Source organism: Trichosurus vulpecula, chromosome 5 (genome assembly GCF_011100635.1).
Source record: "Trichosurus vulpecula isolate mTriVul1 chromosome 5, mTriVul1.pri, whole genome shotgun sequence".
NCBI lineage: Eukaryota > Metazoa > Chordata > Mammalia > Diprotodontia > Phalangeridae > Trichosurus > Trichosurus vulpecula.
In genome coordinates, this window is record NC_050577.1 from 238,123,752 (window position 1) to 238,412,109 (window position 288,358).

Consider the following 288,358-nt stretch of genomic DNA (forward strand, 5'->3'; position numbering starts at 1 on the left):
AGAAAGAGTCTAATGCTATTAGCTTTTTGAAAGATGGAGACCATAATGGCTAAAGGGATTCATTGATATTCTAAAATTCAAGGTTAACTATCTTAACATGATTTCTTGTCATGTCAGTATTTTAGAGAACCAACGCTTTAAAAGACAGTAATAATTGTTACTTTAAAAGAGGAAGGTGAAAAAAAATCAATCCTTTTAATCATAATTAAAACCTGCCAGATAAAAATATAGTACTCGTATGACTTCAAAACACTTAACTCTTTTGTGAAGGTAAAAAAGAACGTAGTTACAGAGTAGTATATAATGAAACAAGACTGTTCAACACAAACACATATATAACATGCACAGAGGGTGTATGATACAAACATGCTTTATGAAAAGTCAAATATTTTGTGACTCGTAAACAATTGTGAAAATGTATAATGATACTTTATAAGACCAATAAAATGAAATGAATTAAGAATTTTTTCTACTACAAATTCATCTGAAAAATGATTACTTCCCCTCAGGAGGTGGCAAAGCTTTGTAATGCAGTACAAATTGAAGGAAGTCTTACTATAATCAGAAAGAATGAAAAAAAATAATCTCTCATTGACACATTTTAAATCTATTTTATTAACAAATCATTTGCCTGTTTACATATAGTCTTTCTAATACTGAAGTTATGCCATAAACAGGCATATTTTCACATTCTCCCTAAACTCCATCTTACAGTCTGTGGTTCAGATGCCTGAATTTCTGAAACAAGCTGGACAATGGAAACTTTACATTGCATCGGTAATGGGCAAAGGGGCCCCTAAGGAAGGATCTGAGCAGTTGACAAGTTAGGCTTCTGGCAATCTAATAGGTGGAACTCTCCTCCCTGGGTTAGTCCTGAAACAGTAATTAACATGGGGTTGGATCCCAGATGTGTATTGTGTCTGACACAGAAAATTAAAGGCCAGAACTGTGATCCTGAGTGTTGATACCATCAAATCTCTTACTGTTCTTAAAAAAAGGAGGGGAGAGAGAGAAAGAAGAAGCGAGAGAGGGGGAAAGAGGGAAGGAGAGAGAAAGAGAGAGAGAGAGAGAGAGAGAGAGAGAGCGAGCACACACACACACAGGAGGACTAGGAAGGCGGTGGGTGAGAAATGAATGGGATGTTTGGATGTTTGGCCTTGAACAGTCTGGACAAATTCCAAGTTGAGGGATTACATTCTGCTTTCCTTAGCTCCCCCCTGTAGTTCCTTTTGGATGCAGTCCCCTCATTCAATTCCTTTCTAAATGATTTTGCAGTATTGTTGTATGCTGTTAAACAGCTGCTGTGTTCCACGCCAGTGGTGGGCAAAGTGATTTCCATATTATCTATAGTTTGTACCACACTCCACAGGGGGTGAAAGGTGCTAGATAAATGCATACTCCTGCTATCCTTCTAACAGGGAGCTACATACTGATGGGAATATCACAGAAGCATTTCTGCAAACATAGTCACACTGGCACCAGGAGAACAGTTTTCCTAGCAAAGTGAATACAGGTCCAGATTGCATGACTTTACCTAGATTTCCCATTCTGCTTTGCCTCACCCCCCATTCCTACTTTAATAATAATAGAGGAATTTCAAAAGAATGACTCAGAGAAATTTAAATGCAAGAAGCACATAGTCATTAAGCAAATGCAATGTGTTTAGTAATGCTAAACTAGATACACATTCAGAATAGATGTGGAATATAAATTGAATAAAGCTAGAGGCAAGAGTTCAGGGCATCTCAATAAATATAGCACCAGAGCATTTACTGTATAACCACCTGGATTTTGAACTTGACAGCTCAGAAGTCAAATTATTTCAGTAGAGAAAAACTGAGGAGGATGGGGGAGAGAAATAGTCTGGAAATATCATTCTAAACACATTTTTTTCCTTCCAAATAAGAAACATTTGGTAGGAAAGGATTAACCCAAACATGCTGAATCTTTCAACCTGAGATTGGAAATGTATTGTTACTCCTCCTGCCAAAAAATCACAGCTACAAGACAGAATAAGTTATTCATGAATGTAAATTATAATGAATGAGCAGAAAGCATATGCCATGAGGACTTTTAATTTACTACTCTCTCCAATCCTGCAGCAGACGGCAATGATAGACTTCATCCTCCATTAAACTTCCTTTATCCACACAATTTCTTGCTACTATTCTCTTCTGGGGGTGAGAATCTTGATTGTGAAATTATTTTAATCATTCTGGAGGGTAAACTGAAAGATCAAGTAGCACATTTAGATGCCATGAGATAGCAGTTTGGTCACATTACAATGTACGCTGCTGCAGTCTGTCTTTGGCATTTGAATTGTTCTACCATGCAAATGATTAAAGTTGAGCATATGCTTAAAACAGAATTACAAAACCTGGAAATTTACTAAAAGCAAAGACCTTCTTGATTAATTCAGCCTCTGAAATTAATCCATGCATTAAGTTCTACTTTTCCCTTTAAATGTGAGATGAGTTCTAAATTGAAAGAAAGGCACAGAAGAAAGAACAAAAGAAGGAAGGAAAGGAAGAAAGAGAGAGAAAGAAGAAAGGAAAAAAAACAAGCAAGCAATAAAGAAAATTTAGGAAGGCAATTCAAATGCAAGTAAACTTATAGATGATGAATTTTATATTAGGAGTAATAGATGATCACTTTCCACCTTCCAGCCAATGAACAACATTCTGAACTTGCGTCACTATGCCAAAAATATTGTCTTTTTCACGAATAGACCTTACAATCCATTGCTCTTCCAGGCATCACTGAAGCCTAAGAATAGACTACAAATTGGTAGTATAGAGTGCCTTTCAGACCCAATTTTTCTGAAAGCACTTCAGAAAGCAATTAGTTGGATAATGGTAGTGCGCTGACTACCAAGGCTGTCTTGTAGCCATTATGTAGCCCCTAATAGCTCAGGCATCAGTCTAACAAATAAAAGAGATGGTATAAAAAGTAAAAAGAAGGAATCCTGTTCTTCTAACAACTTGGTACATTGTCTCTGTAAAATAACCTGTTTGGACTTGCTTCATACATACATACATATATATATATATAAAATTGAAATATATATATATAATATATATATATATTAAATTAAAATTGACATCTTTACTCATAGATATAAATATAAAGCTTTGGTCTTGAATTGAGTTTTTCTTAAATTTCCTGGTCAACTCCAGAATGATCTCTCAATTCTGTCAATGACCAGTTAGTATGATTTTTCTCCTGTTGATATAAACCTCTCAGTACTGAACGAAGTTCTATTATATATTGCTATCATTGAGTTCTTTCAGTCATGTCTGACTCTGTGACTCCTTTTTGGCAGAGATACTGTAATGGTTTTCAGTTTCCTTCAACTAATATTACACATGAGGAACTGAGGCAAAGAGGATTAAGTGACTTGCCCAGGGTCATGCAACTAGAAATGTCTGAGGCTGGATTTGAATTTGGCTTCCCCTCAGTGCAGGCCTGGTGCTCTATCTACTGCACCACCTAACTCTCCCTTTGGTACAGTTTGGTACAATCAAATCAGATTTAGTTACCCCAGATGGTACATGGAAATATTTCATGTCCTGAGTGGTAGATAATATACTTTTTGCTACTGGGAAGTGGGTACGTGTTGGATGTTGGTTGGGTGAACAATGGTGGTTCACTGCTTCTCAAACTTCTCTCCCATTGTAGTACAGTAAGAAGAATATAGGATTTGAATAATAAGACCTGGGTGTAAACCCAATGTCTGACACTGACTACCTATGTGACCTTGGGCAAGTCACTTAATGTCCTGCAGGATCAGTTTTTTTTTTCATTTGTAGCATGAGGGAGTTGGGTTAGATAACCCCTAAGATCCATTCTAGCTCTAGATCCTATGATCCAGGATCAAGGAATATGCCTGCATTGCTTGTTGAGATAGTCTACTAGATAGGAATAGAGAATGGACCTATAATTTCATTGGTATAGAGAATTTCCAACTATGGAAATTCACTATTCTAATGTAGGCTAGCACCTTTTCTGAAACTTATAGTTTTAGAGGGTTGCTTTGAGCACGGAGAGATCAAGAAGTAATCTAAGCTTGAAAAATATAACGTTTCATTGAATCAGCAACATTTTGAACCACTCAATGGCAAACTGGCCTGATTTAACTACAACTACTTCTGTTCAGTTGACAATGTTGTTGAGATACTTTCCTTTAGAGGGTTTCTTAAAGGGTGCACTTTAGATTGTCATGTCATTTGGGGAACACGTTTGGGTCAGAATCATTGCTGATGATGATTAAAGAGAGTGAGAGCATATACTATGATGTCAGAATTTGGAGTTGCTTTGTGTGCTCTGACATACGGACTTAGAGGCAAAGTCATTTGGCCATCTCTAAGAAAATTACAACCCTAGAGAGGTCTTAAAATTCTGTCCTCCCCACCCCCATAAAGTGAGCTGGATTCATCAAAAGTAAAGTAATAAAACCAATTCATCTGGGAAACAAATGATAAAGTCGCCTAGGACCACAAGTTAGATTAATGTGCAATTAGGATATTAAGCCATCTTTACTCAGTTGGTCCAATGGAGTTTTTTGGCTAAGAGCCACTGTGTGTCACTGTGCTACTGTTATAAATACAAAGCACAGCCATTATAGCATCATATCTGAATGCACATTCTGATTCCCATTTTTGGACTAAGGATTTTTGTCCTTAATTCAGATTAAATGGAGAATCTAAGTAGCTTTGAAAAGCACATGTGTTTGTGGAAAGTAAGGAGTAGAAGTATGCCATCATTTTTTCCAGGAAAGGGAATAAATATAAAGAACCCCAAACCTTTGTTTACTTAAGGTTTTTCCATTTTGCCTGAGCTAGAATTAAAATGTAGCAACACTAAATTTGTTTTGAAATTTTGACTTGCATCATGCAACCTTAACATGCCTTAATACTATTTTATATAATTTAATCTTACATTACTGACATTTATTGAATATTCTAAAAATTTTATAAATTCTGACTGGCTTTATAGATGAGCATACAAGATTTTAAACACATATTCTTTCCATTGATTGTATCAATTTAAAAAGTTAGATGTCTGATATATAATAAGCATGTCCAAAGATGAGGAACAAATGTCTACACTTCCCAGTGAGGCCAATTCACTACAGAAACTTTGCTGTCATTTACCACCCTTTGAAAAGCTGCAATTGAGTGCCCCATTAGGTTATAATATATTCCCTATTAGGAATAGATTGAATTTGGGTTAGACATCAGTAATATTGATACATACATACATACCTCCTCCTGTCCCAGTATTTCCAAGTAAGAGATATTCAATTAAATAATGGAAACCCCTAGTTCTCCTATGCCTGACACCTGTTAAGTGATATTGCTTATTTAAAACATGTGGTGATTACAACCCTTTGCCTCAAATCACCTCTTGCTGAAGTTAATGACTACTTTGTAGGAATATTAACCAGCTTCCTTACTTCAACTCCTCTTCTCAACACTGAGTTCATTAGGGGCTGACAGTGACTGATTCCTTAAGAGCTACTCCTTAAATAATCTCTTGCACACTAGAAAAGAGAATCATATTGGATACTATAGTCAATACACCAGCCTTCCCTTCTCAGAAGCAGCCAGGTTAACATTTTGACTGAGAGAGCTGCATCATTTTAGCTTATCATGGGCAGAGGTTCCCATTAGAAGACAAGACGATCCAAAGATTGACTGTTTCTACTCAAGAGAGACAGGGAGGGACCAAAATAGCAAGGGTAAGGTAATACAAATTAGAGTTGAACTCCCATTTGGAAGGGCTGTCAGATGCAGTTTGCACAGTAGTTAGCCTAGTCCTCATCAACACCATTAGTCTCTCACTTTCAGGAAAACAAATATGAAAAGTGTCAAAGCTCCAGACACTACCTTTTTGTTATACCTCCAAAAGTAATGCTGTAAAAATAATGTCCTACCTTTAATGATCCCACAATCATGTTGTCTTAAAATCATGCATTGTCTTTCTTCCCAGGATTTGCAAATGAGATTTCATCAATCTTGATTAATGACAAACCACAAGCAGGTGAAAGTTATCAACTGCCGCTAATAGCAAAAGGCCAGTGTCGCTGGCCAGGGTTCTGAAGTTATAATCAGGCCTCCTAGATTCACCTGCTCTTATAGCTCAGAGAAACAGAGTAAAGCACAATGTATCATTAATATACCACAACGTGGCAATGTTCCAGGATATAAATGTTTTATTCATGAACAAGCAGATGTTCCATCCACCCTTTTTTTCCCATTACCAAAACTCGTTTCCCCTATCCCTTGATAGGTAATGAATTTCCATCAATTCTCTCCTTTCCCTGTAGTTTATTATTCCTACCATTACCAAAACTCATGCTTATCAATGAAATTTAACAATTCATAAGACCATAGATTTAGAAATGACAAGATCTCAGAGGTTATGAAATCCAAAGTCCTCAGTTCAGGGAGGATAAGGTACTGGCTCAAGAAAATACAAGTTTTAAGCATCAGAGGTTGAATTTGAACCCGTCTTCTTAATCTGGGGCAAGTGTTCTTTCCACTCAATCATTTTTTTAAAAATTAAGCATCTCCTACGTAATACACTCTAAGTATCCAATGATAGGGTGAAAACACCTACACTTCCCAGTGAAGTCAGTTCATTAGTGACACTTTGCTGCCATATATCACCCTTTGAAAAGCTAGAACTGAACACCCCATTAGGGTACAATATATTCTTTACTAGGAATATACTAAATTTGGATTTAGAGGTTAACAAAATAACCTCTGAACTGGTGGGAAGGGCTTCTAAGTGCCTTAAATCCACAATTAGGGATAAGGTTTTGGTGTTAGGAACCTCATGTTTAACTGAGGTCCATCCAAGCACATTTTCCTTAGCGTACCATCTTCCTTGATAGTATCTGAGGGGGGAGTAGTCTAGGGATATGGTTTGTGGGTCATTGGCAATAGTAAGAAATGTGCTGCCAGTTCCCAGTTACTGTGAGTTCTCCTTCTGTCTCTATAAACTGGGGAACATGAAGGAAGGAGCTATCCCCAAGGGAAGAGATTATAAGATGTGTTATCTTCAGTTAGTGACAGGAGTTAGAAAGACTGCAAGAAGAGATCAAGGAAGAAGGCTGGGGTTTAAACAAAGAATTTTAAAAGGAACAGACAAAGGGAAGTGCAGAGGAGAATATACAATGGTGGGGAGAAGGGGCTCAGCTGCATAAAACTGAGATCAAGTGGAGAAATGGAAACAGATTTTCTCTTGGGCAGATAACATTAATGCAACTCAAAAGTCATTTCCTACAAAAAGTCCTTCCTGATTCACTTGAACACCACCCTCCTTACCTCCTTTGTCTTTGATAGAACTCCCTTATGCCCTCAACCAATGATACTGAACTATACTGAAATAAACAACTGTTCTAAATATTAATATTTCTTATCAGGACAAACCTATGGCAGAAAGTAATATTTGTTTCTGCCTTTATTTGGTTTCATCTAATTTGTTTAGCACCCTACTGCTTTCCCTCCAGATGGGTGCATCTGATGTCATGTATCTATTTATGCTTTAATGATTTTGAGCCAATGTGTTATTGATTCCGGTATTTTTTGAATTTTCTCAAAACTCTGAATGGAATGTGTTTTACACCAGTGACTCATTAGAGTTATTTGGGGTTAACAAGAGAGATCTTTCTTAGGTGTCTGAAATTTTGGGGGGATGACATTGCCTGTGATTTCACTGGTATGAGGAAGTCCTGGTGAGGAAATTCCTTCCATCATTGCAGATCTGTATCTGCTCTAGAACTTAGAGCCTTAAAGTTAGTGTTGAGGGCACTAAGAAGTTAAGTGACTTGCCCAGGGTCACACAATCAGTATGTGTCAGAAGTGGGAACTGAACCCAGGGCTTTCTAACTCTGAGATCAGCACTCTGTCTGCTATGCCATAGCAGATTCTGAGATAACGTGGAGATATTTCACCTACTGAATGGTTGGCTAGGACTTTTACACCTGCTCTATTCTTCCCCAGTCTTCTCTGTCTCTTATTGTTTTCAACCCCTAGTTTTCTTCTCATTTAAAAATCTCATGTTCTTTGTTTCCCTAGCTTCATTTCCACTTGCTATTTTAAAGGTAGAAAAAGAAGATTGGTTCAATGAAAAGACAACCCTTCCATTTTACAAAGTCATAAACTCTTAAGCTTTTGGGTTATCAAATCTCATACATTTTTTCTGAATTCCTAGACTTTCCTCCTTTATCCTATGTACTCTTTTTTTTGGAGGGGGGTAAGGAAGGGCTATTGGGGTTAAGTGACTTGCCCAAGGTCATACAGTTAGTAAGTATGTCAAGTGTCTGAGGCCAGATTTGAACTCAGGTCTTCCTGACTCCAAGGCTGGGGCTCTACTCATTGTGCCATCTAGCTGCCCCCTATCCTATGTCCTCTTGTCACATTATTAGAGCAAAAGGATACAGAAGGCAAGAAAGCAGAAAATAAGCAAAAGGTCGAGGCCTTTGAGAAAACAGCTTTAGATATATCTGTTTCCAAATTTGTAGACCATTTTTCTTTCTATTGCATAAAATAAACACTTCTGTCTTTATTCCATATATTCTTGGATACCTGTCTCACTGGGTATTTGATCATTTTTATTTTAAAAACTGAGCTACTTCAAAGCCAAGGTAACAAATTCCATTTGTAAATGGTTATTTTCAACTTTTTATTTTATAAATCTAGAGATGGTAAGATCAGGTCTGAAGGTGTGTGAGGCAATTTTGCATTAATGGGGTAATTCTTTAAAGGAGGTGGAACCTTGACATATCTTTCAAATAAGACTACACAGATGGATACCTGCATTACCAAAGAGGTGGACTAATTCTACGCATACACAAGAATGTGTTTTGCTTAAAATCACTGATTCATTACACAATATGTAAATATGTTATTCTCTCCTTTTCAGTTATTTGTTTAAAAGATATTAATGGATTTTTTTCATAGAACAATGAAAAGACCCTGATTTCCACTCTAATGTTGAGAAGCAAGTTATTATAATCCATCTGTAGTTTCTCAAAATGGAGGGTCATGATGGCAGCCACCTTACTTTCCCCTTATATGAATCAATCAATAATAAAAGACAATTTCATGGATAGGATGGTAGAAATAAAGCTCTTGAAAGACTATTTTAAAAAAGTTTTTGTTTTTTTATTCCTGGGAAGCATGGAATAACATCTCAGTGCCAACAATTCTGAGACCATATGTAACAGAATAGTTGATAATCTGCATCAGTAGATGAAGTTTCCATATTGGGAAGACTGTGATGAAGTCACAGTCCAGACTCTCCATCTATCCTCACCCAATAAAAGAAAATAACATAAAATGAATCTAAGCTTAAAATTATGCCTTGAATATAATAGACTTTTATTCATAAGATCAGACTTAGACTTGAAAGGGTCTTTAGAAGCCATAAAGTTCAAACCCAGTACATTACAGCTGAGGAAGCCGAGAACTAGAGGGGTGAAATTTCTTGTGTAAGGTCACACAAGTAATGCCAGAAGCAGGATTTTTCCCCAGTTCATCTGATTTGAAAGCAATGACTCTTTTTAACATTGGGTTATTTTCTGTATGCAATCTGTGAATTCTTTCAACTGGAATTTCATTTTTACATTCATAAGTTCTGGACCATTCTCTTCTATTATTTCTTCATTATAGTGTTAAAGTTTTCTTGTGCTGACATGTTCCTCTGGGAGACTTAATATACTTAAGTTGCTCCTCACATCCTGTCTTAGAGATGAGTATGTTTCGCTTGCATAATGAGTATATTTTCTTTAAATGTTGTTTTCTGCTACCCTTTTTCTAGATTTCTAGGTTCTTTACTTCTGTGTATTTGCATTCACAATAAATTGATCTTTCTTTTGTTTCTTTGGTGAGGCTTATCATTGGAGATTCAAGGGTTTTTTCCTCTTATTCTGCTCATCATTTGAGCTGTGAAGAACATAAATTCTCATTCTATAATCCTCATTTCTCTTCTAAATTACTCAGGAACAGGGTGATGTGGTTCTGTTTTCTCCTCAAATTCCGCAGGGTCTTCTGGCTCATCTACTTTGGGATCATTCTACTTTATTTTCAGCATTTATTCATGGATGTCCAAATTCACTAGATCTTTCCTTCAGTTACTATTTTTCCTATTGATTTATCTGCTTATGTTTTGATAGTTCTTCCTGAAATATTTGGTACATTCAGTCTTTTTTTTTGTCCCTTATTTTCCTTATCACTCACTTCATGACTCTCTTCTGTTTGATTGTAGTTTCATTGAGGGCTGGACCTGAAAGCATCTCTGCTTCCTTTCACACTGGGCAATTCATGATTCACCAATCTAGATCTCTGCATCAATTGACTATCCATGGTCGGAACTGATGAAGCTGGGTGCTGTGCTCTTTTCTTAGGTTTGGGAGAGGGCTGCACAGCCTCCTACAAACATGATGTCTTATCCTAGTGATCTGCTCCACTCCTTCTGTTCCTCAGTTCTCTCCAGTTTGACATTTGCAGCTCAGAGTTTGTTTTCTCTGACACTGGTAGTTCAGCACTTTGCCTTACTGGTACTTACAGGTGTAATGGCAAGCTAAGTGGGACTTTTTATTTTGATCTTTTTTCTTTTAGAGTTCTAGTTCTTCTCAGCTCTAAGGTAATCAAGTGCCTTTGATTGAGATTTGCCTTTGTTTGAATCAAGAGTCTTTGATTACAATCAAGAGTCTTTGATGACTTGCTTAGGTCACAAGAAAGCCTGTCACATGATTTCCAGTCACATGGTTGTGATGCCCTCTGTGGACTGACCCTGAAGAAGTGTATATATACTCTGAGGTTAGCATTTTACTTTGGAGGCTTACTCATTGGAAGAGCATTCCTGTGATTTTGCCAGACGAGACTCTCAATAGCCATTAAGGAACCTCTCCCCAGCTTTGAAAACCCAGATATTGGTGCTTCTCTCTCTGGTGACTATGTAAGTATTGCTATGGACAGATGGTTAGAAACCCTGTCTGCTGATTTGTATTATTTGCTCTGTTTATATAATTTCTGCTTGTAATTTCTGTTTGTGTTTTTGCTGAAGTTCAGGGTGCTGACTTTTTCCCCTGAACTAAGTGAATGATATATGTATGTTTAATTAAAGTGAGATTGTAAACCCCTTAAAATTGCTTTCCTTAGGAAAGCATATCAAAGAACCTGTGCTAGCAGCCCTCTTGTGTGCTGGTGTTGTTGGTCTTACACATCCATAGTAGCTGCTAGTAGCACTGTTGTTGCAACAGAATGTAACCCTGGCAGACTTTTGCTCTTGAAGGGTTGTGGCCAAGCTGACTGTTGAGCTCTGAGTAAATTTCTGTGGCCTGGAGCTAGTAGGAGAAAGAGGAAGAAGGGAATGGGGTGTAGGAACAGATTTGACATAAGCCTGTGTCATGTTCTTGGGTCTGCTACTGCAGCCTTGTTGGGGATAACATGGCACCTGGGTAAAAGCTACTGGGCAAACCAAGGGTCAGTGAGTATTACTTTCTCAGTTTGGGTGATTGTTTTTAACCTTCTTTTGGATTTTGAATGGCCTAGACCATGGAAACCCCTGAATTTGATATATCTTTGATGCATAATTTTTATTTTGGAGAGGTCTCTGAGAGGTTGTGAGGATCAGAGAAAATGTGGTCTGCTATTTTCTTGCTCATGTGACCCAGAAGTCCAACAGCTGTCTTTAATTTTACTATACTGACTCTTAATAAATGTTGATTGAATTCAATAGAAGAAACACCTATGAAATGGAAAGACTCCTGGCAAGGGAGTCCTGGGACCTGGTTTCTAGTCTCATATGCCATGTCCTTCATGACCTTCTACAAGTCACTTATCTTTTTTTGCCTCAGTTTTCTCAACTATAAAACAAAAGGTTTGGACTAAATGGTTTCTAAGGCTTTTTCCATCCTAAGTTATGATCCCATGAAAAACTGGAATTTATAATTTAACTCATTGCAAATCATTGTTTGACAATAGTTTTTATCAAGTGGCCACTGAGTGTTGTGGTAGGAGTCAAATAATTTTCTTATGGGCAACTGAATTTAGGGAGAAGCTTGGTGCAGTAGATAGTAGATAGAAAACCTTTCTTGAAGCTAGAAAGATGCAGTTCCCAATTTTGACACATACTGTCCATTAGACTCTTAGCAAGACACTTAACCTTGCAATACTCTAGGTCAGATTTAAATCTGTCAAACATACAGCTTGGATGTGGGTATGCAGCCCATAATATTTCCGAGTTCAGGGTGAACTATATTAAAATGTAATTGGGAATTGTTTAACAAGATAAATAAAAATGCAATAAACACAGATAATATCTTATTTTCTAAGTCAAAATGCATGTGGATGCATGGTTCAGTGGCCACATTTCTACTTGAGATTGACACCACTGTTCTAAGTTATTCTTTGAGACTAGTGAAGGTTCTGATCTTCTTTGATAGAGGGAACAGAGTTCACTATTCCAATGAAATCAAATCTAATCTAATCAAATCTAATCCTTATAACTAGCCTTTGAGGGCAAGTTACTCGATGCATTGAAAACTATTTAAAATCCTCACTTTTATCATCTCTTCTGTCCACTCAATCATTGGACCAAAAACTCAGAAAGATGACAGATCTTTCTATCATCTCAAAGTAAATGAGGGCCAAGAAAATAAAATACATTTAAAGTGATAACACAAGTAAAGTAATATTATCAACTCTATGTATTTCAATCATAATCATAAATGCAAATAGGTCTGGATGAGGTGAGGCTGAAAAAGTCAACCAGAGTCAACATACAGTCAATTTTACTTCAATGGCATTCTAGGATTTTGAGGTAGTATGGTATAATGAAAGGAACACTCAGCTCATTGTTAGAAGACTTAATATGACTCAAAGCTCTTTCTTCCCCTTGGAAGAGTCAAATCTAAATCAAGTGACTCCTGATATCAGCTCATTATCTATGAGATTCAATTTGATAAATATTTATTTCGCACCGATTGTATGCCAGAAACTGCACTGTGCTAGAAATACAAAAAGCAGGCAAAAGATAGCCCTTGCTCTCCAGAAGCTTACAATCTAATTGAGGAGGTGTTTAGAGCAGATCATCCCTAAGATACCTTCCAGCTCTAGAGGGATGATTCTAAGGGGAAAGAAAATCTATTACTGCTTCTCAATGAAATATTATGATTTGTCATTTACATCAAAAATCAAAACCAAGTAACTAGTAGCCCAGTCAATTCACATGGAACTAGTTATTTTTTTAAAATACACACAATGGTCACAGTTACATCTCCCTTTTTTTATGCTTTCTTATGGCTGAATATTAGTTAAAGCATCAGCAAAAAAAACCCCAAAAAACAAAAAAAACCCTTTGATGAACAGATCAGGTAAACCCAGCATTAGTCTGTCCTTGCTAATCTTCTTTAAAGAGCCAACAGATCTAGATATTTAAGAGAAATTAATCTTTCTGTATTTAGTCCCTCAATACCTCATTCTCCTAATTGCAGCGATTGTAGCGATGCCCTGAAACAGATATGAAAATGAAATACTTCTGTAATACAATTTCTTTGCCGTTAGGAAAACTCTTGAGATTCCTTTTGCTTATATAGCTCCTTCAGGTGATTACATCTTTACACAGATGTTAATTATTCTCTGGTGTAAGAATGCCCAAATCAGCAGGCCAGTAAAATAATGTTTCATTCATTCCCAAATAATGATTTAATGATGGCATTAGGACGATGAAGATTTATTTATGATTTAGGTATCACCAGATGTTCCCCACCTCTGTTGAGAACAGAGGATATTATTCTCTGTTGAGAATATTACTGCATGATTCTAAATTTGGGTTGGATATGAAGAATATATTGGATAAAGAGGATAGTTAAATACTGAAATAAGTTGTTAAGAAGGATTCTGGGATAAGTAATTGGGTTTTTGGTGCTGCTGGTTTGAAGGATCCTAAAGTCCAGATCCTTTTTGTTCCAAGGACTCATATCATGTTTTGATGAGGGTATGGGTACATTGCTGTCCAAGTGACTCCTGTCCCTCGACACTCCACTTTTTAAAGCACTTGGCCAACTCCTTCGATATATGGTGAGCTGGCACAAACAGAAACAGATCCTATAAGGTATTAATCGACCAAGAGCTTTCATGAAGTGCTACTACCACTGGGAACAGAATGACAAAAAAGTCTCTACCCTCAAGTAGTTGATATTCCATCCTGGAAAATTAAACATACCTATATAAATAAATATAAATATAAACAAGGAAAATGCATATTAATTTTGGCCGGGGGAGAGAGGCACTAATTTCCTGGTGGTGTGTCTGTGTGGGGGGTGGATCAGAAAAGTATTCCTGGGTGAAGTGACACTTGAGTCAGACTTTGAAAGAAAATAAGGAGTGAGGGATGGAAGTGAGGAGGGAGTACATTTTACACATAGTCAGACTTTGTAAAAAGCAGGAGATGGAATGTAACGATGACAGGAACTCAGGATTACATAATAATAGCTAACATTTGCATAGCTTTTTGAACTTTTCATAGCATCCCATTTGATCTTTACAACAACTCTGTGTGAAAACTATTACAGATGTGGAAACTGAGGCTCTAAGAACTTGGCTCATAATCACTAAGGTAATGTGTCAAATGTAAGATTCAAACTCAGATCTCTCTTGACTGTAAGTTCAATACTCTTTCCTTTTCCCATGTGCTTCTCTCTACATACTTCTCATTATGGTTTGTCTTTTACAACCTGTTCTACACTCAGTATATTCATCTCCCAACAGGAATAACAATATGCTTCATCATAATAGAGATCTTAATTGTTCACCTCAATGGTCAAATTTCATTCAAGACAGGAATTCTTAACCTGTGCTCCATAGATGTTCAATGTTCAAAGGGGTCTCTCTCTCTCTCTCTCTCTCTCTCTCTCACACACACACACACACACACATCTTTATCTTTAGTAACCTTTGGTTTTCTTTTTGATCCTATGTATTTTACTTTATGCATTTACAAACATTATTCTGAGAAAGGTGTGGCTTCACCACAGGATAAAAGAACTTGACACACAAAAAATATTAAATCCTGATCTAAGGATTTTATATTCTGTACTTCATGGCCAATCAATGAGTCTTGCTAGGGTGGGTTAACTAGAGCACAAAGAAGAAAAAGAATGTAAATAAAGGTAAGTACAGGCAATCATCTGAAACTTGTAGAACTCTTTATAAAGTGATTCCATTTAGGAAGAAACGTATTTGAAAGCAATAAGAAGTCTTACGACCATAATACCAATACTGATTAAAGTGTTATTAGCAATTATCTACACATTCAATTTTGAAGGCCATAGGAACAAATATGCCTTTAGAAACATTCATAATAACACGTGAATGAAGTTTTGGGGCACTGTAAGTACAGAGCAGACAGGTTTTCCTGGAAACCTTCCGGAAAGCTTTATCAACCAGAAAAATAAACTAGGACTCTTCTCTTTCAGATGTATCTGAGAACATATTGGACAAACTAAGAGGAGCCATCTTTGGACTTGTGACACTGTCTTACCTTAACAAATGGACGGAATAGGTTTGTTTTTTATCTGTTTAGAATAGCACAAACTAGGAAGTTTGATTCTGAAACCTTCTTCCAGAAGACTGGAAAAAATGCACATGCCCCCAAAATGCAAAAAAAAAAAATGGGCCACATCCCAGTGGAACTGCTGAGTTTTTCACTGGGCACCCACAGACAGGAAGCAAAATGTCAAACAGGGTGAAGAGCAAATAAATACAGAGATTGAAAAAAAAATTCACACGGAGGAATTTAACATCTGCACCTGTTTTCACCCTGAATTTTTAAAGTGAAAGTTCTTGAAGGGAAAACAGCCAACTCAGACAATATTTAGAGCCATAAATAAACACATAAATAAATGAATAATAAAATTTATGTGCTTATTTTAGTATTGCCTTTCTCTATTGGATAAAATATGCACAAGAGATTTTGTGGCCCAGATAAGGGATGGATACACACACACACACACACACACACACACACATATATAATTCCTTCATGACTACTTAGAAATTAGAGTTCAGAACACTAAGTTTGAACATTTCACATGATACTTTATAAATTGAAAGCACCCTACAGGTTGGAAGTCGATAGATATAGAGTAATCAGAATGGTGGTGTTCTACCTGTGCACATGACGATTTTTTAAGCATCAAAGTAGTTGCTTCTTTTCAGAAGTAGGGGCTAATAGATGTGAAATACTCTCTATATTTTTGATCCATTTGGTATGTTGTCTGGGTTTCCTGAACTCTTCCCTTCACTACTCCATCTTTTTTTTCAGGATTTTTGCAAATTATAATACATTGTACACCAAAAGTTTTCTTAAATTGTGCCATTCAAACAATGTTATATGCAGTAGATTGGTTTCTGGATGATTCACAAACCCATAATGTACTCAAAGGTTATCATCACCCTGAAGGTAAATTACAATCCAACTGTTTTGTTTCACTGGGAAAATATATCAAAAGTTCTGACTTGGGATGCTAAAAGTCATATTCCATGTACCTTTACATTTGTAGTGTGAACATGGAGTCCTCTTGCTCTAGTCCATTATTTATGGACTTTGCTTGGGCCTAAGGAGGGCAGGATGGAGAGGGGAGATAGGCATAGGGATTCTGGAGTGAAGATTTATAAGGGTATTGGACCGGGAAAGGGAGAGAGGGAAAGAGAGAGAGAGAGAGAGAGAGAGAGAGAGAGAGAGAGAGAGAGAGAGAGTGAGGGAGGGAGGAGGGAGGGACGGGGAGAGGGAGAGGAAGGGAAGGAGGGAGAGAGAGAGAAAGACAGAGAGACAGAGAGAAGAATGAGCCTGTGGGGCTCACCTAGGACTAGGAGGCAGCTAGGTAGATGACTTGGTAGATCAAGTGTCCAGACTGGAGTCAGGAAGACTTGAGTTTGAATCTGGCCTCAGACACTTACTAACTTTGTGCCCCTGGGCAAGTCATTTAACTGGTATTTGCCTTAATGCACTGGAAAGGAAATAGCAAACTACTCTATTATCTTTGCCAATAAAACCCCATGGATAGTGTGGTCCGTGGGGTCATTAAAAGTTGCACATGACTGAAGAACTAAATAAGAACACTAAGGACTAATGTGGGGTGGGGGCTCTAGGAGGCAAGTAGTGACAAATACATGGTCTCTGTTCAGTATAACTGCCCGGGGATACTTCTGTCCTGGACTAGTATAGTGGTAATCAGAGTGGGACTTTTTTTTTTTACTGTTTTCTCATTTTGAGCTCTTAGGTAATCAAGTGCCTTTGATGAGTCTGGCCTTTGTTACTTTGATTAAATCAGGAGTCTTTGATGGCCTGCTTACATCAAGGGAAAACCTAATTCACATAGGTTTGAGTTGCAAGGCTGTGACCCCTGAAGAAGCATCACATGGTTTTGAATGGTATGGTTGTGATGCCATTTGACCCTGAACAGGGTATATAAACTCAGAGGTTAGCGGTTTTTGGAGGGACTCTTGTTCACTGGAAGAGTTGTGTGATTTGACCAGACAAGACTCTGGGTAGCCATTGTTAAGAGCCCCCTGGTTCTGGCAAACCCAGATACTGGTGCTTCTCTGGTAACTATGTATATGGTGAATTGGTTAGACAGAAATGTTGATCTGTTTATATTGTCTCTGCTTGTAATTTCTGTTTGTATTCTCTCTGAAGTTCAGGGTACTGGCTTTCCCCCTGAACTAAGTGAATGGTATATGTATGTTTAATTAAAGTAAGATTGTTAACCCCTTAAAGTTGCTTGCCTTAGGAAAGCAGATCAAAGTACCTATGTTGTCAGCCCTTCTGTGTGCTGGTGTTATTGGCCTTACACCGCCGCAGCAGTGGCTAGCAACATTGTTGTTACAACTAGTTCACCAGTCATGTCTTTTCTTTCTCATATCTCAGGGACTGGCCAATCACCCACTTGCCTTTTTAATTTAACAAATGGTGGGATGCAGGGGGAGGGGTACAAGACAGATCAAAGGCCTACCTTTTTAGTCCTCCAGACCTGATCAAGTTGAAATTAGATACTTCTGTACTTTTGTAAGGATTTAAATATTTTTAGTTATTTAAGTATATTTCATCTACATTTCTACTGGGAAATGTCCAAGATATTTAAATCATCAGGGACATGGTGGTGGCACAAGGATTTGGATGTGAAGAATGCAACTGAGTCTAGAGCAGAGATCAGGGATTAGGAAATTGTTGTAGAACTGGTTGCCTGGCTGAGGAAACCGAGACAACACCAGGCCTGGAGATGGGACAGTGAAAATGAAACCTGGGGAGGAGAGGAAGGAATAACTTTGGGATTTATCCTCTTCTCTCCCCACCACGAGCCCAGGTATAATCCCAAGAGATTGTGAATTAAGATATGGGAAGGGAAATAACAATAGGATCATAAATCAAAAACTGAAAGAGACCCTGGAAACAATCAAATGTCCTCATTTTAAAGATGAGGGAATTGGGGCCCCAGAAAATTAAGAAATTAAAGCTGCAAGTGGAAGAGTAACCAAAGTCTTTGATTTGGGGTGTGGAAGACCTGAATTTGAATCCTATCTCATACATTTATTAGGTATGTAACTCTTGATAAATCAGGTAACCTCAATGGCCGTCAATTTTTTAATCTGTAAAATGAAGAGGTGGTAGTCTATGGAATCTAAGGTTCCTTATAGCTTTGAGTGTCTGAGCCTAGTTCACATAGGTAGTAACCATCTGAGATTGATTTGAACCAGACTTCTGACTCCCAGGCTGGGAAAAAAGGGGATTACCTTTTGCTACAAGGAATGCCAGATATCTGGGGTGGCTGTCCATTTGTGGTAATTAATGCTGGAGTCAGGAAGACTGGAGTTCAAACACAGCCTTAGATATGTGACCTCAGGTAAGTCACTTAACCTCTTTTTGCCTCAGCTTCCTCACCTGTAAAGTGGGGATAATAATTGCATATGCCTCTCAAGGTTGTTGTAAGGATCAAATGAGATAATAATTGTGAAGCTGTTAGTAGAGTGCCTGGTACATGTAGGTGTTACAGAATTGTTAAGCTATTACTAATATTATTATTATTATCAAATGCTGTTATTGTTCCTATCTAGAGAATAATCACTATATCATGTTATATATATAAGAATCATAATTACATATAACATATTATATATATAATTATATTATAATTATCTAGATAAGTCACAGAAATATAATTCAGAGGCTGGCTAATGCTTGAACGAAACATACTTGGATGCCTTTTTCAAAAGTGTAGTATAGAAACAACCTATAAATCATATTCAGTTTCACTACAGTCTAGCACAGTGTCCTTACATTTACTGAAAGGCAATTTGCCCATTACATTTATCTATCTCCTTTCAATGTGTATGCATCTACATAGATATGGATGAGCTTCCAGCTGTCATATATAAATGCTAACTGCAACTACCTCACAGAACATACCATAACATGAATAGCAATGGAGCTGTCAAAAATGATCACGTACATCCGAGATGTCAGTGTTGTTTTCATTCCTTCATCTTTTCATGAAGTTCTCTATCTGTATGACTGAGGGCCAAGTTCAGTTTAAAAGCAACAACAACAAAAACCTTGTCCTTGGCGGTCAAGTTTCTCAGCAAATATGGTCCATTTTATTAAAGCTTTGTGTCACTGAAAAAAAAAAACAACTTAAATAATGTCAGAAGGCTAGGTTACCAATCATATCTCCACTTCTCACTTTTCTAGGGATTTTGGAAGGCATTTCCTAAATGCTTGTGTTCCAGAACCAATATCACAGTTAAGCTCTGAAGTTCACCTGTAAATTAGATTTCTAATATCAAACAGAATTTTCTCTTCCTTTTCCTTTTCTTCCTCCTTCTTCTGGCTTTCTCTACCTCATTCTCACTTCTTTTCACTCAGTGATTTCAGAGACAGACATAAATCAATAAAAGAACACTCATGCCATGGGGGCATGAGTATAATATAGATGAAGTACCACAAATAGGGAATATAAACAGGGAAATTATTTGGGGTCATTCCCCTTCTTTATTAATTCTTAGCTAACTGAATCATAGACTTATAGACTCATAGTTGGAAAGGAGTTCAGAAACCATCTATTCAAAACCTCTACCAAATTAATAAACCTCAATATTATCCATGATAGTTTCTTTCTTTTTTTTTTAAAGCATTTCAGGTGGCAAGGTACTCACCACCGAGGGGACTAACCCAATGACTTCATTTCTGGTCAGATTTAATTGTTAAATTTCTCTTTTTTTTATATTGAGCCTGCCTCCCTGCAACAAGCATCCATTGCTTCTGGATATACTCTGCTGGGTATCCAAGAATAAGTATAAGTTCTCCAAATTACTATTTGACATTATGTAAGACATAATCTCTCTTCTTTTTCTGGAAAGTGAAGGAGCTGGAAGAGATTATTTCTAAAATTCCTTTCAGCTCTAATCTAGGCCCCCATGATAAAATGCATTCCTTTCAGAAACAGTCCTTCAAATATTTGAAGGCTGCTGTTCCCAAGTCTTCACTATTGTAGATTTAACACCCCCATTTCTTTGCTCAATTTCTCACATGATAGTGTTTTCTACATAAATACATTCTTGACTCTCTCTTCTCCACATCCTCTATAGTTTGTCAATATTCCCTTTTAAATTTTGCCAACTTGATTCTAAATCAGAATTTAACTATTTAAAAATCAGAATCAGAATATTTGAACTGATTCTTTCTAACCAGCCGATGCTAGATGGGGTACAAGTTCTTTCCCAGAAATTCACAAAACATTATAATTCACTGAGTGTATCATACCTCTTCCAATATCTACATCTGGGTGCAGGGTCCTCCTGGCTTTAGACTAAAACCTTCCTCAGATTTTCCTGGGACACCTGCACAATAAAGACAGGCTCCCACATGATTTTGCTGAGTTCATTATATGTTCTATACCAATCTGGTACATTTCCAGGAGTATTTCCTGATTAGCTTGTTAATGTGATGAACACTTCTAGATTTCAAATGTTGATGAAATGATGGTAAATAATTTTATATCTTATTTCATTGACTTTTAAAAATGCAAATGGTTCTTATTGAATTTTGAAGGCTTTTAAAATTAGCACTCAGGTTTATCACCTTCAGACCTCAATTTATTTTTGAAAAATAAATGAATGTTATTTTCATTAGAAAAATAGCAAAAAGCCTTGGCTGCAAAAGGGAATAATGGCATTGGACTGATTTCTTTGCATTTTAGTTGTCATTTTATAGTATTAAAACTAGGACCACTTTATAATAGTTTTGTTAATCAATTAAAATGTCAACTGGAAGCAGTAGCATTATATCTCTTTGTCAGATTGCTAACTATAAAGATCCTCTTTCAACCTCTATCTGTATGTTACCATAATTAAAACATCTCTATGCTCTGCCTTGTATACAAGATTTACCTATTCATTGCTTCCCCATCATAAAAATGTCACCTTGGCTTATCAGTTTCATGCCAAAAATTCCCCTGTATTTGTAGATACATAACTTTATGAACGCCTATATTAGTGATCAAAATGTTTTATTTCTAGAATATTTATCCCCCAAGGAAGTAATTATGCCTAATATTACTTATCCTTATCAAGGACAAAAACATAACTGGGTTTATGATGATGTTTAAGTGATTTAAGTCAAATATAGTAAAAAAAAATTCACAAGAGTAAACATAAGGAAGACATGACATCTTTTTTGAGCATCTTTAAAACATTTATAAGTATGCATAAGGATGAACCAGACTTCTTTAGATAATTTTCTTCCAGCCCCCTCCCCAGTAATTCCTTTCCATCTTATTGGTCACTTGAATTAATTTCTAATGGGATACAACATGTACAGCACTTTGTGGTTCAGTCATTTTTAGTTGTGTCTGACTCTTTGTTGCCCCATTTGGGGTTTTCTGCTCAAACAGTTTGCCATTTTCTTCTCCAGCTTATTTTACAGATGAGGAACTGAGGCAAACAGGATTAAGTGACTTGCCCAGGGTCATACAGTAGTAAGAGTCTCAGGCCAGACTTGAATTCAGGAAGATGAATCCACCTGACACCAGGCCTGGCATTCTATCCACTGTACCACCTAGCTGCCCATGTATAACATAGCATTTTCATATTTGTCATCATTCTGGAGAATTTTCATTCACAAAGTTCCAGAATGAATAAAACACTATAGTAAGGAGAGAAAATAGACAGATATTATAATCCAGAATACAGGATAATTTTGTAATTCCATCACCATGGGATACTTCTGGGGTAGAGGACATCTTCAATTTACACAAAACTACCTGTCTGTGCCTTAGTAGGATTCATAGCATCAGAGTTCTAGAATGAAAAGGAGCTCAGGAGATATTCTAGTCTAATTGCCTCATTTTACAGATGAGGAAACTGAGGTCCAGGGATGTTACGTGACTTGCCCAAGGTCACACAATGTAGCTTCTGAGGCAGAATTTGAATCTAGGTCCTCTGACTCCAAAGCCAGTGCTCTTCTCACTGTATGCTGCTTCCATTGTACATAAGTGCTAAGGAGTTGCCTGAGATCCAGGGAGGTTACATGATTTTTTAAGGGTCTCACAACTGTTAAATGTTAGAGGCAGGATGTGAAACCAGGGCTTCCTTACTCCAAGGCTACCGCTCCATCCAGTATGTCATTATGTCTAATATGATGAAGAAAAATCTCTGAAAAAGAAAATGCAGACTCTCCTGAGACCACCTTAGCTTGCTTTGTTTTCCTAATTTATTCTTTCTTATATTTGTAAGGGAAGAGGTGTCCCTTGAAACACCCGTTACCTTTTGATCAGAGCAGCCAAGTTGCAACATGCATACCACATCTCCCCCAATGGTAGCTTGATACCAAAATTTGATGGATGTTTGAATAAACTGGTACATGCAATGGTGACTTTGTATTTCCTTGCTTTATTACATTTCCAGAATCAAAAGGAGATAAGCTCTAACAGGAGCTGCTGTTATCAATATCAAGGAGACACACACAAAAAGATATTTGAACAAAATGAAATTCTGCATGTCAATAGTAGACAGCCTGCTGGTGGAAAGTGCTTAGATAATTAAATCTAAGAAGGGATGGCAAATTTTGGACCTCTCACAATACAGTGTGATATGTCAGACACAGATAAGAATGTGTGCTTTTAAAAAGTACACAGATTTCAACTCATATTGTCTTTTCTATAATAGAACAAATAGAAAAAAGAATCTGATTGTCTGGGAGGACCTGTGTAAGTCCATTTATCATGACAAAAAGTCAATGAATTGCTTGGGTTATCATTTATTAAAAAAATGAAAGCACATATAAAATGATCAATTTGTATATTTATTAACCCTCTATACAGGTTTAAAATCTCACTGTAATCCATCAGGTCTATTAAAGTTTCAGAACTCTGTCCTGCTGATTAACTCTGTTCTCAAAGTCCACTATCACCCCATCTCATACATCCTCAACCAGGTTTTCTTCTTTAAGCTCTTTTAGACAAGTTAGTGTTCAAGTGGCTCATACATACTTATTACCACACACAGGCCAACTTTCAGCTACTACTGATAATATAGTCACACAGCCCCAGACTCTTACTCAGGGATAAACCATTGATTTCTCAATGGTGAGATTTACAGAATTCCTCCATTCTCTTCCTTCCTTCTTCACTCCTCGGTCCTGAATGATTCTCATTCTTTAATCTCATTCTTGAGCAAGTATCTTTACCCTAAGATTTATATCCCAATTTCTTTCAACAAGCATATTAATAAATATCTCTCGAGCACCTAATATGAATGATAAGAGAGGCAGCAGGGCATCATAGATAAAGAACCATCCTTGGATTCAAGGAAACAGGTTCAAATGTTGTCTCTGCTACATACTAGCTGTGTAACCATGGGCATCAATCTTTTAGGCCTCCCTAAACACAGTAAGACTACAAATTACAGAAAAATTGATGAGATTGCTGGAGGGATTTTCCACATGTGGATTCTTAGAACTGGATTATCATTCCTTAAAATGTACTACACATTTTATTTGGTGATGAGACAAAAATGAAAAATTACAGCCTCTACCCTTAAGGAGTTTATCATTTAATAAGAGGCAGATGAGATAGATACATAGAAGACTCTAACTCCCAGGAGGGGGACAAGTAGAACCATATGGCAGGTGAAAGGAAGGAGACATCACTGATACTTGGAGGAGAGGTAAGTCAGCGAAGGCTTATTGGATCCCCCCTAATAGGAACTGGTACCTCAACTGGGCCTCAAGGAAAGAAGACAGATATTAAAATATCAGGGGGATATTATAGGGGATAATACATGCCCAGAAGAAGAAGTGAGAGAGGGCAGAAGGTAATATATTATTTTTCTCAAGCCAGAACATAGATTATTCCAATAAGAATGGAAAGGTAGGTTGGAACCAGATGTTGGAAGGCTTTATACATACATGAGCTTCTCACAAGAGGGCCAATGAAGGATTTTGAGGAGGGGAATGTCAGGATAATAATAGTTCAAGGCACAGTGGAAGGAGTAATGGCTTCAGAGTCAAAGGACAGGGGTTCAAATGACTATCCTGTCATTTTCTATCTGAATGACCTTGGATAAATCACTTAACCTCTCTAATCTTCCTTTTCCTCACCTGTAAAATGAGAGGGTTGACCTCTATGTCCTCTAGGGTTCTTTTCAGCTCCAAGTCTAAAATTCAACACAAGACCAGACAGTTTATAAAATGTTTTCCATTTGTCAGATTATTTGAGTCTCACAGTAACATTTGAAAGTTGGTAATGCAAGTGTTAGCATTGTTCTCCCTTGACAGATCAGGAAACCTTGCAAGTGGCAGGATAGGTGTTGAATCTAGAATGCCTAGTTCTAAATTTGGGGCTCTTTCCATTATATCACATAAGCATGCCCCAAATCCATAAGTTAGGAAGCATTCTATTAGTGTTCTCTGGATGGGTTGGACAGAAGGAAATCTTTACAACTCTGAGATTCCTATGGAGGGCCTCCATAGGGAAACTAGACAATGACATTTACTGCTACCACTTAGCTATAATAATAACTGACATTTTATATATCCTGTTCAGACTAGCAAAGCAGTCTACTGACATTATCTCCTTTCTGCTCACAACAATCCAGTGAGGTAAGAACTATGGTTACTATTATCCTAAATTTATGGAAAAGTCTGGTTTGCTCTTGTGTTCCACATGGATTAATTCCATTCAATACAACAAGCATCTATTAAGCTCCTATGCTGTGCCTGGCAGTCTTCTAGGTTCTGGAAATACAAAGAAAAACATAAAAAGAGTCTGTGTTATTAATTCTGCTGAGGGAAAAATAAAGTATAAACAACTAAGGAAACAGGCATATCTCCTTCACTCTCTTCTCTTCCCTTCCTCCCCCTTCCCCTTTTCATCCATTCTCTTCCCTCCTCTTCTTGTATTTTCTCCTCCTTTTTGTCTCTCTTTCTGTGTCTTTGTCTCTCTCTGCCTCTCTCTTAGTGTCCTTGTCTGTCTCTTTCTGTATCTTTCTCTCTCTCTTAGTGTCACTGTCTTTCTGTCTCTGTCTCTATACCTTTGTCTCTCTTAGTGGCACTGTCTCCCTGCCTCTGTCTCTTTCTGTATCATTGTCTCTCTCTGCCTCTCTTAGTGTATCACTGTCTCTGTCTCTCCCTCTCTCCCCCTACATCCGTATCTATTAGTGCATGTAGAAATCCCCACACCCTAATGTATTTGAAGTAATTAGGAAGGGGAGGTAATAACCCCAGGTGGAATTATACGCAGGATGCGGTACTTTAACTGAATATTGAATCTGTAAAGGCAAACAGGGAGAACATTATAAGCATAGACGAAAAATAGCCTTGCAAAGGCATGCAGGTAGAAAAGGGAACAGTTTGGGTGGGACATACAGTGTATGATGGGGAGTCATATGATATCAGTCCGGAAAGAGAGGATGGATAGAGTCTGTGAAAGGCTTGAAATACTAAACCAAGTAGTTTGTATTTTATTCTAGAAGCAACAGGAAGTCATTGAGGCTGTTAGAAAAGTAGATAGGACTAATGAATATTGTATTTTTTGAAAGACACTTTATAAAACCAACACATATAAGTGTTATCTGATAAATTTGAAATTTTTATTAGATAATCAGAAATACATTTTATAAGTTTACTAGACTGACTCCTCAAGGTAGATTTTTTTAAATCTTTGCATCTTCAGTGCCTAATAGTTTATCCCACATAGTTGGTACTATGTTGAATTGAAATGTATGTTATGTTAGAGTAACATTCTGAATTCATTAGGATCTATGAAATAATTTTTAAAAGCTACTCATTAAATTCCTGGTTTCATATATAATAGTCTTTTTCTACTCTTTTATTCATGTAAAATTTAAAAAAAAGAAATTAAATTAAAAAAGTTGTTAGACTCTTGGAGCATATCAAATCTATCAAATTTTATTCATTGCAAAATTCTAAACTGGTATACTCTTACATACAATGCATTTAGTAGTCACAGAAGTACAAAATTAATTAACAAAATTCCATTAGCTATTCACTCAAAAATTAATTATCAATTAGCTAAAAATATAACACTATTTTAGAACCAAAAGCTGGAATACAAAGACATAAAAAGCCCATTACATTTTTCCCCTTTTGGAAAATATATCTCCCAGTAGTAATTAAAGTAATTCATATTTATATAGGGCTTCATCATTGCAAAATGCCTCACATAGATTATCTCATTGGTTCTTCATAACAACTCTGTAAGTTAGATAAAATTATTACTAATAATAACCAATCATATTTATACAGGCCTTGACAGCTGATAAAGTGCTTTTCTCAGAATCTGGTCATATAGATAGTACAAGTATTATTATATTTATTTTAATTTTTTTGCCCACATCTGTGATTTTATCCACATAGGGAATTCTTTCCATCTATGGAGATCAATGTGCAGCTAGGTGCTGCAGTGAATAGAGTGCCAGGTCTGAATTCAGGAAGACTCATCTTGAATTCAAATCTATTCTCAGACACTTAGCTGTGTGACCCTGGGCAAGATACTTAATCCTCTTTGCCTCAGTTTCTTCTTCTTGTAAAATGAACTGGAGAAATAAATGGAAAACCACTCCAGTATCTTTGCCAAGGAAACCCCCAATGAGATCATGAAGAATCATACAGGATTGAAAAACAACTAAACTGATGCTGATCGATAAGTTGTCTAGAGTTTTAGCTGTCTATGTATCTGGGTTCCCTAACAGGATGAGTGCTTCCATGGTTGTACACAATGTCAGAAGCAGAGCTTTAAAGCTGGTGTTTCTACTTCTAAAGCTGGCCTGCTTATGCCATCCTTCTACTCAAGTTGCTATCCATTTTGTAGTAAAATAAACTGAGGTTCAAAAAAGGCAAGTAGGGGCATCTAGGTGACACAGTGAGTTGAGTACTGGCCTTGGAGTCAGGAGGACCTGAGTTCAAAGCCGGCCTCAGACACTTGACACATTTACTAGCTGTGTGACCTTGGGGCAAGTCATTTATTCCCAATTGCCCTGCCTTCCCCCCTCCAAAAAAAAAACAAAAAAGGCAAGAAACTTGGTCAAGGTCATATAGTCTGGGGAAACTACAGGGTAATAGAAAGAATAGATCTGGAGTCAAGGGAATGAGTTCAAATCCTGACTCTACTATTTACCATCTATGTGATCCTGGGTGAGTTATCAAATGAGAGAATAGACTGGGCTATTTCTTTTTTTAACTTTCTGTATTTTATTTTTTAAATAATATTTATTTTCCCCCAAATAAACATAAAATCAATTTTTAACATTCTTTTTCTTTTAAGTTTTGACTTTCAAATTCTATCCCTCCCTCCTCCTTCCCTTTCTGAGACAGTAAGCAAACTGATGTATGTGTCATTGTGTAAAATACATATCCGTATTGCTCATTTTGTGGAAGAAAACAGAAAGAAAGAAGATAGAAAGAAAGGAAGAAAGAAAAAGAAAGGAAGAGAGGAAGGAATAAAGAGAGAAAAAAAGAGGGAGGAAGAAAGGGAGGAAAAATGAGGGGAGGAAGGAAGGAAAGAAAAGGAAGAAAGGAAAGAAGGGAAGAAGAAGAAAAAAGAGAAGAAAAAGAAAGAATGGAAGAAGGAAAGAAAGGGAAGAAAAAGAGAGAAGGGAAAAGGGAAAAAGGAAAGAAAGAAAGGAAAAAAGGAAGGAAAGTGAAAAATAGTATTTTTTGTCTATATTCAATGCCATCAGTTCTTTCTCTGGAGGTAGATAGCATTTTTCATCATGAGTCCTTTGGGATTTAGATTGGGTTATTTCTAAGGCAATTTATGTCCAGATCATCTAGTAACGGTGAGCTATTATGAAAACAAACATTAAAACTTGGAAAGGGCCCAAGTGGCCCTTGACCCTTGGTCTTCCAGTCGTAAGTCCAAGTCTCTTTCCTCTTAATGCTATGCTACAGTAACGTTTGATTTTGTGAGCCCCAGTTGGTAAAGGAAAGACAACAATACTGTACCAGGTCTCTAAGAGAATATTCTTTGCTGTTAATCCTTCACAAATCAAAGGAGTTTGTATTTTATCCTAGAGACAATAGAAAGCCTCTGAAGTTCCTTATCACATCCACACAAAAAGAACTAAATGAAATGACACCTTTCTCTTCTCAGCCTGCCTTTGGTGAGCCCTGTCCTCCTGTTTCAATGTAGCTTCAGGCCCTTCTCATTGCCTTTCATCATAGTCTTATTCAATAACTTTCCCTTCAGATCCTTTCCAACTTCAAGGTTTTATGAGATTGAGTCATATTCAAATTTCCCCCAAAGATAGTTGCCTATACTCTTCTAAAGAAAAAAAATATCCCTAGAGAAGATTATATATTCTCTTTTGTGAAACTTTCCATTATTTGACAATTTGCTCTTAATAGGATTGAAAAGTCATAGCTGGAAAGGAATGAGGAAGTCATCTCCCGCCCCCTTTTTCAGATAAGATCATTGAGGACCAAAGAGAAGTAGTTTTGCCAAGGTCACACGGATAATAGCAATGCTAGAATTTGAACCCAGGTCCTCTGACTTCCAAACCAATTTTTTCCATTGCTCATTTGCAATTTACGTATGTTCCTTTCTTGTTCCTCACTAGAAAAAAGAAATATTGCTCATCACCTTCACACTATTATTGACCTCCCATTTCTGGCTTCTGTTGTTCAGTCTGAACAAACTCAAATTCTTTTACAATTCTTGCAAACCAGGTTCTGTAAGGTTTTAAACCCTTTTGTTTTCACTCTCCCCTGTACTTTATATGAATGAGACCAATCTTGGGAAACAAAATTGAATATAACACTTTAAAACAAAATTCTAACCAACTCCAAGTTGAAGAGAAAATAATTGCCAGCTTATTTCATGCTAAAATTCTCTCTTTACATCCTAATACCATGTTTGTTTTTTAAACCACAATACTACATAAAGCTTACGGTTGACCATGAAGGCCTATGATGACTTTATGGATGACTAGGTGCCACAAGTTGTAGTAGATTGAGCATGAGATAGAGTCAGGAAGACTTGGATTCAAATATTGTCTTAGACACTAAATAGACATGTGACCCTGGCCAAGTCATCTGATTTTTCTCAATTTCTTCTTCTGTTCTGTTTAGTTGTTGTTTAGTCATCTTTTGGTCATGTCTGGCTCTTCATGACCCCTTTTTGTGGTTTTTCTTTGCAAAGATACTAGAGTAGTTTCCCATTTCCTTTTCCAGCTCATTTTACAGATGAGAAACTGAGGTCAACAGGGTTAAGTGATTTGCCCAGGGTCTTATTGCTAGTAAGCATCTGAGGACAGATTTGAACTCAGGAAGATGAATCTTTCTGATAGATATATGGCATAACATGGGCATATTATACATGGGGATCAGAATAGCACCTGCTTCACAGGGTTGTAGAGAGGATCAAAGCAGATAACATATAGAAAGAAATTTGCAAATTTTAATGTTCTATATGATTTCTGGCTATTATTAATATTCTGATTTTTAAAAATACCAGCATTCTTAATATAATACTCCTTTGCTCTTCCCAAAAACACTACAGTGGAACAAAGAAAGAGAATTATAAAAAAACCAAGTGAAACAGGATCTGATGGTATATGTAGCATTCAGCACCTTGGAGGCCACTCTTGATGTGTTTCATCTGGTGACTGTTCCAACCAATAACATGAGGATGGCATTTAAACTGAGTGTCACTGTTTGTCAGTGTCACTCTCAATTATATTACTGCACTTATCGTACATATTGATCGCATTTTTCTGCTTCCTTTGCCCAGCATCAGCTCATACAAATATCCCCCTATTTCTCTGAATTAACTTCTATTTGCCATGTTCTTTGTAACAATAATATTCTCTTGCATCCATCAAAGAACATTTTAAATGCATCTACTAGCTCATAGACATTGTTCAAGTTACTCAGCACACAAAGGCAAAAAGGAAAAAAAATCTGCCTTCGAGGTTCTTACGTGGATCCATAAAAGCAACAGCACACAGACATTTAAGAACTGTGTATACAAGATAATGGAGAAAAGCATTGGCACCTGGTGAGATCATAGTGGGCTTTATGTATACAAAGTGTGGCACAAAGAAATCAGGGATTCTAAGATGCAGATATGAGAACGGAATGCATTTGAGGGATGAGGGACAGTCTGTACCAAGACATGATACATTTATAATGCAGTTTGTTCAGGCATACCCAAATGAGTAGGAACCACCTTTGTTTTCAGGTTTTTTCCTTTCTTTTTGCTATTGAAAAAAGAGGATGCTTGAATATTTTGATGCATATGGGGAGATCCATATAATTTTCTGCACTATACTGTGATTAATGTCATCTCATCTTCTTTATGGGCCATTTGCTTTTCCCCATAACTATTTTTTCTCTAAATTTCTTTTGAATGGTATTTTCCAAACTCTCCCAGATCATAATCACTTTAGTATACAAATATTTTGGTTCTGACAGTGCTATTTGGATATGAGTAAGGTACCCAGATGTTCTGGGTTTTTTAAATGTGTTTTTTGTTTCTTTTCAACTAGGATAGACCTTTTCTTTTTAACCACTGAACAGTTGTATCTACTTGTATAATACACAGTTCTAGGCCCTGGGGATGTTACATGTTATATATTTACATAAAAGTGGTAAGACATGGTTGCTCTCTCAAGCAGATTACATAGTTGCCCTCCACACATTTCAAGCATGTTATGCCTAAGGATTAAGAGACTCCCTAGAATAGCTGCAGATGAACTATGACGTGCATCAATTTCCCTTGAGAATTTCAATGCTGTGGCTGAGTTACTTGGTGATGTGCTTCTTCACAATAGAATTTATAGGGTTTACGTAGTTAGAAAGTTGGGTAGAGTCCAGAACTTGGAATCAGGAAGGCCTGAGTTCAAATCGTACCTCAAATATTCATTATGTGTGTGTCCCAAGACAAGTCACTTAACATCTGTCTGTCTCAGTTTCCTCACGAGCAAAATGGAGAGATTGTACCAGATGGCCTCTGAGATCCCTTCCATCTCCAGTTCTAGAATAGTATGATCCTGGACCTGTTTATGAGCCTATGAAAACTGGGTACCAAAACAGAGTCAATATACAAAAGATAGACTATAAAAAGACTTCCTTTCCTCATCAGTCTCAGCAGACAACATAAAGGAATAACCCCATCACACACCCTCCACTCCAACCAAATTGGACTATTTGTTTTTGGATCTCACTCTTCCTGTCCCATCACCATGTATTTATGACATTACCAACAGCTATAATACAATCTCTTTCTATCTCTGCCTATTGAAATCTTTCTCTTCTTTCAAGGCCCAGCTTAAGTACCATGAAGCCCTTCCATGATATCCCCAAATCTCCCTCCTAAATTTTTGATAGCATTTTGTTTAGATACCTGCTTTTTATAATCTGCTTTGTAGCATACATATTTGTCTATCATATTTATTTCATATTTCCCATCCCCCAATTAGCTGAAAAGGGCAGGTAGGTGGTACAGTGGATAGAGTGCCCAGCCTATAGTCAGGAAGACTCATCTTCCTAAGTTCAAATCTGGCCCCAGACACTTCTAACTGTGTGACCCTGGGCAAGTCACTTCACTCTGTTTGTCTCAGTTTCCTCATCTGTAACATGGGCTGGAGAAGGAAACAGCAAGACAATTTAGGATCTTTGCCAAGAAAACCCCAAATGGGGTCATGAAGAGTCAGACACAACTGAAAGTACTGAAAAATGACGACAATTAACTGAAAACTTTTTGAACACAGAAACTGTGTCCATTTGTAGCTTCAGTGTGTAGTGCAATACTTCATGCATAATAAGCACTTAATAAATGTTTGCTGAGTTGGTTATATAATACAGCAAATAAGTTTCATCAGATCACAGATGTAGGGCTAGAAAGGACCTCTTCTGCCATCCAGTCCAATCTCCTCATTTTACAGGTACATCTTATCTCATCTTTCTATCCAGTCTAATCCTTTCCTTTTACCAAACAAAAGGGAGGCCCAGAGATGTTAAGTGACTTGCCCAAGGTCGAACAGGTAGGAAGCGGCAGAGATAGGACTTGAACTGTCTTCTCACTCCAAATCCAGGCTTCCCCACTGCACCATACTTCTCCCAGCTAAGTTAGTTTGGTTATCATTGACTGTTCACAGAACAAGCTGTGCTTTAAAGATTCACGGCCTTCTAACAGACTGGATATGTAATTCGAAATCTAATGAGTGGGATGTAAGGAATCTGATCAAGAACAAAGAGGAAGGCCTCTGAAGAAAGCTACACTTTAACTTCCAAAGCTACTTTCCAGACTCATGGCAATGTCATAGTTTAGAGAGGCAAAGAATTAAATGATGAGGACAGTTTAAGGAGACTTGCCTCTACTGTTCACACCATTTAATCAGCTGTCTCCGAGCATCAACTTGATATCATAAACACTTCAACTCAATGATGTATAAAGCTATGCTGGCAATAAATTTGGTCTTTAACTCAACTAAGTTGTGGATAAAGTCTTTTTAGCCGAGTAGATGGGATTTTTCTTTTAAATCTAGCTTACTGGTAGCTAGATACAAAGTTATCATGCCATAAACATTTTTTAAGATAAGGAATGCATAATGCCTCAATAAAAATAATCCCCACAATAGCAAAAATTCTAAAAACCACATCATTGATGTAAAATGAATTACTGAACCATGATTAATTCAAATACCTATCACAAAATTAGAAATGGCATCACTGCAAGGAGATTGACATGAATTATATGATGTTTAGAAACTGGCAACTATCCAGAGTTCAGTATTCTAGCACCTGAAATATATTTCTGTCATTCAACCCATCTCTGCATTGTCTCACATCCTCATTTGCCCCTCACAAGTTTTATGAAAATATTGCTACATTCATTTTATGTACTTTTTGGACTGCTTTCCATTTTCTGTTTCCCTTATAGGCAACCTTGATCTCTTCTTTGCTCAAATGACCTTTACTGTAGCTCCTGGATATATGTGCAAAGTTTGCTCAGTTGTAATTTACCTGGGGTTCAGGGTGGGATGAGATGTGCATACAGTGTCTGATGCAACTGCTTAGACCTCAACATTCAAACACAAGAGTCTGTAAAATCATACTTAAGTTTTTTGGAAAAGCACAATCGACAATATATAAACCAGCTTTTAAAGTGATGACATCTTTGTTTTCCTCACTATAATCAGAAGTATTTTACATCCCCATTTAAAAAAAATCATATGTAATGGAGACAACTATCAATACCATTCCATGTGAAATTGTTTTAATTATTCAAGGTGGATTTGTTCTACTGTAATTTTCATTTACTATAACCACTCTAGGTTGTTTTCTGAGCAGCAAGGTAGCACAGTAGATAGAGTGCCAGGCTTGAAGTCAAGAAGACTCTTCCCGAATTTATATCTGGCCTCAAACACTTACTAGCAGTCACTTATTCCTGTTTGCCTCAGTTTCTTCATCTATAAAATGAGCTAGAGAAGGAAACGGCAGACAACTTCACTATCTGTGCCTAGAAAACCCCAAATGGAGTCATGAAGAGTTGGACACAACTGAAGAAATGACTGAAAAACAAAACCAAAAAACCTCTTTAGTTTCTAACATTTCTAAAGAAGTTATTCCTTGAGTTGATTGGGCACTGGATTGGGAACCATGAAGACCTGTGTTGAAATCTTTCTTTGGTCACTTACTAGCTTGGTAATCCTGGGCTAGGCAAGCCACTTAATCTCCTTAAGCCTCAGTTTCCTCATTTGTAAAATGAGGGGGTTGGACTCAATGGCTTTGAAGGTCCTCTCCAGCTCTGATTCTATGAAGAGTGCTGTATCAGATGACAGAAAGTTACTTGAAAGAGAGCTCAAAACTTATGATCCTATGACCCATTTCTCCTTCAGTCTCTATTTTGGGCATAAACTCTATTTCATGCATAAATAGATAAATACTCACAACCAGATTTCTCCTAATGCCCTCAACAATTTGACTACCATTATTTTTCATCAATGAGATAAAAAAAGTCGTGTTGTTCCTATGAGATGAATCAGGTAGTTCAGTGATTGGCTAGCCCAGAGCCATAATAATTTTTATACTGGTGGTTAGATGTGTGGGGCTTACCTGAGATATGGCTATCAAGGTGAAGATGTCTGCCCTAGATTAAGATGATATTTTTAGGTTGCCACTGGTGAGAAGAGGGGTAGATGTGGCCACATAGAGGAGGTAGTGTACTCCAAAATAAAGCCAGGTCACTGGGGATGAAGTAAGGCAGAGGAAAAATTCATCTAGGGTGGTATCTTAGGCAGGAGGGAAGAAATGAATCTTGTAGTTATACTATCAGGCCCTCAAAATTTTGTACCCTAGTGTAAAACTCCAGTTGTCCCATCCTAGTTATAGGCCTGGGTGATCCACCTTTGTCTCTACTTTATCAGGTAGCCACATGAAAATTGGCCCTAATTCTTTGGGCATTGGGGCATTTGTTCAAATACCTGGTCTCTTATTAGCAGGTGATCTTAAATCTAGACATGAATTAGAAAATCAGGGCTTTGCATTTGCTTTCTTATTCTGATTGGCTCCGGGCCAGAATATTTAACAATTGCCAGATGTAACACAGTATTCCTGGAGGATACAGAAGTTAGACAGAACAAGATGACATAGGAGTCTCTCCTTCCTGCAATAGAATAAAAGCACTTTGCAGACAGATATGATGAGTTTGCTTTGCTTCTTGTATCTCCAGTGCCTAGTATTTTTCCTTGCCTGCAGTAATTACTTGGTACATGTTTGCTGACTCGAATTGAATAGGTTACCATATATATTCATTTATGTAGTAGTACTGAAACCCACTGAAGAACAGAAGGTGAAACTCTTCAGGAAGTGAAATTTCTTGAAGGGTAGGGTGAGAGGTTGATTTTCACTGATTTATATTTCAGATCAGACATTTGCACAATTTATACCTGTTTAGGGAATTTCGTGAGTTGGTCATTGTTTTACCTACAATCCTCCTAGTATAAATAGCACACCAGGAAAATCAGCTCTTGACATTACCACTCTTATGATCTATAACCTTATTTCTTTTGTTTGCTTCGCAGATAAACTTTTTACTCACCACAGACTTATTCACCAACAGCTTCCTACTTTATCCCCAGAAATCTGGCTTCTATCTCTTCACCATCATGACTCAAATCAAAAAGTCTTATTGATTTTTTCCCCTGCCAACATTTCCAAGATGCATCTCTTCCTCTGAACTCCCACAGCCAGAGTTTGTCAAGACTTTAATCAACTCATTCTCTGGCTAATCCAACTGTGTCTTAGCCTTTTCCTTTCCTCCACCAATCTATCCAAAAATAGAGGAAAAAATACCTAACAATTTATCAAGTGTCATTTTGATCAAATTATTCCCCTTCCCAGAAGCCCACAATGGCTCCCAATTGCCCCTTAAATCAAATTAAAACCAATCATTTCCAGGGCCTTCCACCAACCAAAACATTTTCATTTCCCAATAAAACTGACTTGAACTCTCTACTCTAGCCAGGCAAATTTATTTACCCTCATATGAATAGCTTGGTTCTACCTACAACTCTTCATATAAAAAATTCCTCTTGTATTGAATTCCCTATCTTCCTTTCTGTCTTTTGACTGTATTTTCCATTCATGAAAAACACTGATTTTGACAATATCTAATCCTTTATCCATAACGGCATAACTCTTACAGGTCTTTCTCTTATCTAAGAAAACTTGATATAGATGTTACTCTATATTTAAAGCATCTGACTTATGAACAGAACAGTTAGCTGTACACGATGCCATTTTCTCTTTCACCCTACCCTATTCTTCCTTGTTTGACGCTCCCCTTCATTCCAGGCCATTGCCAGTCATCTTGACTTTTGTCCTGCCACTGAATTTCAATGACTCTGGAAGAGGGAGTGAGGCTGAAAACTGTGCAACTCTGCCTCACTTAAATCTAAATCACATTCAAGTCAAGACATCATCTCATGAAATCATTGGTCCTCTTTGAAAATGAAGGACAGACAGCAAATACCATCAGAAAGCAGAAAACTGGAGATCTCAAAATTCTTCCCCACCACCTCCTTTCTTCTCTCTTAGTAAATCTTGCATGTGTATATGTATATTTATGCATATGTAAATGCATATGTATATATATGTATGTAAATGTGTATATATATGCACGCACATATGTACATATATATACAACTCATAAATACATAAGCATATATGTGTATACATATTTGTATATATTTATGTGTATGTATACATATATACATATATCACCTGCCCAACAACTCAGGTAATTACCACTTGAAGCACATATGAATGTATTTTACCTCTCTCTATTTTGTCATTTTTCTTCATTTTCCCTTCTTTAATTTTTAACTTTTACCTAATTATCTCAGGAAAAGTTTTATTCCACCTCCCACTGAAACCAGTCCATGGATGGGAAAATAATATAAACCACAGTTGAATAAGAGGTATAACACATGTGCATGCCAAAGAAAACTCATACGTTGTATAATAAATAATAATAGTAATAATTAGGCTAATATTTTTAAAGGGCCACCAGCCCTTAAAATCATATCTTTCATATTTGTAGCATATTTAAGGTCCACCAAGCACTTCTCCCCACAATATTCCTATAGAGTAGGTAATACAAGCATAATTATCTCCATTTTACTAATGAAAAAACAAAGGCTCAGAAAAACCTAGATGACATATCCAGAATCATATGTCTAAGAAATGTTGGGGTAGGAATTGGAACCCTAATTTCTTTGTCTAGCACTCGTTTTGCTTCACCGAAATCCCTTTTTGAATTTCTGCAGCATACATTCCTGTACCTACTTATGTTTAAGCAACAGCATTCAAAATACATTTTAAAAATATTTTTCTAAAATTTTTAAAAAATGAATGATAGTGCAGCCATGACTTCCCTACTATTCCTTATTGGAAATATACAGCGTTTTAGCTACATTACAAATTAAAACTCCTCTACTTCTCCACTTTTATGTTTTATACTGATAATATAGAGGAAGAAAAGGGCCAGTGGTAATGCTTATCCCAGGGTGAGCAGATAGATGTAGCCAGCCCATATTCTCTGCATGTTATGTGATGGTACCAGCTTTGGGTTCTCAGAGCCTGTCCCAATGGGGTGCACGTTCTGATTAGTCCTTGAAGCTAGGAAACATTTTCATTTACTTGGCTCTATGCTTGTTACTGGACAACTAGCTTATTTAAATTAAAGGAAGCTCATTGATAGAGACTGAGTTGCCAGGTAATAGGTAGTTTTAGCCATGGCAATTCATCCAAACAGTCTATTAAGGCACGGAAGAAGCATTATTAGGAGTTTGAGGGAGAACCTATGGATGAAATCACAGAATCTCCAGGCAAGAAATCTATTGAGCAGAATTTTGTGGGCCTAGCCCACAGACCTGACAAACTTTGTTTAAAAAATACATTTTTAATTAACAAATACTTATCTCCTCTTCCTCCTAACTCTCCTCTTTTTGTTGTTGCCATTAAATAATTTTTCAGTTGTGTCCAACACCCATTTGGGGTGTTCTTGGCAGAGAGAGTGGAATGGTTTTCCATTTCCTTCTCCAGCTCATTTTACATATGAAGGAGTCAGGCCAACAGAGCTAAGTGACTTGCCCAAGGTCACACACCTAGTAAGTATCTGAGGCCAGATTTGAACTCAAGAAAATGTCTTCCTGGCTCCATGCCCAGTACTCTATTCACTGGGCCATCCAGCTGCCCCAACTTTCTCCTACCCATTAAAAAAAATCCTCATAACAAATAGGCATAGTCAAGCAAAAGAAATTCTTATATTGGCCTAGATTTTGCCCCTGAAAAAGTATTCTGAATTCCAAACACCCAAACTTTTGCTGCCAAGTGCAACAAGAAAAGTCAAATTTAAAAATCAGATAATTGAGGGATAATTATTCATACTACAAAAAGATTATTTGCTTTATAAAAAGGATGCACCACAGGGTTCCCTTAAATAAAAAGGCTGCCTAATGAGTTTGAAACAGATTTTGATTTACATTTATCTTTTCTGAAAATTTGGGTTACTTAGCATGAGGTAAACCTGCATCACTGAAAAAAAAAAATCTCAACTCCATGACAGTTTTCACTTTCTTAACTGCTGTTGGACTTGTCAGAATCTGCCATGTAGGAAGCAAGATTTAATTTTATGGGTCACCCACCTTTCTCCTTACCTTCCTTAGCAGAACTAAAGCTGCTGTTTGCTCTTTCCCAGTGCCCGAGGTGGTAACATTCTGTCTTTGCATGGCTCAAAAGACATTCCTTTGTCCCATATGTCTCTTGAAAATGCATATTTAATTTAATCAGCCATATCAGAAACTGATAGATAACATCTATTTTGTTCAGACTTAAAAACATCTAAGGTAACTAATTCTCTAAGCTTACATCCTGTAGAGATTCCCTACCCATACACACACACACACACACGTATGTATGTATGTATACACACACTTATATATACATATGCCATATGCTTATATACACACATATACATACATATACATATATGAACATATGGATGGATGGATGTAGGAAAGCCTGGGAGAAGAACTTTTCATTTCCTCTTAGGTCACTAACCTAGCTTTGGAAAACAACAGAGATGAGATGGCTCTCTGTAGCAGTCTTGCCATTCATGATCATTGACTTAGAGGGGAATTAATTGAATCTAGGAGATAATCTTTTTTAATCCCATCATTTTTACACGTGAGTAAAAGGAGGCCTAGAAAGTTGATGTGAAATGTACAAGGCCACGCTAAGAGTAAAGGGCAGAGGAAGGATTTGGTTTGCAGGTTCTAGATCCAGGGTTCTTTCCCCAACATCATGCTCTAAACATTTGAGGTTCCTCAAAACCACAGCTCTGAGAGGATGTACTCAATACAGTCATAGGATCTTCATGCTTTAGCTAAAGACCTCATGGGTCATCTAGTCTAAACCTCTCCTTCTACAGATGAGAAAGCAATAAGAATCACAGTCATTGAAGGGCATATAAAATCGGTAATTCAAATAATAGAATAACCATCAATTTGCATAAATGGCCAACTTGAAACAGCTACCTGGGCAAACTTTTTGTATTTTTTTCCAATAGTGTATTAGGTCTTATAATATCTATTGAACTACTGAGTATTTCATGGTACGGAAAAAGAACACTGACTGGAGTTTTAGGACCTGAGTTCAAATTCTACTCTATATGCTTCCTAAGCCCCAATTTCTTCATCTAGAAAATAAGGGGGTTAACCTAGATACCTTCCCACTCCAGATCTCTGATTTCTTCTTGTTGTTATTCAGTTGTGTCCAACTCTTCATGACCTCATTTGGGGTTTTCTTGACAAAGATCCTGCAGTGATTTCCCATTTCCTCCTTCAGCTCATTTTGTAGATGAGGAAACTGAGACAGAGTTAAGTGACTTGCTCAGGGTTACACAGCTAGTAAATGTCTGAGGCAGGATTTGAACTTAGATCTTCCTGACTCCAGACCCAGTGCTCTATCCACTGGCCACCTAGCCGTCCCAGTTCTATGATAGTGATATAGATATATTTACTACAACTACAACCATGAGTGCGCTTGTAAATGTTTAACAACTGGCTCATCCAAAAAGGACCAAAGACACATTTTTAAGTTTATTCTGCATTATAGACATTTCCTCTAAGTCTTGAAAATTAGCAAAGCAAACAAGCCCTGACTTGTAGCTTTTATGGATTTCTGATGTTTAAATGTTCACATGGAAAATTTAACTATCAGCTCTCAAGAATCCCATTTTAGCTGGCTCCATCTAGCACACCCCTGATAAAACTACCACTTTGATATCAGAACACATAAATAGTCTCATTAAGAGGAGAATGAAGAAGGTTATCCAGAATGATAAGCTCAATTTCCTAGGGAATATGGTTGTTTGTAAAAATACACTTTATCTTTGACTGTTCTCTGCCCAATTATTTGCTATCACTTTTATGTCATTCCTCTATAAATATATTCCTGTCACCTGATTTCTGATTCTAACTTTCTGAAGCTGATTCAAATAGAAAGAAAGCAGCTGGAAGAAATGCTTCCCATTTGTCATTCAAACAGAAGGGAGTAGAACAGAAATATTGCAAGAGCTGAATGACAGAAAGCATGACTCCTTTCAATAATGTCAGGCCCTATGCTGAAGCTCTTTATTATCAAATGATTGAAAACCCCAACAATTCTACATAATCATTATGGAAATTATTTAAAAAAAATAAAGGTCAGTTATTTTGGCTGGCATAATGGTTGAGCTATTTAAACACACACACACAGACACACACACACGCACACATACACACACACACTTATCTATTAGAGGCAAAGGAAAAGTCATCAAATAGAAAGATTGATAGATTTGGAGTCATTAGACCTGGGTTTGATTCCCAACACTGACACTTACTAGCCATGCACACTTTGAGAATTTCAAATCCCGACTCTGATTCTTGCTGTTTGTGGTAAATGTGTTATTTTATGAACTTAAAAACAGGATTATGAGAAGGGCTCAGAAGCTGCATCAGGCTCTGCCATGGGAAACAGTCAATGACATTCAAAAGAGCTTAAGAATCCTGGGACAAGATAGTGACTGAGGTCTCTGCTAGCTCCTATCTATAAGATCATAGATGGAGTTAAAAGGAAATTCCTTATTTTATAAGATAGTGAATGAGGTCTCTTCCAGCTCCTATCTGTAAGATAATAGATGGAGTTAAAAGGAAATTCCTTATTTTACAAGATAGTGAATGAGGTCTCTTCCAGCTCCTATCTGTAAGATCATAGATAGAGTTAAAAGGAAATTCCCTTATTTTACAAATCAGCAACTAAAGCTTAGAGAGGGGGATTTATTTGCCTAAGATTTTGTTGCTGTTCACTTGTTTCAGTCATGTCCAATTCTTTGAGACTCCATTTTGAATTTTTTTGGCAAAGACAGTGGAGTGGTTTGCCATTTCCTTTTCTAGCTCATTTTACAGATGAGGAAACTGAGGCAAACAGGGTTAAGTGACTTGTCAGGGTCACATAGCTAGTAAGTGTCTGAGGCCAGATTTGAACTCAGGAAGATGAGTCTTCTTGACTCCAGGCCTTATGTTCTATCCACTGTACCACCTAGCTGCCCATATATAAATAATTAGTGCGTATCAATTCATAGTTCATGTTTTATGAGAACAAACTTTTAGCTCCTAGGTTAGAGAAGTAGTATGCAGCAGTTAGCAGATGTCAAAGGCAGGATTTATGCCCAAACCTTTCTCACTCTGAGGTCAGCACTCTACCCAACAAGTGATGCTCCCTCTTATGTGTGTGCGTAAAGATAAACAGATGGAAAGGAACAGATCAGTAAAGAGACATGATATATATGCATGCATACTTCTAATGTTGATTTATTGCATATGTGATAGCATAACTATCCATTTTGACACATAGCTAAGATAAAATCAAGCCTCAGCCAAACAAAAAAAAAACCTAACAAAATAAAATAATAATAATAACTACTCCTGCTAAGAGTGATCTGTAGAGGGGAGCACTGAAGCACAAAGGCAGATGCTACAGCATATTTTTTTTATGATGCAAGACTGCTCCAGATCATCTATAGATAATGAAGCAAAACGACTTGGCATCTGATGAAGCACCAAATAATAGTAAGAAAAAACAAACATTTCCTACACAATGAGAAAATTTACCAGCAAAATGAATCATCTCCTCAAAACCATTAATGGAATGGCTTCAATGATGTGCTTGAAGTAATTTGACAAATCCCTAAATATCAAAGACATATTCTTATGGGGAGAATAAATAGGCCATCTCCGTGTTTTTCTTGTACAAAAGCATCCTGCTTTCTTTTGCATTTCACAGATATAGAATGCAGAGGAAACTGAAAATTTAGCACAACCACCACCAACCTCAAAAGGTGACAAATAATTCTAACATGTTTCGAATACCTTTTGTGGGCAGCACCAGGGTAATTTCACGAGAGGCTGGATCACCAAGTGGATGGTCTTCCACTATGGATCTAGACTGTCTGCCAGTCAAGCTCTTCTTTTTTCTTCTTTCTTTGTCCCTTGAGAGGGGAGAGTGACAGAAAGAAACAGGGAATCCATGAAAATGCTGCCTTGCCACTCACCACTTGCTTTCACTATTGGCTCCTTGTAGCTACACAGAACTGTTGTTTACAAAGTCCATTCATTATTTATGGGCTGCTCAGTTCCTGGTTGGGTTAGGTGCTCCAGACTAAGAGCTAATGGGTATGAATCATATTTACACAAACACACAATCTGGAAGAATAAATGTTTCAAAAAATAACCTTTTCATATTCTTCTGACATGTTCCTATGCACTGGCACAGGTCTAAAGAGGAGAAATAGCTAGTCCTTGTCATAGATTGCTCCCCAGGGGAGTTAATAACAGCAGGGAATTATCTCTAAGCAATTCACACTTTGTTTTGTTAACAAGTCTCCATGTTAGGATACCTTGGTATCAGGCAGCTTTTCCCTCTCTTTTTATAATCATTGAGAAGTCAACAAAACCCACTCTTATTTATAAACCTTTTTTTAAAATTTTTATTTTTGTCAATACTGGCTATTTACCTAGGCAGGAAACTAATTCAGAGGTAAAGATATTTAAAAGACTATCATTTCTTTGGACTCCCTATTTTCTCTTGATTCTCATTAAATGCAAGAAATATTTTTTTCCTTTTTAATTACAGAAATCTTTCCGATTCCAGGCCCAGAATTCTATCCATGACAAGACAAGGAAGAAAGGTAGGGAGAGACAGCCTATTGTTTTGGACAATAAATCATCAAACGTCTCTTCCAGATTTTTAGGATCTACCATTCTTTGACAACTCAGAGTCACTTTTATATTATAATGAGATATGACCATAAAACCAAGGGATATCATGTAGCAGAAAGAGCACTAGAAATGGAAGCAGAGACCTTACCCAGTTCTGTTAATAGCCATTTGACAACTTTTGGGAACCTCAGTTTCTTCATCTATTAAATGGGTCCGATGATAACTAAAGAATGTTTCATGAATATTCTATACTAAAAAACTAGCATTTTAAAAATCACTGTCAGTTGAAAAGTACAACTAACCCTACGTGAAGAGCTTAAACTAGTCACATAGGTTGTTTGGCTCAAAGTGTTGTTTTTGCTGGGAGTGGCTTTTTGTTTTTGTTTTGGGCCAAGCCCGGTACTGGTACAAGCAACATGCAGCTAGGAAAAACTCCTTCTACCAATACTATTCAGCAGCTCCCCTGCAGTGTATTCATGTGGGAAGGTTGTTTGGCACAAAGATATTGAAAGAAAATAGAGATTATGATGGTTTATGATCTAGGTAGCTGATTTTATAAATGATCACATTGCAGGCTAAACACTAGCTAATTAGTATGAGAAGAAAGGCTAATTAATGTCCATTTTCAAAGTAAAGAATTAGAGAAAAGGATTACTGGAGTCCATGTTCCCTCCAGGTGCCTAGTGGGAATCTAAGTGAATAATAATGGCTGGTATTTATATAGCTGTGGATGAGTCTATAAAGCACTTTAAAGAAGGTAATAAGGATTAGTGGGGCTTAGAATAAAGTAGGAGGGCTATGAGTTTATTTAACTCTACTTTTTAAGTGAATTCACATTTTTGGAAATATTTTCAGCACTTTTAATATTATACTTCTACTGTTGACTATTTCTATGACTTGGGGCAAGTGACAAACTCTGTGCCTCAGTTTCCTCATCTGTAAATGGAAGGATTTGAGCAAATGTTTAAGGCCACTTCTAGCTCTGAGTCAATAATATAATATGATGAAAATATAAGTAATTATGGTAGAAAGTGACCACAGGAATCATTTAGTCTAACTCCCTCAATAGTATAGATGGAAGTTCAGAGTGGCTAAACAATTTCTTCAAGGTCACACAGGTCTCCTGATTCTTATTATCAGTTTGCAAATCTAGAAATAACTTACTAAATGCAGCATCAACTTAATTTATATCTAGAGTTCATTTCTTATAATTCTTGCTTTAAATTAATATTTCATTTCATAGTTTATTTCTCAAGAATATGTTAATATCCATATATGAATATAGCAAATACATATCATATATTTAAACAATGACAACTTATTTATGAAACAAATCTCTGTGAGATGGGTTTTACAAGCATTATCCTTAGAAAAAAGAGCCAGACTCCAAATAGCTAAATGATTTTTGTTTAAGATACCCTAACTAATAAAGGGTGGAGCTGGGGCTTATACTCATGTCTCCCTGTCTTCAAGTCTCCTGGTTTCTATATTCAGAGATGTGCTGGACCTACCTCCAGCCAGCTCTTCAAGGCCAAATTTTAAATTTTGAATCTGAGCATTTATGCCTCAGGAATGATACAAATCAGGGCCTGAGTTATTGTGCTGTTGATTGCTTAGACTTAAGAAAATAATAAAGCATCCTGCATACATTTTTTTGGTGGGGGATGGAGGTGAGGGGAGTCAGTTGTTGAATATTTACTAACACATCACTATCTATACTATACCATCTTGCCTTCCACTACAGAACACTATCTCTAATGTTGATGAATATTACAATAATAGCTTTTAAAATCTATTTTCATATAAAAAAGCAAAGATATGGAGTTTCTGCTTTCCATAATCAGGGGGAAATTTGGATCTCTACGCGCAAACTCCAATAAGTGATCATAGAGCAGAAAACAGCATGGCATAGTAGATATAGCATTTGGCCTACATCAGGAGGCCTTGGTTCAAGTTCCATCTCAGAAAATTTAGTCATTATGTGACCCTAGCAAAGTGGCTTAACTTTTAGGTACTTTGGTTTCCTCATCTATAAGATAATGACACTGTAATCAGAGCCCCCTAAGCTGACTTCCAGCTTTACTCTGTCATCCTACGGTCCTTTCAGAACCTTATTTTAGCATTAGTTCAGCTCAAGAGTCAGTGAAAGAAATTTTGTTCAATGAGTGTTAGTTCTAAGCTGTGCTAAGAATAGTGATAGGTATCCCTACCTGTCACACAGGAGCAATTTGACTTCTTGATAGGGCCTTGATTTACCCACTGGACTTAGAATCAGAAGATCTGGGTTTAAGGCCCTTCTCTGACAATTGCCTGCTTTGTGACTAAGAGCAAGGCATGCAATCTTGCTGAGTTAGCTCCAATTTCTGCATTCATTACATAGTGATAATATTTTTGCTCTTTACCTTGAAGGATTATTGTGAGGAAAGGACTTTTTAACCCTTCAATAGGGATAGGGGCTGGACCTGTGATTTCATTGTCACAGGGAAACCCAAAAGGAGGGGAATTCATTCTACTAATCTACATTGGTACCTGCTCTGTAAATTATTATCTTTAGAGAGTTGCCTAGGGCACTGAGGGTAATTCATTTGCCAGTATTCCATAGCTGGCATGGCAGAGATGAGATTGAAACTGGGTTTTCCTGGCTTCTTGGTCATCTCTTTATTTACTATATCAAGCTGCCCTTTTAACTCAAAGTACTTAATAAATGTGAAATGTTGATAGAAGAATAGAAGGGAGTAGTTGAGGGGGAGGAGGAAGGGGAAGAGGAGGAGGAACAGGAAGAGGTAGAGGGAAAGAATGGGAAGGAGGGAGATGGAGAAAGAGAATGAGGGGAAGGGGAAGGAGAAGAACAAGAAGAAGGATGAGAAGAATGTTTAACAATTAATGGAACTGCATATGGTGGCACATATCTCAAGTCACTTCTACTGCGTATTCTGCAACTAGGAAATCTTGAGAATTTAGGAGTTCTGAATTGTAGTATAGCTCAAACCAATTGGGTGCCCTCAGTAAGTGTGGCCCCCACCAGTCGAGAGGCCACCAGGATTCCTAAAGTGCAAAACCAGATCAGGTCATAAAAACAGTGGGTTAAATCTTCCATGCCAATCGGTATTAGTATTGAGGCCATGAATTACCCCTGTGTTTCTAACTTGGGCAGGATGCAGAGACCCAGTTTCAAAATAACAACCAAAATACCGAAAATAATAATAATTATATCATGATAATGTAAATATAAAATAATGGTAATTATATGAATTATTGTAATAATAATGCTACTTGCTGCTACTGTGGCTGCGCAAGGCCAATAACATCAGGACACAGGAGGGCTGATAGCACAGGGTCTTTGATCTGCCTTTCTAAGGAAAGCAACTTTAAGGGGTTAACAATCTTACTTTAATTAAACATGCATATATCATTCACTTAGTTCAGGGGAAAGTCAGCACCCTGAACTTTCAGAGAAAATACAAACAGAAATTACAAGCAGGAACTATAAACAGAGGAAAATAACACAAATCAACAGACAGGCTTCTATCTATCTGACCAAATCACAATACATAGTTACCAGAGAGAGAAGCACCAACATCTGGGTTTTCAAAGCCGGGGTGGGGAGGGGGCTCTTAATGGCTACCCAGAGTCTCATCTGGCCAAACCAACGTGAGCACTCTTCCAATGAGTGAAACCCCCAAAATAAAATGTCAACCACAGAGCATATATATACTTCTCAGGGCCCTGGGGCTTAGTACCTACTCAGCAAAAGGGTGTACGGCATAGAGTGTAGGGTGTAGGGTGTGGGGTGTGGGGCCTGGGGCCTAGCACCTAGTACATAAAGGCTATAAGGCTGCCTGCAATCAAGCCTCTCCTAATCAAGATTCCCTTAACTAGCTCTACCTGAGGCCTTGGGTGGGAAAGATCTTTAATCACATTATCACCTTAATTATATAATAATTATACAATAATAAATGGCATTAATAGCAATCGAAAAGAACTGGTAGGGTGAACAAAGGCTTCAAATGGTTATATTAATTAAACTTTATTAATTAATTTATTAATTAAACAATTAAACTTTGGGGATAGAAGGAAACTCAGAGACCATCTAGTCTAATGCTTTCCTTTGTACAGATGGGGAAACAGAGGCCTAGAGATTTTAAATGACTTATCCAATATCAAACAGCTAATAAGAGGCAGGGTCAGTCAGAATTGGACCCCAGTCCTTGATATTTTAAATTTAAATTATGAACATGGCCTCTTAAACAAGCATCATGTGATTAATCTCCCTAAAATATTCATTTTCAAAAACCTCTAATGTTCTTTATGGTTGAACCTAAATTCCTCTAATTGGAGTTCAAAGCCCTGACCCAATTCAAGCATCATCATCTACACTTTTCTGCATGGAACATTTTCTGATCTACCCTGTCCCCCATTCATTGCTAGTGCCCTCTCTAACTACCTTGTAGTTAGCTACATTGTTTGTATTTATTCTCTATATATTGATTCTTTCTCTATTACCAACCTGTCACATGTATTTACTTATATAACTTTCCTCTCCCCCACTAAAATGTAAGATCCTTGATAGGATATATTATTCCATTATTTGCATTTATATCACCAGCACCTAGAATGGGACATGGAGCATAGCAGGTGTGCAAATAAATGCTTGTTGATTGAATGATAGCTTGGTCTATCAATTCAGGCTTCCCGGTACTCCTCAAGACAAATCCCTGGTCCAGTCAGACCTCTAGCCTTCCTATTCTCTTCATCCACTATACTTTTTCTTCCTTCTTGACTTCTCTCATGTTGTGCTTTCTGTCTATAATTCCCTGTCTTCTTCCTGCCTATTACAATTATTATTCAAAAAAATCCCTGCTCTTTCTGCCTATTACAATTATAATTATTCCAAAAAGCTCTGCCTAGATCCCACCTTCATATAGCCATCCTAGTTTCTGTCAACTCACAAGCCTCTCAAAGGTCTCATAGCATGTGTGGCATGCACTGCTGAGATTCTGAGAATCCTAGAGTTGGAAGGTATCTTGGAGTTCACCTAGACCAGGGGTGGGGAACCTGTGTCTTGAGGTCACAAGGACCTAGGAGGCCCTTGGGTGCAGCCTTTTGACTGAGTCCAAATTTTACAGAACAAATCCTTTTATTAAGGGGATTTTTTGTGTGAAGTTTGGATTTAGTCAAAGGTCTGCACTTGAGGACCTACAGGGCCACACATGGCCTTGAAGGCACAGGTTCCCCACCCCTGACCTACACCAACTGCCCTCCCAATTCAGGAATCTTCCGCGGGACATTCCTGACAGAGGCATCACTCTGTGGAGAAAGAGCGAAATAAGCAAATAGGCTTAGAGGGGGATAGTTGGGGAGGAGATATGGACAACAGGAAGAAAACAAAGATGAAGACCAAAAAATATCTCTGTCCTATAAAATTACTGGAGACTATGGATGCTTCCAAATTCAATTGATTCATTGTGGATCAAATCAAATTATAGAAGCTCGATAAATAAAAAGCTAGGGACTAACCTCTATAAATTAATAATTATACAAAATAACAATAATTACACATTCAAAAAGCTAATTTATTTCCATTTTAATAGTTACTTACATCAAAACTCAACCATATGTACTATTTAAATGCATATTGAATATTCTCTAAGTGCTGCAGCTGGCAAAAAAAAAGTCCTTTAATCATTCATTTAAAATTCATTAAAGTGCTACCTCCTACCTCCTAGTTGTTGCATTCCCCACTCCTCCAGCAAAATTGCATTTTATTTCCTTTGCACATATTTAAAATTTTTTTCATCTGTGTTGTATCCCCACCACAAAAGCATAAGCTTCTTGAGGTCAGTCAGTCATGTAATTTTTGACTCTTTTCCCAATTAGAACCTAGTCGAGTACCTAACATACAGTAGGCATTTAGTAAACAGTTGTTAAACTGAACTAATTTGGATTGAATAGCTTAATTATGACTTCACTGAAATTTGATTTTAATAATTCTGTTAATAAAAAATATTTTACTGGTATAACTTTAATAACTGAAATTAAATGACAAATTTTATATGTATGTTATTTTATGCGTGGGAAAAGCAAAGCACAAAAGGAACAAGACATTTATATAAATATATAACAAAAAGATATTGAAGGGAAGAAAATTCCACTCCTGAGTGTTTGAATCATATGTCTGTTCAGACAGCAAGCCTAGGCTAAATACCCCCTAAGCAGGTATTGTAAACAAATAGATATGTGTCTTAGCTTGTCAATATGTTTTTATTCAGGCTTCTCTGACACAATGGTTGTGACAGAAATGTTTGACATCATCTTTTGAAAAGCTCACAGTATTCTGGAGGAAGAAACTATTCTCCTGGGATTGCCAGGTAGAAGACAAGGGGCCATTGGAACTCCAAGTGTATGCTTCTTACAGCAGTGATGGGATGTTGTTGTTTGCTGTCTAGTCATTTTAAAAGTCATGTCTGATCCACTGGGACCCAATTTGGGGTTTTCTTGGCAGATACAGATTTGCCATTTCCTTCTCCATCTCATTTTACAGATGAGAAAATGGAGGCAAACAGGGTTACGTAATTTGCTCAGGGTCACACAACTACTAAGTGTCTGAAACTGGATTTGAACTTAAGAAGATAAGTCTTCCTCACTTCAGGTCTGGAACTCTGTCTATTGTGCCACCTAGCTGCCCTGTGACGGTATGGTGATGGCCAAATAATTTCTACCCTGAAATATTTTAGAGACCTATGTCTCCACTCCAATATAGTTTTGTACATGTCTTGGCCAATTAATAAACATCATAAATATGAAAGTTTTTGTATGCTTGTTTGTGAAAGGAAAAAGACCTTTGATAAAACATCTCTACAAGTCATTCTTAGTTTCTCTACCTGTTGAATGAAGGAGTCAGGCTAGATAATCCCTAAGATCATTTACTAGCCTAAATTATAGATTTGATTCTTGGATATAAGTAGCAGGAGTTAGAGTTAGGAAGACCTTAGTTCAAACCCTGCCTCCAATACTAGAGTGACCATGGCAATGCACTTAATGTCTGTAAATCTCACTTTACCCATCTGTATAATGGGGATACTAACAGCCTGGACCTCAAAGGATTTTTTGTGAAGACCAAATGAGATAACTTATGCAAAGCACTTTGCAGATGTTGAAGTATTTTTATAAATGTTGTTGTTTTTTAAAGCATATTCTGGTTCAATTCATTCATTTTACAGATAAAGAAACTGATGCCCATAGAAATAGAGGGTTTAACCAAGATCACATATTATAAGTGGTAGAGCTAGGGTATAGACTAATGATAATATCAATAATGATAGGATTAATTTTGTCTAAAGTTATGCCAACTCCTGGGTCACTGGGTAATAAACTCACATCTAAGCACCAATTAGGTTAGCATTTAGAGAGAGTCTAAAACTTATGTGAATTTAGCACCCCCTTCCCCTTTCCTACTAGTCTGTCATCCTTACTGGAAGAAGTAGAAAGGGGTCACAAATAAAGTTCCATTTTTGGTTGTCATTTTCAAGGTTGCCCAGACCAAGGAATTCATCAGATAAGATTCAGTTTCTTGGTATTAAGTCACTCCATGTTTAGCTAGACTGTTCCAAAATTAGACAGTCTGTTGTAACTACCATACTCAAGTCTTTCAATGTGGTAGAACCTGCCAGTTAGGGGTCTACTGGCATAAAGTTTGACTCTCATCCTAAACATCTCTTTTTGATATTAAAGGTCGTAAGAATAGTTTCAATTTTTTTTAACATTCAGAGAGGAATCTATTTAAAATCATGCCTTCTGTATTATCCATTTTGGGATAAGAGTCACCAGATATCTCATTTTTTTATGGAGCTAATTTTTGGGTATTAGTTCCACAACCTACAAAATCCTTTCAGATAAGGAATTGTGACCTTTTCCCTTTTGGTTTATCTATTAACTACACGTGTGAAGAACAAAGCTATAAGAGGCAACTTACTCATTCTTTCCCTTAAATTCCTAACAGAGGCCATCTCCAGTCATCTTGATCTATCTGGCCACTGGACCCAGATGGCTCCAGAGGAGAAAGTGAGGCTGGTGACTTTGCACAGCCCTCCCTCACTTAAATCCAATTCACTTGCAAGTCATGGCATCATTGTCCTGATGTCATGGTCTCCTTCGAGAATGAAGGACAAACAACAACAATAAATTCCTAACAATCACCTTTTAATTTAGCTACATGTATATTAAAATACAAAAAGAATGCTAAATTAGACTTGGACAAACAGGAAGTTTTTCCAACTGAAAGCTAAAGAGAGGAACAAAATATTGAGAGAGATTGCACCTTTTCCTTCACTAAGGAGATATAGAAATAGAAAAGACCTATGATACCGTCTGGTACATTTAAATAATTGTTGCTCCTGACTCCTGATGGATTGGCCTCCTACTTCCTTCTAGCCATTTATTTTGTTATGGGAAACACTAGCTTTAAATAGAATTTGGTTATTTTTTTTTTGAAGATTCTATTCAGACTAGGCCTGGCAAAATACGTATTTGCTCTGCATTTGCAAAGATGACACTATTGATGAAGAGCCAGTTACGCATGCAGTTCAAGCCAATTTTCCAATGAGGGTAATTGGTTTCTTCAACTAAAGTTCTACTCTGATGGATGTCTGAATGTGGCATGGTAATGACCCCAAATTCTCTGTTGGTTAAGCCAACAGAGCACAAATTCCAGCAGGCTCTATCAAAATATTAAGACTTTGAATAGGGGTTCAATGATGGACTGTATATTTATCATCTCAGGACCAATCAGGCTAAGTTCTTTTTTTTCCCTCTCTTTTTTCCAGGTTTTTTTCAATTAACAAGGATTTATTTTCTCTCTCTCACCTCCCACCGAGTGAGCAGGGAAAGAAATGATAAACAAAACCCTTATGACAAATGTGCATAGTCTAGCAAAATAAATTCATGTCCTGGCCATAGGTAAACAATATATGTCTCAGTCTGAGCCCTTGGTCCAACATTTCTACAGTAAAATCTATCAGGAATCATCATTGGTCTTCTAGAATCATGGTTTGTAATTGCATTAATCAGAATTTTTAAGACTTTCCAAGTGGTTTGTTTATAATGTTGCTCTTAACTGTCTATGTATGTATGTGTGTGCATGTACGTATGTATAGACATATATATGTATGTATAGACCCTCTCCTCCCTTTCCAGTCTCAATACACCCTATTCTCTGCCACATATTCAGCCTCTTTCCTGTTCCACAAAGGAGACTCTGCATTTCCTGGCTCCTGACATTTTCTCCAGCTGTCTCCCATGGCTGGAATGCCCTCCTTCCTCATTTCTTCTTACTTCTTTCCCTGGATTCCTTTATGTTTCTTCTTTAGGAAGCCTTTTCCAAATCCTCTTAATTCTAGTGCCTTCCCTTGTTTTGATTATGCCATATTTATCCTGTATATATTGTAGCTGGTTTGTACATATTTGTTTTTTGTTGTTTCTCCTATGAGATTTTAAGCTCCTTGAGGGCAGAGACTTTTGCTCCTTTTTGTATCCCCAGTGCTTATTATAGTGCCTGGTACATAGTAGTAGGCCCTTAATAAATGATTACTGGGACATGTGCTTAAATCTAGGCTCAAACATACAGTTATTTTATAACCCTGAGCAAGTCACTGTGTTTTACTAATCCTCAGTTTCTCATCTACAGAGATCAAAATATTTTCACTATCTCCTTCCCAGGGTTATTGTGAGTTTTGTTGTTTTTAGTCATGTCTAACTCTTTGTGGGGTCATTTGGCAAAGACATAGTGTCTTTGTGAGTGGTGTTGTGAGGCAGGCACTTTTAAATGTGAAAGTGTTAGGTAAACATGAGATCGTTTATTAACAAAGCTTGCTAACCTACTGGGGGACCAAATAAGCATTCTTACCTCACAGATTATATTACATTTAAAATTGAGGAAATAACAGCCTAATTTAGAAAAAAAATAATACAGACTTCTTGGTCTGGAAAGGCAAAAAAGAAAGGAGGGAAGATGATTAAAAACATTTGTAACTTCATAAAGTTCGTAGATAGGACAAACAAGGATTTCCTCATGGAATCCTAGAATGCTAAAGATTTTCTGAAGAAAAAATTAGGACAAATAAACAAGGATACCTTACTTTATAAAGGATTAGCAACATATAATAAATGTGTTAACCCCCAGAAGCGGCATTCATGACAACACAAGTAGCTTTTAAAAAAGGGGAGACAAATAAATGTATGATGATCTCTAGGCTTGCTTCTACTGTTAGAGAGAGACTCTTGCAACTGGGTGGAACTTGAGTATGACTCAAAAAGGCAATTCTCCCCAAAGAGAATTTAGCTGACCTTTTCATTTTCAAAGAGAATGGGCTGACAAATATGTAGCTAGATTTAGTGCATGCTAATGCTAATGGTTAGTCAGCATGCTCTATCTTTACTCCTATTTGTTCTCTAGCATGAACAATGACAAAAAAAATATGTGTTTAAAATTTAAACCATTCAGCTTGGTGTGAAGAGCAACTAGGTGGCACTGGATAGAACACCAGGCCAGGAGTCAGGAAGATTTATCTAGGCAAGCAAAAACTGGCTTTAGACACTTACTAGCTGTGTGATCTTGGGCAAGTCATTTCACCCTGTTTGCCTCAGTTTCTTCATTTGTAAAATGAGCTGGAGAAGGAAATGGCAAACCATTCTAGTACCTTTGCCAAGAAAACTCCAAATGGGGTCATGAAGAGTCAGACATGACTGAAAAATGACTGGACAACAACAAAGACTGGTGTGAAAATAACAATAGCAAGCCTTTACAACATTTACATGAATGTAAATGTAATTTTGGTAAAGTTGTCTCCATATATTATCTCTTTTAATTCTTACAAGAACCCTCTAATGTAGGTATTATCATTACTCCCATTTTACAGATAGGTAAAATAAGGTGGAGAAAGGTTAAGATACATGTAGAAAGTTATACAACTTCTATACGAAGCACGAGATATGAACTCAGGTCTTCTGACTCCCAAGTACAGCATTTTATCCACTACACAATCTAGCTGCCTCAGTGCTCTGAATGAGTTAAATTTTAATGCTTTACTATGAAATGTTAAGCCTTCAGAGATAAAAGGAAAAAAAAGATGCAATAACTAACAAGGAAACAGAGTTTAGAGCTGATGATATTTTTCATATTCTAAAATCCATTCATTCAACAAACAGTGATCATTTACCATGTTACCATGTCATAAAATGCATATGAACAATGGGAAGTGATTAGCAGAATTTTTCAGAAGACTTTCAGATTAAAGCATTATGTAAAATGACTTTTAAAGAATCTTCCAGGTCTAGACCTTTAACAGTTAGGTGCCTGAATAGTTAAGAAATCACAATCTAAAGGCAAAAAGATAAAAGTCTGCAAAATGTTCAAAAAGAATAAATTTGAACAAAGTTGAATTTCAGTCAATTACAAAGGTTTTGTTAAGTGCTTACCATGTGCCAGGCACTGTGCCAAACACTGGGGATGTAATAAGAGGCAAAAAATGAAGAACTCATAATTTATTACTTTCTTACCATCTCTTACTCGTTTCGGTTTTGGTCCTATACAACTCTCACCAAAGCATCTAGAAATCTCAGCCTTTGAACTATAAATTTCCATTAAGGCAATGAACATTCTCTTAAAGTTATCTGGTCAAGGTAAAATAGTGAGATGGTCCCTAAGACACTTGACTCTATTTGAAATGTATAAAACATTAAAAATCATTTTTAGCTTGTCATCCTTTCCCAAGCTAGGTTTTGTTTTCATTTCTAGAATCGTGAGTTCCACCCTTTTGTCTCCTGACTGCAGTTTGAAATCTTTAGAAGCACATTCCTTAGAAATGGAATCATTTAATGCAGCTCAGCTGATTAAGGAGTAACATTCAAATACTCTCATCCTTCTAAAAGACATCAAAACATCTCCAGCTTTTCTAGTAGTCTGAATTTAGGGTATAAACTGCATCATTCTGCAAAGGAAGAAAGTCTTTGAATCTAGTTCTGGAAATCTGTTGGTATGTCCTAAGATCTAGCTTTAACCATCTTCATTAGGTGATGGGTGGAAATGTGCTGGGTTACTTTTCAGGTATCTTTCACAAAATGCTGTCACATCCACCCAGCCCTTTGTGTATTGGTATTGAGAAATCTCGGCCTAACAATATGGCTGCCTCCCCCACCATTATCATAGCAGAATTGCCTCAAAGCAGATGGTAATGAATTTTATAGGATGATGCTGACAGAACAGGCCAAGAAAGGTTAAAGAACATTTAACCACACTAGGATATAAAACTGAATTCTCTTATTATCATTCATTTTAGTAAGATTATTATCTTAAAAACACGTGACTAAATATGCTAAAGTATTTTAATGCCATCGCTTACAAAATGAAAAATTACAGAACGTATGAAACTTCTACATATTTATTCAGAGAGAAAAAGAATATTCTTGCCAGGTGATTTAGTGCTTTGGACATTTGCCCAGGTTTAAACAAAAAGCTAGCCACTTCTCTTCTTCACAGGTTTGTAGCATGCAGTTGTAAATTAACATATTAAGAATAAAAACATCTATATCTCACATAACTTGCAAAGACTTTAACTTAGGCCTTTTTTTCCCTTTGATAGGCTTTGGAATGAACTTTGCAGTCTCAATAGAATTTTTGGCATTAACATACAAAATTTTTAAAAGGCAAGTTAAAACATTTGTCACTTTAGTTAAAAATCTTAAAAGTCTGCCACTAACATGAGCAGGGCCAAGAAAATAATATGCACAATGACTACAACAATGGAAAAAGAAAAATCAACAACCATAAAACAATCAAAATAATGAATGATGTAAAAATTATAAAGAATAAGTTCAGCTTCCAAAAAATAAAATATATTTTTTATATACCTTTGCAGATATAAGGATTATACAGGTGTGGAAAATTGCAGATAAGGTCAGATTTTTTTTTTGGATGTATTGATTATTTTTGACAATTCCTGCCCCCCCCCCTACTTTTTCCTCTTTTTATTTTCAAAAAAAAAAAAAACATTGCTAATTAAAAGATATGGCTTTCTAGAAGGAGATTAGGAAAAACACAAAAGATATCAATAACTAGAGAGGTTTATCTTTTTGTAATACACATTAGACATACAGGGTAAAATATGTTCTTTAGTATATACATTTATATATGTATATATAATGCACATATGTGCATTGTATTTGTATATATATGTATATGTGTATGTACATTTGTGTTTATATATATATATATATATGTGTGTGTGTATGTGTATATGTATTGTGTTTATACAGGGTGTTCCTAAAGTCTGGACACATAGGCAAAAATGCATATTTTCAAGAAATGAAATGAGAGAAATTTTCAGCAACATTTTATTTAATTGGAATATCAACAAGTAACATCTGCAATATGATTTCCATCATTTGTGATGCAAAAATTGATGCACTTTGCAAGATTCATGTGAACTCGATGCAAGAACTCCACATTGCTGTGTTTTAGCACATTCACTCTTTATGCATTCAATCAAGTGTGTTGCATCTGCGATTTTCATTGAGTGTATATCTCTTTTAGCATACCCCAGAAAAAGTAGTCAAGGGGGCTAAGGTTTGTTAATATTCCAAATATTTCAAAATGTGCATTTTTTCCTATGTGTCCAGACTTTAGGGACACCCTGTGTATACATGTATACTTAATATACCTATATATAGACATACATGTATACATATATACAATATGTCCTAGAATAGCCCATTGCAAATGAGACTAAGCAAGGGTGAAAATTCCAAGAACTCTCTAGATATCCAATCCTAGTAAAACACGAAATTAGGCAATCCCTTTAAAAGGCATATAAGGCAACCGTCAAGAATTTATCAAATGAGAGATTTGCTGAAGGAAGAAACAAATGGATAAATGCAGAACAATAATGAACAATTTTTTTTTCAAATACAGGGCAAGTTTCACAAAATGCTCTTAGGGAATTTTCCATGAAATCTGCCATTAAATCAACTTTTTAAGACAAATTCAGTTAAAGAATGGGTTAGGGTAGGAATGGGGCAGAGACCCAGGAGCACCATGAGCTCTGCTAAAGCAGCAGAGTGGGAAGAAAAGGTGAAGGCTCATGTCAGGTACAGTGGGTGTTCCCTCTGGTAGCTTTTTAAAAGTATTTGGACAAACTGGTGTGGCCCTTTAATCTCAGCACCTTGAGATAAAATGTACTGATTGTCTCCAAGACTTTGAAAGCTGCCTACAGCACTGAGAAGGATTAACTTGCTCAGAGTCACATGAGCATTAGCTGTGAAAAGATGAACTAGAACCCACCTCTTCATAGCTTCAAGGCTACCTTTCTGCTTTATGTTCTCTAGGCTTCATAGAGGTATGATTTTGAAGTAACTTCCAAATTCATAAGAATGTAGATCCATTTGAATATTGAGGTTTATGAGATTTTTAAGGTAACATAAGAATGTATTGCTTGATAACTCTTTTTTGTATGTCTTCTATGACATTTATTTGTGTGATAAATAAAATTTATTTTAAAATTTACCTTTATTTTACTTTTATGAGCGGTAAAGCAGCAGAGTGGTGTGAGGGCTGGCTGTGAACATTAGGAACATCTAAATTCAAGCTCTGACCACTTGTATTTTAAATGGAAGTTACATGTTCAAGAGCAAGTTCCTTCACTTAACCGCTTAGTGTCCCAGGTAAATCTTGATGACTATCAAGTATAGAAAAACAACCAATCTACATTGGTAAAGAGTGTTTCAACATCCCTATACCATTGAAATCACAGGTTTTGGGAAAAATTAATTTTGTAGGTAGGTATGTTTATACATACATTTTTACCTACTATATATGTAATATACTATATAGACATATCAATCATATATCAATATCAATATTGATGTAGAACTAGATAGTCATGGAAACAGGTCATCTCTGATTCAGCAGACCTAATTTCAGGGTATGATGGTTTGTGTCTCCTTGGAGATTTTATACTCTCAGAGAAGACTAACAAAACTCAATTGCTGTAAGATTTTTTGGAAACCATTTACATTTCAACACACAAAAAAGAAAAAAAATGTCCTTCAGGTATTCTGGCTTCTCTATCTGGGCACACATGTACATCTATTCATAAACCAATATACCATAAGATCAAAAGACAGAACTTCCTTCCTCCCCATATACCAAGCAGAAAAGGGGTGGCCCATCTATTCTCAATCCTTGTTCAATTTTCACTAAAGAGCATTTTCTAGAGCAGGCTCCTCAATCCTCTGCTGCAATAACCAGAGGGCATACTCAAAGATTACAGTGTTCACTCTGTTGTGCTTTTACCCATAAATCATATATCTGGGGCTAATATTTATTATTTTTTTTCTAGTTGGAAAAGGCTTTAGGGACAAAATAGGTTTTCACTTGTGCTTTGAATGATGGACCAATTGTAATTTGGAACAAGGTATGCCAGACTAGTATGAGAGATGACAAGAGATTATTTACAAAGGCCCTTTTCCAAAAAGATAGGAAAGTCTGGAGGAAGAAGTATCATTGGATGATATAGCTCAAAGTAGAAGTGATCTCATTGACCATAGGGTCAGTATGAGTCAGGATCTGATGCGGCAGCCAGATAAGCTACTGCCCTCTTGATTTGCCTTAGGTAAGGCATAACTTCCACAGATAGGGATGTAATAGTATGTGTGTCTCTTGCTCTTGTTAGACCTCATTGCAAATACCATGTACAGATCTTGTAGATACACTTTAAGAAGGCCAATGGTAAGATGGAGAATGTCTAGAGGAAAGTGACAAGGATAGTGAATGGTCTTGAGTTCATGTCACATACACACACATAAGAAATGGACATGCTTATTTTGGAGAAAAGAAGAGTAAGGAATGGCATGACAGCTGTCTTTGAGAATCTAAAGGGCTGTTGGATGAATGAGGAATTAGATTCATTCTGTATGGCCCCAGGGAGAAGAAGCAGGGGCAGTAGTTAGAAGCTGCAAAGAAACCAAATTAAACTAGTCAAGAAAAAGATCTTCACAATTAGATCCCTTCCAAATCAGAGGGAGCTGCCTCAAGAGGCAGAGCTTCCTTAAAGATCTTCAACCATAGACTAAAAAATAGCCAATTCTCAGTATGTTACAGTGGGGATTCCTTTAGGATATGAGTTGAACTACATGGCCACTGAGGTCCCTTCCAACTTTCAAACTAAGTTGCATTATTCTCTGAGAACAAGAGAAGGATAATCTCCTCTTTTTACAGAAGAAACTAAGAGCCAGGGTATGGGATTTGCCCAAAGTCACACAGGTGGCTGAGCCCAGATCTTTTGAATCCATAGCCAGTGCTCTCTCCACTGTATGAACAAGAAGTTCATCTGACCCTCATTCAACATACATTAATTAATGCCCTAATATGGGAAAAGCACAGAGGTCTATGTAGAAAATAGAAAGTGTCAAGTAAATCTATGGAGTCCTGGAATTTTTCAACCCATTCACTGAAGTCTTATAGAAGACTTATATTTAGGTCTCCATCAATGTTGGCAGATAGTTTCATCTTGTTTAAGAATACAAGGTTATATAAAATACCAATAGCAATTTGTGGTTAATGGGACTCCAAATCCAACCAGTTGTGCCTGCCTTGGGAAATGAAAAGATAGATTTAGTTTTATCCTCATTTATTCTTTTACCTTTCAGAAGTGATTGCTGATGAGGCTGTCAATCATCAGTAGTTCTAGCAAGTTAGATGCTTGGATCACTAGAAATTTGAAGCTTTATTTGAAATGTGTCACAGAATGTCAATATTATATAGTTATGTGCAATAGCTTTCAATCACCACAGATCTGAGATATACTTAACTGGAAGTCTTTTCTGAATGGTCTTGTAGCCCTCTACCCATGCAAGCTACTGGATTGCTTGCCAACAATATCTTAGTTTTTTAAATAACATTTTATTTTCCCCCATTATATGTAAAAACAATTTTAGCATATATTTTTTTAAAAAAATTGAGTTCCAAATTTCTCTCTCCTTCCCTCCCCTTCCCCTTCCCTAAGATGGTAAGCAATTTGATATAGGTTGTATATATGCAATCATGTAAAACATATTTCTGTATCAGTCACACCAATATCTTTATTGAACTTAATGTTCTCAACACATCTTTGAATGCAGGCAGCTAGTCCCAGAAATGAATATCTATAGAAACTTACTAGGGGCTTCACATAGGATTTATGCTGTTGTATGAATGAGGTACTCTGATAGCAGTATCTTTTAAAAATACAGGTTAATGTCATATACAACTAAGCTTGAAAATGAAAAAAGGTTTCTTTTTTCCTTGAGTAATTAAAAAAATAAAAGAGGGGCATCTAGGTAGTGTGGTGGATAGAATACTAGGCCTGGAGTTAAGAAAACCTGAATTCAATTCCAGAATCACATACTTACTACTTATGTGACTCTGGGCAAGTCACTTGACCTCTATTTGTCTCAATTTCCTAAGCTGTAAAATGGGGATAATGAGATAATGATTGTAAAGTGCTTAGCATAGTGGCTGGCACAGGTTAAGTGCTATACATGTTAGCTGTAATTATTTTTAAAAAATGTTAATCATGGTGAAGGGGATGGCTAACCATAAGGTTCACAAAATTTATTCCTTTCATATATTATTCTATTTAATTTTATCACTAAAATCATAAAGGAAAGCTTCTACAAAACACTTGATTAACTGATATATATATATACATATATACATATATATATGGTATTTTATTCCTTTTCCTTTCATAAAAACATTGTGATATAATGGATAGTTCAATATTTTTCTAGATTGAAGGTATGGGTTCAAATACTCTCTTTGTTATGTACTCAACTCATCTAAGTTCAGGTAAATCACCTAAGTACTCTGGGCTTCCATCACTCCATTTATAAAATGAGGTGGTTGGAATCAATGACATTGGTGGTCCCTTCTGTTTCTAATTCTATAATCTTATGGAATTAGTAGGCCAGAAATCTAGGAACTAATATTTGCCCTAATTTCATCTGGTGACCTCCAGTGAGTATTAATTAAGACACCAAGCCCATTCTCACCTGATTTTGGAAGTAATTCCTTTATTAAAATATTCTTTTCTCCTTCAAATATATACTTTAAATTAATTTTTATCATCTAGATAATAGTTGTAAGATTTCCTTTTAAGAAATGCATTTGGAAGATAAAGGAAAATATTCTATATATAAAAAGAAGGTAGACAAGCAAAATTCTATTGTGTCTCAAAATTGCTCTATATTACAATTAAAAGAGTTTTATTACTCCAGTAAGAAGAAGAAATCAGAAGAGGAACTTTGTTTCCTAGATATCCCATTAATGTTAGAACTCTACAAAGGATACAAAAAGCAATAAGAAGCACCCACCCAAAGCAGAACAGTGGTTTACTACAGTCATGCATTCATTTTTCCATATTTCCTGATATGATAGCAAGTTCTGTCCATAAGCATGAACTCTGACATCTCTCACAACCCAATTCCACAGTGATCAACTCATTTATTTGCTGTCAAAGAAAAGTCTCAAGCTTAAACTATAAGTTTGACCTTGGATTTATGAGAGGCTTCAGGAGATATGATCAATCTGCTAGCAAAATACTCTAGTGCAGAAAGAAACAAAACACAAAGGGTTTGGGATTGTTGCTTTTGTTTTTTTGCTGGGGGTGGGCGTTGGATCAGGAAATATATATACAGCTAATAAACTGTGAGGGAGAAGTCAGCTTACAATGGTTTTCTTGTCTTAATCACTATGGATATTTGACTAGAAATACTAAAATAAACCAAAAAGACTAGTCAGTATTTTATAGTGCCAACATAAATATTTGTTTCCTTTTTATGTCCAATTGCTGTACTGCCACCTTACATCTATCGTGGAACCACATATATTTGTGTTCCATAATTGATAAGTAAATTATTTTCTCAGTCTCTGAACAACGATCTTGATAGTAATTCATATTCCACAGTAGATATATTGATACATTGCACACTATGCTAGGCAATATTTAAGATAATCACTCAATTACCAGCAAGGCTATCAAAGATGAGATTTTCCCACCTTATCTTACATGATGTATATAATTAAAATTTCTTAGTATCTCTATTGCATTTTCCCCGGTAAAATCTTCAGTGTTTGATGTCAGCGAGAAGGAAAAAAAAAACATGAAATTGTACATTGAAAAGTAAACCCCAAAGGGGAAAAATTATCATACACATTCACTGGGTTTTCTCCTAGCTAAGGTTCAGATAAAGATTTTAATTAGCTCCCTTGAAAACTGCAGCTCATACTAAAATAAAATTTCCATCATCACTTCCTTTTCACACAATTCTGGGGATGATAATATAGCCAAAAATAGAAAGTAGAATCTTGATAAATGGTTGCCATTCCTTCACTAGTTTAGCAGCATTTTTTATTAAAAGTGAATGTTCAATCTTTAATGTTTGTATTGTCAGGGTATAGATAATTAATTACTTGGTGTTCATTTACTGTTAGAGAATTTTTATTTCCTAAAATAACATTCAAAAATCATCCCAATCAATGAAAATTGGTGAAAAGCAGTTTTCAATAATAAACATAGTAGTGTCAATCAAGCTAAGGAAAATAATCAAAAGTGGTATGATCATAAAATAAAGGATGTGATTAGATTATTATAGGACTGGAAAACAAAAGATGAGCCAGTCTTATAGTCAGAGGGATGAATAAAGTGATGGGCAGCCCATGTGACTGATTCTTCTCTTTTGCAATATTAGGAGAATGTGAAGGGCTCTAACACATTAAGTAGATCTCCTATGGCCAACTTCTGGGAAGACATAGATAAGAATATCCCAGCATGGATGTTTTGCAATCTGAATCGCTAGAAGTAGTGCTCACACCAATGAGGCCACAGGAGCTCTACAAGAATATTGGAAGGTAATTGAAATCATAAAATACATATAAAATGTTATTCAAACTGGATTAGAAATAAAACCTTAAAAAATCTAATCATCAAAGAACATCAATGTTTTCTACCTACATCTTTGAAGTTCTTCATTAGACAAGGTATCTCCCACACGCATACCATAGTATAAAGTTCTCACAGATATAACAATGGAGGCAATTTTTAACAATCTGCTGAGAAATCACATCAAGCAAGGCCTTAAATAAGTAATTAAAGTTAATAACTTGCTCTTACTTATGCTAGTTATCAGTGTCATGGAAGACATCCTATATGAAAACTGAACAACTCCACAAAGTATCTTGTACCAATTGTGTGAAGCCTGAGAAATTCCTAAAGCCATACCAATGAAATCCCCATCAATACAGAGGAGATTATTCCAACCATAAAAAAATAAAATAGATGAAAAAACATGTGATGCCTTTATTATGTTATTCATTTGGAAAGGTACCTCCATTACTATGTATATTCTGAAAAGCATTACTGATGGATAAGAATTGAGGAAAAAAGAAAAGAGGGGTTATTCGTGATATTACATATTTGTGGTTCTAAGAATAATTAAAAGGAAAGCATTTTTTACTTCTTTTAAAAAAGAGAAATATAAAAAGATACATGGTAAGTATGACTGTGCATTTTAACCAACAGTGGCTTATAGAAGTAAAGGGCATGATGTACAAAGCTATAACTGGAAAAAGTGATGTGATGGTCCTGTAGTGGGAAAGGAACAACAGATGGACGGTCCGTGTGACACATGGACTCCCTGAGGTGCTAAAAGAACAAAAGGAAGGGTTCCAGTATGCTGATGGGGAGATGCTTCCTGGAGGATTTTCAAGGGGAAAAACATGCCCAAGATATGATGATAATAGCAACAGGGACCAGAGAAAAGTTTTTTTGAGAACAAAATTAATCATTTGCATACTAAAGGAGTATGGTTATACATCACAAGAAATTATCTGAATGAAGGCTCAAGCTGTAATTTCTGGCAAGCTTACTTTTGTGGATCTAATGACTTCCGGTTATACTGAATGAATTCTTACACAGCACTGTACCAAGGGGGGAAAAACCACAGCATATGTCAACACTGTGGGTGCAGATGACATGCAATTTAAAATGTCTAATTACACATTTCACCTTTGCTAAACATCCTGAAAGCTGATGTGATTTAATTGTAGATTAATGCATTTCTCTAAGGCCTCAAATTGAGGTAGCTCAAATAACTACATTTTCAGGCCTGTTTTATTGTCTATAAGTAACCCAAGAATTGAAATCTCTTGAGTATTTTAATCTGCCAAGTAGCTGAGGAGTTCATCTGCATATAATTACGCATGAAATACAATTCGTTCTCAAAAATGAATGGCTTTTGGAACATAGGTAACAGTTCCATGGAGTTCAGATCAGTCAGTAAAACAACAAGCATTTATTGAGTATCTATTACATGCCGGACACTGAAGCACTAAGAGTATAAAGACAGTAAAAAACAAACAAACAAACAAAAAAAACAACCAGTACCTGCTCTCAAGGAACTCATAGTCTAATGCACCACTATGAAAATAACCTCTATCAGAGAACCTAAAAGAACCTTCATTCAGTTGTGTCTGACCCTTCATAATGCCATATGAGGTTTTCTTGGCAAAGATACTGGAGCGATCTGACACTTCCTTCTCTATTTCCTTTTACAGATAAGGAAATTGAGGCAAACAGAGTTAAATGACTCGACTAAGATCACAAAATTAGTTAAGTGTCAGAGGCTGCATTTGAACTCAGGAAGATGAGTCTTGCTGTCTCCAGGCCCAGCACTCTGGGCACTATGGCATTACATAGCTGCCCAAAACAAAGTATGGTAGGCCTAATGAGAGCTAGACTCCGGGCCTAGTGAAACATTTAATAACCTATTTGATGCCTTCTTCCAACTTCACTCTCCTGCCACCAACTGCCTAAGGCTTAATTACTTTTTTTCATAGGATTCTAATCATGGGGTAATTCTAAATATTTAACTCGGTACTGTGGCTTGTGTGCCCAAATTTTCTTAAAAGCATGGTTTAGTGCCTTCTTCCTTTCAGATATTGAACCCATCGACATATCATTATTCAAGATAGTTCATTTCTTTTCTTAAAAAAATCATTACAGCATTAGCATAGGGTCTATTGATAATGGGTATATTATTCACAATTATAATTCTTTAGGAATCTTACAAAAGTTCTATTTGCACATACACACTATGCTTATAGTATACAGGCTCATCCATGTTTCACATTGTCTTGGCCTCCAACTTCTCTAATCTGAGACCAGCTCAACTACATATATGTGTGAGAATATGTGTATGTACACAGACGTATGTATATACATATACATACATATATGCATGTGCATATATGTATATATATACACACATACATATTTATTTTTTAGTGCCTTCTAGCTGTTATTTCCAACTTATCATGTATATTGCTTGCTTGTATACAGTTATTTTTGCTATCTCCCTCATAACATTGTGAGCTCCTTGAGAGTGGTGACTAATTTTTGTCTCTCTTTGTATCCCCAGCACTTGGCATAGTGTCTGGCACATAGTAAGCACTTAACAAATAGATGTTTATTTACTAACCCATCTAGATGCCATTTTAATGAAATCTCAAGGTCTTGTCTCACAGTAAGGACCACTGATTCCCTATCTGCTTCCTCTACTCCTCATGCAATGAACATTCTTCAACATGAAAAATAACCCAGAAGCTCTGCTTATTAAGAATCATCAATCCTACATAGATTAAAAATTACACTGTGGATACACTAAATCTTGGTACTGTCCCATGCTGAGGGCAAATGAGATAGTTTGACAAAGGCAGGCTTTGAAGCCAAGAAAGGCCTGGGTTCAAGTCCCATCCCTGCCAAAAGACTAGCTCTGAGACCCTGGACAAGCCATATAGGCTCTGAGTGTTCTAAGCAATTTTCTAAGATTTCAAGTAACAGAGAAAGTACTGATGTCCACTGATCAAGGGAATTTCCTTACCCAGAAATACTAATACTCTCCCCTCCAAAATGACTTTGTATTTATTTTGTCCTTGGCTGCTTTTAAAACTTGGCTTAAATCCACTTCCTCAAGAAGCTCTTCCCAGTATCTACCCCTCTCCTTCAGAGGTTACCTTCCATTTACACAGTATAAAACTATATACTACTAGGTCATGATTAATATGAATGATAAATCTCCTGAAATGGTAACATTCATTTAAATACACGCTATTCAGTTACAAGTATGTAAAATACAGTTATTGGTTCTACCTACCCCAATGGAAATATGCAGTTTGAATTTGAATCATCAGACCACTGTAGGGCATTTATTATTTGTACTGAACTTGACCTAGGTATACACTGTGTATATGAACTGCACATGGTACAGTTATTTGCATATTTTTATATTGTCTTCCCCAGCTGAATATGAATTCTTTAAAGTCAGGGAATATGTTCTTACCTTTCTTGGTAACCCCAATATGGTACATAGTGTTTAGTAAATGTCTGACTGATTGCATACATATTCCACATATATACATATATATACATATACACACGTATATATACACACATACATAATGCATATGTGTATATATACATACATGTCTATATGTATGTGTATATTCATGTATATTCATATTCATACATGTGTGTGTGGAGAGAGAGAGAGAGACAGAGAGAGAGACAGAGAGAGAGACAGAGAGAGAGACAGCAAGTCTCTTCTGATAGGCTACAAACTTCTTAAGGCCAAAGGGCAGTCGTGTTTTTGTTTTCGAATCTCCAACCCATAGGACAGTGTCCGGCCCACAGCAGGTATTTAATTGATGTTCGTTGAAGCATCTATGGTCATTCATTCATTCAGTCCTGAGAGGAATTTGCCACTTTTCTCTGGTCCTTATTGCTCTTTCTTTCCTCAGATTACATTGTATTTACTAACTATACCTATTGTGAACTCCTAATAAATGGAGTGGAAGAGCCTTGTAGTAAGGAACTTTCTCTTTTTATTCTTTTTATCCCAGAGTCTGGCACAGAGTAGGCAACTGATAACGGTCTGTTTAAGTAAGCATGTGCAGTTTGCCTCAAAGTGCTAATCTGATAAGTTTTGTTTGGAAGACAAAAATCATCCCTTTCAGATGGAGCAAAAAGACAAGAAGCAGGGACGGAAGGGTTTTTTTTTCCTTCTTTCTTTTTTCCTTCCTTTCCCTTTTCCCTCTCTCCTTTTGTTCCTTCTTTCTTTCTGTTGTATATTGGGAGTAATGACAAAGCTCATAAACTGCAGTCTAGGAACATTCTAGAATTACCAGTAAATTAATGGGGGCAAGCCTGCTTTCCAGTATAGCAGCAATGGAATATTCATCTCAACCCATAGATGAGTCACTGGAGTCCTGACAATCCCTGCCGAACCTGAAACAAATTGGAGCTATAATTTACAGCACAATAGAACTCAAGACAGTAGCACATGTAGTCCAGGCTCTTTAAATATTCTATAAATAATAGCCCTGAGGGGTACAATTGACAATAAGCAAGGGCTGAATGATGAATCATCAGGTAGTTTAAGTAAAAACCTGCCTGATTAAATGTTTTGTTTTTAAACCACCTGCATCAGTGTCTGCAGAAGCAGGACGGATCAAATTGTTCTTGGTCTTTCTTTTTCTTCTAAAAACCAGACAAGCATACAGATGATAAGTTTTATTATATTATGAAATGGAGGCCAAACCAAAGTGCTGAGGATTGTGTAATTCCAATTATCTATCTTTCTGGCTAAGGATTTAGGGACCAGACACCACTAATCTAGGTTTATCAAGCTCCTAATGGCTTTAAGTCACATGGAAGTAATTTCATTTGGTCCTCCTGGCCTGGAGAATACATTTCTCTGTATTTTCCTTGAAGAGGGTTTTGTTTGTTGTTGTTGATGTTGTTGGGCCCACCAAGCAGTTACCAGATGCTCAATGGGCAGAACTAATTAGCAGAGTCTCCTTTCCAAAATTGGGCTTGCTGAGCATAATCATTAAAGTAGATAGTAAGGCAGAGTCCAGAGACTCCGGATCTGCACAAAAGCTGCAGCAGGTGATCCCTTAGCCAAAAAGGAAAGATTGCATTGAGGTCATGTCCACATGATGCATCTAGTTGGTTGTGCCTCCCTCCCCAACCACAATAACACCACCAACAATAAAATCACAAGTAATTCATCTGAATGTGTTATATACAAGATATCACATACTGAGATTCACTAACTTTGTCATTAAACCAGTTGTTTGGCAAGAACCCCCCTCCAAAGCATTTTTGTTTATGTGAGTTATATCTATTCATATTTACCACATGAGAAATTAAAAAGTCAGTATTATTGTGAGAATAGTTTTAATCACATAGACCTCTTGGGATTCCTTGGCCATGTCTGGAAAACTGCAGCATTAAATTGATTACTTACATAGCACACTGGGTAAAGTGATGGACTTAGAACCAAGAAAACCTGGGTGTGATTCATTTCTCAGATTTTTTAAACTAAATTTAGTTTTTTCAATAAACAAAAATCTATTTTCTCTCCCTGCCCTCTCTTCCCAATTGAAAACTTTAAAAAAGATAAGAAAACAAACCCCTTAGAACAACAATAAATAGTTAAGGAAAAGAATAAACTCATGAATTGGTCATGTTACAAAAATATGCCTTGGATATTTGAATCAATAACTCATTCAATCAAAAAGCAAGTATCATGAAATACTGGATAGAAAGGTGACTTTGAAATCAGAAAAACCTGGGTTCAATTCCTGTCTTTGATACAGAATGGTTATTTAATGCTGGAAAATTTGATTTATATCTTTGTACCCCCAGCCATCTCTCTAAGACTCTACTAAGTTATGGAGCAGGTACTGATCTTTACTGGTGAAGAGAAATTTCTCAATAGGAGTTCCCTATACAGGTGAATTCATAAGCTTCCTTTGAGACAATAAAAACAAAACAAAACAACGTATCCAGAATTGTGCTGGTTGCTGGGGATGCAAAGACAAAAGTGAAACGAATCCTGTCTTTAAGGAGCTCTCATTCTGTGTTCCCTCGACCTTTCTTTCAGCCTCAGTTTACTTATCTGTAAAATAAAGATAACATGGGCACCTGCTGTGAAAATCATATGAAACACTAGATATAAAGCACTTTTCAAACCTTAACATGTTATATTATTGTCAGATATAATTATCATTACACTATATATTAAATTCTGGGTGAACCTAACTTAGTTGACTAACTAAGAAGTCACCTTTAAGTGCCCCAGTCAATTGCAAAGCAGTGTCAATCTATATTAGAAAAAAGTGCACAATAATTTTGTAGTATATTTGAAAGGAATAGCAAGTTGTGCATAACAGACTTGCAGTTTCATGGGCAATCATCTTTTTTATTGTATTATGTTACAGGAATGCTTGTTTTATTCCATAAATTAAAAATAAAAGAAAAAAAGGAGTTTCCTCACCAGGAGCTCCATACACCAATGAAATCGTAAATGAATAAATTGACCAAATTTCAAGGCTCCTCACTTTTCCACCCAAAACAACCCCTCAACACCAGCGAAGGCTTGAGACATACATTGACTTTAAGCTGGAAGAGATGTTAGAATCTAATTTAACTATCATTTTATAGATCAGTAAAATGGGGGATAAAGAGTTTAAGTGACTTGCCCAGGTCACAGAGGTAGTAAGTGAAAAAACCTGATCATAAGGTTATAAATTTCAAGCTAGGTGGAACATTTCAAGACCATCTAGCCCAACATCCTCATTTTACAAATGAGAAAACTGAGATACTGAGAACTGATGTGACTTTCCCAAAGTCTCAAAGGGAATAACTGAGAGATGAAGAAGTTGAACTCGTGTCTTCTGAATACAAATTCAGCATCTTTTCTGCCAGGCACACAGCCTCCCCAGTGGCATAGTGTGAAGCTTTCCAGGAGCTAGTAGGGTGGTGGTGGTGGTGACATTTAGGTGAGAGGAAGCTATCAGCCCCACAATCCATCCACATGCATAAAACTAGATGTTAGCTGCACATTTTTGGCTATCACTATGTCATGTCAATCAAAAACCTTTATTGAGCCACTGCCATATAGCAGGCAGCATGCTGGTTGCTTGGGTTGTAAATACAAACATGCGATAGCCCCTGCCCTTAAGAAGCTTGTGTTCTACAGGAATACACAATATATTCACGAATATAGGATATAGACAACATAAATGTGCAGTGATTGGGATGGTACGACTAGTAATGTGGGAAACAAGGGAAGACACGAAATGAGCTTTGAAAGTTTCAAGGAGTTCCAAGATGTGGAGGCGAGGATTCCAGACTCAGAGGCCAGGCTGTGCAAAAACACAGAGACAGAGGATGAAATGATATCTACGGGGAACTGTAAGTGAGACAGTTTGGCTGGAGTACAGAGTACATGAGGAGGAGTAATAAATAATCAGCCTGGCAGACTGGAGCCAGATTGTGAAGGACTTTAAACGCCAAACAGAGGAGTTTGTTTTTTATCCTAAAGCCAGTGGGAAGTCACTGAAGTTTCTTGAGAAGGGATGTGGCATGATCATTCTTGTGCCTTAGGAATATTATTTTCACAACTATGTGGAGGATGGATTGGTGTGGGAATTAGACTGGATGCTGGAGCCTACTGTAATAGTTAAGGTGAGAGATGAGATTCAAGTGGTTGCGGTGTGAGTAAAGAAAAGGGACAGATAATGCAGAGGTAGAATCAACAATTAATAGCTGATTGGATACAGAGGGGGTAGGTGAGGGCAAAATGCCAACTCAGGTTGTGAACACAGCTGACTAGAAAAATGGTGGTGCATTCAACAGAAATTTTGGGTTGAAATTGAAGGAAAAAACTTGGGGTCCACTTCAGGTGGAAAATCAATGGGAAAATGAAGTCTTTCTGTGTGGACAAATAAAGCTCTCATTGGAACCCAGATTTATTAATAATTGTGAGAACCTATTAAAAGTAGAAGATCAGTGGCTGATTTCTGATATCATAATGATTTTCCTAGAAGGTGAGACTATGTCAAACTTCAGGTTTGTGGATTATCCCCAGAAGCTGGAACTAAATTCAAATAAAAACAAACAAAGCAAATAGATAAAATATGATGCTTTCTAAGCCCATAAAAGTCAATTCTATTCAGTTTAAATCAAGAATTCTTTGGCAGTTCCCATTACTCAACCTAGTGCCGAAGGCACAGAATCCTTTACCTTTAATATTCCCATTTATGGCTACAAAGTGCTTCATGTGAATATTGTCATTAGAAACTGATAACAATCCTACTGGTTAGGAAGAGTGAGTCCCATACTCACTCTCTCTCTCTCTCTCTCTCTCTCTCTCTCTGTGTATGTGTATATATATATATATATATATATATATATATATATATATATATATATGTATGTATGTATATATATACATATGTATGTATGTATATATACATATATGTATGTATGTATATATGTATAATCTCAAGATGTAATTATTGTAATTATTATTATTATTAATAGTAATAACAACATATGTTTATCTAATATTTTAAATTTATAACATTCTTTACACAATTATCCCATTTAAACTTTACAACAATTCTGTGATATGGATAATAAAGGTATTATTCCCCCACTTTTTTCACAAATTAGGGGACTGACAGGTTAACATTCACAAACAACTAGTATCAGAAGGAAGGTTTGAAACTGCATCTTCCTGATGCTAAGTCCAGGATATGACAGAGAAAAGTAAGGCCCAGGGGAGTTAAGTGAATGAGTTCAGTGTCATGAAACTAATAGACAGAGGTGCCAAGACTTGAACTCTGGCTTCCTAACCATAATACAAAGCTCTTCCTTCTCTGTAACAGTTAGACGTGGAATGCAGGTCCACCTCCAGTCATCCAGATCTACATCTTGCTACTGGACCCAGACGGCTGCAGGGGTGAAAGTGAGGCTGGTGACTTTGCGCAGCCCTCCCTCACTTAAATCCAATTCACTTGCATGTCATGGCATCACCTCCCTGACTGAGGTCATGGTCCTCTTTGAGAATGAAGGACAAGCAACAACAAGACATGGAATGCCACTGCCTCTGAAGAACTAAAGATGAACATCACAATGGGCAATCAAAAGGAGTATGGTGGGTGTGAGCAAGCTGCAACAGAAGTTCTGATATGCCTTTGGGAAATTTACAGGAATATCTGAGATACTGAGATTGTTCTATAAACTACTTGATTCAAGAGTTTACCCAAATGAGACTCATCACAAACCCATCATACATGGCCACCTTATTTGACTTTTGTCTATGTTCTCCTGAAAATTAACCAGAGAAGTTCTGCCCAACAAGGTAAAGGCCTTCTTCAGTTTCTCCTGACATGGTGAGAGTACCAGTAGAGCACTCTGGCATCCATATGTCATGGAGAATACCGGCTTACTCTTTTCGGATCACCAATGCATCTTCTCTTTCTGTCATAAAATCCTTGGTGACATCTTTCTACTCCAATTCCTTTCTTTTTTTCTCCTTTTCTTTTTTCTTTGCCTTCTACAAGGAATTATACAAATACTGGTAGTACAAAGAAAGGCAAAAAAGGACCCTACCCCCAAGAATTTCATATTATAATGGATCAATCAATAATAAAAAAGGACATACAAGATATGTTCAACATGTTGTTAACAAGGACTGGTACGGGTTTCCTGAAGATCAGTATGAGATTGGAAGACTGATGCCAGATAGAACAAGACTTTGAAGGCAGGACAAAAGAGTTCAGACTTCAATATTATAGGTATTGGGAACCTATTAAAATCAGGAGGAGATATGCTGAAAGTGGTTTTTGAAAAAGGTTGACTGGATAATCTCCATGAGATGGATTAGAAAGAGGAGAAACTGGGGGCAAGAAGATTTCTAGCTTATGTTTTCTTTTGTTTCTTTCAACAAGCTAGGTGTGGTAGTTGTAAAAGCCTAGACTTGGCCAAGGATGGTACTTTAGAAAGGGATTGCAATCTCCTGAGAAACAAAAATGTCATCTAATTACATTTTTCCTATGGTTATTTGTTGATTTACAAAGGAAGTAATGTACAGTAAGTCAGAAAACTTGGATTCAAATCACAGGCTTTGCTATTTACTCTCTTTGCTGTCTTGAGACAGTCACTTTCACCTCTCAAGCCTTTCATTTCCTCACCTATCAAATGAAGAGGTTGGACAAGATGCCCTCTAAGGTCCCCTTCCAGCTCTGAATTCTATCATCTTGGTCTTATGCAAAAATACTGACTAGGATGTTTCTTTGTATTTCACTGACATATCTGTTAACTTGAGAGTCAAAAATCACTTCCCAGTTTATTCATAATTTTGGTGCTTCATGACTGCTTTGGGTTTGTTTCCCCTCTGGCTCAGCTCTGCCTTCTCTTTTCAAAGTTTTCACTCTGTTTAGCTGTTATGGTTAATTAAAGTGAAAGGAAGGGAGGGAGCACTGACCAAGGAGTTCTGGTTAGTCCCAGGTGAGTGGCATAACCCATCCCAGCAGTTGCAGACCCATCCCAGCAGATGTGCTGACACATCCATCCATTGACCATGCCACATTTGAAAATGAACTTGTTGGGGTTTTGTAGAAACTGCATTAAATCTGAATCCACTTATCCCAGGAAGCAATGTGGTATAGGGAAGAGTGTGCTCCAAGTCTTAGGGGGGAATGTCTGTACTTTTGTTTTTGCTACATCATTGGAGTAAATACTCCCATTATAAAAGTTACTTGATATTAATTGATAAAATGAAACTGGGATGCTAACTGGTGGCAGTTAACAGGTGAGGAAACACACTGTAGTTAAAGCTTGAGCCAATATCATTAGATAAACCACTCCAGAGACCTTAGGCTTACACCCTGAAGGAGGGACATAGAGGCTTGCTCTGGGGGAACCCAACCCATCTGTGAGGGTGGGACTTGGGATAAGAATACTCAGAATTTTAAATTGCTATAAAAGCATTCTTTCATCAATTTACATTTTCCTCTCCCATATTTTTCCCTAAAACAGCATAAGCCAACCCTACTCCCCAATGACAACAACAACAACGAAAACCCAGATTAATCACATAGCTTGCTTCTGTCTTTGACACTTACAGTGGGGAGGCTGTATGATTGATCCCCTGAGTTTCAATTGCCTTATCCAGAAAATGAGGTACTATTAATCTGTACCATCTACCCCACAAGATTGTTCTGAGGATCAAAGGGACTCATGTATATAAAAGTGGGTTGTTTTATATGGATAAACTTTAAAGTTCTATATAAATGTCAGATATTATTTATAGCTATACAGAATTTCTCCTTAGAAGCAGAAAATATTCCTGGCAGAGATCTGGACAAGTGGGATACACAATTCTGGAAGCTGGATTGTCAGAAGTGATTTTCAAGAGAAACATTTGACCTGCTCTGCCAGACAGTTGCACTTAGGACAATGTTCTCAAACAGAAACGTTAACAAAGTTTTTTAAAATAGAGGTATAAAACAGTTTCTCAACAGTATTGGAATGCTTTTCTGTAAGTTGAAGAAAGGTCAGGACTGGTGGACACATTTTGTCAGGGCCCTGTCAAAAGCTCTGTTTTGGAGACCTTTGTGTCAGCTGTTATGGGAGAATTCAGGAGGGAGGATCATAGGAATTCAGAAGCTCTGCTGAGAGTTCATGGATGGAGGAAGATGCAATTGTGGACCAGAAGGAAGAGCTACCCTGATGGGCATGACCTTTTAAAGGACTTCTGAGTTAAAAGGCCATGCTTGGCCCAAATTCTCTGTCAGTGTAGCAAATGATTGTGGGAGTAATCCTGGCTGGTTCCTCAGACCCTTCACCTTAGTCAGTTAGTCAACAAACATTTATTAAGAATATAGCATCTGCAAGGCACTATACTGAACACTGGTGATGCAAAGAAAAGGCAAAAAAAGGCTAGGGGGCTGGCCTGAAGGAGTCCACATTGTAATGGTGGAACCAAGAACAACAATGAAGTACTCACTGAAGTACACCCATACTCCATGCATTTAGGAGGTAGCTGCAGGAGGAAGGCATTAGTAGTAGTGGAATGGGGCTGAGACCTCCTGCAGAAGGTGAGATTTGCATTGAATCTGGAAGTAAGTCAGAGAAGCCATTTGGCAGAAATGAGGAAAGAAAATATTCCATGTTTGAGGGACAATCAATATAAAAGCATAGTCAGGAGAAAGAATGTCATGTGCGAGGAAGAGCAAGAAGGCTGGTGTTTCATATACATATTTGTTACATGGATTTTTAAAGTGGGGAGGAGGGAGAAAATAAGTGTGTGTGACATAAAATTTTAACTTAATTTAAAAAGCAGGTTTCTGTTCCTAGATCATAGAGTAGGTGGAAGAGACTAAAGAATAAGAAGACAAACGAATTAATTCAGAGGAATATTATATTTGATCCCAAACGTAATAGGGAGTGACTAGAGTTTACTGAGTAGGAGAGTGATGTGATGAGATCTGCACATTAGTAATATTACTTTTGCAGCTCAGTGGAAGGTGGATTGGAGCAGGGAGAGACTTGAGGCAAGGAGAACAAGAATGGTTTTGTAGAAGCTCAGGTAAGAGGACACAGTAGGGTGGTAGTTGAGTGAGTGGAGAGAATTTGAAAAATGTCAAGGTGGAAATAAGAAGACTTGATTTACATTGATATTGGATATTATCTGACACCATGGTTTTAATTTTGCTAAGTCAGACTTGCACTAGCTTTTACTATTCAACTTAAAGGCTTGCTTTTCTGTCCATGCCACTCTCATCATCTGCCCACTACAGCAGTGTGGGCAGATCCAATTTGTGCAGTCCAATCCAATTCAATCCAAGAAGCCTTTAAATCCAATTCACTTGCAAGTCAAGACATCATCTTCTGGATGTCATTGATGTTCTTCAAGAACCAAGGATGAACAATAACAACCATACCTCTAGGGGACAGCTAGGTGGTGCAGTGGATAGAGTTCTGGACCTGAAATCAGGAAGATGTCTTTCTGAGTTCAAATCCAGCCTCGGACACTTACTAGCTGTGTAATCCTGGGCAAATGACTTAACCCTGTTTGCCTCAGTTTCTTTATCCATAAAACAAGCTGGAGAAGGAAATGGCAAACCACCCCTGGTATCTTTGCCAAGAAAACCCCAAGGGGGGTCACAAAGAGTTGGACACAACAGAAACAACTGAACAACAAAATAACACCTATGCCTCTGCCGTCAAAGGGGCTTATATTATATTGGAAGAATAGGAAAGGCATAGGAAGTGGACCTGTGGTTTCATCACTACAGAGAACTCCTGGATGAGGGAGCTCTATCAATTCAGCTCGGACCTCCTCTGTAATTTAGAGTTTTACAGAACTGGCTAGCTAGACCACTGAGAGGTTAAGTGACTGGCCCACTTGTACTGTTTATAATAGTGTATGTCAGAGGCAGAGCTTGAGTCCAGGTCATTCTGACTCCGAGGCCATACGCCATGCTGACTTTTTATAAGGTAAATACCATAAAGATCAAACTTATCCCCCTTTTCTTGACAGTGAAGATAAAGCCTACAACATTTCATTGGACATAACTCTAAGTCTATTTTTTCATTATCCTCCTTGCCCTCCATAGCTATAACTCACTATAATATGGCTTCATTTTAAGCTTTTAATGGCTTATATCTCTACTGAACTACTAAATTTTGGACAATGCTCTCAAGCCAAAAACTTAGCAAGATTTTAAAACCCAAGAAATAAATCCACTTTCCAGCAGTATAACTCCTATCTTGATGTTTTCTTGTTAGTTGGAAACTATATCGGGCCAAATCAACCACGTTCCAATGCTCTGAGTTATTCTTCAAAAGATAAGGGGACTATAGTGAAAAGGTCACTGGACTTAATAGCAGAGGTGGGAGTTGAGAACATGTATCCTCACCTCAACTGAGTGGTACTGACCAGAACCTTTTCTGAGCGTGAGTTCCATCAAACTCACAGGGATATTAGTAAGGAAACGGTTTTGTTAAATCTTAAAGCGTGGCATAAATATGAGCTTACAAAATTCCCCCTCAGTCTTCATATAGCACTTTGTTTTTAAATTTTCTCATTGTTTTCCCATAACACTTCATACCTTGGGAGTTTTAACTCTTCCAATTCTGGGAATCTTGCTTTCCTGATTGGTGAGCACCTCACATGGCCCAACATTTCTAGCTAGGCACAGTCATACTTTGTTTTATGTCCTTACCATATTTTTTCCCTGCCATCATGCACAAAACCTTCCTCCCTTCCCTATTACCCACTTCTGGAGCTATAATCTTCCAGTGCTTCTGGATGTCAGCTTACTCATTTTTAGCTCCATTACCACCAAGATGACTTCCCATAACATTCCCGTATATGTGCTGTCTTCCCCCATTAGAATGTAAGCTCCTCAAGGGCAGGGACTGTCTTACTTTCATATATGTATTCCCAGGACTTATCACAGTGCTTGCCAAGTAGCCAGGACCTAATAAATGTCTTTATTCTCTCTTTCAGTAAGGATGGGGTTGAGTGATTTGTTCAATACCTATTTAAACTTAATTATAAGATGCCCCATTAATCATCCTCAATGAAAAGCTTTAGGTTAAGTTAAAAAAAAAGCTATTGGACGTGTAATGATTCTGCATAGAAATTAGGTACAACTTGGCACACCACAGGGGTCATCTATGAGTTTTGAGCTTAATAGAATCAGTGTTATTTGAGAGTTTGGGACAGATATTGCATTCCAGTAACGCAGCTGATAGCACAGTAGATAGAGCACTGGACGGGGCCTAGAGTCAGGGATATCTGAGTTCATATATGGCCTCAGACACTTAGTAGCTTTGTGATACTGGGCAAATAATTTAATCTCTTTTTGCTTCAGTTTTATCACCTATGAAATGGGGATGATAACATCCATTTCCCAGTGTTGTCGTGAGGATCAAATGAGATATTGGTAATATAATATTTTTGTAATATATATGGTACACAGCACATGCCTGATAAATATGTTTCCTTCCTTCCCTCCCTTTTCTCTCTCCTTCCTTCCTTTTCTCCCTTTCTTTCTCCTTCCTTCCTTCCCTCCCTTTCTCTCCCTTCTCTCCTTCCTTCCTTCCCTCTTTCTTTCCTTTCTTCCTGTAAACCCTCTGAAGAAGGAAGCATTTGGTACAAAAGGGGAGATGTGGTCTCCAGTCTCAGCATCTATGAACATTCCATGTCTTTCCTAAAATTCTGGTATTTCCAATGCTGGACATTTTGACAAACTGACTATTTACTTAAATGTCCTCAATAAGGTCTAAGGAAGGAGTGGGAGGCCCTCTTATCATCTGCACACTTCGCAGTTATCAAGGCCTAAAAAGTCTCATATTTTTCTTAGGGGACCAGAATGCTTCACCCCGGAGCAGCTTTTAGCCCTGAAAGGAACAGAGATCAGGCATCTAAGTATCAGTGCACATTAAAAAAATACCTTCACTGACACTGCAAGAATCTATCTGGTTTTTGGCACAGCGCATATAAAAGGATACAGCCTTTTGCAAGGATGCTACTTAAAATGCTAAAATGTTCAGTCTAATTTAAGATGCTCATATTGCTCTGATAAGAGGAAAGGAAAATGAATTATTTGACCAGATCAGAATCCAGAAGCACTGTCAGTCATCCCTCTGTCATGCATTTTTAAGGTATTTCGTTGATTAAATTCACATAACCCTGTATACACATGCATAGGCTGAATGCAAATTACTTCCCTTGGTAAAGGCTGAAATATGAAGCCTGCCTATGGCTACATTGACAAAGTAATGTAGAGCAAAAACAGAACAATCAGCAATAAATTGCATAAACCTTATAGCATAAGCATCATCCATAAGAGTATCTTCTCAGAAAAAAGTCTCAGTTATAGATCAAAGTAAATACTCTTATCAGCATTAACTTTCTACTAAAGCAGAGGATTTAAATAATGGACAGTATTTGATTCAACTTGTTTCTTGCACAGCCATTGCTAATCTCTGGATTGAATAATATATTCCCTTAATTACATATTGATTGTGAGTAAAGATAGCAAAATACTTCAATAAGAACATTTAATAAGGTAGTAATAGTAAAGAAGAAAAAAGCTAATCTGAAAAAAACACAAAATAACTATATGACCACATCTTTCTTTATTGTACTGCTAAAATTTAACTAAAATAATAAAATATCTTTTCAAAAAATTAGTTAATTGAATAAAATTTTGTGCGAAGCATGTCTTTTTAAAAAAAACTTAAATGATAAAGCTATTTATTTTATATATAGTTTTTCATAAGCTTTCAGGTTTTCCTCTTTTTAATCCATCATCCATACAGTTATGAAATTGAAATTCCAAATGCACAGGACCTACTATGCCATTCCCCAATCAAAAAGACCTCAGTGGCTCCCTATTGTTTCTAAGATAAATTAAAAACTCCTCTGTTTGGCATTTATAGCCCTTCACCGTTTGGCTCCAATGACTTTTCAGATTTATTTCATATTACTCTCTCTCATTTTATGGTAGGCAAACTGGTTGACCTGCAACCCTGGGCACCCAGCATTTTATTTTCTTGTCTCCTTTGCAAAGGGATCTCTCCCCACCACCTCTGCTTTTTGGAATCTTTAGCTCCATATATATTTCAGTTTAAGTGACACCATATATCAGTTACACATGGAGAGATGTGGAGAATACAAGATGATTTGTATCCACTGCGTTATTTCAAAAGCAATTAATTTGATTTGGTAGGAATATATATATATATATATATATATATATATATATATATATATATATACACACACACATATATATACACATATATATGTATATACATACATATATACACACACACACATATACATATATGTGTATATATATGTATATATATGCAAATTGGAGTACATAAAAATGCCTTGGGCCAGTCCTTTCACCAGAGTCAGGGACAACCAGTGTATAGACTGAATGCTGTACTAGTATATGAGAAGTATTAATAAAGAGCCAGAGAAAAGCTTCCAGGGTGTTGGATGGCTTCTTGATTGAGGATTACATAAAGAGATGTAGAAGTTCTATTTGCACCACTGGATAATTCATCTCCGCTATGTCCATGTCTTTGAATAAGATAGCCCTAGAGTGTTGAATGCTCCCTTGTTTCACCCTTACCTCTTAGAATCTCTACCTCTCTTCAAGACTCAACACAAGTTCATCTCTTAGACAAGACCTATCCTGATTCCTCCAGTTTTTAGCTTCTTCCCCCAACTGCTGTGTCTTTGTTTTGAATATGATCTCATATTTCATTATCTTGCATTTCCCATGCCCCCTCTAAAATAGAAACTCCTGGAGTGTGAGGCTGTGTTTCTGTACCCCCAGGGCCTACCAAATATCTGGCATATAGTTGGCATTTAATAAATATTTGTTTAAAATATTTATAGCAGCTTTTTGTAGTGGCTAAGAATTGGAAATATAGAGGATGCCCATCAATGGGAGAATGGGTAAATAAGTTGTGGTATATGACTATGATGGAATATTATTGAACTATAAGAAATGATGAGCAAGATGATTTCAGAAAAATTTGGAAAGCCTTACATAGCTGATGGAAAGTGAAGTGGGCACAACCAGAAGAACACTGTACATGGTAACAGCAATATCATATGATAAAGAACTATGTATTACTTAACTATTCTCAGCAATACAATGATCCAAGACAATCCCAAAGGACTCATGATGATGCTTGCTATACTACTCCAAAGAAAGAACTGACGTTGTCTAAATACAGACTGAAGCACGCTATTTTCTTTTCCTTCCTTCCTTCCTTCCTTCCTTCCTTCCTTCCTTCCTTCCTTCCTTCCTTCCTTCCTTCTTTCCTTCCAGAGTCTTCTTGTACAAAATGACTAATATGGAAATGCTTTACATGATTGCACATGTATAATATATATTGGATTGCTTACCATCTGAGAGAGGGTGGAGGAGAGGGAGTGAGAGATAGAATTTGGAACTCAAAACAAAAATAATATTAAAATTTTTTGAACATGCAATTGGGAAAAATTTAAATATCATAAAAAATAAATATTCATTTAATTGAAGTGATTTGGAGGGAATACCCCCACTAAAGAGCTAATGGATCAAAGACACACAAAAACCTTAAACTTTGCTATTTAGGAACAAAGATATTCAGTCTGATACATTTTCTCATTAAATAACAACAACAAATTTTCAGTGAGAAACTTGAGTCTTTTCCAAAGCAACTCAAATAACATATGTGATTCTAAGGAGTAATATAATACCATTTGGAAAATGACAGATTCTAAGGAATCTCTTGAATAGGAAAAAATTTGTTCATCATTCCCGACCTTTCCGATGATTTGCTTGATGGAAGAGACCATTTATAGCCTGAACTAGTACAATGCCAATAAATGCATTTAAAAAAATCTTAGAACTTGGTTTCTTGCAAATTTAGTTCAAATTCTGGCAGACTCTGCTCTGGCCCCACTTGATGGGCTGTATAAAATCTCTATTATTTTAACTGAAATCATTTGACTTGGCTTTCTTCAACCCCTATTCAGCAGACACTAGGTATCCAATTCTAGTCCAGGCTGGCAAATCTGTCCATTAATACAAGTAATGTCCCTTTCCTAAGATGGCTTTTACCAGTGAAAAATTTCAGCTTTTCAAAAAAAAAATCCCCTTTCCTTTTCACTCTACCTAAAAGAAGAATCAAGGCTGTTTTCACTTTGCTATGTTCTGCCAAGCAAAAAATGGGCATGGGTTTCGTCATGTCACAGGTCAAAGAAGTATATGAAATGCCTCTTTGGAAGCTATTTCCCAGCCTCCTGTTTCATACACCTGTAACTTTAGTGGAAATAGAAGGTAGCAGATGAGATACATGACGTATCAAGGGACTGAAGGAAAGTAGCATCAAACTGACACCTGTCACTTAGTGTCCTGTCTGTCAACCTCATCTTCTAAGTTTGAAGAGAATACTTTTTAATTTCTTAACAGAAAGATAGCTGAGTAATCCATTATAATGAACTATGCTCAAAAATTATATTATTTGTTAATTGACAAAATATTATATTATTCTGATTGAGCAACAATTTAGGGGTTTGTGTTTTGTGGGTCTGGACATTAGCTATAATGGGGGGGGGTAGCATCCAAGTGTAGATGTTTCAATGCTGATTGGAACTAGTCCATAACTTGGAGCCTCAGAGAGTTTCTAGGGGTGCTGAGTTATTTGCCCATGGACACAAAGGATTATCAGTGACTCCAAAGCCAATCTTCTATATACTATATCATACTGCATCTAGCGTTTTAAGTGACAAAAAAGGCAAGCACATTTTCTATGATTAATTTTGACTATAGAATAGCAATCCTTTAAATTTTAATAAACATAGAATGATTATTCCTGGATTATTTAGTAAGATGCAGAACATTTGAAATTTGCCTATAATAAAAATCAACTTTTGTTAATACTCCTTGATGAAAAATCTGACTCTGTGGGTGAGAAGAGCCACAAATAAAGCTATTCTTAGCTAAACCACAGGAATGTATTTTCATTATGGATCAGATTTTTTAAAAAATAATGACATCAGTAGGAAGCAGCACTCAAAGGATATCTGGCATAATGTCTTCTGGGACATAACTGCATTGGGATCAATAATTTTTTTTGTCCTGTGAAGGAAAGCTCAATATGAAAGTTGATGCCACCCTTCTAGATGCTGGACTTGGATCAACAACCTAAAACATAGGTGAAGAATTGCTTATGATAGTCTCATTTTAGTAGGTCTTAGAGCTTTTACAAAGAGACCTAACGTAATAGGCAGAGTGATTCTGTCTTGCAATCTCACACATATATTTACATTCACTCTGAGCCATCAGGGCCCCAACAAATAACCATTAAGTGATTCTTGGCAGGGACCTATTGTTGTCCAATCAATGAAGACCAGAGTGGATTGGCTTTAAGGCATGGTATTTAAGGTATTTAAGAAGGAAATAGCTAGTAAACCACAAGATATCAAGGTAGGTTTCGGCCAACGAAATTTACTGTCTTTCGGGCTGAGCACCCTCAGTTAAGGGCATGATACCACATGAGGAGAGAGGACAGTACAGCACAGGACAGGAATGGGCATTGCCTCAGTCAAAGTGAGAACTTGGAAAGACTTTAACTTAAAAAAGGCCAACGTCTCCCACTGCATCCTGGGTAATCTTCAATTTTCCTGATCTACATCTGGCCACTGGACCCAGATGGTGCCAGAGGAGAAAATGAGGCTGGTGACCTTGCACATTGCCCCCTCACTCATATACAGTTCACTTGTAAGTCATGAAATCATCTTCTTGATGTCATGGTTCTCTTTGAGAATGAAGGACAAACCGCACAACCATACACACACAACCACACACACACATCAACACATATATAGATAGATGTTTAGGCTACATCTTATGATTTTATCAATCTAAGGAATCCCTGGGGGTTGAAATTCTAAATAGAAACTTCATTTGAGTTTTCAGCTGAATCAAAATATCAATTCATGTGTAACTTAATCTTAAGAAAGCTTCCTGGGGAATTGAAAGGCTAAATTATTTTCTCAAAGAGCTGTGTTTTGTAAATATTTAATCATTTTTGTTGCACATACATCATAGCATTAGTTCAAAGAAGTTGGGAGTTAGGGATTTTTGGAAGATACAGGGATAAAGAAAATGATGAGGTGCCTTGATATTCTCACCAAACCCCAGTCTCTTCCCATGTCTTTCAACTGGAGATATTTTTTTCTTGGTTAGTCCTAAAGTACATCCTTATGACAGGGTCAGATATTTTCTAGCCATTTGCAAAATGAGTTGGTTATAAATCCTAAATAAATAAACTGGCAACCAAGGTGAACATAGTATTAAGTTTTCAGTTGTTTCTCAGAACTTTGAACTACAGAAAAAGAGAATGTTTCCCTTGTCTCTAGTCTAAAGGGAGGATAAGTGATGATTTTTATTCCATTTTTGTAGCTCTTGGAGTTTTCTCTCCCCCTTCCATAGCTTTCCTGTATTCCATAATGCTGGGAGGGTGGAGTGGCATGTTGGATGCCAAAATAGCTAATGTAGGAATACTTTCAGCTTGGAGTATGAGTAGCTATAGGTGTTTGTAGGGAATCTCTCCTGTCCTCCCTGTCTTCTTCCTCTCTCTCTCTCCCCATCCCTCCCTCCCTCCCTCTCTCTCTCTCTCTCTCTCTCTCTCTCTCTCTCTCTCTCTCCCCCTCTCCCCCCCTCCCTCTCTCTCTCTCCCTCCCTTTCTCTCTCTCTCCCTCTCTCTCCCCCCCTCTCTCCCCCTCTCCCACTCTCCCCCTTTCCCTCCCTCCCTCTCTTCTTATACTATCAATTAAGTTGGGGCTTTCTTACTGTTTTAAAATGATTGTCTTTGAGTCTTACTAGGTGCTAAGCCCCAGGCCCAAACCCCTATTAGGTGCTAAACCTATGTGGGTGTGAATTGGTAACTAAGGTGGGGCCCCAGGTGGGGCTAACTAAGGGAGGCCTGATTAGATCTTTGCTCCTAAATTTGCCCCAAACCCCTAATTACTAGGTGCTAAGCCTATGTGGATGTGAAGTTCCCAGGGTACTAAAGGGAGGTGCTAACTCCAGAGCCAATCATAGCAGCCTAAGTTCTGGTGGCTCAGATGGCGTTTGATAACATCTGAAACTGTACAAAAAAGGGAAGACAGAGCCATTTGCTAGGGGCTCTCACTTTTGGTGGCGGGCTGATGTGGAGACTCCGGGCAGCTGTAGTTAAATGCCCTCCAGCCTGCCCAGATGTTCGGACTTGGTTTTCTTGGTAACTATGAATTGTATTTGGTCTGTTTGTAATTTGTTTGTATTTGCTCTGAAGTTCAGGGTGCTGGCTTTTCCCCCTGAACTAAATGAGTGATATTTGTATGCTGGATTAAAGTAAACTTGTCAACCCCTTAACATTGCTTTCCTTAGTAAAGCAGATCAAAAGAACCTATGCTGGCAGTGTTCTTGTTGGTGCGCTTGTGTTGGTTTTTCACCCCCACGGCAGCTGCTAGCCAGATTGTTGAAACACTTCTCCCTTTCCCCTTGTTGAGGAAAAAAAAAAGATTTTCCCCCTTTAATATCTTTCAATTTGGATCTTTCATTTACAGAGGGCCAAAGCCCACAGTATTAGAGAAGTCTAGTACTTAGGCAAATGGATTAGCACCAAGGAAAGATGCTTTCAGGAGTGGTTCACATTAGTCCAACTAATCCTGTTGCGGGAATAAAGAAGGCTGTTCTGGCTGATATTTGCATAAGTACCTAACTGCTTAACCTCCAAAATTCATTCCTAAGGGAAAAAAAAACTATTCAAAACAGAGAAAAGACAAAATAGTTTCAAGATAAGGAAACTTGGAACTAGGAAATAATTGTCAGTCATAAAATGCAAAATATTTGAATGTTAATCTCAGAAAAGAAAGTTCAGTCAAGTTGGATTGCCTTTCTTAAAAGTAGAAGTAATCTGGAAAAGTTAAATATTAAGTGTTATGATTGAAACCAGACCACTGAATTGATTAGTTAAGTTTATTTCAATCAACTTAATTTTCATCCTTATGACTAAAATAATTTTTTAACATCAGCTTCAATAGCCTCTCCCACAGACTTTAGATATTGTTAGTAATGTTGAAAGTTTAGCTCTCATTTTTTGAGGAATCTGAGGGGACTGAGAATTTAACTGTGGATTTTGAAGAAATGTAAGCTGTCATAACTGAAGGGAGAACAGAGGTTTCTTCAGGACTAAGAGAAATTATGTGCTGAGAGAAGAGGATTTAAACTTGATCTTCCCAGGAAACATAAAAGGAATATTCTAGAGAAAAGATATTAGTTGGCATCCTGAGAAATCTGAATGTGGGATGGTGTTTCCAGAACTGAAAAGTCAGTCATTGTAGTAATGGCAAAAGGTGACTTAGGCTATGATCTTTCTCATGGGTGACATGTTATAAATAATTATGTATTTCTTTTTCTAATACTATTAACAAAAACCAATAACTTAATTTTTTTTATGCTTAAGAGGTTAGAGGGTTAACATGTCTATGTCTATGTACATCTATACTTATGTAGAATTTTTTTTCTTGTTAGTCATTATTTTCAGTTGTGTCCAACTCTTCGTGATCCCATTTAGGGTTTTCTTGGCAAAGATACTGGAGTGGTTTGCCATTTTCTTCTCCAGCTCATTTTACAGATGAGGAAACTGGGGCACACAGAGTTAAGTAACTTGCCCAGGGTCACATAGCTAGTAAATGTCTGAGGCCAGATTTGAGCTTACAAAGATGAGTTTTCCTGATTCCAGATCTGGCACTCTATCCACTGAGCCACCTAACTGCCCTATGTAGAATATATGCATACACATGTGTGTGAATGTATGTCCAGATATATACATATATATGCATATGTGTATATATATACATATATGTATATATAAAGAGAGGGAGAGAGAGAGCAAGGGAAAGAGAGAAAAAGAGAGAGAGAGAGAGAGAGAGAGAGAGAGAGAGAGAGAGAGAGAGAAGAAGAGTGAGAATAATGAACAAATACTTTTCTGGGGAAAATTTTTCTCCATTTTATTAAATAAATGATAATGAATTGGTATGGGAATTCAGAGCTAATTATTTAATCAATGAGAAAAATGTAGTAACTGTAGCAATTAATATGAAAATATCAGAAAATGCCCCTTTAATTACCTGGAAAGTGGGATGAAAATGATTAAAAAAAGTTCCTATAATCCTATAAGAGATGGGTGATAACCCTACAGTAGGCTACACATGTAATGGTTGACCTTAGACCCCTTGTTAGAATTGTTCTAAAAAGCAGTGCTCCTATTTTGTGCTTAGAATATCTTATAGGAAATCAGAACGTGAACATAATTTTCCTAAGTGGTCACAAATTTCATCTAAGTAATAATATCTTGAAGTTAATCAGAAACAATTGTCCAACAAAAATGACCTATTGTCAACCAAAAACCACACTTCTTCAATGAATCCGTGACGTCATTGATATGAATACATATTCCTACAATTCAGATCACAATTCAACCATGACCATTCATCCTGAGTGACTCTTGTCCATGACCTGTTGTAAACTCTCCAAAGAAAGTCCAATCAACATAGTGGGGCCATTTTGTTATGTCTTCTGACATGACACTGATTCCTGTGAGACTTGCGAGTTGTTCCTCCAACAGTTATTCCTCATTTTGGCCAGAGCTTTTCAGCCGTATCTTTCTCATGACATCTTTTACGCTACTTTTCTAGCATAATTTTTGTTTATGATGTCATTACATGCAGCCTAACCACTCTCACCATGTCCCTTTATAGCATTTTTTGGGTAATCTCCAACTTTCATTCTTCATTTAATCACTTTTTAATCATTATAGACATATATGATAAGAATGTTAATCTAGCGGTATTACTATCATGATAAAGGAAAGTCATAGAACATACTACTCATATAAAAATTTTTTCAGTGGTTTGTAAATAAATATGTAAGTACAGGTTTTCTACCAGTACCGAGGAAAAGGCAACAAAGTATAAAGTAAATAAGATTATGTATGTATATTTATCATATATGTAAAAATGTATATGGTTGTATGCTTATATGTGTATAAACGGTGTCTTTATGTAAATATTTAGCAAAAATAGACGAAATTCTTCATGATTTGCCAATCTGCTCCATAATCATCACAAATTATATAACTACATTTCTCTCTGTCATTACATAGAAATACAAGCTGTTTTAATTTAGTTTAAAAATACGAATGTAAAGATTGGAGCCAGTTTGGGCCAACTCTTTCCAAGGACCAGCTATTTTTAACTTTCTACTTCAATAAGATTCCCCAAAGAACATCTTTCCAAATGTTCTATTGATAGACAAGATCTTCTACCTCTAACAAGAAGCCATGGCTGAACAACACAAAGGCCCAAACACAGTGGAATGGATTTGAAGTCAGAGGATTTGTGTCAGTCTCAACTCTGACATTTAGTACCTGTGTTACCTGGCCAATTCCTTAAATCTCTCTGGGCCACAGTTTCTTCTTCTATTAAATTAGATGACTGGATTAGATGATTTTTTTTTTTTTTTTGCTTTTTGGCAGGGCAATTGGGGTTAAGTGACTTGCCCAAGGTCACACAGCTAGTACATGTGTCAAGTGTCTGAGGCCGGATTTGAACCCAGGTCCTCCTGACTCCAGGGCCGGTGCTCTACTGACTGCGCCACCTAGCTGCCCCTACGGATTAGATGATTTCTAAAGTCTTTTCCAGCTATAAATCCAAGATCCATCTAAACACACCATGCTATGATGGCCAATAATATTGAAAACCTAAGGCTGAATTTGTACCTTTATCCTACATTTAAAAAGAAAATGGTTTTGTTAGTTGTAGCATTCATTAAAAATATTGCCACCTTTTAGTCAGATTCAATCTATAGGGTATCATCAAATTGAATTAATCTCTTTAATAGCTGTAAAATCAGTGCCATACTAACCATAAACCCAAGAGTGTATTTGTCTAAATTATTTGAAAAACAATATATTTTCACTAAGAGCAGCTAGGTGGTGCAGTGAATAAAGTGTTAGGCCTTCCAATCAGGAAGAGTCATCTCTCCGAGTTCACATCTGGTCTCAGACATTTACCAGCTGTGTGACCCTGGGCAACTCACTTGAACGTGTTTGCCTCAGTATTTATAAAATGATCTAAAGAAACAAATGGCAAATAACTCCAGTATCTTTGCCAAGAAAACCCTAAATGGAGTCATGAAGAATCGAGCATGACTGAAATGACTGAACAACAATAACAAACTTTTTCTTAGCATATGAATGTTAATTTGCTTGTGTGTGTGTCCATACATGTATATGAGGACATGCAATTTTTTCAAGACTGGAGTTTGGGAGGCCAGACTAATGATTTCATTAGTAAGACTGAGACTATTATTTTATGTTTTGCTTGATTTTTAGGATATTCAAGATTGTGTGTCTGTCTGTGATGTAAGTACAGTACACAGACATATACATATAGATATACTCATACAGAGTTAAGACGTGTGATTTCATCAGTATAAGGAACTTACTCATGGTGAAGAAACTCCCCCTACCAACACATAACAACAACTATTTTGCTATCAATAGTCATACAGAGTGGCCTGGAGTGGGAGGTTGTTACTTAACCAGAATCACAGAGTTAATGTGTCAGAAGTAGGACATTAGCCCAGGTATGCTTCCTCTGACATAAGAACAGGAAAACACAAACACACACAAACACACACACAGAAGCAACATAGTAGAATGACCAGAGTCGGGATAACTAGTGCACCATATCCTAAAGCAACTTTCTAAGAATGTAAGCAACTTTCTAAGAAAGTTGCAGAACAGCTACCAATTTGCATACGTAGAAGTTTCCTTACCAAGAGTTCTTTTATCAGTGAAATAACACATTTATCCTATGTATATGGGGGAGTTTACACATGTATATCTTCTCCCTCACACTTCTCTATCTCTCTGTTTGTCTCTTTCCGGTGCCATGAAATCTTTTTCTACAAATTTTGTAGTTAGGCCCTGAGGGATTGAAAGGACACTGCCTGAAAGAGGTGTAGTGAGGGCTGAGAGGGTAAGAGGTTATTGTGATATATCAGAGCTGTACAACCTTAGGTTTTTATTGAAACAATAGACAATATATTTTGGTTTGCCATTTTAGTGAGAGCTCTGTGGTTGCTCGGCTTCCTTCACTAAAGCATTTATGTGAATTTCTATGCTTGTAGGTGGGCTACATAAATTGCATTGCGCACCATGCAGCCCTCGGGCTGCATTTTGGACAGCCCTGTGATATATGATAATATTACCAGCAAAACAAATTGATAGAATGTTCCTGAAACAATGAGTACTACAGTTTGGCCAGAACAAAAGGCTCATTTAAAGGAAAAGCAGAAGACAGGATTGAAAAGAATGGTCGGAGTGGGATTGTGGAGAACTTTGAATGTGAGGATGTGAAGATGGGACGGTATTCAATTAGCAATGACAACCAATTGGAAATTGCCAAGCAGAGGAGAAAGTAACAGGACCAAGCTGATGATTTAGGAAGAGTAGTCTAGTGGTGATAAGCAGGATGCATAGAAGAAAAATGAGAATAGAAACAGGGAGATCGATTAGGAATTAATTGGGATAACTCAGTCATAAGGTAGTAAAGTCTGAAGTAAGGAGGTAGCATCAGGATGGACAAATAGGAGATGAATATGAATAACATCGTGAAAAAAGCCTTGACAAGACTTGGCAATTATTGGCGATGGGGACTAAGGTTTAGGGAAAGAGGGGAGCTGAAGCAATGAGTATGACCTGAACAAAAATTAAAATGTAATTGGGAAATATTTAACAAAATAAATAAAAATACAATAGAATTTAGATAATATTAATATACGGTTTTCTAAATCAATATAGAGCCCACAGGGATCCTGACATATGATTTAATGGCTCCATTTTCACTGGGAGGAACCTGATTTGAGCCTTCAGGGAAGAAATGTTTTAGAAAGGTAGAAGAGAGTGAATCATATTTCAAAGTAGAATTTCCTGCTGGGTAAAGTTTTATAGGAATTTGGATAAGTAACTGAATAGGTTTGAAGGCTTATTAGTCTTCCAAGAGTTTAATATTAAAAATCATTAAAAAAATCCCACCTAGGATGGTAAGCCCTTTTAGTGGTATGAGACTAAATGAAATGTCTCTAGATTCTTCTGGCCTCAGTATTACTGTGTATTGACCATAATTAATAATAATGATGAATGTTTTATTGGTCTTATATTTAATTATACACTAAGATTGAAACTGTCAAAAGCTCGGATCCCAGAACCATAACCAGACATGAACTACATTTTTATAGGCCACCTCTCATTAATTTAGTTACTCCAGTCTTCAATGGGAAATTAATACTGGAAACCAAGTAATAGATAGCTTTTGTTTTCCAAGTATAAGTGAAGGAGCTCCAATTTTGGGGAAAAAAGGATTCAAATTGGGGATATTTACTTTTCAAGTTCCAAAAAAAGTGTCTTTGATCCCAAACCTCTAGGAAAAAAAAAAGGATTTTGAAAAAGTCCTATTTCTTTTGATAATTCGTAGTTCCCATTTACATCTAAATGAAATCTTCTTTGAAATACACCCATTACATGTTACTTGAAACTATTAAAATGTTCTAAGGGGAGCTAGACTTATTTTCCAAAACCCTGATTGCTGGCTTTGATCAGAGATAAGAGCCAAAGCCATACATCTTAAGAGCATTTTCAGATGTATAATGTACCCTATACCTATTTAATTTGGATACTGCATTAAGCATATTATAGGTAAGAGCCAGCTGTTTGTGAAGCATGGTGAAGCATGAAACAACATTCCTTCTCTGCAGTCCTTAGATTGGCATCAGATACCCACATAAGCAAAAAACACCATTCATTTTTACTGTTACTCTAACTGAGTATCTCTGATTTCTGGCAATTTCTAATCTGCTAATTGGTTTTGTCCTCGTTAGGGTCTACAAAAGCAGCCTGTGTAGTGAGCTACACAAAGACAGCAGCTGTTCCCACAACGTTATTATGCACAGTTACACTTCCTGGATAGATAGCCTAGATTTATGCCTCTGGTCCAATCTGTCATCTTATTTCAAAATTACTTTTTAATTTGTGATATGAGTAAATCATGAATGATGAGTCAAGCAGGGAACTTCATAACATTTACTTTAGAGATGAAATATTCTATTCTATAATTTAGATTGTGTGTGTGTATGTGTGCATGCGTGAATGGATTTTTAAAAGCTAGTTTCTTTCTTGCACCTGTTCAAATAGATGGAGGGTCATTATCTCAGGTGATATGTCTGCAGAGAGCTAAAGTGTAAAAGAGACACTATAATAGTAATGAAACACTCCAGAAGCTAATCTGGTGCACAGCAGCTAATTCACACTTTATGGTGGGTTTCCCTTATCAGTAGAACCACATTTCTCAATTTCTTTTTCACTACTAGCTTTATCCTATTAAACCCAGAAGAAGGAGTGAGTCTTCAGACATGGCTTAGTGAGGAAGGGTGTGATTAGTACTTACTCCCTGATGGCTGTCTGAAGTTAGATGTTCTGTCCGTGTCCTGTTTTCCAAGTGAAGGAAAGCTTTAAAAGAAAAAAAGAAAGAGAGAAAGAGAATGAGTGAAACGGGTAAAAAAAAAGGTAAGAGGCCACCAAGGAGATGAGCCATGATAGGAAGATTGAAAAGAATTAAGGAGAAAGGAACATAGAGGGATGTAAAAATAAATCTGTCTTTAGCCCTGGCTTTCTGTGGTTCAGATGTGGCTTAAAGAAATTCCCTAGTGTCTTGCTTTATATCTAGTGGAAGCGGTACCAGCTTGACCTTTCTTCACATGACCAGTACCACACTACCAGTGCCCAATTATGATCTTAGGAGTAAGAGTCAAAGCTACTTATTCTGCAAGTCATGGGGAAATAAGAGAAAATCACCAAAGCCAGATTTCCCAGATGGAAAATCATGGAACTGGATTTTTCAGAGGACCGAAAGACTTCTGGTTAACTATGAATATTTTTTTTCTTTGAATGTGCGCCTTCTTAGGCAGAATTTTTTGGGTCATTGCAAAATTTTCCAGAAAGGAGCTCATCTTTTTTTTAATTTAAAAATTCCAAAAACAGGAAAAAAAATTGTATCCAATACAGTCTCTTCTCAAAAGAAAATATATGGAAGTGTTTTTATTTTCTTAGTCTGTTTGGGAGATGAGCTTGGTTTAGTTTTATGTAAGCATCTTTTCAGCATGTTTTCCCTTTTCATCCACACTTCATTCAATATCCACATTCTCTTTCTTTGCATAGGCACTAAATGGAGGCTGTTACCAACATTGTAATTCAACAATACTACTAAAATGGCATCCACTTTTCATTGTGCTTAGGACTCTGAGCTGGAAGGGCTCTGAAGCTAATGCTAAGATCTAAAGAGAACCCAAGGATAATAGTCCTCTTCTGAATAATACTATGAACTTAAACTTTCCTTATTATATGATATTCAGTTGAAATTCTTACTTAGTTTCTATCCACCATTTTTTTTGACCTGTGATTTCATCAGTATACAACATTTTCAATGTGAAAATTTCCTTTCACTGATGTAGATTGCCAACTTATCTAAAACTTAGAGTCTTAAAGAATTGTTTGGGGTCATTTATTTAAAGAATTTGCACATAATGACAAAACTAATCTATGTGAGAAGCATTTCTTAAACTCAGGTCTTCCTGACTCTGAGACCAATCCTTAATCTATAATACTATACTATACTATAATATAATATCATCTATAATTCCATGGTTATATCTCTGTGTCTTAGAACTTGAAATCAGCTCATGCTGACTCCAAAACTGGCCCTCTTGCCACCACACCATAATGCTTCTTGGCTGATTAATGTCTTGCTATTTATATGAAAAAGGAAGCATATCAGCATGAAATGAGAGACAATGTGTTCCACTATTTCTGGAAAAATCTATAAATTGGCACTTTGTAAATCCATCAATCAACCAATAAGCATTAATTAGCCACAACATGTCAGGCATTATGTTAGGTGCTGGATACAATGATTTCACAAATAATCTGTACTTGAAACACACAACAAAATGGAGAAGACAGCAAGTATATTCATGAGCACGTGGAGAAAAAATGTAAGAATCAATGGAATAAAAATATGCAAGATAATTACAAACCAGTAGCTGTTCTGCAACTGATACATTCTTAGAGAGTTGCTTCAGGATATGGTGCACTGGTTATCCCGACTCTGGTCATTCTACTATGTTGCTTCTGTGTGTGTGTTTGTGTGTGTTTGTGTTTTCCTGTTCTTATGTCAGAGGAAGCATACCTGGGCTAATGTCCTACTTCTGACACATTAACTCTGTGATTCTGGTTAAGTAACAACCTCCCACTCCAGGCCACTCTGTATGACTATTGATAGCAAAATAGTTGCTGTTATGTGTTGGTAGGGGGAGTTTCTTCACCATGAGTAAGTTCCTTATACTGATGAAATCGCACGTCTTAACTCTGTATGAGTATATCTATATGTATATGTCTGTGTACTGTACTTACATCACAGACAGACACACAATCTTGAATATCCTAAAAATCAAGCAAAACATAAGATAATAGTCTCAGTCTTACCAATGAAATCATTAGTCTGGCCTCCCAAACTCCAGTCTTGAAAAAATTGCATGTCCTCATATACATGTATGGACACACACACACATACAAATTAACATTCATATGCTAACAAAAATTTGGTTTTGTTGTTCAGTCATTTCAGTCATGCTCGATTCTTCATGACCCCATTTAGGGTTTTCTTGGCAAAGATACTGGAGTGACTCATACTTCGAGTAAGTGGCCACAACTGACTGACTTGGACTTTTCAGTAAGAGGGTGATGTGTTACCAGGCTGTTCGCAGAAGGCTGGCTAGCCACCATTGATTCTTTGTGATTAAAGACTAGAGACAATGACTCTTTATCTAGTTTCAGCTCTGTCTATTCCTGGGCTCTGATTTACTCTTTGTTGCCCTCTGGAGAATCTTAACATCTTGGGTTTTATGTATTTACTAATTAAATACAAATTCTGTTCTTAGTACCACCTTTCTGACATGGGGAAATTACACACAGGAGTTAGTATTCTACTGGCCAGAACAGAATTCTTTGGTTTGTACTGAAGTGGAACTGAGTCACCAAAAGTGTCCTACTTTAGAGCTGGAGTGAACTTTAGAGGCCATGGGATCTAACCCTCTTATTTTTCAGATGGGGAAACTGAGGCTGAAATAGGTTAAGTAATTTGCCAACAGTCACATAGCTAATAAGTGTCTGAACTAGAATTTGAATCCAGGTCTTGCTGAATCCAGGTTCCATATCCCTGTCTACTGGACCATACTGTCTCAAAAAGTCAGTTTGTTTTCTTCTTGCACTGAGGTTAAATTTGGTGAAGGAGAGAACTGAAAAAAGCTTTGAATTCAGAGGTTTTTAACTGAGTGCCTCTGCTTCAGATCAGTTTCACTTTTATTTAGGGCAGTCCAGGAAAGGGAAGGAAAACAGCATTTATTAAGCACCTAGTATGTGCTAAGGCAGTGTGCTAAGTGCAAACATCTCATTTAATCATTACAACCACCTTGTAAGTAGGCACTATTAATATCTGCTTTTTACAGTTGAGAAAGCTGAGGCAGGCAAAGGTTACATGACTTGCTCAGGGTCACTGTTAGTAAATATCCAAAGCTAGATTTAAATTTAGATCATCCTGATTGGAGGCCCCTCATCACCTAACTGCTAGGTCATTTAAATATTCTGCTGGTGGGTCTGCCTAAATCAAGTTTCTTCCCAATCCAATCCATCTTCCATTCAGCTGCTAAAGAGATTATTCTAAAATGTATATTCAACCAAGGCACACCGCCCTGCCCCACCCCCCACTCAATAGATTCCTGGGGCTCCCAATTGCCTCCAGGAGCAAATGCAAAATGCTCTATTTGTCCTTCAAAGTCCCAAATAATGTAGCCTTTGCCTACATTTTTAGTTTTCTTACAATTTATTCCCTGACATGTACTCTTTGATCCAGTACCACTATCCTCTTGATTATTCCACAAACAAGACACCCCATCTCTGGGCTCTGGCCATTTTCTCTGGCTCTCCCCCATGCCTGGATGCTCACCTTCCTTCACTCTGACTCCTGAACTTGTCTTCCTTTAAATTTCAATTAAAATCCTACCTTCTACAAGAAGCCCTTCCCAACCCCTCTCAATTGCATTATCTTCTCTAGGTGAATTATCTCCTATTTATCATTGCTTTGTATACATTTATTCATATTTATATATTTATAACTTGCTTGGTATCTATTTATTTGTATGTTGTCCCATTAATCAGATTGTAAGTTCCTTCAGGGTGAAGGATTTTGTTTTTGCCTTTTCTTTATCCCTAGCATTTACATTCTGAGCTCCTAATGGTCTGATCAGCCACAGTGGGACATACTAGCGTATGTCCCGTATGTACGTAGCCACGTAATTTTGGTCCTCTTCAAGAAGGAAGGACAACAACCAATCCCCAGCACTTAGCGTAGTACCTGGAACACAATAAATGCTTAATATGTGTTTATTGACTGACTGATTGATTTCTATTATGCCAACTCAAGTAATAACGGATAGAAAGACTGGGCTATGACTGGGGTTTAATTGCAGCCCAGGCCCCAGAGAGCCACCTCTGACCTATAGGTTTAGATGAGACCTGCTTGTGGACCAAGTAGAAAGGCAGATCTTATTATGGTGAATTTCCCTTCTTGATCCTCCCTGTCTTGCCTTCCCTTCTCTCTGTCTGAGAGTCAGATGTCAATTTTAAAAATTGCCAGGCCTTTACAGTTAGTTTATATGTTCTGTTTAAACTAATGCAGTTAATGGCCTAAAAAATCGATCATCCATACCTGCTTTGGTTTGTTGCTTCATTACTGTAAATGGGGAGTTTCAACAGGGAGGAAGAGTAGCTATTTTATGTTTATCCATGTATACATGTGTATGTATATATATGTACATACATACACACACATGTATATGTACACATATAGAGAGGTGGAGAGAGAAGAAGGGAGAGAGAGGAGGGAGGGAGGGAGGGACAGAGAGGGGAAGAAGAAAAGAGGAAGAGAAGAAGAGGAAAGGAAGAGGAGAGGAAGGGAAGAGAAGAGAAGAGGGTGAGAAGAGAAGAGGAGAGGAAGAGAAAAGAAGAGACAGAGATAGAGGGAGGGAGAGCATGATGGAGAGACTGTACAGATTTTGAGATTCTGATTTGTTTGAATTCCTGGTATAGCAAGCTCTCTGTACAACCTCCTCCTGGCTTTTCCTTTAAGCATCAAGAACTATAAAAGAGAATCTTACTGATTGATACTTTTGCCTAAGCTTCCCAGAGGGGAGTAAAGAAGAAATAGATCCTGTCCTTTTTCTCCCCAAAGTTGAAGGAAATACATGCAAATAAATTCAAAATAAAATATAAAAATAAATAAATAAAAACCCTCAGCAGCATAGCTATTTTTTAAGGCTGGGTTACCACTTCCGTCAGGCTGCCTTTGGCCAATGTCCCCTTCCAAATGGGTTAAAAAAAAAAACTCCCAAGAAACAAAACTCTGGGGGGAGGGAGGCAGAGGAGAAAATGAATTGAACAGGGGGAAAGACTGGAAGTAGAAAGACCAATAGGAAGCTTTCACCCTCATCCAAGAGGGCCTGACCTAGGGTAGAGACTGTGACTACAGAAAAGATGCTAGATGTGGAGAGGTGTTTTTTGTTGTTCAGTCATTCAGTCTTGTCTGACTTTTCATGTCCTCATATGGAATTTTCTTGGCAAAGATACTGGAATAGTTTGCCATTTCCAACTGCAGTGTATTAAGGCAAACAGAGGTTTAGTGACTTGCCTAGGTCACACAACTACTGAGTGTCTTAGGTCAGATTTGACTCAGGTCTTCCTAACTCCCAGCATAGCTCTCTATCCACTGAACCACCTAGATGCTTCCTAAGATTTTTTAGTGAGTTTGAGTTGACAAGAATTGGCAACTGATTTGACACAAGTGAGGACTAAAGGAAAGGAAAGGGTCAAGGATGATTCCTTGTCAAGGATGGTAATAAACCTAAGTGATGAGAAGGATGGTGGTACCCTCAACAGACATAGGGACATTTGAAGGCAGGGAGGATTTGTGGGGAAGTATAATGAATTCTGTTTGGGACATGTCAAGTTAGATATGCCTATGGGACATGCTTATGGTTCAGCTGTCTAGAAAACAGTTGGCAGTGTAGGACTGGGAATCATGAAAGGCTCTTCAGAAACAAAGCAATAATTTCTAAGAGTATCAGGAGATCTGCCTGACAACCTCTATATTTTAGATATTTTAATAAAACAATGGAAGAGGCTGCCATGGCATAGTAGATAGAGCTGTTGTTATTCAGTCATGTCCAACTTTTTGGGACCCTCCCCCTTTTGGGGCCTTCTTGGCAAAGATACAGGAGTGGTTTGCCATTCTTTCTCCAGTTCATTTGACAGATGGGTAAATGGAGGCAAACAGGGTTTAGTGACTTGCCCAGGGTCCAATAGCCAGTAGGTGCTTAAGGCCAGATTTTAACTCAGGAAGATGAGTTGTCCTGACTCTAGTCCTGGCACTGTATCCATTGTGCCACTTAGTAGATAGCTCTCTAGCTGTCTTCGAAACCAGGAAGACCTGAATTCAAGTTTCACCTCTGATAGATAATGAGTTGTGTAGTCCTGGAAAAACCATTTAATTTCTCAATGCTCTAGGAAACTTAAGACATTTATTTGCAGATAAGGTTCTGGCTTGCATTGAGAAGGGGAATATCCTTACCTAGGAGCTCCCTAAATTAAAGGAATAATAAATGCCATCCTTAACCTCTAATTTAGGAGTTCTTCAACTGGATTCCATGGATCCCTAAGTGATCAGTGGATATATTTCAGAAAGTCTGTGAATATGGAGTGGGGTTGGGGGGAGAGAAGGAATTGCATCTTTATTTTCATTTCCTCTACTTAAAATGTAGAATTTCCTTCCATAATGAATTTAGGCAACTAACATTCTAAGAAAGGTTCTGTAGGCTACGCTAGACTGGCAAAGCATTTCAAAAAGTTTAAGGACCCCAACCCTTTCCTGTCAATAAGATCACAGAATCACAGAGTGCTAGACGCTAAATGGGACCTTATCCAAAGGAGAGGCCAACACCCAGTAAAACTCTTTTTTACAGATGAGGAAAATGGAAAATAAGGTGAATATGCACAAGGTTACACAGCCCCCTAAGAGGCAAATCTGAAATGGATCCCCAATTTGTCTATAAGTCCAATGTTCTTTTTGTAACCCCTCCCCCAACCTTTTTTTTTTACTCAATGTGAGCAAAGCCTTCTATGTATTCAGGTTTTAGAAAGACTAGTATTAGCTTACAATTGCATGGATAGGATTAAATAAGATAATTTCTTTTTAAATATGAGAACAAGCAGTAGAAATGAATGGTCTCCCTCCCCCACATCCTCAGCCTCATGACTAGAATGTTTGTATAGCATTGCATAATCTTTGATTTTCATTGGTAGAAATTGATAGGTATTAAATTAGTTCTTGAAGAGCTCTCATATTGTTCCCTGAGGGCAGACAGAAAGAAAATTACAAGGAAAGATAGATAAAAAATAAATGATGGTTATAAAGTTTAACAAAATGTGATTCCTACAGGAGATTAATATTTACCTAATGCAAAGATTTCATATAGCAAACCCAATTTGCAGTATATTTGGTTTCAATAATTTTTTTTTAAAAAAAGATTAAGGACTTTGGCAGTTTTAATGTATAAATTTAATTATAATAGGAATTCTATTAAATTAAGCTTTTTATATATTAATGTATATTATTTTTTCTCTCTGAAGGAATGCAAGATATAGCTTATACATCCAGACCTTATTTGAACTGATGGATGGGACTTCGAAGTTCATCAGAGCTATAACAAATAATTCAGGAAGAAAATGCCCACAGTGATGAGGACATAGGGATGATGGGTGTGAGGTACAGATATTTCTAGATTACTTAACAGATTCTTATGAAAGTAATAATTACCTTTTACTATAACCTCACAATGAAAATAATTCACAATTTTTATTGCTTTTTAAGGCTTATCAAGTGATTTCCTCACAACAACCTTAAAAGGGGCATAGTTCAAGTACAATTTTCTCTTCTTTTACAGATGAGGCAACTGAGTCTCAGAAAGATAAAATGATTTCCCAAAAGTCAAAGAGTAAGTATCTGAGGTAAAGGTCTATACTGAATCATTGGCTCATAGATCTAAGAGCAAGAAAGGGCTTGAGAGATCATCTAGGCCAACCCTCTTATTTTACAGATGAGAAAATTTGGGGCAAGAGGAGCTAAGTGAATTATCCAAAGTAACAAAGTAAGTATGTAGCAAAACTAGAATCTAAACTCAGTCAGTAAATCCAAGCTTTGTACCAAACATAGCAATAACTAACTGATCCACAATCATTGGATTGGATCATATTGGATCATATTAGGAAGGAATGGAGAGATAAGGAAATGTTTTCCATCCTTTCAGTCATTTTTCAGTTGTGTCCCACTCTTTGTGACCCCATTTGGGGGTTTTCTTTGCAAAAATAATGGAGCAGTTCACCATTTCCTTCTCCAGCTCATTTTACAGATCAGGAAACTGAGGCACTCAGAGGTTAAGTGACATACCCAGGATCACACTCCTAGTAAATGTCTGAACCTGAATTTGAACTCAGATCTTTCTGACTCCAGGCCCAGTGTTCTATCAACTGTACCACCTAATTGCCCATGGAGATATATTAAAATGAGAATATAGAATCTCAAAAGACTCAAGAGTTTCAGTGGGTCAAATTCATACAGAGGTGCCAAAGCCTATTTTCCTCATATCTTCTCTACAGCTATATATTATAGGACCATATGACTTTTGCATTAGAAAGCCAGTTAAGATATTAAATAAAAACAGGATTCTGGTATTTGCATGGAACTCCCACAAATAAACAAATTTTTAAAACTCAGTAAGCAGCAAAATTAGCATTAACATTTCCCTATCCCACTTTTCTATAAACTCCTCCCAATCCTATTTATTAGCTTCTCCTTTCTTTCCTTGTTCATGCCCTCCCATCATGATATGACTAGGGTTCTTTTCTATCATATCTGTTAAGTTGAGCCTTGGTAGACTCAGAGGCCTAGCTCAAAAGTGAGGCTTATTCCTCCATCATCACTGAGAAAGATTCTGCCAGGTGCAGCTATGGACACACACACACAAAACCACACCACACCAAATGTGTGCAACACAAAATGAAAATAACAATTCAGTGTATGCTAGCAATTAAGTCGTACCCAATCACAAAGCTCATAATCATGATGCCAGTGGTATCATCTTCAATAATAGGCCAAATTGCAGTAGCAGAGGAAGAGGGCTCTTGATTTGCTCATCTTAGAACAATGGGGGTGTGTGTTTGGGGGTGGGGAGGAGGTAAAGAGGACAGAAGGATCTGCCAAACTTTTCCTTTTGATGGTGATCAGTTGTCTACCTGCATCAGGTCATTTGGCAAAGGGAAAATCATACTCTTGGCAGGCACACCTGAATCTGAAGACCTTTTCTCTTCGCCAGTGGCAGTCAGCAAATAAATTGGGCCATTATAGGTTGGCAGAAAAGAGTTGCCAGCAGAGGGAGCAGACTATTAGAAGTTGGCAAAAATGAAGGAATTGGCTGGTAAAATCATACAAGTAACCCTACTGATGTTTAAGAAAACTGGTTCAAAATCTAAAAATTCCCCCAAAATGAAACACCAGAAGAGCCTAAAGATAAAACCTTAAGAAGAAATTATTTTCACAAGAGGAAATTATTTAAATCCACAGCAGGCACACACTCTCATAATAGCTAGCACTGATATAGAATTGTAAGGTTTGTAAAGAACTTGTGAATATGATTTCATTTTATCCTCACAACAACTCTGGGGAATAGGTCATGTTACTATTCTCATTTGATATCCAAGGAACCTGATTCTTTGAGGTTAAGTAACTTGCCCAGGGGGGTCACACAGTTAGTAAGGGTATAAGGCTTTCTGACTTCAGGTCTAGAGCTTTATTCACTGTGCCACTTTCACATATTCAGCCTGACTTCACATGTCCAATAGCCCATATATAGGAGGATGATAAGACTGTAGATTTAAAGCTAAAAGAGACCCCAAAGGTCATTGACTCCAACCCCCTCATTTTATTTATTTATTTTTTACTTTATAAACTTGTATTCTTTTTCTCCACTTAAAAAGCATCCCCACAACAAACACTAAATACATTGAACAGCCCCATGTACCTTATAAAACAAGAAAGAACTATACATGAAACTATGAAATCTCTCTTATGTAGAAGCTGTTTTCCTTTTAAAGTACATAATGAATTAATGTAATTTTCAAAGCTGTCCTTCTCAGTGATTCCTTTTGGCTTTTTTATTTTTGGTCTTCCTTCTTTTCTCATTTTGGAGGGTTCTATCCTGGTCTTTCTTTCCCTTCAACTTCGTAACCTCATTGGGGGAAAAAAAAACAAAAACAAATACCACCCCCCCAAAAAAAAAAACCAAACAACCACCCTGCCCCAACATACCCTTGTTAACCAATATACTTAATTAAACAAAATAAATTTATAATGCAATATTATCCCACTACAGTCATATCATAATTTCTTTGACTATTCCTCAATTGATGAGCAACCTCTTAGTTATCAGCTAGCATGTGTTCTCTTTGTTTGTTCTGTGTATCTTTTCTAGCCCCCGTGGCTTCCTCACCTCTATTTCCCCTCACACCAGCACATCTAGGGTTTCCAGAGAAAAGTCAGAACTATATGGCTACAACTTGAACTTATTCCAAGTCCTAATGTAGCCGTTTTATGGGGAAGATACATTATTCTCCAAGGGCCATCCCCAATCATCCTGATTTAGATCTTGCCACTGGATCCAGTTGACTCCAGAGGAGAAAGTGAGGCTATGCCCTCCCTCACTTAAATCTGATTCACTTGCAAGTCATGGCGTCACCTTCCTGATTTCTTGTTCCTCTTTCAGGACAAAGGACAAGCAGCAACAACTATGAAAAAATTGTTAGAGCCCTTCTTTCTTTGCTTTTTTGCTGGTATGGTCCTAAAAATGGTAATCAGGGGGTCAGAAGATATCCACACAACTTAGTGACTATGTACATATGGGATGAATAGAATGCAAATGAAAGGCTTTCTCAGAGGAAAGGCACTACAATTGTGTGTTTTGGAGAAGGGCATCCAGGAAAGGTCCTGCAGAATATGAGATCTGGGCTGTGTATTGATGGAAGCTAGGGAAGCTAAGAGCCAGAGGTGAAGAGGAATTCTGAGGGTATCTTGTGTGAGAACAGCAAGTAATTCAGTGTAGCTGAATTGTTGGGTATGTACAAGGAAACGAAGCATATGAAGACTGGAGAGGTAAGGAGTCAGGTTGTAGAGAAGCTTGAAATGTTAAACAAGCCACTTTATATTTGATCCTGAAGGTAAAAGAGAACCAGAGGATTTGATTAGGCAGGGGCTGACATGGCCAAACCTATACTTCAGGAAATCAATTTGGTAGCTGCATAGAGGATGAATTCACATGAGAAGATATTTGGGGCAAGACTACCAATTACAAAGCTATTGTTGTGATTCAGGCAAAAGGTAATGGATGGCCTGAACCAGGGTGATAGCCATGAAAGTGGAAAAAACAAACAAACAAATGGTCATATACCAACTATTCTTATTTTACCTCCTTGGTAAATACCTTTGCCAATAAAACTAATTGAAATCTGGTTGATATGTGGTTAATGTGAAGCACACCGATGTGGGCTCCTCAGCAACAATGCTAAACATCCCATGCCCTCAGGCTTCCTTTTAGAACTGCGAGGAATACAGGACTCAGTCACTTGTTCAAAGCTTCGATTTGTGTCTGTGTGAGTGAGTGCAAGCTGGGGAGGGGGAAAGGTCACAGAAGAAGTGCTAAATTTGAAAATTTTAGAATATAGATGAATATGTTCTAAATTTTTATTTGAAAAGTGTTTCATGTTAAAATCAAGGCTATAACCACACTAGGAAATACACTGAGTGAAACCAATCAATCAATAAACACTTATTAAGCATCTACTATGTGCCAGGCACTGTGCTAAGGCCTGGGGATATAAAAAGAGGCAAAAGACAATCTTTGCCCTCAGTTAGCTCACAGTCTAATAAGGGAGACAACATTCAAACAAATATATACAGAGCAAGCTATGTATGGGATAGATAGGAAATAATAAAGAGAAGGACGGTGATAGAATTAAGAGGGGTTAGGGAAGGCTTCCAGTAGACAGTGAAATTTCACTTATGACTTAAAGGAAGCCAAGGAAGCAAGTCATTGGAGAAGAAGAGAGACAACATTCTAGGCAATACTTATGAGATGCAGAAGACCAAAAACGACAAGGAAAAAACAAAACAAAAGAAACACCAAAACAAAAAACAGTAAAGCAATTTAATAGTGCCTGATGTTGCAGTCACATTTCCAAAGCAAAAGGTGACTTTTCCCATTCTCATATTCCGCTCTAAAACATCCTTTTAGGTTAAATCAGTCTAAGTCAAGTCCAGCATCTATAAGCATTCCTCAATCCCCTTTTAATATTTGGTTGAGGGCGGAGCCAAGACGGCAGCTGGAAAGCAGTGAGCTCCCCGCCGAGTCCCTCCAAAAACCTATAAAAAATGACTCTGAACCAATTCTAGAACTGCAGAACCCACAAAAGAGCAGAGGGAAGCAGGGCTCCAGCCCAGGACAGCCTGGATGGTCTCTGGGTGAGGTTTATCTCACATGGAGCTGGGAGCGGAGCAGAGCAGAGCCCAACGTGAGCTGCTCAGACCAACCAGACCAGGAGCCGGGCTGAGCGGGACCAAGTGCCCTGAATCAGTGAGCTGCGGCAGTTACCAGACTTCTCAACCCACAAACACCAAAGACAGTGGAGAAGGTTAGTGGGAAAAGTGGAAGGAGTTCGCAGTTCGGCCACCGCCCCCAGGGCAGCGGAGGTGGGGCAGCTACAGCTGCTGTTGCTTCCGGCCCCAGGCCTACCTGGTGGGAGGAATTAAGTGGCGGATCAGAGCAGGAGTGCACAGCCTGCTGAAGATCTAAGACCAGTCCGGGTTGGGGGTTCTTGGGGAAGGAGGAGTGCTGGTGTGGCAGAGCTGACGCATCCCCCCCAAACGTGGAACATAGAAATCTTTAGTCTACAAGCAGTCATACCCCGCTGAAAAACTCAAGGGCCAAGTTAGTTGGTTGGGAATATGGCCAGGCAGCGAAAACACACCCAGATTCAGTCTCAGACTTTGGATTCTTTCTTTGGTGATAAAGAAGACCAAAACATACAGCCTAAAGAAGTCAACAAAGTGCAAGAGCCTACACCAAAGGCCTCCAAGAAAAAACATGAACTGGTCCCAGGCCATGGAGGAGCTCAAAAAGGATTTGGAAAAGCAAGTTAGAGAAGTAGACGAAAAATTGGGAAGAGAAATGAGAAGGATGCGAGAAAACCATGAAAAACAAGTCAATGACTTGTTAAAGGAGACCCAAAAAAATACTGAAAAACACACTGAAGAAAACAACACCTTACAAAATAGACTAACTCAAATGGCAAAAGAGCTCCAAAAAGCCAATGAGGAGAAGAATGCCTTGAAAGGCAGAATTAGCCAAATGGAAAAGGAGGTCCAATGGACCACTGAAGAAAATATTACTTTAACAATTAGATTGGAGCAAGTGGAAGCTAGTGACTTGATGAGAAATCAGGATATTATAAAACAGAACCAAAGGAATGAAAAAATGGAAGACAATGTGAAATATCTCCTTGGAAAAACCACTGACCTGGAAAATAGATCCAGGAGAGATAATTTAAAAATTATTGGACTACCTGAAAGCCATGATCAAAAAAAGAGCCTAGATATCATCTTTCAAGAAATTATCAAGGAGAACCGCCCTGATATTCTAGAGCCACAGGGCAAAATCGCCTCCTCAAATAGATCCCAAAAAGAAATCTCCTAGGAATATTGTCACCAAATTCCAGAGCTCCCAGATCAAGGAGAAAATACTGCAAGCAGCCAGAAAGAAACAATTTGAGTATTGTGGAAACCCAATCAAAATAACCCAAGATCTGGCAGCTTCTACATTAAGAGAACGAAGGGCTTGGAATACGATATTCCGGAGGTCAATGGAGCTAGGATTAAAATCAAGAATCACCTACCCAGCAAAACTGAGTATCATGCTCCAAGGCAAAATATGGATTTTCAATAAAACAGAGGACTTTCAAGCTTTCTCAGTGAAAAGACCAGAGCTGAATAGAAAATTTGACTTTCAAACACAAGAATCAAGAGAAGCATGAAAAGGTAATCAAGAAAAAGAACAAGAAAAAGAAATTGCAAGGGACTTACTAAAGTTGAACTGTTTTGTTTACATTCCTACGTAGAAAGATGATGTGTATGATTCATGAGACCTCAATATCATAGTAGCTGAAAGGAATATGCATATATATGTGTATATATATATATATGTTTATGTATATATATATATATAAGTGAATGTGTATGTATGTATATATGTATGTATGTGTATATATGTATGTATGTGTATGTGTATATATATATATATATATATATATAGAGAGAGAGAGAGAGAGAGAGAGAGAGAGAGAGAGAGAGAGAGAGAGAGAGCAGACACAAGGTGAGTTGAAGATGAAGAGAAGATATCTAAAAAAAATAAAATCAAATTAAGGGATGAGAGAGGAATATATTGAGAGAGGGAGATAGGGAGAGATAGAATGGGGTGGATTATCTTGCATAAAGGTGGCAAGAGGAAGCAGTTCTGTGAGAGGAGGGGAAAGGGCAGGGGAGGGGGGAATGAGTGAATCTTGCTCTCATCAAATTTGGCCTGAGGTGGGAATACCATACATACTCAATTGGGTATCTTACCCCACAGGAAAGAAGAGGGAAGAAGATAAAAAAAGTAGGGGGGGGATGATGGAGGGGAGGGCAGATGTGGGTGGAGGTAATCAAAAACAAACACTTTGGAAAGGGGACAGGTTCAAGGGAGAGAATTCAATAAAGGGGGATGGGTTGGGAAGGAGCAAAATATAGGTAGTCTTTTACAACATGGGTACTGTGGAAGGCTTATACATAATGATACACATGTGGCCTGTGTTGAATTGCTTGACTTCATAGGGAGGGTGGGTGGGAAGGGAAGAGGGCAGAGAATTTGGAACTCAAAGTTTTAAAAACAGATGTTCAAAAAACAGTTTTTGAATGCAACTAGAAAATAAGATACACAGGCAATGGGGTGTAGAAATTTATCTTGCCCTACAAGAAAGGAAGGGAAAAGGGGATGGGAGGGGAGTGGGGTGACAGAAGGGAGGGCTGAATGGGGAACAGGGCAACCAGAATATTTGTCATCTTGGAGTGGGGGGGAAGGTAGAAATGGGGAGAAAATTTGTAATTCAAACTCTTGTGAAAATCAATGCTGAAAACTAAATATGTTAAATAAATGAATTTTAAAAAATAAAAAAAATAAAAAAAATATTTGGTTGAACTGTAAATCAGAATCAAATACTTGACAGTCAAATACTTTGATATTGAAATTGTTCAGTTGTTTTGAGTTCAATGAGACTCTTTATGACTCTTTTCGGTGTTTTCTTGGCAAAGATATTGGAGTGGTTTGCCATTTCCTTCTCCAGCTCATTTTACAGATGAGGAAACTGAGGCAAATGGGGTTAAGTGACTTGCCCAGGGTCACACAGCTAATAAGTGTTTGAGGCAAGATTTTTAACTGAGGAAGATGAGTCTTCTTGATTCCAGGCCTAATGCTTTATCCACTATACACCACCTAGCTACCCAGTAAAATGCTTAACACTAACCAATTAATAAATAATCATGGTGCCAACCATACAGACTGATGCCACAAAAGTGTTTACCACCGTCCCTACTCCTAGGGCTACACTAATTACCTATATTATCATCCAGAAGGGAAAATAGGGACTTCTTAGAACAATGAACACATTAGTCCTTCCCAGACTATTATAATATATTGATATTGAATATTTAGGGTTTACAAAATATGAGTACTTATTATTGCTGTTTGTCTTGAACTGTCTGTTTTCCTTTTTAGTTCTTGTATATGTGAGGTTATTGTGAAATTGTGATTTAAAATTCAGTAACAAATTTTCCTATGTAGTAATAAAAGAAATTCTTAGAATATTTGGCTGAGTATATAATGGATCCAGGCAGCTACGTGGCACAGTGAATAGAGCACCAGGCCGGGGGTCAGGAAGACTCATCTTCCTGAATTCAAATCTGGCCTCACCAGCTTTGTGACCCTGGGCAAATCACTTAACCCTGTTAGCCTCCATTTACCCATCTGTCAAATGAGCTGGAGAAGGAAATGGCAAACCACTTTTTTATCTTTGCCAAGAAACCCCCAAATGGGGTCAGGAAAAGTCAGACATAACTGAAACAACTGAAGAACAATAAAAATATACTAGATCTATCTGAGAAAACATGGGGACATTGATGATACAGATATCTTGTTGGGGAAAAATGTGTGCATGAGTGCATGGCTTTCTGTGTATTTATACCCTAAAGAGCCAGTTTGTTCTCTGGAACATTTACATAATGCCACTAGTGACATAATTGGATGCGATAAGAATTCATACAGATAAGGAAGCAATTTTAGAGGGCTCTTGAAACAGTGAACTGCCTTTAAAAATGAATAAATTCTGATCAGACTTGATTCAAATGATGTAATGTTCCTATTTTGTCTTAAGCTACTGGAGTCTGACGACAGAGGGGCTGCATCTTCTAAAATTATTTAAGCATGAAATTCACTCTTTTTTTCTGACATGCCTCAGGTCTCCTCATTTCTTTAATTCTAAATCTAATGATCAGAAAGCCTTCACAGAGAATTACAACTATTTCTTAAGTGGCACCAAAATATGATCTTACCATAGCCAGTTTCCTAACACTCAGAATGAGGAAAATTTATACTCTACTCTCCATAATGGGCCAATTGCTGCATTTGCTTGCCACCCATGATTATTAACTATGTGAATTTGGACAAGTCACCTTAAATCTTTGATTGGGAAACTGAGAGGAGGCCCAGATGATGCTTAAGGTTCCTGTAAGAAGAGCTCTAACTTTTCTCTGTGAAGAGAAAAATATCAAAAATAAGGAGATCTCTTCTCCCCAAAGCTAGAAGGGAAAGAAGAAAGAAAGGGCAAATTGACAAAGGGCTTACATGACCACAGAACAAAGAAGACACAGCCACCGATTTCCTGGGCTCAAAAAGCCAAACTACAACAAAAAGACAAAAACAAACAAACAAAACAAGCCAAGGACTTCAATGTGTTTCACAAGCTTCAAAATACCTTTCAAATAAAGTGCCCATGAAATTGATGAAATTTGCACCTGGATGGTTTTGTGCAACCCCAGTGTGACTTTTTGTGAAGAATTGTATAGAAAGAACTTTGAGAAATACACAATATGATGAAATAACCACAAAGAGTTAAAGACATTTTCATTGGAAAACATCATAATTTTCCCTGAGCCCTAACTGTACTCTTGTTCTATCATTGCTTAAGAAGGGCAGCAGCAAGTACACTGCTACTCTGCTTAGTTCCAGCTCCCATGTATAATTTACTTAATGTTTGCATCTCATTCTTACCATCTTTCATCTTCTCATGACCCATATGTTCTTCTTACATTCACTATCAAGAGAGGCTAGTTCAGAGACTCAAGCTGCAGCTGCAGTAACAAGTAAAATAAGTAAACAGACTTTAAATCCAGCAACTGTCTTAAATGGTCTCCCTGGTGCCATATGAATATGGAACGCTTAGACTTAGGATTTACCAGTGAGCCAAGATTGAAATAACAACAATGCTATTAATAATAATAAGCAAGCTTACAGGAGCAAATAGATTGCCATAGTTTGTATAACTCCAGCTTCCAATTTCTCTTCTTTTCCCTGAATGGATTACTAGTTTATTTCTTCATAAAAAAACCATGTCAATCTTAAGTTTCCTATCTCTTCTCCAGCCAACTCATCTTTGAACTCTTACCAGTATTTCTAACATCCCTTAACAGTTATATCCAGGTACCATGTTGTATGGGGGCTCAAAGAGAGCAATCTTCTTTGGATGGCATGAGTGATTCCATCTTTAAAAGCTAGCCTCCATTCCAGTCTAAAATGATCAAGTGACTTTGACATTGTAAAAGGTTTTCCCAAAAATCTCAGGGAAGGTATAAGCTTTAACAGCTTAAAATGAAACTAAAACTTTTGGGACACATACCTGGGTTCACTTGTATCCTAGTTCTCTTAAGAGGACAACCACAGAGTCATGTTACACTATTTCTTCCCTCTCTTGGGGCCAATCATAAAAAAAAACCAGTTGCCTAGCTCTACTTGCAAGGACAACAGCAAACAACTTCATGGATAAGTTGTTGGCCTCAAAAATCTGCTATTTCCTTAGTTCAAGGGAATTTACCATTTTGAATTCTCTCACAGCAACATATACCTGAGTAAAACTTCTTCTGACTTGCACCCAAATTGTTAACTGTTTTTCCCCATAAAACAATGTGTATGTATATATGTGTGTGTGTGTGTGTGTGTGTATATATATATATATACTCATATATACACAAAGTGTACATATATGCTTACTTATACACAGATTTATAATACATGTACACATATATTTGTACATACATGTATAAACATATATATATATGCATGTATACACATATGTTTATATATTATGGTGTGGTCTCTATTTTCACCTCCATTCTATACTTCCTATTAGATCATAAAAAAATTTTAGGTGAGGTTCCATGTATTAATCTATTTTATTAGCTTATAATAAATAACAGCTGACATTTATACAATATTTTAAGGTTTATAAAACATTTGGAATCATTACCTTATTTCATCCTCAAAATAACCTTGTGAAGGTGTTATTCCCTAATTTTATAGATAAGAAAACTGAGTCTCTGAAAGGTTATTTGTCCTGATCGCACTAATAATGAATAAGCAACAGAAGTTGAATGTGAAATGAGAAAATAAGAGCCTAGAAAAGAAAAGACTCATGAGAGATATAAGAAGGGGAAGGGAAAGTAACAAAGTGGTTATCATGTGCCAGGCAATATGCTAAGCACTTAACAAATATTATCTTATTTGTTTTTCATGATGTCACTTGGAGGTAGATGCTATCTCCATTTCACAATTGAGGAAACTGAGGCAAACTGAGGAAACAGATTAAGTGACTTGCCCCAAGATCTCACAGCTAGTTGGTAACTGAAGCCAATTTTGAAATCAGATCTTCCTTACTCCAGACCTAGTTTGCCAAAAGTGGATAAGCAATCAGTTTTCTTTCCTTTGGTCCCAAGGAGCAGAACCCAAGAGCAAAAGCTGGAAGCTGCAAAAGGGAGGAAATCCTGATTTCAAAGAAAATTTCCTAATGTTAAAAAGTATCCACAAGTGGAAGGGTCTGACCCAGAGGGTGAATGATTCCTAATTAGATATTTTTTGGTAGAGGGTGTTTTTAGGGTATGGGTCAGTCTCAATTATCACAGAGATCCCTTCCCACTTTTAAATTTAGTAATTCAGAGATTTAAAGCAAGCACTCTTTCCACATTATTTTGATTCTTATAAAAGATCACGTTATCTTAGATTTATAGGTGTAAACGACCTTAGAGTTTATCCACACTGACACCCTCATTTTACAGATTAAGAGCTGAGGCCCAGAGAGCTGAAGTGATTTGTTCAAGGTCACGTGTGTAGTTAAGTGAGAGATTCATATTAATCTCAGGTTTTCTATATCCAAATCAAAAGCTCATTCCACTGCAAAGCATAGTACATCCTTAATAAATATTATTTGACTAATATCTAAATATTCTGATAAACAGTCACTACACTATTAACCTAATTATGATTTTCTGTGACTTTAATTTCAGTCTAATTCTTCTCTCTTTCATGTTTATTAATAAACTAAATAGGGCTTTTCAGCATTATATCCTAGAAATGAAATCTAAATTTATTTCATCTGATGTTATTTCATTGGGCACTTCAAAACTGATCAACAGTGTAACTCTTGCAATAAAACATAGGCTTTTCAAATCCTTGGAAATGCCGTACTGTATATTAACACCAATATATGATGCCAGAGCCAAAGCAGTATATCCATACATCATCTAATTCATGCCTTCTTAGTACAGTACATTTCTATTCTGTCTAAAGTATCTAATCAAAAAATCAGAGAGTTGGCAGGGGACGATGAGGTTATTTCATCCACCTTCTTTTGCTGTCTCTAAGAGTTTGAAAGTCGCTCCTTATATTATGTTAATATCTGTCTGTCTGTAATGTTTACTCATTGGTAGATATATGCCAAATAAGTTGAATTTCTAAATGTAATAACTTAAAAAAAATTTAAAACAACTACCATGTATCACTCCTGAACCTTTCATATTTCTTTCAGATTTACCAATCCTCATTTCCTTCATTCATTAATCATTCTTGTTGCTGTCTTCTTCTTGGTAGCCAAGTGCCTCTGGACAAGCTCCAAGTTATTAATGTCCCTCTTTAAACATGGTGCCCACAACAGAAAATGGAACTGCAGACTCGTAGAGTGTAACAAGGCCAATACGTGCAGTATTCTGGACACTACTTTTCTATTAGTACGATTTTAAAATTATATTAGCTTTTTGGCAATGTAGGTGCCCATGTAGATGATTTCAGATGATTTTTCAGTGGAAATGCTAATAATTTAGGTCTCTTCCAACCCAAATTTTAGCAACTCTGTCTTTAAACTTAAGAGTAGGTCTATCTAGCTATCCATATTAAATATGACCCTGATATTTTGGCTAGCTTTCAATACTGCCAAAATCTGTTTGGATTCCATGTAATCTTGTTTGTCAGTTATGTAACTGTACCATTTATTGAAATGACGTAGAATCTTATATACATAGAAACTTTCCCAGAATGGCATAGGCTTTTGGGAGTTACCAAGACCAAATCTAGTTAAACAATGAATTTTTCTTATAACATCCCAACAACAGGTCACCCAGCCTACACTTAACTTCATCTAATGAAAGAAAATTCATGCACCCAAACTCTATTTCCTTCCCATTCCACCCCAACCTGTGCCATAAACCAGACCATTCCTATTTTAGCAAGCTCTTATTGTAAGGATTTTTTTCTCCCAATATTGAGCTAAAATCTACTTTCCTGCAGCCTTTACCCGTTGGTACTAGTGTTATGCACCAGGGTTTAGAAATACAACTAAAATCTCTCTTCCACAAAGCAGTCCTTAAGATATTTAAATGCCACTTTCATATTTTCCCAAAGTCTTTTTTCCCCTAGGCTACATATTCCTAGTTCCTCCACTGATTGTGCCAAAGTATGGTTTCTAGATCTGCATGAGGACCATCTTGTCAATATCTCTTCCAAATGTGGAACTTAGACCTGAGCACAATGTTACAGTACTCCCTCAGAGCATAAGCACTTTGAGAGAACAAAGAATATCAATCTATATCTGCAAATGTAGTATAGATTAAGACAGAGATAGATATTAGAAGGCAGCTAGTGGCTTGATGGGTAGAACACTGGGTCTTAAATTAGGAAGACCCAAGTCAAAATCTGGCCTCAGTCATTTACTAGCTATATGACCCTGGGCAAGTTTGCCTTAATCCATCTGAGAAGGAAATGGCAAACCACTCCAGCATCTTTTCCAAGAAAATACTAGAGACAGTATTGGCCTAAGATGCTCCACAAAGGGTCACAAAATATCAGACTCAACTGAACAATTGAACAACAACAAACATAGATAGATATATGTTTTTGTATCCCTAAGGCCAAGCAAAGTACCTAACAAACAGTAGGTGCAGAATAAATTCTAGTTGAATGATGAGGGGTGACCAGGAGAGTCGTCACCTCCCTCCAGACATTCTTTTAAAATTTTTCTTAATGAAGCCAAATTTTATGTTGACTCTCGACTGCTACATCATGCCTTTGACTCATACTAAGTTCACCTTGCACTTGTTCTCTCTAAGGACTTTTTCACATAAACTGCTCCTGAGCCATAATTGAATCTGAGTATGGAACTTTACATTTATTCCTATTAAATTTCATCTTGTTAAGTTTCAGCTCATGATTCTAGCCTGACAAAAATCTTTTTTTTTCCAATCTAAATTTTGTCATTTGACATACTATCTTGTCTTTCTAACTTCATTTTACCTGTATATATATATATATACACATCTCCATAGATCTATCAATAGATACACATCAGTTTCTATCTATATCTACATATCTATTTATCTATCTATCAATCAAGGATGACAATTTGAACCAAGTTACCAAAAAAATATTGAATAGAACAAGTCCACAGACTGATCCCTAGAATACTACCCCCAAAATCTTCGGGTCAACAATAATCCATTATTCTCCACCAAGGTACAATACTATACTGTATGTCATCATCATCATCATCATCATCATCATAATGCATTAATAGAATAATTATGAATATAATAATACCTGGAAACAAGAGCCCTTAAACATACCCAGAGTCATAGTTTTTCTAAAGACCTTGGCCTAGACAGGAGCCTATATGCCTATCTGGCCATTCTTCTATGGAGGGCCATGACTTTCTATCAATCAGTGCTTTATCAGCTCCACCTGTAACTGCTCCTCCAGAAAGCTTTGCTCCACACACTTGAATAATTCAATAATGGGCTTGCTTTGGCAGCTCTGTGCAGCAGGATACTGGTAGCAGGGAAGCTTTTGGTAGCTCTGAAATGGGAAGATTTGAAAGTAGAGAGGCTTTTCCTTCTCAGGGCTCTCCTGGCCTCCAAGAGAAAAGCTGCTATGCCAAATCATATTAAAAGACTGAATAGCAACAGAAAATCCAGAAAACAGGAAATTTCTACATTTAATGAGCATCTAAGCTAAAGAATGATTCACCTCTGACTTGGATAATTGCTTCAGGGTCAGGATTTCAGAGGCTGGCAAACCCCAGGGATATGATTATGCCAGAAACAGAAGAATTCCCAGACCTGGGATTGTTTGTGTAATTATTCCTGGCATAGATTAAATTCAAGAGATTCTGTTCCAGAATCACCTCCTCCTTAAAGATACCCCTGTTCACTGTAGGCAAAAGGCAGTTCTCTTCTCAAATTTTCTCCCTGTACTTTGAGTTTTTGCCTCAATCTTATTCACCCCAATTTCATAATCTTCATTTCTACATCGTCTTCTAATGTAATAGATGGCAAATTCCTCTAGGTTAGTGATTCTGTTGTTTTCATCATCTCTAGTGCTCTGCTTAGTGCCTTTCACAAAGGGTGCTAAACTGTTTAAGTCGATGGGTCAATTGAATATAGCTATGTATGAGCAGGTCATATATTCATATTCATAATAAATGAGAAAAACATTAAGTTCCCACTCTGGTATATTTTGATTTTCCTAAAGAACAAGACAGATTCTTTTTTCCCCCTGCTCAATGAACTCAAGTGATTGCCTATAACCTACAGGATCAAATATAAACTTCTTTGTTAAGCATTTAAAGGCTTCAGAACCATGTGCTCGCTTATCTCTCCAAATTCATTACATATCATTCCCATATACACACAATGGTCCAGCCAAACTGGTCTTAGTATTTCTTATGGAAAATATGCAATCTTCCAAATTTCCTGCCTTTGTACCAGCTCTACACCATGTCTCTTCTCACTTGCCTTAAAATTCTAGTTTCCTTCCATATTTACCAGTGACACCTTCTGTGAGAGGCCTTTCCTGGTCCCCCAGCTGCAAATTCATTCCCCAGAGGAAATTCTGTATGTTTTGTATATGCCTATATAAGTGCCTATTGGTTCATCAGTTAGAAAATAAGCTCCTGGAGAGACTGGCTTTTTTCTTTATATTCCTGGCACTATGCAAAGTACTTGGGATACAGAGGACATTTAATAAATGCTGGGTGATTGATTTCAAAACAGGATGTGACTTTGTAAAGCAAAAAGAGGTCTTGAAACCTCTCAACTAACAAGGTGACTCCCAATCAAGCCTACAAGATTCTGTGAAAATACTGAAAGAACAGGGATAGAAGTTCAGAAATCTGTTGAGTTTTGCTTTTGTTTCGTTGCTTTTAGTTGTGTCCGACTCTTCATGACCTAATTTAAGGTTTTCTTGGCAAAGACACTGGAGTGGCTTTGCCATTTCCTTCTCCATCTTTTTCTCCATCTCCATATTTTACAGATAAGGAAACTGAGGTAGACAGGGTTAAATGACTTGCTCAGCATCACACAGCCTAGTAAGTGTCTGAGAACAGATTTGAAATCATAAAGATGAATCTTCTTGACTTCAGGCCCATGACTCTATCTACTGCGACACCTAGCTCTCAATTTGTTGAGTACCAACATCAATTGAAGCACGAAATTCACCTAAGGTGTTATCCTGACTCATGGAGGACATTCTGTGCAGAAGATGATTCTATACCAATGACGAGAGTCCCCAAATGCTCCAATTCACAGAAGACATTATACTAATCAAATAAGCAAATTCATTAAAAATGGATGAGTGTGATCACCCATGTTGGGGGGAAAAGGTGCACAAAAACATATTTTGCCCCTAGATTATGATATACAGCTGGAAAGTAAGTCTATTCATTTAATCCGTCAGTACAAAAAACTGGTACAGGCACAGTGAGGCTCAGAATTAATAGGAAATCAGGCTGGACCACATTTGGGAAACTCCACAGAAGTTTCAATTATCCAAAGCAGCTCGGTGCTACCAAAGTCCATCCTTTTGACATTAATATCCTCCCCACCCCTAGTGATGTTATATGACTACAATCTCCACAAGAATCAAAATTATAATTAATCCATGGGAAATGATGGGTATGCAGGTAGGTTGCAGCATATTACCAATGATGATTTGCATATGAGAAATAGTAGAAAAGATAGCAGGCATATGAGTGACTTGGAAAAGAGGTGGCCTCTAATGTAGCAAAGGGAGGCATAGACTGGTAGGGCTGCACTGGTATCCCAGAAATACTAAAAGAACAAGACAATGTCTGTCGATGTTATTCATGGAACCTCTCACCAGATTTTATGGAAAGACAGTGAAAAGAATCACACGTGATTAAGTATGATGGGGTTTGGGGTGTCCTTGTAGAGAGAGTACCTATAACTGAAAGGATTACAGGTACATCTCAGTATTTAATGGAGACAGAATTACATCAATAAAATGAATATTAGAAGTTCAGGTTCAGTGTTGTCCAATGGAAAAAACCACTGGATTTGAAGTCAGAGAACCTGAATTTGAATCCCATCTTTGTCAACCTCTGTCCTTAAACAATGAATTCCAGAGGTTGGTTGCATGGTGTGCAGTGTGGAACAATGAGAAGGACCTAAGTTTGAATCCTGACTCTCTCATTTACTATTTGTGTGACTTTAGGCAAGTCACTGGATGCTGCAATTTCCTCATTTACAAAACGGTGAAATTGGACCAGATGGTCTCAGGGGTCCCTTTCAGCTCTAAATATATGATTCTCTATACAGATCAAAGGTGTGTTATTTGGTGGATGCTATATTTTTCCTCCTTTCTTTTAAGGTAACAAACTTCCCCTAGAAATGAAGCAACCAGAGCACTGATAGTATACTATGATACAAAAACATGAGTTCAAATCCTAATGTAAAATAAAACGCAAATTTATTAATATCTGAATGTGCCACTTCCATTGTAATCATTGAAGTTCAAAGCCTAAAGAAGTTTGAGTGCTTTTTAAATCTCCTGGGGTTGATTGATCTCTACACACACACACACACACACACACACACACACACACGCACGTAAAGCAATGATGACATTTGTATTAGAAGTCCTAGAAAATGATATAGTTGAAGCCAAAAAGCTAAGTACACTTTTCAACAGAATTCAAGACATTTATTAGAAGAAAGACTCTAAACCCTGCCATAGAGTGGAAGCTGTTTATTAATGTACAGACCAAAAACTTCCTAAGACCAAAGCTGGAGGTTGAGATATGACTTCTAGCTTTAATTCAAGATTTTCTATAGAAAATTACTTTTTACCTGGATGCCAGCTCAGTCCTACTGCACCCAACAACCATGTATTAAGTCCCTACTCTGTGCAAAGAGGGATGAAGCCTAAGTGATAGAGTGCTGGCTTCAAAATCATGAAGACCTGGGTTCAAATTCTGCCTCTGAAACATACTAGCTATATGCATTGAGCAAGTAACTTAATCTCTCAGTGTTCTAGGAAACTTGTTTTGGCCTAAACGTAAACTCCAAAAGAGCATTCCTATAAACACACCAGAACAACAACAAAAGTGCAAAAAAAGATAACTGCATTTCATATCAATTTTTTTAAAAATCATTTAATGATCCCCTAAATTATCCTCAAACCTGTCCTGAGTGTCCATCTGCAGCTGCTTCTCTATTTCCTTCTGTTTTCTTCTATGTTTTTTTTAAATGTTTCATTGGTCTAAGCAATTTTTAAGACTATTAGTTATATTAATAGTCCTGATCTACATTGGTAGAGGAAGATTATACATTCCAGAGTCCTGAGAACTAATAAAATCACAAGTATGTTATGTGTGAAGCAGTGCCTTACCTAACATGCCTCCTAGAATCCCTAGCTTCAAGGTTCAACTCACATGCTACTTCATACAGGAAGCCTTCTCTGATTCCTCCTAGTTGTTAGCATGATCATTCCTCAAATTATCATGTATATACTTCTATTTGTACATGCAGTAACCTCTTACTAAAAGGCATGTTCCTTGACATGAGGGTGTACTTGTTTTGTCTTGGCATCCGTGGTGCCTAACACATGGTAAACCCTAAATGAATGCTTATCAGATTGGAATGGGCATACACACAAATATGTTATCAGAGAAAATATGAAAAGGGTAATGAAAATATCCAAAAGGGGAGGTGAGAAAGAGAGGCAATCAATTCCAATTAATTGAAAAGAAAATAAAAATTTAAAATAAAGTTCAATCAAGTGAAAGCGTTAAAAAAAGTAGAGAACCTATACTTCTAGGCAGACCAAGGAAGGTTTCATGGAGGAATTGTTACCTAAATTGGTTCTGGAAGGAAGAGAAAGACTTCAAAAGGGAAACATGTGGATTGATGATGTTTCAGGAATAGGTGCCTATGAGTATGAACTGACACAGTAGAGAAGAGAATGAATCAGGAAACAGTCATCCACTTTGGCTGGAGTATAGCATGAATGTACAAAGGTAACCAGAGCTGAAATTGTACACTAGAGATGAACTGTGAAGGACTTTACATACCATGCCTTACCATTTAGCTTGTATTATATTCTTGTAGTTAACAGAAGCACTTTAGTGATTGTGAGGGAGAGAACAACATGGCCATTATTGCAGTGGGCCAAGTGAGAAGAAACTGTAGCCTAAGCTAGAGTGGCAACAGTTTAAGTGAAGAGAAGGAGATGGATAGGAGAGACTGTAGAATCACAGATTTAGAGCTGGAAGGGGCCTTGGAGGCCATAGAGCCTCACCCTTTCATTTTACAGATGAGGAAACTGAGGCCCTGAGAGGTTAATGATTTGCCCCAGAAAACATACCTAGTGAATATTTGGAACAAGATGTAAACATAAGTCTGCCTGACTCCAAGCTCAGTGACCTATTCAATGTGTCCTGCTGTGTCTTTCCCTTTAAGACAGAGTTTTTTAACTTGGGGTCTTTTGTTAGATTTGAGAGGGTTGGAGAAAAACAAATAATAACTTTATTTTCAGCCAGTTTCTTTGTAATCCTAGTATGTTATCCATGCATTTAACAATATTATTCTGAGGAGTCTATAGGCTTTATCCAAATACCAAAGGATTCCATGACAACAAAAATATCAATAGTCTCTGCTTTAAGGTTACAAATGTCCTCTAAGAAAATTAAGGGGAAAAAAAGCACTTAACGGTATATTACAGCATAGATACTTTGATCGAAAACTCAATACAAAATACAATATGAGGTTATTAGCATGATGATGGAAGGATTAAAGTTGAGTGCCCATTAGTCATGGAAAAGCCATAATATATTACCAACACAGAGTGATGCAGAAGAAGTGGCATAAATGAAGTCATTAAATACATGTATAATGGAAAAAGAAAATGGACTGGTCATATAATAAGAACAAGAGAACTAGATAGATACTGCCCCCCCATACTCCACTGGTATCTTTGAGATGTCGAATGTTAGAAGTCCCCATCATGATTGTTAGGTCCTCTAGGGTGAACTTGGGTGAGGCTATAGATGAAAGTGGCACATAATGGGCAGATATGGAAAGGCTAACATCTGCATGAGATACCATTAGATTACTGAAGAATCAAGAAAGCCTGATAACTAAATGGTTATAGGGGTTGGGGGAGACAGAACAGTCAAAGATGATAGATTTCCACATCTGGAAACAGGAAATTTGGGAGAAAAGGGACCAGTTTTTCTGGGAAGACAATGAGCTCAATTTTGCACATGTTCAGTTAGAAGTATTGGCAGAACATCCACATGGAGATATCCAGCAGGCATTTGGAAATGTGGGACTTCATCTCAAATAAAATTAGTCAAAATTTTGAAGGATCATTATATTTTTGAGCGAGTAATACAATTAATTAAATTCAATTAAACTCAACATCAATTAAGCACCCACTAAATGCAAGGCAACATGCCATGTCCTGGTAAACAGTTAAGCCTCTTCATATCTAATCCACAAATAAAAAAGTATTCTTATGCACCTTTTTCTAGTCAAATCTTTAACAATTACATGATCACATTGCGGCAAATGATCATTATGAAATTTGTGGAGATAAACTGATCAAATGACACCTTGTGGTTTCATACAATCTCACTTGTAGAGGGAGGCCTTTAGTGCAAGCCATTCATTTTAGAGATGAGTAAACTGAGGTTCAAAGAAAATAAATGGCATGTCCAAGGTCACATAGGTAGTGTCAGAAGTTGGATTTGAACCCAGATTCTTCCATCCAGAGACAATGATTTGGTATCTTCTGATACTAGCTTCAGGAAGATAAGAATTGCTTATATAGGCTAACACTCTTGATGAATGTTTTCCCTTCCACTTTTATCTTATCCCTATACTAACATCAGATAGTATTTTTTTTGACTCATTTCATTTCAGCCCCTAAGAGAAAGGTCTTTCCTAGGGGAATCTGTATGTTTGAGGAGGAAAATAAGTGCTAAGATTACATAGAACTAAAAGTATTATGCCCCCAAACTGGCATATTGTTTGAGTTTCTGTTCCAGAAATAATGATGGTCCCACACAACTGGAAGTCTCTCCCTCCTCATTTCTGACATTTACAAGCCTTAGTTAAATCCTACCTCCTACAAGAAGCCTTTTCTCCACCCTCCAAGGCTAGTATATTACTGCTGAGATTAGCTCCAAATTATCCTGTATATTCGTACAGCCACATAGATGTCATCTCCCCCATGTGAGACTATGAATTGGTTGCTGGCAGGGACCATCTTTTACCATTCTCTGTATCTTTAGGACTTAGCACAATGCCTGATACTGGATAGGTACTTAATAAATGCTTGTTGACTGACTGATTGGCTCAAGCACACATATGTCTGTACGAGTAGTTAAAGAATAGTGGTAATTTCAGGGTTAGCACTGAGAAAAAGTAGCACATTGAAAACTGGAGAGAGGTAAGAAAAAAATAATTTTTTTTTGTATTTTCAAGTTTCAAAAGTAAACTCTGAAAGGTTAGATCTTCAAGTGAGTGGCATTCCTCAAAACAGACCAATTAAAAACTTCCCTCAAGCAGAAATCAAACAAACAAACATCCAGACTTCCTCAAAGACTACTGCTTTCAAAGTAATTAAAGGGAGTTTTGATTGTTTCATTAGGGCACAATTAATCAAGGTTACATCTAATCAAAGCACATCCTGTTCATTTTTGCATGTAAATAAAGACAAAAATAAAGGAAACTGGAGTATTCAAGAGATAAGGTCAATAAATGAGTAATCATCTAAAAATATATGGTTGTACATTAATAGAAAGATAGGAAGGCAAATGAATCAAAAGTGAGCAAATGGAAGAAGGAAGGAAGGAAGGAATGGAGGGAGGGAGGAAGAGAGAAAGGGAGAACAAGGGAGGGAAGGATAAAAGGAGGGAGGAAGGAAGGAACAAGGAGGGAAGGAAAAAAGGAAGGAGGGAAGGAGGGAAGGAAAGAAGACAGGAAAGAAAGAGGGAGGGAAGGAGGGGAAGATGAAAGAAGAGAAGGAAAGAAGAAAAGGAGAAAGATGAAGAAAGAAAAAAGAAAGAAGTGAAAGAGAATTTTCCTTTCATTGCAGTAGTGTATTACTCAAATATGCTTCTGAACAATATTTGAAAATGTCTGTAGACATGACCTTATTTCAAATGATTTTCCTGAGTGTGTGTGTGTGTGCATATGTGTGCATGTATGTATTTATGTATCTATTAAGTTTCTGTTGCTGGGACTCAAAATGTTTACATCAGAGGACCTTACACAACCCAATGAAATGAACTGAGAAGACAAATGAGCCCTATAACCACATTTTATCATCTAAACTTAATGTTAAACTATCCATGCTTATGCAACACTTTACATTTTACAGTGTTTTCATTATAGCTCCATGAAGCTTTAGTAACCTAAGTATTATTTCCTTCACTGTACAGATAAGGAAAACAAATCTCAGAAGGATTAAATTACTTTTTGCCTATGGTTATACAGCTAAGAGGCCAACTTTGTATTCAAACCCAGACTTTCTGTCTCTCAATGCAAGGGTCTTGCTACTAAAACCATTCTATCTTTCATAGGTGAGGTCAGCTCACTAGGCAGCTAGCTGATTGTGAAGTTCCTCAAAGTCACATATGTAGTTTTCACCACCAAGCATTTTCCTCCTTTCTGCCTCTTTCGCCATCTATATATTCTTTATCTTCTAACTGATATTATCATTATTTTAAGATAAAAGAATAAGTCACAGACCAAAAACAAGGACAAAATAATGGTTACTTCATAGAAAAGGCACGATGTTACATTCAAACGTGTAACACTTTTCACATAGTGTAACAAATGTAACAGTGTAATAAGTGTAACACTTTTCATACACCATAACAAGTATAACACTTCATACAGTGTAATTCAGAGTGTAATTCAAACACAATGTAATTCAAAATATTCTTAGCAACTGTCTTTATATGGTATCCTATGTTAACAAAGATTTGAAATCTGGTACACTTGCCCACAGCAATGTTTTAAAATCAATTTATTTAAATTTTTTTAAAAAAAGAATCTTTTCCATTTTAAATCCAATTGTCTGATTTTCAATAGTCAAGAAGTTGTTGCTTAGCCAATCAAGACCTTGCCTTGGAGTCACAAAGTTGGGACTTTAAGTTCCATCTCTGACAAGCACAAGTTATTTGGCCTTCAGTAAGGTATTTCACATCTCAGGTCTCCCTAGACAACTCTCTAAGACTATAAATTGCAGAGAAGTCACTAACCTGCCCAGACAGGGAGACTCCCCAGTGAAAACATAGGTCCTCCCCTATCTCTTTGTTTTCAACAACTATTGTTCCAGTGGCAGGCAGCTAAGTGGTTCAGTGGATACAGCACCAGGCCTGGAGACAGGAAGACATCTTCCTGAGTTCAAATCTGGCCTCAGACACTTATTAACTGTGTGATCCTGGGCAAATCACTTAACCCTATTTGCCTCAGCCCCTTCACCTGTAAAATGAGCTGGAGAAGGAAATGGCAGATTACTCCACTATCTTTGCCGAGAAAACCCCAAATGGGGTCAAAAACAGTCAGACACAACTGAACAAACTGATGCAGTGGTAGGTTTTTAAATTCCTAAATAATTGTTGAATGGATAGATAAAAAATAACATGAGAACAGAAAAGCAAATATATTCTTTGCTAAAATTTAAATCAAGAAAATTTAAGGTAGGAGACATTTCTAAGTAGAGAATTTTGGTTGAATTTGTACAAAGGGAAAGTTTTCTTTAAATACATATTAGAAGGTATAAGGACTCTATGTCAGCTTCAAAGCAATAATTTGAATACCTATTTAAACTTATGCAAATTCAGACAGTAGAGTTGAGACATATAGATGCTCACATATATCAATAAAAGAAAACAAATCACTATATAATTTATAGTTGTCACAGTAATCTTAATCCATTCTACATGATGGTTAGGTTCAGCAAAATGTTGGATGGTTAAGGCCCCCTGACAGACTCAAAATCCAGGCTAACCCTTCATATACATACATACATACATACATACACATACACACACACACACACACACACACACTCTAAAAAGGAAAAATTCTCTCTGGTGTTTTTCAACTTCTCATGTTTTGCTACCCTGCCCTTAAATTTTGTCATAGGCCTTCTCCCTTACAGTGCTCCCTGGATACTCAGGACCCACATCCCTGTCCTATTGTGTTGGCCTATCCAGGATTTTTCTTCCCTGCTGTCTTTTCCTTAATATTTTCCTCAAACCTTCATGGTTTTTCTCTTCTTTCCACAAAGCCTTATTAGTTAACTAATTTGATAACATTAAATGAATTCATTCACTTCATTCTTTCTAAGATCGGGGATTTCGTTCATGTGGGTATTTTATTCACTGACAATATTTTAGCTCATAGTCCCTCTATGACTACATAGCTGGTCTTCAAGATCCAGATTTAGTTGTCTCATCATTAAACAAAAGACCCACAGTCTTTCAACAGTCCAAACTCAAAACCACACTTGTGGATTTGGGTTTCTTTGTGTTATCCTCATGTTGATAACTGCCCTGAATGGCCACTTTAGCCAGAACAGTATATGTAGTCTTCAGGTCTTAGCCATCCCTGGTCCAGCTTAGTTACTATCAAGAAGTTACTGATATAAAAATTATTGATACCTGGTTATCTCTTTTAGCTCTTAAGAAATACTAAGAGTAATGAGACCCTTCATATTTAAAATCTTTGCCTTCTATCTCCATGTATTAGCAAGAAACCCTCCCCCATCCCAAGCATATAACTCACCAGATCCTACCAATGCTTCTTTCATGTAAAGGTCTCAATTTACACTGACACTACCTTTATCTAGGAAATATGCAATGTCTGTAGTTTTTCTCCCTACCTCTATTCCTCACTCATAATAACTAAATCTGTAAACAGCTAACAAGGTAATTTTTTTTTCATATCCTTTCCCTCATGTCATTCCTTCATTATTTCATCATGTCACTGCTTTGCTGTGGTGGAAAGAAAAGTAGACTGAGAGTCAGAGGACTCAGGTTCAAATCTCAGTTCGGCTGTATGTCAGCGGGCAAGTCTTTCAACCTCTCTGGTCTTTAGTTTCCTCACACCAGAAAGGAGGAGGCTGACCTAAAGGTCCCTTCCAACTTTTAAAATCTATTATACCTTGTTCATGAATCCATACTTTTCTTCTATTGACTAGTAAATCTAATCTAATCTTCTCGATTTAGCATTTAAAGGTATCTAACCTCATCTCTTTTGCTAAACACAGTCTTTCTGCTGTAGCCTGTTCATTCTGTTTGTGGTTATTTAAATATTTCTTTCCCTACTCTGTATTTTTACTTATCCTGTTTTCCCTATCTGGAAGATCTTCATGCCTTTTCTCTATCAATTTGTGTTCATCATTTCTTCCAAGCAAGATTCTGTTGATTAATTTCACCCTTCTCTAATTAGTCCCAAGGGTTCCTGTAGGGAACTTTGTACACAGTGATCACACCACATTAGTGCATGCTTGCTTTTCTATCTCATTTTAAACACGTAGTCTTTTTTAAAGAACAAGACTAATTCTACTTCTTATGTATCTCTTAGTGTAGAGTGCAGTGCCCTCAGTAGGCATTCAGTGAATTCTTGTTGAATGAATAAGTAAATGAATATGGATTAGAAGGACTGTAAGAACAGTGATGACCTCATGGTCCAGAACTATAACTAGAGAGGGGCCCCTAGGGCTTTTGCTCAGAGAGTGGATAATTTAGACGGCACTGTTATTTGTCCTTCATTTTCAAAGATGATCAATGACATCATAGGTTACACATGAATGGATTAAGAGAGGCAGAGTTGCACTGAGTCCTTAGCGTTACTCTTTTTCAGAGCCATCAAAGTCCAGTGGCAAGACAAAAGGCAGGATGGCTGGCGATGGCCTTGCATGCAGTGGATTACCTTGGAATCTCTGGTGTCTGACCAAGCTCTAGGCATTCCACTGTGTCTGTGTCAGCTGCCTACATGGCCTCTGGAACAAATCGTTCTTATCCACCCCTTAAATCACTGATAGGTTTGAAGCCAGTCAATTACCCTCAAGCTGGTTTAGTCCATCTGCCTAGATAGCTTTATCAGGGTGTGGCCACTGCACATGTTAGACCTTCTTGGAGCCACAGGTGAAGAGTTGGGTGATAGGTAGACACCAACTATGGATGAGCAGCCCTCACATTGGAGGTGCTACTCCTCTCTGCATAATAGGACCGTGTAGGGGAATGTGTTGTTTCATTGTCTCCTCATTCCTCCCCTGTATTTCCTCATGCCCCCACATGCTTTTGCCCCCAACTTGGCCAGGAAAGTTTGATGATAGCTATACCATCATCATCATAAGTCTCCCTCCCCTCCTTGCTATTTTACAACAGCTCTGCACCACCTTCGAGGATGCTTCTTCTAAATTCCCCTACTCCAATCTCTGGCCATAGCCCAGACGAGGCTCTCTCCCCTTGTCTCTGGAATACTCTATTTCCCAACAGTTGCTTTGCCTGGTTTTTGACTCTATGAAGATCATGCCCCAGGGCCAATATTTAGCCTCATCTTGCTTAATGTCTCCCCCATGAGATCGTAAGCTTTTTGAGGGCAAGGATTGTCTTTCTTTTTCTTATTTGTATCCCCAGTGGTTAACACGGTGCCTGACATACAGAGTAGTTGCTTAAAATAAGTATTTATTGACTATAAGGTAGGATAATTTCTAATTATGGCTCTGTCACTGACCTCCAATTTTTTGTGAGACATCAACAATCATCAAAAGCCCTATGCATTCAGCTTGCAATCCTCTTTTCCTTCTACTCAACAGTGGCTACAAACCCCAAGGTTCTATCCCATAAACAGAGCATCACACAAACTTGCCCAGGACATACTGGGCACAGTGCTCCAGCCCTGTTTGTCTGGTACAAATATTTGAATGTAAGTGATTTCTGGAAGAATGTACTTTTTGTGCCTCTTACTGTGGATAAAGCAATACTTTTTAATATAAGCAAATCCACACCTACTCCCTGCAAAGGGGTTATTACTGGGATGCTATCTACCTGGATTTGTTCATGGAGAAGTCCAAGGTGGGTGGAAAGGGACGTCAAGCAAAGCAAATCATGTTCTGGAGGAGGAAGTACTGAGATAGAAGCCTTATTATTTACCATTTTTAGTGAAAATTGAATAAAAAACTGGTTTATCAGACTTAAAATAACAGATTAGGTATGAAAGCTCCCACCTCAGGAGACAGGAACTGAAATGAAAATTATTAGAAAATTGGAGAATGGATCAAAATCAAAATGAGTCAAAGGTTCAAGGAACTGAAGAGCAGAGTTATAGGGACAAGTAATTTCAGGAATGAAAGTGGTTATTATGTAGATGATGGTCATTATCTGTATTTGAGTTTCACTGGGGACAGAACAAGCAAAAATAGGCTTTCACTGAGACAGGGTAAGTTATATATAAGGAAATCCTTGCTCCAAAAAAAAAAAATGGATGGCCTCCATATCTTTGTGGAAAGTACTCTTTATCTTACCTGTTTTTCTTTGATTATCCAAAATGACTGAGACCCTCAAGGATTACAAAATTTCTTTGGGCAGAATTTGTTAAGATTGCATGGCAATCAGGACCTAGCCATTACCTGAAGAATACAGATACCAGTGAAATCTGGGGGGACTGAAAGCACAGGGAATAAGGAAGAGCTGAGTTCAGATTCTGCTTCAGACCCTTACTAGCTCTTTGAACCCTTAGCAAGTCAGAGGCTCAGAGATCTTGTCAATTCAAGGGGGCATCTAGTCCAATCCCCTCATCTTACAGATGAGAAAACTGTGGCTCAGGAAACTTAAGCAACCTTCTAAAGTCACACAGGCAATAATCATTAGAGGTAGGATTTGAAAGCAGGTCCTATAATTAAAGTCCGTTCTCTTTCCATGCTGTCAAGGGGCCTTCCTCACTCACTCATTGAGTCTCAATTTCTGCATCTATAAAATGGTGAAAAAAGTAACTTCCAGGGTTGTTGTGAAAATCAACAAGAAATAACAGATGTAAAGAGTTTTGTAAATGTTAAAGTTTCTTATAAATGCTAGCTGTTATCAGTATTGCAATTCTTATTATTTTTATTAATTGCTGTCTTTTGATATTGAATCCAGCAAGATTCATCATGAATGGGAATATCTCTCTGCAGAAAGTAATCCATCCCAAAGGAGATTTCATAAATGTATTGCTGAGAAGAAAATAGTCTCAGATTTCATCACAGAGCCAGCACCAACTACTATAAGGTGAAATGAAATCTCCAAATCAAAGAAGTTATTATAGGTAAAGCACTTTGTAAATCTTAAAATTCTGCATAAATATTGGCTATCAGTACCATTAGCTTGGAAATTATACCATAATAATGACACACACAAATGAAGATGGTGGTCTGCTAGGAATCTAAATAAATAAATAAATGGGAGTTTAAGTGTTTGCCATATTTTATCCATCGGTGAACTAAGAAGAGATGGAAATCCCCACTATCCAAAAGACTTGAGTAGGATTACTAGATCACAGATTTAGAGTCAGAAGGGACCGTTAAAGTCATATTTGGGTGTCTAGAAAGCACAATATTATTGACCAGGGATCAGAGTTCAGCCTAGAAGAAGCATCTCCCAGTACTATTCACCTCCCTTTATTTTAATTCCACTTTCATCAGGAAATCTTCTGATTTCCAATTCCCAAGGAAATGATATCAGAGAGTGGTTAAACTGGATTGTTGAAGAGAATATACTTGCCTCTGCAAAGGTTTTTAGGATAACAGGAGTTGAGAGTTGGAAGGGGCCTTAGCTACAATCTTGTCATTTTACTGATAAGGAAACAGTGGCTTATCAAGGTTAAGTCCCTTGCCCAAGGTAATGAGGGAGAGAGAGCTAGGACTCAAACTGAAATCGTCAGACTCCACATTCATCAACACAAAATTGCCCTCAAAACACTTTTATTAAGTCCCTACCATATGCAAGGCACTATAGTAGGTACCAAGTGTACAAAGGTAAAAATGAAGCATTTTCTGCCTTCAAGGCACATACATTATACCCTATTCTTCCCATCAGAGATTAATATATGATCACTATGATTTGTAAATTGTTCTTTTTAGTCTAGCTATGGTGATTGAACTCCTGGGACCTGATCATTTCTAAGATCTGATTCAACTAAGATCCTGAAATTGCCATGCTTGAATCACACCCTGGACCTTGGTGATGGCAAGAAAAATCTGGCTGAGAGAGAGAGACAGATGGGCTTCCTGAGTACACATCAATGCATCTGCAAACTCAATAATGGAGACATTTCCTCTATTGGTATAAAATTAAATCCATCCAGGCTTTCTTATCTTTTGTGATTCTTATCCATTCTTCCAGTAGATCCTCCACAGAGTGTCCATCCAAAATGCTAGAGGGGATCCCTCTAACCTTTTTATATTCTGGAAGTACCAGTCTAGATGTCTATACCATTCACCATTCATAGCACATGACTGGCTCACCACATTTCTATCTGTACATTTCCTCGATATCCTATATGTCAATTCTTGAGTACAGGTAATAATTAGAGAATCTCTTTTTTCTTCTTCCAATCTCTTTGGTACCCCCTCCCCCAACTGATTTCTACAGTATATGCCAAATCAAGTCAGCAATAATTTACTAAGTGCTTACTATGTGCCAGACATTATGCTAAGGATACAAAGAAAGGCAAAAAAAGTCTCCTCACTTGGTGTATGTGCTCTCTGTCTCTCTCTCACACACACATACACACACAGAGTAATGTCAAGATAGGGAAATATATATATATATATATACACACACACACACACACACACACACACATACATACATACATATATATATATATATATATATATATATATATACTGTACTTAGATGCTTGGTAGTTATGAATTTCTCATAATCACGGTCTTGTTTGGAAGAGGGGAGGAAAAAAATAGACAAATATACATACACAAATATGTAATGTTTATGCATACACACAAATACAAAGGGAGAGAGGGGAAGAACGAGAACTTCAATTTTTGTCTGAGTTGTTTATTAATTCTTCAAGGCTTGCCTTTCATAATCTGTCTTGATTACAGTCATATCCATGTGACTAAATATGTCTGTATACATATATTTGTGTGTCTATATACATCTAAGTATAATTATGTATTTCCTTTAATGTGTATATGTTATTTTTTTCCAAACAGAACGTGAGACCCTCGTTGGTAGAGACAATCTTTTTTTTTGTCTTTGTACTCATAGAGCTGTGTATATTGCCTTGGTATATTACATGTTTGCTGAATTTAATTCAATTGAAAGCTCCTTAAGGGGAGGGACTTAGCTCTGTTTCACTTCTGCAGACCTAACACAGTACACTGGTTATAGTAAGTACTTAAAGTTGCAGTCACAGAAAATAAAATTAAGTCAATCTTAATGACTTCAACATAGGCAAGACTACACTAGGATAAGGACAATTAGTGCTCCCTTTGTTAATAAGAAACAATTTATTTTTGATACAAATTCAGGACAGCTACAGCTGGCTGAAAAAGTCTAGAGGAGAGAAAGATTTTGTCCCTTCTGTGCTGCCTTCAATAGCTGGACATAATTTCTGGATTTTCTACATAAAACATAACAAATGTAATGATGTCTTATTTAGTAACAATAAAATGGATAGTCAAAAGGATTTTCCTACCCTGTGGCAACTGGGAAACTGAATTTCTTATTCCATTTGACAATATAAGCAATAGCTTCATGACAGTAATAACTAGAACGCACATCAGAGTGTTTGACCTAACTATGCATGACCTAATGTATATCAGATTTAGATAACTTATCCTTTGTGATTTCCATCATTCCATTTAAAAAAATAGCAGTCAATTGTCTAACAAATTTTGGTAAAGATGACCACTCAGTGGATATGAATTTCTAAGTATCACCAAAATTATTTTGAAAGGTGATTTATTTCTTTTTCCTCAATAGAGATTTAAAAAGAAATGGTGTGTGCATGTGTGTTTTGTTTTGCTTTAGTTTAATTTTGTTTGTTTGAATTTTTCAGGGAGGTAGAAGAGGAAGATTTGAAATAAAATTGAGGAAGGAACTCTCATTTAGGAAACAGCCTTAACCAACTCTAATCTGCAACTCTTCTGTCTTGGAGAGCTTCCTGGATTAGTGAGAGGTTAAATTACTTGCTCAGAAAAACAACATCAATTGGGATCTGCAAAGGCAGAATTTGAACCAAAGTACTCCGGATTCCAAAACCAGAAATTCTCACTTGGTTCAGATACAGAAAGATCTATGTTTTTATTATTCCAAAATGCACAGGATTATAAAATAATGACACAGCACATGTGATAATGATAAATTACCTACCTAAGCAATGAATTCGTCTTATCTCTTTATATGGTAAGATGGTATCTTGAAATTCACTTTCTTTTTAATCATTTGTTGTAATCAGTCCCATTGATTGTGAGGAAAATGTTTTGAAAACATTAAATAATTAGACAAAACAGGAGGGATATCATAATGCCATTGGTCAAATCTGAATTTATCAAAGAAATTATATTAGGGTGGTTCATTATTTACATTATAACAATTTTTCCTACCTCTTGTTAATTTTGAAATATCAGACAACAGCTTCTTCTACAAAGATTTCATTTAACTTCCCATTTGATTTTCTATATATTTAAAACTTTATGCATACTATTGATGTTAATTCAATCTATCTCCTACTGCCTTTTTTTATTACAAGATCCATTTTCTGCATATTCTAACCACAAATTTCTAGATTTGTTCCACATGTTAATTTACTAGCTTGATTAAGACTGTACTAAAAATATTGCTTTGATGTCTTCAGATTCATTGAAATACAAAAAAAAAAACAAGAACAGGTAAATCACAAATATTGTTTTTATCTTATCTCTAGGAAGGAAAATTCATCAACATTTATGAAATTCTGATAAGTACTTCTTTAGAAAAAAAAATATAGTCCCTTAATGTGCCATCCTATTGGGTAATTACAATGTTTCATGTTATACTTTAATAAATATAAATTTTTCAAAGTTGAAACATTAGCTCAAGAAAAAATTCTCCCCTTCTCCTCTAAGCTATTTCTTACAAAGATAACCATTTTACCTGGCAAATGTCTATTTTTTTTTTACATAGAAGAAATGTAAAAACAAAACAGAAAGGGAGCAATAATTGCAACACATTGGAATGTGTGACAAACAAAGGAAATACCTTCAATTTATCCCACTGTGGATTGCTTTGATTTTTCTTTTCTTTTTTTTGCTTTGACTTTTCTGTCCAAATATTTAATACAATGAAGATTTGTCACCTTCCCAAAATGAACTGCATGGTTACAATAGTTATGAATGCAGTGTGGTGTTAGAAAAAGTCATTAGGAAACAGAAGAGATGGGTTTTAGTTATGGCTTGACCACTAATTAGCTATGACCTTGGGCAAATCCTTAGCCTCTTGGAAGCTCAGTTCTCTCATTTATGGAATGGTTATTTAAAAAACTCATTTCCTTATCTGTAGAGTGAGAAGACTGTTATAATTTCTCAGATTTCTTCCAGCTCTGATACTACTGAACCAGTCATTTAAATTTATTGTTTCATACCTCAAACAATATCTATATAGTATTTGGCATTTGAAAAAAAGTCCTACTGCTGGAATGTTGCCATGACATCTTGGTGGAGATTTACTCATGCATTCATAGATGTACATTTACTCAGAGTTCCTCAGTTTTTCTATTTGAGGTGCCACTTCTTCCTGCTAAGAGATGCCATGCAGGTGAGATGGAAGAGAAGGAAGACTAAGTGCTACCTCTGGTACAGAGAGTAGGGAAAGCCAGCAGAACTGATGCTGCATTAGATTTTAAAATCCTTGAGGGTAGAGACTCTTTGTATACCCAGCATTTAGCATAGGTGGTTCTTTTAGCTTCTGATGGATGGGGGAGGGGAGAGGAGAACTTAATCCCCCAGTTTTAGCTTTTGTGGTCTGCAACTAGAGACTTCTTATTTTAAATGAATATGTAAATTTATGTGCTACTTGAAATTGGTATTAAAATGTGCAGCTATTTAAAATTATTTTGTCTCAGTCTATGTATACATAGTTTGGGATGTAGAGAAGGAAAATTAACTCCAAAAGGAAAGGAAATTTTTCTCATCATGAACAGGGGAGGAATGGAGTATAGATTCAAGAACCCCTTTAATGTTAGTAACCACCAAATGATTTGTACCCCCTAGATTGTTTATGAAACCAGAAAAAATTAATAAGGAAACAAGCCAGTAGAAGTGAAAAGGAAAAGTTGATGTGTTTATTCAGTTATTCATCCTGTCCACAGCATTAGTTACTTTATCACCGCCAAACTACATGATTATTTGTTGCACAGAGTCACAAAATAACAGCTCTAGAACTTGAAAGAATTTCAGAAGCCAATTAGTCCAAACTCTTCATTGTACAGATGAGAGAACTGAAAAGCAGGAAAGGTAAATGACTTGTCCAAGATCACTCAGGTAGTGTTGGGGGTCCCTGACCAGCAAGGACCCCAATCTCAGTACACAATGATGAGGCAGGAGTCAGGGAAGATACAACTCCGATTTATTGGGGGACATTATCCATTTTTATAGGGTTTTGCACTACATAAGCAGAAGCAGGTGTTCAAGGGGTAAGGGGATGACAGCATGGGAAGATTGATATCGGGTGGGAAGAATCTGTATTGTAGCAAACTATGATTCCTACAGGCGCATGGGAAAATTAGGGCTGTTGCAAGATAGTTTCTATGGGAGTATGGGAACAAAGGGGGGTGCTGTCCTACAGTATCTACTGAGGCACGGGAAGGCTCAAGCATGTGGCCAGCTGATACCAGAGCTGTATGAGCTATGAGAGGCACGGGGCAGGATGTCTTTGTAAAATATCAAAGATGTTCCAGTAAGTAAAGTATCAGAGCATTGTTCTGTTAGGCACTGGGGTTCAAGAGCATTAGGTAGTGGCCAGCTGGGTTCCTCCTGGGCTTGAGAGTCCCTTGTGGATGGACTCTGCCTGCATGAGAAGAATGACTACGGGGGGCGGGGGGGGGCGGTACTGTTAAGGACAGAGGCCCTCCCTCCGGGAGCCTGCTGTTCCAACTCCTACTAAGCCTGTCTGGTTTTACCCAGGAAACAGGACAAGCGCTAGGGTCCTAGCAGCTCCAGGGTCGGCACCAACCCCTTACAAGGTAGTATTCATCATAGGCAAGATTTGAATTCTGGTTTTCTTACTTCTGCATAAGTGTTCTTCTCACCATATATTATTGAACTTCTGCTATCTCTTTAAACTTGTCACTGTTACTCAATTGGCCACAGGATTTGTATGAAAACGTTTAAGCAATTATAAAAATAAAACCATATACAGGAACTGATTTTTCATATTCACTCTTCTGAGAAAGCCCAACAATGAATTATGTGTAACTCATATCTTACTGGGCATGTTAATAATTGACTTATGACCAATATGAAACAATCTTTTCAATCACATGCTAAATTTGACCAAGCTGATGGTTCTCTGTATTAGCTGAATGTATACTTTGTCTATGACCAAGCAAGACAGCAAAGAAGAAAAGAGCTTTCTAGTGTGTGCTCATCTGCCTTCATAGGTCCTGGGTAATTTTTTTTTAATTCAAGAAGGCTGGACTGTGGAAACCCTGGCATTTGACAGAATGTAGTCTGAGAAACAGTGGCTGAAATTATTTGCTTCTACTGTCAGGAGCCATGGATGATTCCATCACCATTTTTCAGAAACTGTCTTTGTTAGAATCTACCTAAAAATACTTTGAAAGGCCATAGAAAGGACTGCAGTGCTTTTCAACTAATATGAATTCTCTTGTTTCACTAAGATCAGAGAAGCTGGTAGCATGTCCATATTTGGTACTTACATACTCTACAAAATTCTCTAGCATTATGGTTTTCCTTTTGATGTTCAATGAGAAAGACTGTAGTAACTTTGTACAATGGATCTAGTGGCAAAAACAGCAGCCATTTTCAAATTCTCCTTTCCCTGCATCATATTCAGAATCCAGTTGCTAAAAATCCCCTTTATTGTACCTGGGTAGATATGTCCCTAGGAATGCTTTTCTGTAGATTGTGCATAAACCAAAAGAAATATGCCAAATGAACATTACCATCAGGCAGAATAGTAAATAACCCTCCATTTAGAATCTTAATCCAGGCAAAAACTCTCATGACATTCCAGAGTTGGACATAGCACAATTTGTTTCAGCTCTCATTCCTCTGGAGGGAAGTGTGGTCATGAGAAAAAAAAAAAAAGATAGTAGTGAATCCAAATGAAAAAAAGAAATAGAAAAAGTTCAACAAAGACCTGTAACACTTAAGAGCAGGTCAGTGGTCATTTAATATAGCATTCTATCTATGATGATGGTGCTGAGTGACATTTTACTGGAAAGTCTGGTAGGGGTTAATGGTAGGGGTTAACCTCTTTTTGATAGTCTGGCAAAACCCATGGACTGCCACGCCCCCAATCAGAATAAAGCCTTTAAATGCATAAAAGAAAATACATGAGATTACAATGGATACCACTATATTATCTTTTAAAAAAAATAAACAAATAAATTCATGGACTCTAGATAAAGATCTCCTACTCTATGGGAGCCATTATACCATTTTTTTGAACTTCATCTTTCCAGATCAGAAACCTGATTTCTTGAGACAGGGCTCATAAAGGAACCTTTGTCCTTGTTCAAATTAAAGCTTAGTGTCAGTAAGTCAACAATCATTTATCAAGGATTTACTGTATGTTAGGGATGCTGCAAAGAGCTTTTGACAGAATGAAAGGAAGGAAAAAAAGGTCCCTGCCCTCAAGGATCTTACATTCTAATTAAGGCAACAATTTGTAAATAACTGGTATATATAAGATATATACAAAATGAATAGGAGGTAATAGCATTAGTAGCTAGGAGGGAGGGGTGAGTAGAAGAAAGGCTTCTTGTATAAGGTGGGACTGGAACATCTGAATCTTTAAGGAAGCCACTGAAGTTAAGAGGTGGAGATGAGAAGCAAGAGAATTCCAAGAGTGAAGTACTTCCAGAGCAAAAATAAAACCTTGGAGATGGGAGAAGAAGGGTTCTGTGAAAGGGATGGCAAGAAGGCCAGTGTAGCTGCATATTGGAGTGTACGAAGGGGGTAAAGTGTAAGAAGACTGGAAAAGTAGGAAAAGAACAGGTTATTAACAAAATCTTGTTGCCTTTATTTGTGAAGTGATTCAAACACCAAACACAATTTCATATTTGATCATGTTGGCAGTAAGTAACCACTGAATTTTATTTTGTGGAGGGTTCAGACACACATATACTCTGTACTTTAGGAAAATTCACTCTACCAACTGAGTAGAAGATGAATTAGAGTGGGGAGGGAGAATTGAGGCATTCATGCAGAATAGAGTAGACTAGAAATAGTCTAAGCCTTGAATGACAGAAATCACAACTCTTCTCAATAATATTAAACCCTCTATGATACTGCCCTTTATAATCCAAAGACTGAAACAACTCAACTAACTACTGTCATGCTAGAAATTCATGTCTTACAATTAAAGCTCTATTGAGTTTGGCTATAAGAATGCATGAACTACTTAAAAATTAATCTAGTGGAACCGGTGTACTGCAATGGCAAACATTCTGGTTTACCCACAAGATATCACTGTGACAATTACTACCTATTTGATCATGGGCAGCTCACTTGACCTCTTAGAGATTGTTTCTTCATCCATAAAATGTGGTAATAATACTTACTTTTTCTAATTGCTAATTATCTTATTAATTGGAAATATATTTAAATAATTTTGTAAAACATAGTCCTCTGTAAGTATGAAATATAAAGGAGAACATGTTTGCAAATCAGAAAAAAAAAACATTTAAAAACTTTTCTAGAGTATCAGGGAGTATTTATTGTTTGCTCATTCATTACTAGAGATACCAATAAGACAAAAGGTAAACTTTAAGGAATAGAGACTGTGTTTTATCTAAGTTAGGTGTTTTATTCAGAAATAGAGAGTAGGATTTCGCAAATATTTAAGGCTAAGCTATCATTATTATTGTTATAACAATTATTACTGGCTCTTATTATGCTTATAAATAGACGTAGTTCTACAAAAAAATTCAAACTTAATTGATCCCTAAATTTAACATAATATCATGTAAACCTCCATACAGACAGTATGGGTAGCAATTACACTTTTCACAAATCCTCAAAAACTGAGGATCATTGTAATACCACTTGAATTAAAATTCTCTGAAATGCTGGATTTGAGAATTTGTGATTCTAATCCATTTGTCTTATCTTTGTGTTACTGTGTCACAATTTCATCACAAATCAATCACATACATCTTCGTTCAAGCACAGACACTGTGGAGTCAATCATTTGTCATTCAATGTAGTTCCGCAAAATTAAAACAAATTATGCTTATACATGAACTAATTCATATCCTGAAGTCTGATAAAGATAGGCACTTTTGAAAGCTGTACTAATTTCTTCCTAGAGGGAATACATTTACTAAGAGTTTGTAGTTTCCTATCTCGTTAGGTTTTGGGGGCCCTTTTCGCTTATTTTCCTTATACCTTTCTAGTTATACAAATTTCTGTGTAAATGTAAAACATTCAAATGTTTGATAATTTTGAAATATCGGATTTTTCTTCTTTAAACGGCTCCTGTTTTTTTTTACCATTTTGGAATTCTCTTCTATAGAAATTTTTTGATGTTCTTCTTCTTATTAGAATTAGTATTGGTCCAGACATGATTTCATTGGTACGGGGACTGACCTCTTAAGAGGCAGCTCAGTAACCTATCCAGGACTTTTATTTTTAAAGAATTACCAAGGCAACTGTGACTTTCCTCTGTATGTGTCCAAGGCAAGACTGGAATCCAGGTTGTCCTGACTCTGCAAGCTGATCCTCTAACATACCATTCATTATAAACAGATGAATAAATGATGTTTTATAGTCCCTTGGTAGTAAAAACTTAGCTGGTTAATTTCATATATTAATTTTGTAGTGCATTTTTGGAAGCATTACATGGGATACTTGAGATTGTAGGCTACACGCATGATACCATGTAGAGTACCTAAAAATAAATCATCTTGATACTTTAGTAGTGGCATTCTTTTATGTCATCATACTGACTCTATTGGAAGCAGCTGGGTAGTGCAGCCGATAGAGGGCTAGGCCTGAGTTTGAATTTGACTTCTGACATTTACTAGCTGGTACCCTTGGGTGAATCACTTAAATTCTATTCACTTCAGTTTCCTCAGCTTAAAATAAAGATCATAACAGCACCTATCTTATAGCAAGAGTTGTAGTGAGGATCAAAATATAAATGCTTACTACCTTCCTTCTCTGGCTCATATCTATTTTTAATGTGGAACACGGAAAACCTTCCTGAGAATAAAACTCTATTTCCTACATTTTTCATGTTAAACTCTTCTCAGTAGCAAAGAGTTAGGAGAAGGTGAAGTACTACTTGGGAAGGTCAAATTAATCACAGCCATATTACCATAAAGAGCTGCAAAGTAACAATTTCCCAGAGAACTTTATTTCTCCTTTGATGTAAAGGTAAATTTTGCTTCCCAACATCTAATTTTAGAAATGCAAAAATCTAATGGACAAGCATCAACTAATTTGACCCAAAGGAAGGATGATTAAAATAGCTCCAGAGTCAGGTTCATTCATGTTACATTTCATCAAAGCCCTGCCATCCATGAAAATGTCACTTGCAGGAATGGATTCATTTTACTAAGAGAAGGATGCTTACACACATACATGCACACACTCACACATAACTAATAAGACAAATTTCAACAAACTTAAGGAATCAGGAATCTCAGTACTCAAATCCCATCTTTGACACATACTGGCTATTTGAATTTGGGCTAGTCACGTCAACTGTCACTGGTCAAGACAACTCTCTAATAATATGAGGTACACAGTATTGCCATAGAGACCCTCTGCCACCAAACAGTTACCATTTAACCATTGTTTTAATAATCCAGCTAGCAGCTTCTGTAGGGGTATAAGATTCACCCACAGCCAGCACCCTGAAAGCTGCCAACAGCACAGGTTCTTTCAATCTGCTTAAGCAAGAGAAGCAAGGTGAAGGGGTCGACAAGCTTACTTTTAATTCAGCATTCAAATATCATTCAGTTAGTTCAGGGGAAAAAGCCAGCACCCTGAACTTCAAAACAAAATGCAGAAAAATTACAAACATCAACAGACTTTGATTCAAATTCCAACACATAGTTACCAGAGTTCAACAAAGTTTCAGCATCTGGGTTTACAAGCTGGAGTGCTCCTTAGCTACAGCTGCTCAGAGTCTCCTCATCAACACCATCTCCAGAGCCCTGCACAAATGGCTCCGTCCTCCCTTCTTATAGGGCTTCAGACAACAAACATCATCTGAATCACCAGAGCTCAGGCTCTGGTGATTGGTTCTTGAGTTGGCCCCTCCCCTTAGGACCCTGGGAGGTTCACATCCACATGGATTACGTTACCACCCAATGGGGTTTGGGCCTGGGGCTTAGCACCTAGTAAAGCTCACTGAGATAAACTGAGTCACTCAAAGAAAACAAAGGCCACTCTGGTTACAACCATGAAACTACATTTCCAGGCATATCTATCTATATATCCATCCATCCATGTATTCATCTATTTATCTACCTATCTGTATGCATATATATGAATACACAAATATGTTTGCATTTATGCATATCACATTCTGGTGTCTATATAATAATAATCTCTATATAATACAAGTCTATATGCATATATAAGTGTATAATAGATGCACAAGTGTATATATATATATATAATGTAACCATATAAACACAAATACACACATATATGTATACATCTCCAATTTTATTTTCCAACAAATATACATTTATTAGCAAACATAATTAAGTCCCTTATATCATCATTTATAAAAATGAATGAGATGTAGCTCAGCTTTTGGTACTAAATACAATACCAAATAAGCAAATTTCTTGAGAATCTGAAGATAGGTATTTGTTGATCTATTCAAACCTACCTATATTTTTTGGGGTGGGGGGTTCATAAAGATAGCTATATACAACATTCCTTTGTAATGAAACATTACCTATTTTCAATTTTTCCCATTTCTTTAAGCTATTAAAGTGTTTAACATTCTAACCTCTCATTGCTGAAACTTCAGTCCTATTCTGAGATGCTCATTTACAAATTACCAAGAGATCTCTGGGCTTCCTCAGTGGGCAAGAACAATTCTCTAAGGCAGCTATGTATCTGTCTGAGATCTTGCAGAAGTAGAGATTACCTTTGATTAGTGAATTGCTCCCATCTTAAATAATGTGTGGTTTTGAGGTTTTCACAGATTATTAAGGCTAAAAAGGAAAAGTAGTACCTACCTACTACAGCCACCTAACCACCATATATAAACTATATATAAAATATTTGGTATTCTGTAACTTAAGCCTGTTCTAAATTTTCTACAATTTCACAATACTTAATTGTGTTGCAGAGATTTTCTTCGCCCCTTCTTTAAAAGGAATTTTCACTTCTTTATTCCCAGTTTTCATACACTAAAAAAATGCAGACAACTTGTGTTTGATCATCATTGGATACTAAGAACAGTAGCTTTGTAGTTGGTATACAATAACCACTTTTAGAGATTACATGAAATTATACATAGCTTCTCTACAGTCATTTACAGGAAGCTACCATTAAGATAAATTACTCATTATATTTTGATATTATACAATATTAGAACAATAATTCATTAGACCCCAAGGGATTTGGCAGAGACAGAAAAAAGTAGGTATTGCATCTTCCCATTACTTCCAGCCAGTTAGTTTTTCAGAATGTTTAATTATTTTTAGAAAGTTAGGTTTTAAAATTGTTTGTAGAGAAAGCATATTAGCATTATGTAGATTAAGCATTAAGTAGATTAAGATAGATAGGTAGGTAGGCAGGTAGATAGATAGATAGATAGACACAGATAAAAAAGAAAGAAAGGAAGGAAGAAAAAAGAAGGGAAAGAGAAGAAGGAGGCAAAGAAGTAGGGAACGAAGAAAGGAGGCAAGGATGAAAGGTGGAAAGGAAGGGGGAAGAAAGGAGGGAAGAAAGAGGAAGTAAGAAAGGAGGGAAAAAAAGAAATACAATAACATCTATGGTTCTAAATTTAATGTATTTTTAATGTATTAAACTAATTGCCATTGAGTACAATTATCTACATCACAAAATGGTGGCAAATTAACATGTAAGTTTTATTTCCATACTCTGCTCTGATCCTATATGCACATGACAGTTTTTGTTTATTCTACAGACTGGTTAGTTAAATCAAAAACTATTAAATCTGTTTACTATGTAAAATATTTGTCACTTTACCCTTGAACATAAAAACAACACAAAACACCAACAAATATCTTCATGAACATGATGATACAGTCATGTGTGTATATGCATGTGTTTGGGTGTGTGTGTTGGGGTGGGGGGGAAGGGTAATACTTGGGTATTAGATAACAAAGACCAGCCTTGTAAGTTAATGGAAACTAAAGACCATATGACGTATTCTTGGCATTTCCTCCCAGATCCTACCACAGAGCTTTTCATGTACTAGGCTGGTCAATAAATACTATTTTAATAAATATTATATTTCCTATAATGTGGCAAAATGGCCAGTATTCAAAATGCCATTCATTTCCTATCAACTTTGTGATGAAACTGCCACATCTAATTACTTCATGATTACATGGCATGATGCTTTTAAAATATCTTTGATATTTACTAGACAAAAAAGTCTGAGGACCAAAATCAGTTCATATACACAAAATAATTATTATATTATTTTTTACTTCCCTGCACCCCTCCTTCTTCCCCCTTTTGCTTCTAAAAAGGTGATTTAGCATGAAAAACAATGAGTGGAGAACAGCATAGACACTTGAGCTACATCAATAGGGAGATGGGAGCTGTGTTTATGATTTCATTGATATGAGATTAGAAAATGCCTTCTATTAATGCAGGCCAGCACCTTCTCCACAAGTTTTTGTCTTAGGTGTTTAGAGCACCGAGAGGCTGAATCATTTGACCAGGATCTCAAAGCCAACATGTGTCAAAGGAGGAACTTGAACCCAGATCTTTCTGCTTCAAAAACTAATGTATCAACCATGAGACATCGTCTCATTTCATAATAATATAATGATATAATAATATGAAATGAAAACAACTCAGTCCCAAAAGTTGAAGTTTTGGCATGGTACCTGTAAGTAACCAATTAGATTTCATTGTTTGATGCATTGCATATCTTTCTTTAAAAACTGATTCATGAAATTCATGTTGGGGTCACAAAGAGATAGAGCTCCTCAAAATATAAAGAAACACAAAATGTTACATCTGGAAAAAAATTTGGACACTCTAATCCACCTTTTTTCTTTGTCATGGTCTCCTTTGGCAGTCTAGTGAAGCCTATGGACCCCTGCTCATAATAATTTTCAAATACATGGTATTGAAAAGGAATCCAATTATATCTAAATATACTTTTCAAATAACAAAAAAAAATAAGCTAAAAGACCAGATCCCAGGTTAATAATCCCTGATGCAGTCTGACTTCTTTTTAGAATTGTGTTGAGAAAGATTAAATGTGTCATCCAGGATCACATAGAAGATTTCTGCCAAAGCTAGGAGCAGAACTTAACTCCCCTGATTCTTTGTTCAGAGCCCAATCTCTGATATTAGCAATGTGGCAATACTGGTAAAAAATGGTTCATATTATTGTTTTTATAGTAATACAAAGCATATTCCCACTGCAAGAGGTACTAAAGATTGATATGTCACAAAATATGACCTTTTAAAAAATCATTACAGTATATATAAACCATATTATTATGTGTTACTAGTTTCATCAATTCATCATCAGATATCATGCAAGGAAACTCAATGCAGAGAATTCTGACATTCAAATAAAGTAATCTAAACAAATTTATGTATTTCTCTTTATATATATAGGTATAGATATATAGATATAAAGTTTCCCAATTTCATTTGTTTGGTTCAATGTCTTAAATGTTTGGTTAATTCTAAAGCAATGTAATTATGTATCAATAAAATATTAATACTGACTTGAGTAGCAGAACAGTTGTTTTGGGAAACCTTTTCCTGAAATTGCATTCTTTAACTTAATAAAGCTTTAAGACATATATATCTCTATATGAGATATATGAATTAAATATCACATGTATGATATCTACTTATATGAATTTTTCAAGAGACTCATGAATTCAGAATTGAAGAGTATCCCTCAACTAAAGTAGATGGAATTAACCAGAAATCTACACACTTTTTTGGTTAAACCTGTGCTGATAGACCTTTTTGAATTTATCTGTCATAGTCCTTAGACAACAGATTTACATGGTTTCCAATTTGTAGGATCTTGCATTACTTTCCACAGGCATAGATTTTGTGGACCCAGGACCAACTTTCTTCCACATTGAGGCAGTGTGGTAAAGTGGAAAGAGTGCTTAACTCAGACTCAACTAGCTATGTCACTTACTACTTCTGTGACCTTGGATAAGTCATTTCACCCTTTTGGGCCTCAGTTTTCCAATCTCTAAAATGAAGACATTGAACTAGATGATCTAGCTCTTCCAGGTCTAGATCTATGATAAAATTATGCGACATGAGAATGTTATTTTAGTGAAAAGCTAAACCTACAACTTACTTTATTTGAGCTTTTCCTTCAGAACATTATAGGATCAAAAACTTCCAGATTCCCAAAATCAGACTATGCCTGAAAACAACTTTCTAGGATACTGAAATACGCTTGAGTATATGAGTTACACTTCTATCTAAGGCTTGCTTTATACCAAATAATTTTGTAAACTACGGGAAAAATGTATATAATAAACAAGATTTATAAAAATATAATGGGATTTCAAAGCTTTTCTAAAATAATAAAAAGTAATATCATCTTTTAAATATGAGACTAAAAAATAAAGTTTATTCTCTTTGCTAATAACAAATTCTTGGCAGAGAAGTTCAGTTCACAAAAGTTGCTTTTTTATTTATTATTTGTGTGACCTTTTGTCAAACAGATTTACTTTTCTGAGACTAAGTATTTCAGTCATTTTTCAGTCTTGTCCAACCTTAGTGACCCCATTTGAGGTTTTCTTGGCAGGGATAGTGGAGTGGTTTGCCAATTCCTTCTCCAGCTCATTTTACAAATGAGAAAACTGAGGCACACAGGTCACATAGCTGGTGTAGGAGGCCAGATTTGAACTTAGGTCTTCCTGACTCCATGCCCAGTGCTTTATCCATTGTGCCATCTAGATGCCCAAGTACTCTCATTTGCAAAATGAAAGGACTGGACCTGAAACCATTTGCTGAGGTTCTTAAGCTTTCTTGGTCTGTCATAGACTCTTTTGGTAGTTGATGAAACAGACCTCCTTCTTAGGATAATGTTTGAAATGATGCATTTAAAAATGGATTACAAGGAAAGCAACGATATTGAAAAACAATTGGCCTCAGACTTGCTGTGTGATCCAAGGCAAATCACTTAAACCTGATTGCCTTAAAAATACAATTAACCAAAATATTTTTAAGTTCATAGACCTGTAAGTCAAGAATGTGTGTTTAATAAGCACTTATAATATTCTGAGTACTGTGCTAAGAACTGGGAATACAAAATAAAGAAATAGAGAAAGCTTCACCTGCTGCCTCCCTCTATTTGTGCAATTCCTTTCTCCCACTGGTGAATTTGACCTTGAACTACCACTTTGGAGAAACATCCAGACCAGCATATTTCCCTCTCTCTTTGCAACTATGTCACCACAGGAACACTTGTACCCTCCCTACCTTTCAGCTCCCCTTTATGGGTTATGTTTTACCATTATAATGTAAGCTCCTTGAGGGCATGGACTATCTTTTTTTGCTTATGTTTGTATTCCTAGAATCTAGTTCAGGAGTGGGGAACATGTGACATCAAGGTTCCCCACCTCTAATCTAGTTGAAGAATAAGACGGTCTACTCTGTTAAAGCTTCTTCAGTTTCAAATTTATCTAGAAAATGAAGCTTGGTACAGTAAGAATGAATTGCCCTAGAGTCAGAGGACCTGGGTTTGAATCAGTTGGTTAACCTCTATGAGCCTCGGTTTCCTCATTTATAAAATAAAGGGGTAGGATCAGATGACCTCTGAAGTTCCTTTCAACTCTAAATCCAGTATCCTATTGTAACAAGCAATGTTGGTAGCAGCTGCTGTAGAGATGTAAGACCACGCAGGAGGGCTGCTAGCACAGGTTCTTTGATCTGCTTTTCTAAGGAAAGCAATTTTAAGGGGTTTACAATCTCACTTTAAACATACATATATCATTCACTTAGTTTAGGAGAAAAAAAAGTCAGAGAACTCAGAGAAAACACGAACAGAAATTACAAGCATAAAATATAAACAGAGAAAATAAACACAACTCAACAGACAGGCTTCTGTCTCATCATAGTAATATATATGGAGTTACCAGAAAGAGAAGAATCAAAATCTGGGTTTTCAAATCTGGGGGTCTCCTTAATGGCCAGCCAGAGTCTCTTCTGGTGAAATCCCAGGAATGCTTTTCCAATGAGTGAGCCCCAAGCAAAATTCTAACCACAGAGTATATATACACTTCTTCAGGCTCATAGGGCATCACAAACATGTGACTCAAACCCATGTGACCAAGGCCTTCTTGTGACTTAGGCAGGTCATCAGACCCCAGATTCAATCAAAGACTCTTGATTGAAACAAAGGCAAGACTCAAAGGCACTTGATTGCCTTAGTGCTCAGATGCACTCCAAAAAAAAAAAAACCAGCAAAAATTCCCACCCTGTTTGCCATTACACCAACTTAACCAAAAGGCTATATAACACTTTGCAGGCAAAGAGAAGAAGTTCATAGGTTGGTTATTTTAATCCCATATCTGAACCACAAGGCTAATTTCCTATCAGGAAAAAAAAAAGTATACCTGCTGGTTTAAATAGTTGAAAATTCATTCTGTAAAGAATGTGTCCAAATCCTACAGACCCAATGAGTTGATTTTAAAGAGTAATTTTTCCTGTAACATTTTTGGTTTTCATTTTCTGTGAATCCAAAAAACAGTTTAACTTCTATCTGGAGGTTTCTCTCTCCCTTAGGTAGCAGGGCAAAGCTGACTCATTTCTTTTCAGGCCACTATCTTTTCCCTTGTCTGACCTTGCCCTAATCTGGGCAGAAATGTAGACTATTACATTCCTCTGTGGATCATAAAGAAGCAATTATTCGTCCACTGAATGGGAAAGGGATTGGCAGCTGAGATATTTTCCATCTGGAAATGTTTCATCAATAAGAGCATAGGCAAAGTCAAATGCTTGTTTTCCTTTGATTCCACACACCAGAACTTTGGGGGGGGGTGTGCGTCAATTTTTTTTTCTCTTAGCAAATATTCGGCTCAAATGACTAAGGCTTGCAACTCAATAGAAACAAGCAAAAATGAAAATTCAACTCTTGTTCTCATCCCTTGCAGGCCATAGTAGCTGTCAGGTTTGTAGTTAGTCTAAGCAGGATGGGAGCGCTGTAGAAAGATGACGTACATTGTTTTGAGTTCATCTAAATAGCCTTGTCCAAACTATTGCTGAGATTGGACTCAGGTTATTGTTCCCCCATAAATTTGAAGTAGATTGATAGAACAACCACTTACTTCATTGGGAAATTTTAAAGATTGACTTCCCAGTGTATCCATAGAGTCTAGTCATGTAAACATTTGTTATTATGGCCAAGTTCCCCAGAAAATGAGAGGCATGTTGCTTAAGAAGAAGCATTGAAAAGACCTCCCAATCACCATTTTGTTAAGAACTATATGAACAAATATTTGGACATGTTTTCATAACAGCAAATTATCTCTTCCAACTACCTTACAATTTGCACTTGTGTTACTTTTAACAGCTCGATTGTCCTCTCACACAAATAATAATGGCCTTAACAACTAAAATGAAAATCAAAAGCATCAAAAGCTTAGCTTTATTAATGCTAAGATATAAATGCTAATTACAGAGGATACTGAAATATGAAAGAGCTCCATTTGCTATCTCCATTCCCTTTTGAACATCTCAGGGGTTTAAATATAGAGTTTGCTTGGCAGATCATGGCTTTTATAATATTTTTAAATGGTGGTAATGGGTGGCAGTGGAAAGGGATGGGGGCCGAGAATTATCTATCTCACTAAAATATCAAAACGTATTATTCATGTTGCTTAATGTTTCAAACAGAAAAGCACCTTTTTGTAAAAAGGGAAGCAAATAAATAAGTTTTATGTTTCTAATAAAATGAGTAGTCTCAGACATAACTGTCTAATGAGAAGGGTATAATGGATCATTGAGATTAGATTGTGCTTCCTTCTTAAAGAAGTAAGGGATACAATTATAGTCAACCAAAATATATGCTTAAGCACATCAACTCCTGTAGACTGTGGTTTTAAGAAAGAGATACTTCGATGGATGGGGGCAGAGTCACGATGGCGGCTGGAAAGCAGGGACTAGCATGAGCTCCCCACCAAGCCCTTCCAAAAACCTATAAAAAATGGCTCTAAACCAATTCTAGAACTGCAGAACCCACAAAACAGCAGAGGGAAGCAGGGCTCCAGCCCAGGACAGCCTGGATGGTCTCTGAGTGAGATCTATCCCACACGGAGCTGGGAGCAGAGCAGAGCAGAGTGGAGCAGAGCCCAGTGTGAGCGCCTCGGACAAACCAGACCAGGAGCCAGGCAGAGCGTGCCCTAGCGCCCTGAATCAGTGAGCTGCAGCAGTTACCAGACTTCTCAACCCACAAACACCAAAGACCACAGAGAAGGATAGTGGGAAAAGCTGCAGGAGTGGAAGGAGTTCCTGGTTTGGCTACCACCCCGGGGGCAATGGAGGTGGGGCAGCTACAGCTGCAGTTGCTTCCAGCCCCAGGCCCACATGGTGGGAGGAATTAAGTGTCGGATCAGAGCAGGAGTGAAGAGCCTACTGAAGATCTAAGCCCAGTCCGGGTTGGGGGTTCTTGGGGAAGGAGGAGTGCTGGTGTGGCAGAGCTGGTGTGGCAGAGCTGGTGCATCCCCACCAAACATGGAACATAGAACTCTTAATCCACAAGCAGTCATAACTCACTGAAAAACTCAAGGGTCAGGTTAGTTGGTTGGGAATATGGCCAAGCAGCGAAAACGCACCCAGATTCAGTCTCAGACTCTGGAATCCTTCTTTGGTGACAAAGAAGACCAAAACATATAGCCAGAAGAAGTCAACAAAGTCATAGAGCCTACAACAAAAGCCTCCAAGATAAACATGAACTGGTCTCAGGTCATGGAAGAGCTCAAAAAGGATTTGGAAAAGCAAGTTAGAGAAGTAGAGGAAAAATTGGGAAGAGAAATGAGAAGGATGCGAGAAAACCATGAAAAACAAGTCAATGACTTGCTAAAGGAGACCCAAAAAAATGTTGAAAAATACACTGAAGAAAACAACACCTTAAAAATTAGACTAACTCAAATGGCAAAAGAGCTCCAAAAAGCCATTGAGGAGAAGAATGCCTTGAAAGGCAGAATTAGCCAAATGGAAAAGGAGGTCCAAAAGACCACTGAAGAAAATATTACCTTAAAATTAGATTGGAGCAAGTGGAAGCTAGTGACTTGATGAGAAATCAAGATATTATAAAACAGAACCAAAAGAATGAAAAAAAATGGAAGACAATGTAAAATATCTCATTGGAAAAACCACTGACCTGGAAAATAGATCCAGGAGAGATAATTTAAAAATTATTGGACTCCCTGAAAGCCATGATCAAAGAAAGAGCCTAGATCTCATCTTTCAAGAAATTATCAAGGAGAACTGCCCTGATATTCTAGAGCCACAGGGCAAAATAGAAATTGAAAGAATCCATCGATCACCTCCTCAAACAGATCCCAAAAAGAAATCTCCTAGGAATATTGTTGCCAAATTCCAGAGCTCCCAGATCAAGGAGAAAATATTGCAAGCAGCCAGAAAGAAACAATTTGAGGATTGTGGAAACACAATCAGAATAATCCAAGATCTGGCAGCTTCTACATTAAGAGATCGAAGGGCTTGGAATACGATATTCCGGAGGTCAATGAAGCTAGGATTAAAACCAAGAATCACCTACCCAGCAAAACTGAGTATTATGCTCCAAGGCAAAATATGGACTTTCAATAAAATAGAGGACTTTCAAGCTTTCTCAGTGAAAAGACCAAAGCTGAATAGAAAATTTGACTTTCAAACATAAGAATCAAGAGAAGCATGAAAAGTTAATCAAGAAAAAGAAATTGCAAGGGACTTACTAAAGTTGAACTGTTTTGTTTACATTCCTACATGGAAAGATGATGTGTATGATTCATGAGACCTCAGTATTAGGATAGCTGAAGGGGGGAATATTCATGTATATATATATATATATGTGTATATATATATATATATATATATATATATATATATACATATATATATATGTGTGTGTGTGTGCGGATATATGTATATATGTATGTGTGTATATATATATATGTATATGTGAGTGTGTATGTATGTATATATGTATGTGTGTGTATACAGAGAGAGAGAGAGAGGGCACAGGGTGAGGTGAAGATGAAGGGAAGATATGTAAAAGAAATAAAATAAAACTACGGGATGAGAGAGGAATATATTGAGAGAGGGAGATAGGGAGAGACAGAATAGGGTAAATTATCTTGCATAAAAGTGGCAAGAAAAAGCAGTCTGTAGGAAGGGAAGAGAAATCAGGTGAGGGGGAATGAGTGAATCTTGCTCTCATCAGATTTGACCTGAGGAGGGAATACCAGACATACTCAATTGGGTAACTTACCCCACAGAAAAAAGGAAGAAGAAGATTAAAAAAAGGGGGGATGATAGAAGGGAGGGAAGATGGGGGTGGAGGTAATCAAAAACAAACACTTTCAAAAGAGGACAGGGTCAAGGGAGAAAATTCAATAAAGGGGGATAGGTTAGGAAGGAGCAAAATATAGTGGGTCTTTCACAACATGAGTATTGTGGAAGGGTTATACATAATGATACACATGTGGCCTATGTTGAATTGCTTGACTTCTTAGGGAGGGTGGGTGAGAAGGGAAGAGGGGAGAGAATTTGGAACTCAAAGTTTTAAAAACAGATGTTCTAAAACAAAAAAATAAAGTTTTTGCATGCAACTAGAAAATAAGATACACAGGCAATGGGGCGTGGAAATTTATCTTGCCCTACAAGAAAGAAAGGCAAAAGGGGATGGGAGGGGAGTGGAGTGCAGAAGGGAGGGCTGATTGGGGAACAGCGCAACCAGAATATATGCCATCTTGGAGTGGGGGGGAGGGTAGAAATGGGGAGAAAATTTGTAATTCAAACTCTTGTGAAAATCAATGCTGAAAACTAAATATATTAAATAAAAAGAAAAAAGAGGAAAAAAAAAGAAAGAGATACTTCTATTTATGGATTTGAGGTTACAGTTTCATGGATCTAGGACTAGTAGGAGTCATGTAGTGCAGTCCTCTTAGATTACAGGTAAAGACATTGAGACCAAGAGAAGTTACATTGACATGTTCCAGATCATACCAGTAACCAGCATTTGAACAGCAGAATTTGAATGCAAGTCAGTAACTGAAAGAGCCAACTCCATTTTGCTGATGAGAAAATTAAGATCTAGGGGGTTATGGGACTTGCTCATGGTAGTATTAGTGTGCATTAAATGTAACATTTAAATAGATAGTATGTATCAGTCTTGGGGGACTAGGTGAGAGAGTGCTGGGCCTGGATTCAGGAAGAACTAAGTTCAAATCTGATCTCACCCAATTACTAGCTGTGTGACCCTTAACAAGTCACTTAACCTCTGTTTGCCTCAGTTTCCTTAATGCTAAAATGGGGACAACTGGAGAAGGAAATGGCAAACCATTCCAATATTTGTGCCAAGAAAACCACAAATGGGGTCATAAAAGGTCAGACATGATTGAAAGTTACTGAACAACAAAAACCAAGAAAAATGCATCAGTCGAGATTTGAAATCATTCTTCTGTCCAGAGCCAGCAGTCTTTCCATTGTACTCTCTTGCTTCCTTTGGTCAATGAATTGATAAATATTAGATGAAAAATAATAAAAAATATCCATTCAAAAGGTAGAAAGGCATTGAGAAGATTAAAAATCTTCATGAGGGCAATTTGTGTGAGAGATGAGACTCAAACTCAAATCTTCCTCACTTGTGGACCCTCTGTCTTCATTATTCCATAGTTGCAACTCAACAATCAACTTACCTAATAATTTTATATGATACATATAAACAGTATTTGTTAAGTATCACTTATATAAAACAGATCAGAGGTAAAAACAAATAGTTTTCTTATTGCTTTCTAAAAGCCAGATTGTGAGATTCCTATTAAATAGAATTTTCAAAGAGCACACTTTTTTTTAAAGTACCACTACACATTGAAAGATCGTTAGCTTTGTGCCTTCTTAAATCATTTTTGAATTAGCAAACAAAAATGATTAAGTATACCATTTCTCATATTACGTAACTGTCAACTCATTTTACATGTGGCTTTTTACTTTGTAAACCAATCCTGTTCATATTTGCTAAGAAAAAAATACTTATGAGAACAAATGGGCATTATAGTTAAATGCATATTTATCCTTCTTTTCCTATTGGTCCAAATTTGCAGTTTTATCATTACAAAACTAGCTCCCTGATTTGGATCAGCAACCCTAACTTATAATCTTAGAGAGTGCCCTGTGGCAGGAGGAGGTAAAGAGACTCGGCTTGTGGTCACACAGGTAGCGTGTTTCCCTAAAGGATGATTTTTATTAGCATCCCATTTGACAGTACTCTTCTCCTAGTGATAGAAGCATTTATATATATATGTATATATGGAGATGTGTGTGTGTGTTTGTATGTGTGTAAATCCTCAGAGATCTGAGGCCTGGGCTCAGCTAGAGGCATTTTAGAATCACTGAATCAACAGAATGCCAACACTGATGCAGCAGCACTTATCAAATCAAAGCTGTTGGTCAGTTAACTCGGCAGAATTTTAAAATGTCATCTTTCTCTTCCTAAAATACCTTTACTACCCCTCAAAAACCCACACCAACCTGCATTATAAAATCATTTCTCCATTTATCCTCAACTGTTGAGTGGCAACTTGATATACTAAAGAAAGGAGTCATGTTTGGAGTTAGGAAGACTTAGGATTCCATTTCTACTTTGGCTGCCTTCTAGTGTTTTGACCACTGCCATGTGATTTAAACTCTCAGTGCCATGAGGCATTCTTGAAAATTACAAATTGCAGGTGAATTCTTGAAAAAGTATTTCCTTTTTTCATAAACTCTCAGCTTTGTAGTCTATTTAGTCAAGATTACTATAATTATTGTGGACACTGGTACCATGGAAAAACATAATTTAAAAAATATTGAAGAGATTATTACAAGTGAACAAACTTTTGCCAGCTCTCTTCTTCTCTGGAAAATGTACTTGAAAGTGGCCTGCAACATCAAAAGCATCCATGCTTCTGTTCTCCCAAACCCAGAGTACAGAGGGAAGCCAGCTGGCAGAATATACTGGCTGGCTGCCATTCTCATCTGGGGTTGTAGTTCAATCCTGGGGGAAACAACAATCATGAATTCTGTTTAACACAAGCCACAGAATGGCATTTGCTTCTTGATGGACTTGTGGCTCTATTGCTGAGACAGAAAATGGAACAAAGCCTTTGAAATTCTACTTTCTGTTCCTCTAAGAAGATCATTGTGCTTAGAAGTTTGGAGACAAGGGATTATGTGGCTTGTCATTCTTTGATATAATGAAAAATACCACTAAATTACATTTAAATAGTCAGCTGACCAACCACTTGTTTTGTCTATCCAAGAGGTTCTTAATTTTTTTCCTTCATGGATCAGATGAAATAATATTTGTAAATTGCTTAGAATAGTGCCTAGCACATAGTAGGCAATTAATAAATGCTTTTTCCCTTCCCTCTTTCATGGATCTCTTTGGCAGTCTGGTAAAGCCTATATAGAGTCTTCAGAATAATGACCTTAAATACATAATAAAAAATACACATTGAAATATTTACATGTATGTATATATGTATGTATGTCTGTATGTATGTATGTATATTTAAAACAAATTAATGAACCCCAGGTGAAAAAGCCTGGTCTACAGTAGATTAAACTATTAATTTGAGCAATTCTCTTCAATGAAGTAACTAATCTGTTTTGGTCTGTTCTAGAAATCAACTATGTGTGATTGTTTTTTTTTTTTTTCAAAGATATTTTTTTTTTGGCTTTTTGGCAGGGCAATTGGGGGTTAAGTGACTTGCCCAAGGTCACACAGCTAGTACATGTGTCAAGTGTCTGAGGCTGGATTTGAACTCAGGTCCTCCTGACTCCAGGGCCGGTGCTCTACTCACTGCGCCACCTAGCTGCCCCTATGTGTGATTGTTTAAATGGTTTATAAAATTGTGATTATTGAAAATCAAGCATGCAGGACCATGTCACTGGCAAAATAGGAATGTAGTTTTTTTTTCCCCAATTCCAGAACTTTAGAAAAAGAAATAATGAACCACATATGGAGCATCTAAAACTGAATTCATATGATAAGAAGGCAGAAAAACCACAACGGTAAACATCTCAAGAAGTAATATTGTACAACAGTACTTATAATGCCTGCTTAGCATTCCAAACCCCCCAGTCCACACCACAGACTATGTACAGCCAAGGCAGGTAACCTGGCACTTTTTGCTTTAGGGTTCATTTACTGGGGTCTCTGTTTAGTACACCCCATGGTAATGATTCAAAATTAAATCTTCCACATCCCAGAAGATGTGGTAGATTTTTTCCATATAATGAAAAGTTAGCTACAGGAAAAAGCCATTGACAGAAGCACCATAATGATAACTGGGAGTGGTCATGTTGGAATGCTATGTCTAAGAAAAGGGGGACTAAAAACCTTGCTGCCATGAGTTCTCTACTGGAACCTTACAAGTATCACAAACCAAAGAGAAAATAAAAATTCAGTGATTAGAACACAACAAAAAAGTATTACATAAAGTAAAAAAAAAATGAACTAAAAGTCCCTAAAAAGAAAGGTTAATTCTATGGACTCCACTAACTACAAAGTAATACAAGCTCCAAAATGGCTTAGGAGAAATAAAAAAAATTAGATTAAAAAAAAGGGGGGGGATGATAGAAGGGAGGAAAGATGGGGGTGGAGGTAATCAAAAACAAACACTTTCAAAAGAGGACAGGGTCAAGGGAGAAAATTCAATAAAGGGGGACAGGTTAGGAAGGAGCAAAATATAGTGGGTCTTTCACAACATGAGTATTGTGGAAGTATCATAATGATACACATGTGGCCTATGTTGAATTGCTTGACTTCTTAGGGAGGGTGGGTGAGAAGGGAAGAGGGGAGAGAATTTGGAACTCAAAGTTTTAAAAACAGATGTTCAAAAAAAAGTTTTTGAATGCAACTAGAAAATAAGATACACAGGCAATGGGGTGTAGAAATTTATCTTGCCCTACAAGAAAGGAAGGGAAAAGGGGATGGGAGGGGAGTGGGGTGACAGAAGGGAGGGCTGAATGGGGAACAGGGCAACCAGAATATTTGTCATCTTGGAGTGGGAGGGAAGGTAGATCCCACTTCCAAGCACATAACACAAGACTATGCAGGACAAAAAGAAAGGTCCCATATACACTAAATACCTGAAGTACAAATTTCAATCCCTTGTTCACAAATATAGGTCAACCAGGCTATGTCATGTGTATAGTACTCGGCCTCTAAGTACAATAAATTGAGAGCTTTCTGTAAAGTCCATAAATGTTTTTGTTCCTGTAATTTTTTAATGTCATTATTTAATCACTTTCTAAATCTTGAACCAAATTTGCATTTCAAGTTTAAATCTAAATTTATCATAGTGAATTAATTTGGACACATTGCTGTAGGCTTTTTCTTAGGATTGGCAGGAAATACTACCAGAAACCTATGCTATGAAAAACTGCTAATAAGAAGAATTCAGAGAAGCATGGGAAGAGTTCCATGAGTGAAGTAAACAAAATCAGGAAAATAACATGAGCAGTAACTACATCAATTTGATTGGAAAGAACACTAATTCAAAACTGGAAGCTATGTAAATATAATAGTCAAGTTTGGATCCAGAGAAGAAATGAGAAAATGTTATCTCCCTTCTTCAGAACTGAAGAACTAAAATGATAATTATATTTTCTCTCTTTCCATTTCTTTCTCTCTGTATGTATGCACATGCACATACACACACATGCACAAATATGTATATACACAGAGTGAGACAGAGATATAGACATAGGTAATAAGACTAAGTTAATGTGCTAGTTGACTTTTCAGAACTGTTTCTTTGTATTTTTAAATCTCTGCTGGAAGGGAAGGCTCACCGGGTAGAAGAAGAGGTCAGGATATATTAAGACATAGAGAAGTGATGAATTTAAAAGAGAGGTGATAGACTCAAGATGCAGAATAAGCCATTCATTTTTCTTGACCAACCAAGTTTTTACTTGACAATATTTATTACAGAGATTTTGTCTTAATTTTTTTTTGTTTTCCCTGAGGACAGAGAAAGAAAATAAATGTTAATTTTTCAAAAAAAACTAAAAATTAAATATAGGATGAAAAAACAAAAGGCATCTTTTATAAAAGAAAAAAAAATCAAGCTGAACTCCAAGCATAAAACTTAAAACATAAAACTCCAAGCATAAAACGAGTTCTATTTTTCAAGATTTCTCTAGTGTGGATGCACTGCCCTTCCACCCACCTCACTCCCCAGGGCCTTTGAGGATAGAAGAAAGCTGATGGGAGTGACAAATGGGTCTCTGTGTGCTAGCCCTTATGTTTAGTTCTAGTCCACTTGATAACAAAAATAGTCCATGCCAATATGTAGTGGGGCATCCAAGTAGGGAAAATTAAGGACATTCTGACACACAAAAAGCCTTGTAAGACCTTTTGTTCAATCCTCCTCTTCCAAAGAACATCAGGGGTTCCTCCTCCTGAAAGGCTGGAGGTAAGCTCCAGTGAGTACTTGATCCTGGGTACTTACCAGCAGGCACAAGGAGGAATAGTTGGTGGATAGGATAAAAGCTGTGAGTCACCCATAAAAGGCACCCCACCCACCCCCTGTCAGAAGAAGCAGAACACATATTAGAATTCAGATCCCCCCAACTATCTTATGTTTTCCTAATTACAGAGCTCAAAGCATATACAAAAGCATTTCATCTTCAGAATCACCTCATTGTGTCTCTCTGTTCATCACCTAGAAATTAATGATGTCAGAATCATATAATCTCAGAGTTGGAAAGGGTCACAGTGACCATCTAGTTCAACCCAAATCTGAAAGTAGCTCCCCATCAAAAGTACACCCAACACATGGTCATACCATCTTTACTTGAAGACCTCAGGTGAGGAGGAGTCCGTAATCCTGAGAAAATCCTCCACTTTTGAACCAGTCAAGTCAAATCAATGACCAGTTCTTAAGTGCTTACTATGTGCTGGGCACTGTGTTACATGCCGGAAATACAAATACAACAGAAAGAAATACGATTTCTACTCTCAAGGAGCTTACATTCTCATGGGGAAAGACAACACATGAAAGGGAAAGAACAGCAACCAGGAAGAGAAGGAACATGTTGGGTTTGGTAGAGAAAGTCCACAAAGTCAGGAGTACAGCCCAGAGAGGAATGAAGAGAAGGCTGGCCTAACTTCTTTCCTCAAAAATGGAAGTTCTTGGAGAAATCTCCAAGTCAGAGAAATGCCAAAGGGTAGAGGATGAGCAGTCCAAGAAAAAGACCAAACTTTTCAAGTGAAGGCTCCTGTGGCATTATACAGAATGGCAGGGGCAGAGCATAGAAAGGACCTAGTAAGAAGGTTTTTTTTTTCTTTTCCTGACAGAAAGTCTAATTTTGCCTCTTTGTAGCTTTCACCCACAGCTCCTAATTTTGCCCTCTCACTCCAAACAAAACAAGTCTAATCCTTTTTCTGTGTGAATGCCCTTTAACTACTTAAAGACAGCTCTCCTGCCTCAACACCCCCAATCCTAAAAGTGATACTCAGCACTAATCTGAAAAGAGATAATTTCTAGTGCAGAAAGTAGATTGAACACACCTATCCTGCCCAATATACATATAACTTATTTTTAATTAATCATTTTATTTTGTTATATATCTATGTGTATAAACATGTGTGTATATACATTTATATATGTATATGTGTGTATACATACATGTATATGCATATATAATTTTATATTCACATCATGTTCCAAGTGCTTTTCACTTCCCAAGAAAGATCCATAACTTCTTCCTAAAACTCTAATTGTCTTCTAGTCATCGGGGTCTAATTACCCTGCTATAACATATGTAACATGGAAGAAATATGGTACAGGGGAAAGATGACTGACTCTGGAGTCTAAAGGCCTTGGGTTCAAGTTACCCTAACTATACAAATAACACTAATTACCTATTTGACCTTGAACATGTCATTTAATCTCCATAAGCCTCAGTCTCCCCATTTGTAGAAATGAGGTGATTAGACAAGATTGTCTCTGGACTTCCCTTACAATTCTACATTTGTGATCCTACACAATTTTTCACAATGAAAGTTTCAGTGAGCCATTCATTATCAAAAAGAGACTTCAAAAGCCAACTCTTAAGTGATTCTGAGGTTTATGGGGGAAAGTTTCTGAATCCATGAATTTTTTCAAGACAGGATACAGTTTTGTAGGAAAAGGGAAAAAAAAGTTTTATCTAATTTTTAAAATGTAACAATTTAAAATCCATTGTTAGTCACTTTAAAACATATATGAAATGAACTCATGATATTAGACCAATTCCAATAAGTAATAGAAACTATTCGTTTTTTCCTGTTTTGTATACACACATGCACACAAAAATATATCTGATTTATTCTTCAAATAAATTTTATAATAAAAGTTTTTAGTAAACCCAAATGTTACAATAGTCATTTCCCCCTTTCCTAAATGTCCTTAATTCAATCATTCTAAAGATAATCATGTCTCTTAAGTAAAATTTTCAACAAACCAAGAGAATCAAATCACAGAAGAGTTTTGAGAAATTGGGGTCTGGGAGAATAATGTTAAAATTTCTCCATCATTCTTGATTTACACAGGATAGCTGATGATTGTAGAGGGCAAGTGACTTGTTTTTGGTCAACAGACTCTTTAATTCAAAAGCCATAACTAGAACCCAAGGCTCTGGATTCTCCATCTAGTTTGGTTTTTGTTAGATTGCATTTGATTTATAAAATCTGAATCAAGAATCAACCTTTGCTTTCACATTGACTTTCCACAACAGTGCAACATGTGAAATTATATGCAATCTATTTTACTTTTAATAAGTTCACATAAAAAACCCTTCCACATGGCAAACATCTACATTTTTTCTTCACAATAGATTCTGTGCCTTATCACCACCTAGAAAATGTTTTAAATCCTAGAACCTTCAAACCTAAAAGAGAGTATATTATTTGGAAATGTAATCCCAGAAAAGTGGCTAGATGGTACAGTGGATAGAGTGCCAACTGCAGACTCAGGAAAACTCTTCTTCCTGAGTTCATATCTGGCTTCAGACATTCATTAGCTGTGTGACCCTGGGCAAGTCACTTAACCCTGTTTGTCTCAGTTTCCTCATCTGTAAAATGAGCTGAAGAAGGAAATGGCAAACCACTCCAGTATCTTTGCCAGGAAAATCCCAAATGGGCTCAGGAACAATCAGACACAACTGAAGTGACCAAACAACAACAACAACAACAAATTGCAGAAAATTTTCCCATTTCATAACTGGTAATTGACAAATTAAAACACTAATTCTATCATTCACTCAACAAGAATTGATCAAGAGTCAACCTTGTTTCCTGCACTATCCTAGACACTACAGAATAAAAAGATAATAAATGAGTTGTGTGCTAGAAACACTTTTATATTATTTTCATAAATAGTATTTCACATAGGTTTCACAGTGGAACTAATAAATTAATGTAAAAAAGAGGAAGAGTATTGAATCTTGTTAGGAGTCAAATGCTTGGCTCCATACTGTCTGGCACCTAGTTTATGAACTACTTTCCTAAAAACAACAAAAAAAATGGGTTTAAAAGCTTTAGTAAAATAATCTCAAGTTCTAATAAAAAAGATTGACAGAAAAATAACCATGAATTTTTCCGCTTTTCCTTATTGGACCCTTTGGAAAATAATCCTTTACACTTTTTGTTAAACACTCAGACAGAACTTCTGAGGACATGGCAATAATATAGTCTTAGACAAGACTAATTAAAGAAAAAAAATTGCCAAGATGTCTTTCCAAGAGAAAACAGTCTAAGGAGATTAGAGGAACTCTAATAGCAAAATGTGTACACTTATTTTGACCAGTGAATTTGCATTGAGTCCCAAATTTTAAAAAAATGGCCCTACATATGAAAATATTCAGGGAATATTCTTATGGGATCAAAGACACAAGAAAGATCAATTGAAAAGCATTCTTTTTCCCTCTAGTAATCAAATCCAAAAGTCAAGGAAAAACAAGAAGAATTTTCTGACAGCAGATTTGAGCTCAATATATCTCTCTATCCTTTGCTGATTCTTTCTTCATAATTTGAGTCTCTCAAAGGCACCACTACTTAATATTAGAAATAATTCAATTTACACTCAGTTTAGGAAACATCATAATGTTGCATCATGAGGAGGAAACTTTTTGTTCTTTAAATCAGTGTCTTAAGTTTTCCCGAGTAGATAATATCTTTGCTTTTCTACTATGAGTCTGTTATGTGTTTTTCCAGTCTTATAACTGCCCCCCGCCCCGCCCTGATGACTATGGGAAAAGCTACAAAGCCGAAAACGAAACAGAACAAAACTATTTTCCGGACAGGAAATGGTTGTAAATATTGCTTTCCTTTGTCATCTCTCCTAAGTCATTTCCATTACTTAATTAAATTATGTCACAACTCCCCTTTTTCATCAGAGCCCACTTTCCCTACCAATCTTACTCATGATTCCCCTCAGGACAGCTTTGTCCCTTTCTGATTTGACTCAGATCATCTTCATACTGCCCCAAGTTTTAGCTGTTCTCCAGTCTGATCTGAGACAGTCTCAAAATTCCAGAAGGCATACCTCAAATCACTTTAAATTTTTAAAATATAACATACATATGTGTGTATGTATGTGCATATATACATATTCTACGTAAATATATATCCACTTACACATGCATGTATACATATATGAATGCACATACACACATATATACACACAATAGATTTGGTATGTATGTTTATATATAACCAATAGATTTGGTATATTTGTTTATATATACAACATATCACCTATAGATCACATATAATGTATGTGTGTATGTGTATACATATAGTTATATATTCTGTTAATATTATATATACACATGCACTTCCTACTAGGGCTGTTTAAACTGTAAAGTGTCATGTAACTATTATTTTTCTTCTATTGCCAACAATACTCAAAGGGTTGCCCTTAGGAAACATAAAAAGGAAACCTTAATCCAGATCAGTCCCTGGATCTGTGTCCTTCCTGAAGCAGCAGAAGAGGAGTATTGCAGGGCTAGTAGGAGACCAACCCGGTTTTCTTTTCCTAGTTTAGCCCTAGAGGTCTTTGAGCAACAACAACCAGAAGCTATTCCTTGAAAGACTGGCACAATGGGTGCCCTGACAGACAAGGAGGGGCATCAGGCAAAATGATTATGAGCTACCCTCTACAGGGCTAATCGTAAGGGTCTATGGGAGAGCACTAAAAAAATGCTTTACTGGGAGCTATTGTTAACAGAAATGTGGAGGATGGAGGAGAAAGAATGGAGGAAGGAAGAGGAATATTATTACTTATAAATAAAAATGTTTAATTTTATATTATATGGCTAAAGGGATAGCATGGCACATGGAGAGAGAAAACCAGCCCTGGAGCCAGGAAGAACTGAGTTCTAATCTCACCTTTCATATCTGTTGGCTGGTGACTCTGGATAAATCCCTCACCTTTTAAGGTCTCTGGCCACACTCTAAGACTTTATACTACAAGGAACCTTCCAACCTGAATTGCTATATCCCTGATACCAGAGGTCTGGTACCAATTCCTACCCCCATAACACTTTAAGGATTAAAAAGGATTTTCCTCAGAACTTGTAAGGTATTGAGGGGTGAAAAAGAGAATAGAATGCAAGTCAAGAAGTCCCGAGTTCTACTATTGCCTCACATACTTAGCAGCTATGTGACTTGGGCAAGTCGTTTAACTTCTCTTGGACTGTTTTCCCATCTGTAAAACAGGGATAACAATAACTCCTGTTGTACAGGATTAACAATGAGCAACATTTATCTAGTACTTTAATGTTTGTGAAGCGTTTTCCAAATATTAATTCATTTGATTCTCTCAACAATCCTGGTATGTAGGTGCTATTATTATCCCCATTTTGCAGATAAGGAAACTGAGGCAGAGAACAGTGAAATGACCTCCCCATGGTCACACAGTTTAATAAGTGAAAGAGGCAGGATTTGAACCCCGGTCTTCCTGACTTGAGGTCCAATGCCCTATTCATCCAGGTGCTACAACAGGACTAAACCAAAGAGGATGTAAAGTGTAAATGAACTGTATGTGAAAAGCCTTAAGAAGCTATATAAAAGTTATCATTGTCGTCAGTTTTATCATTACTTATTTGCTGTTATACTCATCAATGATGAAAAGAGAATGACAACTTCATGCCAGGCAATACAATGGCATCTATAGCACTGAAATTCTACGTAGTCAGTCAATTAACATTTGTTAAACATTGTATCTGGCACTGGGGATCCAAAGCAAGGCAAAAGATAGTCACTCTCTTAAGGGTCTTGTGATCTAACAGGGAAGACAGGATGTAAACAAGTAAATACCAACAAACTACAGACAGAAATTTATTTCAATTATAGAGATTCTGACTTGTCTTCTCAGAGGAAGGAGGTTTGGGAAAAGAAGGAAATACTATTATTGGCACTCTAATTGTCCCAAATAAGCAGAGATAATTTTAAATGAACTGTATTTGCTATTTCTTACATCTTTCAGCATTTTTGCCCTACAAACAGACCCATTTAAAATATTTTCAACTGTGGCACAAAACAATAATCAACAAAAAGGAGAAGGAAGGCAACACCTTAAAACATTATAAAATAAGCCTTTATGACAGAGAAAAAAAAGAATTTTTTCTCTGTTACAACATATTTCATTTTTCAAATGTAAATGCTAGAGTTCAACCCACCAAATATGATTTTCTGAAGTCTGTTCATCATGTGGGAGGCAGCATGAATGCCAGGCATTCAATAATTTCCAAAACAAATATTATTTTGCATTTAGTGATTAACAGTATAAACATTGTAGTTGAAGAATTTCTGATCTTTCTGTTTAATATGTTCTTGATTACTTTATCTTGTAATCCTGAATGTCACACATTAATTTTGAGGGGATTCTTTTTGTCATTATTCATTCTCTAATTTCGAAAAGATCTCATTGCTAGACATAGTCTTACAAGGTTGAAACGAAAAAGAAAAGTCTCATGAGAAAAATCATGCGATTTTGTTTTACGCATGGCCTGTTTATATTTCTTAAAAAAGCACAAATAACACACTTTGTACACACACACACACACACACACACACAGATTTGACTTGTCAGCTACCTTTCCTCTCTGATGACTTTACTCACTTGTTGTACTGTGTAGGTAAAACTTGGAAAATGACTCTTATGGGGTGGGAGGGTAATCTAATCCCATGCTTTAAGATGTACTAAGGTGATCTTTTTTTAAAGCTCTCCTTGTCCCTAGGTTTCACTTACATTTATCAATCATATGAATTTCAAGTTAACACCAAAGTATCAACATACCCTTAGGATCAGCTCACATGCCCAAACTTAAGAGAAATAAAGCAGGAAGCCAAATGAAATTTAATATACTCAATTTCTCCATTCTATTTCTTTTTAAGCTGAGATTTTGTAGAAGGTCTACAAGCCCTCTTGAGATTTTTCTTCTTTATTTTTAGCCTATAAAGCAAGGTATAAATGTGAGCTATTATTTGGCAAACACAGGAACTTAAATTTTCTTATCCCTCTTCAAAGGTCAGGATACACAGGATGGGTTGGCTTTGGTAGGAATGATTCAAATATTGCATACTAAATAAAATTTTAGAAGGAAATCATTCCCATACATATTACCAAAACTATTAATACAGTACATGAAAACAAAATGGCAAGCCTGGTCTCTTAGAAGGCAGCTTTCTTTTATTCTTATTTTTTACTTTTATGAGTTCGACAACTATCAGTAAATATAACATTTCCATATACAAAGAACAGGAAAAAAAGATTGTATATTAAATTGTAAATCTCTATAAACAAAGTAAACAGATAGATTGAGCATGTCAGTCTCAAAACCATCCTCCATGTTTATCTATCCCTTTTAACTTTCTTTTCTTAGATACATTTAGAAATTCTTTGTGAAAACTTTTTATTATTTTCTTCTTTTTTTGGTGGGAGTTTACTATCACTACTCTTCCAATATGCCACCCACAAGCCTGCCTTCATAATGATAAAGCATACTGAAAAACAATAAATGTATAGAATGATCATATGCAAAAAAAATGCTTATCTCCTTCAGTAGGTCTAGAATAGCACCTCTCCATCAATAGGTGGGAACCATGCCACATCATCAGTCTTCATTGTCCATTGCATTTATAGAGCTCTTAAGTCTGCCAAATTTGTTTTTCTTCATAATATTTCAGCCATTCTATAAATGATTCTTTGCATTCTGTTCATATCTCTCTGCATTTGTTCATACAACTCTTACTAGGTTCTTCTCAATGCATCCTTTTCAACATTTTGAAAAGGTTGAATTAGAGATATCTATTGTAACACTCAGTTGGAAACTATCAATAGACACCTGATGATGTGGCATTACAATTCAGGATAGAGGTTAGGGATGAAGGCCAAGATCTTGGAATCATCTATACAGAAATGATCATCAAACTCTTGTGAACCCCAGAGCTTACTGAAAGGATATATAAAGAAAAAGAAAAAAGGACCAGAGATAGAGCCTAGGGATAGACTTGAAGATATAGGTTAGGGTACACAATCGGGGCTGGGGAACCTGCAGTCTCTACGTCCTCAAGTGTGGCCCTTTCACTGAACCCAAACTTCATAATACATACATACATACACATATAGGTACAATAATATATACACACATGTATTGTGTATATATATATGTACGCACATATATGTATACGTGTATGTGTGTATATATGTGCACATACACACACACCCCCATCCAGAAGTCTCTGATGATCAGAATATGCAATGAAGTTACCAGTGAGTTCAAACAATAAGAAATACAGTATGTGGTATTAACTGAACAATTCTTTTGTTCCAAGTCATTGATTTCATGATGAGTCTCCTGAATTTTCAAACCTAGGACTCCTTCCCATCCTGGTTTTCCATGTCAGAGGATGGCTCCCATTATGTCAATGGATACTGTGAGATTCTGCTGCAGAAACTTGGCCTCAAGGAAGCGATAAGAAAAATGTACTGCCCTTCTTTCCTTGTAGAGGCTGGGAGACTATGGGTGGGAAACATTGCACATATACTTGTGCTTGATTTATGGTAGGTTGGCTAGTTTTGCTGAACTGCTTATTTTTCTATTACTCTTTAAATTGTGTGTTATAAGAGATAGCTCTTGCAGCAGGGGAAGTAGAAGAGGATATATCTGGAAATGAAGGTGATGTAGAAATAAAATGTTTCAATCAATACACATTTACAAGAAATATTGCTGCTAAAATAAAACAGGTGAAAAGAGTGTTGCAATTCTTAAATTACTAAGCATCATTGCTGAGAAATATTATCTGAATTTTTCAGAGAAAATCTATGTCCTAAAAGTGGTCCATGGCTTCAATCTACTGAAAAGTGTACAACAGAAAGCTGAATTTGTGTAGTGCATGGTAAAATAATGATGATATGCACAGGATCCTAGAGAGAGCCCAGAAAGGACTATAAATATCATCATGTACAACCTTGTAACTTTACAGGTGAGGAAACTGAGGACCAAGAAAGCAAAGGTGACATTCTCAAGGTTCAGTATTTATATGGTGAGGGTACAGAGCCTGGATTCAGAATCAGGTTTCCTGACTCAAAATTCAGCACCCTTTCCACTGCAATACAACTATTAAAAAACAGCTAAACTGAGATAGATAATTTTATGTATTCTTAAAATAATGCATAATAGAAAACATTTTATTCATATAATAAAGTTTTAATTGTTATTGAATTTTTAGTAAGCTACTTCTAGTCTTATGGCTTACTTAGATAAATTGAATTCAGTTCATATAAAAGAATTGATGGAGTTTAAAAAAAACATTTTAATCATGTCTTTTGTTTTCATGTCAGTTCTTTCCAAATATTGTCCTTTCCCTCTCCTACCCAGCTTTCTCTTATAAAACAGATCAGAAAGCAAAATCAAAACCAAACAAGTGATTCAGTATATCTAACTATATCTGACTCAACATTCCACAGCTATAGCCCCCTTCACTTCTCCTATGAAAGAATGGAGGTGCATTTCCTCCTGTTTCCTGGAAGCCAAGATCAATCATATAATTATAATTTATAATATATAATTATAACATAATATTACTAAAGTGCATAATGATCTATAATAAAACATAATTATTTATAACATATAGCTATTTACAACATAGCATAAATATATGTAATAATTTATAATATATAAACATTTATCATTCTAATGCATTCGGGTTTGCCTTGTAGATGTTTGGTTTACATTTTTGTAGTCACTGTGTGTGTTGTTTTCCTGCTTTTGCTTACTTTGCTCTGCTTCAATTAATATAAATCCTCACATCCTTCTCCAGATTTCTCACATTTACCATTTTTTTAAAGTGTAATAACATTCCATTACTTTCATGTAGCCACTCCTCAATCAATCGGTTCTCACTTTGTTTATAGTTTTATTTTCTACCAGAAAAAGGACTATGATGACTATTTAGGTATTGATGGTATCTTTCTGTTTATCCTTTACCTCTCTGGATTATAAGCCTAGCAGTAAGATCTCTGAGTCAAAGGGTCTGGAAATTTTAGTTACTTTTCCCCTCCTTATATATGAGTCCAAATTGATAACCAGAACAGATGGACCAATTTTCAATGCTACCAATAATACAACAGTGTACCTATCTTCCCATAGCCCCTTCAATTCTATTTCCATCTTTTTGTCATCTTTTTTTTCAACATGGAAAGCTCAGTTTTTAAAAGCAATGGTAGATAGCTTGTTTTTATTTCACTGAACTGGTGTACCATCACTTTTAATCTAGTGTACTCAGAAGAGGTTAAACTGAAAAGGCATGACCCAGTTTTATCATATCACATAAAGTTATATCCCATTTAAAAGGCTTATCCTAGTTCAAGCTCCATAGGGATTCACTAAATCTGCAGAGTTCACGTAGCTCATAAGTGATGTGAGGGGAAATTCAGACACCTCAGTTTTCAACTGATGGGCATGAAGACAAGAAACAACATATATCAAAAGAACTATAGAAATGGTAAGACATAGAACCATTATGCAATAATTACCTTATTTTTCTGTTGAACTTTCCCCTCCATTTTAAAAAGATTTCATCAGTTCCTTTTGCTTTTTATACCACAGTCATATCCAATTATGCCTCCACCACTGAACTCTCCCCTCATTATGGAAAAAAAGTTACACAAACTCAAACAATATGATGACTTTGTCTGATACCTTATGAACCATTCTTCACTTTTGTTCCTCACATTTCTATGGAGAGAGAACTGGTATGTTTCATACTTACCATCTGGAACCAAGACTGGATATTTAATCTGTATTTCCTTGCATTCAATCCAATTTCTAATACCTTTTAATGTTTGTGCGTGCATGTGTGTGTGTGTGTGTGTGTGTATGTATATGTTTGCTAATGTTGTCATAGCTATATGGTTCTCTGGGCTCTGCTTTCTCTGCCCTGGATTAGCTCATACACACATTTCCTTGTTTCTCTAAATTTATGTCATCCATTATTTCTTACAGTGCAAGAGTATTCCCATTTCCTTTGTCCTATATACGTGATGAGAATATATATCACGTGTAGGAGACTCAGTTCTTCAGCTTTAAAGCTAGTGTGCTGGTTTGGTGAACTTCATCAGTTATGCATGAGGTGATGCACATCTCATTCTGGTTTATTTTGGTACCCATTACATAGTTTTTTAAAAAGAAGATACTGCAGAAAAACTCTTTATAGTAGCTCATTTAATATGGTGATTCGTGAACTTCCTCCTGAACACAATTCAAATGTATGTGGTTTTCAGGACACATTTCTAGCAATGTTTTCCCTCTTCCCACATGCTGAGAGGTGACCGTACATTTAAAAATTAAAAAGATTTATGGGAATGAAAGGATAGGTGAGGGATCCCTGGAGCGGGGTAGGCAAGTAATAGGAGGACAAGGTAGCGGGTAGAAGTAGAGGAGGCAGGAGGAATAGGAAACAAAAGATATGCACAAACATAAAAACAAAAATTGGAAGTAGAATTTGTTTGGAGAAGTATATGTGTATATGTGTATGTATATATCTATAGCTATAGAGAAACATATCTGCACCTAATTGTGGTCCTCTGGGAGGGGGGAGAAAAAAAAAACAAAGTAAAAGAGTGCACCGCAGAGAACAAAAGAAAACTTACCAGGAAGCAAAGAAAAGATGGACAGCTCTAAACACAATGTGTAGTATTTACATACAGGCTTTCTTGAAATCAAAATTTATTGTTACGTATTTTGAATCCTCTCATGTTCTGCTATGCACATGATATGCTTTTATTCTTTCTTACTTTGTATTTAAGTTCCAGTATTTAAGTTTATGATATGTTTTTGTTTCTTTTCTCTATTCTCTATTTGTGTTCTGGTGTTTGAGTCTAAAAGAAAAAAAAAAGAAAAAATATCAAAAAGTCACCCAAAATGCTTCTTTTCTATTTGCAGTATATACTGATTACTTCTAGTCTCACGCCCAATTAATTTTAAGTTCAGTGTTAAGATAAGCAAATGATTTGTACACCTTACGTTTATTATCCAATCATTTCTTGGGGAAACTTTTCATAAATAAGTTTAAGTCTGTTGAATGTATAGGAAAATGTATTTGCGTATTGCCTGAGGCTATTAATTAGCTCTGTGAAAACAAGGCTTTAGATGATGCAATGTTCCAAGGGGCAGTTATTCCATAAGAGCTCTATTACAGAATGGAAAATAGATTCTAGAATGAGTAGCCAAGATTTAGATGACATAAGCTTAAAATATATGAATATATGAAAAAAAGCAAAAGGGAGGGAGCAAGAATGATCTTCTACAAGGGTGTAATTAGCAAAAAGAGTAATACAGAAAGGAACACTTCAAAGCACTGGCTTGGAATAGTTCTGGATCTCTCTCTTAAATTGAAAAAAATGTCTGCTAAAAGATTATCTTCCCAGGAATCTCATCACTGTGTATACAATATAAAGTACACAGACATTTTAAATAATTCAAATATTTAATAAATATTACCAAATAAAAAAACTCCACTTAAGGCAAATAGATCTTCATATCTTCTTCCCTCCATCCAGGGTCCCAGATTTGAGTAAAATTCATAACTTCATGTATTTGCTTCTTATTCTAGAGCCCAGAGTAAATATTCTCTTCATCAATCCAAATCTTAATTAACCATCAAACTAAGTTCAAAAGACAACTCTCCTTCATGATTTCCCATTATTAGTAACATTTTTTCTTCTCCGAATTCCTACCCTAATTTTTGCCAAAGGACTTAACCCTTGACGAAGTACTGCTCATTTATGGCTCTCTCTCTTTTTTCAACTCAATTATAAGATCCTTGAGGGGAGGGATTCTGATTTATATTTTTTTATTTGCCCAGTTCATGTCACCAAAAGCCTTTATTATTGCTTGATTCACTCTGCATCATTAATACTTTAGAAGGTTCACAATTTCATTAATGCAGATATTCCATCCATTGATGAAGTTTACAATTCCTACATACATTTCTACAGCCAAAGAAATCCATCCCCTGCTGGCCAGCCTTCCCCGATGATCTTTGTTATCAGCCCCAAATCAAACAAGGCATAAATCCAGTGTGTCACCAGGCCTGTATTTGGCACCATTCCCCTCTTGAAATAACCTACTAGATCTTTTCCTTGGCTCTTATAGCCATCATGAACCAGGCCTTTCCACTGCCATGATGAGATGCAGGGGCACAGGCTTAGTGGGGTGATTGTAGCTCAGTATATACCAGGATGGGGAAAACTGTGGAAATCTCATCATATATAGAATTCCTAAAGGAGCTGATATGATTAGGCTGGAAAACAGGCTGCTTAGGAGGATCATTAGAACTATCTTTGGGTATCTGAAGGTCTGTTTTGTGGAATGGGGATTAGGCTTAGTTGGTGTACCTCCGGAGATCAGAACTAAGACCATTCAGCATATTGGTCAAATCACTTCATGGAATAGCTAGCAATATACCTAGGAAGCAGTCAGGTGGTATGTTGTATAGAATGTTTGAGATGAGCAGAAGACCTGAGTTCAAATCCTAAGCTACTTACTAGCTATGCAAACCGAGGCAAGTCATTTAACTGCAGTTGGACTCAGTTTTCTCATATGTAAGATGCGTGTAATATCAGCACTTACCTCCTAGGATTGTTAAGATAAAATGAGGTAATTTTTGTAAATAATTTTGTAAAGGATTATATAAATGCTAGCTCTTCATAGGATTGTGATACAAGATTTGAAAAGGGATCACGGAGGCTAACTAAACCAGGTATATTTAACCATTGTCTGTGAACTCAGAGACAGATGCAGATACAGAGATAGAAAGATAGAGAGAGAGATAGACAGACACAGAAAGAGAAACAGAGACAGAGAAAGAACTGTTTTTCACTATAATTGATTTCCTTCATAATCCGATGTATTTTATTTATGCACTTAAAAAAATTACCCTGAGCAGGGATCCATAGGTTTTAGCAGACTTCCCAAAGGACCCATAACACACAAAAAATGGTAAGAACCTCTCCAATATGCAATATTGCCTCCACACAACAGTATTTGGGGAAAAGGGGAAGGGAATAAATATTAATATCATGCTTTCTATGCAGGAATTATGCTAAGAACTTTTTAAAAATATTATCTGTGATCCTTACAACAACCCTGGGAAGTAGGTGCTATTATTATCTCCACTTTACAGTTGAAAAAACTGAGGCAGATGGATGTTAAGTGATTTGCTCAGGGTCACACAGATAGTTAGTGTCTGAGGTCTTCCTGACCCAAGGCCCAGTGCTCTATCTACTGTGCTACTACTACCTCTAAGCTAACTGTTTAATATGACTAATTTTCATTAAGATGGGGAAATTAACTGAGAACTCCTTGTTGTAATGGCATTTTGAAATCCTATACAGTTGGGATAAAAGACCTCCATCTCTGTTTAGGTGGGTCTGGGTAGAAGGTTTGGCCCTGTAGGGATGCCTTCCCTGTTCTAACCTGGAAGCAAGGAAACTAGGCTACTCATTATCTGAAAGAAAGGGGAGTTCTAGATTGGCTATATAATAGTTATCAGTTGAACAAGCTTTAGTCTCCTTACATACACTCTGTTTTAGATGTCATAATAGCTAAGATCTTGGAGGGTGTTCCTCTTGCCTGGGGGCCATCAAAGCCCAATATCACTTGTTATACTTTTGGCCTCAATGGATGCATTTTGAAAATTTGAATAAAGGATGGGCCTCAATGGTGGGCAGATGTGAGTGCTCCTGCCCTCCTGGGTGGCCTACTCTAAAAGGAGGAAAAGATAAAAGCCTTCCTCTAAGTGGAAGTTATTATTTGGGGCATTAAAACATGGGGTTTGTAAGAGAAACATCAATAGTATCCCGATTATGAAGTACCAGAAGGTGTAAGGAAGAGGGAGTTAGGCCTTCAGTCCAGTACTTTCTCAGATTGCACCAACTCCCTTGTACCTTAACCTTAGAGAATTTAAAAATTGCCACAAGTGGCACCAAGTTCCCCAAACTCATTCAATTCTTGCCACCTGATCAAAAGAAGATGAAAGATCACACTCCTGTATTAGGTGAAAAGCAAGGATAAGACCTCTAGGGATCTGCTGGACATAGGAATTCATATAACCATCATCTCCAGAGATTCTGCTTGATTTAGATATGAAATTGTTGTGGAGGTATAAGGGAATGGGGGAGGTATTACCTTATGGAAAGAAAAGACCACTGTCTGGAAAAGACCACTGTGTGGAAAACCAGTAGTATGTGCCTCTATTATAGTAACAAATCAGCCTGAATGTATAGTGGGAACAGATTTGTTGGGTTTATAGGAGTTGGTCCTATGTTTGAGCCCATTACAGTGGGAAAAGTTGTTCTGATATCCGTGATCTACTCAAACCATCCTGCACTATTAATACGCAGCAGTTCAATATTCCTTGGAGGTATTGCTAAAATTTATACCCTCACAACATTCATGATATTTATAAAGACAGATAGGGCCCAGGAATATCTTAAGCTTGGACCTGCTGATGCCAAAACCTATTATGCTATGTCTGATGAAAAGTATGAGGACCATAAAACAATGATTTTCATACTTAAAAACAATGATCTGGTAGAGAAATTCTTCTGTATGGACGTGTGCTCTGAAGAAAAATAAAATACCTTCCTATCCTCTACTAAAGTCTTATTCCAGGAAAACTTAGTAGCCTTTAAATGTAATATTCATTTCTAATGGTTATATTCACTAAACTGGCATAAGTCCTGTTATGTGGACACAATCGCATATTCTGGAAGGCTACTCCCACAAAATTCTAGCGAAGCTAAGTTCAAAGAGACTGGCTACAAGAATTCCTGAAGATTATCTATTAAGGCATGGAGAAGCTATCTTCAGTGGTTGCACCCCATTTCCCAGTAGATGAAATAACAGATGCTTTAGTTTGCATTCAGGAAACATCATTCTACCTTTGGGGCACTTGATAGTAAAGTAGAGCTTATTTCCTTAATCTGAAAAGAAGTGAGCATCTAGGGTTTGCAAAGGCACTGTGCTAGGTGCTATATGGGAAGGAAAATCATAGTCTTGCCCTCCAGGATCTTACTTGCCAGGTTAAGACAGGTCACAAGTTTTGGCCATGACAGCCATAAAAGGTTCTTTTACCTTCCCACTGAGATTACTTGAGGAGGTTGGAAAATATTTGCCTTGACCTAGGGAATGATAGATCAATTAACAGTGGAAATACACAGTCATAGGGAAAAGTCCCATGGACACTCTGAAAAATCTATATTGAAAATTTAGTTTTAAGTTTTATTGAGGCACCTGGGTTTTGCCATGGCCAAACTGCAATGGTTCTTTACCCTCCTCCTACCCTGATTGCCTCCAGTACCATCTTTATATCCTCCCCACCCTACCCAAACCAAACTCACTACTGTTTTGCTCTACCCCAGACTGTGTAGGACAGACTAGGAAACACTGGTGGAAGGAAGGAAGAACAGGAACAGCTTGTCATTCTCCCTGAATAGATCAAGCCAGCCTCAGCCAGGGACAGCCTTGATAACATTCTATTTTCATTCTTGTAGTAGAAGGGAAGGAAAAAGTATGGCATTGAAAATTATAAGGTTAAATACAGAAATACATTATATCATGTATATACTATAATAAGTAGTCACAGCCATGTCAATACTTTCTCTAACTTGTCAAAATATTTTAGCCTTATAAATATTATAGATTGTTCTTCCAACTCTCCAATTCCTCCCCATGAGCCTTGTTTGTAAAACACTTGCCCTAAAAGCTTAAGAAGCTCATATTAAATTATAACTGGATTTATTTCTCCAACCTTTGGAAGGCATGTGCATTTTTCATCAGCCCATAAAGAGGCTAAAGTGACTTTCATGGATGGAAAGGGGAGAGGAACAGGGGAAGGAGAAGGGAAGAAAGGAAGAAGAGGGGAAGAAGATAGAACGAGCATCCATGCCCCTTTTAGGAGAAGAAGCATGGTGTGTATAAGAAGCCAGCTTTATAATCAAGAATCAGGCTCTGCCTCTGATACGTACTAGCTGTCCAGCTATGGGCAAGTCAGTTTTCTTTTAAAATAATTGTTGCCTTTTCTTTCTTGTCTTTCTCATTTCAAAACTCTTCCTTTAAACAAGTAAGCACAATCAAATTTTTTAAAATCCTCATATTTACCATATTTAAACCCATCATCATGTTTAAAAACATATTGCTCATACCACACCCAGAGTCCACCACCTCTCTGCCAAGAGAAGCTTTAACTTCAGTCCTCTAAGTCACAGTTGGTTGCTGCACTCAACAGAATTCTGGGATCTTTCGTTGTTGTTTTCATACAAGTCAACTGACCTCTCAGTTCCACTAGAGAACTCACTAAGATTATAAGTTACTTTTCTTTTTAATATGACCAGCTCATTGCAGGAGAGGCAATATTCCATAGTGTATAAGGGATTCATGGAGTCAAGATCTGGATTCAAATATATTAAGCAAAATAAGTCAACACATTGGCTATGTCTGAATCGGTGGAAGGAGTTTTTATACCATGAATTTCTTTTGCTGAAATCAGTATTCTTTCCATCATACCAAGTAACCAGCGTAATCAACTGGCAAGACTTCTTGTCTCTACTCTCATATATCTCTAGAGTCTAGTCCCTCCTTCGGTACTGTAATCACCTTAGCTCAGGCCCTCCTCATCTCTTTTTGCCTAGTTTAGTAAAACAGCCTCCTTGATGGTCTTCACACTTTCAGTCCAACCCCTCTGCAATCCCTGTTCCATATTAATGCCTGAGGAATATTTTGTAAAATTACTTTTTAAAGTTAGTAAGCATTTATTTCTCTTCCTCCTCATTCCTTCTTCCCATTGAAAAAGAAAAAAAATCCTTTCATAACAAATATACATATTCAAGCTAAACAAATGCCCATATTGTCCATGCCAAAAAACAGTGTCCCTCATTTTCCATCCTGAGTTTTTTATCCCCTGTCTGTCAGGTGGGTAGTATTCTTCATCAATAGTGCTCTGGGATTTTGGTTGATCACTGGGTGATGAGCAGTTCTTAAAATTTACAAACTATTTATTGGGAAATAGGTGAACAAACTATGGTCTATGAATATAATACAATATTATTGTGTTGTAAGAAATAATGAAAGGGACTGGTTCAGAGAAACCACCATGACTAATATAAATAGTTGCACTTTGCTGTTGGAATGAAATAAGCCGAAGCATAAGAATACTGTATTCAATAATAATATGGCCTGAGTAATTTTCAAAATGTTCTGCTATGATCATACCACATCTTCACTAAAAAACATTCAATGGTTCTCCAGGGCCTAGTTAGCTTAAATTCTAGGCCACACCACTCTAGGGTTTGTCTCCCTCCTACCTGTGTATTCATCTCATTGCTTCTCTTCATTCCAGCCAGAGCAGGGGACTTCCTAACTGAGCTGGTCTCCTTCTGTCTTCTCCTGCATATGTACTTTTGTACAACTTACATTGTGGCCCAAGTTTGGAATCGCTCCCTCCCTACTGAAACAAAGATGCATCTGCCTCTAGAGATTCCTAGGTGCTAGTGATGACGCTGTTGCTCCTCAAATTTATTATTATAAGTTGCCCACCTCTCATTTGCCTTTTGCATCATGTTTATTTGGGTAGGGATATAGCCCTCCACCACCACCCCCAATTACACTGGTGACCTTTTCAAGACAGAAACTGCATTTTTTAAATCTTTTAGTCATAACTCCTGGAGGAATACTTTCTACCTAGCAAGTATTTAAATGCTTGTAGAACTGAATTAGCCCATTATTTATGTCAACTTCCCTGAATTTCCATTTTATTATTCTATACAAGGTATTGTCTGCCGTTCAAATGTGAACTCAACAAGTAATACTTATATCTACCTACTACGTGCTAGACCTAGAAAACAAAGTCAGTTAAAGGATTGGTTCGAATATGACAAATAAACTCTGTGATTTACCATCATAAAAATTAATTGAAGTAGTCCATCTTGATCATTTAAGAAGAAAAATAGGGAGGTTAGGGAGCAAACAATGACTGGTTTTTCACAGACTTATTTTACAATGTTGTTATAGTTTGAGTATATTATATGGGTCTAGATTTAATAAGAAGCATCATGGAGAACTCAAAATACACATGACTATCAAGTTATTTGTTCTTTTGTTTGTTTAAATATAAAATAAGTTCTGAATTAAAATGTAAATATGATACTGAAGAGAGATTTGAGATTATATAGTGCAGTAGCAGAGTTAGTAACAGAACTGTAAATTACATTCAGGTTAGGCGACCTCAGCATCCTCCTTAGTTTCTCTTGGCCTTTTAATATTAGGGCAAATCACCATGCAAATACATTATCCAAATATCGAGATCTTGTGGATGTGGAAACAATAATGGGCACTCTTTTTCACAGGAGAGCTCCATTATTCTATAGCAATAATCATGTGACTCAATAGAGTTCTAACTACTTTTACTTTTTAGCAATTTTGCAATATAACAAGCTAATGTAACTATGACCTGGAATTCACTTTTCTAGAAAAAATGAATCTAGGGAAAATACTTAAGATAAATTCATATTCAGACACTATTACAAATCATATGCTAATTTCTCTTAGACATTTCACAGGTAAAAGACAACTGAAGCTCTTCTGTTAAGAATTTATCTTCCAGTAGCATTATCTAAACTATATATTTTTTGCATAGTCAGGAACTAGGAATATTTCATTCCAATAAACTGTTATTAATTCCACTTCTGCAACAAAAACAAGCAAAAATTAAAAACAAAAGGCTCTAACATATACAATGAGCTATACACACATTGAACTTCATAATGCGACACCCAGCTCAAAAATGTACCTTTAAGGTGAATTGATATCAAAAGGATGAATGCTTTAAATATTAAATACCTTCTTCTATTTTGTAAAGTTAGTTATCCACTTTAGTGCTGATTACACTAACTTTACAATATCCTACAATCTTCAGTTGCTTTAAAATGTATTATTTCATATTTTAAAAAATATATTGAATTTAAGCAAAAAAATGTTGCTAAAGCTATATATTATGAAGTAATGGGATTCAGGTTCAGTTTTCTAGAACAGATTTGTAATGGTGGCTGGCTGAGCATATCAAGGAATTGAACCTTTGCTGGCAAATGGTAACCTTTAATTTCTCTAATCAGATTTTCCTTTCACAGTTGAAATAAATACCATTCAGTTTAATATATAAAGTGTATCACATTGACAATATCTGCTAGCATGACACAGGGGAAATTTTTCATGTTGAAAAATTAAAGAAACTCACAATCTCAAAAATCACTGGAGGTGATATGTATATGTGGTCATAGAAGGAATGATTTATTCCCTGAAAAGGCATTTAAAATACAAAACTGAGTCACCTAGATGAAAAGGAAGAAGTCGAAATATCTGAGTAGACATTTTGGTTTTACCATCTCCAAATTTTTTTCTTATTGGAGACCCTCAATAGATACCCCTGAAAGAAATAGTCTAATGTCATCGAGCTTAGTAAGTAAAAATGTCTGGATCATAATTTTAGAGCTAGAAGGCATTTCACAAGCCATTTAGTTCAACCTACTTATTTTACAGATAAGATAACTGAGGCTCAATGAAGTTGTAACTTGCCCAAGCTCATACACATAAGAAGAGTCAGAAGTGAAATTTTTATACACGTCCTCTGACTGGCCAATGCTGATTCCAATGCCTTTCAAGCATTACAATATATTTTAGGTGAAATCATTTGAATTCCAGTGAGAAAGAGAATTGCTTTTCATCTTTTTGAGCATATAAATTATACTTTATTTAGATATAGAGGAAAAAAACTCAACTGGTATTTATAAAGCATCTCCAATGGTATTGACTATATTTTATATACATTAATAATCAATAAAGTCACTCTCAATTCCTATTTAAACCCAGGCCTTCTTATTACACAAATACATTTTTCCTTTCACGGGCAATAAAGTAGTATACTTTGGTCTGGTCCTGACCTCTCTCACATAGAGCTGTACCAAATCTGGGGAACACAAAACATGCACAAAAGCTGGGGTTGCAGGGGCCAGGGAGAAGAGAGCTAGTTATATTACCCACCCTCGCTCGGAGAAGAAGGTAGATTTCAGATTATGGAGAATAGGCTATATGAGAGGAAAATAGTAATACTAGCTAGAGAGTCAGCCTCTGGAAGGAAAGTAGGGGTCAAAGGTCTACTTCTGGCACCTAATGGCTAGCAAATCATGATCCTTTCATGGCCTACATTTTTTTAAGAACAGATTTCAGACTTAAGATTTCAGAGCTGCTGCTAATTGTGTTATATAGAAGGAGTTTGCTCTCAGGAAGTTACCTATACCAATGAGCTTATACTTCTGAAAAAAAACAATGATAAAAAAAATCCTCTGTGTGTATGTGTGTGTGTGTGTGTGTGTGTGTGTATCAAGATAATCCCTAAAATGAGGTTCTAACATACTTAATTTCCATTTTCCCACCATCCTTTTCCCTTTTGAGCTAACATTCTAGGATTCAGAACAGGCCATTTTTTCCCTTGCTTGTCCACTTCAGTGGCAAATTGGTAGCAGTGACCCAGATAATCTAAAGGACTGGTCACATGTACTTGGCATACAAATATAGCATAATATTGTTGCAGTATATTTTCTCTCCTAATTATGTCTCGCTTAGCTAATATTAAAATTAGCTCACATTTGCTAAGTACACACCATCTGGGCATTTTGGTGACATCGCCCAGGGGTGTATAGCATGGTTAAAGAAAGCCACAATTTCAAAATTACCTTGGATAATCCACACAGAAAACAGAGAATTATCTCTTACTACTTTCTGATGTATAAATTTTTCATTACTTTATCAATTTACCATATAGAATTATTGGTCTGAAGGAAGCTGGAAACTGAGTAAGAAAGTTTCATAAGTAAAAAGAGCAAACTTGATATCCATTTTCTTCCTATCTGATTTTTTCACACATTAAACTGAGGTTTCTTTTCTCTATTGTACTAACAATAGTTTTTTGCTCGAGAGAAAAATATGGAAATCTCACAATACTCTTGGGGCATTTGCTGCACACTATTATGATACAACCAAATACAGATTCCGAGATTGAAAAAGCAAAGTCAAAAAAAAATCTGTCTCCACATTTTTGTCTTTGCTCGCAGTTTTATCTTTAGAGAGAAAAGCTCTTTCACGGCATTTTTTCCCCAAACTATTCTAAAAACGTGTTTTCACACCCAGAAGCTGCAAGATCACAGTCTGTTCCCATTTTTTTTAAAAAAAGAAAACAAAACTGTGATGCCATGATTTTGAGAAATCACATGTTAGCAGCATCATCTGGAAAAAAAAAACCCTCTAGGTAAGAATTTAATATATAAATTTCCTGAATATTGCTAGAACCCACCTAAGTATTCCATGAGTTAATAATCTGAGTCTCCATCAATATCTCCTTACTTGTAAAATATGTATTTATGAATATCTTTTTTAAAAAGCAGTTTCAGACATTTAAAATTATAACAACTTTAACTTTTCTAACAGTTCCTTAAAAAATAAGAAAGTTTTAATTACCATTCAAGATCTCTCTCAAGTACATAAAGTTTGCTGATTTTTGACAGCTCTGAAGGGATTTTGGAAATAGGCATATCATATTTTCTATAATAGGGAAAAACTACTCACTTTCAGGATTGAATAATGTAGATTATTTTTAAAATAGTTGGTCCAATTCCTAACATTATTAAGACTGCAGTGCTGGTATCTGTCCATGAATCCCATGAGTACCAGCAGGGGCCCATACTCATAGTGTTATTCAATGCATATTTAATCACAGAGACTCCTGCCTTTCTTTCTCTTCTCACCTAGATAACAATAATTGCCTCCAGTGAGGTGTAGTAGGAAATCCTGCCTAGTGACTGACTGCTTTTCTTCAACTTCAATTTTACTATCCAGCTACCTTCCCTAGTCACTATTCCTATATATATATGTACATACATACATACATACATACTTTCTACCACTAGAATATAAGCTCCATGTGGGAATAGACTTTGTTAGTTGTATTTCTTTCCCTAACATGGCAAAATACTTGACATGTACAAAGTATTTAATTAATGTTTTTTCAGTCACTGACACCTTCATTCAAAATATGCTGGATTTAAAGGCCAGAGAAGCAGATTTATATCTGGCCAACCAAACTAAGAAAATGTGTGAACATGGAAATTTTTCTTTGAATCTCAATTTCTTCACCTCTAAAATTGGGCCAATACATGAAATATCTGCCTCTACCCAGAGGATCGTAAGGAAAATGCAAGGTGAGTTCAGGGTAGTTACCTCATCTTTTATTTTTTCTTGGTCTGGTATCTTTCCACTTTCCCCAAAACTCCACACTATAGTTATCTACTGTGTGTACACTGAGATATAAAATAAACTCTCCCATTCTCCATTTTCTCTTTGTTGGGTACCCCTATTTCCTATGATATCCTTTCCAGGATCAACATGGAATCAAGTACCTGCTGGTAGTGAACCACATCTCTAACTTGTCATAATACTTGTCAAGGTCAGGGTATTCAGTGACTGGGAGTAGGGACAGGAAGTGTTAGATGACAATGACGTTATTCTCTAGAAAGAAAGAGGACAGGGAAAATAAGTTTTTGGCAAATTTTCAAGTGGACAACAATACTTTGTTCTTTCATCTGGGAGCAAGAGGATGGGGAAGGAAGAGAACAGAATAGAAAGTTGCTTTGAATTCCTTCTGAAGACCTTAAGATTTATAATTGAAATGATGGTGGTCCCCCCATTTTTCCAGCGGGAGTGATCAATGTGGTCTGTATTTTTGGGACCCCATATTGACACATTTGCCTTTCCTAGGTATTAGTAGTTTCTCAACAGACCTGGAATCTTGGAAAGGGATTAAAAATTGCTGGGGGATGAACATTTCTCTTTCCCACTAAGAAAATGTTATTGTTTGAAAAAAAGAATTGCTGTAGGTAGGAAGTAAAAAAAGAAGGAATGCATTTTCTCAAACCCTTCTTGTAGTCAGAAGAGTCCGGACTTGCTTTACTGCGTTACCCTTCCGAAATCCTACCTCCCAATGAAATATCTTTAGAAATGCTAGTCTTAGTGTTAAATAAAACTTTAATATACTAATTTCGTAATGCCAATTAGTAATTATTAGTATTATGAAATTAGTATTTTATAATAGGATAATATTAATATTGTAGTATGATAGCATATTAGCATTAATACTAATTGGTAATTAATATTGATTCATAACAGTAATATGTATATATATGAGCAGCTTTGTAATTGTCATGTATTTTCATGATTGTTATAGTGTATAAAGATGAACTAAACTGTAAAGTTTACTTCAATACAACTTCACATGAATTTAATTATTTAAAAAAGTTGTTAATTATTTTAGTTGTTGAATTATCTTAGTTTGGTATACTTACAAATTCAAAGTAACTGAAGGAAATGATGTTTAGGATTGCTCTATATCCACTATAAGTCTAGTACCTTGGGAACATACCAGCAACAACAAAAAGAACAAAAACCCCCCAAAATGAAACTTCACACCTTTATGTCATGAAGAATTACTTCAAAAATAAATCAAGAAGGTCCTGAATGTAAGAAGTGCCAAATGACATAAAACCCAGAAATTGACTATTCCTTAAATAGGAAATGATTGATTACAAAAATAATTTATCTTTGAATCAGACATCTGTATGTAGTCAGATCAATTGACCAGAGCAAAGGTCAAACTAAATGCCAAATGAGAAGAAAAGATAAGGTTGAAAAGACATAGTACGTTTACAGTAGCTCCAACCTGGATGATTTAGACGAACTGTCAACTCTGGAAAAAATGGAAATGTACAACAGTAAAGGTATTGACTATTTGTAATTTTTAGGCAAGTTTTACCATTTACTAAATCAAGGAAGCTAAAAGTGTCCAGGGAGTACCCTCAGCCAGTGAACTCTAGGTCTTGTCCAAAGGAGAATCAGTGTTACCTAAACCTGGCAGCACTGGTTTAGAGCACAAGCTTATTTGGAAGCTGATTATTATTATTGAGAAAGATCACAGAATATTGTGAGTAATAGAACCTCACCAAGAGAAAAAAAGCAATTTAGAAGAAAATGAACTTGCACTGAATCTGCAAATGCTCTTAAGAATATTTGGATATGAACCCAGCAGGACAACAAAATGATAGAAAATGGAACCTACTTGATGGCATTTTATAATGACCTATTTTCAATTAATGACGGTAGTCAAACCACTCATATGTCAAGAGCTGTTCTGCTTGGTTTCAACTCCATTGTCATCATCATCATGTCTCCATGGTGGGCATCATCTGGCACTCTCTCCCCTTCCTTTTCAGCTTCCTTTTGGATATTGTGATACCAATTAGTTTGTAAGCTCCTTGATGGCAGGAACTATCTTTTTTTTAATTTGTATCCCCAGCACTTAGCACCCTGCCTGCCACATAACAGGTGTGTAATAAAATTTATCATATCATGTCTCTATATTTATTCTCTACCAAATCATAATCCAGTATTTTCCACTTAAGACGGTGAGAACAACAACTGGATCTAAATAATTATATTTAAAAAGAAATCAATTCTGAAGGTGCCATTGTAGGATATCTTGAAAATTCATCTCTAATAGAAAGGAAGTTCCCAAAATATGAAAGGATATCATGGGTGTTGTTTCTGTCCAAGAAATAGAGTAATACACAAGACCACAATCTGATAGGTAGGTGGCATACTGGATAGAACATTGGACTTGTAGCATGGAAGAACTGACTTCAAATATGACCTGAGACATTTAATTAGCTGTGTGGCCCTGAGGAAGTCACTTACGGTGTTTTTTTGCTTCGGTTTCCTCTTCTGCCAAAATGGAGATATTAATAGCACCTTCCTCCCTGCAGTTTGGTAAGGATCAAAATAGATATTTGTAAAGTACTTAGCAAACCTTAAAGTACTATATAAATGCTAGTTATCATTATTCCTAACTGCTTGAAGAACACTACAGAGATGCCTCGATGAAGTCTACAGCAATAAAAACGATATTAGTCTAATCATTCACACTGAAAAAAATAAAGTGGATGAAAAATATATATTTACCACACTGTCATAAAGTTAGATAGACAGCCTGTCAACTTATTTACATATTTTTAATTTAAAATTGGGCAGTTAAGTGGCACTGGCCTCAGGCACTTTCTAGCTGTGTGACCCTGGGTAAGTGACTTAACCCTGTTTATTTCAGTTTCCTCATCTGTAAAATGAACTGGAGAAGGAAACAGCAAACCACTCAAGTATATTTGTCAAGAAAACCCCAAATGGGGTCATGAAGCATTGACTATGACTAAATAGCAACTGAACAAAAACTCTCTATAAAATTTAGCTAGCACTGATATATTTGTTTATTTTCCCTCCATCAGAAACTGAAGCTGAGCAATGTTAAATGATCTGCCCAAGGCGCACAGGATGAAGTGGCAGATCCTTGATTCAAACCAGGTCTTCTGACTACAAATCCATTGTTCTTTCCCCTCTACTCTGCTGTTCCCCACCATAAGAGTCCTGATGGCCCATTTCTTTTTCATCTGTACAACCCATCATCTCTTTTTCTTATCCATCTGTCAATACACACTCACTATAGCATGAATTCTTCTCCCAGAGTCAATTGACCCCTATATGGCTCATGGTTAGATGTGGGTGAGGAAAAATTACATCTTTGTTTTTATTAATCTTCAGCTAAAATTTAGTATTACTTTTGATTATGAGTATAGAAAATAACATTATTTGGAGAATAAATTATGAATGCCTGCACTGTATTAACATGGCTGTAGAGATGGTTTTGTTCTATCAATTCCCATAATCTTGAGTATCATGACACTTGATGGTCAGGATGAAGACTGAGCCACTGTACAGTCCTGAAATACTTTTTAAATAAAAAAATGAAGATACATTCAGTAAAGTTTTAGAGCTATTTCATCACACTAAATTCCTATTCTAACATCTCATCATGGCACAGAGGCAACCTTGGATTCTCAGAGGCTATAGCTATAGAGCAAAAGCCCTGGCTTGTCATAGCAGGTCATAAAATCACTGTCCTGTCTCAGTTCCAACTTTATTAAAAATAAAGTTTTCTAATAAGATTTCTTCCAGTTTGAGCCCATGATCCTTGGGAAGTAGACACATACTTGGGACCACTATTAAAGTCTTTCCAGCTAAGTACAACTTGTCAGAGCTTCTTATGATTCATGGAGAAAGGATTCAACTTACATGAACTGGTGTAGTGTAAAGTGAGCAGAACCAACAGAGCACTGTACACTGTAACACCAATACTGTACGATGATCAACTGAATGACTCAGCTATTCTCAACAATACAATGATCCAAGATGATCCCAAAGGACTCATGATGACAAATGCTATCCACCTCTAAAGAAAGAACTGATGGAGCCTGAATGAAGACTAAGGCATACTATTTTTTCCATTTTATTATCTTTTTAGTTTGAATTTTCTTCTACAAAATGACTAACATGGAAATGTTTTACATGATTGCACACATATAACCTCTATCAGATTGCTTACTGTCTCATGGTGGCGGGGGAGGGCAAAGAGGAAAGGAGGGAGAGAATTTGGAACTTAAAATAAAAAAAAATGAATGCTGAAAATTGTTTTTACATGTAATTGGGGAAAAATAAAATACTATTAGGAAAAGAGGGGAAAAAGAAAGGTTTCAAAAGCCTGCAGTCTCCTTCATGCCAAGAGATGGGGCATCAAAGAAAGCTTTTATATTTGATTGCATTCAATTTTTCTAAAAAAATTGGCAAGCTAAATTACACCTGGTAGCTTCTTTTCTATTCAACCCAGTAATTGATCAACTAAAAAATCCAGTTGCCTAAACATGTCATTCAATGAGAGTTTCATGTACATATTTTACATCTCCACACTAGAAAATAGGCCAGTTTCAGGCTGACTCATTAATCATTGCTTCATTACTGCTACAGCACATTAAGTGGCCATGTAGTGTTTTGAAAGTTAATGTGCCTCTCTAAGTACATAACATCCTCCTATGAAGTGACTTAGGTACAGATCAGAAGAATGTGGGTTATGGAGTTCTTGAAACCAGGATATGAAACTAGATACAGGGAAAAAAATAATATCCGGTTAATTCATTGAATCCTGTGTTGCCCAAATGATGACTGACACAAAATGATTTGTTTGGGTGATTTATTTACTCCTCTAAAGTCTAAATTGGAATTTGTAGGATAGAATCAAATGTATACCACAAAAGGAAATTAAATTTGAAAAAAAAAACAACTGTGATTTTAAAAATCCCTTTAATGTTTCACTTAAATACATGAAACTTTTAAAAAGTAAGGATATTTCATTCTTTAGAAGAAGAAAAAAGTTAAAGGGAGGAGCTATATATAGGAAACACATAAGGGCATTTCTGGGGAGTATGAGGCACTGTTGTGCAGTGGGCAGAGAGCCAAGGTGGGAGCCAAAAAGATCTGCATTCAAGTCCAGTCTCTCAGCAACTATAAGCAAGTCTTTAACTAATCAGTGCCCCCAGAGAACTCTAAAAGGTCAAATTACAAATGATGCGATGATCTATATTGATATTAAAACCAGAGGTCTAGCATTACCCTCCCCCTCAAAGTAGAAGGGAGAATATATAATAAAATACTAATGTTAGATGTTTAAAGGTCTGCATCATAATACTGAAATAACCAGAAAAAATGTACATGAGCAATTATCCTTGAAATCCTATTTTAAAAATTAGAGCATATATGGATAAGGTTTCTCATGGGAATGAGTCACCCAAAAATTGTGTTGGATATTTTGCACAAATCTTTACTAATTCAACTTCATTTTAGTGGTAAGCGAGGAATAAAGAGTAGGGCAGCTGTAGATAAAACATTGGTCTTGGAAAGAAGGAGACTCATTTTCATGAGTTCAAATCCAGCCTCAGACATTTACTAGCTATGTCACCCTGGGCAAGTCACTTAACCCTTTTTGCCTTAGTTTCTCATCTGTAAAGTGAACTGGAGAGGAAAATGGCAAACCACTCCAGTATCTTTGCCAAGAAAATGCCAAATGGGGTCACAGATATGACTGAAATGACTCAACAACAACAAAAAAGAATAAAGTATAGTATTGTTAAACTGTCTTTAAGTTGATTCTACTTGAATTGGTGAAGTTCATAGATCTATCTATCCATAGAGTAGTACAAAAAGCTGAGTGCATTTTTAAGGTCTAATAGCTTACAACAGCTCTTAATCAAGTTTAATAGTTTCATTATTAAGCTTAACAGTTGAAAATCAAGTCTTAAATCTGTACTAAGATTTTTGGCCCACCCTATATGTTATTATTGAAGTACAACTATGTGGATTACCATTTAAGAACGCAGAAAGATGAGTCTTGAATGATTTTTAAAATACTATGTGCACAATATTCTGCTAGGTGATACAAATATAAAGACAAAAAAAAGTCATTCTTTCTTCTCAAGGAGCTTACATTTTCCTGGAAGGGATATGACATGTATACAGATGAACTGAGGAGGCAGAGAAGAACTTCAAGAAAGGATTCTTAGAGAATGTCACACCTAAATTGAGCCTTAAATAAAGATAAGGATTCTGAAAGGCTGGACTAAGGAAGAAGTATTTTACAGGCATGCGGGACAGTTTGTGAAAATTTACGGAGGGATGAAATAGAACACTGAGTCCCAGCCTGGTTTGGCTGGAATATTTATAGAGCAAAGAGGATGGAAAGGCGAGCCAGTACCAGATTGTGAAGGGCTTTGAACAATTATTTTATCTTATAGGAAATTGCTATTGTTGTTATGTAGTCATTTTTATTCATGTTTACATGACTTCATTTTTTTAAAGATACTGGAGTGGTTTGCCATTTCCTTCTCTAGCTCATTTTACAGATGAAGGAACTGAAGCAAATAGAGTCAAGTGACCTGCCCAGGGTCACACAACAAGTAAGTGTCTGCAGACACATTTGAACTCAGGAAGGTGAGTCTTCCTGATGCCAGGCCCTGTACTTTCCCCGCTGTGTCATCTAGCTGCCCATCCTATAGAAAATATGTAACTACAAAAGTTGTGGCCAAAAGGGACAGCTAGTGGGCACAGTGAGTAGAGCACGAGCCCTGGAATCAGGAGGATCTGAGTTCAAAGTTAGTCTCAGAGACTGACACACTTACTAGCTGTGTGACCTTGGACAAGTCATTTAACCCCAATCACCCTGCCTTCCTCTCTCCAAAACAAAAAAGTTGTGGCCAAAGAACAGAATGAAAAGCTGTATTTGTCTTTAGATCCAGAAGTCCTGAAATCACAGAAAGGGAGAGCTTAATAGGATGTTTGTGGTAATCTAGTCTAGTCCCCACTTGAAGGAACCTTCCCTCCAACATATCCAGCAAGATGGTTATCCAGTTTTTCCTTAAAGACATCATAAGAGGTTAAGAAAACCTACCGTTTCTTTATACACACCATCCTACTTTTGGACTGCTCCAATCATTAGAAAATCTTTCCTGACACCAGACCCAAACTTGCCTCTTTGTGGCTCCTACCTCTTGGTTCTGTCCTTAGGGATCAATCAGAGCAAGTTTATTGCCTCCTTCACATGACAGCCTTTCAAATACTTGATGGAACATACCTATCACATTCTCCTGAGCCTTACTCTCCTTGAAGCTAAGTATGCTTAGTTCCTTCAACAATCTCATTTGAGGTGAACTTAAGGTCCTTCGCTGTCTTGGTTGTCTCCCTCTGGACACTCCTAAGCTTATACCAATGTCTTCCTTAAACTAGGGTACCCAGAACTAACACAGTACTCCCAATGCAGGCTAACAAGGGCAGCAAAACCCCGATTTATGAAAGTTGTGCTTCTATTAATGCAATTGAAGAGGGGATTCCAGTTCAGGAATGTATTGGACTAGTTGTCCATGAAAGTCCTTTCCAGTTTTATGATTTTGTGGCTTCACTGTCCTTAGTCTTTCCATTAAACCAAGCTCCATTCAACCCTGGAGAAGATGATAAAGTAGTCAAAATTTGTCTTCATTAACCTTCCCACCTCTTTTCTGTGTCCATAGTACTCCTTCATCCTACCACCTGTGTACCTCATTCTGCAGGAACTCAGTGCCCTCTTGCGATCCGTAAAACCCTCATTGCAACATTCCATCTAGGTCTTCCTTTCTTCAGAATTTTTTCTGACCTCCATCCAAATTTTTATTCCCTCTATTCTACTAAAAAGCAAAATGGAAATAGAATTTTCTAATCCAAAAGGCAATAAAAATTTTATTGCCTAATTGGGGAGGACTAATTGGGTTTGGACTTTGAGGCAGTGAAGATAAAATTTCTGGACAAGGGGCAGCTAGGTGGCACAGTGAGTAGAGCACCAGCCCTGGAGTCAGGAGGACCTGAGTTCAAATCCGACCTCAGACACTTGACACACTTACTAGCTGTGTGACCTTGGGCAAGTCACTTAACCCCAAATGCCCTGCCTTCCCCCCCCTGCAAAAAAAAATAAATTAATAAAAAGATTTCTGGACAAGAGAATCTTCCATTAGTCCATACTACTTAACCTACTCTCCCTCCTACAGCTCCCTCCCGCTGAAGGTAGAAGAAGGAATTTGGCCAAAGAGAAAGCTACTATGAGAAAACACTGAAAACCTTTGTATCTATAAAAATTCCAGGGTACCACAGGCAGCCATTACTCCTATGCCTCTTTCACAGTCCTGGTATTTCAAGATACAATTACTTCCATGTATTAAGAGTCCGGTCAATGATAATATTAAGGGTCCAGTGGTTTAAGTTTAAGCACAGCTCTGTTTTCTCTGATATGAGAACTGTTTCTCTTTCCTTGATTGCTGGGCATGTGACTCAGAAAATCCTGAATTAGGCTCTATTCACCAAGCTGGTCATTGAGAATATTTTTAAATTTTAGAATGTTCTTTCTAATTCTTCCAATTCCTAAGGTTATCCACAATCCTCTTAGTTTGTAAAGGTAAGAGAAATCCTCAAATCCCAAATTTCCTGGATCACAGTTGTAAGACGGTAAGGCCAGATAAGTCCTCCTGAATCAGAGAACCAGGGATTTCTCAGCACCTCCTCAGTTTCAGCAATCCCTTTGCTGTATGTCTAGCTAATCTCAGAAATGAGAAGTTGCATAAGTGTAATGCTAATTACTTTCATAAACTGCTGACCATTCATGACTAATTATCCATGCAACAGAATAAAATTTATGCTTATCATAAAAATTGTCATAAGTCTTGAAAAAGTTTTTATAGAACACTAAATTCTGATTAGGTGTATAGTATGTGAATGAATGAATCAATGAATGAAAGCATTAAGCTCTTTCTTTTGGTCAAGAACTATATGTCCTGAAGATAGAAACACAAAAGCCAAACAGTCTATGTCATCAAAATACTTATATTCCAATAAAGGGAGACAACACATGTGGGATTAGCAACCAGGAAATGTTATTTCGTTTGGAAAGTAGCAAGGATGGTGAGTAGAGTCACTGGGGAATCAACTGAACTGTTCTTTTTAGGAGCAACGATAGTACTGGTAAGTTTACTATTCCTAGAACAAAAGGTTCACACAACAGCAGGACAAGATGGGAAGGAGATGTGGGTAGCACACAGTCAGATGAGATGTGAAGCTCTGCCTGGGACATGCTAGATAGACTGAGACACGTACATTTGCATAGGCTTGGTCACCAATGTGAAAAAAATGGCCCCAGCTGTGGTTCCAATTCTAAGTGCATTAAGTAACCCAAAGCATGGTCTCAGGAGGTCTAGTGGAGGGAGAAGTTGGAAGGCAAAAGATGGACAAGGTCAAGAGTTCCTTATATGACTTAGAATCTGGATTTGAGTCCTAGTGTTCTGCTACCTGCTACTTGTATGATCTCAGGCAAGTCACTGAAATTCTCTGAGACTGTTTCTTTATCTATAAAATGAGGTGATTGAAAATATTCACAGCACCACTTTTTGGGTAGCAAAACCTTAAAACACGGCAGATAATATTTATTAGGGAATGGCTAAGCAAATCTTGGTACACAAATTCAATACAATATGACTGCAGTCCAAGTAAGGGAAGGAGAGGGAAAGTGAACAATCACTTAATTAAATGCCTGTGTGCCAAGAACTGAACAACGTGCTTTACAGATATCTCATTCAATCAACTAGAATGTCAACAAAAATTGTAAAAATTCAGAGAAGTATAGGAAGACATACATGATCTTATGTAGGGTGATATAAGGATAACCAGGAAAACAATACACCAAATGACTGCAAAAATGTAAACAGAAAGAATAAAAAGTGAAACAATGCTGGAATATTATATTATTACTAGGACTATGTTAAGCCTCAGAGAAGAAAAGATGAGAAAATACACCTTACTCCCTTTCCCTGAAGTTAGTGGACTACAGATGTAGAATGCTGCATTCATGATCAAATTCAGTGTATATGTTCACCAATTTTTCTGAACTCTTTCATTTTTATTATCCTGTTTCAAGGGATGGCTCACTGCAATGCAGACTGATAGATGTTTGATGAATTGAATTTAATAGCAAATTGCCATAAGTACTAAAAAAATATCAAATACCTCTTACACTGAGTCTGCACACATAATACCATTTTGTGTTTACAAATAGTGATTTTTCCCTTGAAAATAGTTCACTGACCACTAGAGCTATTGTAACAACAATTGGTGTGAGGATTTCAAATATTTGAAGGATGATTCAAGCCCACAATTAAAAGGATTAGTCTCACCAAAAAGAAAAGTGTTGCCAAAAAAATAACAGCAAGATTGTCATAATGTCATTGTAAAACCTCCTAATTCATCTTAAAAACCCAAGCAAATATCCTTTTGGTGTTCTAGCTGTAGTAGGGACTGTCTTTGCTTCTTCTACATTTTATCATTGGCTTCTTGAATTTGGAAGAACAAGAAGAACAGTAAAATAAAAACAAAGTGAGGAAAAGAAAGTGCTCACTGCTGTTACGAAGGAAAACAATGTTTTTCCCAGGAAAAATGACACAAAGAAAGACTGGACTACTGAAGGTTGGTAAGGGTAGGTTTACAGATGTAGCTCACTTTTTGCTTAAGGCTATGCCAAAATCGTTGTCAGAAGAAGTCAGATGGTACTGTAATATCTGAAAAACTTTGTCAGAGTATAAAATACCAAAGTGCTTGGTGGGAGGATTTTAATTCTTTTAGACCTATGCATCTTACTTCAACTGATTGAAAGATGAACTCAGATAAATAGGGTGATATACTGAGAAGCATAATTGGTTCAGAATTATAAATATTACCCAAAAGAAATGTCATCCTGCAACATGACCTTGCACGATATCATATGTCAGAAAAGATTAAGAAATGTATACGAAATATGGAAATACATGCTTCAATAGCCTGAGAACACATAATTTAAGCTCCAGGGAAAATCTATGAGTTGTAATCAAGGTTAGACTTAAGAAAATGGATTATTCATGAAGAGTAGGCTTAATAATCCATGTACTATATGGTTTCAGGATAAATTATCGAAGATAATTTATTAAAATCTTGTGGAATCAATGTTGAATTGTGTGAAATAAGTCACTATAATAAAATGAGACAAATTATACATTGGAAAATTCTTTAAGATGTGAAAATTTGTGAAGTTCTTTGTTAAAGTATTAATTTAATAAGTTTACTTTGTTAAAGTATTAATTTAATTAGTTTAGGTCTTTATGGTATCACAAAGTACTTTAGGAGCTTCTGAAATTTATGTAATTATTTCATATCACATGTTTATAATTTAGAGACAAGTAGTATTCATAGAAGAAATCAATTCTAGTTAATCTAAAAGTATATTGTCTTTTTTGTTGTTATGCCACTGCTCTCAGTTAAAAGATAAAGCTCCCTGTGATTTCCTGGCTTGTGATTAAAATTCTAGACTAAGGATTCAATGAATTAAAATGAAATCACCAATAGCTTATCAATTATCTGACATTAATAACTCATGAAACACTGAGGAAATAAGGACCCCAATAGCTTTTTGATTATCTCATGTTAGCAACTTAGGAAACATTGAGGATTTTATTGTCCAGCATGTATGGAAAACAAACTTTTTGTCTTAGGTTACACCAGTTTTGATATAGATTATGAGTATAGGTTATCATAGAATGGTGATATTCTTTCACTCCAGAAATAGATTTCAATACTTACATAATACATTCCAGTGTCCCACTGTTTCTTTCCATCATCTCTCAAATCTACTGAAAAAATAAGGTATAGGCAAAGAGCCAGTTATGGGAGCATTGTGTTCCACAGGTTTCTAGTTAGAAGCCCATTCCTTTGATCTGCTACTTTGTCTTTCTCTTTACATTGTCTTACTTGTGGGAAGTCATGTTGATGTTTTCCTTTCCAATAATTTTTCAAAAACAATGGATAATTATTTGAGCAGTTCAACCATGGCTTGATAATGAATGGTAGGCATCTTGCCCTTTCGAGAAGAGACACTGAAGTCATTAGTCAAAAATTAATTCCACTGACTTTTCTCAAGAATAAGCACTTGTAAGGACCAATTCTCAAATTTTCTAGACAAAGTAAGCCATTCATGGGATATAGATTATGGAAAATGCTGTGACTAAGGAGATGTTTGAATTAGGACATGAGTATGAGCAAATAAGGATCTATTCTTTACTTAGATTTTTATGAATAATGGAATTATCAGAGGAAATTCACCTATACTTTCATTGTTTTCATTAGTCGCTTCTGTATTCTTCCCCTTCCTCCAAAATTTTCCTTATCTTTTCTTTTATTATGAAGGTCTCTAAGTTATTTTCTATTCTGGGATAGGTTGGTGATATAAGTAGATGTGGCATTAATAACTTTTCAATAATTTTAACATAGCATTATGAAAAACAATAAAACTAACCAAAAATTGTCATAATGAGCAAAACCATTACTGTTTTCTTTCATATTTGAAGAGTTTAACCATAACATATAATAAAATATCTCTACTGGTAGTGGAAGAGTCAGTGGTGAAAAAGTAAAATCAAGAATGGTCAATATTAAAATTTTAATTGCTGAATAAACTTCAACCTTCTCCTTTAATGCACTTTTTGCAGGGGTGGGGGTGGGGGTGGAAGGCAGGGCAATTGGGGTTAAGTGACTTGCCCAAGGTCACACAGCTAGTTAGTGTGTCATGTGTCTGAGGGCAAATTTGAACTCCAGGGCCAGTGCTCTACTCACTGCGCCACCTAGCTAAACCCTTAGTGCACTTTTTACAAGTTTTGCTAATATGTAACATTTTTGAACTAATTTCTGTTTGAATAGTCATGCAATCATGCCTTTGTACCAGTTATGAGGATGTCCCTCAAACCTGGAATTACCTTCCTCCCCACCTTTACCTCTTAGAATCACTGGTTCTTTCAAGGCAAGCTCTTTGCCAAGTTCTGCATGAGGCCTTTCCTAATCTCCTAAGTGCCAAAAAAATTGTCCTGAATTCATTTTGTACATACTTTTCTTTGCATATCTTGGCAAATAATATATAAGCTCCTAAAAGGCAGGGTCTTTCATTTTTGACTTTGTATTTTTGGGGCTTAGCAAAGTAACTGGCATACAGCAGGTACTTAATAAAATGCATGTTAAATGATTGATTTGTTCTATTTCTTATTAATGTGCCTGAATCATAAAATTACATACATACATGTGTGTGCATACATACACATATACATATATGTATGTGTATATGTACACACACATATGCACAAATGTACATATATATCCCCCCAAGGAATGAGAAGACATGCCAAGTATTGACCCAAGATTCATGTCCCTTATTTCCTACCTTAGAAATACTTTTTCTAAGTATTGAAAACCAAGTAATAAAAGGTAATTTGAGTGGTTTTCCCCATCTTTATTTTCATGAGAATCAATCCAAACCTAGAAAGCTCAAAGTGAAGAATTAGTAAATCCAATTCTGAGGATCCTAGGATAATAGATGTCAAACTGGAAGGGAACTTGGAGGTCTTCTAGTCCAACACTTTCATCTTATAGATGAGGAAATGAGACTCACAAAAGCTAAATGACATGTCCCAGATGACATAAATATTAAGTAGAAGAGTTAAGATTCAAACCTAGGTCTCTCTGACTCCAACTAACAAGCTTTCCCCTGCATCAGTCAGTCAATCAGCAGGCATTTATTAAGAGCTTACTATGCGGGCACTGGAAAAGCATTCAAGTGCCTGTACTTATTGGCTATTCCCTACATGATATAGAGTGAGGTTAAAGGAAAGGGATTACGTAGCCTAGGAAAGACATGAAAATGGATCTAGAGGTATGATTACAAAGTCTCTGCAAGTAGGTAGTGACCTAGATCATGAGCATTATCAGGGGTTTCACAGTAAATTTTTTTCTGATCCTTCTATATTCCTATTTGGATTCAGAAAGCTATATGTGGTCAGAGAGGGAAAGAGAAATCTCATGTGCATTGCCTATAGCTCAAAGAATGTTTCATACCAAAAATCAATCTCTTAAAAAATTACTTGCTTTCATGAGCTTTTTCCTTGATTAGTCAACTAAGCCATTTAGAAAAGCAAAATGAGTACCATCATTTGGGGTCACCAGAAATGTAAAAAGGTATACAAATAGCTCCATTTGTTTAGAACACATTATGCTTAAAACAGGTTCTAGGCAGTTTTGAAATAATCACCACAGCTAAGGATGTCTGACTAACTGGATAATGTAGAAGTATAAAGAAAAGAAGATGCGTCATTTTAAAGCATTTATCTGTATTACCTGGTTACTGTATTTACAGCTATCTTAACTGGCCCAGGAGGGCATAGATTTGTTCAAATGACTCAGTGTTCTAGCCCCTAAATCTACCCCACCTAGGGACTACAATGGCTTGAGAGGCTGTTCATTGTCTATTCCCAGATTTTCTAGCCATTATTTCTAAATATCAGCACAGTAAAAGTCTACTTAGTTCCCAACACTTCTCTTCCTATTTATCACATCTGCTCCCTCAAACAAACAAGGCTTTCTTCCACGGGGAAAAAATATTTTTTTCAAGGTACAAAGGATGAAGGATACAATTACCTGATTGTGAATGCAAATAATCAATTGTCTTTATCTTGACATGGGCAACAATAGCAAAATGAGTTGTACAAGACAATTTCTAGTGTTTCCTTCATTGTACATACTTTTATTGCTAGAGAATTCTTCTCTCCCCAGTTCTTTGTATCACTGAGCATACTTGGAGGTATATATCAAAAACAGAGGTTTAAATTATATAATCTGCAAAAAAATTAAAATGCTCTCCTTGATCCATCCTAATCTAAGAAGTAAGAAAGTTTAGTTAATCTAAGTTTAAAGAAAAAAAAACCCTAAAATAGGGTTGGAGTTCTCAAAAGGATTTCTGAAAAATGTTTTAAAGAGTGTTCTGATATAACTATGTACACACACACATATTTCATGTATTTTAATATATAATATTTGCATATTTGTAATAGAGATTATCATTTCCTTTCATATATGTGTGTGCTTATACACTTACATAAACATGTATATATGAGAAAATTGCTTACTGTTTCACTGCTCAAAGTTTATCCTTTTACAGTAGGACAATATTTCTTACAATCCATTAAAAAGAAATTGCTTTTTCAATAAACCATAGTCTTAATCATAGCTGGAGCTAAAAAGCTTCCTCGATTATTTCCAGTAGGCACCAAGGCATCCTTTCACAGTAGAATGAAAGCCAAGCACCCTTCCCCTATGTGTATAAAGAATTTAAGTTTCAAAATCCATATAAATCAGATTTTTTACAATAAGTGCCCATGCAATGACCATGATATAGACACAGTACCTCAATTTGTCTTTTGGACAATATATAAAGTGTAGCTTTCAAGGCAGTATCTTGGAATGTCAAACAGGGAACCTAAAGAAAAAACGTCATCCTCCCTTTAGTAAGGAAGATAAATCCTCTGTTAATAAAGAGATACATTTTAGAGAGAGTCCTCAAATAGGAATAAGTTCTGATCTTTTTTTTTTTAAACCCACTAAGAAAAATACTGACTCTCCCTTGAGGAATTAAACTGTAAGGCCTAATTCCCCCAAACAGATGACATTAAAGTCATTAAATCATTTCAAAAATTAAGAACAAGTTTCCCTTAACATAAATATTGATTGCAACAGCCGTCAAAAGCATCAGGGAAGGCAGAAACAGCCTTTTCCAGTGGCTTCTACTTTTGAATCATAAAGTTTCACATGTAAAACTATGCTTCCAACTTAAATGAATGCACATATGTATCTGGTTGGACTGAAAGTCCTTTTCTCCAATGGCTTCCACAAATGACCTCTTCTCTAATCCACATAAATGTAGAGTAAAGGGAAAGATTTGGATAGACAGTACATTAATATTGTGCCTGTAGCTATTCTTAGCCTTTCAACCAAAGCATGATTAAAAGTACAACAAAGATATCATCCCCCTTTTTAACATGAAATGGGCCTCACTCCTAGAATATCATTAATTTAAAAAAATATGAAAAGTGAATGGATCCTTCAATTCAAATGCAACATTTTAACAAAAAGTTGCAAAATGAAACCTTAAAACATCAATTAAAACAGCGATCTGTTTATTCAGCCAAAATTTCATCACCTCCATTTCCTTCTATCTCCCCCCACCCCATTAGTATATAAAGACTTACGGTTGGGAAGGAAACTTCAGTCATGTATATTTCACATTGAACTGCTGATATAGACATGCTTATTAAAAGTAAAAGCTCTGTAGATTTATTAAAAACACATGTGGTAGTTAACCATAAAAAAATTTCACTACAAAAACTTGATCTTTGGAAAGATTGGAAGACATGAATTGGAAGGCAAAACATTTCACTTTGCCACTGCATAAATACTTGGCCCTAATCCTAGTGGTTGTGTGTTAAAGTTAATGCTAAACAGTAAGTCCAACTTTGATCCCAGTCGTCTATAAAATTAGACAATATGTGTATTCCTCTGCAAAATAACAACATTACCCTTTTAATGCCTTTAAATTTCATTATTTTCTAGCTAGAAAACTAACCAACAGGGCATACCTCTATCACAAAATAAACTAAAATAATTTATCACCTTCTTAGCTTTTGCTTCAGTAGGAAGAAACAAGGACAGTAAGTATTTCAGGACCACTTAATAATTTTTTAACTATGAGTTCCATAGGAGACTCTACAAATCTGCTTTAAGAAATCCCACTCTAAATTCAATACACTGAGAGAGAGGTCATGAAGATTTGATTTTATGTCTATGGTATCATTTAGCTAAGTGGAAATTCATGCCATCTTCCATAGTTCTAATAAACAATAGTTTTTTATCTTACTCCCAGTCGCAGGAATACAATCAAAAACAAAATATTGCATTCTATCTCCTCACACTTAACAGACAGGAAATCTAACATGCAAATTTTATAATATAAACACAATGTTGTACTCTTTCATACTTCCTGATTAGATAAACCAACAGTCTTGTCAAATATGGTCACTCATATGCACTATTTATAAAATAAGGTACTATGCTACACTGTAAACAATCACTCATAATGCATATATACATATACACACATATATTTACCTAGAAAATTTGTAGTTAAGTCTTTTAAATGAGAATCTTTTATTTCATGGAAATGTCATGCAATCTACTTAACACCCTTGATATCAAGCATCATTGAGACTCCCCTTTAAGACATCTTTTCAAGAAGGAAAGAAAATTTTATTTGTGTGAAATTGGAGCATTCAAATATTTGTTGCTTTTTGCAAGGGCAACAGCGCAATATGTCACTATCAGTATGTCATTATCATCTGCCCTGTGGGTGTTTTTAAAAAGTCCCTTCCCAAACCAAGCTACCCACAAAATTTAAACTATCTATTTGAACTTTGAAAATAAATTATCTCTGTACCTGATTTTTGAGAAGGGAGTGGAAAACTAAATTTTCACAGGCATTTTCTTTAGATGATATTACTGTAATCAATGTCTTAAAAAATCCTCAGGAAAAACAGATGTCTGGATTCAAAGTCAAAGTTCCATGTTTTTCTACGAAAGTGATCATCAATAAGAGAATCTCATGATACCCACATGTAAGAAGCTGACGGTTTGCTTGCTATCCAGTTTATCTAAGCTCAAACTTGAAAATTCAATTATATCCATGAGATAATTAAGGAATTGTCCTTTTGTCCTTGTAACCAAAAGGTGGCACTTTGAAAGATTAGAAGAAGCTCTGAATAGGGAGATAGCATAAAAAAACCCCAAAGTATTTTAAAATGCCAAATCACAGGAAATTGAGTCTCCTGTAACAGAAGTCATTTCTGCATGAAAAGGATGGGCAACCATCCAATAGAAAGGAATCTACAAATATGTTAGAAAACAACAGAAAAGATAGTGATAGCAAATTAAATCACTTAATCCCCCAATCACTACATTACAACACTGAGCACTAGAGTCTTGGCAGTTATAAAGTCATCACACATGGCCACCCAAAGTGGCTGATCTCTGAATGAAAAATAATATTTAGAAATGATGGTTTCTAGTAGCTACTAAATAATATAAGGTCACTAAAGTAAAGAATTTCCCTTATTCATGTCAGAAATGAAAGTTAGGTAAAGAAAATGAGACTTGACAGTCTGTGTCCCCCCTCTCAAAATCCCTGCCCCCCAACAATCAAAGGAAAAGATTTATTGGAAATGAACATCTGCCTGCTTTTCTGTGCTCATTTAGGACTTTGCTTGGAAAGCTTTCCAGATAGATTTACTTAGAGACTTTTCCCTACCATTTCCCATCTGACAGAAATCACTCAGCTGGGTCTGATGAATAATGGTTAAAGGCAGCTTGTATCAGTGATGATTGAATTACAGACTGCTGAAACTGCCATTGAGACTTTTCCCAATAAGAATGTTTAATTTCCCTACTACAGACTCAGCAAAGAGCAGGGTTGTTTTGATATCTTTATCATTTTTGCAGCAAGAAAGAAGAAAAGAATAAGTATTTTCCTTGTGTGGAATTAACATTTTGGCTACTTTCAAGTATTACTCCCTAAACTTTGTGCCAATACAGCAAGAGCCTTAGCCAGCTTCAGCCTACATGTGGCTCCTCAAGGAAGTGCTGAAGCTGAGCAAACACACTGAATACAGGCATTAAGAATTCTGTTGAGTTATTAAAAGAAAATGAAGAAGCTACCTAGACAAGAAAGGGGAGAATAGACAACAGGAAGGTAGAAAGGAATTAAGAAAAACCAACTTTCACTTGTAGTATGAATGACGATGCAAAAAGCTTCTATTTTGATATCTCAAAAAGGGTTGTTATTTCAGAAAGTATGGTTTCTCCATCTTGACCAAAAGTAAGACGAGTCTTGCACAGTTGAAGATTGGCTCTCCTGGCAATAAGGATTTCAGGAGGACAACTGTAATCTAACTTTATGTGTGGGGATTCCCCTACCCCTCACACGGAAAGGTCACAGCAATGAACCCCCAAGGAAAGTAGTCATTCCTGTTTTTACTAATCCCCAAACCTTGAAAGTTGTTGAAGCAGTACTACTACCGTGTACTGTCAAACTGTTAGCTATACAGGGCAGCTGGAAGCAGGGTAAGTCAGATGGTTGACACTTAAAATCAACAGCAATTAAGCAATCCCTACACCCCACCCACACACTTCGGCTCAATCTGAACAAGTCAAGTGAGAGACAGATCTACTTGCGAGTTGGGGGTGGGGGAGGGATGTCAAAGGGATGCTTTTTCTATCAGACTGGGAGCCTGACGGTTTGTGGACTCTCCTTTGCAAGCAGTTCTACTGCCGTTGGTTCCCTCCATTTAAGACAGGTTATACTTTTTATTGCATTTTCCTGGGGAGAATGAAATCCTTTTTTTCTTTCCTTCACTCCGCCTTTTTCCTTCAACAGAAGGCAATCCCCTCCTGGATGAGAAAGAAACCCTGTACAGACAGAGCGAAGGAGGAGGAAAGAGAGAAGGAGGGATTGGGAAGGGAGGGGGCCGGAGGAGAGAGGGAAAGAGAGCAAGACAGAAGATGGGGGATGCCCAACATCAACTCCAAGGCTTTTAAATGACTGGCGCTGTACAAAGTGCTTTCTCCTTAGCAGCACATGTGTTCTCATTATCTTCCTCACAATAGGCCACCCGGGTCTTTCTCACCGTGTCTTCATCTTCCACTACCCAAACCCATGTGTACAGAGAAGAAAACATTGCAGGCAGATCCCAGCTAATAACAAGCAGTGGCAGCCGCACCACCAACATTCTCGCCTTACCTGGGAAGAGAAATTGGAGGAGGTGGTACTGGGTCTCTGTCCTTCAGGGCTCTCCCCTCGGTGACTAGTAGGAAATACACACGCTTTCTCTCCCTGCCTCCAGCTCTTTGGAGGAGAGCCTGCAACACAAAAGGGGTGTGTGGGTGTGGGTGTGTGGGAGGTCTTCCAGGGCCACCAGCAGTCCCAGCTGGCCGCCCCCGCCCTGCACACACACACACCCCAATGGGGTCTGAGCCCCCCTCAGCGCAACAACGCCCAGGGGGCTCGCCCAGGGGTTCGGTAGCAAGTTGCCGCTGCTTCTGCTCCTGCTGCTGCGGCTGCAGAAAGAGGAGGTGGAAAGACACTGGGGGCAGTGCACGGGCTAGAGCATCCCCACACTGCAGCTTCTCCAGGAATCCCTCCAGTGAGGAGGAGGCAGCCCATCATCCCCCAGCCCCGCCTGCCTGATTGGCTGGCTTGCGGGTACGCTGTTCCGGACAGCCAATCAGGCAGCACCAATAATAGGTGGATCCGTTCAGCCAACATTGCCCATCCCAGTACTGTTAGTGTCTCTCCATCCCTATAGCGGACGGGGGACTTAGGAAGGGAGATGGGGGGTGAAGGGGAGGTGGAGAGAGATGGAACTAGGAGAGAGGAAGAGGAGGAGGGCTTCCTAGGAATGACAGTCAAGGACATCAAATAAGTCCTTTGGGAAGGCAGAAGGGAGACCCTCAACCTGTTCTGCAAGCTCCACTCACAGGAGAAGGAGACAGCGTAATACAAAGCTCTATTTTTTTATACTTTCCATCAAAACCTTCTCAGAGACTGAGCATGCCCAGTCTGCTATAGCCCCCCTGCCCCCCAAGAGTTTGTGTGTGTATTCCGCTCTTCTAGGGCTTTGGAAAGAGGGAAGAGAGGAAGGGGGAAAGGAAGAGGAAGCAGAAGTTCTACTTGGGCATTTTACCTGACAGAGGGAAGCCAGGCAGGACAAGAAGAGGAGGGCGGGCGGGAAGATGAAAGCAGCGAGGAACCGGGCTTCTCACTGAGCTAGGGGAAACGAACGGGTATTCTCTCTCTCTCTCTCCCTCTCCCCCTGGGCTGCCGGTCCCAGCAGGAGTGTTCAGCTAGGGGAGGACAGACGATCTAGGCCTGCTGGGGGTGAGGAGTGGGGTGGCGAAATCCGCCCAGTGGGGTGATTGCAAGCCGCCGCTACTAAGGGGTGCGGTAAGCGCAGAGGAAGCCAGCTCCCATAGGTGGGGCAGAGGAGAGAGAGCTCCACCCACTCCCAGCTCTGGGCTTTAGGCGAGCCCTCGGTACATCACGAGTTTCCAAGACAGAAACTGGCAAGTTTGAGGATCCAGGGAAAGTGTGGCCGTGGTTAGGAGATGCTCTCCCAACAGCTTCCCCCACTCTTCCAACCCTTGTTTCTTTCCGTGTGTCAACCTGCACTTTGGGTTTGCCACCCCTGTGTCCACCAAAGCCCGACTGTGGCCTCTTCCCATGCTTCCTCGGTCGTTAAGTAAGAAGCTTTTTTGCCTTTCACGTTGGGTGGTGACCTGATTGTTTCTAAGCTCTCAGGCAATTTATAGCGCAGTAATTCGGGGTAATATCAGGCAGGGAGGTCTAGAGAGTGGGGGATGGGATCTGTGAGGGAAGCAGGAACTACAGAAGTTGAAAAAAAAAATAAAGCACAAAACCACAGCCCTTTAATTCCCTCTACAGGTGAAAAGCTCTCAAAATGCAAAAAGGTACTTGGCTTTCTTCCCCTGCCTGACCCTGGCTAATGGTTTCTGAACGCCTTATTTGTTATGCTCGGGAATCCTAGCAGTTTGTGTAAACCTGATCAATAGCTGCAAATGCGAAGCCTCCTAATTGGCTTCTTTATTTCACTGAGAAGATTATCCTGACGGTTCAGGTAAGGCAATAAATAGCTAACGCAATTCCCCAAACCCATCCACTTTGAACTGGAGCTTTTATTAACATTGGTTTGCAAAATGTAACTATAGTAAGGATTCAATTAACAGTAACACATTTCTGCAACTTTTAATTAAATGTCTCCTTTTTGCCTATGTTTAATATAAAGATCCCGGCTCTGTTTCTGACGGAAAAAGAAGACAACCCTGGATGTATACTTATCCTTTTAAGGACAAATTCCTAAATTTTGGGGAGTTCTGAGAGAGTTATGACATCCCATTATCCCAGAACTACAGATTTGAGTTATGTATTTCAGATCCTAAATTATAAGATTTTTAAAGACTCTTATTATTAACAATATCTAGCACTTATTGTTAGACTATAACTAAGAGGTGAAATGTGAGGGAAGCAATTCAGTTCAATGGGATCATGTACATAGGCTTTTCTAAAGTTTGTCTTTGATCCTTCTAAAACCTTGGGAAATGGGTACTGCAGGGATCATCCCCATTTTACAGTTAAGAAAATTGAGACTCCTGTTAAAGAGTAGCTCACATGGCCATATAACTATGTCAGAGCCAAAGGCTCTCAAACCACCCATCTGTATCCATAAAATCCATAATCTTCAAGTCTATTAATACTGCAACTAAATCTAATTTGAATACCCAGATTATTTGCTGGGTGCTGGGAGGCTAGAGAGAGATTACTCTTCATATGCCTGGTAAATCCCAGAGCTCTCTCCTCTGAATAAAAAGTTAAAAAAACTCACGTACCCAGTTTTCTCCTGACTCTCAATTTATGGACAATTTACCACTGGTACTTAATTGTAGAACTGGGAAAGGGGTACAAATACAGATGCAAAGCAAATACTCTCAAATAGTTTACAATCTGTTTTTTTTTCCCTTTTGAAGTTGGGGGTGGGGGTGGGAAAAGAGAGACTGAGGAATTTCCATTTAAAGAAATTCCCTTTACCTATGTAGATATACAACTTCTCAGCAACTTAGAGGTTTCAAGAATTACTTGGGGACACTGAGAGCTCCAGTGAAAAAGTCTTTCAGTCAGTATGCTCCAGAAGCAGGTCTTAATCCCCAGTTCTTCCTGGTTCTGAGGCTAACCCTTTATCCATTTAAACAACTTATGGATAAGTATATGTGATATAAGGTAACTGCAAAAGAGAGGTCCAGGTGAAGGTTTGTAAGAACTTTAAGCAGGGAGATATCATCTTCCAGTGAGGGGAATTATTCCGGAGGCTTCCTGGGGTGTTCATTACTAATATGTATTATCCATGTAACCCTGGAGAAGTTAAGTCTCTGTGCCTCAGTTTCTCTTCTATAATATAAGACTGATTGATTCTGGATCTAAATTTATGATTCTGTGAGTCAGGCTTATAAGGAAGCCATGAATTTAAACAGATGTGGAATGATGGGGGACTTCCTACCTTGGGAGACAAACAGTACAAGCAAAGGGAAAAAATGGGAAGAGCACAGGACAAAGAATATTTTGTCTATGTAATTATACAAGATCATGACAAAAATCCAAAACTATATGATTTTAACATAAATTAGATTATTTCAAGCTGCGCAGAGGAGGTTCGAACGGTAGGTTGGAGTGAGATCGAGAAGCATCATGAATTCCAGGATCCAGAAGTTATACTCTTGGAGAAATAAAAGCAATAAGAATTTTCTAAGTGCCTACTATGTGCCAGTCACTGTGCTAAGAGCTTCGCAAATATTATCTCATTTTATAATAGCAATAATAACAACAACTAACATTTCTGTAGCACTGTGTTTTAGGTGCTGTGCTAAGTGCTTTACAAACATTATCTCATCTGAATCTCATGACAAATCTCTGGAAGGAAGGTGCTATTATTATTCTCATTTTACAGCTGGGGAAACTGAGGCATTCAGAGGTTAAGTGACTTGCCCAGGGTCACACAGTCAATAAGTGTCATTAAAATGAGCCACTGAAGATTTCCAAACCTGAAGAAAAAGGTGATAGTGGAGTGCATTAGGCATATCACTCATTAAGGGGTATGAAATTTAAAAAGCAATGAAAAGAATCTAAAAGTCAGTGGAATATAAGCTCCTTAAAGACAGACTGTTTTCTTTTTATCTTTGTGCAACAGGACATTGGAAGCCTATTCACATATTAATTACTAGATTTCTGGACTTGTAGTTAGGAAGACCTAGGTTCAAATCCCACTTCAGATACCATCTGTGTCACTTAACTTCCCTTAGTCTGTTTTCTATAAAATAAGGATAATATCATGTTATAGGGTTCCTGTGAGGATTGAAATGAGTCAAGTATGTAAATTGCTCTGTGAACTGTTAAGTGCTATATAATGTAAACTACTACATTATAAATATATCTCTGACCCTTTAATCTGTTTAAGTTAATTATTTTCTTCAAGGACTGATTCACAAAACCCCAAATTTAGATCTGGTGGTATGAATCACTCAACTAATATGGGGCATCAGAGGCCATCATGTCTGGTCTCCTTAGTTCACCATAGAGAAACTGAAACTCCAAGAGGTAGTTATTTGCTCAAGGCTCATGTTATAATGGATCCTTAATAGACTCATAACCTTTCTCCCATGGTAGATGGTAAGCTCAAAAAAGAAAAAAAAAATATATGAAATATTTTACAGTTGTCTTAGTAGATAGAGCATGGGGTTGAGACCAGGTCAAGAAGACTTGAGTTCAAATATGGCCTCAGACACCAGCTTTACTACCCTGGCCAAGGCAGTTTAATTAAACAAACATTTCTTTCGTGTCTACTATGTGCAAGGGACTAGAAATGAGATAAAGAAAGGCAGTTCCTGCTCTCAAGATGCTTACGATCCAACAAGAGAAGACAAGACAAAAAAAGGAAGCCATAAAAAAGAGGGAGGGGAGACACCAGGAGGGAGTACCTAGCTTGAGGAGCACCATGTTCCCTGCAGTTCAAACTAAGCAGAGTTGCAAGTGGAAAGTGGAGAGTTAGCTGGAGAGTCTAGATTTAGGAAAGATAAAGTCACCTATGCCTTAGTTTCCTTATCTGCAAAATGGTAGCATTTACCTTTCAGGATCAGTGTGAGGATCAAATGAGATGATAATTGTGAAGCTCTTAGTAAAGTGCCTGACATATAGTAAGTGCTATATAAATGTTAGCTATTATGATTGTTAGGATTATTATTATTATTAAATAATTGGCATGGGGCAGCTAGGTGGTGCAGTGAGTGGACCACTGGCCCTGGAGTCAGGAGTACTTGAGTTCAAATCTGGCTTCAGACATTTGACACATTTACTAGCTGTGTGACCTTGGGCAAGTCACTTAACCCCAATTGCCCTGCCTTCCCCCTCCAAAAAAAAAAAGACAAAAAAAAATAATTGGCAGTTACTACTGTGACAGTTGAGAGAAAAGAGAAAAATATATTCATGAATATTTACTAGCTGCTAATAATTACAAATATATGTAGTCTTCCCAAATATCCCTAACAATATTACACATGCAAATAAAATTAACTTTAGGTGAATTGTTGATTCCATATGCATGCCAATGAGTATTGTTCCAAAAAGCAAACCCTTTGGGGCAAATTGATACTCCTCTATTGGATCTCATTGCTACTATGTCCCATTGCTGCCTAACTTTGAGGCTTGCTAGGCATCACAAAGAGTATTCTCTCATCCTCCCAGCACCCAACAAATACTCTGTCTATGCAAATTAGGTTTAGTTGCAGTATTACTGGGATTTCTGGTTATGGATATTACATCTACAGATGGGAAGTTGATAGACTTTCCTATATTTTTACAACTAAGAAGCATCTCATTCTCTCAGCTTTCCAAGGGAGGGACCTTTTTCCTGTCAATCTTGCTCACCATGCTCTTTGGGAACTCCTCAGTATCACTTGGGTGAGTTTAGGAGAAGGGATGCAGCATGGTGTGGGGGTATTGAGAGGGGGTCTTCTTCTAGTCTTGATTCTGACTCCAGCGAAGTGATGTTGTAAGATGAACTAATTAAATTAATCTCTGCCATCTTAATGTTCCCTTCTAGCTCTAATATTTTATATTATATGATAACTGGAATTATGCTGTACATATGTAAAACCTCTTCTCCCCCTTCAGCTATTGTCTTCCCCATCAAAGTGCAATCAGATGCATCAGTTGTCCAGTCTGTGTATTTCTAAGATTTTATACACACATACATATATACATATATATGTATGTATACACACACATAGACACATATAGATATATACATGTATATATATATTTATATGTATACATATATATATGTACACATGCATATATCCAGAATAATTTGGAGATAACTTCTCCAATTTATATGTGTATGTATACACACACATACATATACCTACACATATATATTTGTTGTTTAGTCATTTCAGTGCCTGACTTTTAGTGACCCCATTTGGAGTTTTCTTGGCAAAGATACCATTTCCTTCTCCATCTCATTTTACAGATGAGGAAACTGAGGTAAACAGGGTTAAGTGACTTGCTCAGAATCACAGTAAGTATCTGAGCTGGTATCTGAGGTCACATTTGAACTCAAGTCTTCCTTACTCTAAAACCAGAACCCTATCCACTATGCCGCCTACCTGCCATACAAACATACATACATGCATACATACATACACACACACATGGATATATGTAGAGAGAAATGGTATATACAGGCAGAACTTGCTTTTTTTTTTTGTTTGTCCATAGTAGTTTGCAAGTTGACTCCTCCATTAGAAGTGAGGTCCTTAAAAGCAGAGACTGGTTGTTTTGTTACATTGTTTTATGTGACCTTTCTCTGAATTCTTATCACTTATCTCATTGTCTGGAAGACAGATGGCCTTTAAGAAATGTTTGTCTCCTTGACTTGATGACCTCCTTTGTTTTTCCATTTTGTTTCTTTTGTCTCTGATATAGGCACAAAGTAGATCTCCCTCTTTGGCTAGTTACCACTAACTTATTCTCACACTCTTCCTCTTTCTAAATACTCTTTTCCAATTCTCTATATCCCTAATCCTCTTCTCTGAAGATTGTTTATGGTATTTAGGTCTGTTTTTGGCAGCTAGGTGGCACAGTGGATAAAATGCTGGGCATGAAGTCAGGAAGACTCATCTTTATGAGTTCAAATCTGGCCTCAGACCCCAGCTGTGTGACCCTGGGCAAGTCACCTAATACTGTTTGCAACAGTTCCTTATCCATAAAATGAGCCAAAGAAGGAAATGGCAAACAGCTCCAGTATCTTTGCCAGAAAACCCCAAATGGTGATGTTGGACATGACTGAAACAACTAAACAAAAACATTAAGCTCTGTTTACTCATAACTCTCTCAATTTTTTTTTCAAATCCAGGCATCTACCCTCAGCAGTAGACCTTTAATGTTTTCTCTCACTTCCACTGGGATTTATTTTCCGTTTTAGACAACAAACAGGATTGAGAGCAAGTTTTAAATTGGGTTGAGGACCTAAAAGACATAGCGCATATCTTTACAGAATTTCAGAGTTAGTAGAAACCTCAGAGGTCATTTACTTCAACCTGTACAAGGAGAGGAATGTCTTCTATTACATATCCAACAAGTCAAGACAAGCATTGTTAAATGCCCACATATGCCAGGCACTATGCTAAGCCCTCAGCCATTATCGGCTGACTGGTGGGCAGGCGAGTCTACTACCTTCCAAGGAAGCCCATTTTACCTTTGGGTAGCTCAAATTGTTAGGAAGATTTGCCACACATCAAGTTTAATCCAGTTCCTTAGAACCTCCATCACATGCTGCCAAGTTTTGTTTCCTGGGAGTAAGTGGAACAAATATAATGGCACATCCACAGGATGGCCCTTTAATTACTGGACAGCTAGGTGGTATGGTGGATAGAGTACCAGACTTGGAATCAGGAAGACGTGAATTCAGATTTGACCTCAGACATTTTAGGAGTTGTGACCCTTGGCAAGTTAACTCCTTTTTGCCTCAATTTCTCCATTTGTAAAATGGGCATAACAGTAACACCTATTTCTTATTTGTTGTGAGGATAAAGTGCAATAACATTTATAAGGCACTTTGTAAAATTTAAAACACATAAATGCTAATAATTATTATTAATATGATCATTATTAACGTTATTATAGTGAATTACTTGAAAATAGCTAGCATACCTCCCTTAGTCTTCTTTTACCTTAGGTTAAACAGTCTAGTTCCTTCAAGTTCTTTCAGAGCTCTTCACCATCTTCTGGATACACTCCACCTAATCAACATCCTTTGAATGAGGTAGAATCCAAGATGGAACGCAAGTATTTAGGCATGATCTGATCATGGCAAAATAGAGGTGAACCAAGACTGCCATTTTGGTTAAGGCCCTAGGCCTCTTAATACAGCTGAAGTCCGCATTATTCTGTGTGTCCTCGAAATTGAGCTTGTTGTTTTGTTTTTGCTTTTTTTTACAAACCACCAGACCTTTCTTAAAAAAAATTTTATCATAAATTTAACAATTGCTTGTGTTTGTGTTTAACAATGTGTTTGTTGAAACACAAACTTTATAATATGCAAGGAAAAAAAATAAGAGAAACTATCTGGAACAGTCTTTCAGGAAGTTAACAGTACATTTTGCAATTTTTCTTAAATAGCTCTGATGGGCCACTCCCTCACCTATCTGATTGGAAAGGATGTCAAAAGAGGAAAATAGAAATTGTGTGAGGAAAGGAAAGCTAAAGCATATTTGGTAGAATTATGGGGTGGTTCAATTGTTCTGGAAAATAAACTGGAACTATACTTAATGTCTAAGTTGTTATTCAGTGTCTGCTTTAATAGCTCACCCAGAGCCTAAGGGCTAAGATAAGATATACAATTCTTTGAATAAAAATGAATCCACAAGTCCAAAACAACCTACAAGATGATAAGAAGCAGCCCAGGAAGGTAAAAGCTACCAGCAAGGAGGTTAAACTCAGTTAGCAAGGAACTTCCCTGAGGTCTTAGGAACTCTTCCTCCAAAGTTCTAAAACTGGGTTTATAACCTCCTTGTCCAGAGGGTCTCAAATCAATCCATTCTGGGGCAAGGTTAACTCAGACCATTTCCAGTCTTCTCTGTTGCTTCACGATTGCTCTAGTTAGAGTTGAAATAGTATGTGTGTATAGGGGGTAACTGACACATCCCAGCTGCCCCTAGTTTCCTCCACCACAACACCCAGAAAGCTACCATGTTGGGTTTTTCTCAGACAGACTTCTGTCAAGCTTGAAGTCCCTTAAGTAACCCAGATCTTTTTTTTTATATGAATTGTAGTCTATGAACTTGTGAATTGGATTTTTCTTTTGAGCCCAAGTATAAAACTAAATTTAAATTTATCCTAATCAAATTTTATCTTATTAGATTTAGCTCAACATACAAGCCTCCCAAGATCTCTTTTGAATCCCAAATGTGTCATACAACCTCTTAGCTGTGCCTTCTAGCTTTGAGTCATCTTCAAATTTGATAAACACACCATCTCTGCCTTTATCTGAGTAATTGATAAGAAATATTAAATAGCAAAGAACCAAGTATAGATACATCCCTGACAGTCCACTGGAGAAATCCTTCTAAGCTGATATTCAATCATTAAGGACTCTACTTTGGTTCTGTCTTTTTGAACACTTCCTAATCTACTCATTGGTATTATCATCTACTCCCTGCATTTTGTGCACAAGAGGAGCCTTAGATACTTCATTAAACTCTTTGCTAAAATCTAGGAGTGTATTTATCTGTAGAATTCCCTGTTCTATGAGTTTACTAACCTCATTAATAAAAAGGAAATAGTTAATTGAGCTTGTCTAATTGATCACAGAGTCAAAAAGTTGTTCTATTTCTTTGTGATCATCATTGCTTGTAAGCCATTGTCAATAATATTTGGGAAAATGGGAGCATTGCCACAAGATTGGAGAAGAGTTACATGTCCCACTTTTCAAAAAAGCTAAGAGAGCTATAGGCTTTGATTTCTTTGGAAAATTATAGAATGAATCATTAAAGAGATGGTTAATGACTTTTTGGAAAGTGAAGCTGTCATACAAAGAGCCACCGATACTTCATCAAAAACATGTCATGGATGAATATTTGTACTCTCTTGCATTTTCATGCTACTCAGATTTTTCCTTTTTTGACAGAATTACTAAACTAATAGTTGAGTGGAACACTATAGATGTATTTTGCCCACTATTCTTGAGAAGAAAATAGGAAGAAGCAGACCAGATGATAATACATTTGGATAGATTCAGAAATGGTTGGATTGCCAGCCTCAATGAATAATTGTTAATGGTCTTTAAGGAAAGGTTGGATGTACATTTTTCAATTATGCCATAGAGGGGATTCATTTCCTAATGAGTTGGGCTCTATGGTTGTTTGGGTCCCTTCCATCTCTAAAGTTCTGATTCTTTTTCCAGGTATTCTTCACCAATCTTTTAACAGTTCTCCATTTTATTTTCCAAGTAATCAAAGTCAAGCTGAGTATATCTCCAGATTCTCCTCCATTTAAAAAAATCAGAACCTTTCCCCTTCTCCATCCATACATCATCTCCCTGTTTGTTGTTATTTTAGAGATCACTGAAATATGATAGCTCAACTGCAACACTTGCAAGTACTTGGACTACTGTAAGAGTATAACTCATCATAGCCAAGTCCCTTGAACTCATTAAGGGCAGTTAGGTGCTTTCTTAGTATCTCCCTATTTGACTTGAGTAAGAACTCCCCGCCCGCCATCTGATCTGTCCTTTTTATCCTAGGCAGAAGAAAAGGAGCATAAATATATAATTCAGCAACTCTACCTTCTATTAGCCTTTTCATAAAGCCATCCACTTGAGCAGTCCTATCTTTTTTTCTGCTCATTTTGTTTTCCCCAATCTAGCTTTTAAAACCCTTTTAAGTTTTTCTTTAGTTTTCTCTGGATCCTAAGAATATTGTGATATTTAGAGCTTCTGATAGTATTCTTGCAGGAAAATGCTGTCTTTTAAAATCCATCCCCTGTTACCTATGTTTGATTCCATCTTCTACACATTTTAAAAAATGCTAAGTTAGTTGGAGAGTTTCCTGTGCATCCATATCAGTCTCTTCATGTAACCTGACCTTTATACTCCTTAAAAATGTATCTTTTGTACTTCAGTCTTGAGGTACAAGTTCATAATCCTACTGAGCTATCTTTGCATATAGAATTTTAGTCCATAAAATCCTATATATGCCTCTTATGAACATTTTAAAAATGTTTCCCCAAATCTATGATGCATTTCAGATTATTTCCAGCTTTCCTAACCAATAAAAATTAGGGATTATAAGAACTGGAAACTCACCAAGTGCAAAGCTTCACCAAGTTCTCTTATAGGCCACAAAAGTAATATTAATAAAAGAGAGGTATCAAGGAAGCTCTCATTCAGAGGAATGTTTTATACTAATATATTGTATAAGGCTACTTTTGAATACCAGGTTTTCCAGAATAGGCATTTTTATTTCAATACCTTCTCTACCTGACATGGACTGTCTAATCTCTTCAATCTTAGATGTTATGTAAGAGTCTCTCATTTCATTCTGTTGCCAAATTGGAATGACTAAATCATACTGAGTCAAGCCTGGCCTAGAACATTTGGTATTAGCTGGTAGGATTAGATAATAAAGTTCTCGGGGGGCGGAGCCAAGATGGCGGCTGGTAAGCAGAGAATAATGTGAGCTCCCTATGGAGACCCTCCAAAAACTTATAAAAAATGGCTCTGAACCAATTCTAGAACGGCTGAACCCACAAAACAGCAGAGGGAAGCAGGGCTCCAGCCCAGGACAGCCTGGATGGTCTCTGGGTGAGGTCTGTCCCGCACGGAGCTGGGACCTGGGAACGGAGTGGAGTGGAGCCCAGCTTGAGCGGCGTGGACCATCCAGACCCAGAAGCCGGGCGGAGGGGGCCCTAGCGCCCTGAATATGTGAGCTGCGGCAGTTACCAGACCCCTCGACCCACAAACACCAAAGACTGTGGAGAAGGTTAGTGGGAAAAGCTGCGGGAGTAGAAGGAGTTCGAGGTTCGGCTTCCAGCCCCGGGGGGAGCGGAGGTGGGGCAGCTACAGCTGTTGTTACTTCCGGCTCCAGGCCCACCTGGTGGGAGGAATTAAGTGGCGGATCAGAGCAGGGGTGCACAGCCTGCCGAAGATCTGAGCCCAGTTCGGGTTGGGGGCTGGGGAAGGAGCAGTGCTGGGGTGGCAGAGCTGGCACCTCCCCCCCAAACGTGGAACATAGAACTCTGTAATCTACAAGCAGTCGTACCCCACTAAAAAACTCAAGGGTCAAGTTAGATGGCTGGGAATATGGCCAGGCAGCGAAAACGCACCGAGATTCAGTCTCAGACTTTGCATTCTTTCTTTGCTGACAAAGAAGACCAAAAGATACAGACAGAAGAAATTAATAAAGTCAAAGAGCCTACAACAGAAACCTCCAAGAAAAACAGGAACTGGTCCCAGGCCATGGAAGAGCTCAAAAAGGAGTTGGAAAAGCAAGTTAGAGAAGTAGAGGAAAAATTGGGAAGAGAAATGAGAAGGATGCGAGAAAACCATGAAAAACAAGTCAATGACTTGCTAAAGGAGACCCAAAAAAATACTGAAAAATATGCTGAAGAAAACAACACCTTAAAAAACAGACTAACTCAAATGGCAAAAGAGCTCCAAAAAGCCAATGAGGAGAAGAATGCCTTGAAAGGCAGAATTAGCCAAATGGAAAAGGAGGTCCAAAAGACCACTGAAGAAAATACTACTTTAAAAATTAGAATGGAGCAAGTGGAAGCTAGTGACTTTATGAGAAATCAGGATATTATAAAACAGAACCAAAGGAATGAAAACATGGAAGACAATGTGAAATATCTCCTTGGAAAAACCACTGACCTGGAAAATAGATCCAGCAGAGATAATTTAAAAATTATTGGACTACCTGAAAGCCATGATCAAAAAAAGAGCCTAGATACCATCTTTCAAGAAATTATCAAGGAGAACTTCCCTGATATTCTAGAGCCACAGGGCAAAATAGAAATTGAAAGAATCCATCGATCACCTCCTCAAATAGATCCCAAAAAGAAATCTCCTAGGAATATTGTCACCAAATTCCAGAGCTCCCAGATCAAGGAGAAAATACTGCAAGCAGCCAGAAAGAAACAATTTGAGTATTGTGGAAACCCAATCAGAATAACCCAGGATCTGGCAGCTTCCACATTAAGAGATCGAAGGGCTTGGAATGCGATATTCCGGAGGTCAATGGAGCTAGGATTAAAACCTAGAATCACCTACCCAGCAAAACTGAGTATCATGTTCCAAGGCAAAATATGGATTTTCAATAAAATAGAGGACTTTCAAGCTTTCTCAGTGAAAAGACCAGAACTGAATAGAAAATTTGACTTTCAAACACAAGAATCAAGAGAAGCATGAAAAGGTAATCAAGAAACAGAAAATGCAAGGGACTTACTAAAGTTGAACTGTTTTGTTTACATTCCTACATGGAAAGATGATGTGTATGATTCATGAGACCTCAGTATTAGAGTAGTTGAAGGGAATATGCATATATATATGTGTTTATGTGTATATATAAGTGAATGTGTATGTATGTATGTATCTATGTGTATATGTATGCATGTGTATGTAGGTATATATATATGTGTGCTTTTATATATGTATATACATATATATATGTAAAAGAGAGAGAACAGACACAGGGTGAGTTGAAGATGAAGGAAAGACATGTAAAAGAAATAAAATGAAATTAAGGGATGAGAGAGCAACATACTGAGAGAGGGAGATAGGGAGAGATAGAATGGGGTGGATTATCTCGCATAAAGGTGGCAAGAGGAAGCAGTTCTGTGGGAGGAGGAGAGAGGGCAGGTGAGGGGGGAATGAGTGAACCTTGCTCTCATCAGATTCGGCCTGAGGAGGGAATACCATACATACTCAGTTGGGTATCTTACCCCACAGGAAAGAAGAGGGAGGAAGATAAAAAAAAATAATAAGGGGGGGGGATGATGGAGGGGAGGGCAGATGGGGGTGGAGGTAATCAAAACAAACACTTTTGAAAGGGGACAGGGTCAAGGGAGAAAATTCAATAAAGTGGGATGGGTTGGGAAGGAGCAAAATGTAGTTAGCCTTTCACAACATGAGTATTGTGGAAGGGTTATACACAATGATACATGTGTGGCCTAGGTTGAAGTGCTCGACTTCTTAGGGAGGGTGGGTGGGAAGGGAAGAGGGGAGAGAATTTGGAACTCAAAGTTTTAAAAACAGATGTTCAAAAACAAAAAAAAGTTTTTGCATGCAACTAAAAAATAAGATACACAGGCAATGGGGCGTAGAAATTTATCTTGCCCTACAAGAAAGGAAGGGAAAAGGGGATGAGAGGGGAGGGAGGTGATAGAGGGGAGGGCTGACTGGGGAACAGGGCAACCAGAATATATGCCATCTTGGAGTGTGGGGGAGGGTAGAAATGGGGAGAAAATTTGTAATTCAAACTGTTGTGAAAATCAATGCTGAAAACCAAATATGTTAAATAAATAAATTATTAAAAAAAAAAAAAGAAAGGAAGGGAAAAGGGGATGAGAGGGGAGGGGGGTGATAGAGGGGAGGGCTGACCGGGGAACAGGGCAACCAGAATATAAGCCATCTTGGAGTGGGGGGGAGGGTAGAAATGGGGAGAAAATTTGTAATTCAAACTGTTGTGAAAATCAATGCTGAAAACCAAATATGTTAAATAAATAAATTTAAATACTTAAAAAAAAAAAGATAATAAAGTTCTCGTGGTCGAAGTGGGGGAAGGGTAACATGGAAGAAGGTAAGCTCTGGGTAATCACATGCCCTTATTCCCTGTAGCCATCATATATCTGGAAGTGCTTCTGATGACATAACCCAAGGCTTGTTGAAGAGACTAGGAAGTAAACTAGACTAGGTAGTTCAGGAGGTAAGGAGTTTCTAGGTCCTTCAAACAGAAATTGCTAGAAGGAGGAATTTCTTCATTAGAGAGGATGACTATCAATGGGGCAAGAGCCCAAGTTTTGTTTTAACTGCCCAAACCATTGGAGTGGCCTGAGTTATCCCTTGGGGTTTTTTCTGTCCTCAATTTTGAAGAATACCCAAGGGCAAGGATATCTTAGCTTTCAATCAAAGGAAGTGGGTGGAACATTAGATATCTTAGGTGGCTCAGCACTTCATTCACATTTCAATACCTGCAGGAGGTTGAGGAGTAGCAACAGTTTGGCTGAAGCAAAGATTGTGAAGGGGAATAATATATAACAAGGGTGGAATAGTAGGCTGGGGTCTGGTTTTGAATGGCTAACTGGTAAACAGAGGAGTTTGTATTTGAACCTAGAGGTAATAGGGAATCACTTGTATTTAATGAGAAGGGGAGTGACATGGTCAGACCTATGCTTCAGTAATAGCATTTTGGCAGCTCTGTGGAGAATGGAATGAAGAATGACCAAGCTTGAGGCAGATTGAGTTGGAGACCATTGTAGCAGTCCAGGCATAAGAATTTTTATCACCACTATCCATGCTCATTTGTCCTAAAAATGTTTTCAAGGACAATGATTCAATCCCATTTAATCCCCGCAGCACTTACAACACCATTTCTACTTTTAGTATGGCTACCTGTTTGTACTGTAGGTGACTATTATTAAAAAAAATAGGATTCCCTCTTCCCTGGGTCTGTGTTCTGAGAATTATATAAAGATAACTTGACCTTTTGGAAATTCTCAGTTTGAACATGTACAGGAAACTTGGAATTGGGAGGAGGGGCTGGGTAGAGAAATCCTGTTCAAAGGCAAGAATTCCACATTCAAAGTACAATAGTTTACAATTTCTGAGCAAAGGAAGAAAGGGACAAGTGGTACTCAGTATGACTTTACAAAGGACTCCTGTTAAAGTTGTGGTTAAGAAAGTATTGGAAATGAAAAGAAAGGCAGCAACTCCAAAAAGAAGAAACTGTGTCAAGGTTAACATGGCAAAGATTATTTAGGTGAATCTATCTCAAGGGCAAAATAAAAGCTATTTGAGCTAATGTTAGTCAAAGGCGATAGAAAGATGAATGGTATATTGCACAAATACTCTATGGCAAAAGAAAGCACCTGCAGTGAAAAAAGTCACACCAACAAAGTAAGGGAGGCATGATTTTTGCTAATTCTCTAGCATATGAGACCACCTCTGTATGGGAAATTCTATCCTTAAAAAAATCAAAGAAATGTTTTATAGATATCTCACAAAACACTAAAGATGGAGGAAACATTTATTCTTTTTTCCTCTCTTGAAAGTTTGTGATTTTTGATCATCATTAAATTTATAACAACAAAGAACAAAGTGGGGTGGAAGGAAGAGAAAATGTGGGAAATAATTTTAAAACATTTAAACACTTTTTAAATAGCTAAGAAGAAACTTAATAGCTATCTTTAAATAATATAAATATGTAAAAAATAAAGTAAAATATTCTTAAAGCAAGCAATGAAGTTACAGCCATTGGAAGAAGATCCTGTATATTGTTGTATACCTGCTAATGCAAAATAGGATTGTTACTGTTGGAGTTTGCCATCCCAATGATATATTATAACCTCTTCTTAGATTGGACTGCATAGAAAGAAACATGCTGTTAATGTACAATTAATGCTAAGCTACAGCTGTAATGACACTATTAGTGACATGAGCCAAAATGATCACAATAAATAAGAATGAATCTAAGGTGGTACTGAGGAAATTGAGAGAATTGGAGCAGCAAGTGGTTAATTGTGGGAATTGAGTGAACCATACTGATTCCATCCTGTGAGTCTATTCTGGAGCTAACTCAGTTCCCTTTCTGTTCAACTACAGATTTAGTCCAACTTCTGTCTTGTGAGAAAATGTTATTATAATTGTTGGAAGTGGGAGAAAAGCATATTGTATTGTTTGAATCTATTGTATTGTGTGGCTGAGAAGCTGGATCACCTTTACCTGCTATTTAGAGACCCTTAACTGAGGTACTAGGTTATACTTACTGGAAACCCAATTAGATCCAGAGACTGATGCAAGGAATTTTCATTTATACATCTTGAGCAACCTATGTGTCATATCTGAAAACTGGCCCTGTACTGATTTAATCAGTTATTGTTTCCATGTTATTTTGATTGTTTACAAACACTTGGGGGAGTGTGATGCCTCTTTTTCTGAATTCAAGGAATTGTACCTATTCATTTACCTCCTCCCAACTTGGAAAGTCCTTAATCTTTCATCTATTTAGAAATCAGATTACCTAATGTATAGTTTCCTTTTAATTAACTGGCCTTATTTGATTGTTTTTACTGTGTACAAATCTGTTTCCCCCTGTATTTGGGGTCTAGCCCCAAGCTGAGGAAGGAGCCTGGTCCTTATTTGTTAGGTAAGTGACATATGTTGTTTAATAAATTGACATGTTCAGAAGCTTGAACCTTGTTTCCTCAGTTATTTCATTTTCCATTCACCATAGTATTAATTTTTAGGTAATAAGTTAAATGATAATTGAATAAATAAGTATTTAATGAGCATCAATGAAGTGTAAATACTTTGTAAAATTCAAAGCATTCTAAAGCATGGGGAATTACTATATAGCCTTAATATATTATTATACAATATAGTTTTATATATTTAATGCCTCCCCCCAAAAGAAAGCACAAATAGTAGTTCCAGCTCAGAAAGAATTAATATTAAAATGTGGAAAACAAGACAAGAAGGGAGGCAGCATGGTATAGTGGGAAGAATGCTAGCTGGTGAAAGAATCTGTTCAGGCATTCCTAAATGGAGAAATCCAAGCTAGTAACTACCATTAGAAAAAAAAAAGTACTCCAATTCATTAATAATAAAAAAAAATTCAAATGAAAACAATTTGGAAGGCCAACCTAATACTCCTAAAATTGGGAAAATAAAAAAGCAATATTTAAAATGCATAGAAGCAAAGTTGCTATTATCTAAAGATGAAACGTGCTCAAATAACTGGAGAAGGCTTTCTTCTCTATAAAACATGTTTTATGAGCAGATACTTTCTGTTATACTGTCCCTAGCAAAATGACTTTTGAATTCTCTAAGAAAGTGATATAGTTCAGAAATTCTTAGGTAACCCTGCTTCTGACTAAGGCTGAAATGTATTGCACACTACTATGTAAGTGAAGGGAAACATACCATGACTCCTGGTTGGTGGAGAGAAAGCTGAGCATGACTTTCCTTACCTGTACAAGAGATTTACTGAGTTGCTTTCCCAGTTTCTTTTGAAAGAGAGACACAGAAGATATTTCAGAGGCTGGGAGGGGGAGGAGAAAGAGAGAGGGGGGAGGGAGGGAGGGAGAGAGACAGAGACAGAGAGAGACAGAGACACAGACACTTTGGAAGCTTCCAATGGTAGGGGAAACCAATTATTCAATATGTCTCTGATTTCTATCTCCCTGCCCCCCATCCAGAGACTTCAGAGCAAAGACTTCTTGACTAGGATGAGATTTTCTCTCTTGGTTTGAGCTGAGTTCACTCCCAACTGAAGATTCCATTTTTGATATATTCTAATCTGTAGATATTCTCCAATATCAGTTTGTTATTTTGCTTGGATAAAAATGTTTACTTGCTATTCACTATTTGGGATGGTGTTTCATGTAATTGGTGTTTGTTGAAAATTTGCTAAGCTGGCAAATATTAACTAAAAGCTACCCTTCTATAGAGCAAACTTCTGAACTCAGAATCATACTCCTAGACTAGACAGATATTTGAGAGACTACACACACACACACACACACACACACACACACACACACACACACACACACATATAACACTACTCTGATACCCCTCTTGGAGGGGACAATGAGGTGGCGAAGTAGATGGATTGCTGGGCCTGGAGTCAGTAAGACTTATCTTTCTGAGTTTGCATCTGGCCTCAGATACTAGCTGCATTACTTTGAGCAGGTTCCTTAACTCTGTTTGCCTCAGTTTCCTCGTTTGTCAAATGAGATGAAGAAGGAAATAGCAAACCATTCTGATTCAGTTCTCTCCAGATATCTATCATATCTAGCTCAGCTTAGATACTATTCATCCCCTTGACTTCTGTCTTGTTTATTTTTTGTTTCAATTTATCTAATTCTGAGAGGAGAATATCGAAGTCTCCCATTATTATACTTCTGCTATCTATTTCCACCTATTATTCATTTAGCTTTTCCTTTAAAAATGTGGATACTATAGAATTTGTTGTATATAAGTTTAGTATTGATAGTACTTCATTACCTATGAAGTAATTGTAGTAAAAGTACAATTTTATCAAATTGTAGTTTCCCCTGTTTATGCCTTTTAATTGAACCTGTTTTAGCTTTAACTTTGGCTAGTATCATTATTGCTACATCTGCTTTTTTTTTGTGTTAGCTAAATATATAATAGATTTTACTCCAGCTCTTTATTTTTACTTTATGCATATGTGTAGTTTTTAAATGTGTTTCTTGTAACCAATACATTGTTGTATCATTCTTTTTATTCATTCCATCCATTTCCATTTTATGGGTGAGTTCATCTCATTCCTGTTCAAAGTTAAAATGACCAGTTGTGTGTTCCTTCCATTAGTTTCCACACTGTTTATCCTTCTCTCCTCTTTTTACCCTAACCTTAATTTATTTTTTTTACCACTGCTTCCCTCATCCACACCCCTTCTGAGAGTCCTTCCCTTATTCTCTCCCCTTGCCCTCCTATTCCTTAATCTACAGGTCCTTCTAAGAGTACTTCTGTTATCGTATTCCCTTGCCCTTTTATTTCTTAATAGGCCCACCATTCACTTAGCCTATTCCCTCACTGTCCTATTTCTCTGCAAGCTAAGAAGACATTTACACCCTTCTAGATGTATATGTTATTCACTCTTTAACCCAGTTCTGTTGAGAATAAGGTTCAAACACTACCAGACCCCCTCCCTCCATTATAACAGTTCTTCTATTCACACCTCATTTATATGAGATAATTGTTCCATTTTACCTTTTCCTACCCAATTTTTTTTTAGGATCATTCCTTCATACTCAACTCAACTCCAACCCTTCTCTATATATGATCTTTCAAACTATGCTAATAATGTTTACTATATAAATGGAACACAGATTGATCTTGTTAAATCCCTTATAATTGGTCTTTCATGATTACCTTCTTATGCTTCTCTAAATTCTTGAGGTTAAATTCTCCCTTCAGTTCTGCTCTTTTAATCATGAATATCTAAAAGCCCTTTAATTCATTAAATATCTATTTTTCCATGCAGGATTATACTCAGCTTTGCTGGGTAAGTTATTCTTGGTTCTAAAACCAGCTCCTTTGCTCTTCAGGAAATGTCATGTTGCATGTACTTTGGTCTTCTAATGTAGAAACAGCTAAATCTTATGTTATACTAACTATAGTTGTATAGTATTTAAATTATTTCTTTCTGATTGCTTATAGTATTTTCTTCTTCACCTGGGAACTTCCAAACTTAGATATAATATTCCTGTGAGTTTTCACCTTGGGGTCTATTTCAGGTGATCATTGATAGATTGTTTTCAATTTCCATTTTACCCTCTAGTTTGAAAACTTTAGGGAATTTTCCTTAATAATCTCTTGAAGTATAGAATCCATACTCTTTTTTTCTTAAAATCATAACTTTCAGGTTCAAAAATTCTTATATTGTCTCCCCTCATTTTGTTTTCTAGGTTAGTTGTTTTTCTAATGAGATATTTCATATTCTCTTCTTTTTTTTCCATTCTTTTGGTTTTGTTTTATTATTTCTTGGTGTCATGGTGAAGTTATTAGCTATCCCTTGATGACTTCTAGTTTTTAAGGAGTTATTTTCTTCTATTACTTTTTGGATCTCTTTTTCCATTTGATTGACTTTCTTTTCATAATTTTGTGATTTTTATACATTACTCTTATTTTTTCCCTAGTTTTTCCTCAACATCACTTATTTGATTTTTTATTTTATCATTTTTTATTTAATATTTTAGTTTTCAACATTAATTTCCACAAGATTTTGAGTTACAAATTTTCTCCCCATTCCTACCCTCCCCCCCCCATTCCAAGATGGCATATATTCTGATTGCCTCATTCCCCAGTCAGCCCTCCCTTCTTTCACCCCACTCCTCCCCAGGTCTCCTGGGCTGGAGACCTGTTTCCCTCCACTATTTCATAGGTTCTGCAGCTCTAGAATTTGTTTAGAGCCATTTTTACAGGTATTTGGAGGGATTTGGGGGAGAGCTTAAGCAAATCCCTGCTTTCCATCCACCATCTTGGCTCTGCCCCCCCACTTATTTGATTTTTAAAGTTCTTTTAAAGCCATTCTGAGAACTCTTTTTAGGATTGTGACCATTGTACTTTTTTTCCATCAAAGTAGAAATACCTATTTTGACTTCATTGTCTTCTTCTGAGTTTGAACCCAGATTTTCTCTGTCACTATAGTAGCTATCTGTGGTCAGGTACTTACTCTTTTGCTTACTCATTTTTAAGTGGTTTATTTCTTGACTGTTAACTTTGTTTTAGAGTTGAGCTCTAGTACTGAGGTATAGGGGATAATGACTCAAGCTTCAGGTTTTTCATGCTGTTGTTTTCTGAAGTATATGGAGGGGGTTGACCTCAGGTGCTCCTCTCTACCTCTGAGCCACTACCAGGGGCACTACCAGTATTACTATCACCACAAATGCTCTTATTCCCTCTGGCTACAAGATTAAGCTCACCCCTGTGCCCTGGAACCAAAACGAAGGACTCCACTCCCCTGTTAGTGACTACAACTAACAGGGCCCCCACCTCTGTAACTATACTCACCATTCTCCCTCCTCCCACAGCCACAACCTGGGGCTGTGTCTGGTCAGTACACCTGGAACCACAGGTGGGCCCTGCCATCTTCACTTGATTATCCATCTGACCCCCATACTGTTTATGGTATGAAAGTTTCTGAAGCTGAGGCTGCTGCATATACAGCTGCCCCCAAGGCTTATTTGTTGATTTCAGTGGTATTTGCTCCAAGGTATCTGCACTTTAATTGGGGCAGAACACCACCTCAGGAGGTCAGATATTCCATAACATTCTTCCAAGTAATCTTGGGCTGGACAATTACTTTACCCCAACTTCTAATTATTTCTGCCACTCTAAACTTCACATAGGCATTATTTTAAATTCTTTGTGGGTAAACTGGGAAAAGCCAGGTAACTTCTGGTCTTACTCCACCATCTTCCCAAAATCCTCTGTACCTTATGTTTTCAAACAATCCTACACAGTTTGGAATTCTGGTTTTGAAAACTGTTCATATCCTTTGACGACTTTTCTATTTGGGAATGTATCAATGTTATTTGTGTCAGTACTCTGTTTTTGATATCAAACTGTTATCAGATGTTTGATGCAAATATTTTCTTCACTCTACAGTTTCTATCTTCCTAGATTTTCAAAGGCAAAAGTCTTCTAATTTTAATACATTTAAAATTGTCTATTTTATCTTTTATTATCTCCCCTCTCCCTTATTTGGTTAAGAATATTCCTCTAAGCCAAAGTTGTAGAACGTATAGCCTCTCATTTTCTTCTAATTTTTTTCTTGATGTGACCTTTCATATTTAGGTTGCCTTTCCATTTGAAATTTATTGTGGTATAAGATTTTGGCCTAAGCTTGGTTTTTGCCAAGATGTTTTCAAGTTTTCCCAGCAGTTCTTTTCAAAAAAAATTTTTGAATAGTAATTTATGCTGTTATGTTTAGCAAACACTCAGCTACCATTTATTTTCTTCTGATTCATGTATACCTCATTTGTTACAGTAATTGCTTGGCTCCCTCTTTCTTTCTCCTCTCTCTATGTGCTCCCTACCCCCCTCCTATTTTTAGCCTGGACTAGTTTTGAATTGAACTACTTTATGATAAGTTGAGGGCTGGTGGTTGTGTGCCCCCTTGTACTTTTTTCTTAATATTTTTCTTTAGATTCTCAACCTTTAGTTCCTCCATATCAATATTCTTATTATTTTTCTAGTTTCTTAAAGATTACCTGGATGATTTGATTGGTATAGTACAAAATCTCTATCTTGATTTGACCATTGAGTTGACTAGGTTCAACCACAAGCAGTCAATATCTTTACTGTTTGCCCTCCACTGTTTTCTGGATTATTACCACCTAAAATGTGATATCCACAACTGAACATAATATTCCAGCTTTGGTCTGATCTAGTCAGATCACAGAGGAACTATTCTGCTCCTTATTTCTTGAAGCCATAATTTCCTTAATGCAGCCAAAGATTATGTGAATTAGGTGCCATTACATGCTGTTGTTTCATACTGAGCATATAATATTTTCAGTACTTTTCCAGGCAGACTTCTGTATAAAAATTTGTTAGGGATGAGCCTAAAGACAGTATCTTCTTAGTTCAGGTTTGATGTTTGACACTAGTAAGTTACTGAACAGTTAACAAAAAAAAATTTATTTGGCCCCAACAAGGATACAGTAGGGCTTAACTTTTTTTAGATACTATTCCATAGGCTCTGTCCCACCCCCACCCCCATTTTCTCCTCATGGAAGTGCATTCTGGTCATCATGGTTTGGTGATTCACATAGTTTTAATAAATCCACCATCTTGAAACTGTCCAGACTACAAGTAGGTGATACTTTTTTATGCCCTTGGGTCATCAGGAAGCAGCTTCAGGGAAATAGGAACCAACCAATTTTGTTTACCTTTAGGGAAAACTGATCCTGTCACAGGAGGGAAAAAAAATCAGGACAGAATATACCTGGCACATAGTAGGTACTTAATTAAAGTTTGTTGATTGCTTTTTCAGTGCATTAAATTCTCACACATATTTTCCTATAGATGCTCTATAGATGAACTGCCCCACACTGTGCAGGAGATGCAGGTCTTTTGTGCTGTAGGCATCATGAGTCAGCACAAATTCCACATCACATCATAGAACTAAGGAATGACCCAATGCACACAGAGTTTTGCAACATGATCAGTTCTAGGTATATGAAACAGTAAGGCAATAAACACGACATCAACAATAATCATGAATATGCCTATGTAGTTCTGTATCACAAAGTATGAGAGACTCTCCATAAAGAAGGTAAAAGAAGTACAACATTTATTCAGACACCAGAAAATCATATAGCATAACCAAATGTTCAGCTCCCACAGCCAGTCTGCCCACTTTATCATAACAGCAAGGAACTTAAAACACCATATCACAGAATGGAAACTGGCCATCCCAAAACCTCTCTGACCCCCTGCTGGAATCTTCCCCCAAACAAATTCACAGTACAGCTAAGTCAGCCTGTTCAGTTCCAACAATCATGAAGGCAGCCATTAGCAGCCACCAGCAGCCATCATCTTTCTCTCTCTCTCTCTCTCTCAGCATTTTCTGTGACATAATTTCCTTTTCCTGTCAGGAAGCTCCTCCTACCATGTAACTTAGGCTTCCTGTGATTTAAGCAGGTCATATAGCCTATTAATAGGAGGGAAAGATCTTTAAATCCAAATTGCTACAACAGTATAAGCCAACCACAATAAGAAAATCAACTACATTTTTATTAGTATTAAGTGGAATAGATGGAGTAACAGAATTGAACAACATAAATAAATGGGACAACGAGGTAGCACAATAGAAAGAGTGCTGGGCTTGGAGTTGGAAAGATTCATCTTCATTAGTTCAAATCTAGCCTCAGACACTTACTAGCTATGTGATCCTGGGAAAGTCACTTAACCCTCTTTGCCTCAGTTTCCTCATCTGCATAATGAGCTGGAGAAGGAAATGGCAAACTACTCCAGTATCTTTGCCAAGAAAACCACAAATGGGGTCACAAAGAGTCTGACATGACTGAAAAACAACTGAACAGCAATAAATAAATTGTTCCAAGAATTCAAAGTCATTGGAGGGACATGTAAAGGTGAGAAACTGGGGCCATTTTGTTCAAGATGAATTGAATGGGATTATGTAGTCTCTGCTAGCTAGGTTTTTAGGAGTGTAAACTTCTTTATCTCCACTTCTCATATCTAATCAGTTACTAAATTCTGCAATTTTTCCCTCTTTAAAATCTCTTATATTTATCCCCTCTTCTCCATTTTTACTGTCACTATCATAGTAGATGTTCTTATAATCGTCCATCTGGAGTACTGTAATAACCTAATAGGCCTTGCAGGTTCATACCACTGCCAGACTAGTGTTGCTTGGGGGTGCTCAAGATGGCAGAATGAATAGAAACAGAATAGTGAAGCTCTCTCACAACTACTCTAGCAAAGATGAATAAAGAGCAGCAGACCAAAAAATGATCAATAAATACAAGGAGGAATTACATATTACTACCCTGGCTTGGCATAAAGAGATAGCTAGAATCCTTCAGGCTCTAGAGTTGGGTTCCATCCAGAAAAGCCTAGCCCTGGAGTGCAGTGTACAGAAGCCTTTTAACTTTCAGGGTAATACAAGCCAGCAAAGCCTACTTTCTCTACCTCTGATCCCCAATACTGGGGTAGGAGTCTAAAGGGCTCAGAATCCTATGGACTTAGACCAGAAGGGCAATAAACCAGCAGCACCCCAAATCATATTGTGTTGGTACAGCATACTGGCCTGAGCTACCCCTGAGGTTTTTGGAGAACAAATCACAGTACCTGAAAGTACGGGAAGACTTCTTATATTAGCGATCAAGACCAAATTTCCTGTCACAAAGCTCCCATTCAGGTGGGAAAGCTGTCAAAACAAACAAACAAATTTTTTAAAATGATGATAAAATAGAATGGAGCCAGGGGTACTCCAAACACAAACCCAGAAGAAAAGAGAAACACCAGATCTTCTACAAGCAAAGCCTCAAACAAAATCATGGATTTGACATATGATTGATTAGAATTTCTAGAAGTGAAGCAAGAGTTTTTAAAAAATGCTATAAAATAAGTAAGAGCTTAAGAAGAAAGTCAAAAAGGAAATGGTATTTCTAAAATAATTAAAGAATAAACAACTCAAGTTGAATGTTTTTTTTTTTGAGATGAGCTCTGCCTATTTTTCCCCCAATCCCAATACTTACCTGTAAAAAAGCTTTAACTTCCTATATTTTTCCAACTTTGGTTATTTTTCCCTCCCTTAGGGAGATTATCATTTCCCACTCCTGGAGAATTGCCCCATTCATATCAGACTTAGTAAGACACCTGACTCATTTAGCTCACTTCAACTCAGAACCCCTGAGCAAGGGTGATCCACCAGCCTTAGCTGTGCCCTAACCTGGCTAGCAATATACAGCTTCATGCAGGAGATGAAAAACCTTGCTAAATAACTGAATGCTAGAAAATTAGATTAAGCCTAAGTAAATCTAGGGACTAGGAGACAAGAAAAATAAACAAAATCAAAAGACTGAAAACACACAAGAAAATATATGGCATCTATTTTTGCTATGAAAAACAAATGATCTGGAAAACAGGTGAAGGCTAGATATTCTAAGAGCTATCAGATTACCTTAAAATTGTAATCAACAAAACAAACAAAAAGCTAGTCTATTTCAAGAAATCATGAATGAAAATTTCCTAGATCTATAAGAACTTGATGTAAAAATAATTGAAACAATCTTCTGATCAGCTTTTGGAAGAAAACCCCAAATTATAATTCCCAACAACAACATAGCCTAAATCCAGAACTTTCAGGACAAAAGAAAAAAAATAGTTCAAGTAGTCAGAAAGCAAGAGTTCAAATAGCAATGAAGCGACAGCAAAGATGACACAAGACATGGTTAAAAAAAGGGAAAAGTTGCAAATATATCATTTTAAAGGCAATAAAGGCTTAAAATCAAGAATAATTTACATAGAAAAAATGAGTGTAATTCTACAGGGAAAAAATAGAACATTAATAAAATCAAGGATTTCCAACCATTCCTGATGAGGTCAGAGTTGAGTAGATAGTTTGAAATGAAAACCCAGTAGTCAAGGGAAAACTTTGAAAGGTAAATCCATTTCAGCACGTGGAATAAACTATATGGAAGTGTTTACATCCTAATTGACAGAGAAGTAAATGTCCCCTTAGAGCCTGAGTATCTTCAAGGGTCATAAAGGGAATGAATACATAGATCTTACTAGCTGTATAACACAGGGCAAATCACTTAACCTGTATATCCCACTTTAGACATCCTTAAAATCAGGAAACTAATAGCAACTAGCCCTGAGGGTTGTTGTGAGGGAAAAAAATGAGATTAAAGTGATTTGCTAACTTTAATGCACTATATACATGATAATTGCTTCTAATGCTGCTGTTACTACTAGTACTAGCACTACTACTACTACTAAAACTAAAGCTGACAGTCCTAGGCCTGATTTTGTCATAGAATGATGATGTTAAGAAAGAAAAAAGGGGAGGAATGACAAAGAAATATGCTAGGGAAAAAAAGAGATAGAAAGAAGGTGGGGAATGTACCAACTACCATAATCAGGATGAATGAAAAGAATACTGTATAAACATGGAGGAAGGATTTGGAATAGTAGGTTACACATGAAGTTCATTTTCATTGGAATTGGACAAAGGAAGGATGAACACACAGGCTTTCATGTGTCAATATACAAAACTCGACAGGCAAACAGGCAGGAAGAAGAGAGGAGTAGGAATTAAGAGGAAGAACAGTTTCAGAAAGAGATTGATTATGAGTAAAACACATGCTAAATTTAGAGTACCAATCGTGAAATGAATTAATACAAGGAATAAAAGAAATGGCAAGAATTTGTGATTAGGGAGTGGGAGAAAGAAAGACATGTAGGAGTGGAGTAGTAAAAAGATTTGATCAATTATAGATTTCTTTTGTTAAATTATAATTTTAATAATAATAGCTAGAATTTATGAAGTATTTTAATTTTTCCAAAACACTTTACACACATGTTTTTACCCTTACAACAATGGTAGGAGGCAGGTTCTATTCTCATCTCTATTTTATAGGTAAGGAAATTGAGGCAGACAGAGGTTATATAACTTGCCCAGGGTCACAGAGCTAGTTAAGCATCTATGTTCAGATTTAACTCATTTATTCCTGACTCCAGGCTTGCCACTCTGCCCTATATACTGCCTAGCTGCTTTGCTTCTCTGACCATCCTCTTCTTTTCAATAGGATGGTAGTGAGCAAATACAGGGAAAATATGAGGATAAGATGAAGGAAACATATAAATGACAGTCATAACCATGAATGTGGATAAGAGAACTTGTCCATAAAACTGAGCATAATTGCATATTGTATTAATTCACTAATATGTTATTTAGAAGAATGCATTTGAAAGAAAAGGATTTACAGAGAGCTGAAACAAGTGTCTGCAGCAAAACCTATCATATTTCAGGTGAATTCCAAAAATCAGAAGTAGGAATCACGTTCCCAGACAAGGCAACAATAAAAATAAAGTTGATTAAGAAATAAAAAGAGCTGTATTAATGCTAAAGGCACCACAGACAATAAAATCAATAATTAATATATACACTGAATAGCAGAGTATCAAAACCTTAAAGGAAAAGTTAACTAATTTACAGGGGAAAGTATATTAAAACTATACTATTTGGGAACCTTAATGTTGCCTCTCCTAGACCTAGATCAATCTAACAAAAAAAAAGACAAGAAAAAAGTCATGAACCTGAATAGAATTTCAGAAAAGATAGATATGATTAAACTTTCCCAATTGCAGAATTGAAATAGAAAGGAATATACATGTTGATCAGCTACCTATGGAAAGTTTACAAAATTCAATATATGATAGGACATAAAATCCTCACAAACAGATGAAGAAAAGCAGTGATATTGGAACCATACTTTTTTACACAAAACAATAAAAATTATATTTAATGAAATGTCTTTGAAGAAAGATTCAGAACTCAGAGACTAAATTACCATCTTAAACAATTCATTGGTCAAAATATCATAAACAATTGTTAATTTCATTAAATAATGAAATAACATCCCTAAAGTGTTGTAATATGCCACAGTAACCCTCAGAGAATATTTACATCTCTAAATATTTTCGTTTAAATAATTGACCAATTTGGCATGCAAATTAAAAACAATAAAATTTAAAATTCCAACTAAAAGAAAAGTAGAAATATTAAAAATTAAAGAAGAGATTAACAAAATTGAATACAAACAAAATAAAACTAATTGAATTGATGAATAATACTAATAGCTTTCTGTGGGGGTAGAGTAGCTAGTCTGGTACAAACAGTGAGAAAACAAAATTGCAGTATCAAAAATGGAAAAGAAGAATTCACAACAAATAAAAAGAAAATTATTAGAAACTTTTATCCAGTTTTCTGCTAGCAAACTAATACTTTATATGAAATGAATGAATTTTTCACCATAATAAAACATATACAGTTTACCTGAAGTAGAGAATTAAAATATCCAATTTCAAGGAAAGAAAAAAGGATAAGCCATTACGGAACTCCCAAAGGAAGAAATATAAAACCCAGGAGCAATATTATATAAATTACATGATTAGGAAAAGATGGTATCCTACCACATTTCTTCTAAGATATTCAATAAGTATGTTCGGGTTCACCATCACAGAGCTAGGCCAGCTACATAGTCTTGTCAAGTTTCTAGTAGAACTCTGGGGACTTGTGGTGTCTCTTCTGTTCCCTCCACTGTTAGGTGCTGGTATATGAGTGGCACCCCCTTCCACTTGATGACAACATAAGTTAACTTTTGGAAAGGTATATTTACTTAGAAGATAAATTTGTGAAAAAAAATGTAAATATCCTCTTCTACCTTTCCCTTCCTACCACCATCACAGACCTCAGGACCATATTCTCTTTTTATCTTACCTCAGTCTCTGAAGAAAGTAGAGGTAGAACTCAGGGTACATATGAAGGCTTACCAGGATTAAATTGAGCCATTCACATTAGCAGGAAGCTCTGGAGTAGTTCTCCCCCAGGATCTTTTGCCTTTGGTTACTGGCATTTTTTCCCCTTGTCTTAGTCTAATCATACAGACTGTTTTCCTTCTAAGTCAGTTACACTTGAGATGATTTTGCAAACTTTGGCATTTTTTGATATGCTGAATATTTATGAATTACTTGCTATGCTGCTGAATCCTTTATAAGTATCTATACTCAGGATAATATGAGAACTATGAGGTTCACATAGCTGAAATGTTGAGACTTAGTTGAGGAATGTTCATTTCTTTTTGTTCTTTTGGAGTTTAAATATACTTACACTGTTTGCCTTATTGCAAGACACTTATTTCCTATAAGTACCATGGATAATGTTTGCTTGTGAGCTCAGAAACCCCAAGTCATCAACCCTTGACACTTACTTCCCTTTTTTGAGATCCTGGTCCATCTAAGAAGCATGTTTAATTTTCTTTTCTCTTTTCTCTGAATCTACTTATTCTATTATTCCTTGAGTTTGGGATTCTAGTAGCCTTGTCCTTGTAGCACCAGTCATACACTTGGGAAAATTTGGGGTGCCCTTTGGAATAAAACCCAGAAAAAATTTACCTGGCCCTTTAAGGGGATCACCTATCATACAAGAATCCTTAGAAAAAGTTCTGGCATGCCCAGTGTAGAAAGAAGAACTTAGAAAATTCTGTTCAGACTTCAGTTGAATGGACATAAGTGTTGAGGAAATCCTGGTAGAATTTTCACCTAGGATATTTCTTTTTCACAGGAGGATGAAACCTTGGTTCCTAATCTTTCTGTGGAATTAGTCTAAATGTCTCTGGGATTGTATTAAGAATTTAGCTTTTGGCACCATAGACAATGAAGTAATATCATTACTAAGCACATATGCACCAAGTGGTATAGCATTCAGATTCTTGCAGAAGTTAAGGGAGTTACAGGAAGAAATAGACAACAAAAGTATTCTAGTGGGGGACCTCAACCTACCCCTCTCTGAACTAGATAAATCTAATGACAAAATGAACAAGAAAAAAGTTAAGGAGGTGAATAGAATTTTGGAAAAGTTAGATATGATAGACCTCCAGAGAAAACTGAATGGGGATAGAAAGGATTATACACAAAAATTAAGCATGTACTAGGTGTAAAACCTCACAATCCAATGAAGAAAGGCAGAAATATTAAATGCATCCTTTTCAGATCATGATGCAATAAAAATTGTTTGTGATGAAGGGCCATGGGAAGATAGACTAAATATCAATTGGAAACTAAATAATCAAATCCTAAAGAATGAATGGGTCAAAAAATAAATCATAGAAACAATAACTTCACGAGAGAATGACAATAATGAGACAATATACCAAAACTTATGGGATGCAGTGAAAGCAGTCCTTAGGGGAAGTCTTATGTCTCTAAATGCTTACATGAATAAAATAGAGAAAGACGAGATCAAGGAATTGGCCATGTAACTAAAAAAAGCTAGAAAAAATTTAAAGTTCCCAAATAAATAACAAATTAGAATTCTGAAAACCAAAGAAGAGATTAACAAAATTGAAATTAAGAAAACTATATAAGAGTTGGTTTTCTGAAAACAAAAATTGATAAACCTTTGGTTAATTTGATTAAGAAAAAAAGAAAGAAGAAAACCAAATTACCAGTATCAAAAATGAAAAGGGTGAATTAACCAGCAATGAAGAAAAAATTGAAACAATAATTAGGAAATATTTTGCCCAACTTTATGCCTATAAATTTGACATTCTTAGTGAGATGGATGAATATTTGCAAAAATATAAATTGCCCAGATTAACAAAAGAGGAAGTGAAATACTTAAATAACCTCATCTCTGAAAAAAAAATTGAACAAGCCATCAATGAGCTCCCTAGGAAAAAATCTCCAGGGTCAGACAAATTTACAAGTGAATTCTATCAAAAAATTTAAAGAAAAATTAATTTCCATTCTATATAGACTACTTGGGACAACAGGCAAAGAAGGAATCCTATCAAATTCCTTTTATGATACAAATATGGTACTTATACCTAAACTGGGAAGAATCAAAATAGAGAAAGAAAATTGTAGACCAATTTCCCTAATGAACATAGATGCAAAAATTTAAAATAAATATTAGCAAAAAGATTACAGCAACTTATCATGAGAATAATATGCTATGACCAGGTAGGATTTATTCCAGGAATGCAAGGCTGATTCAGTATTAGGAAAGATATCAGCATAGTTAATCATATCAACAGCAAAACTACCAGAAACCATGTGATTATCTCAATAGATACAGAAAAACACAACACTCATTCCTATTAAAAACACTAGAGAGCATAGGAATAAATGGAGCCTTTCTTAAAATAATTAAAAATATCTACCTTATCTAGGTATTAGGCATGCCAGAACTTTTTCTACTGTATCTAGACTTATATGAACTGATGCTAGAGAAGATGTGGGAAAATTGGAACACTAATGCATTGTTGGTGGTATTGAGAACTGATTCAACCATTCTGGAGAGCAATTTGGAACCATGCCCATAGGGCTATAAAAATGTGCATACCCTTTGAACCAATTTCAACCAATTCACCAGCAAGCAATACATGTAATGAGGATAAGCTTGAAGTGTTTCCAGTAAGATCAGGTGTGAAACAGAAATGTCCATTATCACCACTGTTATTCAATGTGGTACTAGAAACATTAGCTTTAGAAATAAGAGAAGAAAAAAAATTGAAGGAATTAGAATAGGCAAAGAAGAAATTAAGCTATCGTTCTTTGAAGATGATATGATGATATACTTAGAGAATCCTAGAGAATCAAGTTAAAGAAAAACTACTTCAAATAATAAACAATGTCAGCAAAGTTGCAAGATATAAAATAAACCCACATAAATCACCTGCATTTTTGTATATTACTAACAAAGCCCAATAGCAAGAGATAGAAAGAAAAATTCCATTTAAAGTTATTGTAGATGTTGTAAAATATTTGGGAGTCTACCTGCCAAAAGAAACCCAACTCTATCAGCACAATTACAAAACACTGTTCACACAAATAAAATCATATCTAAATAATTGGCAAAACATCAGTTGCTCATGGACAGCCTGAGCTAATATGAAAAATGACAATTCTACCTAAATGAATTTACTTATTCAGTGCCATACCAATCAAGCTACCAAAAAATTATTTTACAGAGCTAGGAAAAATAATGTCAAAATTCATCTGGAAGAACAAAAGGTCCAGAATATCAAGGGAATTAATGAAAATAAATGCTAGGGAAGGTGGCCTAACCATATCAGATCTTAAATTCCAGCATAAAACAGCAATCATCAAATCTACTTGGTACTGGCTAAGAAATAGAGTGGTAGATCAGTGGAACAGGTTAGCTACACAAGACACAGTGGTTAATGACTATAGCAATCTACTGTTTGATAAACCCAAAGACCACAGCTTCTGGGATAAGAACTCATTATTTGACAAAAACTGCTGGGAAAATTGGAAAACAGTATGGCAGAAACTGGGCATAGACCAGCATCTTACACCATATACCAAAATAAAGTCAAAATTACTACATGATTTAGATATAAAGGTAAGACATCATAAGCAAACTGGGAGAGCAACAATAGTTTACCTGTCAGATTTAGGGAGAACAGAAGAATCTATGACCAAACAAGAGATAGAGAACATTATGAAACTCAAAATGGATAATTTTGATTACATTAAATTGAAAAGTTTGGGCACAAACAAAGCCAATGCAACCAAGATTAGGAGGGAAGTAGAAAATTGGGAAAGAAGTTTTTAAATCAGAGTCTCTAATAAAGGCCTTATTTCTAAAATATATAGAGTACCGAGTCACATTTCTAAGAATACAAGACATTCCCCAATTGATAAATTCTCAAATGATATGAACAGGCAGTTTTCAGAGGAAGAAATGATATGAACAGGCAATTTTCAAAGGAAGAAATTAAAGCTATCATCATATGATATGAAAAAATGCTCTCAATCCCTATTGATTAGAGAAATGCAAATCAAAATAACTCTGAGGTACCACATCACATCTACCAAATGGTAACATGACAAAACAGGAAAATTATAAATGCTAGAGAAGATGTGCGAAAATTGGAACACTAATGCATTGTTGGTGGTTTTGTGAACTGATTCAACTATTCTGGACAGCAATTTGGAACTCTGCCCAAAGGGCTATATAAAAGTGTACACCCTTTAAACCATTTCTAGGTCTGTGTCCCAAAGAGATCATAAAAATGGGAAGAGGATCCACATGTACAAAAATATTTATAGCAACTCTTTTTGTGGTGGTCAAGAATTGGAAATTAAGGGGATGCCCATCAATTGGGGAATGGTTGAACAAGTTATGGTATGTGAATATAATTGGATACTATTGTGCTATAAGAAATGATGAACAGGTGGACTTCAGAAAAATCTGTAAAGACTTATGTAAACTGATGCTGAGTGAAATGGGCAGAAACAAGAGAACACCGTACATAGTAACAGTCACACTGTGTGACTTAGCTCTTCTCAGCAATGCAAGGATCTAAGACAACTCCAAAAGACTCATGATGGAAAATGCTATCCACATCCAGAGAAAGAACTATGGAGTCTGAATGCAGATTGAAGCATACTATTTGCTGTCTTTTTTCTTCTTTCTCATGGTTTCTCCCATTCATTCTAATTCTTTACAACATGACTAATGTAAAAAAAATGTTTAATAAGAATGTATATATAGAGCCTTTATCAGATTGCACACCATCTTGGGGAGGGGGGTGGGGAAAGAGACAAAGAAAATGTAAAACTCTAAAGCTTATGGAAGTAGATGTTAAAAACTAAAATTAGATAAATTAATTTAAAGGGAAAAGAATAATTTCCTGAGACAACAAGCTTTCCCTCTTTTTTTCCCTTTGGAGTTGTTTGATAATTAAATCTTCTCTGTGAATGTAGGTCCAGGGCATGGGGATGGAGCAGGGTGGCTTTTAGGAAGAGGAAAGAGCAAACAACTACCTTTAGCCCCTTAGTACCCAGATCCCTGGGTTTGTAGGAACTAGGCCAAGTCAGCTTCACTTCTTCCTTAAGAGTGAAGGCATAACTTCTTGTTGACCTTAAATTCAAAATTCTTTTGGGTAGAAAATCATATGATATAGGAAGCTCTAAAGGAAACAATTTCCCTTCCAAGATAGGAAGATATTTTTTTTTCTTTTTTCTTCGCTCCTTTGCCTGTGCATTGGGGAAGGCACATGAAAGGCACTTGTAGAGTATTAAACAACTTTGTAAAATGCCAAATTCTTTTCAAAAATTGTCTGTTTCCTCTGCCTAAATATGGGTTTCTCTTTTAAGCAATCCTAGTGTTTGCAATTCTATTTAAGTCTGAAAGCTTTTAAAACATATGGCAATTTGAACTGGAAATTAAATGTCATCAGTACAATTAGAAGAGATGTGTTTTTATTTTTAAGTGCGTAGGATCTTAAGTTTTGTGTGGTGCTTTGGCGATCTAAGAAATATTTTTCAGCCTCTCATTTGTTTGCAAACTGCATAGTTAGTAGTGTTAAAACTAAAATAAAGAAGCAATCTGCAATGGTGATATTTCCAGAATTTTATTGACTTTTAACTTTTGAGGCTAGAATCAATGTAATTGCTGCTGGTTTAGTTTCTCTCCTTTCTCATGATTCATTCCATTGGTTATAATTCTTTACAACTGGACTATTATGTAAATAAGTTCAATGTGAAGGTATATGTAGAACCTACATTGGATTACATCACCTCTTAGAGGAGAAGGAGGAGGAGAGGGAGGGAGAGAAAATTTGGAACCCCAAAACTTGTAGAATTGAGTGTTGCAAACTAAAAATAAAAAATAAATCTTTAATTAAAAAAAGAAAAAAAGTATTTGTAAACGTTATTTTTACTAAAAAAAAAACACAACAGTGCCCTCATGCTGCCTTTCACTTCCACTATGGTTCCTTTTTTTCTGACATTTCCTCCTGCCCCCACCTAAGTTTTCTCTTCTCCATTTCCTTCAGGTCTTCTCTCCCTCTAAATAGCATTTTAGTTTGCCAACCCCTCTTTATCATTAAAAATGACTCTTTCTCTTCAGAACCATGATATCTTCTAGAGTTAATTAAATAAACTAACCTGTGTAAAGATGTTAAAGTCTGAAAATAAGTGATTACTTTAGAAGACCAGTCATTTCCTGAGGAATTGGAAGTTTGGTCTTTGGGGCAGAGATATATTTAGATGGGGGAGACTTTTGGATGGCTCTTTGCTTGTATGTTGCACTCACTTGATTTCCCCTCTCAGATGTTTCTGTAATAAATGGCAAGGAAATCCCAAAATAAAGCCATGGCCTTGACTTAGGAGTTGATTTAGGTGTTGATCAAACAACTTTTAATGCCCCAGAGAGAGTAGAAACCAAGACAAACTGTGGGTCAGAGGAAGACAAGTCCAATGCTAAGTTTCTCATGGCAGAAAGGATAGAGAAAAGAGAGGAGATGACCTGGAGAGGTAGTTAGGGGGTAAGTCTTCACATAACCTTCCGGTTCATTGGAGGAAGTTGAATCAAATGGAATAATAGATTTAGAGCTGGAAAAAGTTATCTAGTTGTAGCAACAATTCAGCTAGCTGCTATTGTGGGTTGTAAGACCCAACAAGACCAGCAACAGAAGCTGTTAACACAGGTTCTTTTGATCTGCTTTACTAAGAAAAGTAACTTTAAGGGGTTAATAATCTCACTTTAATCACACATACAAATACCATCCACTTAGTTCAGGAGGGAAAGCCAGCAACCTGAACTTCAGAGCAAACACAAACAAATTACAAACATACATTATAAAAAACCAAATACAAACCAACATCTGGGTTAGCAAAGCCAGGTGGCAATTACAATGGCTTGCCCAGAGTCATGTGCCACTCTTCCAGTGAATGGGAGTCCCCAAACAATATGACTCAATGTAAACTAGGCTTTCCCTTGAGGCAAGCAAGTCATCAAAGACTCCTGATCCAATCAAAGAAACAAAGGCCAGACTCTTCAAGGGCACTTGATTAAATAAGTGCTAAAAGAGAAAACAGTAAAAGAAAGTCCCACCTCAATTACTGATACACTAATCTTTGTTGTTCAGTCTTTTCAGTTGTGTTCAACTCTTTGTGACCCCACTTGAGGTTTTCTTGGCAAAGATACTAGAGTGGTTTGCTATTTCCTTCTCCAGCTCATTTTGCATATGAAAAAATTGAGGCAAATGTGACTAAATGACTTCCCCAGGATTAATTACAAAGCTAGTAAGTATCTGAGGCTGGATGTGAAATCATGATGATGAGTCTTCCTGACTCCAGGCCTTTAGCTCTATCCACTGTGCCATCTAGCTTCCTCTTATCTTGTCTAGTCCCTTATTTAGATCAGAGAGGAGGCCCACAGAGGAAAGGTGAGAGGTAGGGTTAGACCCCAGTTCCTCCGACTTCAGATTTGGTGCTTATCTTTGTCATCATGTAGCCAATCAAATTGACTGAATTTTCAATGTTTTATAATTACTCTGTCTAGTAGAAATAAAGCTCCTTAAAGTCATGGATTACTTTCATTTTTAGTCTTTTTATGCCTATCATTTGGCAGGTAGCATGTGCTATATAAATTATTTTCAATTAATATTTGAAGTATAAGTATATCATTTAAAGTATAATAAAATACATTGTTGAGTCTATTTTGGATTTGAGATAAATTTTTTTGGTGCCTACATGTTAGAGAATATCCATGCACCTCAAGTTACTTTAATTATGTTCACACAAGACAAAATCCCATGAGGAAAAAATACATTTGTTTAGGAAAATATTCATTTATTCTCAATTTTTACTTTTCTTCATATGCATGAACCGTGTAATAGGTGTTTGTTTTATTGTATATGGCCCTCTTTTGTTTGGAATGCTTTCTGTACTGCACTATTACATTATTTAAGTTCTATACTCTTTGCTATAGAAAATATCTTAATATATAATCATGAATTAAGAATGTTTATTGGGGACCTACTCCTATAAAACACTATGTTAGGTGCTGTGAGGAATTATGTAAGACATGGTCAAAGGCTTGAGCTGAGACTTGTATTCAAATAACTATACTCCATGGAAGGATGTATAAATGCCATTTGGATAACTAAAAAACTAAGTGCTTTCGATGTGTAGAGGGAAGAGGGCAGGATCACTTTTGGCTAAAATCAGTGAAGGCATCTTGGGGCTGTGACATTTGTTACTCCTTGAAAGTTCCTCAAAGCTATCGACCTTGACTATTTTAGTCTCTCTTTTAATACCTAGTATGCTTTATATAGTGAACAACCAGCATATGTTTATTAAATTAATAAACAGCAATGGGAAGGAGGGTGAGAGAATGGACAGCATTCTAGGTAGAGGGTAGAGCATAAGAAAAGTCACTGAAGTATGAACATAAATGTGAGAAATGACAAATACTCTGCTTTGACTGGAGTGTCATTGATCCTTTATTCTCAAAGAGGACCAATGACATCAGGAGGGTGATGTCTTGATTTGCAAGTAAATTGGTTTTAAGTGAGACAAAGCTGTGCAAAGTCATCAGGCTCACCCTCTCCTCCAGAGACATCAGAACTTAGTGGCAAGACATAGGTCAAGATGACTGACAATGGTCCCGGATGCAATGGGAGACTGTCCTTTTTAAGCCAATGTCTTTCCCAGGTCTCATTTTGTTTGAGGCAGCATGCATTTAGTAATTAAAGGCAGGTAAAAATTGAGGCAAAAGATGGCTTAGTTTACCTTCACAAAAGGAACATTCTGGGAGGGAAGACCATCAGAGTTTCTGGTCGAAACAGAAACAACTGTTATTTACACTTACTCTAAGCCATGGAAACCCAAATAGTGAGCAAGTGAGGCTTGGGCTGGGACCTATTGTTAGCCAATCAGTGAAAGCCATAATGATTTGGGTTTAAAGGAATAGTCATGTAGCTCCATTTGAATCGCAAAGGGCTTTATCAAATATTGGTTTTCCAGAGGTATATTTCAAGACATCATAAATGAAAACTATGTGAGACAAAAGAGTTAATTGTCTCAGTTTTTCAGAAAAAAAAGTATAGAATAAATAAACAGGTAAGGAAAAAAAAGGTAGCTCCCAAATGCCAAGATACCTTGCAAAGTATAAGCAATCAAAATGTATATACCTTTGCATATAGCACCCACATATAAGGGCATAACTCCCCACATGGACAGAGGAAGAAGAGGAAAAGAAGGAGGAGACATTGGAAAAGGATGAAATAACAACATTGCCCAACTCTAACTGGCCTATTAGGTCCCCACAGGGCAGCTACTACTACTCATAGATGGTTGTTCTTTTTCATTTTCTAAGAGGACCAATGTCATCAGGAGGGTGATGCCTTGACTGGTAAGTGAGGCAGAGCTGTGCAAAGTCATCAGCCTCTCTCTCTCCTCCAGGGTTGTTGGAGTCCAGTGGCAAGACATAGGCTAAGATGACTGATGATGACCCCAGATGCAGTGGTTCATATAGCACCTGGGTTCTCAACTTTTTGGTGTGTGTCACAGACCTCTTTGGCTGCTTAGTAAAGCCTTTCGGCCTCTTTTCAAAGTGATGTTTTTAATTATAAAAAATAAAAACATATAAGATTACAAACCCATTACGTTAAAATATCTATATCTATCTATCTATCTGTTTATCTTTAAAGTTCATAGGCCCTAGGTTAAGAACCCATACTACAGAAGAGTCTTGTGTTGTTCGTTTCTTGTTATTGTTGTTTTTGTTGCTGTTTTGGGACCAAGCCTGTGATTTTAAGGGATCTCTGCTACGGAAGCTGCTGTAACTTAGAGGATAAAATAATATGCAACTCAAAATATTACAGAGTTTCCTGAAGCACTGAGGGGTGGTAATATTCTCATGGTCACACAACAAGTATGTATCAGATGTTGGATTTGACTTTGTGTTCTTGGCTTCCAGTCTCACCCTTTCTTGACTATGCTATACAAAGGAATATAGTGGGACACAAAGCAGTCCTTTGTTTAATTAAAGACCCATTTTTTTCTTCAGTATCATTGCATTCAGTTTTGCTGGGTAATGTATTCCTGCTTTTAATAAAATAAATCTTGCTTTTTGCAATATTATATTCCATGATCTTTACTCCTTTACCATTGAAGATGCTAAAGCTTGTTTGATCCTGACTATGGTTTCTTAATTTTTTTCCCTTGGTTCTTTCATTGGTGGATTCTTTCTAGTCATTCATAGAATACTTAATCCTCTTATCCTATTGTGTCTGCAATTTTCTTTTATGGTTTCCTTAAAAGCAAAGTAGGTAAGTAACTTATTTAAATTTAGAAGGATAAAAGCTATTCCTTATCTAGTAGTCAAAGAACACAGAACCTTGTGGACTATCCCTATGTCTCCGAGCAAATCACTTCACCTCAGTGCCCTAGTCAACTCTCTAAGATTGTAACTTATAGAGAGAATGGAGGGTACAAGGAGTTCCCTCAACTGGGAGTTCTTTAATGGAATTTCAAGTTCAGGCTCTATCATCATGCTTTTGGTGATGCTATATGATTAGGAGCCACTGAATACCCCAGACTTCAAACATTTAAAGTTGTGAATTTCACAAGAGGCAATGGGGAGACAAATGGTGTATTTAATAGCCTATAACACATTCCCATTATGGTACAATAGAAAGAGCACTTTATTTGAAGTAAGATGTTTGTTCAAATCCCTCTTCTCTTACTGCCTCTGTGACTTTAGTCAAGTCATTTTCCTCATTTATAAAGTGAGGGGGTTGGTCTCATCTATTACATTTAACTTTTAGCTCTATATCTATAATCCTATAACCAATCAACAGCTGTGTGAGAGATATAGCACAAAATTCTTCACAAGGGAGATTTGTAAATAGAAAGGAAGATGGACCATTTATTTGAGGATGAGGAATATAGATGGACTACACACATGCTCCACTGGTTTCCATGTGATGTTAAGAAAACTACAGGTGTGCTTCCCATGTAGAATTTGGTGGTAGATGTGGGTTGAGTTATATAGGAGGACATAATTGTGTTACAACTTGCACTGTTGGATGGTGGCATTGGCTCAAAGATCATCAGAATGTCATATTGGATTAGATTCCCTTACTGCCACTTATTTAATTGTTCTCCATTTGCTAGACATTTAAATGCCATGGGAGGCAATTTATGACCTTTAAGAGAATCATTTCAGTAGAGCAATGAGGGTGGAACTGAGATTATATGAATTTAAGCTCGGATTCTCCCCATTATGCATTAAAGCATAATAACTATATAGTCTCTTCAAAGTCAAACAAAGGCAAGCTGACCTACAGTTGTATGCATATGGAAAGAAACAGTTCTTTGAAGAGGCAAAGTCCCTGACTCATAAAAGAGCAGGCTTTACTTTCTTCACAAAGTTGTACTATGGTGACTGGTCAGAAGAATCACTGGGGCTTTGCTGTGATGGCAATTCCTTTCCCTTTCCTTTGTTAAGGTGTGGGACTACTTCAAAGCTGCAAATATTTGTACTTATGGGAATCTGTCATCTGTATAAAGGATCCTTATTTGCTCTTCAGTCATCAGAAACACATGAGAAATATGATGGAATGTCACCCCTAGGTCTGATCTTTTCCACATTTATTTAACTCTATTCTCTTGGTCTTTCCCCGTTGGTATTACCGTTGTCCCTTCCACATCACAGGGGCTAGGGGTATGGTGACCCCTGCACTCTGGAAAAATCACATAAAACTTTTTGGTCTTCCCTTCATCTCAGAGAAGAAGTCTTTATTTTTATGGCATTAAAAGATAAAATATGTTGATATTATGTAATACTAGAAATATATTTTATGCATTTCTTAATTTCTAAACTTTTTCCAAGTCATCTGCTAGACTTCATGTGTCAACTTCATGCAGCTTCTGCAAAACTCCCCCCAAATTCCCATTTAATTTCTTGTACCAACCCATGATATATTGAAACTCCAATGGGGAAAGTCATGATATGGAAGAGATAATTATATTTTCCAATTGTCTCAAAGCCCTCTAGAGTGACCTTGAGCCTCTTAAATAGGGAAATCCTTTGCTTTTGGAAGTTTTGACCACTGTTAAACATTTCTCAAACTTAGGCTAACAAATTCCCTTTTGTTGGATAATTTAATTATTTTCAGTTTAAAAAGATGTAAAACCTTAGGATTTATAGGCTTCAGATTTGCAAGACTGAACATAAAGGTTATTTGATAGTTTATTTTTTTGAGGGTAATTGAAACGTGAACAGAAGTAGAGATATAGACAGGTGATGCTATTTCCCAGCCCTCACAAAATAGTTTTAAAGCCTCTATTGTACTTTCTATTTTCATCCAAAATTCATTTTCAGGATGGTTTCTGAATAGTTCTCTTTACTCTTAAACCCTGAGCACTGTAGGAGTTCACCTTCTCTGCTTGTATTAAAGGATAATGTTTGCTTTAATGTCTTTATATCCCAATGGATTGTGGGAATTTCTTAGCTCCAGAATGATTATTAAAATATTTTCTCCTATGATATCTTTAGGTGTGTTTTTTTTATTTAAAAAAGTGCTCTTTTGCATGGTAGAACACAATTAAAACTCCAATTGTCATGACACAGCTTGCTTTGTACTTTCCCCACTTCATTCGCACTAGTGATTTTTATGTTTGTTTTCAGTGATTCATTTGGTAATAAGCAATCATGTATATAGTACTTTAAAGTTTGCAAAGTATTTGTTACCCATATCACCTCATTTTATCCACAACAACCTGAGGAGGTAGATACTATTATTGTCCCCCATTATGGATGAAGGAACTGAGGCCCACAGAGATGAAGTGGCTTACCCAGGGTCACATAGTGTCTAAGGACAGGGTTGAACTTACATCTTCCCAAATCCTGTTCTAGCGCTCTACATGTAGATAGAGGCAGCTTGGTGGTGCACTGGATAGAGTGCTAGACCTGGAGTCAGGAAGACCTGAGTTCAAATTCTGCCTTAGACATTTGCTAGCTGTGTAATCCTGGTCAGGTTATTTAATTGCCTCATTGCACTTACATACATTGTAGGGATAATAGCAACACTTACCTCCCATGGTTGATGTGAGGATAAAAATGAGATAATATTGGTAAAAGTTTCTTGTAAACCTTTAAGTGCTGTGTCATAATAAATTATTATGAAATATATTATGAATATGTCTCATATGCACAATATACTGTGCTATAAGACATGATGAATGGGTAGACTTCAGAAAAACCTGGAAAGACTTACACGAACTGATGCTGAGTGCAAAACCAAGAGAACATTGTACACAGTAACAGCAACATTGTACAATGACTAACTTTGATAGACTTAACTCTTCTCAGCAATGCAAGGACCTAAAACAATTCCAAAAGACATGATGGGAAATGCCATCCACTTCCAGAAAAAGAAACATGGAGACTTAATGCAGATTGAAGCAGACTATTTTCTTTTCTTTTTTTGTTTTATTTTATGTTTTTCTTTCTCATGGTTACTCCCATTCATCCTAATTCTTCTATACAACTGACTAATGTGAAAATATGTTCAATAGGAATGATATACACATATATATATATATATATATATATATATATATATATATATATATATACACACACACATACACACACACACACATGTAGAGCCTCTATCAGACTGTATGCCATTTTGGGGAGGGGAGGGGAGGGAGGAGGAGAAAATTTAAAACTTATGGAAGTGAATGTTGAAAACTAAAAATAAATAAATTAACTTATAAAACATACGCATAACATAATACTATTATTTTTGTTGTTAAGGTTTTAAAGTGCAAGCAGTTCTCCCCCCCACTGCCCCCCTGTAAACAGCCTGTATAGATGAATGTGACACATATGCAAGCTATCTGTCAGATATAAGAATGTAATAAAATATTCATCCAACCAGAACAAGGACTTAAAGATTACTGGTTTTTGTCAGCCATTTTTGAACTAAAGAAAAAAAAAGCTTGTGAGTTTGGTATTCGTAGATATCATTTGAAGCAGTTTCTGAGATTATTTTTTAAGGAAAATTAAATGTTTTATATGAGTGTGACTCTATAACTTAATATGAAATTTTTAAAGAATTGCTTATGGTTTTGAGAAATTCAATATCTTGCTCAAGGTCCCATAGCCAGAGTCATAGGTGAGATATGAACCCAGGTCTTTCTGACAACATGGCCAACAAGCTATCTATCATGCCATGTTACCGCTTGTAAATTCCCATAGAAATTTGTGTGGAGAGGAGAAGAGGTGAATGGGAATAAGAGGAAATAGGAATTATACAAGGACTTAATAATCATCAGTGTTGTTTGTCCTTTCAGGCAGCAGAGGTGCATCCACAGGATGGGGGCTCTGCTTTCTGTGCTCAGGCAGTCAACCCGCTAGCCCCACACTGCACTGAGCTATTTCCTGAGGCCAGCTTGCTCTCCTCTTCCTCAATGATATTCATTCCAATTCTAAGAAGTTTCAGGAAACTAGAGGTCAGACCAGAGTTGATCTCTACTAGGCAGACCCCAGTCAGAATAGAGGCCATTCCTTAAATGAGAAGGATGACCACAAAAGAAAAAAAAAAAGGAACAGGCCTGGATCCTTTGGGCCCTATGTTGTTAAAGGAGAAGGAAGAGGATGAAGACACTTGGGGTGAGGTCTCAATCCCTATCCAGAGACTAGAAATACCCCAGGGGAAAAATAAAGCAACTCTGGTAAAGGCCCAGGCATCAATTCTGATGTCACCCAACAACTATTCATCAGCTGGAATCTCTTTGCTACCTACTGTGATGACCAGATGCAGGGATAGAAATTATGGGAGTGTGGTCTCCCTGGGTGGTAAGACCATACCCAGAAGTGATGAAATCTCTGAAGAAAAAGGATCCCATACAGTGGCATCAGGAAGACTCCAGCAAGATATTCTCCTCAGATCTGAGTTTGTAGAATTTTGTGAAGGGGAATAAGGGGGTCGGGGTGGTGGTGAGGCAGCTGTTAATCCCTATAAGGAAGATTGTAAAGGAAGAGAAACAAGATTTCCAAAGAATTATGGACAAAGATAAGACAAGCCCCTCAGGAGAGAAAAGGTAGAACTGTGAAAAACTGGGGAAAAGTTTCAATCTTGGCTCAAAACTTGCTATACACAAGAGAATCTCAAATGCTTATGCATGTGATGAATGTGGGAAAGTGTTCAGTCAGAGCTCTATCCTCATTGTACATCAAAGGGTCCACATTGGAGCAACCTTATGCATTTCAGGAGTGTGGGAGGGCCTTCAGGAGGAGCTCACACTTCATAAGACATCATAAAATCTATACTGGAGAAAAACTTTATGAATGTAATGTGACTGGAAAAATGTTCAGTCAGGGGTCAAGCTTTATTGTCTATCAGGGAGTCAACACTGAGGAAAAATCCTATGACTGCCAGGCATGTGGGGAAACCTTCAGTCAAAGTTCATGCTTCATTGCCCATCAAAAATTCCAAACTGGAGTGAAGCCCTGTTGATGTTATGAATATGGGGAAGCCTTTGGTCAGAGCTCACATCTTATTTTCCATCAAACAACTCATGCTCGAAAGAAACATGTACTAGCTGCATCAGTGAGAGCACTGTCTTGATGGGGCAAGGTTTCAGCCATGTTAGTTCAGTAATTATTTCTGAGCTCTTTCATTTGACTAATAGTGCTAGGTGCTATGAGAGTGGGAGTTAAGTTGGCCATTGAATATCTCTTGGATACAGATAAATGGAGAGGAGAAGGAAGGACATTCTAGGTGAAGGGAAGATAAAGAGGAACGGCAGTTAGGAATGATGTGGGGGGAGGGAATAGAAGGGATAGATTATATGTATTGGGGTATAGTAGTAAAAATGGACTAGGTAAATTGGGCCAACTTATGGAGGAACTTAAATTAAGAATTCAACAAATTTCCTGGACCTATCTATGTAGGAAACAAGCCATACTTAAAATTGCTTTTAGTGTTTTTGTGGTAGCGAAGAATTGGAAATCAAGGGGATACCCATCAATTGGGGAATGGCTAAACAAGTTGTGGTATATGAATGTAATGGAATACTATTGTGCTATAAGAAATGGGGAAGATACAGACTTCATAATAACCTGGAAAGACCTACATGATCTGATGCTGAGTAATGGGAGCAGAACCAGGAGAACACTGTACACAACCACAGTCATATTGAGTGATGACTAATTTTGATAGACTTGGTTCTTCTCAGCAATACAAGGTTCAAAGATAGCTCCAAAGGACTCATGATGGAAAGAGCTATCTATATCCAGAGAAAGAACTATGGAGTCTGAATGTAAATTGAGGCAAACTATTTGCTCTCTCTCATTTTTTTTCTTTTATTCCTCCTCTTTTTTGGTTTTGTTTCTTCTTTCTCATGATTCATTCCATTGGTCATAATTCTTCTTTACAACTTGACTATTGTCTAAATAACTTTAATGTGAAGCTATATGTAGAACATATATCGGATCCCATGCCATCTTGCGGGAGTGGGGGAGGGGAGGGAGGGGAAGAAAATTTGGAACTCAAAAACTTCTGGAACTGAGTGTTGTAAACTAAAGATAAAAAAAAATCTAATAAAAATACTTGGAAAAAAAGAAAAAATTGCTTTTAGTGATCAAATATGTTTTGAGCTATTTTTTTCATGTATATGGCCAAAGGGTAGAAGGAGAAAAGAGTCTTTAGGATATACTAGAGCCCCAAATCTTATAAAAGATGTAGATTTTTTCACCCTCAATGGGAAAGATTCTTACCCTTCTCAGACCTTTGTGAGGGAGATTGGGAGATCTCTAGGGAAATGATGGCATACTCTATAGGGTAGAGGTATAGAGCAAAGAGGTTGGGTGTGGGCAAGGTCAGAAAGTGGAGAATAAGGGTTATTGAGAGGCAGTGTCATAAGTGGAAAGAGCACTGGTCTCAACAGAGAATCTAGCTTCAAAGTGCAGACTTGATCAAGCCACTAACCTCTTTGGACCTCAGATTTCTGCATCTATAAAATGAGGAGGTTGAATAAGATGATCTCTAAGTTCCCTTCCAGTTCACTGAGCCTCAAACCCCTTCATCTTACATGATGAGACAACCAGAGCCAAGATAGTTTAAGTGTTTTGCCATAGGTGGTAAATGGCAGCACCGGGAGTTACTCCAAATTCAAGAGAAAGCCAAAACATAATATACACCTTGACTGTCACAAGTGAAAATATTTAAGCAGCTAAACTAGGATTGAGCACAATGATTAATACTGGTTCTAGAAAAGAGAGGATGAAACACTTCCCTCTGGTATGGGACTACAGGAGTGAAAGGTTAAAGAGGTGAACCTGGCATTGGATTTTGCTCAAGTGGCTTTCTTTGTTTTGGGGGATTCTATGGAGGAAGGGTGGGCTATATAAAAATGACTGATGTGAAGAACAAGTCATCTGTAAAATTTAAAAAGCAAATATATTCATAGTCATACAATAAGCAAATAACTCATATCTCAGCATTTTTTTCTTGTCTGCAAAGGAATGAGATAATAGTTTACCTTACGTTTTCACTCTGACTTATAGAAAATGCCACCTTGGTACAATTTAGTGTACTGGAAAGAACACTGTGTTTGCAGTGAGAGAACCCGTTTGAAATCTGGTTGTGCTGCTTGGTGCCCATGACTTTAGGCAAGTCACTTAACTCCTCAGACCTAATATTCTGTACGTGTAAAATTAGGGGATTCCACTGGACAACTTCTCAGTGTCCTTTCAGCTTTTAACAATCTCTGGTCCAGAAACAGACAATTACAAAATAGTTGATTCTGATTATGTGAAATTGAAAAGCTTTTCCACACAAAAAGGAAAAATGCATGTAACATGAGGGAGGCAGTTGTCTGAGGAAAAACATTTCTATAAGACCACCCTGCAAAGAGTTTCATTTCTAAGATATGTAGACAAGTAAGAGAAATAAATGATTAAAAAGCCATTCCCAAATAGAAGAGGATTCAAAGGATAGGAACTAATATTTCCCTGTATAACAGTTAACCATTAATGATCATATGGAAGAAAGTTTAAGATGACTAAGAAAAATGCTCATCAAAACCCTGAGGTTTCACCTCCCATCCAGCAGATGACTAGAATAGTCAGTGTTGGAGGGGTTGTGGGAAGATAGGCATGCTAGTGCATCATTGATGGAGCTGTGTGAATCAGTACAACCATTTTGGAAAGCAATTCAGAATTAGACTTTCTTTGAATTAGAGATTCCAATTCTAGGCATATATCCCACGTAGGTCAATGGCAAAAAGAAAGGTTACATACACTTCAAAATAATTTATATCAGTCTCTGTTGTGACAGCAAATAACTAGAGACAAAGAAGTTCCCCAACAATTGTAGCCTGGTTGGTTAAACTGTGGCACCTTGATGCAGTGGAATATTACTGTGCTAAGAAACCAATATGATATGGGGCAGCTAGGTGGCACAGTGAATAAAGCATGGCCCTGGAGTCAGGAGGATCTGAGTTCAAATCCAGTCTCAGACACTTGACACATGTACTAGCTGTACGACCTTGGGTAAGTCGCTGAACCCCAATTATCCTACCTTTCCCCCTCAAAAAAAAAACAAAAATGAAACTAACATGATAAATATGGAAAGGCATGAAAAGACAACAGGAACTGATGCACAGTCAAGCAAGCAGAACCAGGAAAACTACACAATGCCCCAAAACCCCCCCAAACAAAACAATGTTGCAAAGTTATAGAGAACAAGTTTGGGTCCAGAGAGAAAAGATAGCTCCCTCCATTCCTTTACAGAAGTCGAGGTCCACAGGTGTGGAATGGTTATGCTGAATTTTTTTCCTCTTTTTTTTTTTAAAATAAAAAGTCTTAAATAGGTTGATTCTTTAGGAGTGAGGAGGGACAATATTACAGGGGGCCACCTAGACAATATAAAAATGTCAATAAAAATGATTTTAAACTTCTATGATCCTACTCAGAATTTGGTGTGTCATTTGAGGTAATGTTCATTCTAATTGCAATTTTTTGAAACTACTGCCTAAACAATTTATTGTATAAAATTTAAAATATATCAAAATTATATTTGAAAAAAAATAATCATAAGTGTTATTTGTATAGGAGTTTAGAGTTCACAAAGTGAGTTCTATACCTTAGCTTATTTCAGTTTCATAACAACCCCATGGAATAGCTACTACTATTATAGTAACACCAAAAATAATAATAATGCACATTGATATAGTGCTTTAAGGTTTATGAAGCACTTTATATAGATTACCTAATTGGATCCTTGCAATAGCCCCATCAGATAAGTTGTTGCTGTTGTTGAGTTCTTTTCAGTCATGTCCAACTCTTTGTGATCCATTTGAGGTTTTCTTGGCAGAGATACTGGAGTAGTTTGCTAGCTGTGTGACACTGGGAAAGTCACTTAATCCTGTTTGCCTCAGTTTTCTCATCTGTAAAGTGAAATAAATACTATTAATATCTCTATTTTACAAATGATCAAATTAAGGTTCCCAAAATGTTAAGAGATTTGGCCAGGCCAAGGCCACACAGCTAGGAAGCTTCAGTGTTGCCTGACTCCAAGTCTGGCACTCATCCAGTCTACTATGTTGTTATTTCAGGAAAAAGATAGTTTTACTTTTACAGGCACTGCCTATAGCTCTTTAGACACTCTGATAAGAAATATTTAAGGATATAAGCAATCTTGAAAGAGTTGGTGAGGAGAAAGAAGAAAAGAGAAACAACCCACCTTAATGACATTTTCAGTTTAGTACCTTGGAAGAATTATTTTATCTAATGTTGCCAAGCACTTTAATTTATCCTAAACTGTGTCTGCAGAAAAAAAATGTAATAAATAATCAAAGGGTTTCAGTTCCAGGTGCAATTACAACTGATTTAAAAAAATTTGCTTTCAAACTTTAGCAACATAAATGATAACAATTCCTCATAAAATTAGACATTATTTTGTTACTTCTCATTAGTAGGAAGAGAAACTGAGTTCTAGAGGTTTAGTAACTTTCATTTGGTCTCAAAAGAAATCAATATCATGATTAGGATTAAAATGCAGTTTTCCCTAGTTCCAATAATGTGCTTAGGTCATATTGATAGAACCTACAAAAACAAATTTCTAGAACACAGGGCCAAGTCTCCTACTTGCGACTTTATTTGTTATTGGATTCAACAGGCTTTAGAGGATGCTTCCTTTAGTCTGAGAACACTAGCTGTTAACAGCTGCACCTGTCAAAATGAGGATTTGCTGAATATTGGTGGTTTAAGAAAAGAAGAAAAGGAATGAGTGGACAAGGCCATAATGTGAATATTCATTGTGTATTAAATCCAGCTGTAAGGACGTCCTATTTTCATGGAACTGATAGCTAAATCATAATTCCTTTTTAGCACAGCATGGTGATAAAACTAGAAACACAGTAGCAACGTGTCATAGTGGATAAAGGGTTGAACTTGAAATCAAGAGACTTGGGGTCAAATTTCAATTCTGACACTTAGTAGGTTAAATGATAGTTTAAACTTTTTGGGTCTCAGTTTTGTCCTCTATAAAAAGAGGGCAATGATTCTGGGCCTGCCTACCTCATGGAGTTATTTTGAAGAAACTGCTTTGCAAACCTTAAAGAGGTAAATAAAAGGGATCTATTTTATTAGTTATTCTCTCAGATATTGCTGATATTTCAAGCATTTACATTTTTGAATACACATACTATATAGTATACATACAAATGAACCTGCCATGCTAAAGTGGATCATTGAGAGTGAAAAGTATTCATTGAATTGTAACATTCTTTTATTTATTGGATAGTGGCTATTATATCCAAAAGCAAGTCAAAATCTCTTTCCTGCTACATGATAGGGAGAAAGAGGAAAGTTGGGCAAGGTGGAGATGCATTTTTGGTTTAAGGAGTTGAAACTTGGAATGCATTTTTCCCAAAGAAACAATTCATAAATAGTGAAATAATATATTTCTGTGGAATCATGGGTTAATGAGCTTGGTTGAGGAACCAACCATTTATGTTGTAAGAAAACTTAAAGTCCATAGACATATAATATATATATATATTTACTGTATTTTGATGAAATTGGCTTGATTTGTAATCCTGCGTATTTTATTTCATACATTTACTAACATCAGTCTGAGAAGGGTTAGGCCTCATCACAGATTGCCAAAGGGAACCATGACACACAAAAACAATAAAATCCTTGATATATGTAACATAGTTTCCATGGGGGGAAAAAGTATTTTGAATTCCAAACAACAGACTTGCAAATAGAGTTGAACTGTTTGTAAGTCCATGTGCCTGACACATAGTAGGAGCTCAATTAATGTAAGTTGAGGGAATGAATGAACATTATGCATCTTAGGTAATTATTTTGAAATACTCATTCCAACTTATTAAAGGTAAATAGGGAGGTGCAAAGGGAATATAGTAGTGGGCCTTTCTATCCCCACAGCAATACGATTTAGCAGTGTACAAATAATTTAACAGTGTTACAGCCCTCATTCCCAGAGTAATTTCTGTTCCATTACCAACCCTACATAAAGGCTATCTCTCAACTCATCTCCCTGTAAAAATCTCTTTAAAATGCATCCTAAGAGAATCCCAGAAATACATCTTTACAGTTTTTCCCCCAAGACAAAAAACGAAAACAGGCAATCTCTAAATCTCTTCTTCTTTCATTTAATTCAAAGAGTATGGTAGGTCTCCTTCCAAGGTCAGAGGTTAAAGGAAATAGCCTCTGGCAGAACAAGAAATCTTTGAATACTGCCCCTCCCTCTGCACACACAACTTTCTAGGAAATGCCTTTTGAATTTTTGTTAAGATTAATGCCTCCAAGATTGACTTTAGTTAAGGGATTCCATTCACTGACTATACTATCTCAGGGTGTGAAGTATGTGATCTAGTCATTATTATAATTCTAATTCTAAGGACCCTCCTCTTGTATCAGTATTTTGATTAGGAAATCAGGAGTTCACAGGATTATGGTGAATATCACTGGTTTCATGGCAAGAGCTCTGGATCCAGAGTCATAGACCCTGAATTCAAATATAAGCTTTTTCAATTAGTACCTTCAGGATCTTGGGCAAATCACTACCTCATACTGGGTTTTCAGTAAAATGAGCACTTCAGATTGGTTAGCTGATCTCTAAGATCCATTTCAGGTATAACACTAGGATTCTATGAAAACAAAAACAATTATTACTATTTATTAAATAGTTTTGTTCAACACAGTCATGTCCATGTTCATTTTGTCATCATCCTTGTTAATATTGCTGAATTAAATGGTAATGTATTTCTGGTGATTTCTCATAGGCTTAGAATCAGTGACTTCTTAGATTATTGCTGTGGGAAGTTAAAGAAGTCATTGAGAAACTGATTTGGATTTTACAATATTCTGGTTCATCGCAGTGTCTATTAAAAGAGCCATTAAAAGTTCATCATGCTAATTTAACTGGGAAAATCTAATCGAATGCCATTGGAAAGCTTCCACTAAATTAATATTGGAGAATCCTAACCAGTGCCTTAGATAGAATAAAATCTTAGAGCTGAAAGATGTTATTAAAAAAAGTTATGTAGTATTAATTAAAACCAGGCAATGGAGTCTTTAATGAGTGAATTAAAAATCTTTATGTAAAACAGAAAAATCTGTATGTCATTTTGGCTAAGGTCCATTGTTACTGATAATTACTAGACATTTTGTTTCATTATAAAATGCCTAATTGATTGGCATATTCCACTTATGAGATATACTCAGAAAAGTCAGGGTGCAGAGTGTAGCAGAGAGAACACTGGACCGGAAGTCCAGAGTTCCTGGATTTGAATCTTATCTTAGATACTTAGTAGTTGTATCTCAGTTCCCTCATCTATAAATGTAGTACATAAAGCACCAGACTAGGAGTCTTTGTGGGGCAGCTAGGTGGTGCAGTGGGTGGAGCATCAGGCCTGGAGTCAGGAAGATCTGAATTCAAATCCTACTTCAGTTACTTACAGGCTTTATGATGCTGGGCAAGTCACTTAATCCCTATTGGCTTTTCAGTTCCTCATCTGTAAAATGGAGACATGCAGGAGAAGAAAATGGCAAACCATTCTATTATCTTTGCCAAGAAAATACGGAGTCCAATACAACTGAATGAACAAGAGCAACAGGAGTCCTGGGTTCAAATTCTTAGTAGTTGTGTCTCAGTTTCTTCATCTATAAAGTGAGAAGATAGGACTGGATGGCCTCCAAATTCACTTCCAGCTCTAAACCTATGATGTTATTGATTACATATCATGTACATATATCAATTACATATCATAAACACAATCACATTGTCATCTACATATGTGTGTGTATATGTGTGTGTGTGTGTGTGTACACACACATACACATATATATCTCCCAAATAAAAGTATTAAGTCCCATGGCATTATGAGCCTTCCCACTGAGACACTGAGAGAACGATCTTGAAGAAAACATAAGGTACCTCTAGAGTCAGATTTCCCTGGAACATTTTTCAATCTTCCTACTGCCTAGGAAGGATAATATCTTAGGAAGAATTATATCCTAGGGAGCAATCAGTCAAGAATGAGCCAACAATCATTTATTAAGTGCTAAGGCATTGGGGTAAGTGATGACCGTAGGAACTAGACCTGTGATTTTATTGATCCAGGGAACTCTCTGGCGAGGAGACTCACCCCTGCAGGTGGTTATCTTGTATGCCTGTGTGTGTGTGTGTGTGTGTGTGTGTGTGTGTGTGTGTGTGTGTGCGCGTGTGCGCGTGCATCCCCAGGGCACAGTGCCTGAAATATAGCAAATGCTCAATCAATTTTTCTTGTATTCATTCATTGTAACTTACAATCTTAGTGGTCAGAGCACTCAGAGGTTAAATGACTTGACGAGAATCACATAGGTAGTGCTTGTCAAAAGTGGAACTTGAACCCAGGTCTTTCTGAGGATCTACAACACCATACTGCCTTTTGTTATAGGAAGTCAAAAAAGAAACAACTCCTGCTTTCAAGTAGTTTGCATTTTATTGGGGTAGATAAAACACACAACAGAGATAGGCAAATACAAAACAGAAAGTAGATATAAAGAACTGTGGGGAGGTGCCCCAGTTACATGTCAGCTGCTTGGCAAGGTAGTGTGAATTCAAAGGCTAACAATGAAGGTGTCCTTGGCCTCAAGGAATTTACAGTCTATGGAGGAAACAATGCAGACATAAGTTAAAAGAGTGTATCCACAGAGTAATACACGTTGTCTTCTCCATTAAAATGTGATCTACTTGAGGGCAGGAGTTGTTTTTAGATTTAATTTGTTTTCTTCTTGATTAGCAAATTGACTGGCACACGTTATTAAATGCTTATTGACATTAAATGAAAAGAAATTTGGGATGAACTTCGGGGTGCACTAACACCTGGGGGGTGGGAACAGGAAGAGCCTCGTGAAGGAGGTCACATTGAGATGAGCTTTAAAGGGACTTAGGGCAACTAGGAAGTGAGAGTCAGGAAGGAGTCTATTTTAGAATGGAGAATAACTGCAAAAGTAGAGAGACTGGAAATGAAATGTTGTGCATGAATAGCAGCAAGTGGACTTGTTTGGTAATAATGTAAAGTTCACGAATGCAGAATGATATTTGATGACTCTGAAAAGGTAGATAAGGGCCAGATTGTGAAAGGCTCAGAAAGTCAAACAGATGAGTTTTCTTTTATGCTCCAGGTAATATGTATCTGTGGGGCCATCTCCAGTCATTCTAGTCTATATCTGGCCACTGGACCCAGGTGCCTCCAGAGAAGAAAGTGAGGCTGATGACTTTGCACAGCCCTGCCTGACTTAAATCCAATGCACTTGCAAGTCATGGCATCACCTTCCTGATGTCATTGGTTCTCTTGAAGAGAGAAGAACAAACAACAACAACAAAAACAACAACAACAAGTATCTATTGGAACTTTCTGAGCAGAAGAATACGATTAGACCTATATTTTAGGAATCACTTCAGCCACCATGTAGATGGTGGTCTGGACATGGGAGAGACTTGAGGCTGAAAGTCTAATTAGAAGTCTTGCAAAAGTCAAAGAGAGAGGGGTAGTGAGAGGTGAGGAGGACCTGAACTAGGATGGAGAATGAATGCAAATCATGCAAAGGAATGGAACAAGAATATCTGGAATGCTAATGCTCTGAGGTTAGACTCATCTAAGAAAGCTAAGAAAGGGCAACAAAAACCTGTCTTGTTTTGGTTTTTGTTTTGTTTTATTTCTATTGAGGAAAAGAGGATGATCACAAAAGGCACAGGAATTCCTACTTGGGGTAAATGGAGAAATGCTTATTGACCATAGACAAAAAGTAGAGCTGCTAAATGGTAATTTTTCTCCTCTTTTCTCTTGATGAAAGGATCTCCAAACAAGAAAGGCAAAACAAATGTAATAGAGAGTTTAAAATCAAGATAAACAAGCAGGTAGTAAAGCAGTATACATGTATCCTTAATGAGTTCAAGTATCCAGGCCAAATAATCTGCATCCTTGGGCTGTAAAACAAAAAGGCAAATGCTATTGCTGAGGCATTTCATTATCTTTGGAAGACTACAGAAGCAAAGGAACACAGATTTAGAGCTCAAAGGGACCATTGCAGCCACAAAGTTACAATTCCATCATTTTAAAGATGAGGAACCTGAGTCCTGGAGTATTAAATAAGTTGACCTGGGTCACATAACTAGTAAGTGTCTGGGGCAGGATTTGATTCCAGTTCTTCCTGACACTAAGTACAGGCCTAACCACTAAGCCACCATAGAAAATAGGTAAAGTAGTGCCAGTTGAAGAAGGGCGACTGCCCCAATTTTCAAAAAGAGAAGAGACATGCCCACAAACCATGACATTTGATTTCATTGCCTGGCAAAATTTAAGAACATATGAAAGGGATGGTTAATAAAAATTTAGAAAAGGAAGCAGTGCCTGCAAAGAAGCCAGCATGGTTTCATAAAACTTTGGTCATACTGGAGAAACCATCTTTCTTTTTTGGAAAGGGTTAGTATGCTGGTATATCAGGTTAGTGCTGTGGATTTTAAGTAAATCTTAAAAAGTTTCTTGTTCTATTCTTTTAGAAAAGTTGGAGAATGTGAGCTAGATGACTGTACAAAGAGTGGATTTACATCCTTTGACAACCCGAAACATGTCTAAAAGGAAGCAAGGACTGTGAAGGTCCTCTAGTTTATACTGTATGGAGATTGGTTGAAAAAAAGTATATGTATTTAACCTGAAAGAGAGAAGAATGATGGGCATGTGACTAATATCTTCACATATGTGAAGGTCTTTCTACTGAGTGTCAGGCTATATGGCAAAGAGTGACTATTAAGCTAAATAAATTCAGACAATACAACTGTGCAGAACCTCATTTTAAAGAGAAAGACTGAATGATGATCTGAGTCCTCAGAATCCCCCAAAAGGCAAAGCCTAAATTATTCTGCATGATAATTCCTGATAACGTTGCTTTGGTCTCTCCCATCTCTATTTTCCTGTTAGACTTGGAGGAAGTTTGTAACATTTTTTTGCCCTGCTAAAACTTTTTTTATGCCTTTTGATTCAGCTTTGTGTACAGAAAACAGAGAAAGGAAATTTACAGAACTCTGTTTAAAGATGAAGCTAAAATCTCTTGCCTTGATTACTACATTGTAAGGTACATAGGATTAAACTGCAAGGATATGCCCCTTATTTGAAGAAATTTCAAATTAGAGACAATTGTCACAGTGGATAGAAAACTGAGCCTGGAGTCAGGAATACTTGAGTTCAAATCCAGCTTTACACACTTACTAGCTGTGTGACCTAGGCAAGTCACCTAACCCCATTTGCCTCAGTTTCCTCATCTGTAAAATGAGCTGGAAAGAGAAATGGCAAACCATTGAAGTACTCTGCCAAGAAAACCTCAAATGGGGACACAGTCAAACATGACTGAAATGAATGAACAACAATATATATTTATATGTATATAGATACATGTATCTATGTAGAGATATATGCATAGATACATGTGTACATGCATCAATGCATGTATCTATGCATATATCTATAAACATGCTTGGAAAAAACATTGGTAGGTATTTTTGCTTTGTCAATAAGAGATTGTTTCATTCTTTCTATTCATATCCCCAGAGCCTAAAACTGGGCCTACGCCACACGTAACCTGGTATGGAGGCTTCTATGTCCCCTGCCATGTGGAGAGTATAGCCTCTTTTAATTGACTGAATAACCAAACCAGGCTGCCTCTCAGTTGGGTTATACAGCCTGATTCAGTTATGCAGCTAGTCAAAAGGAAATTACTCTTACTCATGTGGTAGAGGGTGCAGAGCACTCCATATTAAGTAATCTGGATATTCTTCAAAGGCCCTCAGAATACTTCTGTGTTAGGTGGTCTGGGAATGTCCAGACAAGTGTGGGTTACACATAGTAGGACTTAAGAAATGCTTTTGGATTTAATCATTTGAAGCCAGAGAGTAAGAATCAGTAGAGATTGAATGTAAAAATGGGGGGGGGGGGGGTTGAATGAGGGGGCTGTAGCCAGAATGGACTTTGTTTTCTTTGAATGACTCAGCTTGCCTTGTTGAGCTTCCCTGGACGCTTGCTTTTCTGGGGCAGGACCAGAGCTTCCTGTGTGATGAGTCGTGGGGCTGGCTGAGGGGAGGTGTGTTAACGTGGTCTACGCTAAGGGGAGGGGCCAAGTCAAGAACCAATTGGCCCTGGTCGTTCAGGCGGCGCTTGATGATGTCAAAAACTCTATAAGAGGGGAGAGGACAGCTTGAAGATCCTCCTTTCCTTTTCCGGTTGGAGCCAGAGACACCTACAGCCGAAGCTGAGCTGCCGGTAGCAGAGCTGACTAGAGGCTAGTGGGTAATCTTCTTACCGTAGAGGGGAAGCATGTATACGATTTTGCCTTATACCATCTCGCTTCTCTGTGGCCTCCTGATTACCCTTGTAAGGCAGACTTATTGGGCCTGGAAGCTTTTGATGAAAATATCAAAATGGGGACGCTGGTTTGTGGGCTTGTTATTGTGGAGTGTAAATACATGCTTTAGTTTTCCTGCCTTCTGCCTAGAGAATTCCTTATATCTTGCGGTTCCGGACCTTTTAGGCACATATGAGATTCTCTTTGAAATCATAAATTCTGACTTCCTGATATAGGGGCACAAAAGGATAGTGTCTGGATTTGTGGTTTCACTGAGTATGACTCCAGGTGGGGAACTTCCCCTACCAGTACAGGTCAACTCTTTCTCTGTTTCTTCGTCTTAAAGAGTTTCCCAACCACACAAATTGGTTAAGAGATTTATAGGGTCACGAATTTGAGATGTGTGAGCAATGGAACTTGAGTAAAAAGGATTGGGAATACTAAATGCAGGGAAAACACACAATATCTTAACATAGCCATTCCATCTGCCTGGAACCAAGGTTTGCTTTTTGTGTTCTCTCTCCCAATTAGAGGGTGACCTCCTTGACAGTAGAGATTATCTCACCATTTTCTATTTCCAGTGATTAGCTTCGTGCTTGGTATATGTTAGCACTTATTAAAAGCCTTTAAAAAAACAAAAACAAACAAAAAAAAAACAAAACCTCATTCATCTATAGCCTCCTAGTTGCCGTGTTATATCATTAAAAAAAAGTTAAAGTGAGACCTCATGACAGCACCATGAGGACATTGATTTTGAGTTTTTATTTTTCCGAGATATTGTACAAACACTCCCCTACTGAACTCAGTGGGATTAATACATGAAGACAATTTTCCAGCTGGTGGATTATATGACATGGATCTGAAAGCAGACTTTGGTTCAATATTTGAAAGGAAATCCTTGTCATCTGTTTAGAAAAAAAAAGGAATCTGTAGCTAATATGATAGTCAGAAACGATTTGAATGTTTACTAGCATAACAATCGATTTAGATTCAAAGTCTTGGTAGTAGCATACCTACTTGTGGTTTAATTTAATAAAGCAACCTAAAATTTTTCCAGCAAATACAAAGAAAGAGGAACCTGTTATAATTAGAACTATCTAACCCCTAAAAGATTTCTGATAACTGGATGGATAATGGAAGTTGACTTCCTTTGGAAGTTTATGTAATCATTTAGATAGTCTTTTGTAGCAGTTATGATTCAGCACATCAGTTTTTTGATCATAATGTGACAGGACAAATGTCAGGAAATGGGCTTTTACAAAGGGATATAAATCTTCCTTATCCCAAAAATGACTACAAACATTATCTTCTTGGGATTTCACTTCTATGCATAATTTTAACACTTATTTCAGTCTCTACAAAAACAACATTGTATGAGAATAAAGTAGACTTTAAAAAAACTAAGTATGAGTTTAAACCTAGATTATCTTGTATTCTCAGGGTCTAAGAGAAGAAAAGAAATAGGACCATTAGCAACAACAACAATAATATCCAGAATGTTTTAGACTAGTATAGCGAAACTTTAGCATTTAAGTTTTCAAAGTGTTGGGGCAGCTAGGTGGCACGGCCCTGGAGTCAAATCCTGTCCTGAGTTCAAATCTGTCCTCAGACACTTGACACACTTACTAGCTGTGTGACCTTGGGCAAGTCACTTAACCCCAATTGCCCTGCCTTCCCCCTCAAAAAAAAAGTTTTCAAAATGTTTTTAACAGAAATTAAAAAAAATGAATAAGTTATTTGGTATATTCCATTAAGGACAGCTGAAAAGCCAAAATGACACTTCTGTTGAAAAGCCAACCCTGAAGGAAAATGTGAAGTTCCCCAAGGAAGTTCTCATGAGAAATAAGTTAGTGGATTGTTATGGCTAAGTAAATCTCAATTTTTGAACTATTAAATAACCTATGGGTATGACATTTTGTTCCAGCGTTAAGCCTAAACTACCATGGCACTGATCTAAGTCAAGTCTGGCCCCAAATAATATGAAACTATAAGAATTTTTAATATATAGGATGCCAAAGTAGGTGTCCCAAAAGAAATCACTTGAAAGACTAGAACTACTGGTTAAATATAATAATTGGAAATGTTATCCTGATAGATGTTAAGTCTTACATTTGAACTCAATAAATTAACTTCATAAGTACAGGATGGAGGAGATATGACTAGAGAAGGACATTTGTGATAAAGAGATAGGGAAATTTTAATGGACTAGAAAGATAAATCTCTGAGTCAAACTTTGATATAGGAGAAGAAATGACAAATATTTTATTGGGCTACATTAAAGGAGTATAGTATTTAAACTAGGAAAGGTTACTATTATGTTCAACCCTGGTCAGATGCATATTGAGTAACATTTCATTTGGGGCACAACATTTTAGAAAGAATATGGGCAAGATGGAATGTGTCAGGAATTGGTTGGACTTAACAGAATCTGAAAAGAGTTACAAGGGACTTCAAAGATCATGTGATCTAAATCTTATCTGAATAGACATCCCTTCCATGATATCATCTTCCAAGGCTATTCTTAAAGACTTCTAGAGTAAGGTATCTCACCCATTGTACATTTGGATAGCTCCATTTATTAGGAATGTTTTCCTCATGTCAATTCTAAATCTAGCACTCCATGACATATACCACCATGGTTCCCAGTTCTTCATCCTATGACAAAGCAAAATAAAGTATATCCTTGGCTTCACAACAACCTTTCACCACTTACAGAGAGCTATCATCTCCATTCTACCAACAATATCTTCACCAAATCAAATAACCTCCAGTTCTTTTCATGTACCATGTTATGGAATAGGCTCCAGCCATCTCACCATCTTGGTTTCCTACTCTGGCCGATCATCCTCTGTCGCAAAATGTGGTGCTCAAAACTGAACAAATGTGATCTCATCAGGACAGAATAGAGCAGCACTGTTATCTCCCAGTCTTACACACCATATCTCTCTTTTTAAAATCCAAGAGTAAGATTACATTTATCTTGTTCGTACTTCTTATTGGGTAGCTAGGTAGCACAGTTGACAGAATGCCAGGTCTGGAGTCAGGAAGACTCATCTTCCTGAATCAAATCTTGCCTCAGACATTTACTATGTGACCTGAGGCAAGTCACTTAACTCTGTTTCCCTCAGTTCCTCATCTGTAAAGTGAACTGGAGAAGGAGATGGCAAAATATTCCAGTATCTATGCCAAAACAAACAAACAAACAAACAAAAACCAAAACAAACAAACCCAAACAGGATCACAAAGAGTTGGACACAACTGAAACAGCTGTATAGCAACAACAAATATTTCTTATTAGATTTTCCCTATCACTAAAGTAGACTAAAATCTTTTTTGGATCCTGAATTTATCATCTTTCTAACTAGTGTTCTCAGCTTCATCTATCTAGAAATGTGATGGTTTGTATGTTATCTAGGTTTTCACAAAAGAGTTTGATAAAAAGTATTAAATAGTATTGAATGGAGGGTGAATATTTGAAACACTCCACTAGAAACCACTTCCTTTAAAGTAGGATTTGATCTGTGTGTGATAACTCTTAAAGTCTAGCTGTTCTACCAGTTCCAAAATCCAACGATTTGCAATATTTCTCCATTTTGTCTACAACATTAGTGTGAGGAATTTTGTGAAGTTATGAGACCTTTTTTTGTTTTTCAATGGTCAAAAAGGAGATTTCTCCTGGCTCTCTCTGTTTGTCAATGGTATGCTTTGGGGGACTTTTACTATTCAGTTCTTGAATGGAGAAACATCTGTGAACATTCAAGTGAAGCAATGCCATTGCATAATTATATGTTCTCTTCTGCTCTGTTGAAGTGCATGGAGGCATCATTGGCATGATGGACTATTTTTTGGCTTATAGACAGAATTGCAACGTGCCATTCATGGGCTGTTGCCCATACCTGGAATGTCTTCCCCTATCACCTCTTGGAATTTTTAACTTCTCTCAGGGTTAGCCTCAGGTACCACCTCCTAGAGCAAGACTTTCCTGACCCTCCAAGTAGTTAGTAGTGTCTTCCTTCTCAAAGTCTTGTATTTACTCTTTTCAGTTCATGTTACATCCTTCTTTATCTCCAATAGAATGTAAACATATTGAGGACAGGAGCTGTTTTATTTTTACCTTTGCAACCTCAATACCTAGTACAGTGCCTTTGATATGCAAGGTGCCTTAAAAATGCTTGATGGATGAAATTAAATTCTGGGGTCTCTTTTGAATCTGAGATTTTCTGATTCTGGGACAAACCTTCCTAAATGCAAAAAAAAAATAAAACCCAGGGAATGTTAACCAGGCAATGATTTTTTTTCTCCCTACTAACCCATGATGATCACCTACAAAGACATGGATGCTATTCCCATACTGATAAAATCATGCATCTTTTAGCATCATTGGATTGAGACCTGGAAGAGACTTGCAGGAAAGTCCATCATCCTTATGTTATAGGAAAAGAAACTGAGGCCAAGAGAACTGAAATGACTTGTCCAGTATTAGACAGACTACAACAAAGCCAGGATTCACATCAACTTCTTTTTGATCCACAATGTAGTAATACCTTTACTGAAATAGCTATATGTGTGTGACATATATACAGAACATGCATATAAATAGAGAAAAGAGTTTAAAAAAGAAAAGAGTGCTAAAGTTTCATTACTCTTTATCCAGGTCTGAGAAAACATAACTAAATTAACACTAAGCCTACCTTAAAGTCCATGTCCTCAAGATTACTTGAATGACAAGATAGAAGTGGATACTGTCACTTCTCTTATAATAAGAAATAAACCAAGCCTGGTTGACCCTACACAAAGAAAATAAAAGGAAACAGTGAAAAAATAAGAAATATAGCAATATCTCATATCCATTACTGTCCTAAATCAGGACATGTGGTGCCTAACACAGTAGATGGTGTACTGGACCTGGAATCAGAAAGACCTGAGTTTAAATTATTCCTCTTATGCTTATTAACTGTGACACTGGGCCCATCAAGTCAATGAGGAATTTGAGAATCATTTATTAAACCTACAATTCTGGTTGGTCCCATATTTCTATCTTTAGCCTTTTTGTGGCAAACCTAACCTTTTTAATATCAAGAAAAAAGAAAAAGGCTTTCAATTTACTACCTAAATATTTTGTTTTCCAGAAGCCACACTGAAAGGCCACTAGGAAACTTTGTTCTTATAGAAAGAGTTTAATCTCAAGGTGAAATTCGGTTTTAGTTTTCCAAAGCTCATTGTGTTGCTTTTAAAACACAGTTTGAACTCTGTTTATCAATTGGTCCATCAGCAGTTCCAATCTTTTAGCTACTATTTTTGAAAGCACTTTACAATCAATAATGAATAAAGGGGTAGCCCTATAGCCTTTCAGAGTGTATGTTCTTAGCCGTTTGATTAGAAAAGCTATTTTCTAGAAATTGAAAAGGAATCACCATGTCTGGGAGGATTGGGTGGTAAGTAGCTATAATGCTTTCTAATGAATTTGGTATATGTTTAAATTTTCATGAGGTGCCTTAATCTATATAGAGTGTTAAAAATCTTATGATATATTATTTTTAAAATGTATTTTAATTGAATTAAAAAACTAACAGAACAATTAAAATAAAAAACCCAAATCAGTCAATCAACATTTATTAAGCACCTACAGGCACTGTACTAAACATTGGGGATGCAAAAAGAGGCAAAAGACAGTCCCTGTCCTGAAGAAGCTCACAGTCTAATGGAAGAGACAACATAGAAGTAAATATATACAAAACATGCTATATATGGGATTGTTAGGAAATAATTAAAAGAGGGAAAGCACTGAAATTAAGAGGGGTTAGGGAAGGATTACTGCATTCCTTTTTCATTCTGCAAAATGGAGAACCTGGAATTTAAGGAATATTCAAAATATGTTAGACATAATGTTTTATAGATTTCTACTTTAACCCATATATGCTTAATGTTAATATTCAGAGCAAAAAACAAGCAAGAAAACAGAAAAGGAATCATGAGGCTAAATTCCATGAGTAGGTAGTCATGGTGTTAAATGATCTATAAGTCTAAGAAAGATTTCTATGAGATAGAGAAGGGAAGAAAGTAAAAAGTCAATTAAGTTAAATAATTTTTAAAGTGTTAACTATATACAATATATACCATAGGAACCATGATAGACAAGCAAGTTGGGAGAATGTATCAGATGTTTAAGATGATGTGAAAGTAATACAATAGTTATGATGTTATAAACCTTCGCCAAAGTTGAGACAGTGATTGTTTCTGGGGGTAGCAATTGAGAATGGAATTGATGGCAGGGTGGTATATAAGATTTGGAATTTGAAAGAACTTGAGGCCAACTCTTCCAGTGTAATTTCTTTTTTTCTTTTTTTAATAATTACTTTCTAATTATATGTAAAAACAAGTTTTATTTGTTTTTTTTAAATTTTGTGTTCCAAATTCTCTTCTTCCCTTCCTCTCCACTCTCCTCATTGAGAATGCAAACAATTTGATATAGGTTATATATGTGCTGTCTTCCAAAACATATTTCTATATTAGTTATGTTGTGAAAGAAAACACATACCTTCTCCCTCCAAAAAGCAAGGAAAAAAAGAAAATTAAAACGTACACGTTGATCTGCATTCGGAATCCATCCATTCTTTCTCTGGAGGTGGATAGTATGTTTCATCATATGTCCTTCAGACTTCTCTTAGATCATTGTATTGCTGAGTTTAGCTAAGTCATTCACATTTGAATATTGTACAACATTGCTGTTACTGTGTAAATAGTCTCATGATTCTGCTCACCTCACTTCTTCATTAGTTCATGTAAGTCTTTCCAGGTTTTTTGAAAGCAACCTGCTCATCATTTCTTATAGCACAATAGTATTCCATCACAATCATATACCAAAATTTGTTCAGCTTTTCCCCATTTGATGGGCATCCCTTCAATTTCCAATTCTTTGACACCAAAAAAGATCTGCTTCAAATATTTTAGTACATGTGAGTCCTTTTCCTTTTTGGTTTTTGTCTCTTTGAAATACAGACCTAGCAGCATTATTACTGGGTCAAAGAGTATTCACAGTTTTATAATCTTTTAGGCATAGTTCCAAATTGTTCTCTAGAACAGCTGGCTCAGTTCACAACTCCACTAACTGCACTAGTATCCCAATTTTCTCCAACATTTGACATTTTCCTTTTCTGATATATTAGCCAATTTATAGGTATGAGATGGTACCTCAGAGTTGTTTTAATGTTCATTTCTCTAAATATTGGTGATTTTAGAGCATTTTTCATATGACTATAGATACTTTGATTTATTCATCTGAAAACTTCCCATCCTTTGAATATCTATCAATTGAGGAATGACTTATAGTCTTATAAGTTTGAATTGGTTCTTTATATATTTGAGAAATGAGTGCTTTAATAGGGAAACTGCTGTAAAATTATCTCCCTCCCCATTTTCTACTTTCCTTCTAATCCTGGCTCCATTTGTTTTCTTTGTGCAAACCCTTTTTAATTTAATGCAATCAAAGCTATACATTTTACATCCCATGATGTTCTCTATCTCTTGTTTGGTCATAAATTCTCCCCTTCTTCTTAGATCTGACAGGTAAACACTCCATTCTCTAATTTTCTTATGCCATCACCCTTTATGTCTAAATCTACTCTGCTCTCTGCTTCCACTTTATTGGTGAGTTCATTCCATTCACATTTGTAGCTATGTTTACTAACTGTATTTCCTTCTACATTACTTTTCCCCCATTTATTCTTCTCCCCCACCCTTTCTGTCTCCTTGCTATCTCTCCTTAAAAATGTTTTGTTTCTAAGCACTGTCTTCCCCAATCCGCTCTCCCTTCTGTCAGCCCTACTTTTTTCCATATCCTCTCCTCTCCTACTCCTCTGTAGGGTAGGATAGGTTCCTATACCCAACAGATTGTTTATGTTATTCCATCTTTGAGCCACTTCCAATGAGAATCAGTTTCAAACATTGTCCACTACCCCCCATGTTACCTTCCACTTCAAAAGCTCTTTTGTTTCTCCTTTATGTAAGGTAATCTGCCCCATTCTACCCTTCCCTTTCCCTTCTCCCAATGTATCCCTCTTCCTTATTGCTTATGTTATCTCATTATAGTCAACTCACAACTATGCCCTCCATTTATGTATACTCCTTCTAACTCTCCTAATAATGACAAAGTTCTCAGGAGTTACAGTTATCATCTCTCCATGCAGGAATGTAAATAGTTTAACTTTATTGAATGCGTTATGTTTTCTCTTGCCTGCTTACCTTTTTATACTTCTCTTGAGTCTTACATTTGAAAGTCTTATTTTCTATTCAGTTGTGGTATTTTCATCAGGGATGCTTGAAAGTCCTCAATTTCATAAAATGTCCATTTTTTATCCGTGAGCGATTATAGTCAGCTTTGCTAGGTAGGTGATTCTTGGTTGTAATCCTAGATCTTTGCCCTCTGGAATGTCATATTCAAAATCCTCCAATCCTTTAATGTAGAAGCTGTTAAATCTTGTGTTATCTTGACTATGTCTCTATATATTCTGTGATCCAGTGATACCAACCTCCTTGATGTTCCTCACACAAGTTGTTCTACTTTGAAACTCTGGACAATTTTGCTGATTGTCCCTCATGCCTGAAATTTTCTCCTTCCTCATCTCTATCTCCATCATTCAGTTTCCTTGGCTTCTTTCAAATCCTAGTTGAAGTCTCACCTTTTGCAAGATGCCTTTCCCAATCTCCCTTAATTCTAGTGCTTTCACTATGTGATTATCTCCAATTTATCCTGTGTTTGGCTTGTTTGTACATGATTGTTTGTATTTGGATCCCCTGTTAGATTGTGAGCTCCTTCAAAGCAAAGACTAGTTTTGTTTGTTTTTCTTTTATCATTGCTTTCAGGTAGTCTAATGATTTTAAGACTCCTTCTCTTTGATCTATTTTCCAGGTCAATTATTTCTTTAAATGAGATATTTCACATTTTCTTCTATTTTTTCATTCTTTTGATTTTATTTTATTGTTCCTTGATGTCTCATGGAGTCATTAGCCTCCACTTGCCCAATTCTAATTTTTTAAGGAATTATTTTCTTCATTGAGCTTTTGTATCTCCTTTTCCATGTGGCTAATTTTGCTTTTTAAGGAGCTCTTCTCTTTAGAGCATTTTTGTGCTTCTTTTATCATTTGTTTTTAAGGTGTTATTTTCCTTAGTATTTTTGTGCTTCTTTTATCGAGCTCTTGACTCCTTTTTGCCTCCATGATTTTCTTAAATTACTCTTATTTCTTTTTCCAATTTTTCTTCTTCCTCTCTTATTTGATTTTTAAAATCCTTGTTGAGCTCTTCCAGGCCTTGAGATCAATTCACATTTTTCTTTGAGGCTCTGCATGTAGCTTTTTTGACATTGTTGTCATCATCCAAGTTTATATTTTGAGCTTCCCTGTCACCATAGTAACTTTCTATGATCAGGGTTTTCAGAATTCATTATCTAGCCTATTTGTTGTTTTTTAACTCATTGTCAAAGTTGAACTCTACTTCCAGGGTGGTGGAGGCATTGTCCCAAGCTTCAGGTTTTTCATGCTGCTGTTTTCAGAGATAGTTCTGGAGGTCTGTAAGTTTTCAGTTCTTTCAGGCTGGTATGATTTTTTGAAAGGTGTGGTCACTGCTCTACTGGCCTATACTCTTGTCTGTGAGCAACCACAAGCATTCTTTTCCCTTCTCCTCTCCTCTCCACATATGGGTAATGCAATAGAATTCTGTTCCCAATGTGAGCAAAGGGTCTCCTGTAATCTCCTTGTGACCAGTTGGATGACCTCTTTACCATGCGTAGGCTGAGAGCTCAAGAAGCCACTGCATCTGATTCATTTATCCCTGAGGCCTACTGCTTTCTTGCCTGGCTGTGCCCACAGTCTGCATTGAACTTCATTGCACTCTCGCCCCAGTGAGTTAGACATTTTCTGTGAGCTTTCTAAGCTATTTTGGACTGGGAAATTGTTTCTTATTAGCCTTTTGTTGGTTTTGTTGCTTCAAAATTCCTTTTAAGGTGTTATTTTAACATTGTTTGGAGGGGAGTTTGGGAGAGCTCAGGCAAGCTCCTGCCTTTACTCTGCCATCTTGACTCTGTCTTGTCCTAAACTCTTCATTTACAAATGATGAAACTGAGGCCTAGAGATATCAAGTCATTTGTCTAAGATAACACAGCTACTAAGTAAAAGAGTTACTATTTGTACCCAGGTCTTTTGAGTCTAAATTCAGAACACTCCATTTTACCATATATATTTGGAGGAGGGTCAGCTCTCACAATGACTGTTTTAACCATCGGTTTCCTCCTAAATCACCAAGGAGTAAAACGTATTTTTATTAATGATTTATTTCTATATGCCACTTTACCTTTAATTTGCCAATATAATCTTTGTTTTTAAAATGAAGCAAAGATGATTAAATCCACCTCTCTCTGTAAAGAAGTGGATAATTTTGGACATAGAAGATGATAGATGCCATCAAGGATAGTCATTTGTATATCTTGGTTTTGTTTAAATGTTTTTCCTTAAAAAGTGTTCCTGGATCAAAGAATGAGATCTGGGAGAGCTCAACTTCCTTATTTTATAAATGAGGAAACTGAGACAAAAGATATCAAGTGATATGTCCAAGGTCACATAGGAGGGAAGGAAATAGGTATCTATTAAGGCCCTACTTATTTGCCAGGCACTGTGCTAAGCCCTTTACAAATAATATCATCCTCACAGCAATCCTGGGACATAGGAGTTAATAATGTACTTACATTTTATAGTTGAGGAAACTAAGGCAAATAGACATTAAGTTTTTTGCTCAAAGTCACACAGCTATTAAGTGACTACAGTGGAATTTGAACCAGGCCTTCCTGTCTCCCAAGTCTCATGCCTTATACTCTATATCATGTAGTTCATTGTCAAGAGAAGGGAGGTTAGGAGAAGGAAAATGATTGTGGCATGAAAATAAAAGGCAAAAATAAAAATTAAATAAAATAAGTAGATAAAAAGAAAGGATTTTTAAAAAATGAGCAGTGAATTGGGCAGACTACTGTGTGCAATAGCTGATAATAGTTTATAGAATTACTCTTAACCATGAAGATAGGGTCATGCAGTGGCATGTAGAAGGAATTCATTACTCAAACCTTTACTCTGTTTTAGGGCCTTTCAAAACATTTTGATATTCTTAGATAGATAGATATTTTCTCCCTCTTTTTTAACCTAATGAGTTTTGATTACCTATTTCTATACATACTGTCTTTGGTTGAATATTAAGATGATGCTACCGACTTCCTGCCTATGAGAGACAAACTGTTCATTGTTTTTCCTGCTCTTTATGATACATGTTCACTAATCCAATCAATCAAACAATCATTTAGTAAGCACTACCTACTGGGACCTTTAATAAGCACTGGAGATATAAAAAAGGTGGGGGTGGGGCAAAAACTCTCTCTGTCCTTGACAAGCTCATATTCTATTAAGTGAGACAAATATTAAATCACTAGGTGAAGGTGGAATTTGAATGTTTCAAAGGAAGCCAGGGGTTCTAAGAGGTGAAGGCAGTCCCTTCCAGGCATGGAAGCAGCCTGTGCAAAGGACCAGAAATTCTACAGGGTATTCCTAAAGTCTGGACACATGGGCAAAAATGCATATTTTAAAGAAATGAAATGAATGAAATTTTCAACATTTTATTTAATTGTAGTATTAGCAAATAACATCTTCAATATGATTTCCATCATTTGTGATGCAAAGGTTGATGTGCTTTGCAAGATTCACATAAACTCAATGCAATAACTCCACGCTGTTGTCAATTGCCTATGTGTCCAGACTTTAGGAACACCCTGTATATGGCTTGCTGTATGGAAGAGATAGTAATAGGGGCAGGTCACTTCAGCTGGATCAAAATGTACATAGTCAGGAAACACAGAAAGGGGCCAAACAGAGGACTTTATATTTGGCCTTGGAGATAATAGGGGGTTACTGGCTTTTAGTGGGTGGCAGGGAAGAGGGAAACAAAATCAAATCTATGCTCTGCCAGCTATCCAGGCTTGCAAGGCAGTTTTTATCCTCAATTCCTGATGGCTTCTCTCCCGCACATTCCATATCCAACCTGATGCCAAGTCTTATCAATTTTATCTTAATAAAATTTCTCTTATATTCCCCCTTCTTTGACGCCAGCATTGCCTTCCACAAGAAGCCTTTGCCAGTCCTCCTTAATCTTAATGCCTTCACTCTGAGATTATCTCCAACTCATCTGGTTTGTTATATCTTTGCATATAGTCATTTGCATGTTGTTTCTCCAGTTAGACTGTGAACTCCTTGAGAATAAAGGCTTTTTTGCCTTTTTTTGTATCAACCACAGTGCCTGGCGATAGCAGACAAAAAAATGCCAATTTACTGAATGACTGACTGGTGAAGACATTCATCACCTCAGCTTGGACTATTGTAATAGCTCTTTCTGATTGATCTTCATGCTTTAAGTTTCTCCCCATTCTAATCCATTCTCTATTTACCTGTCAAATTTATATTCCTAAAGTACAGGATTGACCACATTACCCCATTCACTTGTTCAGTAAACTCCAGTGTTTCCATATTGTTTGTAGGATCAAAAATAAAATTCGTCTGGCTTTTAAAGTCTTTCATAATTAGATTCTTTCTAATGCTCCCAGTACTATTATACCTCATTCATCTCTATATGTTCTGTGATCCAGTGATACCAACCTCCTTGATGTTCCTCACACAAGTTGTTCTACTTTGAAACTCTGGACAATTTTGCTGATTGTCCCTCATGCCTGAAATTTTCTCCTTCCTCATCTCTATCTCCATCATTCAGTTTCCTTGGCTTCTTTCAAATCCTAGTTGAAGTCTCATCTTTTGCAAGATGCCTTTCCCAATCTCCCTTAATTCTAGCGCTTTCACTATGTGATTATCTCCAATTTATCCTGTGTTTGGCTTGTTTGTACATGATTGTTTGTATTTGGATCCCCTGTTAGATTGTGAGCTCCTTCAAAGCAAAGACTAGTTTTGTTTGTTTTTCTTTTATTTTGCCTTTCTTTATTCTGCAGTGTTTAACGCAATGTCTGGCACATTAATAGGCACTTAGGAAATGCTTCTTGTTGACTTTACTAAGTGGAAGGTGGCTTATAGTAGAGAGAGACTTGAGGGAAGGAGACTGATTAGAATTCTATTGCAGTTGTTTAGATGAGAGGCAGGATCAATAGTTGTGTGAGAAGAGAGAAGGGGACAGATGCAAGATTTTGTGGAGGTAGAATCAACAAGATTTGACAGTGATTGGATACGTGGGGTAAATGAGAGTAAGGAGTTGAAGATAATTCTACAGTTGTGAACCTGGATGCCTCAGAAAATTGGAAGTGCCCTCAATAGTAATAAGAATGCCTGGAAGAGGGGAGAGTTTGAGGAAAAAGATTAAATCTGCTTTGAATATACTGAGTTTGAGATGCCGAGTAGAGAATTTGTGGTGTTGGATTGGAGATCAGGAGAGAGGCCACGGCTGGATGATAATTGAAATTATGGGGTCTGATGAGACTACTAGGTGATACCATGTAAAAGGAAAACACAAAACATTGCAGGTCACCCACAAATATAGGGAGTGGAATCAATGAAAAGCCAAGAAAAGCAAAACGAATTGAAAAGGAGAGTCAAACAGACTAAAGGATGGGAGAGAAGTGTCAGGGAAATGCAGAAAGAGTCTCCAAAAAGAAGAGATCAGCAATGTCAAATGACATAAAGAGGTCAAGGATGAAGATTGAAAAAAAGTCTTTAGACCTGACAATTATATGCTTTCACCTGGTCCCTATTATGACCATCAGGTCTTATCCATCAGAGGGTCTATCAGCTTGAGTGCAATCAACATACAGGAATACTTTGGAGATATTTTGGATTTGATTCTAGACTACTGCAATAAGGTGAATATCACAATCAAGCAAGTTTTGGTCTCCCAGTACAGTGTACATATAAAAGTTATGTTTATGTTACACTGTAGTTTATTAAGTGTGCAACTGTATTATGCCCAATAAATCCAATGTACATGCCTTAATTTAAAAAATATTTTAGTGCTAAAAAATGGTAATCATAATCTGAGCTTTTGGCAAGTTGTAATCTTTTTGCTGGTGGAAAATCTTGCCTCAACATTGATGGCTGCTGACTGATCAAGGTGGTGGTTGCTGAATGTTGGGGTGGCTGTGGCAATTTTTTAATAATAAAATAATGAAGTCTGCCACATCAATTGACTCTTATTTCCACTTGAACACTTAGAAGCAATTGTAGGTTTAATTACTTGGCCTAATTTCAATATTGTTGTATCTCAGGGAATAGGGAGGCTCAAGGAGAGAGAGAGATAGCAGAATGCACACAGACACTGTCAGACAATCAGAACACTCACAACATTTATCAATTAAGTTCGCCATCTTGTGTGGACATGGTTCGTGGCTCCCCAAAACAATTACATTAGTAACATCAAAGATCACTGATCACAGATCACCATAGCAGATATAATAATGAAAAAAAGTTTGAAATACTGTAAGAATTACAAACATGTGACACAAAGACACGATGTGACCACAGGCTGTTGGAAAAACGACACCAACAGACTTGTTCAACACAAGGTTGCTACACAATTTCAATTTGTAAAAAAAATACAGTATCTGTTAAAGGCAATAGTGTGAGGCATGCCTGTACTAGAAATCTACAAGAAAGAAGCTCTTTAAATTTAAATTTCTTTTATTCTTCATTTCCTTCAGGGATATTCAATTTTATGTTATGTGGTCACTTTTGCCACCAACCCATCTTGTACAGGATATTATATTGTTTCCAAAATTATTTTTTCTCAACAAACTTTGTTTCTTCTCCCTCCTACTTATCCCCAACTATTAAAAAGAGAAAAAAAAACTCTTACAACCTTTTACAGATGAGGAAATTGAGGCACAGTGAAGTGAGGTGACTTGTCCAGAATGACAGTTAGTTACTATCTATGGTGAGATTAAAACCAACCTTAGATTCCAAGTTCATCATTCTACCCATGATGTCATATTCCTTCTGAACTTATCTGTCAATCCAACTCTCTATTATAGGAGCTGTGTTGACTTAGAGTTAGAAGGTGTCTTGGAGCTTCTGAATCTCCTTTGCAGTATCACCAACATGAGGCCATCCAGCCTCTACTAAGAAACCCACTGCCCTGGAGATAACCCATTCTACATTTGAATAAATGTGATTGTTAGGAAGCTTTGCCTTATATCAAGCCAAAACCTGCCTTCCAGTAATGTCTATAGGCCTGGAAAAAATTAATTTATTGGCGTGTTGGAGACTCTTCTCCTATTAGCAATGGAAAGAGAGGAAACTATGTACTACCTAGGCATGCAATGTTAATGTACTATAGAACCCGAAGGGTATAATTAGGGTGATTATTACATAGTCTTTCTGAAACTCATTTCTTTCTGTACCTGCTAGTGTGTAAAATCTTCTCATTTAGCTCTCATTCTATTGCTATCATATTTTATTTTTAAATTTGAATTAAGTAAGGAATAGAAATACACCAGTCATTTAAATAATACATTTCCTTATTCTCTAGTTCTTTCCCATGGGAAACAACAACCAAAAAAAGCATCCATTCCATAATGTTAAGAGGTATGGAAAAATGTAAAACATTTTAAAAATGCTTAATTACACTATACCTATGCATCTGCCTGTCTCAGCTGTGAAATCAAAATTTTTAGAAGCATGTGAAGAGTTTCCTCATTAATTGAAACTATTTTTTCCTCAGAATTTATTTTGAATCTTGGCAATCAAAAAAAGACCAGGTACAATGTGACAGGACACATTTTACAAATGAGTTCGTAAGAGAGCATTTTCACAAGGTCCCTATTTGCCATGGGTCATTATCTTGATGTCTCACAAAACATGGTAAACTTTTTCCATAAAAAAATTCATTTGAATTATGAATTTAAACATGAACATTTCAATATGCAAAGAAAAACTTAGAAGAGGATAGTATATGAAACAGTGAACTTTTAATATGTACAGTTTGGTTGTTTAAAGGACATATTAAATTTAACATGGTTATAACAAAACTACCCTAATTATCTATATCTTCCTCTGAACTTAGAAAAGGTATTCTCTTCTATAATTCACATTATTACAATTTAACCTAACATATTACAGGCAAGAAATTACACAGGAAAAAATGTATCAAAGAATCCATGAAAGAAAAGTATGCCTGGAAAAGCTAGTCTGGTCATGTAGGAATAGTGAAAGAAACAGCCCAGGTGCTCCATCGCTATCCTTGGAATGTATGTGTATCCTAATATGAATATAAGCATTCGGTTTTTGCCAAATATTTCTACATTTCTAAGCAAATCTGTAACACTACTCCTATAAAATAAGAGACAGGGAGTGGGAGTGCGAGAGTGTTTTAAATTGTCTAACGAAGACCTTAATGGAAATTATGGGAACTACTTTTCCAGAAGATTTGAAGGAACTAATGCTTTGAAGTAATGATTTGCCATTGCTCACTTAGCACATTAATATAATATGATATGATATGACATGATATAATACAATATGTATAATATATGACATGATACGTTACGATATGATATAACATAACACAACATAACACAACACAATAGAACATAATTAATATAGCATAACATAGCATAAGACAGCATAACACAACATAACATATAATATAATGTAATGTAATATAATGTAATATAATATAATATAATGTAATGTAATGTAATATAATATAATGTAATGTAACGCAATGTAACGTAACATAATGTAATATAATGTAACATAACGTAATGTAATGTAATGTAATGTAATATAATGTAATGTAATGTAATGTAATGTAATGTAATGTAATGCAATGTAACGTAACATAATGTAATATAATATAACATAACGTAATGTAATGTAATATAATGTAATGTAATATAATATAATGTAATGTAATGTAATATAATATAATATAATAAATATAATATAATATAATAAATATAATATAATATAATATAATATAATATAATATAATATAATATAATATAATATAATATAATATAATATAATATAATGTAATATAATATAATGTAACGTAATATAATGTAATATAATATAATATAATATAATGTAATATAATGTAATATAATGTAACATAATGTAACATAATGTAACATAATATAATATAATATAATGTAACGTAATGTAACATAATATAACGTAATATAATGTAATGTAATGTAATATAATATAATATAATGTAATATAATATAATATAATATAATACAATATATGCCATAATATAATCAATATAATAATGAGTACCTCATTTCTATTAATGTATAGGAAGCTTCTAGAGAAACAAAGAAAAAAGAAAGATAAACTGCATAGCTTAGAGGATTGAGGGTTGGCCTTGAAGTCAAGAAGACCTGGGCTTCAAATCCCACCTCTGAAACTTGATACTTTCATAAGTTCAGTCTTGAAACTTTTATAACTCAAAAGGTATACAAGTTACCCAAGTGTTGTTTATCTGTGAGGGCAATGACACACCATTTAGAGCTAGAAATCTTTCTTGGATTCTAAATTTCATTTTTTTCAGTGCACATCCAGGTTGTTAGGGAATTTAGTAATATACTTGAATTGGTGAGTTATTGATTTGCATTGATGTAGGCAATTTCCATGCTGGGAATTTGTTACATTGATGAAATTACAGATCTAGATCAAAGAGGGAAAAACATTTCTAACATTTTTATCAACACAGCAACTTGGCGAGCATTTTGTGGAGTGGCTTCTTGTTTCAATAGATCAAATTCCAAAGTGAAATACACATACAAACATACATATTTACTTACATATATAACTTCCTAGAACGTGATCTACCTATGTATGTGCACACATATGTACACATGTAGGTATGCATACACGTATGCATCATGTATGTGGGGTAGCTCAGTGGCACAGTGGGCAGAGTTCTGGGCCTGGAGTCAAGAAGACTCCTCTTCCTGAGTTCAAATCTGGTGTTAGACACTCACTAGATGTGTGACCCTGGGCTGCACCACGAGCTGAGCTGGAGAAGGAAATGGAAACCACTCTAGTATCTTTGCCTAGAAAATCCCAAATGGGGTCATGAACAGTTGGACCTGACTGAACAACATATGTATGTATGTATGCATCTGTGTATGTATGTCTGTTTGTCTATCTATCTATCTATCTATCTATCTATCTATCTATCTGTCTGTCTGTCTGTCTGTCTATCTATCTATCTCTATTTAGGAAAATAAAAGATTTCAGAGATTAGATGACTTTTCTAATTATCATAGCAGAAGCTGTTACAGTACTTCCCTAGGAAAGGAAATTTAACGGTGCAATGGATAAAATGTTAGCCTAGAGTCCTGGGTCTGGAGCCAGGAAGACCAAATTCAAATTATGCCTCAGTCATACTGGGGGAAGGAGGAAGGAAATAAACATCTATTAAGGTGTCTACTATGTACCAAGCATGGTGCTAACAATATCACATTTTATCCTTACAACTCTGTGTGATTGACTTTAATAACAAAGCAAATAAAATTATATTTCATGCAAAATACTGTATAACAAGAGAAATTAAGCTACATCCATATTCCCAAGATATTTTCAATCCCCCAAACTATCCAGGGATTTATTAAAATAATTTATTTCTAGTTCCATAATCCTTGAGGTTTTTAAATGCTATTTTGCCTTTTAAAATATTTTTGTTTTAAAATGGTCTATTCAGAATGTTCTTGAAAATAAAAAGCAGAGCAATGTATATATTCATTGCATTCCTAAAGCTACATATATTATTTGAGACAAAGGAAACTATTTGAGGAAAAGTCACCAAACCTCTCAGTTTCATCATTTGCATAATGTAGATAAGAATCACTAACTCTGGGCCTCTAGGGGGCATTCTAAGTAATAATAACATTATGTGTAAAAAAAACCATCTGTAATCTTGGAGTGGAGGTCTCAAATTAGAACATATTAAAGCCTTTCTTTGAAAAGCTACTTGGAATCCGTACTAAGGGAAATTTTATATTAATGAGCCATAGCTTGTGGCTTGTCAATAAATCTAAGACAAGTTATTATACTTTCAACCCCAGTTCTCACCTTGAGGAAAGAGAAGACCAGATTATGGCTATAGGTTCTATAGATAACATTGCAATTTCTGCCACTTCTTGAAGAACAATACATCTCTATTTAATAATCCATTTTCCAAAGGCCTTGGAGTTTCAGATAAATTCTAATAAATCAGTTTGATTTCTCTGACAGAATTAGAGGCTATGGAATTTATAGGACTCTCAAAGTCAAACCTTCAATAGTATAATGACAAAGGGGGAGACAAGTTTAGATAAATGTCAGATGAAATTATGACTAGAAACTCATTTCCGATTGGATCTTGTCTGAGGAATATGGTTTTTTGTACTCTTTTTTCACCATTGTACCAAGTGACTGTGTGTCATGATACCTCCCAATAATGCATAACTTGGATAAAGAAAAACGGAAAAAAATTAGAAAAGTTTTGCAGAATTAATCTCAGAGTTAAAGTTAAAAATTAATCTATATGAATGTATTATATGTATATGTTTCTGTATATATACATATATATACATACACACAAATGCATGCATATATGTATAAACTGTATGCCCTTCACACACAGACACGAATTTTCTTGTAATTTTTTAAAATAGAGGCTTATTATGACATTGTTATTTTGGAATTGATAGGAGCCATTTTTAGCACATTAATTTCTTTAATAATTTGTGCATTTCAATAAATGCAATTTCTATTGAATAATGACTCTAAATATCTAAAAGAAATGAAGACCAAATAGTTTATTCTTTAATTAAAAGTTTTTCAAGATAATTCTATTTTTAGCTCTTAATTAAAAAGTTTTCATAATCATTCATATAATTAGGGGGTATAGAAGGAATCTAAAAGACTGCAAAGAAAATGATTTTTTTTAAAGGACTGACCAAAGTTGACTTTTGCTTAATAGGTTACTAGGGATGCCACATATTTTCATGTGATTAAATAGAATAATCAAACTGTTATTTATGTATTTATTGATTTTTTATTTACGGGGGCAGGGAAATACACAGACTGTGCACTAAGGCAGGAAATGTTTATTATTGGTGGAAAACATCTACGTAGATGGAATCACAGGTCCCCAAATTATTGAAAAAAGCTCAACATATCTAAGCTTAAAAGTATGTACTAAAATTACACAATTCAATGTTTTACTGATAATTTAAGAAGTCCCTTCCTAATTTTACAATCCTTTAAGACCATCATTATAAACATCAGTTATTGTGGTGTTGGTGAAGCATAGAAGTGCAGATTAATAGAGATTTCTGATTGAGTAAATAAAAAAGAGCTTATTATAAAATGCTGCTTGACCTCTCCTTTGAATTTTCTGTGTAATTTTAAGGAAGTTATTCATGTATTTGGGATGAGTAGACAGATGTTTGTTTGTTTTTTTCCTTAAACGACTGATGGCATGCAAAAGGAATGTGGGATATGTACAAAAATGTGAGATCAGCCTGATATCAGTTTCTTTGGCTAATAAAAAATTTGGGAGATTGGAACTTTTTCATCATGTTTTCTATTATTAAACATGATTCTGATTTCAGGTATAATACTGCAATAGTTTAATGGATCTATGATCACATCAGTGTGGGTATTCATTCTCTTCAGTGAAGCAGGTCCCAACCCTAGCCAGACCTGCCAATTCTGTATGACTCATCCATGTTTTCCCATACATTTATCACCCACGACCCACACAGTGTATTGGGAGACCTTCCCTAGATTCTTCACATTATAGAGATAGCAGTGGAGCATATGAACTGTCCATGGATTGTCCTTCACTCAATATGTGACTAGCCCATAATTTGGGTAAGTCATGCTGACACACTGCACTATTTCTCATATGACATTGCTAATTTGTAATATGTTGCAACTTTTAAAAAAATGTAAACCATGACCTTCTCTCATGCTCTATGGCTGATCCTTAATTTCACTTCCTTAGAGACTGTACTTTTCTATTACTTGCAGCTATATAGCATTACTGGAAAAAATATTAGCATTAAAAAAATGAATCTTTGTTTTAGGGAGAAGCCTGAGGTCATTGTGGTGATTCTGCAATTTCCAAAAGGAAATCTAGGCTTCTTTTCTCCTCCAGTTCAACTCTTAACTTGGTTCAATTTGCCATGTTGTTGTTGCTCAGTTATTCAGTTGTGTCTGATTTTTTGTGACCCCACGGATCACAGCATGCCAGGTCCTTCTGTCCTCCACTATCTCCTAGTCTGTCCAAGCTCATGTTCATTGCTTCCATGATACTATATGTCCACATCACCCTCGGCTGTCCCCTTCTCATTTGTTATCCATTTTTCCCAACATCAGGGTCTTTTCAAATGAGTCCTCTCTAACCATTATGTGAACAAAAGTATTTAAGCTTCAGCTTCATTATTTGTCCTTCCAATGTCTGAATGAGTTTCTTTAAGTATTGACTGATTTTATCTCCTTCCTGTGCAAGGGACTGTAAAAAGTTTTGTTTTTTTTTCAGCACTACAACTTGAAAGCAGAGACTCTGTAGCACTCAGCCCTTTTCACAGTCCAATTCTCATAGCCCTACACTACCTATCCCATTTATATTCATATATGGATATAGGCCTTTCTATAGACATATCATCTCTGTTTCTGTCTCTGTCCCTGTACCTGTATGTATGCGTTCATATTGATGAATGATATCTCTCTATAGATTGTCAGTTCAAGTGAATATCATAGTTTAGATGGGAGGTCTCCAAACATATTTTATATCACATCCGTATCAGCAAACAAACAAACAAAAAATGAGAATGCACCTCCAAAACATGTATATTTATTTACAAATTACATTATGCACCTTACAAAATCACACAAAAATAGAAAATACATGCACAATTTAATGGTGAAATAGCATCTGATCCTCAAGTCAAATGGTAGACACTAACGTTTGTTGACTAGAGAGGTATGATATGGTTAGTCCTGCATGTTAAGAAAAGCACTTTGGCAGCTGTGTAGAGATAGAAGAAGTGAGAAATTTGAGGTAGGGAAACCAATTAAGAGACTTTTCTAGTAGTCCTGGCATGAGGTGATAAGGGCCTGTCCTTTGTTGATGGCTGCATGGATGAGGAGAAAGAAGGGGATACCTTGAGTGTTGTGGAGGTAGAAATGAGAAAATTTTGAGAATGATTGAATGTTTGCAATGGGTCAGAATGAATGATTGGTAAGATAGCAATGCCCCTGGCACAAATTTGGAAATTTGGAAGATGGATAGGTTTGAGGGTTAAAGATGTTGTAATGGTATCTGCAATGTATGTTTCAAACATGTTAGGTTAATGGGGAACAAGATCTTCCCTGCCCATCTATAGGTCTCAAGTGGAGCTCATTAAAAGAAGCTTGCTTAGGGGAAGCTAGCTTCCACACCTTTTTGCTAATTTGTAATTAGGTACTGAATCAGAAGGGTTCTGGCTCTGAGCCTGTTAGCTGAAAGAGTATATATTCCAAGAGGTGAGTTTTTGCTTTGGGGGCTCCCTTACAAGAAGGATCTTGTGATTCCCTGGTCAAGACTCTGAGTGTTTGCATGTTCAGAGCTCCCTGACTGCTCAGAGGTAAAGGCTTTTTCGATTCAGTGGTGGATGTAAAGTAATAGCAGTACTGTTTTGATTCAGTCAGTAGAGCCCTGTCTGTTGGTCTTTATTTCTCTCCTCTTCATTTTCTCTGTGTTTTATGTAATTAAAAATTGTTGACCCTTGAAACAGCTGTCTTTCTTAGTAAAGCAGATAAAAGAACCTGTCCTAGCAGCCATCCTGCATGTGCCAGTGTGGTTGATGTTACACTATCCTTGCCTGCTCCTCTGGTGCTACACTCTCTTATTTAAAATGAAAAAGTGTGTGGGGAGGGGGTTGTCTTACTTACTGGTCAATGACTATCAGCACAGAGCTTATCTTCTAAGGACACCTGCTGCTGCTGAAGGGTGATAGGAGGGGAAGGGGTGGAGGAACATGTAGGCTGCTGTTGTGGACTCCTGGGAGGCATAGTACTCCCTGCCACTACCCCCAAATGGCTCTGATCTTTGATCCAATGGTGTCATCACAGGAAACTTCAATCCACACAGGATCAGTCCTGGGTTCTAGGTAAGCTTTTATCTTATTTTACCAGGAACCAAGTCCCCACCTCACTTCTGAGATGCTCCTCCCCCTCCAACTCTCCTCTATGTTTTAGAATATAAACTCCTTGAGGGCAGGGACTACCTTGATTTTTTGCATTTCATATTCCCAAAGATTAGCTATCATAATGCCTGGCACATAGAAAGCACTTAAATGGTCAATCATCTATTCATCTTTCTGTGCATGTATGTATGTATGTATGTATTATTATGAAGGGGAAAAATGCAAAGCAGAGGGAGCCCCATAGTTGTGTAGCAAAATGAGGTAAGGTGCAACCTGTTTCCCATGCTCTGGTGGATCATACACCCCTTCTGATCACTTCCCACCACCCCTTCATCATCTCTTTCCCTTGCCTTATGAGACCCTCCCTCCCATTTTGAAGACCACTAATTTTGCCATTAAGCATTCTTTACCTGTTTTTTTTTTTTGTTTTTCCTTTGTGGATAATAAGGCCATATTCTTTTCAATGATTATGGATATGATTTAGGAGATTTTGCAGTTTTTTTGCGAGGGGAATTAAAGAATCAGCAATGTCCTCTACAGATGCCTTTAGAGGATCAGATTGAACACCTTTAGGAAATCCATTTTGAACTCGAATTCTTTGCTGCACTTGAGCCTACAACTTATTTTATGTCTCACTCATCATTCAAAATCTGAGAGTCATGAACAATTATTCCTTTTGATAAAAGAAGTAACTATAATAGTCAAGAAAGCTATGTGACTAATACTAACATTTATGTAATACTTGAAAATTTGTAAGGCACTCTACAGACAGTATCTTATTTAAGCCTCACAACAACTCTATGAGGTTGTTTTTACAGTTATTAAGATTCCCATTGCACAGATGAAGAAACTTAGCCTTAGGGAAATAGGTTTTACATTAAGGTGGAGGGATGAAGAAAGTCCAGATCCTTAAATTCCTTTGCTAATTCAGTGGATCTGTGATCTAGTTTATGGTGGCATACCCTCCATGGATGCATATTATACCTCAACTGCTCCAACTTTTGTTTTGGGTCCTTCTATTTATTGTTCTAAATAAAGTCTATCCAACGTGATGGAGGCTTTCCTCTAGTTTTTTTAAACATTTCCTAGGTAGCCGTGCCACGTTTGAGTAGTTTATTCGTGTAGATGGTTCAGTCAAACTGATTAATATAGCAATAGTTTATCATTTCACGTATTTCAAAGGAATATTTCTTTTCTTGTGGCATTAAGGTACTAAACTAGGTAACTTGCTAAGATTAGATTGTGCAAAGCATCAGAGCTGGAATTTATGAGGATTTCTAATCCCTTGATGAAAAAAAAAAAGTTCCATCTGGTTATGTCTTTATAAGTCTTATGAGACTTATAAAAAGTCTTTGTTATCTTCCAGATGTAAAACTCAAATTAACAATACTCCCACATTATACTATCCAACTGGAAATGATTTAGACAAAAACTTGTGTTCCTTCCTGTTTTGTAATTATTATAGATAGGCAATTTTTTTTATAAGTCCTTCAGCCCTTCTGCCAAATAAGATGGCCTGGCTATCCTAAACAGCATTAGGGCAAACATAAAATTTGCTCTAGGTGAAGCAGGAACTGATTTAAAAATCACGTATTCATTTAAATGATTTTCAACACAGGCTGTACATGAAGGCAATGAAATTAATTTGTGCTGAATGAAGTCAGGTGGTGGGAGAAAAATTTGTTCTTGAGTTTCACTGGAGACTTGACTGAATGAGGACTGAGTTGTCTTTTGAGTCTTAAGCTCATTAGGGTATTTGATCAGTTATAAAAAAGGATTTTATACAAGCATAGCTTAGAGAGAAAATAGTTTTGCCAGCCAATATAATGACTCTTTCTTTTCTACTAAAAAGATACTCACAGCTTGTTATCTTTAAGGTAGCCTGTTATAGCATCAGCCATAGGTTTATGGAAGTAAAATAAAATGTAAGAGTCTATTTTTTTGTATGATCATTTAATATCTGTAAAGGCTAGATGATTTTTTCCCCTACCAAGCAATTTTAATTGAAGCCTTCTATGTAGTTAGGCCTAATAAAGGATGTAAGAAAATTATGATACAGATTCCTTGACCTTGAAGAGATTACGTGCTGGTAGGGAATGTAATTCACATTCAACTATTGGAGAAGTAAAAATACATACAAGTACAATACATATGTATTTATTTATTTATTTTTAGTTTTTTTTGGGGGGGGGCAGGGCAATTGGGGTTAAGTGACTTGCCCAAGGTCACACAGCTAGTAAATGTGTCAAGTGTCTGAGGCCAGATTTGAACTCAGGTCCTCCTGACTCCAAGGCTCTACTCTCTGCTCTGCCTAGATGCCCCACAATACATATTTAAATAATAAAGAAGCCTAGAGAGATGTGAAAGGCTATCAACTTCCCTCTCCTTCCTCAAAAAAAAAAAGATGCCATTGTGCTTGTTTAGAATAAAAGTACTTATTTTGCCTTCAACTAGGTGGTGCAATGGATATTTCTGGACCTGGAGCCAGGAAGACCAGAATTCCAACCTAGCCTTAGTGTTTCAACAATCTGGCTAGCAGCTGTTGTGGGGGTGAAAGACCAACACAAGCCCAACAACAAGCATGCTGCCAAAGCCCAGGTTCTTTTGATCTGCTTTACTAAGGAAAGCAATGTTAAGGGGTTGACAAGCTTACTTTAATTCAGCATACAAATACCATTCACTTAGTTCAGGGGAAAAATCCAGTACCCCGAACTTCGGAGCAAAATACAAACAAATTACAAACATCGACAGACAGACCAAATACAATTCATAGTTACCAACATCTAAGTTCAGCCCAGGAGCTCATAACAAGGGCTGGCCCAGAGTAACATGTGCCACCATGGCTGTGGGTAAGAGCTCCAAAAAATAGAAAGCCAACCCCTGGTTTCATATCTTTTTCAGGGTCAAGGGTGAGTCACACATGTGACTCACCCACATGGCCTAGAATTGTCACAAAGAGGCGACTTCAACCCACATGGTCTAAAGGCCTCTGATGTCCCAAACATGTCACTGTGTAAACTAGGCCCTCCCCTGAGGCAAGGAGGTCACCAAGTACCCCCAAATCTAATCAAGGAAACAAAGGCCAAACTCTTCAAGGGCACTTGGTTGAACTGAGTGCTAAGAGCCCATTTTGTTTACCAACGCACTTAGGTATACTTATTAGATGAATCACACTGGGCAAGTCACTTAATCTCTGTCTGCCTCAGTTGTCTTAACTATAAAATGTGGATAATAATAGCACTTACCTTGAAGGGTTGTTATGAGGACCAAATGAGATAACATAGGTAAAGTGCTTAGCACAATGCCAGGCATGTAGTAGGCACTTAATAAATGCTTATTCCTTCCTTCTCCCTTCATTTTTTTTCTAGACTTGTAGTTTAATAAGTGTGGGAGATTCACTTGTATGGAATTTCCCTTTGGAGCTGCCAAATGGCAACTCATGTAATGTACAGTATTAGCAAATTTTCTGGGGTCTGAGAGGCAAAGTGGTTTACATATTGTCCAATTAATTGATGTCAGAGTTAGGCTTATCCTAGGTCATTCTACGTCCATCACTGGAGCCATAGGACCTTTCCAATATGCCCATGTAGTAAAAGCAGCCTCCCCAGGCAAACTCATATAATCACAGATGACAGAAAGAGGAGGTGTTGATCTGTTATGTGAACAAAGTATGGTGTCTGTGACCTTGTTATTTCTTTATTAAATGTGAATTTTCCCTGGATTAGAGGGGCAAGTTGCCAAGCTACTGGTGTAGTGGATAGAGCATTAAGCCTGCTGCTAGAGAGGCTTGCATTCAAATCCTACCTCAGATGTTTACTAGCTGTGTGACGTTGGGTAAGTCATTTTAACCTCTGCTATAAAATGGGACTGACAATAGTACTTACTTCCCAGAGTTTTTTTTTAAATTTAGAGAGATAATTTTGTTTTGAAGATTGGATGTGATAATATTTTTAAACTGCTTGGAATAGCTTGGCACATAATAGTTGCTTAATAAATGCTTTCCATCTCCTTCCCTATACTAGTTTCTCTTATTCTATTGTGATTTCTCTACTCCAATTATTATGCATATTAAAGGGGGAAAATGTTGTATTCATGTCAAGGTAGTCATATTGGGGAAGTCCACCAGCAAATCTTCCCCTACCCTTAATTGTTGTAAATGTAGAATAATTCTGATGATTGTCCTTCATATGGTCAAGTTTTGAAGTGCAGTGAATAATTTATATTTGGAAACTTATAGATTAGCTGAATAGCCTTCCAGCCTGCACACTAGAGAGGAGAGAGCCATTCTTGGCATCAGTTCCAGCATAGATGAGAGTCCAGGTTACCCACTCCTAAATCCCTGGCAATCACTGACTATCTCCCAGAATTTGTGTTAATTTTGACACTAAGGGAATTGTCGCAGAGGCTTCCCCAGAGTTCCAAGACTCCAAGGTATTTAAGCACCACTCCTGCTAGACCAATCAGATCAGTGGTTGATTCTTCTTCCCTTAGGAAAATCTGGTCTAGGCTTAGGTAGGGAAAGAGCTTAATCACCTTCTGTCTTTTTCATAACTGGAGCAACTGCCATAATTAGAACCTCTGCTTTGCTGCCTGAGATCATGTTTGATCCATTTAACATGAAGATGAAAAAACTCCAATTAAGAATTTGCTGACTCATTCACTACATTCTAGTGCCATGGAATAAATGATATCTCAAATCCTTGTGACACTTTTCCCCTACCAGGTATAAACTGTATCATTTGCCAGACTTTGGGGTATTTTTTCTCCAACTCTTAGTCTTATTTTTTTTTTGTAGATCAAATGTTTCAGGTTCCTCCTTTGGGCCAGTTGCATGTGGCAGTGGTATAAATCAGAAGGCACAGGTTTAGTAAACAACTGTTCCCTCTAGACTTAATCACACAGGTTCTTGGATACCCCCAAGTTCCATGCATTTGTTACCAAGAGGCATGTATTAATTCCCTAACCTAGAGCTCTGATGTTCTGAACTGAGAGGTACAATTAATCTATTCTAATTTAACCTTTAATTTTTTATTTTCAGTTCATAAGAGGTATACATGGACTCTGGCTGTGGTTTTGTGGAAGCATGAACTTTGGCTTTGAATGGTCTGCATATTTTGAAAACTAAAAAAAGTCTTGGGTGAATCTAAGTAAGGTTTTTAAATAGTCATTTCAATAATAAGTATTAATGTCAAAGCCTCAGTATTTAACCGTATCAGATTTTGTAGTGATACAGCACTGTTTGAATTGCACTTAGTAATAATAGAAGTTTAACTCGAGACTCTATCAGAGATACTACAATACTCAGAGGGAAAGTGATTTCTCAAACATGGAAGTGGAAACTGCGTAATATATGTGATGTGAATATGTGACTAACAAATGGTGATGTTGGGTCCAAAGGGCTGGAATTTTATACCCTTTCATTCTCTAGTAAGGGCCCCATCTCATCTCTGGACTGGTATTAAGGACAGATTGCATTCAGTCCTATGATGTCTATCCTCTAATAGCAGGGGATAGATTTCTTGTTCTTATATTTTGTAGTTCTTTACATCTTGGCTCTAGCAATCTGGGGAAAAATTACTTAAAGCTTAAGTTTTGGCTCATATCTGAGGTTTCCCCAAAGGAGAGAACAAAAAGGTATTTAATGTGAATATTGTACAATCTATGAAACAGATATTTGTTTCCTATACCCAAAAGTTGTGTTCAGCACAAAAGGTGCTCACAAGTCCACATTGACAGAAAAAAAAACCTTAAAATAGGAGCCAGCATTTTGTAACATAACTACTGTTACACTCTCCTGTGAAGCTGAAATTTAAAACCATTAAAACGTAAATCATTTACCATGGCTTCTGAATAGGCATGTTACATTTCACCTTGATTCTTCACTGTCTTCCTTGCAGTAGGTCTTCTGGAAAGTTAAGTCAGCACTTGGATTTATCTTCATCTGATGGTCATCTTCTAAGAAGCTCTACAGTAACTGTCTGAATGCCTTCCAAAGTTTCAAGAACATTAGTTGAAGACCCAGGGTCTCCAGAACTCTAAAACTTGCTAAGTGGTCTCCAAGGTTGGAAACATCCACCTCAAGATTACTGTTCAGTGTACTGTGCTCAAGAAAAAACAAGCCCAAAATTTAAAAAGGAACAGAGAGGCCTACGCTCAAGCTTGCCTTGTCAAGTCTACGTATTAGGCCACTCCATTTAAAGATCAATTGGATCTTCTTGCTCAGTGGCCAACAAGAGGATTTCTTCATTATCTAAAAGTATCAAATCCTTTAGTGTTGAGTTCCCTGCCTCCCTGGAGACCTTGGAAATTTCCAGAGAAGGTCTGTCATTTACTAACTAGGAATGGCCCTTAATACGTCTAACCCCATGCATGTGCAAGTCCCTGTTATATGTGTAAGAACAGGGTTCCTGAAAACTCTTTCTTTGGAGCTACTTGTTACTTTTCCCAGGTTTAATGAAGCTGCTTAGAGTGACTAATAATGCAAATAATACCCTGACCCTCCACCCAGATAACATTCTCTATTACCGGACCAGGCAAGAGTCATCAATCCAGTACCAAAAGCATTGCATTAGGAAGTGGGATCATATGTATTTAGAGCTGCGGGGTGGGATGGGACTTGAAAAGCCAGGACTTGAATGAGGTCCCCTGACCTCAAATTCAGTGATCACTCAGATATTCCACAAAGTGAACAAAACATACTAGAATTATTTTACCTCCCCCATACACAAATAGGTTCAACCCCTGTAGACACTCCATGAGGACTGTAATCTAAGCCCCTCAAATTCCACCAATCCCCCCTAGTATAGTAGGAGAGAGATAGTCACTTTAGAACTAATAACCCCATGGCAACTACTTAGGGTTGAGTTCCATCTACCCAATACTATTCTGTAGGAGTCTCTCAGGGCAGAATGGAAAAAGTGCTAAAGTAATGAGTAGGCGGACTTCAGAAAAACCTGGAACGACTTAGATGAACTGAGTGAAGTAAGCAGAACCAGGAGAACATTGTACACAGTAACAGTAACATTGTGCGATGACCAACTTTGATAGATTTAGCTCCTCTCAGCAACACAAGGATCCAAGACAATTCCAAAAGACTCATGATGGAAAATGTTGTCCACACCCAGAGAAAGAACTATGGAGTATGAATGGAAATTAAAGCATACTATTCTCTCTGTCTCCTTTCTCATGGTTTTTTCCCTTTGGTTCTAGTTCTTATTAACAACATGAATAATGTGGAAATGTGTTTAATATGATTGTATATGTATAGCCTATATCAGATTGCATGCCATCTGGGGAAGTGGGGGAAGAAAGGGAGAGGGAGGCAATTTAGAAATCAAAATCTTATAGAAGTGAATGTTGAAAATTAAAATAAATAATTTTTTAAAAGAGGATAAAAACCTGCTGAAACTTGCAGGTAGGATATAGACCTGTGTGGCATCTTAAATTGGCTCCTGCTTCTTTAGGATCCTGCTAGGATGTCTGGGTTTGTCAGCATTGAGACATGGAAGAGGAACTGTGTGGAACAGCACTAACAACAATCTTGATTGTAATAGTAGGTGCTATCAATAATGTTATCGGGCAGCTAGGTGGCACAGTGGATAGAGTGCTGGCCCTGGAGTCAGGAATTCTCATTTTCCTGAGTTCAAATCTGGCCTCTGATGCTTACTAGCTGGGCAAGTCAATTAAGCTTGTTTACCTCAGTTTCCTCATCTGTCAAATGAACTAGAGAAGAAAAAGGCATACGGGGTTACAAAAATTCAGACAGAACTTAAACGACTCAGCAACAACAATAAAACAGTATCATTCATAATAGTAGGTACCATTGTTCTCTCTGAACTTCTCTCTGAAGAACTTTGGAATTGATTGTATTACATGGGAGACACTAGCACAGGACCACCCAATACGGTGTGCCCTCATCAAAGAAGGCGCTGTGCTTTATGAGCAAAGCAGAATTGAATTAGCTCAAAAGA